Source organism: Phasianus colchicus, chromosome 36, assembly GCF_987193195.1.
Source record: "Phasianus colchicus chromosome 36, bPhaCol1.hap1.1, whole genome shotgun sequence".
NCBI classification, from domain to species: domain Eukaryota; kingdom Metazoa; phylum Chordata; class Aves; order Galliformes; family Phasianidae; genus Phasianus; species Phasianus colchicus.
In genome coordinates, this window is record NC_143471.1 from 1,922,023 (window position 1) to 2,133,001 (window position 210,979).

The window sequence follows — 210,979 nt, forward strand, 5'->3', positions numbered from 1 at the left end:
TATTTCTTCTTGGGGTGACCCCAAAACTCTCCATCCCATCCTGGTCCCCCTTAGGATGCCCCAAAACCCCCCAGGTGACCCCAAACCTCTCCATCCCATATTTGTTGGGGTGACCCCAAAATTCTCCATCCTATTATGGTCTCCCTTGGGATGTCCCCAAAACCCCCAGGTGACCCAAAACCCCTCATCTCCTCCCTCTTGGGGTGACCCCAAAACTCTCCATCCCCTTTTGGTCCCTCTTAGGATGTCCCCAGTTCATCCAGGTGACCCCAAAACTCTCCATCCCGTTCTGGTCCCCCTTAGGATGTCCTAAAACCCCCTGGTGACCCCAAAACCCCTCATCTCCTCCGCCTTGGGGTGACCCCAAAACTCTCCATCCCATATTTCTTGGGGTGACCCCAATCTCATCCCATATTTCTTCTTGGGTAGACCCCAAACCTCTCCATCCTGTTCTGGTCCCCCTTAGGATGCCCCAAAACCCCCCAGGTGACCCCAAAACCCCTCATCTCCTCCTCCTTGGGGTGACCCCAAAACTTTCCATCCCCTTTTAGTCCCTCTTAGGATGTCCCCAGTTCATCCAGGTGACCCCAAAACTCTCCATCCCCTTTTGGTCCCTCTTAGGATGTCCCCAGTTCATCCAGGTGACCCCAAAACTCTCCATCCTGTTCTGGTCCCCCTTAGGATGTCCCCAAAACCCCCCAGGTGACCCCAAACTCCTTACCCTATATGTCTTAGGATGACCCCAATCTCATCCCATATTTCTTCTTGGGGTGACCCCAAAACTCTCCATCCTATTATGGCCTCCCTTGGGATGTCCCAAAACCCCCCAGGTGACCCCAAACCTCTCCATCCCATATGTCTTAGGATGACCCCAATCTCATCCCATATTTCTTCTTGGGGTGACCCCAAACCCCTCATCTCCTCCTTCTTGGCGTGACCCCAAATCTCTCCATCCCATATTTGTTGGGATGACCCCAATCTCATCCCATATTTCTTCTTGGGGTGACCCCAAAACTCTCCATCCCATCCTGGTCCCCCTTAGGATGTCCCAAAACCCCCCAGGTGACCCCAAACCTCTCCATCCCATATTTGTTGGGGTGACCCCAAAATTCTCCATCCTATTATGGTCTCCCTTGGGATGTCCCAAAATCCCCCTGGTGACCCCAAACCCCTCATCTCCTCCCTCTTGGGGTGACCCCAAAACCCCTCATCTCCTCCGCCTTGGGGTGACCCCAAAACTCTCCATCCCCTTTTGGTCCCTCTTAGGATGTCCCCAGTTCATCCAGGTGACCCCAAAACTCTCCATCCTGTTCTGGTCCCCCTTAGGATGTCCCCAAAACCCCCCAGGTGACCCCAAACCCCTCATCTCCTCCGCCTTGGGGTGACCCCAAAACTCTCCATCCCATATGTCTTAGGGTGACCCCAATCTCATCCCATATTTCCTCCTGGGATGACCCCAAAACTCTCCATCCCATTCTGGTCCCCCTTAGGATGCCCCAAAACCCCCCAGGTGACCCCAAACCTCTCCATCCCATATTTCTTGGGATGACCCCAATCTCATCCCATATTTCTTCTTGGGGTGACCCCAAAACTCTCCATCCCATTCTGGTCCCCCTTAGGATGTCCCAAAACCCCCCAGGTGACCCCAAACTCCTTGCCCTATATGTCTTAGGATGACCCCAATCTCATCCCATATTTCTTCTTAGGGTGACCCCAAACCTCTCCATCCTGTTCTGGTCCCCCTTAGGATGTCCCCAAAACCCCCCAGGTGACCCCAAACCTCTCCATCCCATATTTGTTGGGGTGACCCCAAAACTCTCCATCCCCTTTTGGTCCCTCTTAGGATGTCCCCAGTTCATCCAGGTGACCCCAAAACTCTCCATCCCGTTCTGGTCCCCCTTAGGATGTCTCCAAAACCCCCCAGGTGACCCCAAACTCCTTGCCCTATATGTCTTAGGATGACCCCAATCTCATCCCATAGTTCTTCTTGGGGTGACCCCAAACCCCTCATCTCCTCCGCCTTGGGGTGACCCCAAAACTCTCCATCCCCTTTTGGTCCCTCTTAGGATGTCCCCAGTTCATCCAGGTGACCCCAAAACTCTCCATCCCGTTCTGCTCCCCCTTAGGATGCCCCAAAACCCCCCAGGTGACCCCAAACCCCTCATCTCCTCCTTCTTGGGGTGACCCCAAATCTCTCCATCCCATATTTTTTGGGGTGACCCCAATCTCATCCCATATTTCTTCTTGGGTAGACCCCAAACCTCTCCATCCTGTTCTGGTCCCCCTTAGGATGTCTCCAAAACCCCCAGGTGACCCCAAACCCCTCATCTCCTCCGCCTTGGGGTGACCCCAAAACTCTCCATCCCATATTTCTTGGGGTGACACCAATCTCATCCCATATTTCTTCTTGGGGTGACCCCAAACCTCTCCATCCCATTGTTGTCCCCTTAGGATGCCCCAAAACCCCCCAGGTAACCCCAAACCTCTCCATCCCATATTTGTTGGGGTGACCCCAAAACTCTCCATCCCCTTTTGGTCCCCCTTAGGATGTCCCCAGTTCATCCAGGTGACCCCAAAACTCTCCATCCCATTATGGTCCCCCTTAGGATGTCCCCAAAACCCGCTGGTGACCCCAAACCCCTCATCTCCTCCTTCTTGGGGTGACCCCAAAACCCCTCATCTGCTCCGCCTTGGGGTGACCCCAAAACTCTCCATCCCCTTTTGGTCCCTCTTAGGATGTCCCCAGTTCATCCAGGTGACCCCAAAACTCTCCATCCTGTTCTGGTCCCCCTTAGGATGTCCCAAAACCCCCCAGGTGACCCCAAACCTCTCCATCCCATATTTCTTGGGGTGACCCCAATCTCATCCCATATTTCTTCTTGGGGTGACCCCAAAACTCTCCATCCCATTATGGTCTCCCTTAGGATGTCCCCAAACCCCCCAGGTGACCCCAAACCCCTCCATCCCATATTTCTTGGGGTGACCCCAATCTCATCCCATATTTCTTCTTGGGGTGACCCCAAACCCCTCATCTTCTCCTTCTTGGGGTGACCCCAAAACTCTCCATCCCATTGTTGTTCCCTTAGGATGTCCCAAAACCCCCCAGGTGACCCCAAACTCCTCACCCCAAATGTCTTAGGATGACCCCAGTCTCATCCCATATTTCTTCTTGGGGTGACCCCAAACCCCATTGCTGTCCCCACTGATCTGTGCAATAAAGGAGGTGCCAACCCCAAATCCGCTGTGGGGTCATTGTGGGTTTGGGGTCATTGTGGGTTTGGGGTCATTGAGGGTTATGGGGTCATTGTGGGTTTGGGGTCATTGTGGGTTTGGGGTCATTTTGGGTTATGGGGTCATTGTGGGTTTGGGGTCATTGTGGGTTTGGGGTCATTGAGGGTTTGGGGTCATGGTGGTTATGGGGTCATTGTGGGTATGGGGTCGTGGTGGTTATGGGGTCATTGTGGGTTTGGGGTCATGGTGGGTTTGGGGTCATTGTGGGTTTGGGGTCAATGTGGGTTTGGGGTCATTGTGGGTTTGGGGTCGTGGTGGTTATGGGGTCACTGTGGGTTTGGGGTCATGGTGGGTTTGGGGTCACGGTGACTTTGGGGTCATTGTAGTTATGGGGTCATTGAGGATATGGGGTCACGGTGGGTATGGGGTCATTGTAGTTATGGGGTCATGGTGGTTATGGGGTCATGGTGGCTATGGGGTCATTGAGGATATGGGGTCACTGTGGGTATGGGGTCATTGTAGTTATGGGGTCATGGTGGTTCTGGGGTCGTGGTTGCTATGGGGTCACGGTGGGTATGGGATCATTGTGGTTATGGGGTCGTGGTGGTTATAGGCTCATTGAGGATATGGGATCACTATGGCTATGGGGTCACGGTGGCTTTGGGGTCATTGTGGGTTTGGGGTCATTGAGGGTTTGGTGTCATGGTGGTTATGGGGTCATTGTGGGTATGGGGTCGTGGTGGTTATGGGGTCATTGTGGGTTTGGGGTCATGGTGGGTTTGGGGTCATTGTGGGTTTGGGGTCAATGTGGGTTTGGGGTCATTGTGGGTTTGGGGTCGTGGTGGTTATGGGGTCACTGTGGGTTTGGGGTCATGGTGGGTTTGGGGTCACGGTGACTTTGGGGTCATTGTAGTTATGGGGTCATTGAGGATATGGGATCACTATGGCTATGGGGTCATGGTGGCTTTGGGGTCATTGTAGTTATGGGGTCATTGAGGATATGGGGTCATTGTGGGTATGGGGTCATCATAGTTATGGGTTCATGGTGGTTATGGGGTCGTGGTTGCTATGGGGTCACGGTGGGTATGGGATCATTGTGGTTATGGGGTCGTGGTGGCTATGGGGTCATTGAGGATATGGGATCACTATGGCTATGGGGTCACGGTGGCTTTGGGGTCACAGACGGAGAATTGGGGGGTCGGGGGGGGGGCATTGCAGACCCCCACCATTGTCTATGGGACCCCCAAGGTTGGAACCCCACAAATGTGGATCAGGGCTTTGGGATCGGCCCTAGGAGGGATGGGGGGCGGCCTTGGACCCTGGGAAAATCCCTCTTCCCCCCGGAAAACCCCAAAACCCCCCTAAAATCCCCCCCCCCCAATAATCCCGGCTACCGCCGCGCATGCGCAGGTCGTTCCGTTGCGCTCTGACCGAATCGCGCATGCGCGGCTGGTTTTGCCGCCAGAGTTGGGTGCTCATTTGCATAGCCCCGCCCCTTTCCGGTGTTTGAGGGGGGGGGTCGCGGTTCAAGGCCGGTGACGTCACGCTCGGCCTTCCCCGCCCCCCCCACCGCCCCCCTTTGGGGTCAACGACCCCGAAACGGCCTTGGAGGGGCGGGGGGGGGGCGGGGGGGGGTGGGAGGGAAGGCAGCGCAGAGGATTCTGGGAGGGGAACGCCCCCCCCCATTGGGACCCAACCCCATATGGACCCCCACCCCCCTTGTTTTATGGGACCCCCCCCCAAATCTATAGGGATGGATGTGGGGACCCCCCCCCCTTATAGACCCCCCCTTAAAGACATATGTGAAGCCCCCCCCCCATATGGGACCCCCCCCCTCATCTATAGGAATGGATCTGGAGACCCCCCCCCCATATGGACCCCCCCCTTAAAGACATATCTGAAGACCCCCCCTCATATGGGAAGCCCCCCCCCATATGGGATCCCTCCCCCCATCTATATAGGGATGGATCTGGGGACCCCCCCCTTATAAACCCCCCCCCTTAAGGAGATATGTGAAGGCCCCCCCCATATGTGAAGCCCCCCCCACATGGGACCCCCCTCCCCCATCTATAGGGATGGATATGGGGACCCCCCCTCAAATTGACCCCCCGTTAAATAGATATGAGAAGCCCCCCCCCCCATATGGGACCCACCACCCCCCCATCTATATAGGGATGGATCTGGGGACCCCCCCCTTATAAACCCCCCCTTAAAGACATATCTGAAGACCCCCCCTCATATGGGAAGCCCCCCCCCCCATATGGGACCCCTCCCCCCATCTATAGGGATGGATGTGGGGACCCCCCCCTTATAGACCCCCCCTTAAAGAGATATGTGAAGCCCCCCCCCAAATGTGAAATCCCCCCCCCTATATAAGATTCCCCCCCCCCATCTATAGGGATGGATGTGGGGACCCCCCCCTTATTGACCCCCCCTTAAAGAGATATGTGAATCCCCCCCCTCATATGGGAAGCCCCCCCCCATATGAGACCCCCCCTCTCATCTATAGGGATGGATCTGGAGACCCCCCCCCCCCCCGTATGGACCCCCCCCTTAAAGAGATATGTGAAGCCCCCCCCCCCATATGTGAAGCCCCCCCCCTTATGGGACCCCCCCTCTCATCTATAGGGATGGATCTGGAGACCCCCCCCCCCCGTATGGACCCCCCCCTTAAAGAGATATGTGAAGCCCCCCCCTCATATGGGAAGCCCCCCCCCACATGAGAACCCCCCCCCATCTATAGGGATGGATATGCGGACCCCCCCTCATATGGGACACCCCCAAAATGAGGACCCCCCCCAAATGGAGACCCCCCCAACCACCCCCATACGGGACCCCCAAAACGAAGACCCCCCCCAAACCCCCCCATATGGGACCCCCCCCAAATGAGGACCCCTCCATCACCCCCATATTGGACCCCCAAAATGAAGACCCCCCCCAAACCCCCCGATATGGGACCCCCCCAAATGAAGACCCCCCCAACCACCCCCATATGGGACCCCCAAAATGAAGACCCCCCCCAAACGCCCCCATATGGGACCCCCCCCAAATGAGGACCCCCCCAAACCACCCCCATATGGGACCCCCAAAACGAAGACCCCCCCCAAACCCTCCCATATGGGACCCCCCCCAAATGAGGACCCCCCCAACCACCCCCATACGGGACCCCCAAAATGAAGACCCCCCCAAACCCCCCCATATGGGACCCCTCCCAAATGAGGACCCCCCCAACCACCCCCACTTTGGACCCCCAAAAATGAAGACCCCCCCCCAAATGAGCCCCCCCCAAAGGTCCCACCCCCCAAATACGGACCCCCCCAACCGCCCCCTTTATGAGACCCCCAAAAATGCCCCCTCCCTTACAAGCACCCCCTCAACCCTGTGACCCCCCCCCCCAATACGAGACCCCCCCCCAATATCGATTCTTTCCCCTCCCCCCCCCCCCCAATTTTGCTGCCCTTTGGACTCGTCCATTTTTGTGGGCGTGGCCTCACCCAAACCCCCTCTAAAACCGAGGGGGGCGTGGCTTATCGCGGAAGGGGGGCGTGGCCTCGCGTGTAGCCCCGCCCCCTCCGCATGGCTTCCCGCCACGCGCAGGGCTGAGCGCAGAGGCGGCGGCGCGTGGAGCGGTACGGGAGGGGGGGAGGGGGGCGTGACGTCACGGGGAGACCCCCCCCCCCACCCCCCCCCCCCAGATCTTCGGCCCCCTCCCCTTTAATGGGGGTCTTTGGGGTGGGGGGGGGACGGATGCTGTAGGAACGTGGGGGGGGGAGGAATCCACGTGGGGGGGCTGTGGGGTCAGTGGGGTTTTGGGGCTGGGGGCTGGGGGGGGGTAAATTGGGGTCAATGGGGTCTGGGGGGGTCAGTGGAGTCAATGGGGTCTGGGGGGGTCTGTGGGGTCAGAGAGGATTTGGGGCTGGGGGGCTGGGGGGGTCAATTGGGGTCAGTGGGGTCAGTTGGGGTTTGGGGTCTTGGCCCCCCCCCTTTAATGGGGGTCTTTGGGGTGGGGGGGGGACGGATGCTGTAGGAACGTGGTGGGGGGAGGAATCCACGTGGGGGGGCTGTGGGGTCAGTGGGGTTTTGGGTCTGGGGTCGGGGGGGGGGTAAATTGGGGTCAGTGGGGTCTGGGGGGGTCAATGGAGTCAATGGGGTCTGTGGGGTCAGTGGGGTTTTGGGGCTGGGGGGGGGCAGGGGGTTCAATTGGAGTCAATGGGGTCTGGGGGGTTTTGGGTCTGGGGGGGTCAATGGGGTCTGGGGGGGTCTGTGGGGTCAGTGAGGATTTGGGGCTGGGGGGCTGGGGGGGTCAAATGGGGTCAGTGGGGTTTTGGGTCTGGGGGGTCAGTGGGATTTTGGGACTGGGGGGGCTGGGGGGGTCAATTGGAGTCAATGGGGACTGGGGGGTCTGGGGGGTTTTGGGTCTGGGGGTTCTGGGGGGGTCAATTGGGGTCAATGGGGTCTGGGGGGGTCTGTGGGGTCAGTGGGGTTTTGGGGCTGGGGGGGGGCAGGGGGTTCAATTGGAGTCAATGGGGGCTGGGGGTTCTGTGGGGTCAGTGGGATTTTGGGGCTGGGGGGCCCAGGGGGGTCATTTGGGGTCAGTGGGGTTTTGGGGTGTGGGGGGGCAGTGGGATTTGGGGGGGGTCTTTGGGGTCAATGGGACTTGGGGTCTGGGGGGGCTGGGGGGGTCATTTGGGGTCAGTGAGGTTTTGGGGTCAGTGGGGTTTTGGGGCTGGGGGGGTCCAGGAGGGGTCAATTAATTGGGGTCAGTGAGGTTTTGGGGTCTGGGGGGGTCAATAGGATTTGGGGGGGATTTATGGTGTCTATGGGGTTTTGGGTCTGGGGGATTCAATGGGGTCTGGGGGGGTTTTGGGGCTGGGGGGGTCAGTGGGATTTAGGGGGGGTCTATGGGGTCTATGGGGTTTTGGGGCTGGGGGGGGTCTATGGGGTCAATGGGGTCTGGGGGGGATCAGTAATGGGGGTCTATGGGGTCTGGGGGGATTTGGGGTCTGGGGGGGATCTATGGGGTCAATGGGGTTTTGAGCGGGGTCAGTGGGATTTGGGGGGGGGGTCTGTGGGGTTTTGGGGCTGGGGGGTCCAAGGGGGAGGTCAATGGGATTTGGGGGGGTCCTGGGGGGGGTCAGTGGGGTTTTGGGGCTGGGGGAGTCCAGGAGGGGTCAATTGGGGTCAGTGAGGTTTTGGGGTCTGGGGGGGTCAATGGGATTTTGGGGGGGATTTATGGGGTCAGTGGGGTTTTGGGTCTGGGGGATTCAATGGGGTCTGGGGGGGTTTTGGGGCTGGGGGGGCCAGGGGGGGTCAATGGGGTTTGTGGGGGTCTTGGGGGGGAGTCAGTATGGTGGGGTCTTTGGGGTCTGGGGGGATTTGGGTCTGGGGGGGTCTATGGGGTCGATGGGGTCTGGGGGTTCAGTGGGATTTGGGGGGGGGGTCTGTGGGGTTTTGGGTCTGTGGGGTCCGAAGGGGGGGGGGGTCAATGGGATTTGGGGGGGTCCTGGGGGGGGTCAGTGGGGTTTTGGGGCTGGGGGGGTCCAAGAGGGGTCAATTGGGGTTAGTGAGGTTTTGGGGTCGGGGGGGGTCAATGGGATTTGGGGGGGATTTATGGGGTCTATGAGGTTTTGGGTCTGGGGGATTCAATGGGGTCTGGGGGGGTTTTGGGGCTGGGGGGGCCAGGGGGGGTCAATGGGGTTTGTGGGGGTCTTGGGGGGGAGTCAGTATGGGGGGGTCTTTGGGGTCTGGGGGGATTTGGGGTCTGGGGGGGTCTATGGGGTCAATGGGGTCTGGGGGGTCAATGGGGTTTGGGGGGGTCTTGGGGGGGTCAGTGGGGTTTTGGGGCTGGGGGGGTCCAGGAGGGGTCACTTAATTGGGGTCAGTGAGGTTTTGGGGTCAGGGGGGGTCAGTGGGGTTTTTGGGGGGGATTTGGGGCTGGGGGGGGTCCATATTTATGAGGGGGGGTCCACAGGGGTCATTGGGGGTCATTGGGGTCTGGGGGGGGGGGGCAAACAATGGGATTTTGAAGGTAGATTTGGGGAGGGGGGGGAATTGGGGGTCCTATCTTTTTTGGGGGGGGGTCCATATTTATGGGGGGGGTCCACCGGAGTCATTGGGGGTCATTGGGGTCTGGGGGGGGGGCAAACAATGGCATTTTGTGGGTAGATTTGGGGAGGGGGGGGGAGGAATTGGGGGTCCTTATATTTTTGGGGGGGGGTCCATATTTATGGGGGGGGGTCCACAAGGGTCATTGGGGGTCATTGGGGTCTGGGGGGGGGGGCAAACAATGGGATTTTGAAGGTAGATTTGGGGAGGGGGGGGAATTGGGGGTCCTATCTTTTTTGGGGGGGGGTCCATATTTATGGGGGGGGTCCATGTTTGTGGGGGGGGTCTATAAGAGTCATTGGGGTTTTGAGGGGGGGGGGATTTTGAGAATAGATTTTGGGGGGGGGGGCAGGAATTGGGGGTCCTGTGGGGGGGTCCATATTTAAGGGAGGGGTCCATAGAGGTCTGAGGGGGGGGGTCCTTACTTTTTTTCTTCCCCCCCCCCCCCCATTTAGAAATGCAGATCCTTCATTTCTACGTCAGGCCGGACCCCCCCGAAAAATTATGGGGGGATGAAAGCGACCCCCCCCCCAAATCCGGGGGTGGGAGGAGGAAGAATGGAGAAAAAGAAGAAGAAGCTGCTGACCTTCTCCCCCCCCCCCAAATTCCGGGGGGGGGTTTATGGGGGGTGGGGGGGGGGGCGACCCCCCCTGAAGGCGTTGCAGGAGGTGGCGCCGGGGTTGAAGGCGGTGACCATGGAGCTGTGCTACAACGTGGAGTGGGGGGGTACGGGGGGGGGGGGCGTTTTTTGGGGGGGGGGGGTCATAAGGGGGGGTCACGGGTGGGGGGGGGTCGTGGGGGGGGAGTTTAGGGGGTGGGGGGGAATTGGGGGGTCATAGGGGGGGCATAAGGGGGGGGAATGGGGGGGTTGGGGGGGTCGTGGGGGGGGAGTTCAGGGGGTGGGGGGGGAATTGGGGGGGTCATAAGGGGGGTCTCGGGTGGGGGGGGGTCGTTGGGGGGGGGTCGTGGGGGGGGAGTTTAGGGGGTGGGGGGGAATTGGGGGGTCATAGGGGGGTCATAAGGGGGGGGAATGGGGGGGTTGGGGGGGTCGTGGGGGGGGATTTCAGGGGGTGGGGGGGTCATAAGGGGGGGGTCTGGGGTGGGGGGTGTTATGAGGGGGGGTCGTGGGGGGGGAGTTCAGGGGGTGGGGGGGGGAATTGGGGGGTTGGGGGGGTCGTGGGGGGGTCATAAGGGGGGTCTCGGGTGGGGGGGAGTCGTGAGGGGGGAGTTTAGGGGGTGTGGGGGGAATTGGGGGGTTATAGGGGGGGCATAAGGGGGGGGAATGGGGGGGTTGGGGGGGTCGTGGGGGGGTCATAAGGGGGGGTCACGGGTGGGGGGGGGTCGTGGGGGGGGAGTTTAGGGGGTGTGGGGGGAATTGGGGGGTTATAGGGGGGGCATAAGGGGGGGAATGGGGAGGTTGGGGGGGTCGTGGGGGGGGAGTTCAGGGGATGGGGGGGGAATTGGGGGGTTGGGGGGGTCGTGGGGGGGTCATAAGGGGGGGTCTGGGGTACGGGGGGGTTATGAGGGGGGTCGTGGGGGGGGAGTTTAGGGGGTGGGGGGGGAATTGGGGGGTTATAGGGGGGTCATAAGGGGGGGGAATGGGGGGGTTGGGGGGGTCGTGGGGGGGTCGTAGGGGTGGAATTCAGGGGGTGGGGGGGATTGGGGGGTCATAAGGGGGGGGAATGGGGGGGTTGGGGGGGTCGTGGGGGGGTCATAAGGGGGGTCTCGGGTGGGGGGGGGTCGTGGGGGGGGAGTTTAGGGGGTGGGGGGGAATTGGGGGGTCATAGGGGGGGCATAAGGCGGGGGAATGGGGAGGTTGGGTGGTCGTGGGGGGGGAGTTCAGGGGATGGGGGGGGAATTGGGGGGTTGGGGGGGTCGTGGGGGGGTCATAAGGGGGGGTCTGGGGTACGGGGGGGTTATGAGGGGGGTCGTGGGGGGGGAGTTTAGGGGGTGGGGGGGGAATTGGGGGGTTATAGGGGGGTCATAAGGGGGGGGGAATGGGGGGGTTGGGGGGGTCGTGGGGGGGTCGTAGGGGTGGAATTCAGGGGGTGGGGGGGATTGGGGGGTCATAAGGGGGGGGAATGGGGGGGTTGGGGGGGTCGTGGGGGGGTCATAAGGGGGGTCTCGGGTGGGGGGGGGTCGTGGGGGGGGGAGTTTAGGGGGTGGGGGGGAATTGGGGGGTCATAGGGGGGTCATAAGGGGGGGGAATTGGGGGGGTTGGGGGGGTCGTGGGGGGGGATTTCAGGGGGTGGGGGGGTCATAAGGGGGGGGTCTGGGGTGGGGGGTGTTATGAGGGGGGGTCGTGGGGGGGGAGTTCAGGGGGTGGGGGGGGGAATTGGGGGGTTGGGGGGGTCGTGGGGGGGTCATAAGGGGGGTCTCGGGTGGGGGGGGTCGTGGGGGGGGAGTTCAGGGGGTGGGGGGGGGAATGGGGGGGTTGGGGGGGTCGTGGGGGGGTCATAAGGGGGGGTCACGGGTGGGGGGGGTCGTGGGGGGGGAGTTTAGGGGGTGGGGGGGGAATTGGGGGGTCATAGGGGGGTCATAAGGGGGGGAATGGGGAGGTTGGGGGGGTCGTGGGGGGGGAGTTCAGGGGGTGGGGGGGGAATTGGGGGGGTCATAAGGGGGGTCTCGGGTGGGGGGGGGTCGTTGGGGGGGGGTCGTGGGGGGGGAGTTTAGGGGGTGGGGGGGAATTGGGGGGTCATAGGGGGGTCATAAGGGGGGGGAATGGGGGGGTTGGGGGGGTCGTGGGGGGGGATTTCAGGGGGTGGGGGGGTCATAAGGGGGGGGTCTGGGGTGGGGGGTGTTATGAGGGGGGGTCGTGGGGGGGGAGTTCAGGGGGTGGGGGGGGGAATTGGGGGGTTGGGGGGGTCGTGGGGGGGTCATAAGGGGGGTCTCGGGTGGGGGGGGGTCGTGGGGGGGGGTCGTGGGGGGGGAGTTTAGGGGGTGGGGGGGAATTGGGGGGTCATAGGGGGGTCATAAGGGGGGGGAATGGGGGGGTTGGGGGGGTCGTGGGGGGGGATTTCAGGGGGTGGGGGGGTCATAAGGGGGGGGTCTGGGGTGGGTGGTGTTATGAGGGGGGGTCGTGGGGGGGGAGTTCAGGGGGTGGGGGGGGGAATTGGGGCGTTGGGGGGATCGTGGGGGGGTCATAAGGGGGGTCTCGGGTGGGGGGGGGTCGTGGGGGGGGAGTTTAGGGGGTGGGGGGGGAATTGGGGGGTTATAGGGGGGGCATAAGGGGGGGGAATGGGGAGGTTGGGTGGTCGTGGGGGGGGAGTTCAGGGGGTGGGGGGGGGAATTGGGGGGTTGGGGGGGTCGTGGGGGGGTCATAAGGGGGGGTCTGGGGTACGGGGGGGTTATGAGGGGGGTCGTGGGGGGGGAGTTTAGGGGGTGGGGGGGGAATTGGGGGGTTATAGGGGGGTCATAAGGGGGGGGAATGGGGGGGTTGGGGGGGTCGTGGGGGGGTCGTAGGGGTGGAATTCAGGGGGTGGGGGGGATTGGGGGGTCATAAGGGGGGGGAATGGGGGGGTTGGGGGGGTCGTGGGGGGGTCATAAGGGGGGTCTCGGGTGGGGGGGGGTCGTGGGGGGGGAGTTTAGGGGGTGGGGGGGAATTGGGGGGTCATAGGGGGGTCATAAGGGGGGGGAATTGGGGGGGTTGGGGGGGTCGTGGGGGGGGATTTCAGGGGGTGGGGGGGACTGGGGGGTTGGGGGGGTCGTGGGGGGGGTCATAGGGGAGGAATTCAGGGGGTGGGGGGGAATGGGTGAGCGTTTTGAGGGGGGGGTCGTGAGGGGGGGTCATAAGGGGGGGTCTGGGGTGGGGGGTGTTATGAGGGGGGGTCGTGGGGTGGGAATTCAGGGGTGGGGGGGAATGTGGGGGTCTTGGAGGACTTGAGGATGGGGGGGTTTGTGGGGGGGGTTATAGGGGGGTCTTGTGAGATATGGGGTGGGGGGGCTATGGGGGGGTCTTGGGGATGTGGGGGAGTCGTGGGGGGAGTTATGGGGGGGGTCATGGGGGGGTCTTGGGGGACTTGGGGATGTGGGGGGGTTGTGGGGGGGTTATGGGGGGGGTCTTGTGAGGTATGGGGAGTGGGGGGCTATGGGGGGGGTCATGCGGGGGTCTTGGGGGATTTGGGGAGGTGGGGGGTTATGGGGGGGTCTTGTGAGATATGGGGTGGGGGGCTATGGGGGGGTCTTGGGGGGGACTTGGGGAGGTGGGGGGCTATGGGGGGGTCTTGTGAGATATGGGGTGGGGGGCTATGGGGGGTCATGGGATATGGGGTGGGGGGGCTATGGGGGGGTCTTGTGGGATATGGGGACGTCTGGGGGGGGCTATGGGGGGTCATGGGATATGGGGTGGGGGGCTATGGGGGGGTCTTGGGGGATTTGGGGAGGTGGGGGGGTTGTGGGGGGGTTATGGGGGGGTCTTGTGAGATATGGGGTGGGGGGCTATGGGGGGGTCTTGGGGGATTTGGGGAGGTGGGGGGTTATGGGGGGGTCTTGTGAGATATGGGGTGGGGGGCTATGGGGGGGTCTTGGGGGGGGCTTGGGGAGGTGGGGGGGCTATGGGGGGGTCTTGTGAGATATGGGGTGGGGGGCTATGGGGGGTCATGGGATATGGGGTGGGGGGCTATGGGGGGGTCATGGGGGGTCTTGGGGGGTTTGGGGAGATGGGGGGTTATGGGGGCGTCTTGTTAGATATGGGGTGGGGGGCTATGGGGGGGTCATGGGGGGGGCTTGGGGAGGTGGGGGGTTATGGGGGGGTCTTGTGAGATATGGGGTAGGGGGATTCATGGGGGGGTCTTGGGGGACTTGGGGATGTGGGGGGGTTGTGGGGGGGTCTTGTGAGATATGGGGTGGGGGGGGTCATGGGGGGGTCTTGGGGGACTTGAGGATGTGGGGGGGGAATATGGGGGGGTCTTGTGGGATATGGGGACGTCTGGGGGGGGGGTCTGAAGGACTGTGGGGTCTCCCAGACAATTGGAGGGGGGAGTCTCAGGTTTTGGGGTGGGGGGGGGGGGTCATGGGGTGCTGTGGGGGGGAAGGTCTGACTCTTTTTGGGGGGGGGTCTGCAGGTGACGCCCCCCCCAGCCCCGCGGAGACGAAGATCCTGCATTGGCTTTTTGGGGACCCCTTTGAGGAGGGGGGGGATGTGGCCCCCCAGAGTTTCCTGCGGCCCCAACCCCATCAGCTGCTGCTGGAGATTGGGCCCAGGTATGGGAAATTCGGGGGGGGGGTCTGCGGGGGGGGGTCCTGGGGGTCTTAAGGGGGTCGTTATGGGGTCCTGGGGGGGTTATGGGGGGGCATTATGGGGTAATGGGGGGTATCGGGGGGGGTTATGGGGGTCCTGGGGGGGCTATGGGGGTCTTAAGGGGGTCGTTATGGGGTCCTGGGGGGGTTATGGGGGGGCATTATGGGGTAATGGGGGGTATTGGGGGGGGTTATGGGGGTCCTGGGGGGGCTATGGGGGGGTTATGGGGGTCGTTATGGGGTCCGGGGGGGGTTATGGGGGGGTTAAGGGGGGCATTATGGGGTAATGGGGGGTATTGGGGGGGGTTATGGGGGTCCTGGGGGGGCTATGGGGGGGGTTATGGGGGTCGTTATGGGGTCCTGGGGGGGTATTGGGGGGGGTTATGGGGGTCCTGGGGGGGCTATGGGGGGGTTATGGGGGTCGTTATGGGGTCCTGGGGGGGTTATGGGGGGGTTATGGGGAGGCATTATGGGGAAATGGGGGGTATTGGGGGGGTTATGGGGGTCCTGGGGGGGCTATGGGGGGGTTATGGGGGTCTTAAGGGGGTCGTTATGGGGTCCTGGGGGGGTTATGGGGGGGTTATGGGGGGCATTATGGGGTATTGGGGGGGTTATGGGGGTCCTGGGGGGGGCATTATGGGGTCCTGGGGGGGCTATGGGGGGGTTATGGGGGTCCTGGGGGGGGTATGGGGGGGTTATGGGGGTCTTAAGGGGGTCGTTATGGGGTCCTGGGGGGGTTATGGGGGGGCATTATGGGGTAATGGGGGGTATTGGGGTGGTTATGGGGGTCCTGGGGGGGCTATGGGGGGGTTATGGGGGTCGTTATGGGGTCCTGGGGGGGTTATGGGGGGGTTATGGGGGTTATGGGGGGGCATTATGGGGTACTGTGGGGGTTATGGGGGGGTTATGGGGGTCTTAAGGGGGTCGTTATGGGGTCCTGGGGGGGCTGTGGGGGGGTTATGGGGGTCCTGGGGGGGCTATGGGGGGTTATGGGGGTCTTAAGGGGGTCGTTATGGGGTCCTGGGGGGGTTATGGGGGGGTTATGGGGGTCTTAAGGGGGTCGTTATGGGGTCGTTATGGGGTCCTGGGGGGGTTATGGGGGGGCATTATGGGGTAATGGGGGGTATTGGGGGGGTTATGGGGGTCGTTATGGGGTCCTGGGGGGGTTATGGGGGGGTTATGGGGGGACATTATGGGGAAATGGGGGGTATCGGGGGGTTATGGGGGTCCTGGGGGGGCTATGGGGGGGTTATGGGGGGGTTAAGGGGGTCGTTATGGGGTCCTGGGGGGGTTATGGGGGGGCATTATGGGGTAATGGGGGGTATTGGGGGGGTTATGGGGGTCCTGGGGGGGCTATGGGGGGTTATGGGGGTCTTAAGGGGGTCGTTATGGGGTCCTGGGGGGGCTATGGGGGGGTTATGGGGGTCTTAAGGGGGTCGTTATGGGGTCCTGGGGGGGTTATGGGGGGGCATTATGGGGTAATGGGGGGTATTGGGGTGGTTATGGGGGTCCTGGGGGGGCTATGGGGGGGTTATGGGGGGGCATTATGGGGTAATGGGGGGTATTGGGGGGGTTATGGGGGGGCATTATGGGGAAATGGGGGGTATCGGGGGGTTATGGGGGTCCTGGGGGGGCTATGGGGGGGTTATGGGGGTCTTAAAGGGGTCGTTATGGGGTCCTGGGGGGGTTATGGGGGGGTTATGGGGGGGCATTATGGGGAAATGGGGGGTATCGGGGGGTTATGGGGGTCATGGGGGGGCTATGGGGGGTTATGGGGGTCTTAAGGGGGTCGTTATGGGGTCCTGGGGGGGTTATGGGGGGGGCATTATGGGGTAATGGGGGGTATTGGGGGGGTTATGGGGGTCCTGGGGGGATATGGGGGTCTTGAGGGGGTCGCTATGGGGTCGTTATGGGGTCCTGGGGGTCTTATGGGGGGGTTATGGGGGGCATTATGGGGTATTGGGGGGGTCCTATGGGTGCTACAGGGGTTCTGTAGGGCCCTATGGGGGCTCACTGGGGTCCCATGGGTGCTATGGGGTCCCATGGGTGCTACGGGGGTTCTGTAGGGCCCTATGGGGGTTCAGTGGGGTCCCATGGGTGCTATGGGGTCCCATGGGTGCTATGGGGGTTCTGTAGGGCCCTATGGGGGCTCAGTGGGGTCCCATGGGTGCTACGGGGGTTCTGTAGGGCCCTATGGGGGCTCACTGGGGTCCCATGGGTGCTATGGGGTCCCATGGGTGCTACGGGGGTCCTCTGGATGTTATGGGGGTTCTGTAGGGCCCTATGGGGGCTCACTGGGTCCCATGGGCGCTATGGGGTCCCATGGGTGCTATGGGGGTTCTGTAGGGCCCTATGGGGGTTCAGTGGGGTCCCATGGGTGCTATGGGGTCCCATGGGTGCTATGGGGGTTCTGTAGGGCCCTATGGGGGTTCAGTGGGGTCCCATGGGCGCTATGGTGTTACATGGGTGCTATGGGGTCTTGTGGGTCCTATTGGCACTATGGGGGCTCAGTGGGGTCCCATGGGTGCTATGGGGGTTCTGTAGGGCCCTATGGGGGTTCAGTGGGGTCCCATGTGCGCTATGGGGTTACATGGGTGCTATGGGGTCTTGTGGGTCCTATTGGCACTATGGGGGCTCATTGGGGTCCCATGGGTGCTATGGGGATTCTGTAGGGCCCTATGGGGGTTCAGTGGGGTCCCATGGGTGCTATGGGGTCCCATGGGTGCTATGGAGGTTCTATGGGCACTATGGGGGCTCCTTGGGGTCCCATGGGTGCCATGGGGGCTCAGTAGGGTCCCATGGGTGCTATGGGGCCTTTGGATGCTATGGGGTTCTATGGGCACTGTGGGGGCTCATTGGGGTCCTATGGGTACTATGGGGTTTCATGGGTGCTACGGGGGTTCTGTAGGGCCCTATGGGGGCTCATTGGGGTCCCATGGGTGCTATGGGGTCCTGTGGGTGCTACGGGGGTTCAGTAGGGCCCTATGGGGGTTCAGTGGGGTCCTATGGGCGCTATGGGGTCCCATGGGTGCTATGGGGTCCCATGGGTGCTACGGGGGTTCTGTAGGGCCCTATGGGGGTTCAGTGGGGTCCCATGGGCGCTATGGGGTCCCATGGGTGCTATGGGGTCCCATGGGTGCTATGGGGTCCCATGGGTGCTATGGGGTGCCGCAGGCTGAACTTCTCGACGCCCGCCTCCACCAACGCCGTGTCGCTGTGCCGCGCTGCGGGGCTGCGCCGCATCTCTCGGGTGGAGCTGTCCCGCAGGCTGCTGCTGGAGGTGACAACCTGGGGGCATCGGGGTCAGCGGGGACCTGGGGGGCACTGGGGGCATCGGGGTCAGGGGGGAGGTTGGGGTCAGTGGGGACTTGGGGGTCAATGGGGACATGAGGGGCATTGGGGTCAGTTGGGCTGTGGGGGTCAATGGGGACATTTGGGTCAATGGGGACATGGGGGTCAGTGGGGACTTGGGGGGCATTGGGGTCAATGGGGCTGAGGGGGTCAGTGGGGACATGGGGGTCAATGGGGACATGGGGGTCAGTGGGGCTGTGGGGGTCAATGGGGACATGGGGGGCATTGGGGGCATTGGGGTCAGAGGGGAGGTTGGGGTCAGTGGGGACATGGGGGGCATTGGGGACATGGGGGGCATTGGGGGCATCGGGGTCAGGGGGGAGGTTGGGGTCAGTGGGGAGATTGGGGTCAGTGGGGATGTGGGGGTCAGAGGGGAGGTTGGGGTCAATGAGGAGATTGAGGTCAATGGGGATGTTGGGGTCAGTGGGGACATTGGGGTCAATGGGGACATGGGGGGCATTGGGGGCATTGGGGTCAGAGGGGAGGTTGGGGTCAGTGGGGACATGGGGGGCATTGGGGACATGGGGGGCATTGGGGACATTGGGGTCAGGGGGGAGATTGGGGTCAATGGGGACATGGGGGTCAGTGGGGGCGTTGGGGTCAATGGGGAGATTGAGGTCAATGGGGATGTTGGGGTCATTGGGTTCAATGGGGACATGGGGGTCAATGGGGACATTGGGGTCAATGGGGACATGGGGGGCATTGGGGGCATTGGGGTCAGGGTGGAGGTTGGGGTCAATGGGGAGATTGGGGTCAATGGGGACATGGGGGGCATTGGGGGAATTGGGGTCAGTGGGGCTGTGGGGGTCAATGGGGACATGGGGGGCATTGGGGGCATTGGGGTCAGAGGGGAGGTTGGGGTCAGTGGGGACATGGGGGTCAATGGGGACATGGGGGTCAGTGGGGCTGTGGGGGTCAATGGGGACATGGGGGTCAGTGGGGCGTTGGGGTCAATGGGGACATTGGGGTCAATGGGGACGTGGGGGGCATTGGGGGCATTGGGGTCAGGGGGGAGGTTGGGGTCAGCGGGGACATTGGGGTCAATGGGGACATGGGGGGCATTGGGGGCATTGGGGTCAGTGGGGACATTGGGGTCAATGGGGACATGGGGGGCATTGGGGGCATTGGGGTCAGGGGGGAGGTTGGGGTCAGTGGGGACATGGGGGTCAATGGGGACATGGGGGTCAGTGGGGCTGTGGGGGTCAATGGGGACATGGGGGGCATTGGGGACATGGGGGGCATTGGGGACGTGGGGGGCATTGGGGGCATCGGAGTCAGGGGGGAGGTTGGGGTCAGTGGGGACATGGGGGTCAATGGGGACATGGGGGTCAGTGGGGCTGTGGGGTCAGGGGGGAGATTGGGGTCAGTGGGGCTGTGGGGGTCAATGGGGACATGGGGGTCAGTGGGGCTGTGGGGGCCAATGGGAACATGGGGGGCATTGGGGTCATTGGGGTCAGAGGGGAGGTTGGGGTCAATGGGGACATTGGGGTCAATGGGGACATGGGGGTCAGTGGGGACATAGGGGGCATTGGGGTCAATGGGGGTCAATGGGGACACGGGGGTCAGTGGGGGTCAGTGGGGCTGTGGGGGTCAATGGGGACATTGGGGGCATTGGGGACATGGGGGGCATTGGGGGCATTGGGGTCAGGGGGGAGGTTGGGGTCAGTGGGGACATGGGGGGCATTGGGGTCGGGGGAGGTTGGGGTCAGTGGGGACATTGGGGTCAATGGGGACATGGGGGTCAGTGGGGGTCAGTGGGGCTGTGGGGGTCAATGGGGACATGGGGGTCAGTGGGGACATGGGGGTCAATGGGGACATGGGGGTCAGTGGGGACATTGGGGTCAATGGGGATCGATGGGGGACATTGGGATCAATGGGGCCATTTGGGGCAATTGGGGTCAATGGGGCCATTTGGGACAATGGGGCCATTTGGGGTCAATGGGGCCATTTGGGGTCAATGGGGCCATTTGGGGCAATTGGGGTCAATGGGGCCATTTGGGGTCAATGGGGCCATTTGGGGTCAATGGGGCCATTTGGGGCAATTGGGGTCAATGGGGCCATTTGGGGTCAGTGGGGCCATTTGGAGTCATTGGGATCAATGGGGACATTTGGGGTCAATGGGGCCATTTGGGGTCAGTGGGGTCATTGGGGCCAATGGGGCCATTTGGGGCAATTGGGATCAATGGGCCCATTTGGAGTCAATGGGGCCATTTGGGGTCAATGGGGTCATTGGGGACATTGGGGTCAATGGGGACATTGGGGTCAATGGGGCCACTTGGAGTCATTGGGGTCAATGGGGACATTTGGGGTCAATGGGGCCATTTGGGGTTAGTGGGGTCATTGGGGTCAATGGGGCCATTTGGGGACATTGGGGTCATTGGAATCAATGGGGTCAGTGGGGTCATTGGGGTCAATGGTGTCATTTGGGGTCAATGGGGTCAATGGGATCAATGGGCCCATTTGGGGTCAATGGGGCCATTTGGGGCGAGTGGAGCTTTATAGGATCGAGGTGGTCAATGGGGCCGTTTGGGGTCATTGGGGACATTGGGGTCAATGGGGCCATTTGGGATCAACGGGGACATTTGGGGTCAATGGGGCCATTTGGGGTTAGTGGGGTCATTGGGGTCAATGGGGCCATTTGGGGACATTGGGGTCAATGGGATCAATGGGGGACATTGGGGTCAATGGGGCCTTTTGGGGTCTATGGGATCAATGGGAGCATTTGGGACAATGGGGCCATTTGGGACAATGGGCCCATTTGGGTCAATGGGGCCATTTGGGGCAATTGGGGTCATTGGGGACATTGGGGTCAATGGGGCCATTTGGGGTCAGTGGGGCCATTTGGGGTCAATGGGGCCATTTGGGGTCAGTGGGGCCATTTGGAGTCATTGGGATCAATGGGGACATTTGGGGTCAATGGGGCCATTTGGGGTCAATGGGGCCATTTGGGGTCAGTGGGGCCATTTGGAGTCATTGGGATCAATGGGGACATTTGGGGTCAATGGGGCCATTTGGGGTCAATGGGGCCATTTGGGGTCAGTGGGGCCATTTGGAGTCATTGGGATCAATGGGGACATTTGGGGTCAATGGGGCCATTTAGGGTTAGTGGGGTCAATGGGGTCAATGGGGCCATTTGGGGACATTGGGATCAATGGGCCCATTTGGGGTCAATGCGGCCATTTGGGGCCATTGGGATCAATGGGCCCATTTGGGGTCAATGCGGCCATTTGGGGCTGAGCGGAGCTTTATAGGATCGAGGTGGTCAATGGGGCCGTTTGGGGTCATTGGGGACATTGGGTTCAATGGGGCCATTTGGGATCAACGGGGACATTTGGGGTCAATGGGGCCATTTGGGGTTAGTGGGGTCAATGGGATCAATGGGGGACATTGGGGTCAATGGGGTCGTTGGGGCCTTTTGGGGTCAATGGGGTCAATGGGATCGATGGGCCCATTTGGGGTCAATGGGGACATTTGGGGCTGAGCGGAGCTTTATAGGATCGAGGTGGTCAATGGGGCCGTTTGGGGTCATTGGGGACATTGGGGTCAATGGGGCCATTTGGGGTCAGTGGGGCCATTTGGGGTCAATGGGGCCATTTGGGGTTAGTGGGGTCATTGGGGTCAATGGGGCCATTTGGGGACATTGGGGTCAATGGGATCAATGGGGACATTGAGATCAATCTGGCCATTTGGGGTCAATGGGGTCATTGGGGCCTTTTGGGGTCAGTGGGGTCAATGGGGACATTGGGGTCAATGGGATCAATGGGGCCTTTTGGGGTCAGTGGGGTCAATGGGGTTCAATGGGACCATTTGGGGTCAATGGGGTCAATGGGCCCATTTGGGGTCAATGGGGCCATTGGGATCAATGGGCCCATTTGGGGTCAATGCGGCCATTTGGGGCTGAGCGGAGCTTTATAGGATCGAGGTGGTCAATGGGGCCGTTTGGGGTCATTGGGGTCATTGGGGTCAGTGGGGCCATTTGGGATCAACGGGGACATTTGGGGTCAATGGGGCCATTTGGGGTTAGTGGGGTCAATGGGATCAATGGGGGACATTGGGGTCAGTGGGGCCATTTGGGGTCAATGGGGCCATTTGGGGTCAATGGGATCAATGGGGGACATTGGGGTCAATGGGGTCGTTGGGGCCTTTTGGGGTCAATGGGGTCAATGGGATCAATGGGCCCATTTGGGACAATGGGGCCATTTGGGGCCATTGGGATCAATGGGCCCATTTGGGGTCAATGCGGCCATTTGGGGCTGAGCGGAGCTTTATAGGATCGAGGTGGTCAATGGGGCCGTTTGGGGTCATTGGGGACATTGGGGTCAATGGGGCCATTTGGGACAATGGGGCCATTTGGGGCAATTGGGATCAATGGGGCCATTTGGGATCTATGGGGCCATTTGGGGTCAGTGGGGCCATTTGGAGTCATTGGGATCAACGGGGCCATTTGGGGTCAATGGGGCCATTTGGGGTTAGTGGGGTCATTGGGGTCAATGGGGCCATTTTGGGGTCATTGGAATCAATGGGGTCATTGGGGTCAATGGGGTCATTGGGGTCAATGGGGCCATTTGGGGTCAATGGGGCCATTTGGGGCAATTGGCGTCATTGGGGACATTGGGGTCAATGGGGACATTTGGGGTCATTGGGATCAATGGGGCCTTTTGGGGTCATTGGGGCCTTTTGGGGTCATTGGGGTCAATGGGGCCTTTTGGGGTCTATGGGGTCAATGGGCCCATTTGGGACAATGGGGCCATTTGGGATCAATGGGCCCATTTGGGGTCAATGGGGTCAGTGGGATCAATGGGCCCATTTGGGGTCAATGCAGCCATTTGGGGCTGAGCGGAGCTTTATAGGATCGAGGTGGTCAATGGGGCCGTTTGGGGTCATTGGGGACATTGGGGTCAATGGGGCCATTTGGGATCAACGGGGACATTTGGGGTCAATGGGGCCATTTGGGGCTAGTGGGGTCAATGGGATCAATGGGGGACATTGGGGTCAGTGGGGCCATTTGGGGTCAATGGGATCAATGGGGGACATTGGGGTCATTGGGGACATTGGGGTCAATGGGGCCATTTGGGACAATGGGGCCATTTGGGGTCAATGGGGCCATTTGGGGTTAGTGGGGTCATTGGGGTCAATGGGGCCATTTGGGGACATTGGGGTCAATGGGATCAATGGGGACATTGAGATCAATCTGGCCATTTGGGGTCAATGGGGTCATTGGGGCCTTTTGGGGTCAGTGGGGTCAATGGGGACATTGGGGTCAATGGGATCAATGGGGCCTTTTGGGGTCAGTGGGGTCAATGGGGTTCAATGGGACCATTTGGGGTCAATGGGGTCATTGGGGCCTTTTGGGGTCATTGGGGTCAATGGGGCCTTTTGGGGTCTATGGGATCAATGGGCCCATTTGGGACAATGGGGCCATTTGGGGCAATTGGGGTCATTGGGGACATTGGGGTCAATGGGATCGAGGGGGGACATTGGGGTCAATGGGGCCATTTGGGGCAATTGGGGTCAATGGGGTCAGTGGGGCCATTTGGGGACATTGGGGTCATTGGAATCAATGGGGTCAGTGGGGTCATTGGGGTCAATGGTGTCATTTGGGGTCAATGGGGTCAATGGGATCAATGGGCCCATTTGGGACAATGGTACCATTTGGGATCAATGGGCCCATTTGGGGTCAATGGGGCCATTGGGATCAATGGGCCCATTTGGGGTCAATGCGGCCATTTGGGGCTGAGCGGAGCTTTATAGGATCGAGGTGGTCAATAGGGCCGTTTGTACCCGTGGCATTAAATCCCCCCCCCCTTTTTGTTTTGCTCCCCAGTTTTCGGGTCCCCCCCCGGCGCTGGAGGAGGGGCGGCTGCTGCGGGTTTTAGGGGATCCCATGACGGAACAGCCGTACCCTACAGAGCTGCGCTCCTTCGGCGTCCCTATAAAGCAGCACCCCATAACCTGCATCGACGTCATCGGGGGCGGCAGCCGCGAGCTGGAGAGGGCGGACAGGGAGATGGGTATGGGGTCGGGGGGTTATGGGGTCAGGGGGGTTATGGGGTTATAGGGGGAGTTATGGGGTTATAGGGGATGTTATGGGGTTATAGGGGAGTTATGGGGTTATAGGGGATGTTATGGGGTTATAGGGGAGTTATGGGGTTATAGGGCGGTTATGGGGTTATAGGGGAGTTATGGGGTTATAGGGGGGTTATGGGGTTATAGGGGGGGTTATGGGGTTATAGGGGGGTTATGGGCTTATAGGGGGGTTATGGGGTTATAGGGGTGTTATCGGGTTATAGGGGGGGTTATGGGGTTGTGGGGGTGTTATAGGGGGAGTTATGGGGTTATAGGGCGGTTATGCGGTTATAGGGGGGGTTATGGGGTTATAGTGGGGTTATGGGGTTATAGGGGCAGTTATGGGGTTATAGGGGAGTTATGGGGTTATAGGGCGGTTATGGGGTTATAGGGGGGTTATGGGGTTATAGGGGGAGTTATGGGGTTATAGGGGGGGTTATGGGGTTGTGGGGTGGTTATAGGGGGAGTTATGGGGTTATTGGGGAGGTTATGGGGTTATAGGGGGGGTTGTGGGTTTGTGGGGTGGTTATAGGGGGAGTTATGGGGTTATAGGGGGGGTTATGGGGTTATAGGGAGGTTATAGGGGGAGTTATGGGGTTATAGGGGGGGTTATGGGGTTATAGGGAGGTTATGGGGTTGTGGGGGGGTTATTGGGTTATAGGGGGAGTTATGGGGTTTTAGGGGAGGTTATGGGGTTATAGGGGGAGTTATGGGGTTATAGGGGAAGTTATGGGGTTATAGGGGGGGGTTATGGGGTTATAGCGGGGTTATGGGGTTATAGTGGGGGTTATGGGGTTATAGGGGGAGTTATGGGGTTGTGGGGTGGTTATAGGGGGAGTTATGGGGTTATAGTGGGGTTATGGGGTTATAGGGGGGGTTATGGGGTTATAGGGGGGTTATGGGGTTATAGGGGGGTTATGCGGTTATAGGTGGGGTTATGGGGTTATAGGGGCAGTTATGGGGTTGTGGGGTGGTTATAGGTGGAGTTATGGGGTTATAGGGGAGTTATGGGGTTATAGGGGGGTTATGGGGTTATTGGGGAGGTTATGGGGTTATAGGGGGAGTTATGGGGTTGTGGGGTGGTTATGGGGTTATAGGGGGGGTTATGGGGTTGTGGGGTGGTTATGGGGTTATAGGGGGGGTTATGGGGTTATAGGGGGTTATGGGGTTACAGGGGAGTTATGGGGTTATAGGGGGTTATGGGGTTACAGGGGAGTTATGGGGTTATACGGGGGGTTATGGGGTTATAGGGGGGGTTATGGGGTTATAGGTGGGGTTATGGGGTTATAGGGGGGGTTATGGGGTTATAGGGGAGTTATGGGGTTATAGTAGGGTTATGGGGTTATAGGGGGGGTTATGGGGTTATAGGGGGAGTTATGGGGTTGTGGGGTGGTTATAGGGGGAGTTATGGGGTTATAGGGGGGTTGTGGTGTTATAGGGTTTGTTATGGGGTTATAGGGGGAGTTATGGGGTTATAGGGGATTTATGGGGTTATAGGGCGGTTATGGGGTTATACGGGAGTTATGGGGTTATAGGGGGGGTTATGGGGTTATGCGGGGAGTTATGGGGTTATAGGGGGGTTATTGGGTTATAGGGGGGGTTATGGGGTTGTGGGGGTGTTATAGGGGGAGTTATGGGGTTATAGTGGGGTTATGGGGTTATAGGGGGGGTTATGGGGTTATAGGGGAGTTATGGGGTTATAGGGGGAGTTATGGGGTTGTGGGGTGGTTATAGGGGCAGTTATGGGGTTATAGGGGAGTTATGGGGTTATAGTAGGGTTATGGGGTTATAGGGGGGGTTATGGGGTTATAGGGGGAGTTATGGGGTTGTGGGGTGGTTATAGGGGCAGTTATGGGGTTATAGGGGATTTATGGGGTTATAGGGCGGCTATGGGGCCGTGTGGCGCCCTGGCTCTGACCCGCTCCCTGCAGGGCTGGCCTTTGACCCCTGGGACGTGCAGTTTTACACCCGGCTGTTCCGCAGCGTGGGCAGGAATCCGACCAGCGTGGAGTGCTTCGACATCGCGCAGTCCAACAGGTCGCGGCCTCCGTTAATTAGTCACACCGTTAATTAGTCACGCCGTTAATTAGTCACCCCATCACTGAGCCAATGAATTAGTCACCCAATCGGTGACCCCAATCACTGACCCCAATCACTGACCCCAATCACTGACCCCAATCACTGACCCCAGTCGCTGACACCAGTGAGCCAATTAGTGACCCAATTAATTAGTGATTCTATTAGTGACACTATCACTGACCCAATTAATTAGTGACCCAATCACTGACCCAGTCAGTGACTCAATTAGTAACCCAATTAGTGACCCAATCACTGACCCAATCAGTGACCCAATTAGTGACACCAATCGCTGACCCCAATGACCCCAATCGCTGACCCCAATCAATGACCCAATCAGTGACCCAATTAGTGACCCAATTAGTGACCCAATTGATCAGTGACCCAATCAGTGACCCAATCAGTGACCCAATTAGTGACCCAATTAGTGAACCAGTTAGTGACACCAATCACTGACCCCAGCTACTGACCCCAATCACAGACCCCAATTAGTGACCCAATTAGTGACACCAATCACTGACCCCAATGACCCCAATCGCTGACCCCAATCACTGACCCCAATCAGTGACCCCAATTAGTGACCCAATTAATGACCCCAGTCACTGACCGAATTAGTGACCCAATTAGTGACCCAGTGACCCCAGTGACCCCAATTACTGACCCCAATCACTGACCCCAATCACTGACCAATTAGTGACCCAATTACTGACCCAATTAGTGACCCAATCACTGACCCTAATGACTCCAATCACTGACCCCAGTCACTGACCCCAATCACTGACCCAATCAGTGACTCAATTAGTGACCCAATTAGTGACCCAATCACTGACCCCCAATCAGTGACCCAATTAGTGACCTCAATCACCGACCCCAGTCACTGACACCAGTGACCCAATTAGTGACCCAATTAATTAGTGACCTAATCAGTGACCCAATCACTGACCCAATTAGTGACCCAATCAGTGACTCAATTAGTAACCCAATTAGTGACACCAATAGCTGACCCCAATTAGTGACACCAATCAGTGACACCAATTAGTGACCCCAATGACCCCAATCACTGACCCCAGTTACTGACCCCAATTAGTGACCCCAATTAGTGACCCCAATGACCCCAATCACTGACCCCAATCACTGACCCCAATCACTGACCCCAATTAGTGACCCCAATTAGTGACCCAATCACAGATCCCAATCACTGACCCCAATTAGTGACACCTATCAATGACCACAATTAGAGACCCCATTGACCCCAATGTCCCCATTGACCCCACTGACCCCAATGCCCCCATTGACCCCATTGACCCCAATGTCCCCATTGACCCCAAAGCCCCCATTGACCCCAACGCCCCCATTGACCCTATTGTCCCACTGACCCCATTGACCCCAATGTCCCCATTGACCCCACTGACCCCAATGCCCCCATTGACCCCATTGACCCCAATGCCCCCATTGACCCCATTGACCCCAATGTCCCCATTGACCCCAAAGCCCCCATTGACCCCAATGCCCCCATTGACCCTATTGTCCCACTGACCCCATTGACCCCAATGTCCCCATTGACCCCAATGTCCCCAATGCCCCCATTGACCCCACTGACTCCACTGAACCCATTGACCCCAAAGTCCCCATTGATCCCATTGACCCCACTGACCCCAATGTCCCCAATGTCCCCATTGACCCCAATGACCGCAATGACCCCAATGCTCCCATTGACCCCACAGCCCCCATTGACCCCAATGCCCCCACTGACCCTAAAGCCCCCATTGACTCCATTGACCCCAAAGCCCCCATTGACCCCATTGACCCCAATGTCCCCATTCACCCCAATGTCCCCATTGACCGCAATGACCCCATTGACCCCAATGTCCTCAATACCCCCATTGACCCCACAAACCCCATTGACCCTATTGTCCTCAATGCCCCAGTTGACCCCAATGTCCTCAATGCCCCCACTGACCCCATTGACCCCAATGTCCCCATTGACCCCAAAGCCCCCACTGACCCCAATGCCCTCACTGACCCCAATGCCCCCACTGACCCCATTGTCCCCATTGACCCCAAAGCCCCATTGACCCCATTGACCCCAAAGCCCCCATTCACCCCATTGACCCCAATGACCCCATTGACCCCACTGACCCCAATGCCCCCATTGACCCCAATCTCCCCATTGACCTCAATGTCCTCAATGCCCCCATTGACCCCACTGACCCCAAAGCCCCCACTGACCCCACTGACCCCATTGACCCCAAAGCCCCTTTTGACCCCAATGTCCACATTGACCCCAATGCCCCCATTGACCCTATTGTCCCACTGACCCCATTGACCCCAATGTCCCCATTGATCCCAATGCCGCCATTGGCCCCATTGTCCCCACTCACCCCATTGACCCCAATCCCCCCATTGACCCCATTGTCCCCATTGACCCCAAAGCCCCCATTGACTCCATTGACCCCAAAGCCCCCATTCACCCCATTGACCCCAATGACCCCATTGACCCCAAAGCCCCCATTGACTCCATTTACCCCAAAGCCCCCATTCACACCATTGACCCCAATGCCCCCATTGACCCCAAAGCCCCCATTCACCCCATTGACCCCACTGACCCCATTGACCCCACTGACCCCAATGCCCCCATTGACCCCAATGCTCCCATTGACCCCAATGTCATCATTGACCTCAATGCCCCCATTGACCCCAATGCCCGCAATGACCCCAAAGCCCCCACTGACCCCAAAGCCCCCATTGACCCCATTGACCCCAAAGCCCCCGCTGACCCCACTGACCCCGTTGCCCCCCCCCCCGCAGTGAGCACAGCCGCCATTGGTTCTTCAAGGGCCGCCTGGTGGTGGATGGGGAGGAGGAGCCGCAGTCCCTGTTTGAGAGCATTATGGGGACGCAGCGCTGCAGCAACCCCAATAACGTCATCAAGTTCTGCGACAACAGCAGGTGGGGTGCTTATGGGGTCGCGTCACCCATGGGTGGCCCTACGGGGTGCTTATGGGGTCACGTCACCCATGGGTGGCCCTACGGGGTGCTTATGGGGTCGCGTCACCCGTGGGTGGCCCTACGGGGTGCTTATGGGGTCACCTTACCCGTGGGTGGCCCTATGGGGTGGTTATGGGGTCACGTTTGCTCCATGGGGTGGTTATGGGGTCACGTCAACCATGGGTGGCCCTACGGGGTGCTTATGGGGTCGCGTCACCCGTGGGTGGCCCTACGGGGTGCTTATGGGGTCACGTCACCCGTGGGTGGCCCTACGGGGTGCTTATGGGGTCACGTCACCCGTGGGTGGCCCTACGGGGTGGTTATGGGGTCACGTCACCCATGGGTGGCCCTACGGGGTGCTTATGGGGTCACATCATGCATGGGTGGCCCTATGGGGTGGTTATGGGGTCACGTTTCCTCCATGGGGTGGTTATGGGGTCACGTCACCCGTGGGTGGCCCTACGGGGTGCTTATGGGGTCACCTCACCCATGGGTGCCCCTATGGGGTGGTTATGGGGTCACGTTTCCCCCATGGGGTGGTTATGGGGTCACGTCACCCATGGGTGGCCCTACGGGGTGCTTATGGGGTCACGTCACCCGTGGGTGGCCCTACGGGGTGCTTATGGGGTCACGTCACCCATGGGTGCCCCTATGGGGTGGTTATGGGGTCACCTTTCCCCCATGGGGTGGTTATGGGGTCATGTCACCCATGGGTGGCCCTATGGGGTGGTTATGGGGTCACGTCACCCGTGGGTGGCCCTACGGGGTGCTTATGGGGTCACGTCACCCGTGGGTGGCCCTACGGGGTGCTTATGGGGTCACGTCACCCATGGGTGCCCCTATGGGGTGGTTATGGGGTCACCTTTCCCCCATGGGGTGGTTATGGGGTCATGTCACCCATGGGTGGCCCTATGGGGTGGTTATGGGGTCACGTCACCCGTGGGTGGCCCTACGGGGTGCTTATGGGGTCACGTCACCCGTGGGTGGCCCTACGGGGTGCTTATGGGGTCACGTCACCCGTGGGTGGCCCTATGGGGTGGTTATGGGGTCACATCACGCATGGGTGGCCCTACGGGGTGGTTATGGGGTCACGTCACACATGGATAGCTCTATGGGGTGGTTATGGGGTCATTTCCTCCATGGGGTGGTTATGGGGTCACGTCACCCATGGGTGGCCCTATGGGGTGCTTATGGGGTCACGTCACCCATGGGTGGCCCTATGGGGTGGTTATGGGGTCACGTCACACATGGATAGCTCTATGGGGTGGTTATGGGGTCATTTCCTCCATGGGGTGGTTATGGGGTCATGTCACCCATGGGTGGCCCTATGGGGTGGTTATGGGGTCACGTTTCCTCCATGGGGTGGTTATGGGGTCATGTCACCCATGGGTGGCCCTACGGGATGCTTATGGGGTCACGTCACCCGTGGGTGGCCCTACGGGGTGCTTATGGGGTCACGTCACCCGTGGGTGGTGCTATGGGGTGCTTATGGGGTCACGTCACCCGTGGGTGCCCCTATGGGGTGGTTATGGGGTCACGTCACGCATGGGTGGCCCTATGGGGTGGTTATGGGGTCACGTCATGCATGGATAGCTCTATGGGGTGGTTATGGGGTCATTTCCTCCATGGGGTGGTTATGGGGTCATGTCACCCATGGGTGGCCCTATGGGGTGGTTATGGGGTCACGTTTCCTCCATGGGGTGGTTATGGGGTCACATCACCCATGAGTGGCCCTATGGGGTGGCCCTATGGGGTCATTTCCCCCATGGGGGGGTTATGGGGTCATGTCACCCATGGGTGGCCCTATGGGGTGGTTATGGGGTCACGTTTCCTCCATGGGGTGGTTATGGGGTCACATCACCCATGAGTGGCCCTATGGGGTGGCCCTATGGGGTCATTTCCCCCATGGGGGGGTTATGGGGTCATGTCACCCATGGGTGGCCCTATGGGGTGGTTATGGGGTCACGTCACCCGTGGGTGGCCCTATGGGGTGCTTATGGGGTCACGTTTCCTCCATGGGGTGGTTATGGGGTCACGTCACCGTGGGTGGCCCTACGGGGTGGTTATGGGGTCACGTCACACATGGATAGCTCTATGGGGTGGTTATGGGGTCATTTCCTCCATGGGGTGGTTATGGGGTCACGTCACCCGTGGGTGGCCCTACGGGGTGCTTATGGGGTCACGTCACACATGGGTGCCCCCATGGGGTGGTTATGGGGTCACCCCAACATGGGTGCCCCTACGGGGTGGTTATGGGGTCACGTCACCCGTGGGTGGCCCTACGGGGTGGTTATGGGGTCACGTCACCCGTGGGTGGCCCTACGGGGTGCTTATGGGGTCACGTCACCCATGGGTGCCCCTATACAGTGTCTATCACCCCCTCCCTCCATGGGTGCTCCTATAGGGTGCCCTCATGACCCCCCCCACCCATGGCTGCCCCTATACGGTGTCTATGACCCCCCCCCCACCCATGGGTGCCCTGACAACACCCCCCCACCCATGGCTGCCCCTATACAGTGTCTATGATCCCCCCCACCCATGGGTGCCCTGACGACCCCCCCCCACCCATGGCTGCCCCTATACGGTGTCTATGACCCCCCCCTCCACCCATGGGTGCACTCATGACCCCCCCCGCACCCATTGGTGCCCCTATACGGTGTCTATCACCCCCTCCCTCCATGGGTGCCCCTATAGGGTGCCCTCATGACCCCCCCCACCCACCCATGGGTGCCCTGACGACCCCCCCACCCATAGGTGCTCTGACGACATTCCCACCCATGGGTGCCCCTCTAGGGCATCTGTGCCCCCCCCCCCACCCATGGGTGCCCTGACGACCCCCCCCACCCATGGGTGCCCCTATACGGTGTCTATAACCCCCCCTGCACCCATGGGTGCCGTGATGAATCCCCCTCGATGGGTGCTCCTCTAGGGTGTCTATGACCCCCCCCCACCCATGGGTGCCCTCACGACCCCCCCCCACCCATGGGTGCCCCTATACGGTGTCTATAACCCCCCCCGCACTCATGGGTGCTGTGATGAACCCCCTCCCCCCATGGGTGCCCCTCTAGGGTGTCTATGACCCCCCCCCCACCCATGGGTGCCCTGACGACCCCCCCCCACCCATGGGTGCCCCTATACGGTGTCTATAACCCCCCCTGCACTTATGGGTGCCGTGATGAACCCCTCCCGCACCCATGGGTGCCCCTCTAGGGTGTCTATGACCCCCCCCCACCCATGGGTGCCCTGACGACCCCCCCCCACCCATGGGTGCCCCTATACGGTGTCTATAACCCCCCCTGCACTCATGGGTGCCCCTCTAGGGTGTCTATGACCCCCCCCCCACCCATGGGTGCCCTGACGACCCCCCCCCCGCACCCATGGGTGCCCGTATACGGTGTCTATAACCCCCCCTGCACTCATGGGTGCCGTGATGAACCCCCTCCCCCCATGGGTGCCCCTCTAGGGTGTCTATGACCCCCCCCCACCCATGGGTGCCCTGACGACCCCCCCCCCGCACCCATGGGTGCCCGTATACGGTGTCTATAACCCCCCCTGCACTCATGGGTGCCGTGATGAACCCCCTCCCCCCATGGGTGCCCCTCTAGGGTGTCTATGACCCCCCCCCACCCATGGGTGCCCTGACGACCCCCCCGCACCCATGGGTGCCCGTATACGGTGTCTATAACCCCCCCTGCACTCATGGGTGCCGTGATGAACCCCTCCCCCCATGGCTGCTCCTCTAGGGTGTCTATGACCCCCCCCCACCCATGGGTGCCCTGACGACCCCCCCGCACCCATGGGTGCCCCTATACGGTGTCTATAACCCCCTCCCTCCATGGGTGCCCCTATACGGTGTCTATGACCCCCCCCCCACCCATGGGTGCCCTCACGACCCCCCCCCACCCATGGGTGCCCCTATACGGTGTCTATAACCCCCCCTGCACTCATGGGTGCCGTGACGAACCCCCCCCCCATGGGTGCCCTTCTTGGGTGTCTATGACCCCCCCCCCACCCATGGGTGCTCTGACGACATTCCCACCCATGGGTGCCCCTCTAGGGCATCTGTGCCCCCCCTCATCCATGGGTGCCCTGACGACCCCCCCCCCCCCATGGCTGCCCCTATACGGTGCCTATGACCCCCCCCCCCCACCCATGGGTGCCCCTATACGGTGTCTATAACCCCCCCTGCACTTATGGGTGCCGTGATGAACCCCTCCCGCACCCATGGGTGCCCCTCTAGGGTGTCTATGACCCCCCCCCCACCCATGGGTGCCCTGACGACCCCCCCCACCCATGGGTGCCCCTATACGGTGTCTATAACCCCCCCTGCACTTATGGGTGCCGTGATGAACCCCTCCCGCACCCATGGGTGCCCCTCTAGGGTGTCTATGACCCCCCCCCCACCCATGGGTGCCCTGACGACCCCCCCCACCCATGGGTGCCCCCCCCCCCCCACCCAGTGCCATCCGCGGAGCCGCGGTTCCGTCTCTGTTCCCCACGGACCCCACGAAGCCCAGCGCCTTCCGGCAGCTGCTCAGCACCCGGCACGTCCTGCTGACCGCCGAGACCCACAACTTCCCCACCGGTACGGTGCTAATTAATTAGCGGGGGCGTTAATTAGGGTCGGGGTGCTAATTGGGTGGGGGGGGTTGGGGGGTAATGATGGGGTTTTGGGGGGTAATGATGGGGTTTTGGGGGTAATGAGGGTGGTTTGGGTGGTAAATGGGGGGTTGTGGCTGCTGAATGTGGGGTTGTGGGGGCTAATTAGGGTGGTCGCTAATTAGGGGGGCGCTAATTAGGGGGATTGGGTGTTAATTGGGGGTTTTGGGGGGTAATGATGGGGTTTTGAGGGGTAATGATGGGGTTTTGGGGGGTAATCGGGGGTTTGGGGGGTAATTGGGGGGGTTATGGCTGCTGAATGTGGGGTTGTGGGGGTTAATTAGGGGAGTCGCTAATTAGGGGGGCGCTAATTAAGGGGTTTGAGGGCTAATTGGGGAGGTTTGGGTGCTAATTAGGGGGGGTTGGGGGGTAACTGGGGTTTTGGGGGGTAATCAGGGGGGTTTGGGTGGTAAATGGGGGGTTGTGGCTGCTGAATGTGGGGTTGTGGGGGCTAATTAGGGTGGTCGCTAATTAGGGGGGCGCTAATTAGGGGGATATGGTGCTAATTGGGGGGCATGGGTGGTAATTATGGGGTTTTGGAGGGTAATCAGGGGGGTTTGGGTGGTAATTAGGGGGGGTTGGGAGGTAATTAGGGGGGGTATGGCTGCTGAATGTGGGGTTGTGGGGGTTAATTAGAGGGGGTGGTAATTAGGGGGCGCTAATTAGGAGGATTGGGTGTTAATTGGGGGATTTGGGTGTTAATTAGGGGGTTTTGGGGGATAATCAGGAGGGTTTGGGGGGTAATTAGGGGGGGTTGGGAGGTAATTAGGGGGGTTATGGCTGCTGAATGTGGGGTTGTGGGGGTTAATTAGAGGGGGTGGTAATTAGGGGGGCGCTCATTAGGAGGATTGGGTGTTAATTGGGGGGTTTGGGGGGTAATGATGGGGTTTTGGGGGGTAATGATGGGGTTTTGGGGGGTAATGAGGGTGGTTTGGGTGGTAAATGGGGGGTTGTGGCTGCTGAATGTGGGGTTGTGGGGGTTAATTAGGGGAGTGCTAATTAGGGGGGGCGCTAATTAGGAGGATTGGGTGTTAATTGGGGGGTTTGGGGGGTAATTATGGGGTTTTGGGTGGTAATGATGGGGTTTTGGGGGGTAATCAGGGGGGTTTGGGTGGTAAATGGGGGGTTGTGGCTGCTGAATGTGGGGTTGTGGGGGCTAATTAGGGGGGTTGCTAATTAGGGGGGCAATAATTAGGGGGATATGGTGCTAATTGGGGGGCATGGGTGGTAATGATGGGGTTTTGGGGGGTAATGATGGGGTTTTGGGGGGTAATCAGGGGGGTTTGGGGGGTAATTGGGGGGGGTATGGCTGCTGAATGTGGGGTTGTGGGGGTTAATTAGAGGGGGTGGTAATTAGGGGGCGCTAATTAGGAGGATTGGGTGTTAATTGGGGGATTTGGGTGTTAATTAGGGGGTTTTGGGGGATAATCAGGAGGGTTTGGGGGGTAATTGGGGGGGTTGGGAGGTAATTAGGGGGGTTATGGCTGCTGAATGTGGGGTTGTGGGGGTTAATTAGAGGGGGTGGTAATTAGGGGGGCGCTCATTAGGGAGATTGGGTGTTAATTGGGGGGCAATTATGGGGTTTTGGGGGGGTAATCAGGGGGGTTTGGGTGGTAATCAGGGGGGTTTGGGGGGTAATTGGGGGGGGTATGGCTGCTGAATGTGGGGTTGCGGGGGTTAATTAGGGGAGTGCTAATTAGGGGGGGCGCTAATTAGAAGGATTGGGTGTTAATTGGGGGGTTTGGGGGGTAATTATTGGGTTTTGGGGGGTATTGATGGGGTTTTGGGGGGTAATCAGGGGGGTTTGGGGGGTAATTGGGAGGTTGTGGCTGCTGAATGTGGGGTTGTGGGGGCTAATTAGGGGGGTCGCTAATTAGGGGGGCACTAATTAGGGGGATATGGTGCTAATTAGGGGGGCGCTCATTAGGGAGATTGGGTGTTAATTGGGGGGTAATTATGGGGTTTTGGGGGGGTAATCAGGGGGGTTTGGGTGGTAATTAGGGGGGCTTGGGGTGCTAATTAGGGGGTTTTGGTGGTAATTGGGGGGGTTTGGGCACTGATTGGGGGCTTATGGCTGCTGAATGTGGGGTTGTGGGGACTAATTAGGGGGGTTGCTAATTAGGAAGGGGCTAATTAAGGGAGGTGAGGGCTAATTGGGGGGTTTTTGGGTGATAATTAGGGGGGTTTGGGTGGTAATTGGGGGGGTTTGGGCACTGATTGGGGGCTTATGGCTGCTGAATGTGTAATTGTGGGGGGTTAATTAGACAGGGCACTAATTGGGGGGGGGTGCTAATTGCAGGGGAGGTTGCTAATTGGGGGGTGGGGGGTTGGGGCGCTGATTGGGGTTTTCTGCCTGCTGAACGCGGGACGTTGGGGCTAATTAGAGGGGCGCTAATTAGGGAGATTGGGTGCTAATTGGGGGGTTTTGGGGGGTAATTATGGGGTTCTGGGGGCTAATTAGGGGAGTCGCTAATTAGGGGGGCGCTAATTAGGGGGATTGGGCACTAAGTGGTGGGCATGGGTGGTAATTATGGGGTTTTGGGGTGCTAATTAGGGGGATTTGGGTGGTAATCAGGGGGGTTTGGGCACTGATTAGGAGCTTATGGCTGCTGAATGTGTAATTGTGGGGGCTAATTAGACGGGGCAGTAATTGGGGGGGTGTGCTAATTGCAGGGGAGGTTGCTAATTGGGGGGTGGGGGGGGTTGGGGTGCTGATTGGGGTTTTCTGCCTGCTGAACGCAGGACGTTGGGGCTAATTAGAGGGGCGCTAATTAGGGAGATTGGGTGCTAATTGGGGGGCTTTGGGGGGTAATTATGGGGTTTTGGAGGGTAATTAGGGGGGTTTGGGTGGTAATTAGGGGGGTTATGGCTGCTGAATGTGGGGTTGTGGGGGCTAATTAGGGGGGTCACTAATTAGTGAGGTGCTAATTAGGGGGATTGGGCGCTAATTGGGGGGCATGGGTGGTAATTATGGGGTTTTGGGGTGCTAATTAGAGGGATCTGGGTGGTAATTGGGGGGGTTGGGAGGTAATTAGGGAGGCTATGGCTGCTGAATGTGGGGTTGTGGGGGCAAATTAGGGGGGTCGCTAATTAGGGGGGCGCTAATTAGGGGGATATGATGCTAATTGGGGGGCATGGGTGCTAATTATGGGGTTTTGGGGTGCTAATTAGGGGGATTTGGGTGGTAATTGGGGGGGTTTGGGTACTGATTGGGGGTTTATGGCTGCTGAATGTGTAATTGTGGGGGGTTAATTAGGGCACTAATTGGGGGGGGTGCTAATTGCAGGGGAGGTTGCTAATTGGGGGGGGTGGGGGGGGTTGGGGTGCTGATTGGGGGTTTTCTGCCTGCTGAATGCGGGACGGTGGGGCTAATTAGAGGGGCGCTAATTAGGGAGATTAGGTGCTAATTGGGGGGTTGGGGGGTAATTATGGGGTTTTGGAGGGTAATTAGGGGGGTTTGGGTGGTAATTGGGGGGGTTATGGCTGCTGAATGTGGGGTTGTGGGGGTTAATTAGGGGAGTGCTAATTAGGGGGGCACTAATTAGGGAGATTGGGTGTTAATTGGGGGGTATGGGGGGTAATTATGGGGTTTTGGGGGGTAATCAGGGGGGTTTGGGTGCTAATTGGGGGGGTTGGGAGGTAATTAGGGAGGCTATGGCTGCTGAATGTGGGGTTGTGGGGGCTAATTAGGGGGGTCGCTAATTAGGGAGGCGCTAATTAGGGGGATATGATGCTAATTGGGGGGCATGGGTGCTAATTATGGGGTTTTGGGGTGCTAATTAGGGGGATTTGGCTGGTAATTGGGGGGGTTTGGGCACTGATTAGGAGCTTATGGCTGCTGAATGTGTAATTGTGGGGGGTTAATTAGGGCACTAATTGGGGGGGGGTGCTAATTGCAGGGGAGGTTGCTAATTGGGGGGGGGGGTTGGGGCGCTGATTGGGGATTTCTGCCTGCTGAATGCGGGACGGTGGGGCTAATTAGAGGGGTGCTAATTAGGGAGATTGGGTGTTAATTGGGGGGTATGGGGGGTAATTATGGGGTTTTGGGGGGTAAACAGGGGGGTTTGGGTGGTAATTGGGGGGTTTGGCACTGATTGGGGGCTTATGGCTGCTGAATGTGGGGTTGTGGGGGTTAATTAGGGGAGTGCTAATTAGGGGGGCGCTAATTAAGGGGTTTGAGGGCTAATTGGGGAGGTTTGGGTGCTAATTAGGGGGTTTTGGGTGGAAATTGGGGGGGTTTGGGCACTGATTAGGAGCTTATGGTTGCTGAATGTGGGATTGCGGGGGCTAATTAGGTGGGTCGCTAATTAGGGCGGTCACTAATTGCAATGCGGGATGCTAATTGCAGGGGAGGTTGCTAATTGGGGGGTGGGGGGGTTGGGGCGCTGATTGGGGTTTTCTGCCTGCTGAACGTGGGACGTTGGGGCTAATTAGAGGGGCGCTAATTGGGGGGTGGGGGGGGGGGTGGGCCGTCGCTGCGGGGTTGCGGTCAGTAACGAGGGTGATTAATTAAGGCGCTAATTACCCCCAGCCGTGGCTCCGTTCAGCGGCGCCACCACCGGCACCGGGGGCCGCATTCGGGACGTGCAGAGCGCGGGGAGGGGGGGCCTCGTCATGGCCGCCACTGCGGGGTACAGCTTTGGGAACCTGCTGCTGCCCGGTGAGACCCCATGGCGGCCCCATAGCGGCCCCATAGCGGCCCCATAGCGACCCCATAGCGATCCTATAACGGCCCCATAGCGATCCTATAATGGCCCCATAGCGACCCCATAGCGACCCCATGACAGACCCATAGCGACCCCATAGCGGCCCCATAGCGACCCCATGGCGGCCCTATATCTGCCCCATAGCGACCCCATAGCGACCCCATAGCGATCCTATAATGGCCCCATAGCAGCCCCATAGCGATCCTATAACGGCCCCATAGCGGCCCCATAGCGACCCTATAGCAGCCCTATAGCGACCCCATGGTGGCCCCATAGCGACCCCATAGCAATCCTATAACGACCCCATGGCGGCCCCATAGCGGCCTCATAGCGGCCCCATAGCGGCCCCATAGCGACCCCATAGCAACCCCATGGCGGCCCCATAGCGAGCCCATAGCGAGCCCATAGCGAGCCCATAACGACCCCATAGTGATCCCATACCGGCCCCATAGCGACCCTATAGCGGCCCGATAGCGACCCCATGGCGGCCCCATAGCGGCCCGATAGCGACCCTATAGCGGCCCCATAGCGACCCCATAGCAGCCCCATAGCGACCCTATAGCTGCCCTATAGCAAGCCCATAGCGACCCCATAGCGACCCCATGGCGACCCCATGGCGGACCCATAGCGACCCCATAGCGACCCCATAGTGGACCCATAGCGGCCCCATAGCGGCCCCATAGCGACCCCCTAGCGACCCCATGGCGGCCCCATGGCGGACCCATAGCGACCCCATAGCGATCCCATAGTGGACCCATAGCGGCCCCATAGCGGCCCCATAGCGACCCCATAGCGACCCCATGGCGGCCCCATAGCGGCACCATAGCGACCCCATAGCGGCCCCATAGCGGCCCCATAGCGGCCCTATAGCGGCCCTATAGCGACCCCCTAGCGACCCCATGGCGGACCCATGGCGGACCCATAGCGACCCCATAGCGGCCCCATAGCGACCCCATAGCGACCCCATAGTGGACCCATAGCGGCCCCATAGCGACCCCATAGCGACCCCATGGCGGCCCCATAGCGGCCCCATGGCGGCCCCATAGCGGCCCTATAGCGGCCCTATAGCGGCCCCATAGCGACCCCATGGCGGACCCATAGCGGCCCCATAGCGACCCCATAGCGGCCCCCTAGCGATCCTATAACGGCCCCATAGCGACCCCATAGCGGCCCCATAGGGACCCCATGGCGGCCCTATAGTGACCCTATAGCGACCCCATAGCGACCCCATGGTGGACCCATAGCGGCCCCATAGCGGCCCCATAGTGACCCTATAGCGGCCCCATAGCGACCCTGTAACGGCCCCATAGCAGCCCCATAACGGCCCCATAGCGACCCCATGGCGACCCCATATCAGCCCCATAGTGGCCCCATAGCGACCCTATTGCGGCCCCATAGCAGACCCATAGCGACCCCATAGCGGCCCCATAGCAATCCTATAATGGCCCCATAGCAGCCCCATAGCGACCCCATAACGGCCCCATAGCGGCCCCATAGCGGCCCTATAGCGACCCTATAGCTGCCCTATAGCAAGCCCATAGCGACCCCATAGCAACCCCATAGCGACCCCATAGTGAGCCCATAGCAACCCCATAGCGACCCCATAGCGACCCTATAGCGGCCCCATAGCGATCCTATAATGGCCCCATAGCAACCCCATAGCGAGTCCATAGCAAACCCATAATGGCCCCATGGCGGCCCCATAGCTGCCCTATAGCGGCCCTATAGCGACCCCATGGTGGCCCCATAGCGGACCCATAGCGACCCCATAGCGGCCCCATAGCGATCCTATAATGGCCCCATAGCAGCCCCATAGCGACCCCATAGCGATCCTATAATGGCCCCATAGCAGCCCCATAGCGACCCCATAGCGATCCTATAATGGCCCCATAGCAGCCCCATAGCGACCCCATAGCGATCCTATAATGGCCCCATAGCAGCCCCATAGCGACCCCATAACGGCCCCATAGCGGCCCCATAGCGACCCCATAGCGATCCTATAATGACCCCATAGCGGCCCCATGGCGACCCTATAGCGGCCCCATAGTGGCCCCATAGCGATCCTATAATGGCCCCATAGCAACCCCATAGCGACCCCATAGCGACCCCATAACAACCTCATAGCGACCCTACAGCGACCCCCTAGGAACCCCATAGCGACCCCATAACGACCCCATAGGGACTCCTGACCCACACATCCCGTTTGGGACCCCCCTAAATCCCTTTGTGACCCCCAGATCCCCTACAAGACAACCCCAAATCCCTTTAGGATCCCATAAATCCCTTTAGGACCCCATAAATCCCCTTAGGACCACCCCAAATCCCCTTAGGATCCCATAAATCCCCTTAGGACCCCATAAATCCCTTTAGAATCCCATAAATCCTTTTAGGACCCCATAAATCCCTTTAGGACCACCCCAAATCCCTTTAGGACCCCATAAACCACTTTAGGACCCCCAGATCCCCTTTAGGACCACCCCAAATCCCCTTAGGACCCCATAAATCCCTTTAGGATCCCATAAATCCCCTTAGGACCACCCCAAATACCCTTAGGACCCCATAAACCCCTTTAGGACCCCATAAATCCCTCCAGAATCCCATAAATCCCTTTAGGATCACCCCAAATCCCTTTAGGACCCCATAAATCCCTTTAGGACCACCCCAAATCCCCTTAGGACCCCATAAATCTCTTTAGGACCCCATAAATCCCTTTAGGACCACCCCAAATCCCCTTAGGACCCCATAAACCCCTTTAGGACCCCCAGATCCCCTTTAGGACCACCCTAAATCCCCTTAGGACCCCATAAATCCCTTTAGGATCCCATAAATCCCCTTAGGACCACCCTAAATCCTCTTAGGACCCCATAAATCCCCTTAGGACCACCCCAAATACCCTTAGGACCCCATAAACCCCTTTAGGACCCCATAAATCCCTTTAGAATCCCATAAATCCCTTTAGGACCCCATAAATCCCTCCAGAATCCCATAAATCCCTTTAGGATCACCCCAAATCCCTTTAGGACCCCATAAATCCCTTTAGAATCCCATAAATCCCTTCAGAATCCCATAAATCCCTTTAGGACCTCATAAGTCCCTTTAGGACCATCCTAAATTCCTTTAGGATCCCATAAACCCCTTAGGACCCCATAAATCCCCTTAGGACCCCATAAATCTCTTTAGGATCCCATAAATCTTTTTAGGACCCCATAAACCCCTTTAGAATCCCATAAATCCCTTTAGGACCCCATAAATCCCTTTAGAATCCCATAAATCCCTTTAGGACCCCCAGATCCCCTACAAGACCACCCCAAATCCCTTTAGGACACCCTAAATCCCTTTAGGACCCCATAAATCCCCTTAGGACCACCCCAAATCCCCTTAGGACCCCATAAATCCCTTTAGGACCACCCCAAATCCCTTTAGGACCCCATAAATCCCTTTAGGATCCCATAAATCCCTTTAGGACCACCCTAAATCCCCTTAGGACCCCATAAATCTCTTTAGGACCCCATAAACCCCTTTAGGACCCCATAAATCCCTTTAGGAACCCCAGATCCCCTTTAGGGCAACCCCAAATGCCTTCAAGACCCCATAAATCCCTTTGGGACCCCCAGATCCCCTTTAGGGCCACCCCAAATCCAAACCCCCCCAGTCCCCTTCTGTGTTTCCCCTAAAACCCCATAAGACCCCAATAACCCCGGGATTTGTAGGGTACCCGTTGCCGTGGGAGGACGCCTCGTTGCCGTACCCCAAATCCTTCGCCCACCCCAAACCCCACAACCCCAATTCCCCCAATGGGGTCCCCCTGAAACCCCGTAAGACCCCATAAATCCCTTAGGACCCCATAAATCCCCTTTAGGACCACCCCAGATCCCCTTAGGACCCCATAAATCCCTTTAGGACCCCATAAATCCCTTTAGAATCCCGTAAATCCCTTCAAGACCCCATAAATCACTTCAAGACCCCATAAATCCCTTTAGAATCCCATAAATGCCTTCAGAATCCCATAAATCCCTTTAGGACCTCATAAGTCCCTTTAGGACCATCCTAAATTCCTTTAGGATCCCATAAACCCCTTTAGGACCCCATAAATCCCCTTAGGACCCCATAAATCTCTTTAGGATCCCATAAATCGCTTTAGGACCCCATAAACCCCTTTAGAATCCCATAAATCCCTTTAGGACCCCATAAATCCCTTTAGAATCCCATAAATCCCTTTAGGACCCCCAGATCCCCTACAAGACCACCCCAAATCCCTTTAGGACACCCTAAATCCCTTTAGGATCCCATAAATCCCCTTAGGACCACCCCAATTCCCCTTAGGACCCCATAAATCTCTTTAGGATCCCAAAACCCCTTTAGGACCCCATAAACCCCTTTAGGACCCCATAAATCCCTTTAGAATCCCATAAATCCCTTTAGGACCCCATAAATCCCTCCAGAATCCCATAAATCCCTTTAGGACCCCCAGAACCCCTTTAGGACCACCCCAAATCCCCTTAGGACCCCATAAATCCCCTTAGGACCACCCCAAATCCCCTTAGGACCCCATAAATCCCTTTAGGACCACCCCAAATCCCCTTAGGACCCCATAAATCCCTTTAGGAACCCCAGATCCCCTTTAGGACCACCCCAAATCCCTTTAGGACCCCCAGATCCCCTTAGGACCCCATAAATCCCTTTAGGACCACCCCAAATCCCTTTAGGACCCCATAAATCCCTTTAGGATCCCATAAATCCCTTTAGGACCACCCTAAATCCCCTTAGGACCCCATAAATCTCTTTAGGACCCCATAAACCCCTTTAGGACCCCATAAATCCCTTTAGGAACCCCAGATCCCCTTTAGGGCAACCCCAAATGCCTTCAAGACCCCATAAATCCCTTTGGGACCCCCAGATCCCCTTTAGGGCCACCCCAAATCCAACCCCCCCCAGTCCCCTTCTGTGTTTCCCCTAAAACCCCATAAGACCCCAGTAACCCCATAAGCCTGGGATTTGTAGGGTACCCGTTGCCGTGGGAGGACGCCTCGTTGCCGTACCCCAAATCCTTCGCCCGCCCCATAGAAGTCGCCATCGGGGCCAGCAATGGGGCCAGCGACTACGGGAACAAATTTGGGGAACCCGTGCTGGCAGGTGAGACCCCGATATGGGGACCCTATAGGGGCTTTTGGGGTCATTCGGGGTCATTTGGGGTCATTGTGGGGGGAGACCCCGATATGGGGACCCTATAGGGGCTTTTGGGGTCATTCGGGGTCATTTCGGGTCATTGTGTGGGGAGACCCCGATATGGGGACCCTATAGGGGCTTTTGGGGTCATTTGGGGTCATTTGGGGTCATTGTGGGGGGAGACCCCGATATGGGGACCCTATAGGGACATTTGGGGTCATCGTGGGGGGAGACCCCAATATGGGGACCCTATAGGGATATTTGGGCTCATTTGGGGTCATTGTGGGGGGAGACCCCAATATGGGGACCCTATAGGGATATTTGGGCTCATTTGGGGTCATTGTGGGGGGAGACCCCAATATTGGGGACCCTATAGGGGCTTTTGGGGTCATTTGGGGTCAGCCCTTTTAGGGACAGGTGGGAGACCCCAATATTGGGGACCCTATAGGGATATTTGGGCTCATTTGGGGTCATCGTGGGGGGAGACCCCAATATTGGGGACCCTATAGGGACTTTTGGGGTCATCGTGGGGGGAGACCCCAATATGGGGACCCTATAGGGGCTTTTGGGGTCATTTGGGGTCATTTGGGGTCATTGTGGGGGGAGACCCCGATATGGGGACCCTATAGGGGCTTTTGGGGTCATTTGGGGTCATTGTGTGGGGAGACCCCAATATTGGGGACCCTATAGGGGCTTTTGGGGTCATTCGGGGTCATTTGGGGTCATCGTGGGGGGAGACCCCAATATGGGGACCCTATAGGGGCATTTGGGGTCATTGTGGGGGGAGACCCCGATATGGGGACCCTATAGGGGCTTTTGGGGTCATTTGGGGTCATTGTGGGGGGAGACCCCAATGCTTGGGGTCCCTATAGGGATATTTGGGGTCATTGTGGGGGGAGACCCCAATATTAGGGACCCTATAGGGGCTTTTGGGGTCATTCGGGGTCATTTGGGGTCATCGTGGGGGGAGACCCCAATATTGGGGACCCTATAGGGGCTTTTGGGGTCATTCGGGGTCATTTGGGGTCATTGTGGGGGGAGACCCCAATATTGGGGACCCTATAGGGGCTTTTGGGGTCATTTGGGGTCGTCACTTTTAGGGTCATTTGGGGTCATCGTGGGGGGAGACCCCAATATGGGGACCCTATAGGGACATTTGGGGTCATTTGGGGTCATTGTGGGGGGAGACCCCAATATTGGGGACCCTATAGGGGCTTTTAGGGTCATTTGGGGTCATCACTTTTAGGGTCATTTGGGGTCATCGTGGGGGGAGACCCCAATGCTGGGGACCCTATAGGGACATTTGGGGTCATTGGGGGGGGGGGGGGGCGAATATTGGAGACCCTATAGGGGCTTTTGGGGTCATTCGGGGTCATTTGGGGTCATTGTGGGGGGGACCCCAATATTGGGGACCCTATGGGGGCTTTTGGGGTCATTTGGGGTCAGCCCTTTTAGGGTCATTTGGGGTCATCCCAATTAGGGACATTTGGGGTCATTTGTGTGGGAGGGGGGAGACCCCAATATGGGGACCCTATAGGGGTTTTTGGGGTCACTCGGGGTCATTGGGTGACTCTTGGGTGCCACTGGGTGCCATTGGGTGCCATTGGGTGACCCTATGAGTGTCGTTGGGCGCCCTTGGGTGCCATTGTGGTGCCCTTGGGTTCCCTTGGGTGCCATTGTGGTACCATTGGGTGCCCTTGGTTCCCTTGGGTGCCATTGTGGTACCCTTGGGTGCCATTGGGTGCCATTGTGGTACCATTGGGTGCCCTTGGTTCCCTTGGGTGCCATTGTGGTACCTTTGGGTGCCCTTGGGTGCCACTGTGGTACCATTGGGTGCCTTTGGGTTCCCTTGGGTGCCATTGTGATACCCTTGTGTTCCCTTGGGTGCCATTGTGGTACCCTTGGGTGCCCTTGGGTGCCATTGTGGTACCATTGGGTGCCCTTGGGTGCCTTTGTGGACCATTGAGTGCCACTGTGGTACCACTGGGTGCCCTTGTGGTAGCATTGGGTGCCCTTGGGTTCCCTTGGGTGCCCTTGCGGTACCATAGGGTGCCCTTGGGTGCCATTGTGATACCATTGGGTTCCCTTGGGTGCCATTGTGGTACCATTGTGTGCCCTTGGGTGCCTTTGGGTGCCATTGTGGCACACTGGCTGCCATTGGGTGCCATTGTGGTACATTGGGTGCCCTTGGGTTCCCTTGGGTGCCCTTGTGGTACCCTTGGGTTCCCTTGGGTGCCATTGTGGTACCATTGGGGTCCATTGAGTTCTCTTGGGTGCCAATGTGGTACCCTTGGGTGCCCTTGGGTGACATTGTGGTACCATTGGGTGCCCTTGGGTTCCTTTGGGTGCCATTGTGGTACCCTTGGGTTCCCTTGGGTGCCCTTGTGGTACCCTTGGGTGCCCTTGGGTGCCATTGTGGTACCATTGGGTGCCACTGTGGTTCCTTTGGGTGCCATTGTGGTACCCTTGGATGCCCTTGGGTGCCACTGTGGTACCACTGGATGCCCTTGGGTGCCTTTGTGGCACCCTTGGGTGCCCTTGGGTGCCATGGGTGCCGTCGTGCGCCCGCAGGCTTCGCGCGTTCCTTCGGGCTGGTGCTGCCGGGGGGGCAGCGCCGCGAGTGGGTGAAGCCCATCATGTTCAGCGGGGGCATCGGCGCCATCGAGGACGGCCACGTCCACAAGGAGCCCCCCGAGCCGGGTCAGAGCCCCCCCCCACAGCACCCCTGGGACCCCCATAACCCCCCACAGCACCCCTGGGACCTCATAACCTCCCCATAGCCCCTCTGGGACCCCATAGCCCCTCTGGGACCCCCATAGCCCCCCATAATCGCCCTGGGACTCCCATAAGCCTCCATAGCACCCCTGGGACCCCCATAACCCCCTATGGCCCCCCTGGGACCCCCATAACCCCCTATAGCCCCCCTGGGACCCCATAGCCCCCCCGGGACCCCATAACCCCCCACAGCATCCCTGGGACCCCCATAAACCCCCATAGCACCCCTGGGACCCCCATAACCTCCCACAGCACCCCTGGGACCTCCATAACCCCCCACAGCACCCCTGGGACCCCCATAACCTCCCCATAGCACCCCTGGGACCCCCAAATCCCTCCATAGCACCCCTGGGACCCCCATAACCCCCTATAGCCCCCCTGGGACCCCATAGCCCCCCCAGGACCCCATAACCCCCCACAGCACCCCTGGGACCTCAATAAACCTATATGGCCCCCCTGGGACCCCCATAACCCCCTATGGCCCCCCTGGGACCCCCAAATCCCTCCATAGCACCCCTGGGACCCTCATAGCCCCCCTGTGAACCCATAGCCCCCCCATAGCCCCCCTGGGACCCCATAGCCCCCCTGGGACCCCCATAACCCCCTATGGCCCCCCTGGGACCCCATAGCACCCTTGGGACCCCCATAACCCCCCACAGCACCCCTGGGACCTCATAACCTCCCCATAGCCCTTCTGGGACCCCCAAATCCCTCCATAGCACCTCTGGGACCCCCATAACCCCCTATAGCCCCCCTGGGACCCCCAAAATCCCCCATAGCCCCCCTGGGACCCCCAAATCCCTCCATAGCACCTCTGGGACCCCCATAACCCCCCATAGCCCCCCTGGGACCCCCAAATCCCTCCATAGCCCCCCTGGGACCCCCATAACCTCCCACAGCACCCCTGGGACCTCATAACCTCCCCATAGCCCCCCTGGGACCCCCAAATCCCTCCATAGCACCCCTGGGACCCCCATAACCCCCTATGGCCCCCCTGGGACCCCCAAATGCCCCATACAACCCCCTGGACCCCATAGCCCTGCTGGGACCCCGTAGCCCCCCCATAGCCTCCCTGGGACCCCCAAAATCCCCCAGAGCACCCCTGGGACCCCCATAACCCCCCATAACCCCCCTGGGACCTCATAACCTCCCCATAGCCCTTCTGGGACCCCCAAATCCCTCCATAGCACCTCTGGGACCCCCATAACCCCCTATAGCCCCCCTGGGACCCCATAGCCCCCCCGGGACCCCATAACCCCCCACAGCACCCCTGGGACCCAAATAACACCCCATAGCCCCCCAGGGACCCCATAACCTCCCCATAGCCCCCCCACAGCACCCCTGGGACCCCCATAACCCCCTATAGCCCCCCTGGGACCCCATAGCCCCCCCGGGACCCCATAACCCCCCACAGCACCCCTGGGACCCCCATAAACCTATACGGCCCCCCTGGGACCCCCAAATGCCCCATACAACCCCCTGGACCCCATAGCCCTGCTGGGACCCCGTAGCCCCCCCATAGCCTCCCTGGGACCCCCAAAATCCCCCATAGCCCCCCTGGGACCTCATAACCCCCCCAGAGCACCCCTGGGACCCCCATAACCCTCTGTAGCCCCCCTGGGACCCCCATAACCCCCCATAGCAACCCTGGGACCCCCAAAATCCCCCATAACCCCCCTTGACCCCATAACCCCCCCAGCACCCCTGGGATCCCATAGCCCCCCAGGGACCCCATAACCCCCTATAGCCCCTCTGGGACCCCATAGCCCCCCTGGGACCCCCAAATCCCTCCATAGCACCCCTGGGACCCCCAAAATCCCCCATAGCCCCCCTGGGACCCCCAAATCCCTCCATAGCACCTCTGGGACCCCCATAACCCCCCATAGCCCCCCTGGGACCCCCAAACGCCCCATAGACCCCCCTGGACCCCATAGCCCTGCTGGGACCCCCAAATCCCACCATAGCACCCCTGGGACCCCCATAACCCCCTATGGCCCCCCTGGGACCCCATAGCACCCTTGGGACCCCCATGATCCCCTATAGCCCCCCTGGGACCCCATAGCCCCCATGGGAGCCTGTCGTCCCTCTGGGACCCCCATAACCCCCCCACAGCACCCCTGGGACCCCCATAACCCCCTATGGCCCCCCTGGGACCCAATAGCCCCCCCGGGACCCCATAACCCCCCACAGCACCCCTGGGACCCCCATAAACCTATATGGCCCCCCTGGGACCCCCAAATGCCCCATACAACCCCCTGGACCCCATAGCCCTGCTGGGACCCCGTAGCCCCCCCATAGCCTCCCTGGGACCCCCAAAATCCCCCATAGCCCCCCTGGGACCTCATAACCCCCCCAGAGCACCCCTGGGATCCCCATAACCCCCCACAGCACCCCTGGGACCTCATAACCTCCCCATAGCCCCTCTGGGACCCCCAAATCCCTCCATAGCACCTCTGGGACCCCCATAACCCCCTATAGCCCCCCTGGGACCCCATAGCCCCCCCGGGACCCCATAACCCCCCATAGCACCCCTAGGACCCCCAAATCCCCCCCATAGCCCCCATGGGAACCCATAGCCCCTCTGGGACCCCGATGACCCCCCCATAGCACCCCTGGGACCCCATAGCACCCTTGGGACCCCCATAACCCCCCATAGCTCCCATGGGACCCCAAATCCCCTCCCTCCATGCCCGAAATCCCCCATTGGACCCCAAATCCCCCCCCCCCGATACCCCAAATCCCAAATGGGACCCCAGACCCCATGGGACCCCCCCCAAAACCCCCATAGGACCCCAAATCCCCCCCTCCATCCCCCAAATCCCCCATAGGATCCCCAATCCCCCCCCCCATACCCCAAATCCCACATGGGAGCCCAGACCCCCATGGGACCCCAAATCCCCCCCTCGATCCCCCAAATCCCCCATAGGATCCCCAAATCCCCCCCCCATACCCCAAATCCCAAATGGGACCCCAGACCCCCATGGGACCCCAAATCCCCCCCTCGATCCCCCAAATCCCCCATTGGACCCCAAATCCGCCCCCCCCATACCCCAAATCCCAAATGGGACCCCCAGACCCCCATGGGACCCCAAATCCCTCCCCCCGATACCCCAAATCCCCCATAGGACCCCCAACACCCCCCCCCCATACCCCAAATCCCAAATGGGACCCCCAGACCCCCATGGGACCCCAAATCCCCCCCTCCATCCCCCAAATCCCCCATTGGACCCCAAATCCCCCCCCCCCATACCCCAAATCCCAAATGGGACCCCAAATCCCAAATGGGACCCCCAGACCCCCATGGGACCCCAAATCCCCCCCTCGATCCCCCAAATCCCCCATTGGACCCCAAATCCCCCCCCCCCATACCCCAAATCCCAAATGGGACCCCAAATCCCAAATGGGACCCCCAGACCCCCATGGGACCCCAAATCCCCACCTCCATCCCCCAAATCCCCCATTGGACCCCAAATCCCCCCCCCCCATACCCCAAATCCCAAATGGGACCCCCAGACCCCCATGGGACCCCAAATCCCCACCTCCATCCCCCAAATCCCCCATAGGATCCCCAAATCCCCCCCCATACCCCAAATCCCAAATGGGACCCCAAATCCCAAATGGGACCCCCAGACCCCATGGGACCCCCCCCAAAACCCCCATAGGACCCCAAATCCCCCCCATACCCCAAATCCCAAATGGGTCCCAGACCCCCATGGGACCCCAAATCCCCCCCTCCATCCCCCAAATCCCCCATAGGATCCCCAAATGGGACCCCCATACCCCAAATCCCAAATGGGTCCCCAGACGCCCATGGGACCCCCCCCAAAAACCCCCATGGGACCCCAAATCCCCACCTCCATCCCCCAAATCCCCCATAGGATCCCCAAATCCCCCCCCCTATACCCCAAATCCCACATGGGACCCCAAATCCCAAATGGGACCCCCAGACCCCCATGGGACCCCAAATCCCCCCCTCCATCCCCCAAATCCCCCATAGGACCCCAAATCCCCCCCATACCCCAAATCCCAAATGGGACCCCCAGACCCCCATGGGACCCCAAATCCCCCCCTCCATCCCCCAAATCCCCCATAGGATCCCCAAATCCCCCCCCCTATACCCCAAATCCCAAATGGGACCCCAAATCCCAAATGGGACCCCCAGACCCCCATGGGACCCCCCCCAAAACCCCCATTGGACCCCAAATCCCCCCCCCTCGATACCCCAAATCCCAAATGGGACCCCAGACCCCATGGGACCCCAAATCCCCCATAGGATCCCCAACCCCCCCCCCCGATACCCCAAATCCCAAATGGGACCCCAGACCCCCATGGGACCCCAAATCCCCCCCTCCATCCCCCAAATCCCCCATAGGACCCCAAATCCCCCCCATACCCCAAATCCCAAATGGGACCCCCAGACCCCCATGGGACCCCAAATCCCCCCCTCCATCCCCCAAATCCCCCATAGGATCCCCAAATCCCCCCCCCTATACCCCAAATCCCAAATGGGACCCCAAATCCCAAATGGGACCCCCAGACCCCCATGGGACCCCCCCCAAAACCCCCATTGGACCCCAAATCCCCCCCCCTCGATACCCCAAATCCCAAATGGGACCCCAGACCCCATGGGACCCCAAATCCCCCATAGGATCCCCAACCCCCCCCCCCGATACCCCAAATCCCAAATGGGACCCCAGACCCCCATGGGACCCCAAATCCCCCCCTCCATCCCCCAAATCCCCCATAGGATCCCCAAATCCCCCCCCCATACCCTAAATCCCAAATTGGACCCCAAATCCCAAATGGGACCCCAGACGCCCATGGGACCCCCCCAAAAACCCCCATGGGACCCCAAATCCCCCCCTCCATCCCCCAAATCCCCCATAGGATCCCCAAATCCCCCCCCCTATACCCCAAATCCCACATGGGACCCCAAATCCCAAATGGGACCCCCAGACCCCCATGGGACCCCAAATCCCCCCCTCCATCCCCCAAATCCCCCATAGGACCCCAAATCCCCCCCATACCCCAAATCCCAAATGGGACCCCCAGACCCCCATGGGACCCCAAATCCCTCCCCCCGATACCCCAAATCCCCCATAGGACCCCCAACACCCCCCCCCCATACCCCAAATCCCAAATGGGACCCCCAGACCCCCATGGGACCCCAAATCCCCACCTCCATCCCCCAAATCCCCCATAGGATCCCCAAATCCCCCCCCATACCCCAAATCCCAAATGGGACCCCAAATCCCAAATGGGACCCCCAGACCCCCATGGGACCCCCCCCAAAACCCCCATAGGACCCCAAATCCCCCCCCCATAGCCAAAATCCCAAATGGGACCCCAGATTCCCCCATAACCCCCCCATCCGCCCTATAGGGATGCTGGTGGTGAAGGTGGGGGGTCCCGCTTACCGTATTGGGGTCGGGGGCGGCGCCGCCTCCTCCATCCAGGTATGGGATCCCATAAAGACCCCAAATGACCCCAAATGGCCCTATGTGTCCCTATGTGTCCCCAAATGACCCCAAATGACCCCAAATGGCCCCAAATGGCCCCAAATTACCCTATAGTGTCCCTATGTGGCCCCAAATGAACCCAAATGGCCCTATAGCGTCCCTATGTGTCCCCAAATGACCCCAAACGACCCCAAATGGCCCTATAGTGTCCCTATGTGTCCCCAAATGGCCCCAAATGACCCCAAATGGCCCTATAGTTTCCCTGTGGGGCCCCAAATGACCCCAAATGGCCCTATAGGGTCCTTATGTGTCCCCAAATGACCCCAAATGGCCCTATATGGTCCTATAGTGTCCCCAAATGACCCCAAATGACCCCAAATGGCCCTATATGGTCCTATAGTGTCCCCAAATGACCCCAAATGGACCCGAATGGCCCTATAGTGTCCCTATGTGTCCCCAAATGACCCCAAACAACCCTAAATGGCCCTATAGTGTCCCTGTGTGTCCCCAAATGTCCCCAAATGCCCCCCAATGCCCCATAATGCCCTATAAGACCCCCATAAAACCCCAAATGCCCCCAAATTCACCCCCAATGCCCCATAATGCCCCTATAAGACCCCATAAAGCCCCCAAATGCCCCCCTACTCCCCCCCAATGCCCCAATAATGCCCCTATAAGACCCCATAAAGCCCCCAAATGCCCCCAAATTCCCCCCAATGCCCCCATAATGCCCTATAAGACCCCCATAAAACCCCAAATGCCCCCAAATTCCCCCCAATGCCCCCATAATGCCCCCCAATGCCCCAATAATGCCCCTATAAGACGCCCATAAAGCCCCCAAATGCCCCCCCAATCCCCCATAATGCCCCCATATGACCCCATAAAGCCCCCAAATGCCCCCCTACTCCCCCATAATGCCCCTATAAGACCCCCATAAAGCCCCCAAATGCCCCCAAATCGCCCCCAATTCCCCCCTAATGCCCCCATAAGACCCCCATAAGACCCCATAAAGCCCCCAATTCCTACCAATGCCCCCACAATGCCCCTATAAGACCCCATAAAGCCCCCAAATGCCCCCAAATCTCCCCCAATTCTTCTATATTGCCCCCATAAGACCCCATAAAACCCCAAAATGCCCCCAAATTCCCCCCCAATGCCCCCATAATGCCCCCTGATGCCCCCCAATGCCCCAATAATGCCCCTATATGACCCCATAAAGCCCCCAAATGCCCCCAATTCCCCCCAATGCCCCCATAATGCCCCTATAAGACCCCATAAAGCCCCCAAATGCCCCCAAATCCCCCCCAATGCCCCCATAATGCCCCTATAAAACCCCATAAAGCCCCGAATTCCCCCCCAATGCCCCAATAATGCCCCTATATGACCCCATAAAACCCCAAATGCCCCCAAATTCCCCCCAGTGCCCCAATAATGCCCCTATAAGACCCCCATAAAGCCCCCAAATGCCCCCCCCAATCCCCCATAATGCCCCCATATGACCCCATAAAGCCCCCGAATTCCCCCCCAATGCCCCCATAATGCCCCTATAAGACCCCATAAAGCCCCCAAATGCCCCCAAATTCCCCCCCAATGCCCCATAATGCCCTATAAGCCCCCCATAAAGCCCCCAAATGCCCCCAAATTCCCCCCCAATGCCCCCATAATGCCCCTATAAAACCCCATAAAGCCCCGAATTCCCCCCCAATGCCCCAATAATGCCCCTATAAGACCCCATAAAGCCCCCAATTCCCCCCAATGCCCCCATGATGCCCCTATAAGACCCCATAAAGCCCCCAAATGCCCCCCAATTCCCCCCAATGCCCCCACAATGCCCCTATAAGACCCCATAAAGCCCCCAAATGCCCCCCAACTTCCCCCCAATGCCCCCATAATGCCCTATAAGACCCCCATAAAGCCCCCAAATGCCCCCCAATGCCCCCATAATGCCCTATAAGACCCCCAATGCCCCCATAATGCCCCTATAAGACCCCATAAAGCCCCCAAATTCCCCCCAATGCCCCCATAATGCCCTATAGGACCCCATAAAGCCCCCAATTCCCCCCCCAATGCCCTCATAATGCCCTATAAGACCCCCATAATGCCCCCGAATTCCCCCCCAATGCCCCATAATGCCCCTATAAGACCCCATAAAGCCCCCAAATGCCCCCAAATTCCCCCCAATTCCCCCATAATGCCCTATAAGCCCCCCATAAAACCCCAAATGCCCCCAAATTCCCCCCAGTGCCCCCATAATGCCCCCCAATGCCCCAATAATGCCCCTATAAGACGCCCATAAAGCCCCCAAATGCCCCCCCAATCCCCCATAATGCCCCCATATGACCCCATAAAGCCCCCAAATTCCCCCCCAATGCCCCCATAATGCCCCTATAAGACCCCATAAAGCCCCCAATTCCCCCCCAATGCCCCATAATGCCCTATAAGACCCCATAAAGCCCCCAAATGCCCCCAAATTCCCCCCCAATTCCCCTATAATGCCCCCATAAGACCCCCATAAAGCCCCCAAATGCCCCCCCAATCCCCCATAATGCCCCTATAAGACCCCATAAAGCCCCCAAATGCCCCCAAATTCCCCCCCAATTCCCCTATAATGCCCCCATATGACCCCATAAAGCCCCCGAATTCCCCCCCAATGCCCCCATAATGCCCCTATAAGACCCCATAAAGCCCCCAAATGCCCCCAAATTCCCCCCCAATGCCCCATAATGCCCTATAAGACCCCATAAAGCCCCCAAATGCCCCCAAATCCCCCCCAATTCCCCCATAATGCCCCCATAAGACCCCATAAAGCCCACAAATGTCCCCAAATTCCCCCCCAATGCCCCCATAATGCCCCTATAAGACCCCCATAAAGCCCCCATAATGCCCCTATATGACCCCATAAAACCCCAAATGCCCCCAAATTCCCCCCAGTGCCCCCATAATGCCCTATAAGACCCCCATAAAGCCCCCAAATGCCCCCAAATCCCCCCCAATTCCCCTATAATGCCCCCATAAGCCCCCCATAAAACCCCAAATGCCCCCAAATCCCCCCCAATTCCCCTATAATGCCCCCATAAGCCCCCCATAAATCCCCAAATGCCCCCAAATTCCCCCCAATGCCGCCATAATGCCCTCTAATGCCCCCCAATTCCCCCATAATGCCCCCATAAGACCCCCATAAAGACCCCATAATGCCGCTATAAGACCCCATAAAGCCCCCAAATGCCCCCAAATCTCCCCCAATTCCCCTATAATGCCCCCATAAGACCCCATAAAGCCCCCAAATGCCCCCCAGCTCCCACCCAATGCCCCCATAATGCCCTCTAATGCCCCCCAATTCCCCCATAATGCCCCCATAAGACCCCCATAAAACCCCAAATGCCCCCAAGTTCCCCCCAATGCCCCCATAATGCCCCCCAATGCCCCATAATGCCCCCATATGACCCCATAAAGCCCCCGAATTCCCCCCCAATGCCCCCATAATGCCCCTATAAGACCCCATAAAGCCCCCAAATGCCCCCCAGCTCCCACCCAATGCCCCCATAATGCCCTATAAGCCCCCCATAAAACCCCAAATGCCCCTAAATCTCCCCCAATTCCCCTATAATGCCCCCATAAGACCCCATAAAACCCCCAAATGCCCCCAAATTCCCCCCAGTGCCCCCATAATGCCCCTATAAGACCCCATAAAGCCCCCAATCCCCCCCCAATGCCCCCCTAATGCCCTATAAGACCCCTTAAAGCCCCCAAATGCCCCCAAATCCCCCCCAATTCCCCTATAATGCCCCCATAAGCCCCCCATAAAACCCCAAATGCCCCCAAATTCCCCCCAATTCCCCCATAATGCCCTATAAGACCCCCATAAAGCCCCCATAATGCCCCTATAAGACCCCATAAAACCCCAAATGCCCCCAAATTCCCCCCAGTGCCCCCATAATGCCCCTATAAGACCCCATAAAGCCCCCAATCCCCCCCCAATGCCCTCATAATGCCCTATAAGACCCCCATAATGCCCCCGAATTCCCCCCCAATGCCCCATAATGCCCCTATAAGACCCCATAAAGCCCCCAAATGCCCCCAAATTCCCCCCAATTCCCCCATAATGCCCCCATAAGCCCCCCATAAAACCCCAAATGCCCCCAAATCCCCCCCAATTCCCCCATAATGCCCTATAAGCCCCCCATAAAACCCCAAATGCCCCCCAATTCCCCCCAATGCCGCCATAATGCCCTCTAATGCCCCCCAATTCCCCCATAATGCCCCCATAAGACCCCCATAAAGCCCCCATAATGCCGCTATAAGACCCCATAAAGCCCCCAAATGCCCCCCAGCTCCCACCCAATGCCCCCATAATGCCCTCTAATGCCCCCAATGCCCCCATAATGCCCCTATAAGACCCCATAAAGCCCACAAATGCCCCCCAATGCCCCCCTAATGCCCTATAAGCCCCCCATAAAGCCCCCAAATGCCCCCCCCCCACCCAAATTTCCCCCCCCCAGGTCCAGGGTGACAACTCAGAGGAGCGCGACATGGGGGCAGTTCAGAGGGGGGACCCCGAAATGGAGCAGAAACTGAACCGAGTTTTACGGGGCTGCGTGGAGAGCGGAGCCCAAAACCCCATCTGTAGCATCCATGATCAGGGGGCGGGGGGCAACGGTATGGGGGGGGGTCCGGGGGGGGGTATGGGGGGTCCTGGGTGGGGTTATGGGGGGTTATGGGGGGGATATGGGGGGGATATGGGGGGGTATGGGGGTCCTGAGGGAGGTTATAGGGGGGATATGGGGGGATATGGGGGTCGTGGGGGGGGTTATGGGGGGATATGGGAGGATATGGGGGTCCTGGGTGGGGTTCTGGGGGGGATATGGGGGTCCTGGGGGGGATATGGGGGGATATGGGGGGGTATGGGGGTCGTGGGGGGGGTTATGGGGGGATATGGGAGGATATGGGGGTCCTGGGTGGGGTTCTGGGGGGGATATGGGGGGATATGGGAGGATATGGGGGTCCTGGGTGGGGTTATGGGGGGGATATGGGGGTCCTGGGGGGGATATGGGGGGATATGGGGGGGTATGGGGGTCGTGGGTGGGGTTATGGGGGGGATATGGGGGTCCTGGGGGGGATATGGGGGGATATGGGGGGGTATGGGGGTCGTGGGTGGGGTTATGGGGGGGATATGGGGGGATATGGGTGGGTATGGGGGTCCTGAGGGAGGTTATAGGGGGGATATGGGGGGATATGGGGGTCGTGGGGGGGGTTATGGGGGGGTATGGTGTGATATGGGGGTTCTGGGGGGTTTATGGGGGGGGATATGGGGGGATATGGGTGGGTATGGGGGTCCTGAGGGAGGTTATAGGGGGCATATGGGGGGATATGGGGGTCGTGGGTGGGGTTATGGGGGGGATATGGGGGGATATGGGGGGGTATGGGGGTCCTGAGGGAGGTTATAGGGGGGATATGGGGGGATATGGGGGTCGTGGGGGGGGTTCTGGGGGGGATATGGGGGGATATGGGGGGGTATGGGTGTCCTGGGGGGGGATATGGGGGGGTATGGGGGTCCTGGGTGGGGGGATATGGGGGGGATATGGGGGGATATGGGGGTCCTGGGTGGGGTTATAGGGGGGATATGGGGGTCCTGGGGGGGATATGGGGGGATATGGGGGGATATGGGGGTTCTGAGGGAGGTTATAGGGGGGATATGGGGGGATATGGGGGTCCTCGGTGGGGTTCTGGGGGGGATATGGGGGGATATGGGGGGATATGGGTGTCCTGGGGGGGGATATGGGGGGGTATGGGGGTCCTGGGTGGGGTTATGGGGGGGATATGGGGAGGTATGGGGGTCGTGGGGGGGGTTCTGGGGGGGATATGGGGGGATATGGGGGTTCTGAGTGGGCTATGGGGTCCTGGGGGGAGTATGAGGGGAGATATGGGGGTCGTGGGGGGGTTTATGGGGAGATATGGGGGTTCTGGGGGGGATATGGGAAGGTTATGGGATTGTTATGGGGTTGCTATGGGGTTATGGGGTTGTTATGGGGTTATGGGGTTGTTATGGGGTTGCTATGGGGTTGCTATGGGGTTATGGGGTTGTTATGGGGTTATGGGGTTGTTATGGGGTTGTTATGGATTTATGGGGTTGTTATGGGGTTGCTATGGGGTTGCTATGGGGTTATGGGGTTGTTATGAGGTTATGGGGTTGTTATGGGGTTGCTATGAAGTTATGGGGTTGCTATGGGGTTGCTATGGGGTTTTGGGGTTGTTGTGGGGTTGTTATGATATTATGGGGTTGTTATGGGGTTGTTATGATGTTATGGGGTTGTTGTGGAGTTGCTATGGGGTTATGGGGTTGTTATGGGGTTGCTATGGGGTTGCTATGGGGTTATGGGGTCGTTATGAGGTTATGGGGTTGTTATGGGGTTCTGGGGTTGCTATGGGGTTCTGGGGTTGCTATGGGGTTGCTATGGGGTTTATGGGGTTGCTATGGGGTTATGGGGTTGTTATGAGGTTATGGGGTTGCTATGATGTTTTGGGGTTGCTATGGGGTTATGGGGTTGTTATGGGGTTGCTATGGGGTTGCTATGGGGTTCTGGGGTTGCTATGATGTTATGGGGTTGCTATGGGGTTGCTATGGGGTTATGGGGTTGTTATGAGGTTATGGCGTTGCTATGAGGTTATGGGGTTGCTATGGGGTTGCTATGGGGTTGCTATGGGGTTGCTATGGGGTTATGGGGTTGCTATCGGGTTTATGGGGTTGCTATGGGGTTATGGGGTTGCTATGATGTTATGGGGTTGCTATGGGGTTGCTATGGGGTTCTGGGGTTGCTATGGGGTTGCTATGGGGTTCTGGGGTTGCTGTGGGGTTTATGGGGCCGCGGTTCCCGCCCGCAGGGAACGTCCTGAAGGAGATCTGTGACCCCGCGGGGGCCGTCATCTACGCCAGCCGCTTCCAGGTACGGGACCCACAGCTCCGCCCCATAGAGAGCCCTGCCCCATAGCTGCCCCATACAGACCCCCTGCCCCATAACACCACCCCATAGAGACCCCCTGCCCCATAGAGACCCCTGGCCCCATAACTGCACCCCATAGAGACCCCCTGCCCCATAGCTGCCCCATACAGACCCCCTGCCCCATAACCCCGCCCCATAGAGACCCCCTGCCCCATAGCTGCCCCATACAGACCCCCTGCCCCATAACCCCGCCCCATAGAGACCCCCTGGCCCCATAACTCTGCCCCATAGAGACCCCCTGCCCCATAGAGAACCCTGCCCCATAACTCTGTCCCATAGAGACCCCCTGCCCCATAACTGCACCCCATAGAGACCCCCTGCCCCATAGAGACCCCCTGCCCCATAACTCTGCCCCATAGAGATCCCCTGCCCCATAACTGCCCCGTAGAGACCCCCTGCCCCATAGAGACCCCCTGCCCCATAACTCCGCCCCATAGAGACCCCCTGTCCTGCCCCATAGAGATCCCCTGCCCCATAACTGCCCCATAGATACCCCCTGCCCCATAGAGACCCCCTGCCCCATAACTCCACCCCATAGAGACCCCCTGCCCCCATAACACCACCCCATAGAGACCCCCTGCCCCATAACTCCGCCCCATAGACACCCCCTGTCCTGCCCCATAGAGACCCCCTGCCCCATAACCCCACGCCATAGAGACCCCCTGCCCCCATAACACCACCCCATAGAGACCCCCTGCCCCATAACTCTGCCCCATAGAGATCCCCTGCCCCATAGAGACCCCTGGCCCCATAACTGCACCCCATAGAGACCTCCTACCCCATAGAGACCCCCTGCCCCATAATTCTGCCTTATAGAGACCCCCTGCCCCATAACACCACCCCATAGAGACCCCCTGCCCCATAGGGACCCCTGGCCCCATAACTGCACCCCATAGAGACCCCCTGCCCCATAGAGACCCCCTGCCCCATAACTCTGCCCCATAGAGACCCCCCGCCCCATAGAGACCCCCTGCCCCATAGAGACCCCCTGCCCCATAACAGTTGCCCCCCCAACCCCATAATGGCTGCCCCCCAACCCCATAGATTCCCCAACCCCATAACCCATGGATGCCCCCCAACCCCACAGATCCCCCCAAACCCCATAACAGGTGCCCCCACAACCCCACAGATCCCACTGATCCCCCAAGCCCCATAACCCACGGGTGCCCCAACCCCACAACAGTTGCCCCCCAACCCCACAGATCCCCCCTACCCCATAACAGGTGCCCCCCCAACCCCATAGATTCCCCAACCCTACAGATCCCCCAAACCCTATAACCCACAGGTCCCCCCAACCCCATAACAGTTGCCCCCCAACCCCAAAGATTCCCCCAACCCCATAACAGTTGCCCCCCCAACCCCATAATGGCTGCCCCCCAACCCCATAGATTCCCCAACCCTACAGATCCCCCAACCCCATAACCCACAGGTACCCCCAAACCCCATAGATCCCCCCAACCCCATAACAGTTGCCCCCCAACCCCATAGATTCCCCCAACCCCATAACAGTTGCCCCCCAACCCCAAAGATTCCCCCAACCCCATAACCCATGGATGCCCTCCAACCCCACAGATCCCCCCAACCCCACAACAGTTGCCCCCCAACCCCAAAGATTCCCCCAACCCCATAACCTATGGATGCTCCCCAACCCCATAGATCCCACCAACCCCATAACAGGTGCCCCCCAATCCCACAGATCCCCCCAACCCCATAATGGATACCCCCCGATCCCATAATGGCTGCCCCCCAACCCCATAAACCACAGGTGCCCCCAACCCCATAACAGTTGCCCCCCAACCCCATAGATCCCCCCAACCCCATAACAGTTGCCCCCCCAACCCCATAATGGCTGCCCCCCAACCCCATAGATTCCCCAACCCTACAGATCCCCCAACCCCATAACCCACAGGTAGCCCCAAACCCCATAGATCCCCCCAACCCCATAACAGCTGCCCCCCAACCCCAAAGATTCCCCCAACCCCATAACAGTTGCCCCCCAACCCCAAAGATTCCCCCAACCCCATAACCCATGGATGCCCTCCAACCCCAAAGATTCCCCCAACCCCATAACCCATGGATGCCCCCCAACCCCACGCAACCCCTCACCCCCTTCCCTTCCCCATCCCCTACCCTATGGGTCACCCCCCCACCCCTCCTCCTGACCCCATAAACTTATGGGGTGCAGCGTGGGGACCCGACGCTGAGCGTCCTGGAGTTATGGGGTGCGGAGTACCAGGAATCCAACGCCCTGCTGGCGCGACCCCAAGGGATGGAGCTGCTGAGGGCTTTGGGGCGCCGCGAGCGCTGCCCTATAAGCGTCGTGGGGACCATCACTGGAGATGGCAGGGTATGGGGTCAGGGGGGGCTTTGGGGTCAATGGGGGATTTGGGGTCATTGGAGAGATTGGGGTCAATGGGGGCTTTGGGGTCAATGGGGTCAATGGGGACATTGGGGTCAATGGGGGCTTTGGGGTCAATGGGGTCAATGGGGGCATTGGGGTCAGTGGGGGCATTGGGGTCAGTGGGGGGATTGGGGTCAATGGGGACATTGGGGTCAATGGAGTCAATGGGGGCATTGGGGTCAGTGGGGTCAATGGGGACATTGGGGTCAATGGGTTCATTGGGGGCATTGGGGTCAATGGGGTCAATGGGGGCTTTGGGGTCAATGGGGGCATTGGGGTCAATGGGGGCTTTGGGGTCAATGGACTCATTGGGGTCAATGGGCTTTGGGGCGCCGCGAGCGCTGCCCTATAAGCGTCGTGGGGACCATCACTGGAGATGGCAGGGTATGGGGTCAATGGGGGCTTTGGGGTCAATGGGGTCAATGGGGACATTGGGGTCAATGGGGGCTTTGGGGTCAATGGGGTCAATGGGGGCATTGGGGTCAGTGGGGGCATTGGGGTCAATGGGGGCATTGGGGTCAGTGGGGGCATTGGGGTCAATGGGGGCATTGGGGTCAGTGGGGGGATTGGGGTCAATGGGGAGATTGGGGTCAGTGGGGGCTTTGGGGTCAATGGGGTCAATGGGGACATTGGGGTCAATGGGGGCTTTGGGGTCATTGGGGTCAATGGGGACAATGGGGTCAATGGGGGCATTGGGGTCAATGGGGACATTGGGGTCAATGGGGGCTTTGGGGTCAATGGGGGCTTTGGGGTCAATGGGGGCTTTGGGGGCTTTGGGGTCACTGGGGTCAATGGGGACAATGGGGTCAATGGGGGCATTGGGGTCAGTGGGGGGATTGGGGTCAGTGGGGGGATTGGGGTCAATGGGGAGATTGGGGTCAATGGGGGCTTTGGGGTCATTGGGGTCAATGGGGACAATGGGGTCAATGGGGACATTGGGGTCAATGGGGGCTTTGGGGGCTTTGTGGTCAATGGGGTCAATGGGGACAATGGGGTCAATGGGGACATTGGGGTCAGTGAGGGCATTGGGGTCAATGGGGAGATTGGGGTCAATGGGGTCAATGGGGGCATTGGGGTCAATGGGGACATTGGGGTCAATGGGGACATTGGGGTCAATGGGGGCTATGGGGTCATTGGGGTCAATGGAGACATTGAAGTCATTGGGGTCAATGAGGACATCGGGGTCAATGGGGTCAGGGGGGGCTTTGGGGTCAGTGGGGACATTGGGGTCAATGGGGGCTTTGGGGTCAATGGGGGCATTGGGGTCAATGGGGACATTGGGGTCAATGGAGTCAATGGGGGCATTGGGGTCAGTGGGGTCAATGGGGACATTGGGGTCAATGGGGTCAATGGGGGCTTTGGGGTCAATGGGGGCTTTGGGGTCAATGGAGACATTGAAGTCATTGGGGTCAATGGGGGCTTTGGGGTCAATGGGGGCATTGGGGTCAATGGGGGCTTTGGGGTCAATGGAAACATTGGGGTCAATGGGCTTTGGGGCGCCGCGAGCGCTGCCCTATAAGCCTCGTGGGGACCATCACTGGAGATGGCAGGGTATGGGGTCAGGGGGGGCTTTGGGGTCAATGGGGGATTTGGGGTCAATGGGGGCTTTGGGGCTATTGGGGTCAATGCGAAGATTGAAGTCAATGGGGACATTGGAGTCAATGGGGGCATTGGGGTCAATGGGGGCTTTGGGGGCTTTGGGGTCAATGGAGACATTGAAGTCATTGGGGTCAATGGGGTCAATGGGGGCTATGGGGTCAATGGGGTCAATGGGGACATTGGGGCCAATGGGGGGATTGGGGTCAATGGGGTCAATGGGGGCTTTGGGGTCATTGGGGTCAATGGAGACATTGAAGTCATTGGGGTCAATGGGGTCAATGGGGGCTATGGGGTCAATGGGGTCAATGGGGACATGGGGGCCAATGGGGGGATTGGGGTCAATGGGGTCAATGGGGGCTTTGGGGTCAATGGGGTCAATGGGGGCATTGGGGTCAGTGGGGGGATTGGGGTCAATGGGGAGATTGGGGTCAGTGGGGGCTTTGGGGTCAATGGGGACATTGGGGTCAATGGGGGGATTGGGGTCAATGGGGTCAGGGGGGCTTTGGAGTCAATGGGGGCTTTGGGGTCAATGGAGACATTGAAGTCATTGGGGTCAATGGGGACAATGGGGTCAATGGGGGCATTGGGGTCAATGGGGGCTTTGGGGTCAATGGGGGCATTGGGGTCAATGGGGGCTTTGGGGTCAATGGACTCATTGGGGTCAATGGGCTTTGGGGCGCCGCGAGCGCTGCCCTATAAGCGTCGTGGGGACCATCACTGGAGATGGCAGGGTATGGGGTCAGGAGGGGCTTTGGGGTCAATGGGGGATTTGGGGTCAATGGGGGATTTGGGGTCAATGGGTCAATGGGGGCTTTGGGGTCAATGGAGTCAATGGGGGCTTTGGGGTCAATGGGGTCAATGGGGGCTTTGGGGTCAATGAGGACATTGGGGTCAGGGGGGCTTTGGAGTCATTGGGGGCATTGGGGTCAATGGGGGCTTTGGGGTCAATGGGGTCAATGGGGGATTTGGGGTCAATGGGCTTTGGGGCGCTGCGAGCGCTGCCCTATAAGCTTTGTGGGGACCATCACTGGAGATGGCAGGGTATGGGGTCAGGGGGGGCTTTGGGGTCAATGGGGGATTTGGGGTCATTGGGGTCAGGGGGGCTTTGGAGTCAATGGGGGCTTTGGGGTCAATGGGGACAATGGGGTCAATGGGGGCATTGGGGTCAATGGGGGCTTTGGGGTCAATGGGGTCAATGGAGACATTGAAGTCATTGGGGTCAATGAGGACATCGGGGTCAATGGGGTCAATGGGGGCTTTGGGGTCAATGGGGACATTGAAGTCATTGGGGTCAATGAGGACATCGGGGTCAATGGGGTCAATGAGGACATCGGGGTCAATGGGGTCAATGGGGGCTTTGGGGTCAATGGGGAGATTGGGGTCAATGGGGTCAATGGGGACATTGGGGTCAATGGGGAGATTGGGGTCAGTGGGGGGATTGGGGTCAATGGGGGATTTGGGGTCAATGGGGACAACGGGGTCAATGGGGTCAATGCGAAGATTGAAGTCAATGGGGACATTGGGGTCAATGGGGGCTTTGGGGTCAATGGGGGCTTTGGGGGCTTTGGGGTCAATGGGGAGATTGGGGTCAATGGGGGCTTTGGGGTCAATGGGGTCAATGGGGACATTGGGGTCATTGGGGGCTTTGGGGTCATTGGGGTCAATGGAGACATTGAAGTCATTGGGGTCAATGGGGACATTGGGGTCAATGGGGGCTTTGGGGTCATTGGGGGCTTTGGGGTCATTGGGGTCAATGGAGACATTGAAGTCATTGGGGTCAATGGGGACATTGGGGTCAATGGGGTCAATGGGGGCATTGGGGTCAATGGGTGCATTGGGGGCTTTGGGGTCAATGGGGACATTGGGGTCAATGGGGGCTTTGGGGTCATTGGGGGCTTTGGGGTCATTGGGGTCAATGGGGACAATGGGGTCAATGGGGACATTGGGGTCAATGGGTTCAATGGGGGCTTTGGGGTCAATGGGGGGATTGGGGTCAATGGGGGATTTGGGGTCAATGGGGCTTTGGGGCTATTGGGGTCAATGCGGAGATTGAAGTCAATGGGGACATTGGGGTCAATGGGGCCATTTGGGGCCATTTTGGGGTCACTTTTGGGGTCACTTTTGGGGTTTTTCTGTGCCCCCCCCCCCCAGGTGGTGTTGGTGGATGGGGGGGGTCCCACGAGGGGCTGCATTTGGGGTCAGTGGGGTATTGGGGTCAATGGGATCAATAGGGGACAATAGGGATCAATGGGGTCAATGGGGCCATTTGGGGTCAATGGGGTCTTTGGGGCCATTTGGGGTCACTTTTGGGGTCACTTTTGGGGTTTTTCTGTGCCCCCCCCCAGGTGGTGTTGGTGGATGGGGGGGGTCCCATGAGGGCCTCATTTGGGGTCAGTGGGGTTAATAGGGGACAATGAGGGTCAATGGGGTCAATGGGGCCATTTGGGGTCAATGGGGCCATTTGGGGTCACTTTTGGGGTCACTTTTGGGGTTTTTCTGTCCCCCCCCCCAGGTGGTGTTGGTGGATTGGGGGGGGTCCCAGGAGGGGCTGCATTTGGGGTCAGTGGGGGCATTGGGGTCAATGGGGTCTTTGGGCCATTTGGGGTCAATGGGATCTTTGGGGTCAATGGGGCCATTTGGGGCCATTTGGGGTCACTTTTGGGGTCACTTTTGGGGTTTTTCTGTGCCCCCCCCCCCCAGGTGGTGTTGGTGGATGACCTGGAGGCGCCGGTGGAGGAGGGGGGGTCCCACGAGGGGCTGCCCACCCCCGTCAACCTGAAGCTGGAGTGGGTGCTGGGGGGCATGCCCAGAAAGGTGAGGGGGGGGCACCCCAAAATTGGGGGGGGGGGTCCTGAAAAGGTGGAGGACCTTAAAATGTGGGGAAGGGTCCCAAAGTGGGGGGGACCCCAAAATTGGGGGGGGTCGTAAAAAGGTGGAGGACTTTAAAATGTGGGGAGGGGTCCCAAAGTGGGGGTGAGAACCCAAAATTGGGGGGGGTCGTAAAAAGGTGGGGGACCTTAAAATGTGGGGAGGGGTCCCAAAGTGGGGGGGGGACCCCAAAAATGGGGGGGGGGTCCTGAAAAGGTGGACCCCTCTGATTGGAGCCTCCCCCCCCCCTCTAATTACCCCCCCACCACTAATTACCCCCCATTTCCCCACAAACCCCCAGGAGTCCCACCTGCAGCGCACCCCCCACTAATTACCCCCCCCATAATTAATTACTGACCCCTCATTAACAACCCCCAGGAGTTCCACCTGTAGACGACCCCCCCAATCAGAGCCCCCCCTCTAATTACCCCCCCTCCCCCTGCACTAATTACCATCCCTCTACTAATTACCCCCCATTTTCCCCCAAACCCCCAGGATTCCCACCTGCAGCGGACCCCCCACTAATTACCCCCCCATAATTAATTACAGACCCCTCATTAACAACCCCCAGGAGCTCCACCTCCAAACAACCCCCCCCAGTTGGAACCCCTGCACTAATTACTCCCCTCCACTAATTACCCCCCCCATTTTCCCCCAAACCCCCAGGATTCCCACCTGCAGCAGACCCCCCACTAATTACCCCCCCCCCCAATTAATTACCGACCCCTAATTACCGCCCCCCAGGAGTTCCACCTGACGACGACCCCCTCTAATTGGAGCCTCCCGCCCCCCTCTAATTACTCCCCTCCACTAATTACCTCCCCCATTTTCCCCCAAACCCCCAGGATTCCCACCTGCAGCGCACCCCCCACGAATTACCCCCCCCTAATTAATTACCGACCCCTAATTACCGCCCCCCAGGTTTTTGGAGCCTCCCCCTCCCTCTAATTACCCCCCCTGCACTAATTACCCCCCATTTTCCCCCTAACCCCCAGTAGTCCCACCTGCAGCGAACCCCCCGCTAATTACCCCCCCCCTAATTAATTACCGACCCCTAATTAACGACCCCCAGGAGTTCCACCTGCAGACGACCCCCCCCAGTTGGAACCCCTGCACTAATTACCCCCCCCCCACCACTAATTACCCCCCATTTTCCCCCCAACCCCCAAGAGACCCACCTGCAGCGAACCCCCCGCTAATTACCCCCCCCCCCCCAATTAATTACTGACCCCTAATTACCGCCCCCCAGGAGTTCCACCTGCAGATGACCCTCCCCTCTAATTGGAGCCTCCCCTCCCCCACTAATTACCCCCCCTCCACTAATTACCCCCCATTTTCCCCCCAACCCCCAGGATTCCCATCTGCAGCGGTCCCCCCGCTAATTACCCCCCCATAATTAATTACTGACCCCTCATTAACGACCCCCAGGAGTTCCACCTGACGACGACCCCCCCCCCCTCTAATTACCCCCCCTGCACCCCCATTTTCCCCCCAACCCCCAGTAGTCCCACCTGCAGCGGCCCCCCCCTTAATTAACCCCCCCCCTAATTAATTACCGACCCCTAATTACCGCCCCCCAGGAGTTCCACCTGACGACGACCCCCCCGTTGCTCCGCCCGCTCTCTTTGCCCCCCGGCCTTTCGGTGCCGGCAGCCCTGGAGCGGGTGCTGAAACTGCCGGCGGTGGGCAGCAAGCGCTACCTCACCTCCAAGGTGCGTCATGCGTGTGTCATGCGTGTGTCACGCGTGTGTCATACGTGTGTGTCACACTTGTGTAGTGTGTGATCTATGTGTGTGGTGTGTGTCTGAATGGAGCGAGTGCTGAAACTGCCGGCGGTGGGCAGCAAGCGCTACCTCACCTCCAAGGTGCGTCATGCGTGTGTCATGCGTGTGTCATACGTGTGTCATGTGTGTTATGTGTGTGTCACACGTGTGTGGTGTGTGTCTGAGTGGAGCGAGTGCTGAAAGTGCCAGTGGTACCTCACCTCCAAGGTGCGTCATGCGTGCGTCATGCGTGTGTCATGCGTGTGTCATACGTGTCATAGATGTGTCGTGTGTGTCGTGTGTGTGGTGTGTGTCTGACTGGAGCGGGTGCTGAAGCTGCCTGCTGTACCTCACCTCCAAGGTGCGTCATGCATGTGTCATGCGTGTGTCATACATGTGTCATGCGTGTCATATATGGCCCATGAGTGTGTCGTGTGTGTGTCACACGTGTGTGGTGTGTGTCTGAGTGGAGCGGGTGCTGAAGCTGCCTGCTGTACCTCACCTCCAAGGTGCGTCATGCGTGTGTCATGCGTGTGTCATGCGTGTGTCATGCATGTGTCGTGTGTGTGTCGTGTGTGTGACATACGTGTGTGGTGTGTGTCTGAGTGGAGCGAGTGCTGAAACTGCCGGCGGTGGGCAGCAAGCGCTACCTCACCTCCAAGGTGCGTCATGCGTGTGTCATGCGTGTGTCATGTGTGTGTCATTCGTGTGACATGTGTGTGTCCTGTGTGTGACATACGTGTGTGGTGTGTGTCTGAGTGCAGCGAGTGCTGAAACTGCCAGCAGTACCTCACCTCCAAGGTGCGTCATGCGTGCGTCATGCGTGTGTCATGCGTGTGTCATACGTGTCATAGATGTGTCGTGTGTGTCGTGTGTGTGGTGTGTGTCTGACTGGAGCGGGTGCTGAAGCTGCCTGCTGTACCTCACCTCCAAGGTGCGTCATGCGTGTGTCATGTGTGTGTCATCTGTGTGTCATGAGTGTGTCATGTGTGTGTCATGCGTGTGTGGTGTGTGTCTGAGTGGAGCGGGTGCTGAAGCTGCCTGCTGTACCTCACCTCCAAGGTGCGTCATGCATGTGTCATGCGTGTGTCATGCGTGTGTCATGCGTGTCATATATGGGCCATGAGTGTGTCATGTGTGTGTCACACGTGTGTGGTGTGTGTCTGACTGGAGCGAGTGCTGAAAGTGCCAGTGGTACCTCACCTCCAAGGTGCGTCATGCGTGTGTCACGCGTGTGTCATGCGTGTGTCATACATGTCATAGATGTGTCGTGTGTGTCGTGTGTGTGGTGTTTGTCTGAGTGGAGCGAGTGCTGAAACTGCCGGTGGTGGGCAGCAATGGTGACTCACCTCCAAGGTGCGTCATGCGTGTGTCATGCGTGTGTCATGCGTGTGTCATACTTGTCATAGATGTGTCGTGTGTGTGGTGTGTGTCCGAGTGGAGCGGGTGCTGAAACTGCCTACTGTACCTCACCTCCAAGGTGCGTCATGCGTGTGTCATGTGTGTGTCATGCGTGTGTCATACGTGTGTCATGTGTGTGTCATGCGTGTCATATATGGGCCATGAGTGTGTCGTGTGTGTGTCACACGTGTGTGGTGTGTGTCTGAGTGGAGCGGGTGCTGAAGCTGCCTGCTGTACCTCACCTCCAAGGTTCGTCATACGTGTGTCATGCGTGTGTCATGTGTGTGTAGTGTGTGTCACGTGTCCCCATACCCCCCCTAACCCCATATCTCCCTTCCTGACCCCATAACCCCCTCTCAGACGCCATAATCCCCTCCCAGACCCCATAACCCACTCTCAGACCCCATATTTCTCTCTCAGACCCCATAACCCCCCTTCCTGACCCCATATCTCCCTTCCTGACCCCATAACCCCCCTCCCAGACCCCATACCCCCATTCCTGACCCCATATCCCCCTCCCAGACCCCATAACCCCCATTCCTGACCCCATATCCCCCTCCCAGACCCCATACCCCCATTCCTGACCCCATATCCCCCTCCCAGACCCCATAACCCCCATTCCTGACCCATACCCCCCCCTTCCTGGCCCCATATCCCCCTCCCAGACCCTATACCCCCCTTCCTGACCCCTTATCTCCCTTCCTGACCCCAAATCTCCCTCCCAGACCCCATACCCCCCCTTCCTGACCCCATAAACCCCTCCCAGACCCCATACCCCCCTTCCTGACCCCATACCCCCGTTCCTGACCCCATACCCCCCGTTCCTGACCCCTTATCTCCCTTCCTGACCCCATACCCCCCTTCCTGACCCCATACCCCCATTCCTGACCCCATATCTCCCTTCCTGACCCCATATCCCCCTCCCAGACCCCATACCCCCCCTTCCTGACCCCATACCCCCCTCCCACACCCCATACCCCCTGTTCCTGACCCCATAAACCCCTCCCAGACCCCATATCCCCCTCCCAGACCCCATACCCCCATTCCTGACCCCATATCCCCCATTCCTGACCCCATACCCCCCTCCCACACCCCATACCCCCTGTTCGTGAACCCATATCTCCCTTCCTGACCCTATACCCCCGTTCCTGACCCCATACCCCCCTTCCTGACCCCATATCCCCCTCCCAGACCCCATACTCCCCCTCCCAGACCCCATACCCCCATTCCTGACCCCATACCCCCTGTTCCTGACCCGATACCCCCCTCCCAGACCCCATACTCCCCCTCCCAGACCCCAGACCCCCCTTCCTGACCCCATATCCCCCATTCCTGACCCCATACCCCCCTCCCACACCCCATTCCCCCTGTTCCTGAACCCATATCTCCCTTCCTGACCCTATACCCCCGTTCCTGACCCCATACCCCCCTTCCTGACCCCATATCCCCCTCCCACACCCCATACCCCCATTCCTGACCCCATACCCCCTGTTCCTGACCCGATACCCCCCTCCCAGACCCCATACTCCCCCTCCCAGACCCCAGACCCCCTTCCTGACCCCATACCCCGCTTCCTGACCCCATACCCCCCTCCCAAACCCCATACCCCCTGTTCCTGACCCCATATCTCCCTTCCTGACCCCATATCCCCATTCCTGACCCCATACCCCCTGTTCCTGACCCCATACCCCCCTTCCTGACCCCATATCCCCCTCCCAGACCCCATACCCCCCCTTCCTGACCCCATATCCCCCTCCCACACCCCATACCCCCTGTTCCTGACTGCATACCCCCATTCCTGACCCCATACCCCCATTCCTGACCCCATAACCCCCCTCCCGGACCCCATAACCCACTCTCAGACCCCATATCTCCCTTCCTGACCCCATATCTCCCTTCCTGACCCCATGCCCCCTCCCAGACCCTATACCCCCCTTCCTGACCCCATACCCCCCTCCCACACCCCATACCCCCTGTTCCTGACCCCATATCCCCCTCCCAGACCCCATACCCCCATTCCTGACCCCATACCCCCCTTCCTGACCCCATACCCCCCTCCCAGACCCTATACCCCCCTTCCTGACCCCTTATCTCCCTTACTGACCCCATACCCCCCCCCTTCCTGACCCCATATCCCCCTCCCAGACCCTATACCCCCCTTCCTGACCCCTTATCTCCCTTCCTGACCCCATATCTCCCTCCCAGACCCCATACCCCCCCTTCCTGACCCCATACCCCCCTCCCAGACCCCATACCCCCCCTTCCTGACCCCATACCCCCCTCCCAGACCCCATACCCCCCTTCCTGACCCCATATCCCCCATTCCTGACCCCATACCCCCATTCCTGACCCCATATCCCCCCTTCCTGACCCCATACCCCCTGTTCCTGAACCCATATCTCCCTTCCTGACCCCATAACCCCCCTCCCAGACCCCATAACCCACTCTCAGACCCCATATCTCCCTTCCTGACCCCTTATCTCCCTTCCTGACCCCATAAACCCCTCCCAGATGCCATATCTCCCTTCCTGACCCCCCTTCCTCACCCCGTACCCCCCTCCCACACCCCATACCCCCTGTTCCTGACCCCATATCTCCCTTCCTGACCCCATATCCCCCTCCCAGACCCCATACCCCCCCTTCCTGACCCCATACCCCCCTTCCTGACCCCATACCCCCATTCCTGACCCCATACCCCCCCTTCCTGACCCCATACCCCCATTCCTGAACCCATATCTCCCTTCCTGACCCCATATCCCCCGTTCCTGACCCCATAGCTCCTTTCCTGACCCCATACCCCCCTTCCTGACCCCATACCCCCTTCCCCCCCCCCCCAGGTGGACCGTTCGGTGACAGGCCTGGTTGCCCAGCAGCAATGCGTGGGTCCCCTTCACACCCCGTTGGCAGACGTGGCCGTTGTGGCCCTTTCCCATTTTGGGATTATAGGGGCGGCGACGGCGATAGGGGAACAACCCCTAAAAGGGCTCCTGGATCCCGCAGCCGGAGCCAGGCTGGCGCTTTGTGAGGCCATCACCAACCTTTGTTTTGCACGGGTCACGGATCTGAGGGTGGGTTTGGGGTCGGGGGGGTGGGGGTGGGGGCTGTGGGGTCACTGGGGTGGGTGTGGGGGCAGTGGGGTGGGTATGGGGTCAGTGGGGTGGGTGTGGGGTCAGTGGGGTAGGTGCTGGGTCAGGGGGGTGGGTATGGGGTCAATGGGGTGGGTGTGGGGTCAGTGGGGGCAGTGGGGTGGGTGTGGAGGCAGTGGGGTGGGTATGGGGTCAATGGGGTGGGTGTGGGGTCAGTGGGGTGGGTGTGGGGGCAGTGGGGTGGGTATGGGGTCAATGGGTTCAGTAGGGTGGGTGTGGGGTCAGGGGGGTGGGTGTGGGGTCAATGGGGGCAGTGGGGTGGGTATGGGGTCAACGTGGTGGGTTTGGGGTCAGTGGGGTGGGTGTGGGGTCAGTGGGGGCAGTGGGGTGGGTTTGGGGTCAGGGGGGTGGGTGTGGGGTCAATGGGGTGGGTGTGGGGTCAGTGGGGGCAGTGGGGTGGGTTTGGGGTCAGGGGGCTGGGGGTGGGGGCTGTGGGGTGGGTATGGGGTCAATGGGTTCAGTAGGGTGGGTGTGGGGTCAGGGGGGTGGGGGTGGGGTCAATAGGGGCAGTAGGGTGGGTATGGGGTCAGTAGGGTGGGTGTGGGGTCAGGGGGGTGGGTATGGGGTCAATGGGGTGGGTGTGGGGTCAGTGGGGTCACTGGGGTGGGTATGGGGTCAGTGGGGTGGGTGTGGGGGCAGTGGGGTGCGTATGGGGTCAGTAGCAGCAGTAGGATAGGTATGGGGTCAGAGGGGTGGGTATGGGGTCAGTAGGGTGGGTATGGGGTCAGTGGGGTGGGTGTGGGGTCAGTGGGGTGGGTATGGGGTCAGTAGGGTGGGTGTGGGGTCAATAGGGGCAGTGGGGTGGGTTTGGGGTCAGGGGAGTGGGTGTGGGGTCAATAGGGGCTGTGGGGTGGGTGTGGGGTCAATGGGGGTCACTGGGGTGGGTATGGGGTCAGTGGGGTGGGTGTGGGGTCAGGGGAGTGGGTATGGGGTCAGTAGGGTGGGTGTGGGGTCAGTGGGGTGGGTATGGGGTCAGTGGGGTGGGTGTGGGGTCAATGGGGTGGATATAGGGTCAATAGGGGCAGTGTGGGGTCACTGGGGTGGGTATGGGGTCAGTGGAGTGGGTATGGGGGCAATGGGGTGAGTGTGGGGTCAATAGGGGCAGTGGGGTGGGTATGGGGTCAGTGGGGTGGGTGTGGGGTCAATAGGGGCAGTGGGGTGGGTGTGGGATCGGTGGGGTGGGTGTGGGGTCAATGGGGGCAGTGGGGTGGGTATGGGGTCAACGTGGTGGGTTTGGGGTCAATGGGGTAGGTGTGGGGGCAGTGGGGTGGGTGTGGGGTCAGGGGAGTGGGTATGGGGTCAGTGGGGTGGGTGTGGGGGCAGTAGGGTGGGTGTGGGGGCAGTGGGGTGGGTGTGGGGGCAGTGGGGTGGGTATGGGGTCAATGGGGTCAGTGGGGTGGGTGTGGGATTAATGGGGTGGGTGTGGAGTCCTGACCCCATAACCCCCTCCCATAACCCCCCTGTAACCCCTCCATGACCTCTGACCCCCCGTGTCCTCTGACTCCTCCATGACCCCATATCCCACCCATGCCCCCACATGACCCCATACTCCCCCACCCCCAAGAACTTCTCATGACCTCTGACCCCTCCATGACCTCTCACCCCCCTCTGACCTCCGACTCCTCCATGACCCCATATCCCCCCATAACCCCCCCATGACCCCCCCATAACCCCCTGCCCCTCCATAACCCCTCATGACCTTTAACCCCCCCATGGCACTTGACCCCCCATGACCTCTGACCCCTCAGGACCTCTGACCCCTCCATGACCTCTCACCCCCCTCTGACCTCCGACTCCTCCATGACCCCATATCCCCCCCATGCCCCAATATCCCCCATGATCCCATCACCCCTATGACCTCTGACCCCATGACCCATGACCCACCATGACCTCTGACCCCCCTCTGACCTTTGACTCTTCCATGACCCCATATACCCCCCCACGACCCTACACCCCATATCCCCCCCATGCCCCAATATCCCCCATGACCCCATGACCTCTGACCCCATGACCCGTGACCCCTCCAAGACCTCTGACCCCTCCATGACCTCTGACTCTTCCATGACCCCATATCCCCCCATAACCCCCCCATGACCCCATAACCCCCCGCCCCTCCATCACCCCTCATAACCTTTTAACCCCCCCATGACACTTGACCCCCCCGTGACCTCTGACCCTCCCGTGACCTCTGACCCCGCAGGACGTGAAGTGCTCGGCCAATTGGATGTGGGGGAGCAAAGCTGGGGGGGAGGGGGCGGCGCTGGTGGCCGCCTGCAAGGCGATGGTGGGCGCCATGGAGCAGCTGGGGGTCGCCGTGGATGGAGGCAAAGATTCCCTCAGCATGGCGGCACGAGTGGGGAACGACACCGTCATGGCGCCCGGTGGGTCACGTGGTCAGGGGTCATGGGGTCACGGGGGTCAGGGGTCGTCGGGGAGTATGGGGTTAAAGGGGGTTATGGGGTCATTATGGGGTTATGGGGCTCAGTGTGGTGGCATGAGTGGGAAATGACACCAACATGGCGCCCAGTGGGTCACGTGGTCAGGGGTCAAGGGGTCATGGGGGTCAAGGGGTCATGGTGGGGTCACGTGGTCATGGGGTCTTGGGGTGGTTATGGGGTCATTATGGGGTCATGGTGGAGATTCAACATGGCGGCACGTGTTGGAAATGACAGCAACATGGCGCCCGGTGGGTCATGTGGTCAGGGGTCATGGGGTCAGGGGGTCAGGGGTCGTCGGGGAGTATGGGGCTATAGGGGGTTATGGGGTCATGGTGGGGTTATGGGGTCATGGGGGAGATTCAACATGGCGGCACGTGTTGGAACAGACACCATCATGGCGCCCGGTGGGTCATGTGGTCAGGGGTCGTGGGGTCACGGGGGGGTCAGGGGTCAATGGGGAGTATGGGGTTATAGGGGGTTATGGGGTCATTATGGGGTTATGGGGACTCAGGGTGGTGGCATGAGTGGGAAATGACACCAACATGGCGCCCAGTGGGTCACGTGGTCAGGGGTCAAGGGGTCATGGGGGTCAGGGGTCATCGGGGAGTATGGGGTTATAGGGGGTTATGGGGTCATGGTGGGGTTATGGGGTCATGGTGGAGATTCAACATGGCGGCATGAGTGGGAAATGACACCAACATGGCGCCCGGTGGGTCACGTGGTCAGGGGTCAAGGGGTCACGGGGGTCAGGGGTCATTGGGGAGTATGGGGTTATAGGGGGTTATGGGGTCATTGTGGGGTTATGGGGCTCAGTGTGGTGACATGAGTGGGAAATGACACCAACATGGCGCCCGGTGGGTCACGTGGTCAGGGGTCAAGGGGTCATGAGGTCAGGGGTCGTCGGGGAGTATGGGGTTATAGGGGGTTATGGGGTCTTGGTGGGGTTATGGGGTCATGGTGGAGATTCAACATGGCGGCAGGTGTTGGAACAGACACCAACATGGCGCCCGGTGGGTCACGTGGTCAGGGGTCATGGGGTCACAGGGGGGTCACGTGGTCATGGTGGGGTCACGTGGTCATGGGGTCCTGGGGGGGTTATGGGGTCATTATGGGGTTATGGGGACTCAACATGGCGGCATGAGTGGGAAATGACAGCAACATGGCACCCGGTGGTTCACGTGGTCAGGGGTCAAGGGGTCACGGGGGTCAGGGGTCATTGGGGAGTATGGGGTTATAGGGGGTTATGGGGTCATGGTGGGGTTATGGGGTCATGGTGGAGATTCAACATGGCGGGACGAGTGGGGAACGACACCGTCATGGCGCCCGGTGGGTCACGTGGTCAGGGGTCATGGGGTCACGGGGGTCAGGGGTCGTCGGGGAGTATGGGGTTAAAGGGGGTTATGGGGTCATTATGGGGTTATGGGGCTCAGTGTGGTGGCATGAGTGGGAAATGACACCAACATGGCGCCCAGTGGGTCACGTGGTCAGGGGTCAAGGGGTCATGGGGGTCAAGGGGTCATGGTGGGGTCACGTGGTCATGGGGTCTTGGGGTGGTTATGGGGTCATTATGGGGTCATGGTGGAGATTCAACATGGCGGCACGTGTTGGAAATGACAGCAACATGGCGCCCGGTGGGTCATGTGGTCAGGGGTCATGGGGTCAGGGGGTCAGGGGTCGTCGGGGAGTATGGGGCTATAGGGGGTTATGGGGTCATGGTGGGGTTATGGGGTCATGGGGGAGATTCAACATGGCGGCACGTGTTGGAACAGACACCATCATGGCGCCCGGTGGGTCATGTGGTCAGGGGTCGTGGGGTCACGGGGGGGTCAGGGGTCAATGGGGAGTATGGGGTTATAGGGGGTTATGGGGTCATTATGGGGTTATGGGGACTCAGGGTGGTGGCATGAGTGGGAAATGACACCAACATGGCGCCCAGTGGGTCACGTGGTCAGGGGTCAAGGGGTCATGGGGGTCAGGGGTCATCGGGGAGTATGGGGTTATAGGGGGTTATGGGGTCATGGTGGGGTTATGGGGTCATGGTGGAGATTCAACATGGCGGCATGAGTGGGAAATGACACCAACATGGCGCCCGGTGGGTCACGTGGTCAGGGGTCAAGGGGTCACGGGGGTCAGGGGTCATTGGGGAGTATGGGGTTATAGGGGGTTATGGGGTCATTATGGGGTTATGGGGCTCAGTGTGGTGACATGAGTGGGAAATGACACCAACATGGCGCCCGGTGGGTCACGTGGTCAGGGGTCAAGGGGTCATGAGGTCAGGGGTCGTCGGGGAGTATGGGGTTATAGGGGGTTATGGGGTCTTGGTGGGGTTATGGGGTCATGGTGGAGATTCAACATGGCGGCAGGTGTTGGAACAGACACCAACATGGCGCCCGGTGGGTCACGTGGTCAGGGGTCATGGGGTCACAGGGGGGTCACGTGGTCATGGTGGGGTCACGTGGTCATGGGGTCCTGGGGGGGTTATGGGGTCATTATGGGGTTATGGGGACTCAACATGGCGGCATGAGTGGGAAATGACAGCAACATGGCACCCGGTGGTTCACGTGGTCAGGGGTCAAGGGGTCACGGGGGTCAGGGGTCATTGGGGAGTATGGGGTTATAGGGGTTATGGGGTCATGGTGGGGTTATGGGGTCATGGTGGAGATTCAACATGGCGGGACGAGTGGGGAACGACACCGTCATGGCGCCCGGTGGGTCACGTGGTCAGGGGTCGTGGGGTCACGGGGGGGTCAGGGGTCAATGGGGAGTATGGGGTTATAGGGGGTTATGGGGTCATTATGGGGTTATGGGGACTCAGGGTGGTGGCATGAGTGGGAAATGACACCAACATGGCGCCCAGTGGGTCACGTGGTCAGGGGTCAAGGGGTCATGGGGGTCAGGGGTCATTGGGGAGTATGGGGTTATAGGGGTTATGGGGTCATGGTGGGGTTATGGGGTCATGGTGGAGATTCAACATGGCGGCATGAGTGGGGAATTACACCGTCATGGCGCCCGGTGGGTCACGTGGTCAGGGGTCGTGGGGTCAGGGGGTCAGGGGTCGTCGGGGAGTATGGGGTTAAAGGGGGTTATGGGGTCATTATGGGGTTATGGGGCTCAGTGTGGTGGCATGAGTGGGAAATGACACCAACATGGCGCCCGGTGGGTCACGTGGTCAGGGGTCAAGGGGTCATGGGGGTCAAGGGGTCATGCTGGGGTCACGTGGTCATGGGGTCCTGGGGGGGTTATGGGGTCATTGGGGGAGTTATAGGGTCATGGGGTCATGGTGGGGTTACGGGGTCAGGGGTCACCATGGGGTCATGTTGGGGTCAAGGTGGGGTCACGGGGTCACCATGGGGTCATGGGGTCATGGTGGGGCCATGGTGGGTCACGGAATCACCATGGGGTCATGGGGTCATGGTGGGGTCACGGGGTCACCATGGGGTCATGGTGGGGTCATGGTGGGTCATGGGGTCACCATGGGGTCATGTGGTCATGGTGGGGTCACAGGGTCACCATGGGGTCATGGTGGGGTCACGGGGTCACCATGGGGTTGTGGGGTCCCGGTGGGGTCACGGGGTCATGGTGAGGTCACGGGGTCAGAGGTCACAGGGTCGATACGGGGTTATGGGGTCACGGTGGGGTCCCGGGTCACCGTAGGAATATGGGGTCAGGGCGGGGTTATGGGGGGGGGAGGGGAGGTCTGACCCATGACCTCTGACCCTGTGACCTCTGACCCCTTGACCTTTGACCCCAGGCACGCTGGTGATCTCCACGTACGCCGTCTGTCCCGACATCACGGCCACTGTCAGCCCCGACCTCAAATGTCCCAACGGGAGAGGTGGGCGACCCTACAGCCGACCCCATAAACCTTATAGGGTCCTATAGGCCACAGCCCCACCCCATAACCCTTATAGGGCCCTATGGGGCACAGCCCCACCCCATAACCCTTATAGGGCCCTATGGGGCACAGCCCCACCCCATAACCCTTATAGGGTCCTATAGGGCACAGCCCCACCCCATAACCCTTATAGGGCCCTATGGGGCACAGCCCCACCCCATAACCGTTTTATAGGGCCTTATAGGGCACAGCCCCACCCCATAACCGTTTTATAGGGCCCTATGGGGCACAGCCCCACCCCATAAACCTTATAGGGCCCTATGGGGCACAGCCCCACCCCATAACCCTTATATCCCCACCCCATAACCCTTTTATAGTGCCCTATAGGGCACAGCCCCACCCCATAACCCTTATAGGACCCTATAGGGCACATCTGCACCCCATAACCCTTATAGGACCCTATAGGGCACACAGCCCCACCCCATAACCCTTATAGGGCCCTATAAGGCACAGCCCCACCCCATAACCCTTATAGGGTCTTATAGGGTGCATATCCCCACCCCATAACCCTTATAGGGTCCTATAGGGCACAGCCCCACCCCATAACCCTTATAGGGTCTTATAGGGTGCATATCCCCTCCCCATAACCCTTATAGGGCCCTATGGGGCACAGCCCCACCCCATAACCCTTATATCCCCACCCCATAACCCTTTTATAGGGCCCTATAGGGCACACATCCCCTCCCCATAACCCTTATAGGGTCTTATAGGGTGCATATCCCCACCCCATAAACCTTGTAGGGTCCTATAGGGCACAGCCCCACCCCATAACCCTTATAGGATCTTATAGGATGCATATCCCCACCCCATAACCCTTATAGGGCCCTATAGGGCACAGCCCCACCCCATAATCCTTATAGGGTCCTATAGGACGCATATCCCCACCCCATAAACCCTATAGGGCCCTATAGGGCACAGCCCCACCCCGTAACCCTTACAGGGTCCTATAGGGCACAGCCCCACCCCATAAACCTTATAGGGCACATCCCCACCCCATAACCCTTATATCCCCACCCCATAACCGTTTTATAGGGCCCTATAGGGCACAGCCCCACCCCATAACCCTTATAGGACCCTATAGGGCACACAGCTCCACCCCATAACCCTTATAGGGTCTTATAGGGCACAGCCCCACCCCATAACCCTTATAGGGTCTTATAGGGTGCATATCCCCACCCCATAACCCTTATAGGGTCCTATAGGGCACAGCCCCACCCCATAACCCTTATAGGATCTTACAGGGTGCACATCCCTATAGGATTTCTCCCCTCCCCATAACCTTTCCATGACCCTATAGGGTTTCTCCCCACCCCATAACCCTTCCATGACCCCATAGAGTTTCTCCCCTCCCCATAACCTTTCCATGACCCTATAGGGTTTCTCCCCACCCCATAACCCTTATAGGACCCTATAAGATTTCTCCCCACCCCATAACCCTTCCATGACCCTATAGGATTTCTCCCCACCCCATAACCCTTCTATGACCCTATAGGTTTCGCCCCACCCTATAACCATTCGAGGACCCTATAGGGTTTCTCCCCACCCCATAACCCTTCCATGACCCTATAGGATTTCTCCCCACCCCATAACCCTTCCATGACCCTATAGGATTTCTCCCCACCCTATAACCATTCGAGGACCCTATAGGATTTCTCCCCACCCCATAACCCTTCTATGACCCTATAGGGTTTCTCCCCACCCTATAACCATTCCTGGACCCTATAAGGTTTTCTTCTCATCTCATAACCCTTCCATGGCCCTATAAGATTTCTCCCCACCCTATAACCCTTCCATGACCCTATAGGGTTTCTCCCCACCCCATAACCCCTTTTGGGATCTTATAGGGTCGCTGCTGTGGGTGGCCCTAAATCCGGGCCGGCACCGTTTGGGGGGCAGCGCTTTGGCGCAGGTTTATTCCCAAATAGGGGATTCCTGCCCCGACCTCGACGACCCTACAACCCTTGGGGCCGCTTTTAGGGTCACCCAGGAGCTGCTGCAAGGTGGGCACTTATGGGGTCGGGGTGGGGGGCGGGGGAGGGGGATATGGGGTGGGTGGAGGGGTTTTGGGGTCAGCAGGGGGGATATGGGGTCAGCGGGGGGATATGGGGTGGGTGGAGGGGTTTTGGGGTCATTGGGGGGATATGGGGTGAGTGGAGGGGTTTTGGGGTCAGTGGGAGGTATATGGGGTGGGTGGAAGGGATTTGGGGTCAGCAGGGGGGATATGGGGTCAGTGGGGGGATATGGGGTGGTTGGAGGGGTTTTAGGGTCAGCAGGGGGGATATGGGGTGGGTGGAGGGGTTTTGGGGTCAGTTGGGGGGGATTTGGGGTCAGCAGGGGGGATATGGGGTCAGTGGGGGGATATGGGGTGGGTGGAGGGGTTTTGGGGTCAGCAGGGGGGATTTGGGGTCATTGGGGGGATATGGGGTGGGTGGAGGGGTTTTGGGGTCAGTTGGGGGGGATTTGGGGTCAGCAGGGGGGATATGGGGTCAGTGGGGGGATATGGGGTGGGTGGAGGGGTTTTGGGGTCATTGGGGGGATATGGGGTGAGTGGAGGGGTTTTGGGGTCAGTGGGAGGTATATGGGGTGGGTGGAAGGGATTTGGGGTCAGCAGGGGGGATATGGGGTCAGTGGGAGGTATATGGGGTGGGCGGAAGGGATTTGGGGTCAGCAGGGGGGATATGGGGTCAGTGGGGGGATATGGGGTGGGTGGAGGGGTTTTGGGGTCAGCAGGGGGGATATGGGGTGGGTGGAGGGCTTTTGGGGTCAGCAGGGGGGATATGGGGTCAGTGGGGGGATATGGGGTGACCTAAAAGTATTTGGGGTCAGTGGGATGAGAAGATTTGGGGTCAGTTGGGGAGATTTGGGGTCCCACTCTTCCTTTGGGGTCCCCATATGCTCTTTGGGATCTCTATCTGTGCTTTGCGGTCCCTACCTCATCTTTTGGGGTCCCTATCTGAGCTTTTGGGGTCCCTACCTGTGCTTTGGGATCCCTATCTGAGCTTTTGGGGTCCCCATATGGACTTTGCGGTCTGTACCTGATCTTTTGGGGTCCCTACCTGCGCTTTGGGGTCCCTACCTGCGCTTTGGGGTCCCCATATGGACTTTGGGGTCCGTACCTGATCTTTTGGGGTCCCTACCTGATCTTTTGGGGTCCCCATATGGACTTTGGGGTCCCTATATGAGCTTTTGGGGTCCCTACCTGTGCTTTGGGGTCCCTACCTGATCTTTTGGGGTCCCTATCTGATCTTTTGGGGTCCCCATATGTGCTTTGGGGTCCCCTTATGGACTTTGGGGTCCCTACCTGTGCTTTGGGGTCCCCATATGGACTTCGGGGTCCCTACCTGATCTTTTCGGGTCCCTACCTGTGCTTTGGGGTCCCCATATGGACTTTGGGGTCCCTACCTGATCTTTTGGGGTCCCTACCTGTGCTTTGGGGTCCCTACCTGATCTTTTGGGGCCCCTATATGTGCTTTTGGGTCCCTACCTGATCTTTTGGGGCCCCTATATGTGCTTTTGGGTCCCTATTTGAGCTTTTGGGGTCCCTACCTGATCTTTTGGGGTCCCCATATGGACTTTGGGGTCCCTACCTGATCTTTTGGGGTCCCCATATGGACTTTGGGGTCTGTACCTGATCTTTTGGGGTGCCTACCCGTGCTTTGGGGTCCCCATATGGACTTTGGGGTCCCTACCTGATCTTTTGGGGTCCCTACCTGTGCTTTGGGGTCCCTACCTGATCTTTTGGGGTCCCTACCTGATCTTTTGGGGTCCCCATATGGACTTTGGGGTCCCTACCTGTGCTTTGGGGTCCCTACCTGATCTTTTGGGGTTCCCATATGGACTTTGGAGTCTGTAACTGATCTTTTGGGGTCCCTATCTGTGCTTTTGGGTCCCTACCTGATCTTTTGGGGTCCCCATATGGACTTTGGGGTCCCTACCTGATCTTTTGGGGTCCCTACCTGATCTTTTGGGGTCCCGCTGCCCCCAGGCCGCGCTCTGTCGGCCGGTCACGACGTGAGCGACGGCGGCGTGCTGAGCTGCGTGCTGGAAATGGCCTTCGCTGGGAACTGCGGGATCCGCGTCGATTTCAGCACCGCCGCGACGGACAGCGACCGTACGGCACCGGGCCTTTGGGGGCATCCCATAATAATCCGCTGTGATCGATGACATCCCAGAATAATCCGCTGTGATAGATGACATCCCAGAATAATCCGCTGCCATTAATGGCATCCTATAATGACCCAGAGCCATTAATGACCCACAGCCCGTAATGACATCCCATAATAATCTGCTACCATGAATGGCATCCCATAATGACCCAGAGCCATCAATGACCCGCAGCCCTTTCTAACATCCCATAATGATCCGCTGCCATTAATGACCCGCAGCCCTTCGTGGCATCCCATAATAATCTGCAGCCATTAATGACCCACAGGCCTTCATGACATCCCATAATAACCCGCTGTCCTTAATGGCATCCCATAATAACCCACTGCCATTCATGACATCCCATAATGACCCACAGCCATCAATGACCCGCAGCCCTTCATGACATCCCATAATGATCTGCGGTCATCAATGACATCCCATAATAAGCCACAGTCATCAATGACATCCCATAATGACCCAGAGCCATTAATGACCCACAGCCCTTTGTGGCATCCCATAATAACCTGCTATCATTAATGACATCCCATAATGACCCAGAGCCATTAATGACCCACAGCCCATAATGACATCCCATAATAACCCGCAGTCATCATTGACATCCCATAATGACCCACAGCCATCAATGACCCGCAGCCCTTCGTGGCATCCCATAATAATCTGCAGCCATTAATGACCCACAGGCCTTCATGACATCCCATAATAACCCGCTGTCCTTAATGGCATCCCATAATAACCCGCTGCCATTCATGACATCCCATAATGACCCGCTGCCATCGATGACATCCCATAATAATCCGCAGTCATCAATGACATCCCATAATGACCCACTGCCATCAATGACCCACAGCCCTTCGTGGCATCCCATAATAATCCGCTGTCATCAATGACATCCCATAATGACCCACTGCCATCAATGACCCACAGCCCTTTGTGGCATCCCATAATAATCCGCTGTCATTAATGACATCCCATAATGACCCACTGCCACTAATGACCCACAGCCCGTAATGACATCCCATAATAATCTGCTGCCATCAATGGCATCCCATAATGATCCGCTGCCATCAATGACCCACAGCCCTTCGTGGCATCCCATAATGATCTGCTACCATGAATGGCATCCCATAATGATCCGCAGTCATCAACGACATCCCATAATGACCCACAGCCCTTCGTGGCATCCCATAATAATCCGCTGCCATCAATGACATCCCATAATGACCCACAGTCATCAATGACATCCCATAATGACCCACAGCCATTAATGACCTGCAGCCCTTCGTGGCATCCCATAATAATCTGCAGCCATTAATGACCCACAGGCCTTCATGACATCCCATAATAACCCGCTGTCCTTAATGACATCCCATAATAACCCGCTGCCATCCATGACATCCCATAATGACCCGCTGCCATTCATGACATCCCATAATAATCCGCAGTCATCAATGACATCCCATAATGACCCAGAGCCATTAATGACCCACAGCCCGTAATGACATCCCATAATAACCTGCTATCATTAATGACATCCCATAATGACCCAGAGCCATCAATGACCCACAGCCCTTCGTGACATCCCATAATGATCTGCAGTCATCAATGACATCCCATAATGATCCGCTGCCATCGATGACATCCCATAATAATCCGCAGTCATCAATGGCATCCCATAATGACCCACTGCCATCAATGACCCACAGCCCTTCGTGGCATCCCATAATAATCTGCTATCATTAATGGCATCCCATAATAATCCACTGTCCTTAACGACATCCCATAATGACCCACAGCCATCAATGACCCGCAGCCCTTCGTGGCATCCCATAATAACCTGCTATCATTAATGACATCCCATAATGACCCGCTGCCATCAATGACCCACAGCCCTTTGTGACATCCCATAATGATCTGCAGTCATCAATGGCATCCCATAATGACCCAGAGCCATTAATGACCCACAGCCCATAATGACATCCCATAATAACCCGCTGTCATCATTGACATCCCATAATGACCTACAGTCATCAATGACATCCCATAATGACCCACAGCCATCAATGACCCGCAGCCCTTCGTGGCATCCCATAATAATCTGCAGCCATTAATGACCCACAGGCCTTCATGACATCCCATAATAACCCGCTGTCCTTAATGGCATCCCATAATGACCCACAGCCATCAATGACATCCCATAATAACCCGCTGCCATCCATGACATCCCATAATGACCCGCTGCCATCGATGACATCCCATAATAATCCGCAGTCATCAATGACATCCCATAATGACCCACTGCCATCAATGACCCACAGCCCTTCGTGGCATCCCATAATAATCCGCTGTCATCGATGACATCCCATAATAATCCACTGTCCTTAACGACATCCCATAATGACCCGCTGCCATCAATGACCCACAGCCCTTCGTGGCATCCCATAATAACCTGCTATCATTAATGACATCCCATAATGACCCACAGCCCTTCGTGGCATCCCATAATGATCCGCTGTCATTAATGACATCCCATAATGACCCACTGCCACTAATGACCCACAGCCCGTAATGACATCCCATAATAATCTGCTGCCATCAATGGCATCCCATAATGATCCGCTGCCATTAATGAGCCACAGCCCTTAATGGCATCCCATAATGATCCGCTGCCATCAATGACCCACAGCCCTTCGTGGCATCCCATAATGATCTGCTACCATGAATGGCATCCCATAATGATCCGCAGTCATCAACGACATCCCATAATGACCCACAGCCCTTCGTGGAATCCCATAATAATCCGCTGCCATCAATGACATCCCATAATGACCCACAGCCATCAATGACCCGCAGCCCTTCGTGGCATCCCATAATAATCTGCAGCCATTAATGACCCACAGGCCTTCATGACATCCCATAATAACCCGCTGTCCTTAATGGCATCCCATAATAACCCGCTGCCATTCATGACATCCCATAATGACCCACTGCCATCAATGACCCGCAGCCCTTCATGACATCCCATAATGATCTGCGGTCATCAATGACATCCCATAATAAGCCACAGTCATCAATGACATCCCATAATGACCCAGAGCCATTAATGACCCACAGCCCTTTGTGGCATCCCATAATAACCTGCTATCATTAATGACATCCCATAATGACCCAGAGCCATTAATGACCCACAGCCCATAATGACATCCCATAATAACCCGCAGTCATCATTGACATCCCATAATGACCCACAGCCATCAATGACCCGCAGCCCTTCGTGGCATCCCATAATAATCTGCAGCCATTAATGACCCACAGGCCTTCATGACATCCCATAATAACCCGCTGTCCTTAATGGCATCCCATAATAACCCGCTGCCATTCATGACATCCCATAATGACCCGCTGCCATCCATGACATCCCATAATGACCCGCTGCCATCGATGACATCCCATAATAATCCGCAGTCATCAATGACATCCCATAATGACCCACAGCCATCAATGACCCGCAGCCCTTCATGACATCCCATAATGATCTGCGGTCATCAATGACATCCCATAATAATCCACTGTCCTTAACGACATCCCATAATGACCTGCTGCCATCAATGACCCGCAGCCCTTCGTGGCATCCCATAATAACCTGCTATCATTAATGACATCCCATAATGATCCGCTGTCATCAATGACATCCCATAATGACCTACAGTCCTGTGACCCCACCCTGACCCCATCCTGACCCCTGATTGACCCCGTGACCCCACCCTGACCCTGCGACCCCTCCTGACCCCTGTGACCCCACCCTGACCCTGTGACCCCGCCTTGACCTCGTGACCCCTCCCTGACCCCATGACCCCTCCCGGACCCTGTGACCCCTTCCTGACCCCTTGACACCACCTTGACCCCGCCCTGACCTGTGACCCCTCCCAGCCCCTGTGACCCCACCTTGACCCCGGGAGCCGTCCCTGACCCCATGACCCCTCCATGACCCCTTGACCCCACCTTGACCCCATCTTGACCCCGTGACCAATCCCTGACCCATGACCCCACCTTGACCCCACCCTGACCCCGTGACCCCACCCTGACCCTGTGACCCCACCCTGACCCATGACCTCTCCCTGACCCTGTGACCCCTTCCTGACCCCTTGACCCCACCTTGACCCCACCCTGACACCGTGACCCCTCCCTGACCCTGTGACCCCTTCCTGACCCCTTGACCCCACCTTGACCCCGCCCTGACCCCTTGACCCCTTCCTGACCTCATGACCCCTTCCTGACCCCTCCCTGAACCCTGTGACCCCACCCTGACCCTGCAACCCCTCCTGACCCCTGTGACCCCACCTTGACCCCGTGACCCATCCCTGACCCCATGACTCCTCCCTGACCTCATGACCCCTCCTGACCCCTCCCTGACCCTGTGACCCCACCCTGACCCCTGTGATCCCTCCTGACCCCTGTGACCCCAACTTGACCCTGTGACCCCGCCCTGACCCATGACCCCACCTTGACCCCACCCTGACCCCGTGACCCCACCCTGACCCTGTGACCCATCCCTGACCCCATGACCCCTCCTAGACCCATGACCCCACCCTGACCCCTTGACCCCACCTTGACCCCGCGACCCCTCCGTGACCCCTGTGTGACCCCTGACCTGTGACCCCGGCAGCGCTGGCGCTGCTGTTTGCGGAGGAGCCGGGTTTGGTGCTGGAAGTGGAGGAGGGGAGAGCGGCGGCCATCTTGGAGCGCTACAGGAAGAGCGGCGTCAGCGTCAGCCATCTTGGCACCAGCGGCCCCATGGGGCCCAGCGCGGAGGTACGGGGATATTATGGGATGGCCGCGGGGTCACGTGGGGTAGCCGTGTTGGCAGCCATCTTGGCAGCCATCTTGGTAGTCATGTTGGTGGCCATATTGGCGGCCATGTCAGCAGCCATATTGGCAGCCATGTTGGCAGCCATATTGGGTGCCATATTGGCAGCCATGTCGGCAGCCATATTGGCAGCCATGTTGGCAGCCATGTTGGCAGCCATGTCAGCAGTCATATTGGCAGCCATGTTGGCAGCCATGTTGGCAGCCATGTCAGCAGTCATATTGGCAGCCATGTTGGCAGCCATGTTGGCAGCCATGTCAGCAGTCATATTGGCAGCCATGTTGGCAGCCATATTGGCAGCCACGGCAGCAGCCATGTCAGCTGCCATATTGGCAGCCATATTGACAGCCATGTCAGCAGCTATATTGGCAGCCATATTGGCAGCCATATTGTCAGCCATCTTGGCAGCCATGTCAACAGCCATGTCAGCAGTCATATTGGCAGCCATGTTGTCAGCCATGTTGTCAGCCATGTCAGCAGCCATATTGGCAGCCATGTCAACAGCCATGTTGTCAGCCATCTTGGCAGCCATGTCGGCAGCCATATTGTCAGCCATATTGTCAGCCATATTGGCAGCCATGTCAGCAGCCATATTGGAAGCCATGTCAGCAGTCATATTGGCAGCCATATTGGGTGCCATATTGGCAGCCATGTTGGCAGCCATATTGGCAGCCACGTCAGCAGCCATCTTGGCAGCCATATTGACAGCCATGTCAGCAGCTATATTGGCAGCCATGTCGGCAGCCATCTTGGCAGCCATATTGGCAGCCATGTTGTCAGCCAAGTTGGCAGCCATGTTGGCAGCCATATTGGAAGCCATGTCATCAGCCATATTGGCAGCCACGTCGGCAGCCATGTCAGCAGCCATGTTGTCAGCCATGTTGTCAGCCATGTCAGCAGCCATATTGGCAGCCATATTGGGTGCCATATTGGCAGCCATGTCAACAGCCATGTCAGCAGTCATATTGGCAGCCATGTTGTCAGCCATGTCAGCAGCCATATTGGCAGCCATGTCAACAGCCATGTTGTCAGCCATATTGGCAGCCATGTCGTCAGCCATGTCGGCAGCCATGTTGGCAGCCACGTTGGCAGCCATATTGGCAGCCATGTCAGCAGTCATATTGGCAGCCATATTGGGTGCCATATTGGCAGCCATGTCGGCAGCCATGTTGTCAGCCATATTCCCAGCCATATTGGAAGCCATGTCAACAGCCATGTTGTCAGCCATATTGGCAGCCATATTGGCAGCCATGTCAGCAGCCATATTGGCAGCCAGGTCGACAGCCATGTCAGCAGCCATATTGGCAGCCAGGTCGACAGCCATGTTGGCAGCCATATTGGCAGCCATGTCAGCAGCCATGTTGTCAGCCATGTTGTCAGCCATGTCAGCTGTAGACAGTGAGCCATATTGGGTGCCATATTGTCAGCCATGTCAACAGCCATGTCAGCAGTCATATTGGCAGCCATGTTGTCAGCCATGTCAGCAGCCATATTGGCAGCCATATTGGCAGCCATGTCAGCAGCCATATTGGCAGCCATGTCGACAGCCATGTTGTCAGCCATGTTGTCAGCCATGTTGTCAGCCATATTGGCAGCCATATTGGCAGCCATGTCAGCAGCCATATTGGCAGCCATGTCGACAGCCATGTTGTCAGCCATGTCGACAGCCATGTTGGCAGGCGTGTCGGCAGCCATGTTGTCCCCCAGGTGTCGGTGTCGGTGGGCGGCACGGTGGTGCTGCGGGACGCGGTGGGATCCCTGCGGGCCCTGTGGGAGCAGACGAGTTTCCAGCTGGAGCGGCTGCAGACGACGCCGCGCTGCGCTGAGGCGGAGGAAACGGCGCTGAGGCACCGCCTGGGGGCGCAGTTCTGCCTCAGCTTCCAACCCACGGCGGGGCTGCCGGCGCCTGTCGGTATGGGGGGGTTGTGGGGTTGTGGGGCTGTGGGGTTGTGGGGTTATGGGGTTCTGGGTTTGTGGGGTTGAGGGGTTCTGGGGTTGTGGGGTTGTGGGGTTGTGGGGTTGTGTGGTTATGGGGTTTTGGGGTTGTGGGGTTGTGTGGTTAGGGGATTAGGGGATTGTGGAGTTGTGGGGTTGTGGGGTTATGGGGTTGGGAGGGGGTTGTGGGGTCGGGGGGGGTTATGGGGTTGTGGGGGAGATGTGGAGTTGTGGGGTTGTGGGGTTATGGGGTTGGGAGGGGGTTGTGGGGTCGGGGGGGGTTATGGGGTTGTGGGGGAGATATGGGGTTGTGGGGTTATGGGGTTATGGGGGGGCATGGGGGAGATATGGGGTTATGGGGTTGTGCGGTTATAGGGGGGTTATGGGGGGGTTGGGGAGGGTTGTGGGGTCGGGGGGGGTTGTGGGGTTATGGGGTGGTTATGGGGTTGTGGGCTTATGGGGTTGTGGGGTTGTGGGGTTGAGGGGTTATGGGGTTGTGGGGTTCTGGGGTTGTGGGGCTGTGGGGTTGTGGGGTTGTAAGGTTGTGGGGTTGTGGGGTTGTGGGGTTGTAAGGTTGTGGGGTTGTGGGGTTGTGGGGTTGAGGGGTTTTGGGGTTGTAAGGTTGTGGGGTTGTGGGGTTATGGGGTTGAGGGGTTTTGGGGTTGTGGGGTCGTGGGGTTATGGGGTTGAGGGGTTTTGGGGTTGTGGGGTTATGGGGTTGTGGGGTTGTGGGTTTGGAGTGTTGTGGGGTTGAGGGGTTGTGGGTTTTTAGGGATATGGGGTTATGGGGTTGTGGGGTTGAGGGGTTGTGTGGTTGTGGGGTTGTGGGGTTATGGGGTTGTGGGGTTTGGGGGTTGTGGGGTTGTGGGGTTGTCGGATTATGGGGTTGTGCGGTTTGGGGGTTGTGGGGTTGTGGGGTTGTGAGGTTATGGGTTTGTGGAGTTATGGGGTTGTGGGGTTTGGGGTTGTGGGGTTGTCGGATTATGGGGTTGTGGGGTTTGGGGGTTGTGGGGTTGTGGGGTTGTGGGGTTGTGAGGTTATAGGGTTGTGGGGTTTTGGGGTTGTGGGGTTGTGGGGTTGTGCAGTTGTAGGGTTGTGGGGTTGTGGGGTTGACGGATTGTGGGGTTATGGATTTGTGGGGTTGTGGGGTTGTGGGGTTATCAAGTTATGGGGTTACGTGGCTATGGGGTTGTGGGGTTGTGGGGGTGTTGGATCTATGGGGTAGTACATCTATGGGGCAGGCAGAACATCTATGGGGCAGGCAGAACATCTATGGGGCAAGTGGCACATCTATGGGGCAGCCGATTTGTGGGGCAGGCGGCAGACGTGTGGGGCAGCCGATTTATGGGGCAGGCGGCACATCTATGGGGCAGGCAGCACATCTATGGGGCAGCTGATCTATGGGGCAGCTGATGTATGGGGCAGCCGATCTGTGGGGCAGCCGATCTATGGGGCAGGCGATGTGTGGGGCAGGCAGCAGACATGTGGGGCAGGCGATGTGTGGGGCAGGCAGCAGACATGTGGGGCAGGCAATGTGTGGGGCAGGCGATGTATGGGGCAGGCGATCTATGGGGCAGGCGATGTGTGGGGCAGGCGGCAGATGTGTGGGGCAGCCGATCTATGGGGCAGGCAGTACATCTGTGGGGCAGGCGATCTATGGGGCAGCTGGCACATGCGTGGAGCAGCAGATCTATGGGGCAGCTGATCTATGGGGCAGGCGATGTATGGGGCAGCCGATGTATGGGGCAGCTGATCTATGGGACTGGCGGCACATGCGTGGGGCAGCAGATCTATGGGGCAGGCGATCTATGGGGCAGCTGATCTGTGGGGCAGGCGATGTGTGGGGCAGGCGGCAGACGTGTGGGGCAGGCGATCTATGGGGCAGCTGATCTATGGGGCAGGCGATGTGTGGGGCAGCCGATCTATGGGGCAGCCGATTTATGGGGCAGGCGATGTATGGGGCAGCTGATCTATGGGGCAGGCGGCAGACGTGTGGGGCAGGCGATCTATGGAGCAGGCAGTACATCTATGGGGCAGGCGATGTGTGGGGCAGGCGATGTGTGGGGCAGCCGATCTATGGGGCAGGCGATGTGTGGGGCAGGCGGCAGACGTGTGGGGCAGGCGATGTGTGGGGCAGGCGGCAGACGTGTGGGGCAGGCGATGTGTGGGGCAGGCGGCAGACGTGTGGGGCAGGCGATGTGTGGGGCAGGCGGCAGACGTGTGGGGCAGGCGATGTGTGGGGCAGGCGGCAGACGTGTGGGGCAGGCGATGTGTGGGGCAGGCGGCAGACGTGTGGGGCAGGTGATGTGTGGGGCAGGCGATGTGTGGGGCAGGCGGCAGACGTGTGGGGCAGGCGATGTGTGGGGCAGGCGGCAGACGTGTGGGGCAGGCGATGTGTGGGGCAGGCGGCAGACGTGTGGGGCAGGCGATGTGTGGGGCAGGCGGCAGACGTGTGGGGCAGGTGATGTGTGGGGCAGGCGATGTGTGGGGCAGGCAGCAGACGTGTGGGGCGTCCCGCAGGCGCCGTGGGGCCGCGCGTGGCGGTGCTGCGGGAGGAGGGCAGCAACGGCGACCGGGAGATGGCGGCCGCCTTCCATATGGCCGGGTTCCAGGTGGGGCCGGGGGGGGGGATGGGGGGGGGAGGGGGGGTTGGGGGGCGGGGGGGGGAATTTGGGGTCGCATTGAGATCCCACTGAAATCCCATAGGAATCTCATAGGAATCCCAGTGAAATCCCACTGAAATCCCATTGAGATCCCATAGGAATCCCATAGGAATGCCATAGAAATCCTATTCAGAGCCCATAGAAATCCCATAGAAATCCCATAGGAATCCCATAGGAATCCCATAGAAATCCCATTGAGATCCCAGTGAAATCCCATAAAAATCCCATAGAAATCCCATAGAAATCCCATAGGAATCCTAGTGAAATGCCATAGGAATCCCATAGAAATCCCATAGGAAATCCCACAGAAATCCCATAGAAATCTCAAAGGAATCCCATGGAAATCCCATTGAGATCCCACTGAAATCCCATAGGAATCCCATAGGAAATCCCATCAAAATCCCATTGAGATCCCATAGAAATCCTATTTGGAGCCCATAGAAATCCCATAGAAATCCCATAGGAATCCCATTGAAATCCCATTGAGATCCCAGTGAAATCCCATAAAAATCCCATAGAAATCCCATAGGAATCCTAGTGAAATCCCATAGGAATCCCATAGAAATCCCATTGAGATCCCACTGAAATCCCATAGAAACCCCATTGGAATCCCATAAAAATCCCACTGAAATCCCACTGAAATCCCACTGAAATCCCACTGAAATCCCATAGAAATCCTATTCGGAGCCCATAAAAATCCCATAGGAATACCATAGAAATCTCACTGAAATCCCATAGGAATCCCTCTGAGTTCTCACAGAAATCCCACAAAAATCCCATAGAAATCCCATAGAAATCATATTGAAATCCCATAGAAATCCCATAGGAATCCCATTGAAATCCCATTGAGATCCCACTGAAATCCCATAGGAATCCCATTAGAATCCCACTCAAATCCCATTGAGATCCCATTAAGTTTCCTTTCCCATTGGTTCCCATTGGGCGCCATCTTGGTTCCCATTGGTTCCCATTGGGCGCCATCTTGGTTCCCATTGGTTCCCATTGGGCGCCATCTTGGTTCCCATTGGTTCCCATTGGGCGCCATCTTGGTTCCCATTGGTTCCCATTGGGCGCCATCTTGGTTCCCATTGGTTCCCATTGGGCGCCATCTTGGTTGCCATTGGTTCCCATTAGACGCCATCTTGGTTCCCATTGGTTCCCACTGGACGCCATCTTGGTTCCCATTGGGCGCCATCTTGGTTCCCATTGGTTCCCATTGGACGCCATCTTGGTTCCCATTGGGCGCCATCTTGGTTCCCAATGGGCGCCATCTTGGTTCCCATTGGTTCCCATTGGGTGCCATCTTGGTTCCCATTGGGCGCCATCTTGGTTCCCATTGGTTCCCATTCGACGCCATCTTGGTTCCCATTGGGTGCCATGTTGGTTCCCATTGGTTCCCATTGGGTGCCATCTTGGTTCCCATTGGTTCCCATTAGACGCCATCTTGGTTCCCATTGGTTCCCATTGGACGCCATCTTGGTTCCCATTGGGTGCCATCTTGGTTCCCACTGGTTCCCATTAGACGCCATCTTGGTTCCCATTGGGTGCCATGTTGGTTCCCATTGGTTCCCATTGGACGCCATCTTGGTTCCCATTGGTTCTCATAGGGTGCCATATTGATTCCTATTGGAGGTCATTTTGGTTCCCGTTGGGCGCCATATTGGTTCCCATTGGGTCCCCATAGGGCGCCATATTGATTCTCATAGGGTGCCATATTGGTTCCCATTGGAGGTCATTTTGGTTCCCATTGGGCGCCATATTGGTTCCCATTGGTTCCCATTGGGCACCATATTGGTTCCCATATTGCTTCCCACTGGGTTTCCCTTTGGGCGCCATATTGGATCCCATTGGGCGCCATATTGGTTCCCATATTGCTTCCCACTGGGTTTCCCTTTGGGCGCCATATTGGATCCCATTGGGCGCCATATTGATTCCCATATTGGTTCCCATTGGGTTTCCCTTTGGGCGCCATATTGGTTCCCATATTGGTTCCCATTGAGTTCCACTGGGCGCCATGTTGGTTCCCATTGGGCGCCATATTGGTTCCCATATTGCTTCCCATTGGTTCCCATTGGGCGCCATATTGGTTCCCATATTGCTTCCCATTGGGTTTCCCTTTGGGCGCCATATTGGATCCCATTGGGCGCCATATTGATTCCGAATTGGTTCCCATTGGGTTTCCCTTTGGGCGCCATATTGCTTCCCATAGGGCGCCATATTGGTTCCCATATTGCTTCCCATTGGTTCCCATTGGACGCCATCTTGGTTCCCATTGGTTCCCATTGAGCGCCATCTTGGTTCCCATTGGTTCCCATTGGGCGCCATCTTGGTTCCCATTGGTTCTCATAGGGCGCCATATTGATTTTTATTGGAGGTCATTTTGGTTCCCGTTAGGCGCCATATTGGTTCCCATTGGGTTCCACTGGGCGCCATGTTGGTTCCCTTTGGGCGCCATATTGCTTCCCATTGGGTGCCATATTGGTTCCCATATTGGTTCCCATTGGGTTTCCCTTTAGGCGCCATATTGGTTCCCATAGGGCGCCATATTGGTTCCCATATTGGTTCCCATTGGCTTCCCATATTGTTTCCCTTTGGGCGCCATATTGGTTCCCATTGGTGTTCCCATACTGGTTCCTATTGGGGGTCCCATTGGCTGCCATATTGGTTCCCACTGGGCGCCATATTGGTTCCCATATTGATTCCCATATTGGTTCCCATTGGGTTTCCCTTTGGGCGCCATATTGGTTCCCATTGGTTCCCCTATTGGTTCCCATTGGGTTCCCATATTGTTTTCCTTTGGGCGCCATATTGGTTCCCATTGGTGTTCCCATATTGGTTCCCATTGGGTTTCCCTTTGGGCGCCATATTGGTTCCCACTGGGCGCCATATTGGTTCCCATATTGCTTCCCATTGGGTTCCCATATTGTTTCCCATTGGCTGCCATATTGGTTCCCACTGGGCGCCATATTGGTTCCCATTGGTGTTCCCGTATTGCTTCTCATATTGTTTCCCTTTGGGCGCCATATTGGTTCCCATAGGGCGCCATATTGGTTCCCATATTGCTTCCCATTGGGTGCAGTATTGGTTCCTATTGGGCGCCATATTGGTTCCCATTGGGTGCCATATTGGTTCCTATTGGGCGCCATATTGGTTCCCATATTGGTTCCCATATTGGTTCCCATATTGTTTCCCTTTGGGCGCCATATTGGTTCCCATTGGCTGCCATATTGGTTCCCATAGGCGCCATATTAGTTCCCATTGGGTTCCCATATTGGTTCCCATTGGGTTCCCATTGGGCGCCATATTGGTTCCCATTAGCGTTCCCATATTGGTTCCCATATTGGTTCCCATTGGGGTTTCCATTGGGCGCCATATTGGTTCCCATATTGGTTCCCATATTGTTTCTCTTTAGGCGCCATATTGCTTCCCATAGGGTGCCATACTGGTTCCCATATTGCTTCCCATTGGGTTCCCATATTGTTTCCCTTTGGGCGCCATATTGGTTCCCATTGGTGTTCCCATATTGGTTCCTATTGGGGGTCCCATTGGCTGCCATATTAGTTCCCACTGGGCGCCATATTGGTTCCCATATTGATTCCCATATTGGTTCCCATTGGGTTTCCCTTTGGGCGCCATATTGGTTCCCATTGGTTCCCCTATTGGTTCCCATTGGGTTCCCATATTGTTTTCCTTTGGGCGCCATATTGGTTCCCATTGGTGTTCCCATTTGGTTCCTATTAGGGCTCCCATTGGCTGCCATATTGGTTCCCACTGGGCACCATATTGGTTCCCATGTTGATTCCCATATTGGTTCCCATTGGGTTTCCCTTTGGGCGCCATATTGGTTCTCACTGGGTTCCCATATTGGTTCCCATTGGGTTTCCCTTTGGGCGCCATATTGCTTCCCATAGAGCGCCATATTGGTTCCCATATTGGTTCCTATTGAGTTCCCATATTGTTTCCTTTTGGGCGCCATATTGCTTCCCATAGGGCGCCATATTGCTTCCCATTGGGGGTCCCATTGGGGGTCCCATTCCGTTCCCATTCCGGATTCCCGTTTTGGGGTCCCCCCCCCCCCCCAAAGATCCGACCCCATAACCACGCCCCCGCTGTGCCCCACAGGTGTGGGATGTCACCACGGAGGACCTCTGCAGCGGGGCCGCCACCCTCGATGGCTTCCGGGGGCTGGTCTTCGTGGGGGGGTTCAGCTACGCCGACGTCTTGGGGTCGGCCAAAGGTGAGACCCCAAAAGGGGTTGGGGGGCAATGGGGGGTGGCGGCCATTTTGGGGATTTCCCATCGGGTTCCCATTGGGCGCCATATTGCTTCCCATTGGGGGTCCCTTCTTGGTTCCCATTGGCTTGCCATTGGCTGCCATATTGGTTTTCATTGGGTTCCCATTGGGCGCCATTTTGGATCCCATCAGGGGTCCCTTATTGGTTCCCATTGGGATCCCATTGGGCGCCATTTTGGATCCCATTGGGTTCCCTTATTGGTTCCCCTTGGGTTCCCCTTGGGCGCCATTTTGGATCCCATTGGGGGTCCCTTCTTGGTTCCCATTGGCTTGCCATTGGCTGCCATATTGGTTTTCATTGGGTTCCCATTGGGCGCCATTTTGGATCCCATTGGGGTTCCCTTATTGGTTCCCATTGGGTTCCCATTGGGCGCCATTTTGGATCCCATTGGGGTTCCCTTCTTGGTTCCCATTGGGTTCCCATTGGGCGCCATTTTGGATCCCATTGGGAGTCCCTTCTTGGTTCCCATTGGCTTGCCATTGGCTGCCATATTGGTTCCCATTGGGTTCCCATTGGGCGCCATTTTGGATCCCATTGGGGTTCCCTTCTTGGTTCCCATTGGGATCCCATTGGGCGCCATTTTGGATCCCAATGGGGTTCCCTTATTGGTTCCCATTGGGATTCCCATTGGACGCCATTTTGAATCCGTTGTTGTCCCATTGGATTCCCACTGGGCGCCATTTTGGATCCCATTTGGGTTCCCTATTGACTTCCCATTGCATCCCCATTCCATTTCCCATCAGGATCCCCTTTTAGGGTCCCATCGGGATCCCTTTTAGGGGTCTCCCCCGTGCACCCCTCCCCCCCCTGATTTGCCCCCCTCCCCATATAGGGTGGGCCGCAGTGGCCCGTTTTGACCCCCGGGTTCGGGGGGTCCTGGAAAGGTTCCGCCGTCGCCCCGATTCCTTCAGCCTGGGGGTCTGCAATGGCTGCCAGCTGATGGCGCTGCTGGGGTGGGTGGGTTACCCCCCGGGGGACAACGGTGAGTGGGGGTCCTTTGGGTGGGGGTCTTATGGGGGAGGTGTTGTGGGTGGGGGTCCCGTGGGTGGGGGTGTTTTGGTGGAGGTCCCATGGGTGGGGTCCGGTGGGTGGGGGTGTTTTGGTGGAGGTCCTATGGGTGGGGGTCTTGTGGGGGGGCGGTCACATGGGTGGATGGGTGGGGGTCCTTTGGGTGGGGGTCCTGTGGGTGGGGGTGTTTTGGTGGAGGTCCTATGGGTGGGGGTCCTATGGGGGGTCGGTCACATGGGTGGATGGGTGGGGGTCCTTTGGGTGGGGGTCCTGTGGGTGGGGGTGTTTTGGTGGAGGTCCCATGGGTGGGTGGGGGTCTTATGGGGGGGTGGTCACATGGGTGGATGGGTGGGGGTCCCATGGGTGGGGGTCTGGTGGGTGGGGGTGTTCTGGTGGAGGTCCTATGGGTGGGGGTCCTATGGGGGGGCGGTCACATGGGTGGATGGGTGGGGGTGTTTTGCGTGGGGGTGTTTTGCTGGAGGTCCCATGGGTGGGGGTCTTATTGGGGGAGGCCCTTGGGGAGGAGTTGGGGGTGTTTGGGAGGAGGGGTCCCATGGGTGGGGGGTCCCATGAGTGGGGGTCTTATGGGGGGGATCCCATGGGTGGGGGTTTGGGAGGGGGGTCCCATGGGTGGGGGGGTCCCATGAGTGGGGGTCTTATGGGGGGGATCCCATGGGTGGGGGTTTGGGAGGGGGGTCCCATGGGTGGGGGTCCCATGGGTGGGGGTCTTATGGGGGGGGTCTCATAGGTGGGTGACTCATGAGGGGGGTGTTATGCGGGAGGGGGGGGACCCAAGGGTGGGGGTCCCATGGCTGGGGTCTTATGGGTGGGGGTTTTTTGGGTGGGGGTCCCATGGGGGAGGTGGTGTGGGTGGGGGTCCCGTGGGTGGGGGTGTTTTGGTGGAGGTCCCATGGGTGGGGGTCTTATAGGGGGGGTCCCTTGGGTGGGGGTGTTTTGGTGGAGGTCCCATGGGTGGGGGTCTTATGGGGGAGGCCATTGGGGGGGTTTGGGAGGAGGGGTCCCATGGGTGGGGGTCTTATGGGTGGGGGTCCTTTGGGTGGGGGTCTTATGGGGGGTGTTAGGGGTGGGGGTCCCATGGGGGGAGGCCCATGGGTGGGGGTTTGGGAGGGGGGTCCCATGGGTGGGGGACTCAGGAGTGGGGGTCTTATAGGGGGGGTCCCATGGGTGGGAGTCACTTGGGTGGGGGTCCCATGGGTGGGGGTCTTATGGGGGGAGGCCCTTGGGGGGGGACTTGGGTTTGGGAGGAGGGGTCCCATGGGTGGGGGGTCCTATGGGTGGGGGACTCGTGAGTGGGGGTCTTATGGGGGGGGTCCCATGGGTGGGGGACTCATGAGTGGGGGTCCCTCATTTTGGGACCCCCCCTCATTTTGGGACCCCCCCCTCATTTTCCGACCCCCTTTTCATTTTGGGGACCCCCCCATTTTGGGGACCCCCCCTCATTTCGGGGACCCCCCCTCACATTTTATGCCCCACCCTCATTTTGGGGACCCCCCCATTTTCGAGACCCCCCCCATTTCGGGACCCCCCCTCATTTTGGGGACCCCCCTCACACTTGATGCCCCCCCCCTCATTTTGTGCCCCCCTCCTCATTTTCCGACCCCCTTTTCATTTTGTGGATCCCCCCCCATTTCGGGCCCCCCCCCCATTTTGGCGACCCCCCCTCACATTTTGTGTCCCCCCCTCATTTTGGGGACCCCCCCTCATTTTGGGGACCCCCCTCATTTCGGGCCCCCCCCCCTCATTTTGGCGACCCCCCCTCACATTTTGTGTCCCCCCCTCATTTTGGGGACCCCCCCTCATTTCGGGCCCCCCCCCCTCATTTTGGCGACCCGCCCTCACATTTTGTGTCCCCCCCTCATTTTGGGGATTCCCCCATTTTCGGGACCCCCCCTCAATTTCGGACCCCCCCTCATTTTGTGTCCACCTCCTCATTTCGGGGACCCCCCCCCTATTTTCGGGACCCCCCCTCACATTTTGTGTCCCCCCCTCATTTTGTGTCCCCCCCCCCATTTTCGAGACCCCCCCCATTTCCGATACCCCCCCTCATTTTGTGCGGCCCCCCCCCTCATTTTCCGACCCCCTTTTCATTTTGGGGATCCCCCCCATATTCGGGACCCCCCCTCATTTCGGGCCCCCCCCTCATTTTGGGGACCCCCCCCCCTCACATTTTGTGTCCCCCCCTCATTTTGTGTCCCCCCCCCCATTTTCGAGACCCCCCCCATTTCCGATACCCCCCTCATTTTGTGCGCCCCCCCCCCTCATTTTCCGACCCCCTTTTCATTTTGTGGATCCCCCCCCATATTCGGGACTCCCCCCTCATTTTGGCGACCCCCCTCACATTTTATGCCCCCCCCTCATTTTGGGGACCCCCCCATTTTCAAGACCGCCCTCATTTTGAGGACCCCCCCTCACACTTTACGTCCCCCCCCTCATTTTGGGACCCCCCCCCTCATTTTCCGACCCCCTTTTCATTTTGGGGACCCCCCTCATTTTGGGGACCCCCCCTCATTTTGGGACCCCTCCTCATTTTCTGACCCCCTTTTCATTTTGGGGACCCCCCCATATTCGGGGCCCCCCCCCTCATTTTGGCGACCCCCCCTCACATTTTGTGTCCCCCCCTCATTTTGTGCCCCCCCCCCCATTTTCGGACCCCCCTCATTTTGGGGACCCCCCCTCACACTTGATGCCCCCCCCCTCATTTTGGGGATTCCTTCATTTTCAGGACCCCCCCTCATATTTTGTGTCCCCTCCCTCATTTTGGGGACCCCCCCTCATTTTCCAACCCCCTTTTCATTTCGTGGCCCCCCCCCCATTTCCGAGCCCCTTCTCAGACCCCTCCCCCCTCATTCCACACCCGCCCCCCCCCTCACATTTCGCCCCCCCCCCCCCCCTTTCATTACAGCCGATTCCGACCCCTCCGCCCCCCCCCCGGTTCTGCTGAGCCCAAACGAATCCGGGCGATTCGAGTCGCGCTTCGTCAGCGTGCGGGTGGAAAAGGGGCCGGCGGTGATGCTGAGGGGGATGGAAGGATCCGTGCTGGGGGTCTGGGTGGCACATGGCCAAGGTAGGGGGGCTATGGGGTCGTTATGGGGTCGTTATGGGGTCGTTATGGGGTCGTGGGGAGGCTATGGGGTCGGGATTTGGGGGTCGGGAGGGGGGGTTTTGGGGGATTTTGTGGGGGTTATGGGGCTGGGGAGGGGATATGGGGGGGTTATGGGGCGGTGATGCTGAGGGGGATGGAAGGATCCGTGCTGGGGGTCTGGGTGGCGCATGGCCAAGGTAGGGGGGTTATGGGGTCGTTATGGGGTCGTTATGGGGTCGTGGGGGGGCTATGGGGTCGGGATGGGGTCGGAAAGGGGGCTTATGGGGTTGTGGGGGGGTTATGGGGTGGTGATGCTGAGGGGGATGGAAGGATCCGTGCTGGGGGTCTGGGTGGCGCATGGCCAAGGTAGGGGGGTTATGGGGTCGTTATGGGGTCGTTATGGGGTCGTGGGGGGGTTATGGGGTCGGATGGGGGGGTTATGGGGTCGGGAGGGGGGGTTATGGGGTGGTGATGCTGAGGGGGATGGAAGGATCCGTGCTGGGGGTCTGGGTGGCGCACGGCCAAGGTAGGGGGGCTATGGGGTCGTGGGGGGGCTATGGGGTCGTTATGGGGTCGTGGGGGGGCTATGGGGTGGGGGTGGGGGGGTTATGGGGTTGTGGGGGGGTTATGGGGTGGTGATGCTGAGGGGGATGGAAGGATCCGTGCTGGGGGTCTGGGTGGCGCACGGCCAAGGTAGGGGGGTTATGGGGTCGTTATGGGGTCGGGAGGGGGGGTTATGGGGTCGGGATGGGGGGGTTATGGGGTGGATATGGGGCTGGGGAGGGGATATGGGGTGGATATGGGGGGTTATGGGGCGGTGATGCTGAGGGGGATGGAAGGATCCGTGCTGGGGGTCTGGGTGGCACATGGCCAAGGTAGGGGGGGTTATGGGGTCGTTATGGGGTCGTTATGGGGTCGTGGGGGGGCTATGGGGTCGGGAGGGGGGTTATGGGGTCGTTATGGGGTCGGGAGGGGGGGTTATGGGGTGGTGATGCTGAGGGGGATGGAAGGATCCGTGCTGGGGGTCTGGGTGGCACACGGCCAAGGTAGGGGGGTTTATGGGGTCGTTATGGGGTCGTGGGGGGGCTATGGGGTCGGGATGGGGTCGGAAAGGGGGCTTATGGGGTTGTGGGGGGGTTATGGGGTGGTGATGCTGAGGGGGATGGAAGGATCCGTGCTGGGGGTCTGGGTGGCACACGGCCAAGGTAGGGGGGTTTATGGGGTCGTTATGGGGTCGTGGGGGGGCTATGGGGTCGGGATGGGGTCGGAAAGGGGGCTTATGGGGTTGTGGGGGGGTTATGGGGTGGTGATGCTGAGGGGGATGGAAGGATCCGTGCTGGGGGTCTGGGTGGCGCACGGCCAAGGTAGGGGGGCTATGGGGTCGTGGGGGGGTTATGGGGGATTTTGGGGGGGTTATGGGGCTGGGGAGGGGATATGGGGTCGCTATGAGGTGCTATGGGGGGTTATGGGGTGGTGATGCTGAGGGGGATGGAAGGATCCGTGCTGGGGGTCTGGGTGGCACGCGGCCAAGGTAGGGGGGTTATGGGGTCGTTATGGGGTCGTTATGGGGTCGTTATGGGGTCGTGGGGGGGTTATGGGGTCGGGAGGGGGGGTTATGGGGTGCTATGGGGGGTTATGGGGTGGTGATGCTGAGGGGGATGGAAGGATCCGTGCTGGGGGTCTGGGTGGCACATGGCCAAGGTAGGGGGGGTTATGGGGTCGTGGGGGGGTTATGGGGTCGTTATGGGGTCGTGGGGGGGTTATGGGGTCGGATGGGGGGGTTATGGGGTCGGGAGGGGGGGTTATGGGGTGGTGATGCTGAGGGGGATGGAAGGATCCGTGCTGGGGGTCTGGGTGGCGCATGGCCAAGGTAGGGGGGTTATGGGGTCGTTATGGGGTCGTTATGGGGTCGTGGGGGGGCTATGGGGTGGGGATGGGGGGGTTATGGGATGCTATGGGGGGTTATGGGGCGGTGATGCTGAGGGGGATGGAAGGATCCGTGCTGGGGGTCTGGGTGGCGCATGGCCAAGGTAGGGGGGGTTATGGGGTCGTTATGGGGTCGTTATGGGGTCGGGAGGGGGGGTTTTGGGGGATTTTCGGGGGGTTATGGGGCTGGGGAGGGGATATGGGGTCGTTATGGGGTCGGGAGGGGGGGTTATGGGGCGGTGATGCTGAGGAGGTGCTATGGTGGGGCTGTGGGGTTGGGGAGGGTCTATGGGGTGGATATGGGGGGGTTATGGGGTGGGTATGGGGGGGTTATGGGGTTGTGGGGGGATTGTGGGGTCGGGATGGGGGGGGTTATGGAGTTGTTATGGGGTTATGGGGTGGATATGGGGTGGTGATGCTGAGGAGGTGCTATGGTGAGGCTGTGGGGCTGGGGAGGGGCTATGGGGTGGATATGGGGGGGTTATGGGGTGAGTATGGGGTTGTGGGGTGGTTATGGGGCTGGGGAGAAGCTATGGGGTGGGTATGGGGTTGTGGGGTCAGGATGAGGACTTATGGGGTTGTTTTGGGGTTATGGGGTTGTGGGGGGGTTGTGGGGTCGGGATGGGGGGTTATGGATTTGTTATGGGGTTATGGGGTGGATATGGGGTGGTGATGCTGAGGAGGTGCTATGGTGAGGCTGTGGGGTTGGGGGGGTCTATGGGGTGGATATGGGGCGGTTATGGGGTGGGCATGGGGTTGTGGGGTGGGATGGGGGGGTTATGGGGTTGTGCGGGGGTTATGGGATGGATAAGGGGGCTATGGGGGGGCTATGGGGTGACTGTGGGCCATCGATGGTGCTGCCAACCGCACCCCATAACCTCTCAACCCCATAACCAACCCACAACCCCATAACCCCACACCCCATATCCACCGCATGTCCAACCCATATCCACCCCATAACCCCATGTCCCCCCCATACCCCGTGTCCTTCCATAACCCCATATCTCCCCATAATCCCATATCCCCCATAACCCCATAACCTGAAACCCCCCATAACCCCATAATCCCCCATAACCCCATTTCCCCCTATATCCCCCATATCCCCCATAACCCCATGAGCCCTCATAACCCCATCCCCCCCTTTACCCCATATCCCCCATAACCCCATACCCCCCTATATCCCCCCATATCCCCCATATCCCCCCATAACCCCATGACCCCTCATAACCCCATATCCCCCATAACCCCATAACCACCCCATATCCCCCCATCCCTCCCCATCCCCCCCATAACCCCCCATAACCCCATGTCCCCCATAACCCCATATCCCCCCATATCCCCCCATAACCCCATAATCCCCATATCCCCTCATTTCCCCCCATATCCCCTCATAACCTGAAAACTCTATATCCCCCATATACACCCCATACCCCCCCATAACCCCATATCCCCCCATATAACCCCCTCCCCCCCATTCCAGGCCGCTTCCGTTTCCGCCACCCCCCCACCCTCCGCGCGCTGCAGACTTCCGGTCTCCCGCCCCTCCATGACCCCCGCCCCCCCCCCATTCCAAGCCGCTTCCGTTTCCGCCCCCACCCTCCGCGCCCTGCAGACTTCCGGTCTTCCACCCCTCCATGACCCCCCCCCCCCCCCATTCCAAGCCGCTTCCGTTTCCGCCCCCCCCCCTCCGCGCGCTGCAGACTTCCGGTCTTCCGCCCTTCTTTGACCCCCCCCCCCTCCCTCCCATTCCAGGCCGTTTCCGTTTCCGCCACCCCCCCACCCTCCGCGCCCTGCAGACTTCCGGTCTTCCGCCCCTCCATGACCCCAGCCTGCCCTTCCTCCCATTCCAGGCCGTTTCCGTTTCCGCCACCCCCCCACCCCCCCGCGCCCTGCAGACTTCCGGTCTTCCGCCCTTCTTTGACCCCCCCCCCTCCCATTCCAGGCCGCTTCCGTTTCCGCCACCCCCCCACCCTCCGCTCCCTGCAGACTTCCGGTCTGACGCCCCTCCTTGACCCTCCCCCCCCCCCCCATTCCAAGCCGCTTCCGTTTCCGCCCCCCCTCCTCCGCGCGCTGCAGACTTCCGGTCTTCCGCCCTTCTTTGACCCCCCCCCCTCCCTTCCATTCCAGGCCGTTTCCGTTTCCGCCACCCCCCCACCCTCTGCTCCCTGCAGACTTCCGGTCTCCCGCCCCTCCATGACCCCCCCCCCCCCCCATTCCACGCCGCTTCCGTTTCCGCCACCCCTCTCCGCGCGCTGCAGACTTCCGGTCTTCCACCCCTCCATGACCCCACATAACCCCCCCTCCCTCCCATTCCAGGCCGTTTCCTTTTCCGCCACCCCCCCACCCTCCGCTCCCTGCAGACTTCCGGTCTCCCGCCCCTCCATGACCCCTCCCCCCCCCCATTCCAAGCCGCTTCCGTTTCCGCCCCCCCCCCCTCCGCGCCCTGCAGACTTCCGGTCTTCCACCCCTCTGTGACCCCACCCCCCTCCCTCCCATTCCAGGCCGCTTCCGTTTCTGCCACCCCCCCCTCCGCGCGCTGCAGACTTCCGGTCTCCCGCCCCTCCATGACCCCCCCCCCCATTCCAAGCCGCTTCCGTTTCCGCCCCCACTCTCCGCGCCCTGCAGACTTCCGGTCTTCCACCCTTCTTTGACCCCCCCCCCCTCCCTCCCATTCCAGGCCGCTTCCGTTTCCGCCACCCCCCCACCCTCCGCGCCCTGCAGACTTCCGGTCTTCCGCCCCTCCATGACCCCAGCCTGCCCTTCCTCCCATTCCAGGCCGTTTCCGTTTCCGCCACCCCCCCACCCTCCGCTCCCTGCAGACTTCCGGTCTGACGCCCCTCCTTTACACCGACGACGGCGGCCGCCCCACGGTTTCGTACCCCATGAACCCCAACGGTTCTCCCGGGGGGGTGGCCGCCCTCTGCTCCCCCTGCGGCCGCCACCTGGCCGCCATGCCGCACCCCGAGCGGGGGGTGCTGAGGTGGCAGTGGCCCCATTGGCCCCACGCGTGGGGGGGGGAGTTCGGGGCGGCCGTGGGGCCGCGGTGGGGCGGGGAAAAGCGGGGGGGGGCGGCGCCGTGGTTGAAGATGTTCCTCAACGCCAGGGAGTGGTGCGAGCAAACGGAGACTTAGGGGGCGCGGGGTGAGGCATGGAGGGACCCCAGCCCCATAGATTGACCCATAGAGGGACGTCAGACCCAGAGATTGACCCATAGATGGAGATCAGACCCATAGATTGACCCATAGAGGGACGTCAGACCCATAGAGGGACCCATAGATGGACATCGGACCCATAGATTGACCCATAGATGGACCCATAGATGGACCCATAGGGTGACCCATAGATGGACCTCAGCCCCATAGATCGACCCATAGAGGGACCCATAAGGGGGCCTCGGACCCATAGATTGACCCATAGATGGAGATCAGACCCATAGATTGACCCATAGAGGGACCCGTAGGGGGGCCTCAGACCCATAGATTGACCCATAGATGGACATCAGCCCCTTAGATTGACCCATAGAGGGACCCATAGGGGAGCTTCAGACCCATAGAAGGACCTCAGACCCATAGATTGAACCATAGATGGACCTCAGACCCATAGATGGACCCATAAGGGGGGCTCGGACCCATAGATTGCCCTACAGATGGACCCATAGATGGACCCATAGGATGACTCATAGATGGACCCCAGCCCCATAGATTGACCCATAGCCAGACCCCAGCCCCATAGCTGGATCCCAGCCCCACAGATTGCCCCATAGCCAGACCCCAGCCCCATAGCCGGATCCCAGCCCCATAGATTCCCCCATAGCCAGACCCCAGCCCCATAGCCAGACCCCAGCCCTATAGATTACCCCATAGACGACCCCAGCCCCATAGATTGCCCCATAGCCAGACCCCAGCCCCATAGATTGCCCCATAGACAACCCCAGCCCCATCGATTGCCCCATAGAGGGACCCCAGCCCCATAGATTGCCCCATAGAGGGACCCCAGCCCCATAGATTCCCCATAGGCGACCCCAGCCCCATCGATTGCCCCATAGAGGGACCCCAGCCCCATAGATTGCCCCATAGATGACCCCAGCCCCATCAATTCCCCATAGACGACCCCAGCCCCATAGATTGCCCCATAGCCGGACCCCAGCCCCATCGATTCCCCATAGGTGACCCCAGCCCCATAGATTGCCCCATAGCCAGACCCCAGCCCCATCGATTGCCCCATAGACGACCCCAGCCCCATCGATTGCCCCATAGACGACCCCAGCCCCATGGATTCCCCATAGGTGACCCCGGCCCCATAGATTGCCCCATAGACGACCCCATTGTGTCGCTGTGTCCCCGTCGGTCGCCATTTTGGGTTGAAAAAATCCGTATTTAATAAAAAAGCGATTTCTTCCTCCGCGGCGTCACGTGACATCGAAGGAGCGACGAAAAAACGCGGCGGCGCCGAAAGGGTTAAGCTGGGGTGGGGGCGTGGCTTTGAGGCGTGACGTCACCACGCGGTGGGCGGGGCTACGGCGCCGCGCTGCGTTCGCTCGCTCGGAAGCGGAAGCGGAGCCTTCAGGGCCGGAAGTCGATGCCTTAGGAGAGGGATCCGCTCCCGGAAGTCGGATCCGAGGACCGGAAGTCGACCCCTGAGGGGGATCCGTCCCCCCGAGAGTCCGGAAGTCGAATCGGCGGGCCGGAAATCAGCCCCCGAGAGACCGGAAATCAAATCGGGGGACCGGAAGTCGACCTTTTCGGAGAGGGTCCACTATCCGAAAGACCGGAAGTTGGATCGGGGGACCGGAAGTCGACCATTGAGGAGAGGTTCCGCCACCCGAAAGACCGGAAGTCCGATCCGGGGAACCGGAAGCCGACCCCTGAAAAGAGGGATGCGTCCCCGAGAGACCGGAAGTCGGATCGGGGGACCGGAAGTCGACCCCTGAGGAGAGGGTCCACCACCCCAAGGACCGGAAGTCGGATCGGGAGACCGGAAGTCGACCCCTGAAAAGAGGGATGCGTCCCCGAGAGACCGGAAGTCGGATCCGGGGGGCCGGAAGTCGATCCCTCAGACCGTTAACCGCCCCCCATCCCCCACCCCGCAAGCCGTAACTCAGCGCTTCATGACCAAAAGTCGCCTTTTTCGCACTAAAAGTCGCCTTCTTGGAGTTGAAAGCCCGGTCCGTCGTCCCGGAAGTATTTCTTTCCAGCCTGGAGCCCGCCTACTTCATTACCGGAAGCGGTGGGTTGAAAACTGGAAAGCGGAAGAGGAAGTGCTGATCCAGCGGCACTTCCGGCCGAGCCGCGCCAAGATGCCGGCGCTGCTGGAGCGGCCGAAGCTTTCCTCGGCCATGGCCAGGGCGCTGCACCGCCACGTGATGATGGAGCGCGAGCGGAAGCGGCAGGGTGAGGAGAGGAGGGGAGCGGGGGGGGGGGCGTCGCCTTGGGGAGCGGGGCGGCGTCTCCATGGCAACGGGGCCTATGCGGCCTGTTGGGCCTATGCGGCCTATGGGGGCTGCGGGGAAGGGGGGGGGGGGGCGTCGCCATGGCAACGGGGCCTATGGGGCCTATACGGCCTATGGGGGGTGGGGGGCTGGGAGGTGTAGCGGGGGGGGGGCGTTTCCATGGCAACGGAGTCTCTTGGGGGGAGGCGTTGCCATGCAATGAGGCCTATAGGGTTCATAAGGGGGTTGGGGGGGGGGGGGGGGGCAAAGTGAGGGGCGTCTCCATGGCAACGGGGCCTATGCGGCCTGTTGGGCCTATGCGGCCTATGGGGGCTGCTGGGAAGGGGGGGGGGGGGCGTCGCCATGGCAACGGGGCCTATGGGGCCTTTGGGTGGGGGGGCAATTTGGGGGGGGTCCCTCCATGGCAGCGAGGCTTATAAGGCCTGTAGTGGGGTGGGCTGGGGGGGCAAAGTGAGGGGCGTCTCCATGGCAACGGGGCCTATGGGGCCTATAGGGCCTATGGGGGGTGGGGGGGGGGAGGTGAAGCGGGGGGGGCGTTTCCATGGCAACGGAGTCTTTTGGGGGGGGTCGTTGCTATGCAATGAGGCCTATAGGGTCCATAAGGGGGTTGGGGGGGGGGCAAAGTGAGGGCCGTCTCCATGGCAACGGGGCCTATGCGGCCTGTTGGGCCTATGCGGCCTATGGGGGCTGCGGGGAAGGGGGGGGGGGGGCGTCGCCATGGCAACGGGGCCTATGGGTCCTTTGGGTGGGGGGGCAATTTGGGGGGGGTCTCTCCATGGCAGCGAGGCTTATAGGGCCTGTAGTGGGGTGGGCTGGGGGGGCAAAGTGAGGGGCGTCTCCATGGCAACGGGGCCTGTGCAGCCTGTTGGGCCTATGGGGGGTGGGGGCTGGGAGGTGAAGCGGGGGGGGGGGCGGCGTTTCCATGGCAACGGAGTCTTTTGGGGGGAGGCGTTGCCATGCAATGAGGCCTATAGGGTCCATAGTGAGGTTGGGGGGGGGGGGGGGCAAAGTGAGGGGCATCTCCATGGCAACGGGGCCTATGGGGCCTATAGGGCCTATGGGGGGTGGGGGGAGGCAAAGTGGGGATTGTTTCCATGGCAACGGAGCCTTTTGGGGGGGGGTCGTTGCTATGCAATGAGGCCTATAGGGTCCATAAGGGGGTTGGGGGGGGGGGCAGAGTGGGGGGCGTCTCCATGGCAACGGGGCCTATGCGGCCTGTTGGGCCTATGCGGCCTATGGGGGCTGCGGGGAAGTGGGGGGGGGGGCGTCGCCATGGCAACGGGGCCTATGGGGGGGGGAGTCGTTGCCATGGCTACGGGGCCTTGGGGGGGGCGAATTGGGGGTCGTTGCCATGGTAACGTGGCCTAAGGGGTCAATTGTGGGGGGGGCAAAGTGGGGGGCGTCTCCATGGCAACAGGGCCTATGGGGGGGGGGTCGTTGCCATGGCAACGGGGCCTATGGGTCCTACAGGGGGGGAAGTGGGGGGGGCCTTTTGGGTCCTTTTGGGGTCATGTTGTTCCTTTTGGGGTCACTTTGTTCCTTTTGGGGTCATTTTTGGGGTCTTTTTGGGGTTTTCTTGGGGTTTCCAGAGGAGGAGGAGGTGGATAAGATGATGGAGCAGAAGCTGCGGGAGGAGCAGGAGCCATTTTGGGGTCATTTGTGGCCATTTTGGGGCCGTTTTGGGGCAGTGTTTGCCCATTTTGGGACATCTTGGGTCCTTTTGGGGTGATTTTGTTCCTTTTGGGGTCACTTTTTGGGTCTTTTGGGGGTTTTTTTGGGGTTTCCAGAGGAGGAGGAGGTGGATAAGATGATGGAGCAGAAGCTGCGGGAGGAGCAGGAGCCATTTTGGGGCCATTTGTGGCCATTTTGGGGCCGTTTTGGGGCCGTTTTTTCCCAGTTTGGGTTCTTTGGGGTCCTTTTGGGGTCGTTTTGTTCCTTTTGGGGTCATTTTTGGGGTCTTTTTGGGGTTTTTTTGGGGTTTTCAGAGGAGGAGGAGGTGGATAAGATGACGGAGCAGAAGCTGCGGGAGGAGCAGGAGCCATTTTGGGGTCATTTGTGGCCATTTTGGGACATTTTTGTCCATTTTGGGGTCATTTTGGGTCCTTTTGGGGTCCTTTTGGGTCCTTTTGGGGTCATTTTCTTCCTTTTGGGGTCACTTTTGGGGTTTTTATGGGGTTTCCAGAGGAGGAGGAGGTGGATAAGATGATGGAGCAGAAGCTGCGGGAGGAGCAGGAGCCATTTTGGGGTCATTTGTGGCCATTTTGGGGCCATTTTTGGGTCCTTTTTTGCCCTTTTGGGGTCCTTTTGATCCTTTCAGGGTCACTTTGTTCCTTTTGGGGTCACTTTTGGTGTCTTTTTGGGGTTTTTTTGGGGTTTCCAGAGGAGGAGGAGGTGGATAAGATGATGGAGCAGAAGCTGCGGGAGGAGCAGGAGCCATTTTGGGGTCATTTATGGCCATTTTGGGAACATTTGTGTCCATTTTGGGGCCATTTTGGGTCCTTTTGGGGTCCTTTTGTTCCTTTTGGGGTCGTTCTGTTCCTTTTGGGGTCACTTTTGGGGTCTTTTTGGGTTTTTTTTGGGGTTTTCAGAGGAGGAGGAGGTGGATAAGATGATGGAGCAGAAGCTGCGGGAGGAGCAGGAGCCATTTTGGGGCCATTTGTGGCCATTTGTGGCCATTTTGGGTCCTTTTTTGCCCTTTTGGGGTCGTTTTGTTCCTTTTGGGGTCACTTTGTTCCTTTTGGGGTCACTTGTGGGGTCTTTTTGGGGTTTCTTTGGGGTTTCCAGAGGAGGAGGAGGTGGATAAGATGATGGAGCAGAAGCTGTGGGGGGAGAAGGAGCCATTTTGGGGTCATTTATGGCCATTTTGGGAACATTTGTGTCCATTTTGGGGTCTTTTTGGGTCCTTTTGGGGTCCTTTTGTTCCTTTTGGGGTCGTTCTGTTCCTTTTGGGGTCACTTTTGGGGTCTTTTTGGGGTTTTTTTGGGGTTTTCAGAGGAGGAGGAGGTGGATAAGATGATGGAGCAGAAGCTGCGGGAGGAGCAGGAGCCATTTTGGGGCCATTTGTGGCCATTTTGGGGCCATTTTGGGTCCTTTTTTGCCCTTTTGGGGTCATTTTGTTCCTTTTGGGGTCGTTTTGTTCCTTTTGGGGTCACTTTTGGGGTCTTTTTGGGGTTTTTTTGGGGTTTCCAGAGGAGGAGGAGGTGGATAAGATGATGGAGCAGAAGCTGCGGGAGGAGCAGGAGCCATTTTGGGGCCATTTGTGGCCATTTTGGGGCCATTTTGGGTCCTTTTTTGCCCTTTTGGGGTCATTTTGTTCCTTTTGGGGTCGTTTTGTTCCTTTTGGGGTCACTTTTGGGGTCTTTTTGGGGTTTTTTTGGGGTTTCCAGAGGAGGAGGAGGTGGATAAGATGATGGAGCAGAAGCTGCGGGAGGAGCAGGAGCCATTTTGGGGCCATTTGTGGCCATTTTGGGGCCGTTTTGGGGCAGTTTTTGCCCATTTTGGGACATCTTGGGTCCTTTTGGGGTGATTTTGTTCCTTTTGGGGTCACTTTTGGGGTCTTTTTGGGGTTTTTTTGGGATTTTCAGAGGAGGAGGAGGTGGATAAGATGATGGAGCAGAAGCTGCGGGAGGAGCAGGAGCGGCGGCGCAGGAAGGAAATGGAGGAGCGGATGTCGCTGGAGGAGACCAGGGAGCAGGTCGGGATTTTTTGGGGTTTTTTTGGGGTTTTTGGGGGTCGTGGGGTTTTGGGGTCATGGGGTTATGGGGTCAGTCTGGGGTTATGGGGTTATGGGGTCAGATGGGGATTATGGGGTTATGGGGTCAGTCAGGGTTTATGGGGTTTATGGGGTTGTGGATGTCGCTGGAGGAGACCAGGGAGCAGGTCGGGATTTTTTGGGGTTTTTTTGGGGTTTTTGGGGGTCGTGGGGTTTTGGGGTCATGGGGTTATGGGGTCAGTCTGGGGTTATGGGGTTATGGGGTCAGATGGGGATTATGGGGTTATGGGGTCAGTCAGGGTTTATGGGGTTTATGGGGTTGTGGATGTCGCTGGAGGAGACCAGGGAGCAGGTCGGGATTTTTTGGGGTTTTTTTGGGGTTTTTGGGGGTCGTGGGGTTTTGGGGTCATGGGGTTATGGGGTCAGTCTGGGGTTATGGGGTTATGGGGTCAGATGGGGATTATGGGGTTATGGGGTCAGTCAGGGTTTATGGGGTTTATGGGGTTGTGGATGTCGCTGGAGGAGACCAGGGAGCAGGTCGGGATTTTTTGGGGTTTTTTTGGGGTTTTTGGGGGTCGTGGGGTTTTGGGGTCATGGGGTTATGGGGTCAGTCTGGGGTTATGGGGTTATGGGGTCAGATGGGGATTATGGGGTTATGGGGTCAGTCAGGGTTTATGGGGTTTATGGGGTTGTGGATGTCGCTGGAGGAGACCAGGGAGCAGGTCGGGATTTTTTGGGGTTTTTTTGGGGTTTTTGGGGGTCGTGGGGTTTTGGGGTCATGGGGTTATGGGGTCAGTCTGGGGTTATGGGGTTATGGGGTCAGATGGGGATTATGGGGTTATGGGGTCAGTCAGGGTTTATGGGGTTTATGGGGTTGTGGATGTCGCTGGAGGAGACCAGGGAGCAGGTCGGGATTTTTTGGGGTTTTTTTGGGGTTTTTGGGGGTCGTGGGGTTTTGGGGTCATGGGGTTATGGGGTCAGTCTGGGGTTATGGGGTTATGGGGTCAGATGGGGATTATGGGGTTATGGGGTCAGTCAGGGTTTATGGGGTTTATGGGGTTGTGGATGTCGCTGGAGGAGACCAGGGAGCAGGTCGGGATTTTTTGGGGTTTTTTTGGGGTTTTTGGGGGTCGTGGGGTTTTGGGGTCATGGGGTTATGGGGTCAGTCTGGGGTTATGGGGTTATGGGGTCAGATGGGGATTATGGGGTTATGGGGTCAGTCAGGGTTTATGGGGTTTATGGGGTTGTGGATGTCGCTGGAGGAGACCAGGGAGCAGGTCGGGATTTTTTGGGGTCGTTTGGGGTTTTTTTGGGGTCATTTGGGGTTTTTTGGGGTCATGGGGTTATGGGGTCAGATGGGGGTTATGGGGTTATGGGGTTATGGGGTCAGTCAGGGTTTATGGGGTTTATGGGGTTGTGGATGTCGCTGGAGGAGACCAGGGAGCAGGTCGGGATTTTTTGGGGTTTTTTTGGGGTCATTTGGGGTTGTGGGGTCAGGGGGGCTGTGGGTCAGGGTTGTGGGGACAGGGTTATGGGGTCAGGGGGGTTATGTGGTCGGGTTTATGGGGTCAGGGTTATGGGGTCAGGGGGGCTATGGGGTCAGGGTTATGGGGTCAGGGTTATGGGGCCAGGGGGGTTATGGGGTCAGGGGGGTTATGGGGTCGGGGCTATGGGGTCAGGGGGGTTATGTGGTCGGGTTTATGGGGTCAGGGTTATGGGGTCGGGGCTGTGGGGTCAGGGGGGTTATGGGGTCAGGGGGGTTATGGGGTCGGGGTTATGGGGTCAGGGTTGTGGGGTCGGGGTTGTGGGGTCAGGGGGGTTATGGGGTCAGGGTTATGGGGTCAGGGTTGTGGGGTCAGGGGGGTTATGGGGTCAGGGGGGTTATGGGGTCGGGGTTGTGGGGTCAGAGTTCTGGGGTCAGGGGGGTTATGGGGTCGGGGTTCTGGGGTCAGGGTTATGGGGTCGGGGTTGTGGGGTCAGGGTTGTGGGGTCAGGGGGGTTATGGGGTCAGGGGGGTTGTGGGGTCAGGGTTGTGGGGTCAGGGTTATGGGGTCAGGGGGGTTATGGGGTCGGGGTTATGGGGTCAGGGGGGTTATGGGGTCAGGGTTATGGGGTCAGGGGGGTTATGGGGTCGGGGGAGTTATGGGGTCGGGGTTCTGGGGTCAGGGGGGTTATGGGGCAGGGTTATGGGATCAGGGTCGTGGGGTCAGGGGGTTATGGGGTTGTGGGGTCGGGGTTATGGGGCCAGGGTTGTGGGGTCAGGGGGGTTATGGGGTCGGGGCTCTGGGGTCAGGGTTATGGGGTCAGGGGGGTTCTGGGGCTCTGGGGTCGGGGCTATGGGGTCAGGGGGGTTATGGGGTTGGGGTTATGGGGTCGGGGCTATGGGGTCAGGGTTATGGGATCAGGGTCGTGAGGTCAGGGGGGTTCTGGGGTCAGGGGGGTTATGTGGTCGGGTTTATGGGGTCAGGGTTATGGGGTCGGGGCTGTGGGGTCAGGGGGGTTATGGGGTCAGGGGGGTTATGGGGTCGGGGTTATGGGGTCGGGGCTATGGGGTCAAGGTTGTGGGGTCGGGGTTGTGGGGTCAGGGGGGTTATGGGGTCAGGGTTATGGGGTCGGGTTTCTGGGGTCAGGGTTGTGGGGTCAGGGGGGTTATGGGGTCGGGGTTCTGGGGTCAGGGGGGTTATGGGGTCAGGGTTGTGGGGCCAGGGTTGTGGGTTATGGGGTCAGGGGGGTTATGGGGTCGGGGTTCTGGGGTCAGGGGGGTTGTGGGGTCGGGGTTATGGGGTCAGGGGGGTTATGGGGTCGGGGTTCTGGGGTCAGGGTTATGGGGTCGGGGCTCTGGGGTCCGGGTTGTGGGGTCAGGGTTCTGGGGTCAGGGTTATGGGGTCGGGGCTCTGGGGTCGGGGTTATGGGGTCAGAGGGTTTATGGGGTCAGGGAGGTTATGGGGTCAGGGTTATGGGGTCAGGGTTATGGGGTCGGGGCTCTGGGGTCCGGGTTGTGGGGTCGGGGCTATGAGGTCAGGGGGGTTATGGGGTCGGGGGTTCTGGGGTCGGGGCTCTGGGGTCAGGGTTCTGGGGTCAGGGTTCTGGGGTCAGGGTTATGGGGTCGGGGCTCTGGGGTCGGGGTTATGGGGTCAGAGGGTTTATGGGGTCAGGGAGGTTATGGGGTCAGGGTTATGGGGTCGGGGTTCTGGGGTCCTGGTTGTGGGTCGATCCACGGGTGCCCCTGCGCCCCACAGCTGCAGAAGCTGCAGGAGCGGCTGGCGGCGCTGCAGGACGAGAAGCACCAGCTGTTCCTGCAGCTCAAGAAGGTGCTGCACGAGGAGGAGAAGCGGCGCCGCAAGGAGCAGAGGTGCGGCTTGTGGGGCTGGGGGGGTGTGGGGCTGGGGGTGGGGGGATGGGGGTGTGGGGCTGGGGGTTGTGGGGATGGAGGTGTGGGGATGGGAGGGTTGTGGGGATGGAGGTGTGGGGATGGGGGGTGTGGGGATGGGAGGTGTGGGGATGGGGGGGTTGTGGGGATGGGGGTTTGGGGATGGGGGGTGTGGGGCTGGGAGGTGTGGGGAGGGATGTGCAGTTGTGGGGCTGGGGGTGTGGGGCTGGGGGTTGTGGGGATGGGGGGGTTGTGGGGCTGGGGGGTGTGGGGCTGGGGGTGTGGGGCTGGGGGGGTTGTGGGGCTGGGGGGTGTGGGGATGGGGGTGGGGGGATGGGGGAGTTGTGGGGCTGCCACTTGTGGGGCTGGGGGGGTTGTGGGGATGGGGGGGTTGTGGGGCTGCCACTTGTGGGGCTGGGGGTTGTGGGGCTGGGGGGGTTGTGGGGATGGGGGAGTTGTGGGGATGGGAGGTGTGGGGATGGAGGGTGTGGGGCTGGCACTTGTGGTGCTGGGGGGGTGTGGGGATGGGAGGTGTGGGGATGGGGGGGTTGTGGGGCTGGGGGTGGGGGGCTGCCACTTGTGGGGCTGGGAGGTGTGGGGCTCGGGGTGTGGGGATGGGGGCTGTGGGGATGGGGGTGTGGGGATGGGGGGGTTGTGGGGATGGGGGTGTGGGGCTGCGGGGGGTTGTGGGGCTGGGAGGTGTGGGGCTGGCACTTGTGGGGCTGCGGGGGGTTGTGGGGCTGGGGGTGGGGGGCTGCCACTTGTGGGGCTGGGGGTTGTGGGGCTGCGGGGGTTGTGGGGCTGGGGGTATGGGGATGGGAGGTGTGGGGATGGGGGGTGTGGGGATGGGAGGTGTGGGGATGGGGGGTGTGGGGATGGGGGGTGTGGGGATGGGGGTGTGGGACTGGGGGAGTTGTGGGGATGGGGGGTGTGGGGATGGGGGGTGTGGGGCTGGGAGGTGTGGGGCTGCCGCTTGTGGGGCTGGGGGGCTTGTGGGGATGGGAGGTGTGGGGCTGGGGTTGTGGGGCTGGGATGTGTGGGGCTGGGATGTGTGGGGCTGGGATGTGTGGGGCTGGGGGTTGTGGGGCTGCGGGGGGTTGTGGGGCTGGGGGGGTTGTGGGGCTGTGGGGGTTGTGGGGCTGCTGCTTGTGGGGATGCGGGTTGTGGGGATGCAGGTTGTGGGGCTTGGGGGGTTGTGGGGCTGAGGGGGTTGTGGGGATGGGAGCTGTGGGGCTGCTGCTTGTGGGGCTGCTGCTTGTGGGGCTGCCGCTTGTGGGGCTGGGGGTTGTGGGGCTGGGGGCTGTGGGGTTGGGTGGGTTGTGGGGTTGGGGGAGTTGTGGGGCTGGGGGTTGTGGGGCTGGGATGTGTGGGGCTGGGGGGGTTGTGGGGCTGGAGGGTGTGGGGATGGAGGTGTGGGGCTGGGATGTGTGGGGCTGGGATGTGTGGGGCTGGGGGTTGTGGGGATGGGGGTTGAGGGGCTGCCACTTGTGGGGCTGGGACTTTTGGGGCTGACACTCGGCACCCCCCAGACCCCATAAAGCCCCCGACCCCACAACCCCCAGAACCCCTATAAGCCACTCCCCCTCGAAGCCCCGCCCCCAGAAAGCCCTGCCGCTCAAAACCCCGCCCCCTATAAACCCCGCCCCCTCAAAGCCCCGCCCTCCAACCGCGCTCCGATCCACGAAGCCCCGCCCCCTCGAAGCCCCGCCCCCTCAAAGCCCGCCCCCTCAAAGCCCGCCCCCTCAAAGCCCCGCCCTGCAACCGCGCCCCGACCCACGAAGCCCCGCCCCCTCGAAGCCCCGCCCCCTGTAAGCCCCGCCCCCAGAAGCCCCGTCCTCCAGCCGCGCCCCGGCCCACGAAGCCCCGCCCCCAGAAGCCCCGTCCTCCAACCACGCTCCGACCCTCGAAGCCCGGCCCCACAAAGCCCCGCCCCCCGAAGGCCTGTCCTCCAACCGCGCCCCGACCCACAAAACCCCGCCCCCTCGAAGCCCCGCCTCCTTTAAGCCCCGCCCCCCGAAGCCCCGTCCTCCAACCGCGCCCCGACCCATGAAGCCCCGCCCCTCGAAGCCCCGCCCCCCGAAGCCCCGTCCTCCAACCGCGCCCCGACCCACGAAGCCCCGCCCCCTCGAAGCCCCGCCCCCAGCCGCCGTGCCGTCCAATCACGGCTGTTCCCGCAGCGACCTGACGACGCTGACGGCCGCCGCCTACCAGCAGGGCCTGGTGCACGGGGGGGGGCACCTCCTCAACATGCAGGGTAATGGGGTCGGCTATGGGGTCATGGGGTCATGGGGTCAGCTATGGGGTCATGGGGTCAGCTATGGGGTCATGGGGTTATGGGGTGGGTATGGGGTCAGCTATGGGGTCATGGGGTCAGCTATGGGGTCAGCTATGGGGTCATGGGGTTATGGGGTCATGTATGGGGTTATGGGGTCAGCTATGGGGTCATGGGGTCAGCTATGGGGTTATGGGGTTATGGGGTGGGTATGGGGTCAGCTATGGGATCATGGGGTCAGCTATGGGGGCATGGGGTTATGGGGTGGGTATGGGGTCAGCTATGGGGGCATGGGGTCAGCTATGGGGTCAGCTATGGGGTCATGGGGTTATGGGGTCATGTATGGGGTTATGGGGTCAGCTATGGGGTCAGCTATGGGGTCATGGGGTCAGCTATGGGGTTATGGGGTCAGCTATGGGGTCAGTTATGGGGTCAGCTATGGGGTCATGGGGTTATGGGGTCAGCTATGGGGTCATGGGGTCAGCTATGGGGTTATGGGGTCAGCTATGGGGTCATGGGGTCATTTATGGGGTTATGGGGTCAGCTATGGGGTCATGGGGTGGGTATGGGGTCATGGGGTCGGCTGTGGGGACAGCTATGGGGTCATGGGGTTATGGGGTCAGCTATGGGGTCATGGGCTCATTTATGGGGTTATGGGGCCATCTATGGGGTTATGAGGTGAGCTATGGGGTCAGTTACGGAGTTATGGGGTGGGTATGGGGTTATGGGGTTATCTATGGGGTCATGGGGTTATGGGGTCATGGGATTTTGGGGTTATGAGGTCAGCTATGGGGTGGTTATGGGGCAGCTATGGGGCGGTTATGAGGCGCTATGGGGCAGCTGTGGGGCAGTTATGGGGCAGCTGTGGGTCTCACCCCACAGGCAGCCCTGGGGGGTTTGGGGCGCTATGGGGCAGCTGGCTATGGGGCAGCTATGGGGCAGCTGTGGGGTGGCTATGGGGCAGCTGTGGGGCGCTATGGGGCAGCTGTGGGGCAGCTATGGGGCGGTTATGGGGCAGTTATGGGGCAGCTATGGGGTGGCTATGGGGCAGCTATGGGGCGGCTATGGAGCGCTATGGGGCATCTATGGGGCGGTTATCGGGCAGCTATGGGGCGGCTATGGGGCGGCTATGGGGCAGCTATGGGGCAGCTATGGGGTGGTTATGGGGCAGCTATGGGGTGGCTATGGAGCGCTATGGGGCATCTATGGGGCGGTTATCGGGCAGCTATGGGGCAGCTATGGGGCGGTTATGGGGCAGCTATGGGGTGGCTATGGAGCGCTATGGGGCAGCTGTGGGGTGGCTATGGGGCAGCTATGGGGCGGCTATGGGGCAGCTATGGGGCAGCTATGGGGCGGCTATGGGGCAGCTATGGGGCAGCTATGGGGCGCTATGTGGCAGCTGTAGGGTGGCTATGGGGCAGCTATGTGGTAGCTATGGGGTGGCTATGGGGCGGCTGTGAGGCAGCTGTGAGGCGCTATGGGGCAGCTATGGGGCGGTTATGGGGCAGCTATGGGGCGGATATGGGGCAGCTATAGGGCAGTTATGGGGCAGCTATGGGGCAGTTATGGGGCAGCTATGGGGCGGTTATGGGGCAGCTGTGGGGTGTCTATGGGGCAGCTGTGGGGCGCTATGGGGCAGCTATGGGGTGCTATGGGGCAGCTATGGGGCGCTATGTGGCAGCTGTAGGGTGGCTATGGGGCAGCTATGGGGCAGCTATAGGGCAGCTATGGGGCGGCTATGGGGCAGCTGTGGGGCAGCTGTGGGGTGGCTATGGGGCGGTTATGGGGCAGCTGTGGGATGGCTATGGGGCAGCTATGGGGTGGCTATGGGGCGGCTATGGGGTGGCTATGGGGCAGCTGTGGGGTGGCTATGGGGCAGCTATGGGGTGGCTATGGGGCAGCTATGGAGCGCTATGGGGCAGCTATGGGGCAGCTATTGGGCAGTTATGGGGCAGCTATGGGGCAGCTATGGGGCGGTTATCGGGCAGCTATGGGGCAGCTATGGAGCGCTATGGGGCAGCTATGGTGCAGCTATGGGGCGGTTATGGGGCAGCTGTGGGGCAGCTATGGGGCAGCTATGGGGTGGCTATGGGGCAGCTATGGGGTGGTTATGGGGCAGCTATGGGGTGGCTATGGGGCAGCTATGGGACAGTTATGGGACAGCTATGGGGCAGCTATGGGGTGGCTATGGGGCGGTTATGGGGCAGTTATGGGGCGGCTATGGGGTGGCTATGGGGCAGCTATGGGGCGGTTATGGGGCAGCTGTGGGGCAGCTATGGGGCAGCTATGGGGCGGTTATGGGGCAGCTATGGGGCAGCTGTGGGGTGGCTATGGGGCAGCTGTGGGGCGCTATGGGGCAGCTGTGGGGCAGCTATGGGGCGGTTATGGGGCAGTTATGGGGCAGCTATGGGGTGGCTATGGGGCAGCTATGGGGCGGCTATGGAGCGCTATGGGGCATCTATGGGGCGGTTATCGGGCAGCTATGGGGCGGCTATGGGGCAGCTATGGGGCAGCTATGGGGTGGTTATGGGGCAGCTATGGGGTGGCTATGGAGCGCTATGGGGCATCTATGGGGCGGTTATCGGGCAGCTATGGGGCAGCTATGGGGCGGTTATGGGGCAGCTATGGGGTGGCTATGGAGCGCTATGGGGCAGCTGTGGGGTGGCTATGGGGTGGCTATGGGGCAGTTATGGGGCAGCTATGGGGCGGCTATGGGGCAGCTATGGGGCAGCTATGGGGCGGCTATGGGGCAGCTATGGGGCAGCTATGGGGCGCTATGTGGCAGCTGTAGGGTGGCTATGGGGCAGCTATGTGGTAGCTATGGGGTGGCTATGGGGCGGCTGTGAGGCAGCTGTGAGGCGCTATGGGGCAGCTATGGGGCGGTTATGGGGCAGCTATGGGGCGGATATGGGGCAGCTATAGGGCAGTTATGGGGCAGCTATGGGGCAGTTATGGGGCAGCTATGGGGCGGTTATGGGGCAGCTGTGGGGTGTCTATGGGGCAGCTGTGGGGCGCTATGGGGCAGCTATGGGGTGCTATGGGGCAGCTATGGGGCGCTATGTGGCAGCTGTAGGGTGGCTATGGGGCAGCTATGGGGCAGCTATAGGGCAGCTATGGGGCGGCTATGGGGCAGCTGTGGGGCAGCTGTGGGGTGGCTATGGGGCGGTTATGGGGCAGCTGTGGGATGGCTATGGGGCAGCTATGGGGTGGCTATGGGGCGGCTATGGGGTGGCTATGGGGCAGCTGTGGGGTGGCTATGGGGCAGCTATGGGGTGGCTATGGGGCAGCTATGGAGCGCTATGGGGCAGCTATGGGGCAGTTATGGGGCAGCTATTGGGCAGTTATGGGGCAGCTATGGGGCAGCTATGGGGCGGTTATCGGGCAGCTATGGGGCAGCTATGGAGCGCTATGGGGCAGCTATGGTGCAGCTATGGGGCGGTTATGGGGCAGCTGTGGGGCAGCTATGGGGTGGCTATGGGGCAGCTATGGGGTGGTTATGGGGCAGCTATGGGGTGGCTATGGGGCAGCTATGGGACAGTTATGGGACAGCTATGGGGCAGCTATGGGGTGGCTATGGGGCGGTTATGGGGCAGTTATGGGGCGGCTATGGGGTGGCTATGGGGCAGCTATGGGGCGGTTATGGGGCAGCTGTGGGGCAGCTATGGGGCAGCTATGGGGCGGTTATGGGGCAGCTATGGGGCAGCTGTAGGGTGGCTATGGGGCAGCTATGGGTTGGCTATGGGGCAGCTATGGGGCGGCTATGGGGCAGCTATGGGGCGGCTATGGGGCAGCTATGGGGCGCTGTGGGGCAGCTGTGGGTCTCACCCCCCAGGCAGCCCCGGGGGTCACGGCCGCGCCGGGACGCTGCTGGGAGCCGAGCGGGGCAAGCAGATGTACGGCGCCGTCATCAGCGTGAGTGCGCCGCTCTGCCCCACATCTGTGGGGCGCCCCACAAGTGGCCCCGTCTATGGGGTGCCCCACAAGTGGCCCCACATCTATGGGGTGACCCCACATCTATGGGGTGATCCTGTGTCTTTAGGGTGCCCCACAACTGCCCCCACATCTATGGGGCGCCCCACAAGTGCCCCTGTCTATGGGGTGCCCCACAAGTGGCCCCACATCTATGGGGTACCCCACAAGTGCCCCATTTATGGGGTGATTCCATATCTATGGGGTGCCCCACAAGTGCCCCCACATCTATGGGGCGCCCCACAAGTGGCCCCGTCTATGGGGTGCCCCACAAGTGCCCCCGTCTATGGGGTGCCCCACAAGTGGCCCCGTCTATGGGGCGCCCCACAGCTGCCCCCGTATCTATGGGGCGCCCCACAAGTGGCCCCACATCTATGGGGTGCCCCACAACTGCCCCTGTCTATGGGGTGCCCTACAAGTGCCCCTGTCTATGGGGCGCCCCACAAGTGGCCCCACATCTATGGGGTGCCCCACAAGTGCCCCCAACTATGGGATCCCCCATATTTATGGGGTGCCCCATATTTATGGGGTGGCCCCCACCTATGGGATCCCCGATATCTCTGGGGTGCCCCCAAATGCCCCCCCCATATCTATGGGGTGCCCCCCAAGTGCCCCAACCTATGGGATCCCCCATATCTTTGGGTGCCCCCAAATGCCCCCCCCCATATCTATTGGGTGCCCACAACTTCCCCCCCCCTTACCTATGGGGTGCCCCCCAAGTGCCCCCCTTTATGGGTCCCTTACCTATGGGGTGCCCCCCAAGTGCCCCCATCTATGAGGTGACCCCTAAATGCCCCCCCAGATCTATGGGGTGGCCCCCAAATGCCCCCCCCATCTCTGGGATGCCCCCCAAGTGCCCCCCCCTATGGGATCCCCCATATCTATGGGGTGGCCACAACTTCCCCCCCCATATCTATGGGGTGCCCCCAACTGCCCCCCCCCATCTATAGGGTGCCCCCCAAGTGCCCCCCCCATGGGATCCCCCATACTTCCGGGGTGCCCCCAAATGCCCCCCCAGATCTATGGGGTGCCCCCCAAATGCCCCCCCCCATCTCTAGGGTGCCCCCCAAGTGCCCCCACCTATGGGATCCCCCATATCTTTGGGTGCCCCTAAAAGCCCCCCCCCTTACCTATGGGGTGCCCCCCAACTGCCCCCCCATGGGATCCCCCAAATTTCCAGGGTGCCCCCAAATGCCCCCCCCAGATCTATGGGGTGCCCCACAAGTGCCCCCCTTTAGGGTCCCCCCCATCTCTGGGGTGCCCCACCTATGGGATCCCCCATATCTATGGGGTGCCCCCAAATGCCCCCCCCCATCTCTAGGGTACCCCCCAAGTGCCCCCACCTATGGGATCCCCCAGATCTATGGGGTGCCCCCAAATGCCCCCCCCCGATCTCTAGGGTGCCCCCCAAGTGCCCCCACCTATGGGATCCCCCAGATCTATGGGGTGCCCCCAAATGCCCCCCCCCGATCTCTAGGGTGCCCCCCAAGTGCCCCCACCTATGGGATCCCCCATATCTTTGGGTGCCCCTAAAAGCCCCCCCCCTTACCTATGGGGTGCCCCCCCCCATATCTATGGGATGCCCCCCAAGTGCCCCCCCCCATCTATGGGGTGCCCCCCAAGTGCCCCCCCCCTATGGGATCCCCCATACTTCCGGGGTGCCCCCAAATGCCCCCCCCATCTATGGGGTGCCCCCCAAGTGCCCCCACCTATGGGATCCCCTATATCTTTGGGTGCCCCCAAGTGCCCCCTCCTTATCTATGGGGTGCCCCACAACTGCCCCCCCCCATCTATGCGGTGCCCCCCAAGTGCCCCCCCCATGGGATCCCCCATATCTTTGGGTGCCCCTAAAAGCCCCCCCCCTTACCTATGGGGTGCCCCCCAAGTGCCCCCCCATATTTATGGGGTGCCTCACAACTGCCCCCCCATATCTATGGGGTGCCCCCCAAGTGCCCCCCCCCTATGGGATCCCCCAGACTTCCGGGGTGCCCCCTAACCCCCCCCCCCCTTTTCCCCCCCCCCCCCAGACTCGGCACTTTGGGGCCTTTGGGGCTGAGCCGTTCCAGGGGGGTCAGGCGGCCCCCCCCCCCCCTGGCCCCTTCGCCGTGGGGCAAAATCAATTCGGGGCCGCGCAGCCGGGGGGGTTTGGAGGAGCACAGCAGCTCAGGGGTGAGCATGGGGGGGGGGGGGATGGGGGGGAGATGTGGGGCTGGGGGGGTTCTGTGGGGTGGGAAATGGGTGGGGGGGTTCTATGGGGCTGGGGGCTTCTGTGGGGTGGGAGATGGGGGGGAGATGTGGGGTTGGGGGCATCTGTGGGGTGGGATGTGGGGGGTGGGGGGGTTCCATGGGGCTGGGGGGCTTCTGTGGGGTTGGGGATGGGGGGAGATGTGGGGTTGGGGGTTTCTGTGGGGTGGGAAATGGGGGGTGGGGGGGTTCTGGGGGGTGGGATGGGGGTGATGGGGGGTGGGGGGGTTCTATGGGGTGGGAGATGGGGGGTGGGGGGGTTCCATGGGGTTGGGGGGCTTCTGTGGGGTTGGGGATGGGGGGAGATGTGGGGTGGGGGGCTTGTATGGGGTGGGATGGGGGGTGGGGGGGTTCTGTGGGGTGGGAGATGGGGGGGAGATGTGGGGTTGGGGGGGTTCTATGGGGGGGAGATGTGGGGTGGGAAATGGGGGGAGATGTGGGGCTGGGGGCATCTATGGGGTGGGATGGGGGGCTGGGGGGTTCTGTGGGGTGGGAAATGGGGGGAGATGTGGGGCTGGGGGGGTTCTATGGGGGGTGGGGGGCTTCTGTGGGGTGGGAGATGGGGGGAGATGTGGGGCTGGGGGGGTTCTGTGGGGTGGGATGTGGGGGGTGGGGGGGATCTATGGGGCTGGGGGACTTCTGTGGGGTGGGAGATGGGGGGTGGGGGCATCTATGGGGTGGGATGTGGGGGGTTCTATGGGGCTGGGGGGGTTCCATGGGGTGGGAGATGGGGGGAGATGGGGGGTGGGGGGGTTCTGTGGGGTGGGAGATGGGGGGTGGGGGGGTTGTATGGGGTGGGAGATGGGGGGAGATGGGGGGTGGGGGGGTTCTATGGGGTGGGATGTGGGGGGTGGGGGGGTTCTAGGGTGGGAGGTGGGGGGAGATGTGGGGCTGGGAGATGGGGGGTGGGGAGGTTCTGTGGGGTGGGAGATGGGGGGAGATGTGGGGCTGGGGGGGTTCTATGGGGTGGGAGATGGGGGGAGATGTGGGGCTGGGGGGGTTCTGTGGGGTGGGAGATGGGGGGAGATGTGGGGCTGGGGGGCTTCTGTGGGGGGAGATGTGGGGTGGGGGGGTTCTATGGGGTGGGAAATGGGGGGTGGGGGGGGTTCTGTGGGGTTGGGGATGCGGGGAGATGTGGGGCTGGGGGGGTTCTGTGGGGTGGGATGTGGGGTGGGATGTGGGGTGGGGGGGATCTATGGGGCTGGGGGGCTTCTGTGGGGTGGGAGATGGGGGGAGATGTGGGGCTGGGGGGGTTCTATTGGGTGGGAGATGGGGGTGGGGGGCTGAGATGGGGTTCTGTGGGGTGGGATGGGGGTGATGGGGGGCTGGGGGGCTTCTTTGGGGTGGGAGATAGGGGGTGGGGGGATTCTATGGGGTGGAATGTGGGGGGTGGGTGGCTGGGATGGGGTTCTGTGGGGTGGGGGGATTCTATGGGGTGGGAGATGGGGGGAGATGTGGGGTTGGGGGGGTTCTGTGGGGCTGGGGGGCTCTCAGTGGGGTGGGATGTGGGGCTGGGGTTCTCTATGGGGTGTGATGTGGGGATTCTATGGGGCTGGGGGTCTCTATGGGGTGGGATGTGGGGCTGGGGGCATCTATGGGGTGGGATGTGGGATTCTATGGGGCTGGGGGTCTTTATGGGGTGGGATGTGGGGATTCTATGGGGCTGGGGGTCTTTATGGGGTGGGGTGGGGGATTCTATGGGGCTGGGGGTCTCTATGGGGCGCAGAGCGTGGAGAAGTGGGGCAGTTTTGTTGTCCCATCGGCTCGGCGCTCTCCGATTGGCTCCGCACTCGGCTCGGCGCTCTCTGATTGGCTCCGCGCTGTCTCGGCGCTCTCCGATTGGCTCCGCGCTCGGCTCGGCGCTCTCTGATTGGCTTCCTCCCGCAGGCCCCGCCCCCTTCGCGGCTCTGCCGTTCCTCCCCCAGCAGCCGCCAGGCGGCGCCTTCGGCCTCCACGGCGCTTTCCCGGCACCCACCGGTGAGGGGCGGGGCTTAGGGGAGGGGCGGGGCCTGATTGGTGGGCGGCGGTCGGAAGGGGGCGTGGTTATAAAGGCGGCGGGATCCGATTGGTGGACGGGGCTTAAAGGGGGCGGGGCCTGAATGGTGGGCGGGTGTCGGAAGGGGGCGTGGTTATAAAGGCGGCGGGAGCCGATTGGTGGATAGGGTTTAAAGAGGGCGGGGCATGAAATGGGGGTGGGGTCTGATTGGTGGGCAGGGGGCTGAAAGGGGGCGGGGCCTGGAAAGGGGCGGGGCCTGATTGGTGGGCGGCGGTCGGAAGGGGGCGGGGCCTGATTGGTGGGTGGCGGACTGAAGGGGGCGTGGTTCTAAAGGCGGCGGGAGCCGATTTGTGGGCGGGGCTTAAAGGGGGTGGGGTCTGAAAGGGGGTGGGGCCTGATTGGTGGGCGGCGATCGGAAGGGGGCGTGGTTCTAAAGGCGACGGGATCCGATTGGTGGATAGGGTTTAAAGGGGGCGGGGCCTGATTGGTGGGTGGGGGTCAGAAAGGGGCGTGGTTTTAAAGGCGACGGGAGCCGACTGGTGGATGGGGCTCAAAGGGGGCGGGGTCTGAAAGGGGGTGGGGCCTGATTGGTGGGCGGTGGTCTGTAGGGGGCGTGGTTCTGAAAGCGACGGGAGCCGATTGGTGGATGGCGTTTAAAGGGGGCGGGGCATGAAATGGGGGCGGGGTCTGATTGGTGGGCAGGGGGCAAAAGGGGGCGGGGCCTAAATGGTGTAGTCTGAAAGGGGTGGGACCTGATTGGTGGGTGGGGGTCTGAAGGGGGCGTGGTTTTAGAGGAGGCGGGACCCGATTGGTGGATAGAGCTTAAAGGGGGCGGGGCTTACTCGAAGTGTGGGCGGGATCTAAAGGGGGCGTGGTTTGAAAGGGGGCCGGAGCTGATTGGTGGCTGGGGCTCAAAAGGGGGCGGTGCCTGAGGCTGCGGGGCTTGAAATGAGGGCGGGGCCTAAAGGGGGCGGTGTCTGATTGGCGGGCAGGGGCCAAAAGGGGGGCGGGGCCTAAATGGCGTGGTCTTAATGAGGGTGTGACCCGATTGGTGGGCGGGGGGCTGAGGGGGCGGGGCTCGAAGTGTGGGACTCGAAGTGTGGGCGGGGCCTAAAGGGGGGGCGTGGTCTTAAAAAGGGCGGGTCCTGATTGGTGGAAAGGACTCTGAGGGGGGCGTGGTCTAAAAGAGGGGGGCTGACCCACATCTATGGGTCTGCCCCCCACTTATGGGTCTGATCCCAACTTATGGGTCTGCCCCACACTTCTGGATCTGCCCCCACACTTATGGGGCTGATCCCAACTTGTGGGGCTGATCCCCATTTCTGGGTCTGCCCCACACTTATGGGTCTGCCCCACACTTGTGGTGCTGACCCCCACTTATGGGTCTGACCCCCACTTCTGGGTCTGCCCCACACTTAAGGGGCTGACCCCCACTTATGGGGCTTAGCTTCCACTTATGGGGCTGATTCCAACTTATGGGGCTCAGCTCCCACTTATGGGTCTGCCCCACACTTATGGGGCTGACCACAACCTATGGGGCTGACCCACACTTATGGGGCTGACCCACACTTATGGGTCTGACCCTCAGTTCAGGGTCTGCCCCACACTTCTGGGTCTGACCCCCACATGGGTCTGCCCCACACTTATGGGTCTGCCCCACATTTTTGGGTTTGCCCCACACTTATGGGTGTGCCCCACACTTATGGGACTGCCCCACACTTCAGGGTCTGACCCCCATTTCTGGGTCTGCCCCACACTTATGGAGCTGACCCCCACTTATGGGTCTGCCCCACACTTATGGGGCTGACCACAATCCATGGGGCTGACCCACACTTATGGGTCTGCCCCACACTTGTGGTGCTGACCCCCACTTATGGGTCTGACCCTCACTTCAGGGTCTGCCCCACACTTCTGGGTCTGACTCCCACTTATAGGGCTGGCCCACACTTATGGGTCTGACCCCCATTTCTGGGTCTGCCCCACACTTCTGGGACTGCCCCACATTTTGGGGTCTGCCCCACACTTATGGGACTGCCCCACATTTCAGGGTCTGACCCCCATTTCTGGGTCTGCCCCACATCTATGGGTCTGCCCCCCACTTATGGGGCTCTGACCCCCCCCCACACACTGACGCTCCTCTCTGCCCCACACTTGTGGGGCCGCAGGATTTCTGCCCCCCAGCAGCAGCCTCCCCCTGCAGAAGCAGCTGGAGCACGCCAACCAGCAGTCCGGCTTCAGCGACGCCGTGGGTCTGGGGGCACTTATGGGGCTGGGGGGGGATCTGTGGGGCAGGAGGGGGCTGGGGGCACTTATGGGGCTGGGGGGGGAGGAATCTGTGGGGCAGGAGGGAGCTGGGGGCACTTATGGGGCTGGGGGGGATCTATGGGGCAGGAGGGAGCTGGGAGCACTTATGGGGCTGGGGGGGAGGGAAATCTGTGGGGTGGGGGGGGATTGGGGGCACTTATGGGGCTGGGGGGGGATCTGTGGGGCAGGAGGGGGCTGGGGGCACTTATGGGGCTGGGGGGGATCTATGGGGCTGGGGGGGGATCTGTGGGGCAGGAGGGGTCTGGGGGCACTTATGGGGCTGGGGGGGGATCTGTGGGGCAGGGGGGGGAGAAATCTATGGGGCGGGGGTGGGAATCTGTGGGGTGGGGGGGGACTGGGGGCACTTATGGGGCTGGGGGTGGGAGAAATCTATGGGGCTGGGGTGGGAATCTGTGGGGCAGGGGGGAATCTGGGGGTGGGGGGGGACTGGGGGCACTTATGGGGCTGGGGGGGAGAAATCTATGGGGCGGGGGGGGAATCTGTGGGGCAGGGGGGGAGGGAAATCTATGGGGCAGGAGGGGCCTGGGGGCACTTATGGGGCTGGGGGGGGATCTATGGGGCAGGTGGGGGACTGGGAGCGCTTATGGGGCTGGGGGGGAGGGAAATCTGTGGGGTGGGGGGGACTGGGGGCACTTATGGGGCTGGGGGGGGGATCTGTGGGGCAGAGGGGGGAGAAATCTATGGGGCGGGGGTGGGAATCTGTGGGGTGGGGGGGGACTGGGGGCACTTATGGGGCTGGGGGGCAGGGAAATCTATGGGGCAGGAGGGGTCTGGGGGCACTTATGGGGCTGGGGAGGAATCTGTGGGGCAGGAGGGGGATGGGGGCACTTATGGGGCTGGGTGGGGAGGAATCTGTGGGGCAGGAGGGGTCTGGGGGCCACTTATGGGGCTGGGGGGGGGATCTGTGGGGCAGGGGGGGTCTGGGGGCACTTATGGGGCTGGGGGGGATCTATGGGGCTGGGGGGGGGATCTGTGGGGCAGGAGGGGTCTGGGGGCACATATGGGGCTGGGGGGGGATCTATGGGGCAGGGGGGGGAGAAATCTATGGGGCGGGGGTGGGAATCTGTGGGGTGGGGGGGGACTGGGGGCACTTATGGGGCTGGGGGGGGAGAAATCTATGGGGCTGGGGTGGGAATCTGTGGGGCAGGGGGGAATCTATGGGGCAGGGAGGGATCTGGGGTCAGTTATGGGGCTGGGGGGGGAATTTGTGGGGCAGGGGGGAATCTATGGGGGTGGGGGGGCAGGGGGCACTTATGGGGCTGGGGGGGAGGGAAATCTATGGGGCAGGAGGGGTCTGGGGGCACTTATGGGGCTGGGGGGGGAATCTGTGGGGCTGGGGGGAATCTATGGGGCAGGGAGGGTTTGGGGGCACTTATGGGGCAGGAAAGGGCATCTGTGGGACCAGGAGGGTGGGGGAGTTGTGCCCCATAAACCCCCACCCCATAACCCCACCCTATAAGCCCCCACCCCACAAATCCCCCCCACCCCATAAATCCCCCCCCACCCCATAACCCCCCCCGACCCCACAACCCCCCCATGGCCCCTCTGACCCCATAAATCCACCCCACCCCATAAACCCCAGCCTGACCCCACAAACCCCCCCCGACCCCATAAACCCCCCCACCCCATAAATCCCCCCCTGACCCCACAATCCCCCCCATAAACCCCATAAATCCCCCCCACCCCATAACTCCCCCCCACCCCATAAGCCCCCCCCGACCCCATGCCCTCCCCACACCAAAATGCCCCCCTGACCCCATAAGCCTCCCCCGACCCCATAACTCCCCCCCCCGACCCCACAACCCCCCTCGACCCCATAAACCCCCCCCACCCCATAACCCCCCATCCTACAAATCCCCTCCTGACCCCACAAACCCCCCCTGACCCCACAACCCCACCCGACCCCATAAAGCCCCCCACCCCATAACCCCCCATCCTACAAATGCACCCCCGACCCCACAAACGCCCCCCTGACCTCACAAACCCCCTGAGCCCATAAATCCCCCCCCGACCCCACAACCCCCCCTGACCCCACAACCCCCCCGACCCCACAAACCCCCCCGACCCTATAAACCCCCCCGACCCCACAACCCCCCCTGATCCCACAAGCCCCCCTGACCCCATAAATCCCCCCCCGACCCCACAAACCCCCTGACCCCATAACCCCCCCTGACCCTATAAACCCCCCCCGACCCCACAACCCCCCCCGACCCCATAACTCCCCCCCCGACCCCACAACCCCCCCGAGCCCATAAACCTCCCCCCAACCCTATAAACCCCCCCTGACCCTATAACCCCCCCCGACCCCACAACCCCCCTGACCCTATAAGCCCTGCTGACCCCACAACCCCCCCCGACCCCACAACCCCGTGACCCCATAAACCCCCTGACCCTATAAGCCCCCCTGACCCCACAACCCCCCTGACCCCATAACCCCCCCTGACCCCACAAACCCCCCCCGACCCCATAACCCCCCCCGACCCCATAACGCCCCCTGACCCCACAAACCCCCTGACCCCATAACCCCCCCGACCCCATAACCCCACTGACCCTATAAACCCCCCCCAACCCCATAATGCCCCCCGACCCCACAAACCCCCTGACCCCATAACCCCCCCTGACCCCACAACCCCCCCGACCCCATAACCCCACTGACCCTATAAACCCCCCCCGACCCCACAAACCCCCCCATGACCCCACAACCCCCCCGACCCCATAACCCCGCTGACCCTATAAACCCCCCCCGACCCCACAAACCCCCCCATGACCCCACAACCCCCCGACCCCATAACCCCGCTGACCCACAACCCCTCCCGACCCTATAACCCCCCCCCGTCCCCATAACCCCCCCGACCCCACAGACCCCCCCGACCCCACAACCCCCCCCACCCCATAACCCCCCCTGACCCCACAAACGCCCCCGACCCCACAACCCCCCCCCGACCCTATAAACCCCCCCCACCCCATAACCCCCCCTGACCCCACAAACGCCCCCGACCCCACAACCCCCCCCGACCCTATAAACCCCCCCGACCCCATAACCCCCCCGACCCCACAACCCCCCCACCCCACAACCCCCCCCGACCCCATAACCCCCCCAACCCCATAACCCCCCCTGACCCCACAAACGCCCCCGACCCCACAACCCCCCGTGACCGCACAACCCCCCCCGACCCCATAACCCCCCCCGACCCTATAAACCCCCCTGACCCCATAACCCCCCTGACCCTATAAAACCCCGCTGACCCCACAACCCCGCAGGCCCTGCACAACACGCAGCTGCTGCCCAGCGCCCCGCTGCCAACCGTGGGGAAGGTGAGCGGGGTTATGGGGTCGGGGGGTTATGGGGTCATAGGGGGGGTTGTGGGGTCGGGGGGGTTATGGGGTCGGGGGGGTTATGGGGTCGGGGGGTTGTGGGGTCATGGGGGGATTTTGGGGTCAGGGAGGTTATGGGGTGGGGAGGGTTGTAGGATCAGGGGGGGATTTATAGGGTGGGGGGGGTTATGGGGTCGGGGGGGTTATGGGGTCAGGGGGGGTTTCTGGGGTCGGGGGGGTTGTAGGATCAGGGGGGGTTGTGGGGTCGGGGGTTTATGGGTTGGGGGGGTTATGGGGTCAGGGGGTTGTGGGGTCGGGGGGTTATGGGGTCGGAGCGGGTTTGTGGGGTGGGGGGCGGATTTATAGGGTCGGGGGGGGTTATGGGGTGGGGGGGTTGTGGGGTTGGGGGGGTTTATGGGGTTGGGGGGCTTATGGGGTCGGGGGGGTTGTGGGGTCGGGGGAGGTTGTGGGGTCGGGGGGGGGATTTGTAGGATGGGGGGTTATGGGGTGGGGGGGATTTATGGGGTGGGGGGGTTGTGGGGTCAGGGGGGGATTTTGGGGTCAGGGAGGTTATGGGGTGGGGGGGGTTTATGGGCTCGGGGGGGATCTATGGGGTCGGGGGGGGTTATGGGGTCGAGGGGGATGTGTGGGGTGGGGGATTATGGGGTGGGGGGGGGACTTATGGGGTCGGGGGGGGGTTTATGGTTCTGGGATGCGTGGGGTGCCTCTATAGGGCCGGGCCCCACATCTCCCCCCCCCCTCCGCCCCACACTTAGGGGTCGCTGCCCTTCCCCCACGCCCGCCCCGCATCCCCAGGGAGCTTCCAGCCCCACGGAGCCAGCGGGCAGCAGCCCCATGGGGTGAGTGGGGGCTGCCCCATAAGTGTGGGGCTGCCCCATAGGTGGGGGGCTGGGATGTGTGGGGTGGGAGCTCCTCTGCCCCATAGGTGTGGGGCTGGGATGTGTGGGGTGGGAGCTCCTCTGCCCCATAGGTGTGGGGCTGGGATGTGTGGGGTGGGAGCTCCTCTGCCCCATAGGTGTGGGGCTGGGATGTGTGGGGTGGGAGCTCCTCTGCCCCATAGGTGTGGGGCTGGGATGTGTGGGGTGGGAGCTCCTCTGCCCCATAGGTGTGGGGCTGGGATGTGTGGGGTGGGAGCTCCTCTGCCCCATAGATGTGGGATGGGAGGGATGGGATGAGTGTGGGGCTGCCCCATAGATGTGGGGCTGGGATGTGTGGGGTGAATGTAGGGCTGCCCCATAGATGCGGGATGGGAGGGATGGGGTGAATATAGGGCTGCCCCATAAGTGTGGGGCTGCCCTATAGGTGTGGGGCTGGGATGTGTGGGGTGAATGTAGGGCTGCCCCATAGATGCGGGATGGGAGGGATGGGGTGAATATAGGGCTGCCCCATAAGTGTGGGGCTGCCCCATAGATGTGGGATGGGATGTATGAGGTGGGAGTTCCTCTGCCCCATAGATGTGGGGCTGCCCCATAGATATGGGATGGGAGGTATGGGGTGAGTGGGGGCTGCCCCATAGATGTGGGGCTGGGATGTGTGGGGTGAATGTAGGGCTGCCCCATAGATGTGGGGCTGGGGTATGTGGGGCGGGAGCTCCCCTGCCCCATAGATGTGGGGCTGCCCCATAGATGTGGGATGGGATGTATGGGGTGGGAGTTCCTCTGCCCCATAGATGTGGGGCTGCCCCATAGATGTGGGATGGGATGTGTGGGGTGGGAGCTCCTCTGCCCCATAGATGTGGGATGGGAGGGATGGGGTGAATATAGGGCTGCCCCATAGGTGTGGGGCTGGGATGTGTAGATGTGGGATGGGATGTATGGGGTGGGAGCTCCTCTGCCCCATAGATCCGGGGCTGCCCCATAGATGTGGGGCTGGGATTTGTGGGGTGAATGTAGGGCTACCCCATAGGTGTGGGGTTGGGATGTGTGGGGTGGGAGCTCCCCTGCCCCATAGATGTGGGGCTGTCATCGTCCGCCCCCATTTATGGGTCCTCCACCCCCCCCGCTTATGGGTCACCCATCCCCTCCCCGCCCCACTTACGTTTCAGCCCCACACCTATGGGTCCCAACCCCCCCCACCCCCCCCACTTATGGGTCAGCCCCACACCTGCGCCCCCCCCCACTTCTGGGTCAGCCCCACATCTATGGGTCCCAACCCCACCCCCAACTTCTGGGTCAGCCCCACACCTATGGGTCCCAACCTCCCCCACTCCCCCCACTTATGGGTCCCAACCCCCCGTACCCCCCCCACTTATGGGTCAGCCCCACATCTACAACCCTCCCCCCACTTATGGGTCCCCCATCCCCTCCCCACCCCCCAACTTCTGGGTCAGCCCCACATCTATGGGTCCCAACTCCCCCCCCAACTTATGGGTCAGCCCCACACCTGCGCCCCCCCCACTTATGGGTCAGCCCCACATCTACCCTCCCCCCACTTATGGGTCAGCCCCACACCTATGGGTCCCAACCCCCCCCCCCCACACACACTTATGGGTCCACCGTCCCCTCCCCACCCCCCCCACTTATGGGTCAGCCCCACACCTATGGGTCCGAAGCCCCCCACCCTTCCCCCCCCACTTCTGGGTCAGCCCCACATCCTCTCCCCCCTCCCCCCCCCCACTTATGGGTCCCCCATCCCCCCCCACTTCTGGGTCAGCCCCACACCTATGGGTCCCAACCCCCCCCACCCCCCCCACTTATGGGTCCCAACCCCCCCCACCTCCCCCCCTTATGGGTCAGCCCCACACCTATGGGTCCCAACCCCCCCCACTTCTGGGTCAGCCCCACACCTATGGGTCCCAACCCCCCCCCTTACTGACGTCTCTCTCCCCTCCCCCCCCCTCCCCTCCCGCCCCCCAGTCCGGCTTCCCCCCCTCCGCCCCCCCCCCCGCCCGCCACGCTCCGTTCCTCCCCCACCCCCCCCAGGGGCAGCGTTTCTACCACAAGTGATGACGTCACATCCGCCGGAAGCTCCCCCCGCCCCCCCCACAATCCCCCCGCCGCCACACCGATGACGTCACTTCCGGACTTCTCCCCCCGCCCACCCCCCACCCCCCCTTCGCCGATGACGTCACTTCCGGGCTTCTCCCCCTCCCCCACAACCCCCCCGCCGCCCCGATGACGTCACTTCCGCTCGGACCCCCGCCCCCCCCCGCTGGATGACGTCACAAATAAAGTCATTTCCGGTTTTATTTGCAGCGCTCATTGATAACCAAAAGGGGGCGGGGCCACGGGGCCCGGCCCCGCCCCCCCCCCCCCTCCCTCCCCTCCCCCTCAAAACCTCGCGAGAAAAGGGGGGAAAAAAAAGGGAGGGGGGGGTAAAGGGAAGGGGGCGGAGCTTTTTTAAACCCCTCCCCCCGTGCGCGCGCGCCCCGAGGTGGGCGGGGCTAAAGGAGGGAGGTGGGCGGGGCCGGGACTCCCCTGTGGCCCCGCCCCCTTTCGCCCCTCCCCCACTTTTGCCCCTCCCCCTCCCCCCCCCCAATCCGCTGTAGTGTCGGGGGGGGGCGGAGCCCCGCGGCGTCCGCGGCCCTGAGGGGGGAAAAAAGGGGGGCTGAGTTGGGGGGCTGACCCACAGAGACCCATAGATCCCAGCCTGCCCCATAGAGACCCATAGAGACCCCATAGATCCCTGCCTGCCCCATAGAGACCCCATAGAGACCCATAGATTCCACCTAGCCCCATAGAGACCCCATAGAGACCCATAGATCCCCATAGAGACCCATAGATCCCTGCCTGCCCCATAGAGACCCCATAGAGACCCATAGATCCCTGCCTGCCCCATAGAGACCCATAGATCCCTTCCTGCCCCATGGAGACCCATAGATCCCCATAGAGACTCCATAGAGACCCCATAGATCCCAGCCTGCCCCATAGAGACCCCATAGAGACCCATAGATCCCTGCCTGCCCCAGAGACCCCAGAGACCCGCCTGCCCCATAGAGACCCCATACTGCCCCATAGATCCCCATAGAGACCCATAGAGACCCCATAGAGACCCACAGATCCCCATAGAGACCCATAGATCCCTGCCTGCCCCATAGAGACCCACAGATCCCAGCCTGCCCCATAGGGACCCCCCCGGCCCCATAAATCCCACCCCACCCCACAGAGCCCACATCCCCACCCCATAAAACCCCGCCCACCCCACAGACCCCCATAAACCCCCCCCACCCCACAAACCCCCCATCCCCCCCACCCCTCAAATCCTCCCCCCCCACCCCACAGACCCCCCATCCCCACCCCACAAATCCCCCCCCACCCATCTCCCCCCCACCCCATAAATCCCCACCCCACAAATCCCCCCCATCTCAGACCCCCCATCCCCACCCCACAAATCCCCCCCCACCCCTCAAATCCTCCCCATCCCCACCCCACAGACCCCCCCCACCCCATAAATTCCCCCCACCCCACCCCACAAATCCCCCCCACCCCAGACCCCCCATCCCCACCCCATAAACCCCACCACCCCTCAAATCCTCCCCCCCACCCTACAGACCCCCTCCCACCCCATAAACCCCCCCCACCCCACAAATACTCCCCATCCCCACCCCACAGACCCCCCCCACCCCATAAACCCCCCCCCACCCCACAGACCCCCCATCCCCACCCCACAAACCTCCCCCATCCCACAAATCCCCCCCACCCCACAGACCCCCTCCCACCCCATAGACTCCCCATCCCCACCCCACAAATCCCCCCCACACCCCAAATCCCCCCATCCCCACCCCACCCATCTCCCCCCACCCCACAGATCCCCCAACCCCACCCCACAAATCCCCCCCCCACCCCACAGACCCCCTCCCACCCCATAAACCCCTCCCCACCCACCTCCCCTCATCCCATAAATCCCCCCCCCACCCCACAAATACCCCCCACCCCAAATACCCCCCATCCCCACCCCACAAATCCCCCCCACCCCTCAAATACTCCCCATCCCCACCTCACAAATCCCCCCCCGCCCCACAGACCCCCTCCCACCCCATAACCCCCCCCCCACCCCACAACCCCCCCCCCGACGGCCGCTGCCCCACCTGCAGCCATCACTTGGCCATGGCTTTGATGGCGACGGCCGCCTCCTCGGTCATCGCCGACAGCACCGTGATCTGTGGGGCACACAGCCCCATAGCGCCCCATAGCGCCCCACACATGGACCCACAGCACCCTATGGCCACCCCATAGCGCCCCATAGTGCCCCATAGCGCCCCATAGATGGACCCACAGAGCCCCATAGCGCCCCACAGCGCCCCACAGCGCCCCACACATGGACCCACAGCACCCCATAGCACCCCACACATGGACCCACAGCGCCCCATAGCACCCCATATGCCCCCCATACTCCCCCATATCCCCCCCCACACCCCCCATACCCCCCCATACGACCCTCTCCCACCCGACCCCATATCCCCCCCATACCCCCCATATCTCCCCCATATCCCCCCATATCTCCCCCATATCCCCCCATATCCCCCCATACCCCCCATATCTCCCCCATATCCCCCCATACCCCCCATACCCCCCCCATATCTCCCCCATATCTCCCCATACCCCCCATATCCCCCCATATCTCCCCCATACACCCCCCATATCTCCCCATATCCCCCCATACCCCCCATATCCCCCATATCCCCCCATATCTCCCCCATACACCCCCCATATCTCCCCATATCCCCCCATACCCCCCCCATAGGACCCCCTCCCACCCCATACAACCCCATACCCCCCCCACACCCCCCATATGCCCCCCATATCCCCCCCACACCCCCCATATCCCCCCCATACGACCCCCTCCCACCCCATACTCCCCCATATCCCCCCCATACGACCCCCTCCCACCCCATATCCCCCCCACACGACCCCATATCCCCCCCACGTACCAGGATCTCCTCCCCGCAGTCGTACTTCTGCTCGATCTCCCTGCCCAGGTCTCCCTCCGGCAGCCGCAGGTCCTCCCTCACCTCCCCGCTGTCCTGCAGCAGCGACAGGAAGCCGTCCTGGATCCCGATCAGCTGCAAAAAACCCACAGATCATATGGGGTGGGACACACAGGGACCCATAGGAACTCATAGAGACCAATAGGGACCCATAAGAAGCCACAGGGACCCATAAGAACGCATTGAGACCTATAAGGACCCCTAAGAACCCATAGGGACCCATAAGGACCCCTAAGAACCCATAGGGACCCATAAGAACCCATAGAGACCAATAGGGACCCCTAAGAACCCATAGGGACCCATAGGAACCCATAAGGACCATTAAGAACTCATAGGGACCCATAGAGACCCATAAGGACCCATAAGAACCCATAGGGACCCATAAGGACCCATAGGGACCCATAGGAAGCCATAGGGACCCATAGGGACACATAGGGGTGACAGGAAGCCGTCCTGGATCCCGATCAGCTGAAAAAAACCCACAGATTATATGGGGTGGGACCCACAGGGACCCATAGGAACTCATAGAGACCAGTAGGGACCCATAAGAACCCATAGAGACCAATAGGGACCCATAAGAACCCATAGGGACCCATAAGAACCCATAGGGACCCATAAGGACCATTAAGAACTCATAGGGACCCATAGGGACCCATAGGGACCTATAAGGACCCATAAGAACCCATAGGGACCCATAGGAAGCCATAGGGACCCATAGGAACCCATAGGGACCCATAGGGGTGACAGGAAGCCGTCCTGGATCCCGATCAGCTGCAAAAAACCCACACATTATATGGGGTGGGACCCACAGGGACCCATAGGAGATCATAGAGACCTATAAGGACCCGTAAGAACCCATAGGGACCCGTAAGAACCCATAGGGACTCACAGGGACCTATAAGGACTCATAGGAACCCATAGAGAACTATAAGGACCCATAAGAACCCATAGAGACCTATAAGGACCCAGAAGAACCCATAGGGACCCATAAGGACCCATAGAGACCCATAGAGACCCATAGGGACCTCTAAGGACTCATAGGAACCCATAGGGACCCATAGGGGTGACAGGAAGCCGTCCTGGATCCCGATCAGCTGAAAAAACCCACAGATCATATGGGGTGGGACACACAGGGACCCATAGGAACTCATAGAGACCAGTAGGGACCCATAAGAACCCATAGAGACCAATAAGGACCCATAGGGACCCATAGGGACCCATAGGGACCCATAGGGACCCATAGGGACCCATAGGGACCATTAAGAACTCATAGGGACCCATAGGGACCCATAGAGACCTATAAGGACCCATAGGGACCCATAGGGACCCATAAGAACCCATAGGGACCCATAGGGACCCATAAGAACCCATAGAGACCAATAGGGACCCATAAGAACCCATAGGGACCCATAGGGACCCATAAGAACCCATAGGGACCCATAAGAACCCATAAGAACCCATAGGGACCCATAGGGACCATTAAGAACTCATAGGGACCCATAGGGACCCATAGAGACCTATAGGGACCCCTAGGAACCCATAGGGACCCCTAGGAACCCATAGGGACCCCTAGGAACCCATAGGGACCCCTAGGGACCCATAGGGACCCATAGAGACCTATAAGGACCCTTAAGAACCCATAGAGACCTATAAGGACCCAGAAGAACCCATAGGGACCCATAAGGACCCATAGAGACCCATAGAGACCCATAGGGACCTCTAAGGACTCATAGGAACCCATAGGGACCCATAGGGGTGACAGGAAGCCGTCCTGGATCCCGATCAGCTGAAAAAACCCACAGATCATATGGGGTGGGACACACAGGGACCCATAGGAACTCATAGAGACCAGTAGGGACCCATAAGAACCCATAGAGACCAATAAGGACCCATAGGGACCCATAGGGACCCATAGGAACCCATAGGGACCATTAAGAACTCATAGGGACCCATAGGGACCCATAGAGACCTATAAGGACCCATAGGGACCCATAGGGACCCATAAGAACCCATAGGGACCCATAGGGACCCATAAGAACCCATAGAGACCAATAGGGACCCATAAGAACCCATAGGGACCCATAGGGACCCATAGGGACCCATAGGGACCCATAAGAACCCATAAGAACCCATAGGGACCCATAGGGACCATTAAGAACTCATAGGGACCCATAGGGACCCATAGAGACCTATAGGGACCCCTAGGAACCCATAGGGACCCCTAGGAACCCATAGGGACCCCTAGGAACCCATAGGGACCCATAGGGACCCATAGAGACCTATAAGGACCCTTAAGAACCCATAGAGACCTATAAGGACCCAGAAGAACCCATAGGGACCCATAGGGGTGACAGGAAGCCGTCCTGGATCCCAATCAGCTGCAAAAAACCCACAGATTATATGGGGTGGGACCCACAGGGACCCATAGAGACCAATAGGGACCCATAAGAACCCATAGGGACCCATAAGAACCCATAGGGACCCATAGGGACCCATAGGGACCCATAGGGACCCATAGGGGTGACAGGAAGCCGTCCTGGATCCCGATCAGCTGAAAAAAACCCACACATTATATGGGGTGGGACCCACAGGGACCCATAGGAACTCATAGAGACCAGCAGGGACCCATAAGAACCCATAGAGACCAATAGGGACCCATAGGAACCCATAGGGACCCATAAGAACCCAAAGGGACCCATAAGGACCCGTAGGGACCCATAAGGACCATTAAGAACTCATAGGGACCCATAGGGACCTATAAGGACCCATAGGAAGCCATAGGGACCCATAGGGACACACAGGGGTGACAGGAAGCCGTCCTGGATCCCGATCAGCTGCAAAAAACCCACACATTATATGGGGTGGGACCCACAGGGACCCATAGAGACCAATAGGGACCCGTAAGAACGCATAGGGACCCACAGGGACCCATAAGAACCCATAGGGACCCACAGGGACCCATAAGAACCCATAGGGACCCATAAGAACCCATAGGGACCCATAAGAACCCATAGGGACCTATAAGGACCCATAGGGACCCATAGGGACCCATAGGAAGCCATAGGGACACATAGGGGTGACAGGAAGCCGTCCTGGATCCCGATCAGCTGCAAAAAAACCACAGATTATATGGGGTGGGACACACAGGGACCCATAGGAACTCATAGAGACCAGTAGGGACCCATAAGAACCCATAGAGACCAATAGGGACCCATAAGAACCCATAGAGACCAATAGGGACCCATAGGGACCCATAAGAACCCATAGAGACCAATAGGGACCCATAGGGACCCATAAGGACCATTAAGAACACATAGGGACCCATAGGAACCCATAGAGACCTATAGGGACCCCTAAGAACCCATAGGGACCCACAGGAACCCATAAGGACCATTAAGAACTCATAGGGACCCATAGGGACCCATAGAGACCTATAAGGACCCAGAAGAACCCATAGGGACCCATAAAGACCTATAAGGACCCATAGGGACCCATAGGGACCCATAGGGACCCATAGGGACCCATAGGGGTGACAGGAAGCCGTCCTGGATCCCGATCAGCTGCAAAAAACCCACACATTATATGGGGTGGGACCCACAGGGACCCATAGAGACCAATAGGGACCCCTAAGAACCCATAGGGACCCATAGGGACCCATAAGAACCCATAGGGACCCATAAGGACCATTAAGAACTCATAGGGACCCATAGGGACCCATAGAGACCTATAGGGACCCCTAAGAACCCATAGGGACCCATAGGAACCCATAAGGACCCATAGGAACCCATAAGGACCATTAAGAACTCATAGGGACCCATAGGGACCCATAGAGACCTATAGGGACCCCTAAGAACCCATAGGGACCCCTAAGAACCCATAGGGACCCATAGGAACCCATAAGGACCATTAAGAACTCATAGGGACCCATAGGGACACATAGGGACCTATAAGGACCCATAAGAACGCAGAGACCTATAGGGACCCCTAAGAACCCATAGGGACCCATAGGAACCCATAGGGACCATTAAGAACTCATAGGGACCCATAGGGACACATAGGGACCTATAAGGACCCATAAGAACCCGTAGGGACCCATAGGAACCCATAGGGACCCATAAGAAGCCATAGGGACCCATAAGGACCCATAGGGACCCATAGGGGTTACAGGAAGCCGTCCTGGATCCCGATCAGCTGCAAAAAACCCACAAATTATATGGGGTGGGACCCACAGGGACCCATAGGGACCCATAAGAACCCATAGGGACCCATAGGAAGCCATAGGGACCCATAGGGGTGACAGGAAGCCGTCCTGGATCCCGATCAGCTGCAAAAAACCCACAGATTATATGGGGTGGGACCCACAGGGACCCATAGAGACCAATGGGGACCCATAAGAACAAATAGGGACCCATAAGAGCCCATAGGGACCCATAAGAGGCCATAGGGACCCATAGGAACATGGGCTCTTAGGGGTGACAGGAAGCCGTCCTGGATCCCGATCAGCTGGGGGGCAAAACCCACAAATTACATGGGGTGGGACTAATAGGGACCATGGGGACCCATAGGGACCCATAGGAACCCATCAAAACCAATAGGGAGCCATAAGAACCAATAGGGACCCATAAGGACCTATAGGAACCCATAGGGATACATAGGGACCCAAAGGAACCCATAGGGACGAAAGAAACCCATAGGAACCCATAGGGACCCCATAAGGACCCATAGGGACAAAAGAAACCCATAGGAACCCATGGGGACCCATAAGGACCCATGGGAACAAAAAGAACCCTTAGGGACCCATAGGGACCCCATAGGGGTCCATAGGAAGCTATAGGAACCCATAAGGACCCATAGGGACCCACGGGGAATAAAGGATTCCATAGGGACCCCATAGGAAACCAATAGGGACCCATAGGGACAAAAGAAACCCTTAGGGACCCATAGGGACCCATGGGGAATAAAGGATTCCATAGGGATCCCATAGGGACCCCATAGGGACCCATAGGGACAAAAGAAACCCTTAGGGACCCATAAGGAATAAAGGATTCCATAGGGACCCCATAGGGACCCATAAGGACCTATAGGAACCCATAAGGACCCATAGGGACCCCATAGGGATCCATAGGGACGAAAGAAACCCATAGGAACCCATGGGGACCCCATAGGAACCCATGGGGACCCATAAGGACCCATGGGAACAAAAGGAACCCACAGGGACCCCCACCCTCCCCCTAATAACCCCCAAACGATGGGACCTCCCCCCCCATGGTTACCATGGCAACCGCCCTCCCATCACTACAGGGCATCCCCTGGTTGCCATGGGAACCCCTCCCCCCCCTCCCCGCCATCTCCCCCCACTGCTATGGGGTCTTCCCTCCCCAAACGATGGGACCCCCCCCCCATGGTTACCATGGCAACCAACCCATCAATACGAGACCCCCCCATGGTTACCATGGCAACCCCCTCCCATCACTACAGGGCATCCCCTGGTTGCCATGGGAACCCCTCCCTGCCATCTCCCCCCACTGCTATGGGGTCTCCCAAATGATGGGACCCCCCCCAATGGTTACCATGGCAACCAACCCATCAATACGAGACCCCCCCATGGTTACCATGGCAACCCCCTCCCATCACTACAGGGCATCCCCTGGTTGCCATGGGAACCCCTCCCTGCCATCTCCCCCCACTGCTATGGGGTCTCCCAAATGATGGGACCCCCCCCAATGGTTACCATGGCAACCAACCCATCAATACGAGACCCCCCCCCATGGTTACCATGGCAACCAACCCCCATCACTACAGGGCATCCCTTGGTTGCCATGGGAACCCCTTCCTGCCATCTCCCCCCACTGCTATGGGGTCTTCCCTCCCCAAATGATGGGAGCCTCCCCATGGTTACCATGGCAACCAACCCATCAATACAGGACCCCCCCCCCATGGTTACCATGGCAACCAACCCATCAATTTGCCCCCCCCCCCCCCCAAAGTTGCCCTGGCTCACCTGGAAGTCGCAGCGCTTGATGTTGGGGACGTCCATGTTGTGGGTGGACGGACAGATGTCCTCGTATTTCTTCCCCGTGAAGATGTCGATGCCCACCAGGTGCACCTGGGGGGGGGGGAATCCCAGAGATTTGGGGGGAAATCCCATGGTTTTGGGGGAAATCCCATAATTTTGGGGGGAAATCCATTCGTTTTGGGGGGAAATCCCATGGTTCTGGGGGGGAAATCCCATGGTTTTGGGGGGAAATCCCAGAGATCTGGGGGGAACTCCTATAGATTTGGGGGGAAATCCCATGGTTTGGGGGGAAATCCCATGGTTAGGGGGGAAATCCCACAGGTTTGGGGGGAAATCCCATCGTTTTGGGGGGTAAATCCCAGAGATGTGGGGGGAAATCCCACAGTTTGGGGGAAATCGAACATATTTGGGGGGAAATCCCACGGTTTTGGGGGGGGAAATCCCACAGGTTTGAGGGAAATCCCACAGGTTTGGGATCAAATTCCAGACATCCGGGGGGAAATCCCTGAGATCTGGGGGGAAATCCAAGAGATTTGGGGGGAAATCCCAGAGATTTGGGGGGAAATCCCATCGTTTTGGGGGGAAATTCCACAGATTTGGAGGGAAATCCCATGGTTTGGGGGGAAATCCCACAGATTTAGGGGGAAATCCCACAGATTTGGGGAGAAATCCCACAGGTTTGGGGAGAAATCCCACAGGTTTGGGGGGGAAGACTGAAGTTTTGGGATCAAATCCCACAGGTTTGGGGGGAAATCACCCGGATTTGGGGTCAAATCCCAGAGTTCTGGGGGAAAATCCCACAGATTTGGAGAAAAAATCGAAGTTTTGGGGTCAAATCCCCCGGGTTTGGGGGAAATCCCAGACACCCGGGAGGAAATCCCACAGGTTTGAGAGGAAAAGCAAAGTTTTGGGGTCAAATCCCACAGGTTTGGGGTCAGGGGGGAAATTATCTGGATTTGGGGTCAAATCCCACAGGTTTGGGGGGAAATCACCCAGATTTGGGGTGAAATCCCACAGTTTTGGGGGGAAATCCCACAGATTTGGGGGAGAAGACTGAAGTTTTGGGGTCAAATCCCAGAGATTTGGGGGGAAATACAAAGTTTTGGTGTCAAATCCCACAGGTTTGGGGGGAAATCCCACAGGTTTGGGGTCAAATCCCAGAGTTTTGGGGGAAAATCCCACAGATTTGGAGGGAAAACCGAAGTTTTGGGGTCAAATCCCACAGGTTTGGGGGGAAATCCCACAGGTTTGGGGTCAGGGTGAAAATTACCTGGATTTGGGGTCAAATCCCACAGGGTGGGGGGGAAATCCCACAGATTTGGGAGGGAAAACCGAAGGTTTGGGGTCAAATCCCACAGTTTTGGGTTGAAATCCCACAGTTTTCGGGTCAAATCCCCCACATTTGGGGTCAAATCCTAAAGTCTGTGGGTCCAGTCCCACAGTTCTGCAGTCAAAAAGCCACACTGGGGCCACACGAAACCATTTTGGGGCCAATCGGAGCCATTTTGGGGCCACGGCAACCATTTTGAGGAGAATTTTAGCCATTTTGGGGCCATTTAAGTCCATTTTGGGGCCATTTTGGGACCATTTTGGGGCAAATTAAGCAGATTTTGGGGCCATTGGGTACCTTGGCGTGGCCCTGCTTGCCAGTCTTGGAGCTGGACATCTCAACCATCCTACAGGGGCCATTTTGGGGCCAATTCTAACCATTTTGGAGCCATTTTGGGGCCACCTCAACCCACTTTGGAGCCATTTTAGGAGATTTTGGGGCCATTTTGGGGCAAATTAAGCGGATTTTGGGGCTTTTGGGTACCTTGGTGAGGCAATGCTTGTCAACCTTGGAACTGGACATCTCGACCATCTTACAACAGCCATTCTGGGGTCATTTCTAACCATTTTGGGGCCATTTTGGTGCCATTTTTAGCCATTCTGGGCTCATCCCAGCCCATTTTTAGCCATTTTGGGGCCATTTTGGGGCCAATAAAGCGGATTTTGGAGCCATTGGATACCTTGGCGTGGCCCTGCTTGCCAGTCCTGGAGCTGGACATCTCGACCATCTCACAGGGACCATTTTGGGGCCAATTCTAACCATTTTGGAGCCATTTTGGGGCCACCTCAACCCACTTTGGAACCATTTTAAGACATTTTGGGGCCATTTTGGGGCAAATTAAGCGGATTTTGGGGCTTTTGGGTACCTTGGTGAGGCAATGCTTGTCAACCTTGGAGCTGGACATCTCAACCATCCTACAGGGGCCATTTTGGGGCCATTTTTAACCATTTTGGGGCCATCTTGGGCCCATCTCAACCCATTTTGGAGCCATTTTAAGACATTTTGGGGCCATTTTGGGGCAAAATAAGCCAATTTTGGGGCCGTTGGGTACCTTGGTGAGGCCGTGCTTGCCAGTCTTGGAGCTGGACATCTCCACCATCTCACAGGGGCCATTTTGGGGCCAATTCTAACCATTTTGGAGCCATTTTGGGGCCACCTCAACCCATTTGGAAGCCATTTTAAGACATTTTGGGGCCATTTTGGGGCAAAATAAGCCAATTTTGGGGCCTTTGGGTACCTTGGCATGGCCAGTCTTGGAGCTGGACATCTCAACCATCCTACAGGGGCCATTTTGGGGCCATTTCTAACCATTTTGGGGCCATTTTTAGCCACTTTGGGGCCATCTCAACCCATTTTGGAGCCATTTTAAGACATTTTGGGGCCATTTTGGGGCAAAAAAAGCGGATTTTGGGGCCACTGGGTACCTTGGCGTGGCCGTGCTTGCCAGTCTTGGAGGTTGACATCTCGACCATCTCACAAGGACCATCTTGGGGCCATTTCTAACCATTTTGGGGCCATTTTTAGCCATTTCGGGGCCATCTTGGGCCCATCTCAACCCATTTTGAAGCCATTTTAAGACATTTTGGGGCCATTTTGGGGCAAAAAAAGCGGATTTTGGGGCCGTTGGGTACCTTGGCGTGGCCGTGCTTGCCAGTCTTGGAGGTGGACATCTCGACCATCCTACAGGGGCCATTTTGGGGCCATTTCTAATCATTTTGGGGCCATTTTTAGCCATTTTGGAGCCATTTTAAGACATTTTGGGGCCATTTTGGGGCAAATTAAGCGGATTTTGGGGCTTTTGGGTACCTTGGTGAGGCGATGCTTGTCAACCTTGGAGCTGGACATCTCGACCATCTTACAAGAGCCATTCTGGGGCCATTTTTAACCATTTTGGAGCCATTCTGAGCCCATTTCAGCCCTATTTTAGCCATTTTGGGGCCATTTTGGGGCCAATTAAGCGGATTTTGGGGCCGTTGGGTACCTTGGCGTGGCCGTGCTTGCCAGTCTTGGAGGTGGACATCTCGACCATCCTACAGGGGCCATTTTGGGGTAGTTTCTAACCATTTTGGGGCCATTCCTAACCATTTGGGGCCCATTTTTAGCCATTTTGGGGCCATCTCAACCCATTTTGGAGCCATTTTAAGACTTTTTGGGGCAAATTAAGTGGATTTTGGGGCCGTTGGGTACCTTGGCGTGGCCGTGCTTGCCAGTCTTGGAGCTGGACATCTCCACCATCCTACAGGGACCATTTTGGGGCCATTTCTAACCATTTTGGGGCCATTTCTAACCATTTCGGGGCCATCTTGGGCCCATCACAACCCATTCTGAAGCCATTTTAAGACATTTTGGGGCCATTTTGGGGCAAAAAAAGCGGATTTTGGGGCCGTTGGGTACCTTGGCGTGGCTGTGCCTGCCAGTCTTGGAGCTGCACATCTCGACCATCCTACAGGGGCCATTTTGGGGCCATTTTAACCATTTTGGGGCCATTCCTAACCATTTTGGCCCATTTTTAGCCATTTTGGGGCCATCTGAAGCCATTTTGGAGCCATTTTAAGACATTTTGGGGCAAATTAAGTGGATTTTGGGGCTGTTGGGTACCTTGGCGTGGCCGTGCTTGCCAGTCTTGGAGCTGGACATCTCCACCATCCTACAGGGGCCATTTTGGGCCCATTTTTAGCCATTTTGGGGCCATCTCAACCCATTTTGGAGCCATTTTAAGACATTTTGGGGCCATTTTAGGGCAAAATAAGCCAATTTTGGGGCCTTTGGGTACCTTGGCGTGGCCAGTCTTGGAGCTGGACATCTCCACCATCCTACAGGGGCCATTTTGGGGCCATTTCTAACCATTTTGGGGCCATTTTTAGCCACTTTGGGGCCATCTCAACCCATTTTGGAGCCATTAGAAGACATTCTGGGGCCATTTTGGGGCCAATAAAGCAGATTTTGGGGCCACTGGGTACCTTGGCGTGGCCGTGCTTGCCAGTCTTGGAGCTGGACATCTCGACCATCTCACAAGGACCATCTTGGGGCCATTTCTAACCATTTTGGGGCCATTTTTAGCCATTTCGGGGCCATCTTGGGCCCATCTCAACCCATTCTGAAGCCATTTTAAGACATTTTGGGACCATTTTGGGGCAAAATAAGCGGATTTTGGGGCCGTTGGTTACCTTGGCATGGCCGTGCTTGCCAGTCTTGGAGCTGGACATCTCAACCATCCTACAGGGGCCATTTTGGGGCCATTTTTTACCATTTTGGGGCCATTTTTAGCCATTTTGGGGCCATTTTAGGAGATTTTGGGGCCATTTTGGGGCAAATTAAGCGGATTTTGGGGCTTTTGGGTACCTTGGTGAGGCGATGCTTGTCAACCTTGGAGCTGGACATCTCGACCATCTCACAGGGGCCATTTTGGGGCCAATTCTAATCATTTTGGGGCCATTTCTAACCATTTTGGAGCCATTTTGGGGCCACCTCAACCCACTTTGGAGCCATTTTAAGACATTTTGGGGCCATTTGGGGGCAGAATAAGCCAATTTTGGGGCCGTTGGGTACCTTGGCGTGGCCAGTCTTGGAGCTGGACATCTCAACCATCCTACAGGGGCCATTTTGGGGCCAATTCTAACCATTTTGGAGCCATTTTGGGGCCACCTCAACCCACTTTGGAGCCATTTTAGGAGATTTTGGGGCCATTTTGGGGCAAATTAAGCGGATTTTGGGGCTTTTGGGTACCTTGGTGAGGCGATGCTTGTCAACCTTGGAGCTGGACATCTCGACCATCTCACAGGGGCCATTTTGGGGCCAATTCTAATCATTTTGGGGCCATTTCTAACCATTTTGGAGCCATTTTGGGGCCACCTCAACCCACTTTGGAGCCATTTTAAGACATTTTGGGGCCATTTGGGGGCAGAATAAGCCAATTTTGGGGCCGTTGGGTACCTTGGCGTGGCCAGTCTTGGAGCTGGACATCTCAACCATCCTACAGGGGCCATTTTGGGGCCAATTCTAACCATTTTGGAGCCATTTTGGGGCCACCTCAACCCACTTTGGAGCCATTTTAGGAGATTTTGGGGCCATTTTGGGGCAAATTAAGCGGATTTTAGGGCTTTTGGGTACCTTGGTGAGGCAATGCTTGTCAACCTTGGAGCTGGACATCTCGACCATCCTACAGGGGCCATTTTGGGGCCATTTTTAACCATTTCGGGGCCATTTTGGGGCCATCTCAACCCATTTTGGAGCCATTTTTAGCCATTCTGGGGCCATTTTGGGGCAAAAAAAGCGGATTTTGGGGCCGTTGGGTACCTTGGCGTGGCCGTGCTTGCCAGTCTTGGAGGTGGACATCTCGACGATCTTACAGGGGCGGCCCTTGAGCACCACGAAGCCGTTCTTACGCAGAGCTGAGCACTGCATGGGGAACGTGGCCGAGGCGCCCGCGTCGCCGGTCTCGAAATCCAGGTCGTCCGCCATGCTGCCGAGCGCCGCTGCGGGGGGAGGATGGGGTCAGAGGGATCCCAAAATTGGGGGGGAAGTGGGGGGGATGAGGGGGTCTGTGGGGAGATCTATGGGGGGAGGAATGGGGGGAGTCAATGGGGGGCCTCAGTCTCAGTGGGGGAACATGAGGAGAAACCCTAATAGGGAACCCGAATGGGGAACCCCAATGGGGACCCAAACCCCAATGGAGGACCCCAAAATGGGGAGGGGGGGGAAACAAGAGGGTCTGTGGGGAGATCTATGGGGGGAGGAATGGGGGGAGCCAATGGGGGGCCTCAGTCTCAGTGGGGGAACCCAAGGACGAATCCTAATAGGGAACCCCAATGGGGAACCCCAATGGGGATCAAGCCCCAATGGAGAACCCCAAAATGGGGAGGGGGAGGGAAACAAGAGGGTCTGTGGGGAGATCTATGGGGGGAGGAATGGGGGGAGCCAATGGGGGGCCTCAGTCTCAGTGGGGGAACCCAAGGAGGAATCCTAATAGGGAACCCCAATGGGGACCCAAACCCCAATGGAGGACCCCAAAGTGGGGAGGGGGGGGAAACAAGAGGGTCTGTGGGGAGATCTATGGGGGGAGGAATGGGGGGAGCCAATGGGGAAACGCAGTCTCAATGGGGGAACCCAAGGAGGAATCCTAATAGGGAACCCCAATGGGGATCAAGCCCCAATGGAGGACCCCAAAATGGCGAAGGGGAGGGAAACAAGAGGGTCTGTGGGGAGATCTATGGGGGGAGGAATGGGGGGAGCCAATGGGGGGCCTCAGTCTGAGTGGGGGAACCCAAGGAGGAATCCTAATAGGGAACCCCAATGGGGAACCCCAATGGGGATCAAGCCCCAATGGAGAACCCCAAAATGGGGAGGGGGAGGGAAACAAGAGGGTCTATGGGGAGATCTATGGGGTGAGGAATGGGGGGAGTCAATGGGGAAACGCAGTCTCAATGGGGGAACGTGAGGAGAAACCCTAATAGGGAACCCAAATGGGGAACCCCAATGGGGACCCAAACCCCAATGGAGGACCCCAAAATGGGGAGGGGGGGGAAATAAGAGGGTCTATGGGGAGATCTATGGGGTGAAGAATGGGGGGAGTCAATGGGGAGCCTCAGTCTCAATGGGGGAACCCGAGAAGGAACCCTAATAGGGAACCCTAATAGGGAACCCCAACACAGAAACCCAATGGAGACCAAAACCAAAATGGAGGACCCCAAAATGGGGAGGGGGGTGGAAATAAGAGGGTCTGTGGGGAGATCCATGGGGGGAGGAATGGGGGGAGCCAAAGGGGGGCCTCAGTCTCAATGGGGGAAACTCAATAGGGAACCCAAATGGGGAACACCAACACAGAACCCCAATGGGGACCCCAACCCCATTAATTATGAGCCCCAAACCCCCATTACTATCATCAAAATCCCCATTATTAAATCCAAGCCCCATCATTAACCCCAAATCTCCCAATATTGACCCCCAATCCCCATTAATTATTGATCCTATATCCCACTATTAATCCCAAATCCCATTATTGACCCCAAACCCCCCATTATCAGCCCCAAATCCCACTAATTATTAACCCCAAACCCCATTAATTATTAACCACAAACCCCATTAATTATTAACCCCAAACTCCATTAACCATTAACCCCAAACCCTACTAATTATCAACCCCAAGCCCCATTAATTATTAACCCTAATGCCCCCCACCGCCACCCACGTGACCCCACGTGACCCCCCCCCTCACCCACGTGACTCCCCCCCTCACCCCCCCAACCCCTGGGCGCTCCCACTGCGCCGCACCGGAAGTAGGGGAGAGCGGCACCGGAAGTGCGCGCCACATGGCTGCCCTCACTTCCGGTGGTGGTGATTCAGCGGCCGCCACCACCGCTGTGTAAACGGGGGGTGCGGCGAAACTCTTCCTCCCCCCCCCCCCCCCCGGAACAGCGTAATGGTACGGCCCGGCTCCATGTCATCCTATGGGAGGACGCTACCATTGCACAGCGTGGGGGGGGGGGGGGAAGTTCAAATTTGGACCCCCGCCCTGAAACGGTGGTATGCGATTCCCCCCCCCCCCCCCCCGTACACCAAAAACGAGCGATTTCACCCCAAAATTAAATACATCCCCCTCCCCCCAAAAAAAATTGAGCCACTGATTCTAAAACTAAAGTGATTCTCCGCCCCCCCCCCCCCCCCGGAACAGCGTAATGGTACGGCCCGGCTCAATGCTATCCTATGGGAGGACGCTACCATTGCACAGCGTGAGGGGGGGGGGGGGGGGGGGAAAGGTTCAAATTCGGACCCCCCGCCCTGGAACGGTGCTACGCGATCCCCCCCCCCCCCCCCCGTACACCAAAAACGAGCGATTTCACCCCAAAATTAAATACATCCCCCTCCCCCCCCCCAAAATTTGAGCCACTAACGCCAAAACTGAAGGGATTCCCCGCCCCCCCCCCGGAACAGCGTAATGGTACGGCCCGGCTCAATGCTATCCAATGGGAGGACGCTACCATTACACAGCGTGGGGGGGGGGGGGGGGTTCAAATTTGGACCCCCCCGCCCTGGAACGGTGCTACGCGATCCCCCCCCCCCCCATACCCCGAAAACGAGCGATTTCACCCCAAAATTAAAGGAGTTCCCCCCCCGAAAAAAGATAAATGAAACTTGAGCCCAAAACTATAGGGATTCCCCGCCCTTCCCCCCCCTTAAAACAGCGTAATGGTACGGCCCGGCTCAATGCTATCCTATGGGAGGATGCTACCATTGCACAGCATTGGAGGGGGGGGGGAGGAAAAATAACGAACAAAATTAAAGGGATCCCCCCCCAAAAAATGAGCAATTCGACCCCAAAATTAAAGGGAAGCGTCCACAAAAAATTGAGTGATTTGACCCCAAACTTAAAGGGAACCCCCTCAAAAAATGAGTAATTTCACTCCAAAATTGAAGGAATGCCTCCCAAAATGAGCGATTTGACCCCAAAATTAAAGGGATCCCCCCAAAAAAGGAGTGATTTGACTCCAACACAGAGAGAAATTATCCCAAAATGGGGGGAATTAACCCCAAAACTGAGGAAGATGATCCCCAAAATTACAGAATCAACCCCAAATGGGCAAACTTAACCCCACAATATACAGAATTAACCCCAAAAAAGACCGAACTCACCCCAAAAAGTGAAGGAAATTAACCCAAAATGGGGGAAATTCATCCCAAAACTGAGAGAAATAACCCCAAAGTGGGCAGAACCCCGAAATGCACAGAATTAACCCCAAAATACGCAGGATTGACCCCAAAGCTAAGGGAAATGAACTCAAAATGGGCAGAATTTACCCCAAAGTGACCCCAAAACTGTGGGAAATGACCCCAAAATGGGCAGAATTGACACCAAAGGGACAGAACTGACACCAAAAATGAGGGAAATTACCCCAAAATGGGGAAATTAACCCCAAAACTGAGGGAAATTGCTCCAAACATGGGAGAAATTGCCCCAAAATATACAGAAACAACCCCAAAAGTGACAGAATTGACCCCAAAAGTGGCAGAATTAAGCTCAAAGTGACCCCAAAACTGTGGGAAATGACCCCAAAACTGGGGGAAACTGACCCAAAACTGGGGGAAATGACCCCCAAATGGGCAGAATTAACTCCAAAATATACAGAATTAACCCCAAAAGTGACAGAATTGACCCCAAAACTGAGGGAAATGACCCCAAAATGGACAGAATTAACTCCAAAATACACAGAATTAACCCCAGAAGTGACAGATCTGACCCCAAAACTGAGGGAAATGACCCCAAAATGGGCAGAATTAACCATGAAGTGACAGAACTGACCCAAATCTGAAAAATTTTATCCCAAAATGTAGGGATCTGACCCCAAAAAGTGATAGATTTGCTCCAAAATGGGGAGATTTGACTCCAAAATTGGGGGATTTTGCCTCAAAATGTGATAAATTTGCCCACAAATGTGGGATTTTAACCTAAAATGTGGTGAATTTACCCTCAAATGAGGAAACTTTACCCCAAAATGTGGGGATTTGACCCCAAAATCCACAAAATTTGCCCCAAATTTGAGGGATTCCACCCCAAAATGTGGGGAATTTGACCTCCAAATGTGGAAGTTTTGCCCCAAATCGATGGATTTTACCCCAAAATCTGAGGATCTTACCCCCAACTGGGGGGGGGGGGGGGGGGGGGCTCAAAATGTGATCGACCTGCCCCAAAATCACGGGATTTTGCCTCAAAATTGGGGGAATTTGCCTCAAAATTGGGGGAATTTGACCCCAAAATCCAAATAATTTGCCTCAAAATCACGGGATTTTGCCTCAAAATTGGGGGTATTTGCCTCAAAATTGGGGGATTTAACCCAAAAATCTGAGGATTTTACCCCAAATCGTGGAGATTTTACCTCAAAATGTGATAAATTTGCCTCAAATTTGGGGGAATTTACCCTAAAATCATAATTTTTCCCTAAATTTGGGAGATTTTGCCTCAAAATGAAATATTTTTGCCCCAAAGTATCAGCTTTCAACCCCAAAACTGGAGGATTTTGCCCCAAAATGTGATGTTTCCCGCCAAATGTCAGCACTTTATCCCAAAATCGGAAGATTTCACCCCAAAATGTGAGTTACCCCAAAATGTCAGCATTTTACCCCAAATTTGGAAGATTTTGCCCCAAAATGTTGTCATTTTACCCCAAAATTGGAAGATTTTGCCCCAAAATAGGGGGATTTCGCCCCAAAATGTCGGCCTTTTTACCCAAAATTGGAGAATTCTGCCCCAAAATGTGATAAATTTGCCCCAAAATGTCAAATTTTTACCCCAAAATCAGATAATTTTGCCCCAAAATATCAACTTTTTACCCCAAAATTGGAAGATTTTGCCCCAAACGATTGGCATTTTATCCCCAAATTTGAGAACTTTGCCCCAAAATGTTGGCATTTTACCCCAAAATTGGAGGATTTTGCCCCAAAATGAGATACATTTGCCCCAAAATATCAGCACCTTACCCCAAAAGTGGAGGATTTTGCCTCAAAATGTCGGCATTTTACCCCAAAATCAGAGGATTTTACCCCAAAGTTGGGAGGATTTTGCCCCAAAATGTGATACATTTGCCCCAAAATGTCAGTATTTTGCCCCAAAATTGGAGAATTTTGCTCCCAAATGTGATACATTTGCCCCAAAATATTGGCATTTTACCCCCCAAATCAGAAAATTTTTCCCCAAAATTGCAGGATTTTACCCCAAAATTGGAGAATTTTGCCCCAAAGTATCAGCACTTCACCCCAAAATTTGAAGATTTTGCTTCAAAATGTTGGCATTTTACCCCAAAATCAGAGGATTTTACCCCAAAATTGGAGGATTTTGTCCCAAAATAAGATACATTTGCCCCAAAATGTCAGCATTTTACCCCCAAATTGGAGGATTTTGCCCCAAAATGTCGGCATTTTACCCCAAAATCAGAGGATTTTACCCCAAAACCTGAGGATTTTGCCCCAAAATTGGAGGATTTTGCCCCAAAATGTGATACATTTGCCCCCAAATGTCAGCATTTTACCCCAAAACTGAAAAATTTTGCTCCAAAATATCGGCATTTTACCCCCCCAATTGAACCCTATGGACCCCCCCCCCCAATAGAACCCCCCAATTGAACCCTATGGACCCCCCCCCAATTGAACCCTATGGACCTCCCCCCCCCCCAAAGAACCCCCCCAATTGAACCCTATGGACCCCCCCCCCCCAATAGAACCCCCCAATTGAACCCTATGGACCCCCCCCAATTGAACCCTATGGACCCCCCCCCCAATAGAACCCTATGGACCCCCCCCCAATACAACCCCCCAATAGAACCCTATGGACCCCCCCCAATAGAACCCCCCCGATTGAAACCTATGGACCCCCCCCCCAATAGAACCCCCCCAATAGAACTCTATGGACCCCCCCCCCAATAGAACCCCTCCAATTGAACCCTATGGACCCCCCCCCCAATAGAACCGCCCAATAGAACCCTATGGACCCCCCCCCAATAGAACCCCCCAATAGAACCCTATGGACCCCCCCCCAATAGAACCCCCCAATAGAACCCTATGGACCCCCCCCCAATAGAACCCCCCAATAGAACCCTATGGACCCCCCCCCAATAGAACCCCCCCGATTGAACCCTATGGACCCCCCCCCAATACAACCCCCCAATAGAACCCTATGGACCCCCCCCAATAGAACCCCCCCGATTGAAACCTATGGACCCCCCCCCCAATAGAACCCCCCCGATTGAACCCTATGGACCCCCCCCCCAATAGAACCCCCCCGATTGAACCCTATGAACCCCCCCCCCCAATAGAACCCCTCCAATTGAACCCTATGGACCCCCCCCCCAATAGAACCCCCCAATAGAACCCTATGGACCCCCCCCCAATAGAACCCCCCAATAGAACCCTATGGACCCCCCCCCAATAGAACCCCCCCAATTGAACCCTATGGACCCCCCCCCCCAATACAACCCCCCAATAGAACCCTATGGACCCCCCCCCATAGAACCCCCCCAATAGAACCCTATGGACCCCCCCCCCCAATAGAACCCGCCCAATTGAACCCTATGGACCCCCCCCCCCAATAGAACCCCCCCAATTGAACCCTATGGACCCCCCCCCCAATAGAACCCCCACAATACAACCCTATGGACCCCCCCCCCCAATAGAACCCCCCAATAGAACCCTATGGACCCCCCCCGAATAGAACCCCCCAATAGAACCCTATGGACCCCCCCCCAACAGAACCCCCCCAATTGAACCCTATGGACCCCCCCCCCCAATACAACCCCCCAATAGAACCCTATGGACCCCCCCCCATAGAACCCCCCCAATAGAACCCTATGGACCCCCCCCCCCAATAGAACCGCCCAATTGAACCCTATGGACCCCCCCCCCAATAGAACCCCCACAATACAACCCTATGGACCCCCCCCCCCCAATAGAACCCCCCAATAGAACCCTATGGACCCCCCCCCCCAATAGAACCCCCCAACACAACCCCCCCAAGAGAACTCCATGGACCCCCCCCCAACAGAACCCCCCCCCCCCCCCCCAATAAAACCCCTCCAACAGAACTCTATGGACCACCCCCCCCCCAATAAAGCCCTATAGAAGGCCCTCCCCCCCCCCCCCCGAATGGACCCCTCCCCAAATGAACCCTATTGAACCTCCCCCCCCCCCCCCCAAAAAAAACTCCATAGAACCCTATGGACCCCCCCCCCAATAGAACCCTATTGAGCCCCCCCAATAAACACCATAGAACTGTATGGACCCCCCCCCAATAGAACCCTACTGAGCCCCCCCCACCCCCAAAAATCCATACAGCCCCATAGAACCACCCCACCCCCCCAAAACGACCCCCCCAATAGAACCCAATTGAGCCCCCCCCCACCCCCAAAATCCATAGAGCCCCATAGAACCGCCCCCCCCCCAAAACAACCCCCCCAATAGAACCCAATTGAGCCCCCCCCACCCCCCAAAAATCCATAGAACCCCATAGAACCGCCCCCCCCCCAACGACCCCCCCAATAGAACCCAATTGAGCCCCCCCCACCCCCCAAAAATCCATAGAACCCCATAGAACCGCCCCCCCCCCAACGACCCCCCCAATAGAACCCTATTGAGCCCCCCCAACCCCCAAAAATCCATAGAACCCCATAGAAACACCCCCCCCAAAAACGACCCCCCCAATAGAACGCAAATGAGCCCCCCCACCCCCCAAAAATCCATAGAACCCCATAGAACCGCCCCCCCCAAAAACGACCCCCCCAATAGAACACAAATGAGCCCCCCCACCCCCCAAAAATCCATAGAACCCCATAGAAACACCCCCCCCCAAAAACGACCCCCCCCAATAGAACCCAATTGAGCCCCCCCACCCCCCAAAATCCATAGAACCCCATAGAAACACCCCCCCCAAAAACGACCCCCCCAATAGAACCCAATTGAGCCCCCCCACCCCCCAAAAATCCATAGAACCCCATAGAAACACCCCCCCCAAAAACGACCCCCCCAATAGAACACAAATGAGCCCCCCCACCCCCCAAAAATCCATAGAACCCCATAGAAACACCCCCCCCCAAAAACGACCCCCCCCAATAGAACCCAATTGAGCCCCCCCACCCCCCAAAATCCATAGAACCCCATAGAAACACCCCCCCCAAAAACGACCCCCCCAATAGAACCCAATTGAGCCCCCCCACCCCCCAAAATCCATAGAACCCCATAGAACCGCCCCCCCCCCCAAACAACCCCCCCAATAGAACCCTATTGAGCCCCCCCCCAAACTCCATAGAACCCCATAGAACCGCCCCCCCCCAAACGACCCCCCCCAATAGAACCCTATTGAGCCCCCCCCCCCAAAACTCCATAGAACCCCCCCCCCCAATGGATCCCCATGGACCCCCCCCAATAGAACCCTATTGAGCCCCCCCCTCCAGAACTCCATAGAACCCCATGGAACCCCCCCCCAATGGACCCCCGCCCCCCCCCCCCAATAGAACCCAATTAAGCCCCCCCCCCCCTCCAAAAGCCTACAGAACCCCATGGACCCCCCCCAATGGACCCCCCCCGCCCAATAAAACCCTATTGAGCCCCCCCCCCAATGGATCCCTATAGACCCCCCTAACCCTATGTCCCCCCTATAAACCCCCCCCAACCCTACAGCCCCCCCATAGGCCCCCCCAACCCTATGCCCCCCCCCATACGACCCCCCTAACCCTATGCCCCCCCCATAGGACTCTCACTAACCTTACACCCCCCCATAGCCCCCCCCAACCCTATACCCCCCCCCATAGGCCCCCCCCAAACTCTATGCCCCCCCCCCCAGGACCCCCCCTAGCCCTATGCCCCCCCCATAGGACCCCCCCCCAACTCTATGCCCCCCCCTATAGGACTCCCACTAACTCTATGCCCCCCCCCCCCCATAGGCCCCCCCTAACTCTACGCCCCCCCCCCCAGGACCACCCCTAACCCTATGCCCCCCCATAAGTCCCCCCCCCCCAACTCTATGCCCCCCCCCCCCATAGGACTCCCACTAACCCTACACCCCCCCCCATAGACCCCCACCTTTACCCTATGACCCCCCCATAGGACCCCCCCTAATTCTATCCCCCCCCATAGGTTCCCCCCTATAGCCCCCCCATAGCCCCCCCCAACCCTAAGCCCCCCCCATAGGACCCCCCCCAACCCTACACCCCCCCCATAGGCCCCCCCCAACCCTACACCCCCCCCATAGGACCCCCCCACAACCCTACACCCCCCCCATAGGACCCCCCCACAACCCTACACCCCCCCCATAGGACTCCCACTAACCCTACGTCCCCCCCCCATAAGCCCCCCCTTTACCCTATGCCCCCCCCATAGGACCCCCCCTAATTCTATCCCCCCCCATAGGTTCCCCCCTATGCCCCCCCCATAAGCCCCCCCCCATAGGACCCCCCCCCAACACCCCCTCATAGCCCCCCTCTAACTCTACGCCCCCCCCATAAGACCCCCCCCCCCAATAAAAACCCTCTAATTCTATGCCCCCCCCCATAGACCCCCCCTTTACCCTATGCCCCCCCCCATAGGACCCCCCCAAACCCTATGCCCCCCCCCATAGCCTTCCCCCCCCCCCCATAAGCCCTATAAGTTTCCCTCAAACCCAGAGACCCCCCCCCCCCAGCCCCCCCCCACCCCATTTTGAGGGCATTTCCCCCCCCCCCCCAACTGGGAACCCCCCCAAAATCCCCATTTTTTGTTCACCCCCCCCCCATTTTGAGGCAAAAAAAACCCCCACATTTCAACCCCCCCCCTCATTTTGAGGTCAAAAAGTGGATTTTTGGTGCCCCCCCCCCCATTTAAAGCCCCCAAATCCCCATTTTAGCCCCCCCCCCCCACCCTAAACCCCCCCAATCCCCATTTTTGTTCCCCCCCCCCTCATTTTGGGCCTAAAAACGGCATTTTAGGGCCACCCCCCCCCACTCTGATCCCCCAAAATCCCCATTTTTGGTCCCCCCCCCCCATTTTGATCCCAAAAATCCCCATTTTGGGGGCATTTTCCCTTCAAAAAAGTGCATTTTTGGTGGCCCCCCCCCATTTTGAGCCCCCCCAAATCCCCATTTTAGGGTCTGCCCCCCCCATTTTGATCCCAAAAATCCCCATTTTGGGGGCATTTTCCACTCAAAAAAGTCCATTTTTGGTGCCCCCCCCCATTTTGAGCCCCCCCAAATCCCCATTTTAGGGTCTGCCCCCCCCAATTTTGACCCCAAAAAGGGGCATTTTACCCCCCCCCCCATTTGGAGCCCCCAAATCCCTTTTTTAAGGTTCCCCCCCCCATTTTGATCCCCAAAATCCCCATTTTAGGGGCATTTTCCCTTCAAAAAAGTGCATTTTTGGTGCCCCCCCCCATTTTGAGCCCCCCCAAATCCCCATTTTAGCCCCCCCCCCCCCATTTTTAGCTCAAAAAAGGACATTTAAGGTCCCCCCCCCCAATTTTGAGCCCAAAAACGGACATTTTAGGGCCTCCCACCCCATCCCCAAAACCCAAAAATACCCATTTTTCTCCCCCCCCCCCCAAATTTGGGGGCTAAAAATGGAATTTTAGCCCCCCCTTCACCCCCCCACCATAAACCCCCAAAATCCCCATTTTTAGGTCTACCCCCCCCCCATTTTGAGTCCAAAAAAGGGCATTTTGCCACCCCCCCCCCCATTTTGAATCCCAAAATCCCCATTTTAGGGTTCCCCCCCCCCATTTTCAGCCCCCAAAAGCACTTTTAGGGCCCCCCCCCCTCGTTTTGAGGCCAAAAAAGGACATTTTAGTGCCCCCCCCCCATTTGGAGCCCCAAAATCCCCATTTTAGGTCTCCCCCCCCCATCTTGACCCCAAAAATCCCCACTTTGGGGCATTTTCCACTCAAAAAAGGGCATTTTTTGTGCCCCCCCCCCCCAATTTGACCCCAAAAATCCCCATTTTAGGGTCTCCCCCCATCTTGACCCCCAAAATCCCCATTTTAGAGCCCCCCCCCTCCAATTTGACCCCAAAAATCCCCATTTTGGGGACATTTTCCACTCAAAAAAGTCCATTTTTGGTGCCCCATCCCCATTTTGAGCCCAAAAATCCCCATTTTAGGATCTCCCCCCCCCATTTTGACCCCAAAAATCCCCATTTTGGGGACATTTTCCACTCAAAAAAGTGCATTTTTTGTGCCCCCCCCCCTTTTGGAGCCCCAAAATCCCAAATTTAGGGTCTCTCCCCCCCATTTTGACCCCAAAAATCCCCATTTGGGGGCACTTTCCCCTCAAAAAAGTGCATTTTTGGTGTGCCCCCCCCCAATTTGAGCCCCCAAATCCTCATTTTAAGGGCTCCCCCCCCCCCTTTTGAGGCCAAAAAAGGGCATTTTTTGTGCCTCCCCCCCAATTTGACCCCAAATATCCCCATTTTGGGGCATTTTCCCCTCAAAAAAGTCCATTTTTGGGCATCACCCCCCCATTTTGAGGCCAAAAAACCCCATTTTAGGGGCTCCCCCCCCCCTTTGAGACCAAAAAAGTCCATTTTTGGTGTCTCCCCCCCATTTTGACCCCAAAAATCCCCATGTTAGAGCCCCCCCCTCCAATTTGACCCCAAAAATCCCCATTTTGGGGCATTTTCCCCTCAAAAAAGTGCATTTTTGGTGTCCCCCCCCCCATTTGGAGCCCCAAAATCCCCATTTTAGGATCTCCCCCCCCCATTTTGATCCCCAAAACCCCCATTTTGGGGCATTTTCCCCTCAAAAAAGTGCATTTTTGGTGCCCCCCCCCCCATTTGGAGCCCCCAAATCCGCATTTTAGAACCCCCCCCCTCCAATCTGACCCCAAAAATCCCCATTTTGGGGCATTTTCCCCTCAAAAAAGCAAATTTTAGGCTCTACACCCCCAATTAGAAACCAAAAAACTCCATTTTAGGGGCTCCCCCCCCCATTTTGAGGCCAAAAAAGGGCATTTTTTGTGCCTCCCCCCCAATTTGACCCCAAAAATCCCCATTTTAGAGCCCCCCCCCTCCAATTTGACCCCAAAAATCCCCATTTTGGGGACATTTTCCCTTCAAAAAAGTGCATTTTTGGTGTCCCCCCCCCAATTTGAGCCCCAAAATCCCAAATTTAGGGTCTCCCCCCCCCATTTTGACCCCAAAAATCCCCATTTGGGGGACATTTTCCCTTCAAAAAAGTGCATTTTTGGTGTCCCCCCCCCATTTTGAGCCCCCAAATCCTCAATTTAAGGGCTCCACCCCCCCCCCTTTTGAGGCCAAAAAAGGGCATTTTTTGTGCCTCCCCCCCAATTTGACCCCAAAAATCCCCATTTTAGAGCCCCCCCCTCCAATTTGACCCCAAAAATCCCCATTTTGGGGCATTTTCCCCTCAAAAAAGTGCATTTTGGGCACCACCCCCCCATTTTGAGGCCAAAAATCCCCATTTTTAGGTCTCCCCCACCATTTCGACCCCAAAAAAACCCAATTTTGGGGCATTTTCCCCTCAAAAACCCCCAATTTTTAGGTCCTACCCCCTCAGTCTGAGCCAAAAAATCCCCATTTTAGGTCCTACCCCCCCATTTTGACCCCAAAAAAGGGCATTTTTGGTGTCTCCCCCCAATTTGACCCCACAAATCCCCATTTTTAGGCTTTCCCCCCCCATTTTGACCCCAAAAATCCCCATTTTGGCCAATTTTCCCCTCAAAAAAGTCCATTTTGGGCTCTACCCCCCCCAACAAGAGGCCAAAAATCCCCACTTTAGGGGCACCCCCCCACATTTTAAGGCCCCAAATCCCAATATTTAGGTCTCCCCCCCCATTTTGACCCCAAAAACCCCAATTTTGGGGCATTTTCCCCACAAAAAACCCCAATTTGGGTCCTACCCCCCCAATCTGAGCTCCCAAACCCCCATTTTAGGCTCCCCCCCCCCCGTTTTGACCCCAAAAACCCCATTTCCAGGCCTCACCCCCGTTTTCACCCCCAAAACCCCCATTTCGTGCCATTTTCCCCTCACAAAACCCCATTCCGGCCTCCCTCCCCCCATTTTAAGGCCCCAACCCCCCCATTTTAGGCCCCAACCCCCCCCCTTCGCCCTTCCCCACCCCCGGACCGCCCCTCCCCACCCCCACCCTGCGAAGCAATGCCCTCATATCCCCGATTTCCCCTTTTTTCCCCTCATTTTGCCCCTTTTTCCCCCCTCAACTCACCCCCCCCGTCCAGCGAACCCCGACCGCCGCTCCGCCGCTGCAGCCCCGCGGCTCGCACTGCGCATGCGCCGCGCGCCCCCGCCCTTCCCCCCTTTTACCCCGCCCCGTGACAGCGCCCGCCGCCCACTGCGCATGCGCGGAACGCACGGCGCATGCGCAACCCCGCAGCGCGCATGCGCACAAAGCGGGGTTCGTGCCCCACGCGTGCGCGGTTGGCGTTGGCGCCTGGCGCATGCGCGTGGCGCGGTGGGGCGAGGTGCTGCGCATGCGCCGAGGGGAGGGGGTTGCGGCTCCACGCGCCCGGCGGCTGCGCATGCGCGCTGCCAACCTTCACCTCACCATAGAGACGCGGCCTCCGGGTGAGATAGAGCGGCTTGCCACCCTTCCCCCACCCGAATTTCTCAGTTTTCCCCCGAATTCCTCGAGTTTTTTTTCTGTTTTCTCCCTGTTGCTCCACGTTTCTCCTCGTGTTTCGTGATATTTTCCGTTTTTTCTCTCCGCTTCCCCACTTTTTCCTGTGTTTTTCTGTTTCTTCAACGTTTCCCCATTTCCCCCATTTCAATTTCACCATTTCCACTCCATTTTTCGTGGCAGAAATATATGAAACTACTTAAAAATACAAAATAATAATTGAAAGCTTGGTAAGACCCTCTGAAACATGGAGAAAACGCCCCAAAGTTGCTCCAATATCCCCAAGCTTTGTAAGAAAACAATCAGTGAAGAATATTGTTCAAAAATATCATTTATATCACTTATAAAAGGAAAATATTCATAAGGTCTGCACAGAAGAAACTCAAAAGCATGGAAAAGTGCCCTAAAAAACACCAAAATAGAAAGAAATGCAAAAATATGGAATATGGAAAAAACACAATTCTTCCCTTTTTCCCACCGTGTATGCTAATGAGTTCATGAATATGCAAATTACCCCCCCCTCACCGCTTTGGCGCATGCGCTTTTCCCTCCCTTTCCTTTGCTGCTCCTCACACGTGCCGGCCACGCGGCTCTCCGCCAATCACATCGCTCCGCCCTCCCCTTCAGCCAATCAGCGCCCGCGCTCGCCGCATTTCCCCCTCCCCCTTCCTTCTGATTGGCTGCAGCGTTGGGAGGGGCTTCGTGGTCCCGGGAAGGGGGGGGGGAGCCAGATCGGTGCTGCGCCGCCATTGGTGGGCTGCGGGAGAGGGCGGGGCCTTCGTTAAGCCCCGCCCCCTCGCATAAGCCCCGCCTCGTTCCTTATGCCCCGCTCCCTTTCCTCATTATCCATTCTCCTGCCCTGCCTTCCCTAAGCCCCGCCCCCTTCGTTAAGCCCCGCCCCTTTATTAAGCCACACCCCTTCCTTCATTGGCCACTCTCACCTGTATGCATTCCTCCAGCGCTAAGCCCCGCCCCTTTCCTAAGCCCCGCCCCTTCGTTAAGCCCCGCCCCTTTTCCCATACTCCGCTCCCCTGTATCCAATCATCCTTCCCTTAGCCCCGCCCCCTCCCACAAGCCCCTCCCCCTCTCTTAAGCCCCTCCCCTTTCCTTCTCTGCTCACCTGTCAGTTCGCCCTTCCTTAAGCCCCTCCCCTTCGCGAAGCCCCGCCCCCTCCCTAAGCCCCGCCCCTTTTGTACTCCGCACTTCATCTCCCTCCATTCATCTTACCCTAAGCCACACCCCCTCTCCCCAAGCCCCGCCCCCTTCCCTTAGCCCCGCCCCCTCACAGTTTGCTCCCTGCCTCTTCCATTCATCCCTCTCTAAGCCCCGCCCCCTTCCTTAAGCCCCGCCCATTTCCCCTAAGCCCCGCCCCTTTCCTTGTCCCCCATTCACCCGTATCCAGTCCTTCCTTAAGCCCCGCCCCCTTCCCTTAGCCCCGCCCATTTCCCCTAAGCCCCGCCCATTTCCCCTAAGCCCCGCCCCTTCCCTTGTTCCTTATTCTGCTGTACTCAGTCCTCCTTCCTTAAGCCACGCCCCCTTCCCTAAGCCCCGCCCATTTTGCTAAGCTCCGCCCACCTTCCCTCGGCCTCATTCTCTCGTGTCCCATTCAGCTTCCCCTAAGCCCCGCCCCTTCCCTAAACCCCGCCCACTCCCTCATTCCCCATTCGCCTGCCTCCATTCAACCTTTCTGTAAGCCCCGCCCCCTTCCCTAAGCCCCGCCCCCACGCCCATTCATCATGTTTTTCCTCCCCTGTCATTCACACCTTCTGCCTGTTTGTCCCCTCCCTAATCACCCATGCTAATTAATTCTCCCGTTAGCTCCGCCCCTTCCTTAAGCCACGCCCACCTTTCCATTTTGCCCCCCCCCTTTGTTTGGTCAATGACCCCAAAACCAAAATGGGGGGGGGTGTAGGGGTGGGACCCCAAATTGGGGTAAGGGGAATGGTTCAAAAAAGTGATGGAGGAGACCCCAAAATGAGGGTGGGGGGGGTGAATGGGGGGGGCTAGGGTTGGGGACCCCCAAATTGGGGGGGGGTTGCAAAGTGGGGGGGGGGGAAATTGGGGGGATGGGGGGGGAATGGGGCCAAAACCCCAAATTGGGGGTAGAACCGAAATTGGGGGGCGGGGAGGGGGAATGGGAGCAAAAAGTGGGGGAGGGGAATGTGGAGGGGGTCCCAAAATGGGGGAGGGGGGAGTGGGGGGGTAAGGATGGGGAACCACAAATTGGGGGGGGGGGAGCAAAGTGGGGGGGGGAACCAAAATTGGGGGGGGAATGGGAGCAAAAAGTGGGGGAGGGGAATGGGGAGGGGGTCCCAAAATGGGGGGGGGGGGGAATGGGGGGGGAAGGATGGAGAACTACAAATTGGGGGGGTAGCAAAGTGGGAGGGGGGAATTGGAGGGGGGGGGGGAATGGGAGCAAAAAGTGGGGGAGGGGAATGGGGAAGGGGTCCTAAAATTGGGGGGGGGGGGAGAATGGGGGGGTAAGGATGGGGACCCCTGAATTGGGGGGGGAAAGCAAAGTGGGGGGGGGAAATTGGAGGGGGGGGGAATGGGAGCGAAAAGTGGGGGAGGGGAACGTGGAGGGGGTCCCAAAATTGGGGGGGGGGGGAGTGGGGGGGTAAGGATGGGGAACCACAAATTGGGGGGGGGGGAGCAAAGTGGGGGGGGGAACCAAAATTGGGGGGGGGAATGGGACTAAAAAGTGGGGGAGGGGAATAGGGAGGGGGTCCCAAAATGGAGGGGGGGGGGAGAATGGGGGGTAAGGATGGGGAACCACAAATTGGGGGGGGGAGCAAAGTGGGGGGGGGAACCAAAATTGGGGGGGGGGAATGGGAGGAAAAAGTGGAGGAGGGGAATGTGGAGGAGGACCCAAAATGGGGGGGGGGGGGAGCATGGCGGAAAATGTGACTGCGCATGCGCGGGGCTCACGGCCGGGTTCTACGCATGCGCAGTGCTGCAGCGGAGGGGGGGTAAGGGGAAAAGGGAGGAAAGCGCGCGGCGCATGCGCAGTGCGTGCAGCGGGGTTGGCCCGAGGGTTACCATGGCAACGCGAGGCCTAGCGCGGGGCTTGGAGCCTGAGTGAGGCCTAGTGCGAGGTGTGGAGCCTGGGGGGCAGAGGGGTGGGGGCGATTCTATGGGCTTGGGGGGGCTCTATGGGGTGGGGGGGGGGTTCTATCGGATGGGGGGGTCACACTGTCACCTCCCCCATGTCCCCAAGGCACTGGGATGGATTTGGGGTTGCCATGGCAACGTGAGGCCTAGCGCAGGGCATGGAGCCTGGGGGGCAGAGGGGTGGGGGGCTTCTATGGGTTGGGAGGGGGGGGGGTTCTATGGGGTGAGGGGGCTTCTATGTGTTGGGGGGGGGGTTCTATGGGGTGGCGGGGTCACTCTGTCACCCCCCCATGTCCCCAAGGCACTGGGATGGATTTGGGGTTGCCATGGCAACATGAGGCCTAGCGCAGGGCATGGAGCCTGGGGGGCAGAGGGGTGGGGGGTCTTCTATGGGATGGGGGGGGGTTCTATGGGGTGAGGGGGCTTCTATGGGTTGGGGGGGGGTCACACTGTCACCCTCCACATGTCCCCAAGGCACTGGGATGGATTTGGGGTTGCCATGGCAACGAGAGGCCTAGCATGGGGCATGGAGCCTGAGTGAGGCCTAGTGTGAGGTGTGGAGCCTGGGGGGCAGAGGGGTGGGGGGCTTCTATGGGTTGGGAAGGGGGGGGGGTTCTATGGGGTGAGGGGGCTTCTATGGGTTGGGGGGGGGGTTCTATGGGGTGGGGGGGTCACACTGTCACCCCCCCCATGTCCCCAAGGCACTGGGATGGATTTGGGGTTGCCATGGCAACGCGAGGCCTAGCGCAGGGCATGGAGCCTGGGGGGCAGAGGGGTGGGGGGTCTTCTATGGGATGGGGGGGGGTTCTATGGGGTGAGGGGGCTTCTATGGGTTGGGGGGGGGTCACACTGTCACCCTCCACATGTCCCCAAGGCACTGGGATGGATTTGGGGTTGCCATGGCAACGAGAGGCCTAGCATGGGGCATGGAGCCTGAGTGAGGCCTAGTGTGAGGTGTGGAGCCTGGGGGGCAGAGGGGTGGGGGGCTTCTATGGGTTGGGAAGGGGGGGGGGTTCTATGGGGTGAGGGGGCTTCTATGGGTTGGGGGGGGGGTTCTATGGGGTGGGGGGGTCACACTGTCACCCCCCCCATGTCCCCAAGGCACTGGGATGGATTTGGGGTTGCCATGGCAACGCGAGGCCTAGCGCGGGGCATGGAGCCTGAGGGGTAAAGGGGGTGGGGGCTTCTATGGGGTGGGAGGGGGTTCTATAGGATGAGGGGGGGTCACACACACTGTGTCCCCCCCCCTCGACCCCCCCAGGTCCTTATGGCCCCATTGGGGATCCTGGTTCCGGCCCGTTTCCTGACGATGATGGCTCACCTGGTAGCGCTGCTCACAGCCGCCATGGCGAGGGTGAGTAGGGCCCCCCCCCACAAAAAAAACAAAAACTCCCACCCCCCTTCCTCAATTCCAAGCCCTAAAGCCGCCATTTTGACGTCTGCCCCCCCCCAAAAAATAAAATAAAATAAACCCCCCCCACAGGACCCCCACGTCCGCGCCACGCTGCCCCTCGAGTTCTCAAGGGAGGAATACAGCAAGGCCGACACTCAGTGAGTGGGGAGGAAATGGGGGGGGGAAAACAACGACCCCCCCCCCCAGAGGGACACTGACACCCCACAATGAGCCCCAATACACCCTAAATCCCCCCCCCCAAAAAAAAAAACGGGGATCTTGAGACCTCCATGAGGCCCTCAGACCCCCCCATAAGGACTGTGACCCCCCCACCCCACAAAAGGACCCACATCCCCCCCTTCCCCCCCCCAAACGACCCCACCCCAAATAATCTCTTTGCCCCCCCCCCCCCCCAAAAATGGGACCCTGCCCCTTTTATGAGGATCCTGCCCCCCCCCACCAAGAACCCAAAGTGCCCCAGAGACCCTCAGACCCCCCCCCCATAACGACTGTGACCCCCCCACCCCACAAAAGGACCCACATCCCCCCCTTCCCCCCCCCAAAACGACCCCCACCCAAATAATCTCTTTGCCCCCCCCCCCAAATGGGATCCTCCCCCCCTCCCCCAAAAACATGAGACCCTGAGACCTCCATGAGGATCCTGCCCCCCCCCCCAAGAACCCAAAGTGCCCCAGAGACCCTCAGCCCCCCCCCATAAGGACTGTGACCCCCCCACCCCACAAAAGGACCCACATCCCCCCCCTCCCCCCCCCAAAACGACCCCCACCCAAATAATCTCTTTGCCCCCCCCCCCAATCCCCCAAATCCCCCACACTGCTGTGGGGTTTGTCATGGGGGGGGGTTTATGGGGGGGTTATGGGGTACCCTATAGCCCCCCCCCCCCCCAATTAACACCCCCCCCCAATTAACCACCCCCCCCCCAAAGAGGGATCCTGCCCCCCCAATAAGGACCCCCCCCCCCAAATAATCCCTGTTCCCCCCCCCCATACCCCAAATCCCCCACACTGCTGTGGGGTTTGTCATGGGGGGGGGGGGGTTATGGGGTACCCTATAGCCCCCCCCCCAATTAACACCCCCCCAATTAACCCCCCCCCCAATAACGACCCCCCCCCAAAGAGGGATCCTGCCCCCCCCCACTAAGGATCCTCCCCAAATAATCCCTGTGCCCCCCCCAAACCCCAAATCCCCCACACTGCTGTGAGGTTTGTAATGGGGGGGGTAATGGGGTACCCTATAGCCCCCCACCCAATTAACACCACCCCAATTAACCACCCCCCCCCAAAGAGGGATCCTGCCACCCCCATGGACCCCAACCCCCCCCCCCCATAACGACCCCCCCCCAAATAATCCCTGTGCCCCCCCCCATACCCCAAATCCCCCCCACTGCTGTGGGGTTTGTCATGGGGGGGGGGGGTTTATGGGGTACCCTATAGCCCCCCCCCCAATTAAGACCCCCCCCCCCGCCCCAATTAACACCCCCCCAATTAACCACCCCCCCCCCAAAGAGGGATCCTGCCCCCCCAATAAGGACCCCCCCGCAAATAATCCCTGTTCCCCCCCCCCATACCCCAAATCCCCCACACTGCTGTGGGGTTTGTCATGGGGGGGGGGGGTTTATGGGGGGGTTATGGGGTACCCTATAGCCCCCCCCCCCCAAATTAATGCCCCCCCCCCACCCCTTTGCCCCCCCCCAGGCTGCTGTGTGTTGTGGGGTCGGCGCTGGGGCTGATGGCCGTGGAACTGGGGGGTTTTTTTTCGGGGGTGTCCATTTTTCACCCCGCTCAGGGGCTGCTGTGTATCCTACAAATTCGGGGGGGGGGGCCACCGAATATTTGGGGGGGGGGGCTCCCAAAATGTTGGGGGTGGACCCAAAATGTTGGGGGGGATCTTAATGCTGGGGGGGCACCCAAAATGTTGGGGGGGGGCTCCCAAAATGTTGGGGGGGGTCTTAATGTTGGGGGGGCACCCAAAATGTTGGGGGGGGGCTCTCAATGTTTGGGGGGGGACCCAAAATGTTGGGGGGAGGTCTTAATGTTGGGGGGGCACCCAAAATGTTGGGGGGGCGCCCAATATTGAGGGGGGGCACCCAAAATGTTGGGGGGGGGCTCTCAATGTTTGGGGGGGGACCCAAAATGTTGAGGGGGGGCTCCCAAAATGTTGGGGGGGGTCTTAATGTTGGGGGGGCACCCAAAATGTTGAGGCGGGGCTCCCAATATTTGGGGGGGGACCCAAAATGTTGGGGGGGCTCCTAATGTTTGGGGGGGGTCTTAATGTTGAGGGCGGGCTCCCAAAATGTTGGGGGGGGGCTCCCAATATTTGGGGGGGGGGCTCCCAAAATGTTGGGGGGGGACCCAAAATGTTGAGGGGGGGCTCCCAATATTTGGGGGGGGACCCAAAATGTTGGGGGGGGGTCTTAATGTTTGAGGGGGGACCCAAAATGTTGGGGGAGGTCTTAATGTTGGGGGGGCACCCAAAATGTTGGGGGGGGCTCCCAATATTTGGGGGGGGGGGCTCCCAAAATGTTGGGGGGGGTCTTAATGTTGGGGGGGCACCCAAAATGTTGGGGGGGGCTCCCAATATTTGGGGGGGCTCCCAATATTTGGGGGGAGACCAAAATGTTGAGGGGGGGTCTTAATGTTGAGGGGGGGCTCCCAAAATGTTGGGGGGGGTCTTAATGTTGGGGGGGCACCCAAATTGTTGGGGGGGGGCTCTCAATGTTTGGGGGGGGACCCAAAATGTTGGGGGGGGGTCTTAATGTTGGGGGGGGACCCAAAATGTTGAGGGGGGGCTCCCAATGTTTGGGGGGGGACCCAAAATGTTGGGGGGGGTGAGATAAGGAAGGAAGAGGGCTGAAATTGGGGGGGGGCAAAATATGGAGGGGGGGTCTGGAAATTGGAGGGGTTTAAATGGGGGGGGGGCGCAAAATAAGGGGGGCTACAAATTGGGGAGGGGGGAGCCCAGAAATCGATGGGATCCTGAATGGTGGGACCCCAAATATCAACTGGGGGGGGGGGGGGCGAGGGGGGGGGCGACCCCATAGGGACCCCAAAATGGGGGGGGGCGACCCCATAGGGACCCCAGAATGGGGGGGGACCCCAAATTCTCCTCATGGGGGGGGGAAAGGGGGGGACCCCAAAGTAAGGAGGGCTACAAAGTGGGGATGGGGGAAACCCAGCAATCGATGGGATCCTGAGTGATGGGACCCCAAATATCAACTGGGGGGGGGGGCGAGGGGGGTGGCGACCCCATAGGGACCCCAAAATGGGGGGGGCAACTCATAGGGATCCCAAATTTTGGGTGGGGGTCTTAAATTCTTCGGGGGGGGGGTGGAAGGGGGGGACCCCAAAGTAAGGAGGGCTACAAAGTGGGGAGGGGGAAACCCAGCAATCGATGGGATCCTGAGTGATGGGACCCCAAATATCGACTGGGGGGGGGGGGCGAGGGGGGGGGCGACCCCAAAGGGACCCCAGAATGGGGGGGGCGACCCCAAAATGGGGGGGGGACACCCCAAATTTTCCTTTGCGGGGGGGAAAGGGGGGGACCCCAAAGTAAGGAGGGCTACAAAGTGGGGATGGGGGAGCCCAGCAATCGATGGGATCCTGAGTGATGGGACCCCAAATATCGACTGGGGGGGGGGGCAGAGGGGGGGGCGACCCCATAGGGACCCCAGAATGGGGGGGGCGACCCCAAAATGGGGGGGGGACACCCCAAATTCTCCTTTGGGGGGGGGAAAGGGGGGGACCCCAAAGTAAGGAGGGCTTCAAAGTGGGGTTGGGGGAGCCCAGAAATCGATGGGATCCTGAGTGATGGGACCCCAAATATCAACCGGGGGGGGGGGCAGTGGGGGGGGCGACCCCATAGGGACCCCAAAATGGGGGGGGACCCCAAATTTTCCTTGGGGGGGGGCGGAAGGGCAGAAGGGGGGGGACCCCAAAGTAAGGAGGGCTACAAAGTGGGGAGGGGGAAACCCAGCAATCGATGGGATCCTGAGTGATGGGACCCCAAATATCGACTGGGGGGGGGGGCGAGGGGGGGGGCGAGGGGGGGGGCGACCCCATAGGGACCCCAAATATTCCTTTTTTTTTGGGGGGGGGGACAAGGGGGGGGGTCCGTTATTCCCTTAACCCCGCAGCCACCCTGAGCCACGCCGGCGCCGCCCTGGCGCTGGGCCTGAGCCTATTGGAGCAGTGGGATCTCAGCGCCTTCACCTTCACCCTGGGCTTTTGCAGGTGGGTTTTGAGATGGGGGGGGGGCACACCTGAAGCCCCCCCCCCCCTCCCCATAATCCCAAATAGCTTTAAATTATTCTTTTTTTTTGCCCCCCCCCCCCCTTCCAGCGTCCCCCCCGCTGCCACCGAGGTGCTGCTGCTGGGGGTCACGATGGGGAGGAAAAGGAAGTTGCTGTGATGTCAAGCTGTGGGGGGGGGGGGGGTTAATTTTATTAGGGGGGGGCTTTTATTATAGGCGAGGCTTTTATTTTTTACGGGGGGGCGGAGGGGGGGTCGCTTTGGGGACGAAAGCTGTGTATTTTTTAAAGGAAAAATGATCCCCCCCCCCCCAAAATCAGTATGATGGGATGGGAATGGAGGCTGTTATGGTGATGGGGGGGGGGTAATTTAAAAGGGGGGGGGTTTATTGAGGAAGGGGCATTGTTTTGTACGGGGGGGGGTCGGTTTGGGGTAAAAAATGTTTTAATTTCGGGGGGGGGAACCCCATAATTCCCCCCCCCCCGCCGCCTTTGCGCGTTTGTTTGCAATAAAGCGCTCATAAAGCTCCGCCCGTTGCCCCGCCTCTTATGCAAATGTCACTCGGAACAGCCAATGATCGCTCGCGGCGTTCTATTCCCCCGCCCAACATGCAAATAAGAGCTGAGCCGCCGCAGCTCCCCTCCGGCTTCTCCAACTTTATGTAAATGAGCGCCGCGGTGCGTTGTGGGAGCGCATTTTGGGGCAGGAAAAGGCACTTTCCGCACAACGCAGCGCTCGGTGCGGGACGAGCTGAGGGCGAGATACCGTGGGGGTCACCGCCGTTTGGATGAACGCGCGAACGGCCTCGGCGTTTCTCGCTGTGCTCTATACGGGTGTAGCTTTGAGTGGCGTCCGCCCCGCTGGCGCTGCCCGGTGTCGTCAGTGCGGTACATCCTGACCTGCCCCCGCAGTGCGGGCAGTGCGTGATGAGCGGAGCGTGATGACGTGTGATTACAACCACGTGACGCGGGCCGGCAACACCCGCGGGCACCTCTCTGATGATGTCACGCTGCGGGGGCAGGCCGGAAGCCGAAATGGCACCGGTGGTCATGAGCTTCCGGTGTTTGTAATTTTCCAGTACACCCCTTTTAATGCTCAGTGTAAGTTAGCACTGAGCATGCGCAGAATACATAGTGGGCATGCCTTCTTTTCTCATTGGTCCGTTCGTTTTCCGATCGCGGTCGCTGATTGGTTGAGTTCAGCGTCGCGATGTGAGAAACAAAAAAGCGGCTTAACGCCGAGATCCCGCCCCGGAAGTCATTAAACGAACCAATAGGGAGCGAGCATCCGTCCTGATGTACTACGTCCACCCAATGAGAAACGGCTATGCAAATTCCACCGACTGCCCGCCTGCAGAAGTCGGGGCGGTTTCTGACCGGAAGTCATCAAGCCAACTACTGAACAGTTTCCGGAAGTCGTGTAGGCAACCAATAAGACTGGTCGGCTTCCAACAAGTCCCACCCTCCAGCCATACCGGAAGTTGGGCTGCCGGAGTCACCTCCCCCAGCCCGGAAGTTCAGTAACCAACCAATGAGGTGTGAGCGGGGGGGGGGGGGGAGGGGGGCGGTGGCGGTGGGCGGTTCCCAGCAGCAGCGTTAACCAATGAGAGGCCGCAAAGCGTTGCGCGGGAACCAATGGGCGCTCGGGAGGAAGATTTGAAGCGGAGCGGCGGCGCTACGGAGCTCACAGCGCTTCCGGCGGCGGGTGAGGAGGGGAGGGGGGGGGATATGGGGGTCCTACGGGGGTCCTGGGGGGGGGGGAGGTGAGAGGGGGATATGGGGGCTGATGGGGGTCCTATGGGGGGTCCTGGGGGGGGATATGGGGGTGAGAGGGGGATATGGGGGTCCTGGGGGGAGGATGAGGGGGGAATATGGGGGGGCTGATGGGGGTCCTATGGGGATTCTGGGGTGGGGGGGGGATGAGGGGGGAATATGGGGGTCCTATGGGGGTCCTGGGTGGGGATATGGGGGGCTGATGGGGGTCCTGGGGGGGGGATGAGGGGGGAATATGGGGGTCCTATGGGGGTCCTGGGGGGGGGGGATGAGGGGGGAATATGGGGGGGCTGATGGGGGTCCTTTGGGGATCCTGGGGTGGGGGAGGGGGGGATATGGGGGGCTGATGGGGGTCCTATGGGGGGTCCTGGGGGGGGATATGGGGGTGAGAGGGGGATGATGGGGGTCCTATGGGGGTCCTGGGGGGGGGGGGATGAGGGGGGAATATGGGGGTCCGATGGGGGTCCTGGGTGGGGATATGGGGGGCTGATGGGGGTCCTATGGGGGGTTCTGGGGGGGGATATGGGGGTGAGTGGGGGATATGGGGGTCCTATGGGGGTCCTGTGGGGATGAGGGGGGAATATGGGGGGTGATGGGGGTCCTGGGGGGGGGTTTGGGGAGCTGATGGGGGTCCTTTGGGGATTCTGGGGGGGGGGGGGGGGGATGAGGGGGGAATATGGGGGGGCTGATGGGGGTCCTGGGTGGGGGGGGGGGTGGTACAAGGGGGGCTTATGGGGGTCCGGGGGGGGGGATAAGGGGGGCTGATGGGGGTCCTTTTTGGGGGTCCTGGGGGGGGATGAGGGCGGAATATGGGGGGTGATGGGGGTCCTGGGGGGGGGGTTGGGGAGCTGATGGGGGTCCTTTGGGGATTCTGGGGGGGGGGGGGGGGGGGATGAGGGGGGAATATGGGGGGGCTGATGGGGGTCCTGGGGGGGGTTTGGGGAGCTGATGGGGGTCCGGGGGGGGGGGGGTTCCTATTGGGGTCCTGGGGGGGCGGATGTGGGGGGCTGATGGGGGTCCTATGGGGGTCCTGGGGGGGGGATGAGGGGGGAATATGGGAGGTGATGGGGGTCCTGGGGTGGGGTTTGGGGAGCTGATGGGGGTCCTATGGGGATTCTGGGGGGGGGGGGGGGGGATGAGGGGGGAATATGGGGGTCCTATGGGGGTCCTGGGGGGGGATATGGGGGATGATGGGGGTCCTGTGTGGGGGGGGAGGGATACGGGGGGATGATTGGGGTCCTACGGGGGTCCTGGAGGGGGGAGATATGGGGGGCTTATGGGGGTCCTTTTTGGGGGTCCTAGGGGGGGGATGAGGGGGGAATATGGGGGGGCTGATGGGGGTCCTGGGGGGGGCGTTTGGGGAGCTGATGGGGGTCCTTTGGGGATTCTGGGGGGGGGGGGGATGAGGGGGGAATATGGGGGTCCGATGGGGGTCCTGGCTGGGGATATGGGGGGCTGATGGGGGTCCTTTGGGGATCCTGGGGTGGGGGAGGGGGCGATATGGGGAGCTGATGGGGGTCCAGGGGTCGGGGGGGGGATAAAGGGGGCTTATGGGGGTCCGGGGGGCGGTGGGTCCCTATGGGGGTCCTGGGGGGCGGATATAGGGGGCTGATGGGGGTCATGGGGGGTGGGTTTGGGGAGCTGATGGGGGTCCTTTGGGGATTCTTTGGGGGGGGGGGGGGGGGATGAGGGGGGAATATGGGGGTCCTATGGGGGTCCTGGGGGGGGGGGATGAGGGGGGAATATGGGGGGGCTGATGGGGGTCCTTTGGGGATCCTGGGGTGGGGGAGGGAGGGATTTGGGGAGCTGATGGGGGTCCTATGGGGGGTCCTGGGGGGGGATATGGGGGTGAGTGGGGGATATGGGGGTCCTATGGGGGTCCTGGGGGGGGGATGAGGGGGGAATATGGGGGGTGATGGGGGTCCTGGGGGGGGATATGGGGGGCTGATGGGGGTCCTTTTGGGATTCTGGGGTGGGGGGGGGATGAGGGGGGAATATGGGGGGTGATGGGGGTCCTGGGGGGGGGTTTGGGGAGCTGATGGGGGTCCTATGGGGGGTCCTGGGGGGGGAGTATATGGGGGGGCTGATGGGGGTCCTTTGGGGATCCTGGATTGGGGGGTGGGGGGATTATGGGGGTCCTGGGGGGGGGATATGGGGGGCTGATGGGGATCCTATGGGGGGTCCTGGGGGGGGATATGGGGATATGGGGGCTGATGGGGGTCCTGGGGGGGGGGATATGGGGGGCTGATGGGGGTCCTATGGGGGGGAGGGGGGGGTTCCTATGGGGGTCCTGGGGGGGCGGATATGGGGGGTGATGGGGGTCCTCGGGGGGGGTTTTTGGGGAGCTGATGGGGGTCCTTGGGGGGTACTGGGACGTGGGGGGGGGGAGGTACATGGGGGGTGATGGGGGTCCTAGGGGGGTCCTGGGGGGGGGGAGGGGGAGCTGATGGGGATCCTGGGGGGTCCTATGGGGGGGATCCTGGGGGGGAGGGGCGATATGGGGATCCTATGGGGGTCCTGGGGGGGGAGGGGGGGGGATATGGGGGTTATGGGGGTTCTTGGAGTGGGGGGGGAAATATGGAGGGCTGATGGGGGTCCTGTAGGGGGGGGTGGGGGGATTATGGGGGTCCTGGGGGGGGGGAGATATGGGGGGCTTATTGGGGTCCTTTTTGGGGGTCCTGGAGGGGGGGGTGGGGGGATAAGGGGGGCTGATGGGGGTCTTTTGGGGGGGGACAAGGGGGGCTGATGGGGGTCCTGGAATATGGGGGTTTGGGGGGGTCCTGAGGTGGGGTTGGGGGTCTTGAGGTGATTTTGGGGGGGGGGATCTTGAGGTGATTTTGGGGGGGGGGGGTCTGGAGGTGATTTTGGGGAGTTCTGGGGGTCCCTTTGGGTGGGGGGGGTCCTAAAGGGGTCTCAATTGGTTTTGGGGTTTCTTGTGGGGGGGGGGCTGATGCTCTGGGGGTCTTGGGGGGGTTTGGGGGGGTCCTGATGTGGGGTCGGGGGTCTTGAGGTGATTTTGGGGGGGGGATCTTGAGGTCATTTTGGGGGGGGTCTGGGGGTGATTTTTGGGGGAGTTCTGGGGGTCCCTTTGGGTGGGGGGGGGTCCTAAAGGGGCCTCAATTGATTTTGGGGTTTCTTGGGGGGGGGGGGGCTGATGCTCTGGGGGTCTTGGGGGGATTTGGGGGGGTCCTGATGTGGGGTCGGGGGTCTTGGGGTGATTTTGGGGGGGGGGATCTTGAGGTGATTTTGGGGGGGGGGGTCTGGAGGTGATTTTTGGGGAGTTCTGGGGGTCCCTTCTATTGGGGGGGGTCCTAAAGGGGCCTCAATTGGTTTTGGGGTTTCTTCTGGGGGGGGGGGCTGATGCTCTGGGGGTCTTGGAGGGGAATTGGGGGGGTCCTGATGTGGGGTTGGGGGTCTTGAGGTGATTTTGGGGGGGGTCTGGGGGTGAATTTGGGATTTCTGGGGGTCATTTTCAGTGGGGGGGGGTCTTAAGGGGGCTTTGGGGTTCCCTCAATTGGTTTTGGGGTTTCTTGTGGGGGGGGGAGGTGATGCTCTGGGGGTCTTGGAGGGGATTGGGGGGGGGGTTGGGGGGGTCCTGCGGTGGGGTCGGGGGTCTTGAGGTGATTTGGGGGGGGGGGATGTTGAGGTGATTTTGGGGGGGGGGGTCTGGAGGTGATTTTTGGGGAGTTCTGGGGGTCCCTTTGGGTGGGGGGGGTCCTAAGGGGGCCTCAATTGGTTTTGGGGTTTCTTGGGGGGGGGGCTGATGCTCTGGGGGTCCCACAGCTGATTTTAGGGGGGGGGTCGTTGGGGGGGGGGCTTTTAGGATCCACTTAAACATTGGGGTTTACTCTTCCCCCCCCCCCCCAGGATGTCCTACAAGGAAAACATCAACCCCACTTTATACCCCCTAAAGGTAACCCCCCCCCTCCCCGACCCCCCCACCCCAAAATCCCCCATTTTTGGGGTGTGTTCCCCCCCCCCCCCCCACCCTTCATTTATTTCAACTGCATCCCACACCTCCAGAACGGGGCCCCCCCAGGACCCCAAAGGGTTCCCTGTAAAGACCCCCCCCCGACCACCGGGACCCCCTCAGATGCGCTGTTGCTACAAAGGGCCGCCGGTCGCGTGGCCCCCCCCCCACCCAGAGCCCTTCCCATGCCAGGTATTTTGGGGAGGGGGGGGGGTTATTATGGGATGGGGGGGGGGGCACGGTGTGATGTGATTTATTTCCTGACCCCCCCCCCTGTTATTTTTCTCCTCCCCCCCCCCCCCCAACTTCAGCAGCTGGACGGGTCCCGGTGGAGCCCCCCCCCAGCACTGCGCCCACCCCCCAGCACCCACCGTAAGTTATGGGGTCTTTTTTTTTGGGGGGGGGGGGGGGGGGGTTATTGATAATGGGGGGGGGGGACAATGGGGGATGTTGTGGGGTCCCCCATTTTTCCTGCACGGTTACTATGGAGGGGGGGTTCTATAGGGAGGGGTTTTGGGGGGGGGTCCTATAGGGAGGGGTTTTGGTGGGGGGGGGGTCCTACAGGGAGGGGTTTTGGGGGGGGGGGGGTTTCCTATAGGGAGGGGTTTTGGGGAGGGAGGGGTTTTGGGGGGGTGACAATGGGGGACGTTGTAGGGTCCCCCACTTTTCCTCTAGGGTTACTGTGGGGGGCGGGGGTCCTATAGGGAAGGGTTTTGGTGGGGGGGGGGGGGGGTCCTACAGGGAGGGGTTTTGGTGGGGGGGGGGTCCTACAGGGAGGGGTTTTGGGGGGGGGGTCTCAGATAGCGGGGGGGTGACAATGGGGGACGTTGTAGGGTGCCCCATTTTTCCTCTAGGGTTACTATGGGGGGGGGGCCTATAGGGGGGGGTTTGGGGGGGGTCCTGGGGGGCTCCTGAGTGGGGAGGGGTTTTTTGGGGGGGGGAGAGGGGTTTTTGGGGGGGGGTGTCAGATAGTGGGGGGGTGACAATGGGGGATGTTGTAGGGTCCCCCATTTTTCCTCTAGGGTTACTATGGGGGGGGGGGTCCTATGGGGGGGGTTTTGGGAGGGGGGGGTCCTATAGGGGGGGTTTTGGGGGGGGGGTCCTATAGGGAGGGGTTTTTTTGGGGGGGGGGTCTCAGATAGTGGGGGGGTGACAATGGGGGACGTTGTAGGGTCCCCCACTTTTCCTCTAGGGTTATTGTGGGGGGGGGGCCCTATGGGGGGGGGTTTGGGGGGGGGGTCCTGGGGGGGCTACAGAATGGTGGGGGATCACGTGGGGGGGTCCTGGGTGAGGGGGGGGTCACCCATGGGGGGGCTCCTGGGTGAGGGGGGGGGCACTGGGGGGGTCCTGGGTGGGGAGGGGTCACCCTTGGGGGGGCTCCTGGGTGAGGGGGGGGCACTGGGGGGCTGTTGGGTGGGGAGGGGTCACCCTTGGGGGGGCTCCTGGGTGAGGGGGGGGCACTGGGGGGTCCTGGGTGGGGGGACGGACCCAATGGGGGGCACTGGGGGGCTCATGGAAGGGTGGGGGGCCCAAGTTTGACACTGGGGGGGGCTTTTGAGTGAGGAGGGGGGGACAGGGGGGGTTCTGGGGTGGGGGGGGGGCACCCTTGGGTGGTCCTGGGGGTCTCCTGGGCAATATAGGGGTGTGATGGGGACCCCTGGGGGGCTTCTGGGGTTGGGGGGGGGGCACCCTTGGGTGGTCCTGGATAAATATAGGGGTGTGATGGGGACCCCTGGGGGGCTTCTGGGGTGGGGGGGCACCCTTGGGTGGCCCTGGGAGTCTTCTGGATAATATAGGGGTGTGATGGGGACCCCTGGGGGCTTCTGGGGTGGGGGGGCACCCTTGGGTGGCCCTGGGGGTCTCCTGGGCAATATAGGGGTGTCATGAGCACCCCTGGGGGGCTTTTGGGGTGGGGGGGGGCACCCTTGGGTGGTCCTGGATAATATAGGGGTGTGATGGGGACCCCTGGGGGGCTTCTGGGGTGGGGGGGCACCCTTGGGTGGCCCTGGGGGTCTTCTGGGCAATATAGGGGTGTGATGTGGACCCTTGGGGGGCACTGGTGGGCTTCTGGGGTTGGGGGGCATTCTTGGGTGGTCCTGGGGGTCTCCTGGGCAATATGGGGGTGTGATGAGGGCCCCTGGGGGGCTTTTGGGGTGGGGGGGCACCCTTGGGTGGCCCTGGGGGTCTTCTGGGCAATATAGGGGTGTGATGGGGACCCCTGGGGGGCTTTTGGGGTGGGGGGGGACCCTTGGGTGGTCCTGGTGGTCTCCTGGGCAATATAGGGGTGTCATGGGGACCCCTGGGGGGCTTCTGGGGTGGGGGGACACCCTTGGGTGGTCCTGGGGGTCTCCTGGGCAATATGGGGGTGTCATGGGGACCCTTGGGTGGGGGGGCACTGGGGGGCTTTTGGGGTGGTCCTGGGCGTCTCCTGGATAAATATAGGGGTGTAATGGGGACCCCTGGGGGGCTTCTGGGGTGGGGACCGTTGGGTGGCCCTGGGGGTCTCCTGGGCAATATGGGGGTGTCATGGGGACCCTTGGGGGGCTTCTGGGGTGAGGAGGGACCCCTGGGGGGCTTTTGGGGTGGGGGGGGACCCTTGGGTGGTCCTGGGGATCTCCTGGGCAATATAGGGGTGTGATGGGGACCCCTGGGGGGCTTCTGGGGTTGCGGGGGGGCACCCTTGGGTGGTCCTGGATAAATATAGGGGTGTGATGGGGACCCCTGGGGGGCTTCTGGGGTGGGGGGGCACCCTTGGGTGGTCCTGGGGGTCTCCTGGGCAATATAGGGATGGATGGGGACCCCTGGGTGGGGGGGCACTGGGGGGCTTTTGGGGTGGTCCTGGGGGTCTCCTGGATAAATATAGGGGTGTGATGGGGACCCCTGGGGGCTTCTGGGGGGGGGGGCACCCTTGGGTGGTCCTGGGGGTCTTCTGGATAATATAGGGGTGTGATGGGGACCCCTGGGGGGCTTCTGGGGTGGTGGGCACCCTTGGGTGGCCCTGGGGGTCTCCTGGGCAATATGGGGGTGTGATGGGGACCCCTGGGGGGCTTTTGGGGTGGGGGGCACCCTTGGGTGGTCCTGGGGGTCTCCTGGGCAATATGGGGGTGTGATGGGGACCCCTGGGGGGCTTCTGGGGTTGGGGGGGGGCACCCTTGGGTGGTCCTGGATAAATATAGGGGTGTGATGGGGACCCCTGGGGGGCTTCTGGGGTGGGGGGGCACCCTTGGGTGGCCCTGGGAGTCTCCTGGGCAATATGGGGGTGTGATGGGGACCCCTGGGGGGCTTTTGGGGTGGGGGGGCACCCTTGGGTGGCCCTGGGCGTCTCCTGGGCAATATGGGGGTGTCATGGGGACCCTTGGGTGGGGGGGCACTGGGGAGCTTCTGGGGTGGTCCTGGGGGTCTCCTGGTGTGTGATGGGGACCCCTGGGTGGGGGGGCACTGGGGGGCTTTTGGGGTGGTCCTGGGGGTCTCCTGGGCAATATGGGGGTGTCATGGGGACCCCTGAGGGGCTTCTGGGCTTGGGGGGGGGCACCCTTGGGTGGCCCTGGGCAATATAGGGGTGAGATGGGGATCCCTGGGGGGCTTTTGGGGTGGGGGGGGGACCCTTGGGTGGTCCTGGGGGTCTTCTGGATAATATAGGGGTGTGATGGGGACCCCTGGGGGGCTTTTGGGGTGGCAGGCACACTTGGGTGGCCCTGGGGGTCTCTTGGGCAATATGGGGGTGTCATGGGGATCCCTGGGGGGCTTCTGGGCTGGGGGGGCACCCTTGGGTGGTCCTGGGGGTCTCATGCGAAATATAGGGGTGTGATGGGGACCCCTGGGGGGCTTTTGGGGTGGGGAGGCACCCTTGGGTGGCCCTGGGGGTCTCCTGGTCAATATGGGGGTGTCATGGGCACCCCTGGGGGGCTTTTGGGGTGGGGGGGGGGCCTTGGGTGGCCCTGGGGGTCTCCTGTGCAATATAGGGGTGTGATGGGGACCCCTGGGGGCTTCTGGGGTGGGGGGGCACCCTTGGGTGGCCCTGGGGGTCTCCTGGGCAATATGGGGGTGTGATGGGGACCCCTGGGGGGCTTTTGGGGTGGGGGGCACCCTTGGGTGGTCCTGGGGGTCTCCTGGGCAATATAGGGATGGATGGGGACCCCTGGGTGGGGAGGCACCCTTGGGTGGCCCTGGGGGTCTCCTGGGCAATATGGGGGTGTCATGGGGACCCCTGGTGGGCTTCTGGGGTGAGGAGGGACCCCTGGTGGGCTTCTGGGGGTGGGGGGGCACCCTTGGGTGGTCCTGGGGGTCTCCTGGGCAATATAGGGGTGTGATAGGGACCCTTGGGGGGCTTTTGGGGTGGGAGGGCACCCTTGGGTGATCCTGGGGGTCTCCTGGGCAATATGGGGGTGTCATGGGGACCCCTGGGGGGCTTCTGGGGTGGGGGGCACCCTTGGGTGGCCCTGGGGGTCTCCTGGGCACTATAGGGATGGATGGGGGGTTTCTGTGTGCTATAGTGACATCGTGGGGGGCTTTTTTTTTTGGGGGGGGGTCCCCACAGGCGGACGTTCACCATCGAGGACTTCGAGGTGGGGCGGCCGCTGGGGAAGGGGAAATTTGGGAACGTTTACCTGGCGAGGGAGAAGAAATCCCGATTCGTGGTGGCCCTAAAAGTCCTCTTCAAATCCCAAATCGAGAAGGAAGGAGTGGAGCATCAGCTGAGGAGGGAGATCGAGATCCAGGCCCATCTCCGGTCAGAGGGGGGGGATTTTGGGGGGTGGGGGGTGTTTGGGGGTGGGGGGTGGGGGTCTGCAGTTGTGGGTGGGGATGGGGATGGGGGTCAGCCATCAGTGTGGGGGTTTATGGGGATGTTTGGGGAGGGGTCTTCAGTTGTGGGTCTGATGGGGATGGGGGTCAGCTATCAGTGTGGGGGTTTATGGGGGCATTTGGGGAGGGGTCTTCAGTTGTGGGTGGGGATGGCGGTCAGCCATGAGTGTGGGGGTTTATGGGGACGTTTGGGGAGGGGTCTTCAGTTGTGGGTGTTGATGGAGATGGGGGTCAGCCATCAGTGTGGGGGTTTATGGGGACTTCTGGGGACATTTGGGGACATTTGGGGAGGGGTCTTCAGTTGTGGGTCTGATGGAGATGGGGGTCAGCCATCAGTGTGGGGCGTATGGGGACATTTGGGGAGGGGTCTTCAGTTGTGGGTGGAGATGGGGATGGGGGTCAGCCATGAGGGTGGGGGTTTATGGGGATGTTTGGGGACTTTTGGGGACATTTCGGGAGGGGTCTGCAGTTGTGGGTCTGATGGAGATGGGGGTCAGCCATGAGTGTGGGGGTTTATGGGGGCATTTGGGGAGGGGTCTTCGTTTGTGGGTGTTGATGGAGATGGGGGTCAGCCATCAGTGTGGGGGTTTATGGGGACTTCTGGGGACATTTGGGGACATTTGGGGAGGGGTCTTCAGTTGTGGGTCTGATGGAGATGGGGGTCAGCCATCAGTGTGGGGCGTATGGGGACATTTGGGGAGGGGTCTTCAGTTGTGGGTGGAGATGGGGATGGGGGTCAGCCATGAGGGTGGGGGTTTATGGGGATGTTTGGGGACTTTTGGGGACATTTCGGGAGGGGTCTGCAGTTGTGGGTCTGATGGAGATGGGGGTCAGCCATGAGTGTGGGGGTTTATGGGGGCATTTGGGGAGGGGTCTTCGTTTGTGGGTGTTGATGGAGATGGGGGTCAGCCATCAGTGTGGGGGTTTATGGGGACTTCTGGGGACATTTGGGGACATTTGGGGAGGGGTCTTCAGTTGTGGGTCTGATGGAGATGGGGGTCAGCCATCAGTGTGGGGCGTATGGGGACATTTGGGGAGGGGTCTTCAGTTGTGGGTGGAGATGGGGATGGGGGTCAGCCATGAGGGTGGGGGTTTATGGGGATGTTTGGGGACTTTTGGGGACATTTCGGGAGGGGTCTGCAGTTGTGGGTCTGATGGAGATGGGGGTCAGCCATGAGTGTGGGGGTTTATGGGGGCATTTGGGGAGGGGTCTTCGTTTGTGGGTGTTGATGGAGATGGGGGTCAGCCATCAGTGTGGGGGTTTATGGGGACTTCTGGGGACATTTGGGGACATTTGGGGAGGGGTCTTCAGTTGTGGGTCTGATGGAGATGGGGGTCAGCCATCAGTGTGGGGGTTTATGGGGACATTTGGGGAGGGGTCTTCAGTTGTGGGTGGAGATGGGATGGGGGTCAGCCATGAGGGTGGGGGTTTATGGGGATGTTTGGGGACTTTTGGGGACATTTCGGGAGGGGTCTGCAGTTGTGGGTCTGATGGAGATGGGGGTCAGCCATGAGTGTGGGGGTTTATGGGGGCATTTGGGGAGGGGTCTTCGTTTGTGGGTGTTGATGGAGATGGGGGTCAGCCATCAGTGTGGGGGTTTATGGGGACTTCTGGGGACATTTGGGGACATTTGGGGAGGGGTCTTCAGTTGTGGGTCTGATGGAGATGGGGGTCAGCCATCAGTGTGGGGGTTTATGGGGACATTTGGGGAGGGGTCTTCAGTTGTGGGTGGAGATGGGATGGGGGTCAGCCATGAGGGTGGGGGGTTTATGGGGACTTTTGGGGACTTATGGGGACATTTGGGGAGGGGTCTTCAGTTGTGGATCTGATGGAGATGGGGGTCAGCCATGAGTGTGGGGGTTTATGGGGACGTTTGGGGACTTTTGGGGACATTTGGGGAGGGGTCTTCAGTTGTGGGTGGGGATGGAGATGGGGGTCAGCCATGAGTGTGGGGCATTTGGGGACTTTTGGGGACATTTGGGGAGGGGTCTTCAGTTGTGGGTGGAGATGGGGATGGGGGTCAGCCATGAGTGTGGGGGTTTATGGGGATGTTTGGGGACTTTTGGGGACATTTGGGGAGGGGTCTTTAGTTGTGGGTGTTGATGGGGATGGGGGTCAGCCATCAGTGTGGGGGTTTATGGGGACGTTTGGGGACTTTTGGGGACATTTGGGGAGGGGTCTCCAGTTGTGGGTGGAGATGGGGATGGGGGTCAGCCATGAGCGTGGGGGTTTATGGGGACATTTGGGGACTTTTGGGGACATTTGGGGAGGGGTCTTCAGTTGTGGGTGGGGATGGGGATGGGGGTCAGCCATGAGTGTGGGGGGTTTATGGGGATGTTTGGGGACTTTTGGGGACATTTGGGGAGGGGTCTTCAGTTGTGGGTCTGATGGAGATGGGGGTCAGCCATGAGGGTGGGGGTTTATGGGGACATTTGGGGACTTTTGGGGACATTTGGGGAGGGGTCTTTAGTTGTGGGTGGAGATGGGATGGGGGTCAGCCATGAGTGTGGGGGTTTATGGGGACGTTTGGGGACATGGGGGTCTCCTGTTGTGGGGGGGGGGTCCAAGATCTGGGTCCACCTAAAGCATGGGGGGTTATGGGGATGTTTGGGGACTTTTGGGGACATTTGGGGAGGGGTCTTCAGTTGTGGGTCTGATGGAGATGGGGGTCTGCCATGAGTGTGGGGGTTTATGGGGACATTTGGGGACTTTTGGGGACATTTGGGGAGGGGTCTGCAGTTGTGGGTCTGATGGGGATGGGGGTCAGCCATGAGTGTGGGGGTTTATGGGGACATTTGGGGACTTTTGGGGACATTTGGGGAGGGGTCTTTAGTTGTGGGTGGAGATGGGATGGGGGTCAGCCATCAGTGTGGGGGTTTATGGGGACATTTGGGGAGGGGTCTTCAGTTGTGGGTCTGATGGAGGTGGGGGTCAGCCATGAGTGTGGGGGTTTATGGGGACGTTTGGGGACTTTTGGGGACATTTGGGGAGGGGTCTTCAGTTGTGGGTGGGGATGGAGATGGGGGTCAGCCATGAGTGTGGGGCATTTGGGGACTTTTGGGGACATTTGGGGAGGGGTCTTCAGTTGTGGGTGGAGATGGGGATGGGGGTCAGCCATGAGTGTGGGGGTTTATGGGGATGTTTGGGGACTTTTGGGGACATTTGGGGAGGGGTCTTTAGTTGTGGGTGTTGATGGGGATGGGGGTCAGCCATGAGTGTGGGGGTTTATGGGGATGTTTGGGGAGGGGTCTTCAGTTGTGGGTCTGATGGAGGTGGGGGTCAGCCATCAGTGTGGCGGTTTATGGGGACTTTTGGGGACATTTGGGGAGGGGTCTTCAGTTGTGGGTCTGATGGAGATGGGGGTCAGCCATGAGTGTGGGGGTTTATGGGGACATTTGGGGACGTGGGGGTCTCCTGTTGGGGGGGGGGGGTCTGGTCCAAGATCTGGGTCCACCTAAAGCATGGGGGGTTATGGGGACATTTGGGGAGGAGTCTTCAGTTGTGGGTGTTGATAGAGAACTGGGTCTGACATCAGTATGGGGTTGTTTGGGACCATATGGGGTTGTTTGGGGCCATATGGGGTCAGTTGGGGCCATAGGGGACCATGTAGGGTCCATAGGGGCTGGTTGGTGCCATATAGGGCCGCATGGGGTCAGTTGGAGCCATTTGAGGCTGTTTGGGGTCCATAGGGGGCTGTTTGGGTCCATATGGGGCCAGTTGGGGCCATAGGGGCTGGTTGGTGCCATATAGGACCACATGGGGTCGGTTGGAGCCATTTGGGCTGCATGGGGTCCATATGGGGTTGTTTGGGTCCATATGGGGTTGTTTGGGGCCATATGGGGCCAGTTGGGGCCATAGGGGACCATGTAGGGTCCATAGGGGGCTGGTTGGTGCCATATAGGGCCGCATGGGGTCAGTTGGAGCCATTTGAGGCTGTTTGGGGTCCATAGGGGGCTGTTTGGGGTCCATAGGGGGCTGTTTGGGGTCCATAGGGGGCTGTTTGGGTCCATAGGGGGCTGTTTGGGACCATATGGGGCCAGTTGGGGCCATAGGGGCTGGTTGGTGCCATATAGGACCACATGGGGTCGGTTGGAGCCATTTGGGCTGCATGGGGTCCATATGGGGTTGTTTGGGGCCATATGGGGTCAGTTGGGGCCATAGGGGACCATGTAGGGTCCATAGGGGCTGGTTGGTGCCATATAGGGCCGCATGGGGTCAGTTGGAGCCATTTGAGGCTGCTTGGGGTCCATATGGGGCTGTGTGGGTCCATACAGGGTTGGTTGTGGCCATATGGGGTTGGTTGTGGCCATAGGGGGCCATGTAGGGTCCATAGGGGGCTGGTTGGTGCCATACAGGACCACATGGGGCTGCATGGGATCCATATGGGATCGACTGGGGCCATATGGGGCCTCATAGGGTCCATACAGGGTTGGTTGTGGCCATATGGGGTTGGTTGTGGCCATAGGGGGCCCTGTAGGGTCTATAGGGGGCTGGTTGGTGCCTTATAGGGCCATATGGGGATGCATGGGATCCATATGGTATTGGTTGGGGCCATATGGGGCCTCATAGGGTCCATACAGGTCCATATAGGGCTGTGTGGGTCCATACAGGGTTGGTTGTGGCCATATGGGGTTGGTTGTGGCCATAGGGGGCCATGTAGGGTCCATAGGGGGCTGGTTGGTGCCATATAGGACCATATGGGGCTGCATGGGATCCATATGGGGTTGATTGGGGCCATATAGGGACTCATAGGGTCCATACAGGGTTGGCTGTGGCCATATGGGGCCAGTTGTGGCCATAGGGGGCCATGTAGGGTCTATAGCGGGCTGGTTGGTGCCATATAGGAGCACATGGGGCTGCATGGGATCCATATGGGATCGGTTGGGGCCATAAAGGTCCGTATGGGGCTGCGTGGGGTCCATATGGGGCCAGTTGGGGCCATAGGGGACCATGTAGGGGCCATAGGGGCTGGTTGGTGCCATATAGGGCTGCATGGGGTCCATATGGGACTGGTTGGGGCCATATGGGGCCTCATAGGGTCCATATAGGTCCGTATGGGACTGTTTGGGGTCTTTATGGGGCCATCTGCTGCCATTCGGGATCTCCTCCTCAAATCCCAACCCTACAACAAAGCCACTGGGGGCCAGCAGCACCCCAACCCCCCCCCCCAAAAAAAACCTCCATGCTGTCCCCCCTTCCCCCCCATAACATCACAGCCAGGGGGGGCACCTGGTGGTGATTTTTGGGGTCGCCCCCCCCAGGCACCCCAACGTCCTTCGGCTCTACAATTACTTCCACGACCGCAAACGAGTTTACCTGATCCTGGAGTACGCCCCGCGGGGGGAGCTCTACAAGGAGCTGCAGCGCTGCCGCCGCCTCGACGAGCCCCGCAGTGCCACGGTCAGACCCCCGGGACCCCCCCCGGGACCCCACAAATCCCAACCGACCCCCCAGGACCCCCTCAAATCCCAACCGGTCCTCCAGGACCCCCCTGGGACCCCCCAAATCCCAACCGATTTCTCAGGACCCCCCAGATCCCAACTGGCCCCCCAGGACCCCCCTGGGACCCCCCAAATCCCAACCGGTTCTCCAGGAGCCCCCTGGGACGCCCCCAAATCCCAACCGACCCCCCAGGACCCCCCAAATCCCAACCGACCCCCTGGGACCCCCCCAGATCCCAACCGATCCCCCAGAACCCCACAAATCCCAACCGGTCCTCCAGGACGCCCCCCGGGACCCCTCAAATCCCAACCGGCCCACTGGGACCCCCCAAATCCCAACCGACCCCCTGGGACCCCCCCAGATCCCAACCAATCCCCCACGACCCCCTCAAATCCCAACCGGTCCTCCAGGACCCCCCTGGGACCCCACAAATCCCAACCGATCCCCCTGGGACCCCCCAAATCCCAACCGGCCCCCTGGGACCCCCCAAATCCCAACCGGTTCTCCAGGAGCCCCCTGGGGCCCCCCGGATCCCAACCAATCCCCCTGGGACACCCCCAGATCCCAACCGATCCCCCAGGACCCCACCAGGACCCCCCAAATCCCAACCGGCCCCCTGGGACCCCACAAATCCCAGCCGACCCCCCAGGACCCCCTCAAATCCCAACCGGTCCTCCAGGACCCCACCAGGACCCCCCAAATCCCAACCAGCCCCTCAGGACCCCCCAAATCCCAACCGATCCTCCAGGACCCCCCAAATCCCAACCGGTCCTCCAGGACCCCCCCCGGGACCCCCCAAACCCCAACCGGCCCCCTGGGACCCCACAAATCCCAACCAGCCCCCTGGGACCCTCCCAGATCCCAACCGATCCCCCACGACCCCCCAAATCCCAACCAGTCCCCTGAGAGCCCCACGGGACCCCCCAAATCCCAACCGGCCCCCAAGGACCCCCCCCCAGGACCCCTCAAACCCCAACCGACCCCCCAGGACCCCCCAAATCCCAACCAGTCCCCCGAGAGCCCCTCAGGACCACCCAGATCCCAACCGGTCCCCAAGGACCCCACCAGGATCCCCCAGATCCCAACTGATTCCCCCAGGACCCCCCAAATCCCAACTGGCCCCCTGGGACCCCCCCAGACCCCAACCGATCCCCCAGGACCCCCCAAATCCCAACCGGTTCTCCAGGAGCCCCCTGGAACGCCCCCAGAACCCAACCGATCCCCCAGGACCCCCCAAATCCCAACCGACCCCCCAGGACCCCCTCAAATCCCAACCGGTTCTCCAGGAGCCCCCTGGGACCCCCCAGGTCCCAACCGGCCCCCTGGGACCCCCCCAGATCCCAACCGATCCCCCAGAACCCCCCAGATCCCAACCGGTCCTCCAGGACCCCCCCCCGGGACCCCTCAAATCCCAACCGGCCCCCCGGGACCCCCCCAAATCCCAACCGGCCCCCTGGGACCCTCCCAGATCCCAACCGATCCCCCACGACCCCCTCAAATCCCAACCGGTTCTCCAAGAGCCCCCTGGGACCCCCCAAATCCCAACCGATCCCCCTGGGACCCCCCAAATCCCAACCGGCCCCCTGGGACACCCCCAGATCCCAACCGGTCCCCCTGGGACCCCACAAATCCCAACAGGTCCTCCAGGACCCCCCCAGGACCCCCCAAATCCCAACCGATCCCCCAGGACCCCCTCAAATCCCAACCGGTTCTCCAGGAGCCCCCTGGGACCCCCCAGGTCCCAACTGGTCCCTCAGGCCCCCCCAAATCCCAACTGGCCCCCCAGGAGCCACCCAGCACCCCAGGACCCCCAGATCCCAACCGGTCCTGCAGGACCCCCCTGGGACCCCCTCCAAATCCCAACCGACCCCCCAGAAACCCCAAATCCCAACCGGTCCTCCAGGACCCCACCAGGACCCCCCAAATCCCAACCAGCCCCTCAGGATCCCCCAAATCCCAACCGATCCCCCAGGACCCCCCAAATCCTAACCGGTTCTCCAGGACCCTAACCCCTGGTAGCCCCCAAATCCCAACCAGCCCCCTGGGACACCCCTCAAATCCCAACTGGCCCCCCAGGACCCCCCTGGGACCCCCCAAATCCCAACCGGCCCCCTGGGACCCCACAAATCCCAACCGACCCCCCAGGACCCCCTCAAATCCCAACTGGCCCCCCAGGACCCCACCAGGACCCCCCAAATCCCAACCAGCCCCTCAGGATCCCCCAAATCCCAACCGATCCCCCAGGACCCCCCCAGATCCCAACCGATCCCCCACGACCCCCTCAAATCCCAACCGGTTCTCCAGGACCCCCCTGGGACCCCCCAAATCCCAACCGATTTCTCAGGACCCTCCAGATCCCAACCGGTCCCCCAGGACCCCCCTGGGACCCCCCAAATCCCAGCCGGCCCCCTGGGACCCCCCCAGATCCCAACCGATCCCCCAGGACCCCTCAAATCACAACCAGCCCCCCAGGACCCCCCCCCAAATCCCAACCGACCCCCCAGGACCCCCCTCAAATCCCAACCAGCCCCCCAGGACCCCCCAAATTCCAACCAGCCCCCCAGGACCCTTTTGGGACCCCCCAAATCCCAACCGACCCCCCCAGGACCTCCCCCAAATCCCAACCAGCCCCCCAGGACCCCCCTCAAATCCCAACCAGCCCCCCAGGACCCCCCCCAAATCCCAAACGGTCCTCCAGGACCCCACTGGGACCCGCCAAATCCCAACCGACCCCTCAGGATCCCCCAAATCCCAACCGACCCCCCCAGCACCCCCCCCAAATCCCAACTGACCCCCCAGGAACCCCCCAAATCCCAACCGATCCCCCAGGACCCCCCAAATCCCAACCAGCCCCCCAGGACCCCCCTGGGATCCCCCAAATCCCAACCGACCCCCAGGATTGTGGGTTTTGGGGGGGGATGTGTTGGGTTTTTGGGGTGCTGGGTTGGGGTTTTGGGATCTTTGGGTTGGGATTTGGGACCATGGGAGGTTTTGGAGGTCCTGGGTTGGGTTTTGGGGGATTATTGGGTTTTGGGGCACTTTGGGTGAATTTTGGGGCACTTTGGGTTGGGTTTTTTTGGGGCACTTTGGGTGGATTTTGGGGCACTTTGGGTGAATTTTTGGGCACTTTGGGTGAATTTTGGGGCGCTCTGGGTTGGGTTTTAGGGCAAGCTGGGTGCATTTTGGGTCTAGCTGAATTTTGGGGCACTCTGGGTTGGATTTTGGGGCACTTTGGGTGAATTTTGGGGCACTTTGGGTGGGTTTGATGCTCTTTGGGTTGGATTTTGGGGCCCTTTGGGTGAATTTTGGGGCACTTTGGGTGATTTTGAGGCACTCTGGTTTGGGTTTTGGGGCACTTTGGGTGGGTTTTGGGGCACTTTGGGTGGATTTTGGGGCACTTTGGGTGAAGTTTGGGGCACTTTGGGTGAATTTTGGAGGACTTTGGGTTGGCTTTGATGCACTCTGAGTGAATTTTGGGGCACTTTGGGTGAATTTTGGGGCACTTTGGGTAAGTTTGGGGCACTTTGGGTGGATTTTGGAGGACTTTGGGTTGGGTTTGATGCACTCTGAGTAAATTTTGGGGCACTTTGGGTTGGGTTTGAGACACTTTGGGTGGATTTTGGGGCACTTTGGGTGAATTTGGGGCACTTTGGGTGAATTTGGGGCCCTTTGGGTTGGATTTTGGGGCACTTTGGGTGAATTTTGGGGCACTTTGGGTTGGCTTTGATGCACTCTGAGTGAATTTTGGGGCACTTTGGTTGATTTTGATGCACTTTGGGTGAATTTTGGAGCACTTTGGGTTGGGTTTGATGCCACTCTGGCTGAATTTTGCAGCACCTTGGGTGAATTTGTGATGCTCTTGCTTCATTTTGGGGCACTTTGGGGCTTTTTGGAGCCCCTGAGTTGACCCATTACACCTGTAGGTCCCCCAACCCCTCTGGTGTGGTTTCTTTTTGGGGGGGGGGTGGCGTCTGACCCCATAAATTCCCCTAAATCCCAGCTGATGGAGGAACTGGCGGATGCTCTGCTTTACTGCCATGCCAAAAAAGTCATCCATCGGGACATCAAACCCGAAAACCTCCTGCTGGGTTTGAAGGGAGAGCTGAAAATTGCTGATTTCGGGTGGTCCGTGCACGCCCCGTCCCTCAGGTATGGGGGGGGGGGGGATATTGGGGCTGGGGGGGGTTGTGGGGTCGCAAGGAATCCCATAGGAGGCAAGGAGTGGTGCTTTCACCACCATGGAAGGGCTGTCAACCCCAAATGGAGCCCTATAGGGGGGTCCCTGGCCCTATAAGGGGGCAAAGAGGGGGGCACAATATTTCAGGGGGGGGACATGAGGACGGGGGGGGGCATGGGGTGAACAGGGACCCTATAGGACCCCATATATGGGATACGACCCCATCCTTGCCACCACGAAGGTGCCACCAACCCCAAATTGAGCCCTATAGGGGGGTCCCTGGCCCTATAAGGGGACAGAGGGGGGGGCACAACATTTTTGGGGGGGACATGAGGACGGGGGGTGGCATAGGGTGACCAGGGACCCTATAGGACCCCATATATGGGATACGACCCCATCCTTGCTACCATGAGGGTCACTGACCCCACCAACCCCAAATTGAGCCCTATAGGGGGGTCCCTGGCCCTATAAGGAGGGCTGGGGGGTGGCACATGAGGTCTGGGGGGGGCATGGGGTGACCAGGGACCTATAGGACCCCGTATATGGGACACCTTAGCACCCAATGGTGCCACCAACCCCATATTGAGCCCTATAGGGGGGTCCTGTCCCTATAAGGGGACAGAGGGGGGGGCACAACATTTTTGGGGGGGACATGAGGACGGGGGGTGGCATAGGGTGACCAGGGACCCTATAGGACCCCATATATGGGATACGACCCCATCCTTGCTACCATGAAGGTGCCACCAACCCCAAATTGAGCCCTATAGGGGGGTCCCTGGCCCTATAAGGAGGGGCTGGGGGGGGCACCTGAGGTCTGGGGGGGGCACGGGATGACCAGGGATCCTATAGGACCCCATATATGGGATACGACCCCATCCTTGCCACCATGAGGGTCACCAACGCCACCAACCCCAAATTGAGCCCTATTGGGGGGACCCTGGCCCTATAAGGGGGCAGAGGGGGGGGCACAACGTTTCTGGGGGGGGGGGACATGACGACTGGGGGGGGCATGGGGTGACCAGGGACCCTATAAGACCCCATATATGGGACACCTTAGCACCCAACGGTGCCACCGAGCCCAAATTGAGCCCTATAAGGGGTTCCCTGCCCCAAGTTGAGCCCTATAAGGGGGTCCATGTCCCTATAAGGGGACAGAGGGGGGGGCACAACATTTCAGGGGGGGGACATGAGGATAGGGGGGGCACAGGGTGACCAGGGACCCTATAGGACCCCATATATGGCACACGACCCCATTCTTTCCACCACCCCATTGATTTGCCCCCCATCCTTACAGCATCAGGGATTTGGGGCTGGGAGGTGGGGGGGGGTCCTATAAACATCCCAAATTTTTTGTCATGCCCCCCCCCCCAGGAGGAAGACGATGTGTGGGACCCTATAAGACCCCATATATGGCACACGACCCAATCCTTAGCACCACAAAGGTGCCACCAACCCCATATTGAGCCCTATAGGGGGGGGTCACTGCCCCAAGTTGAGCCCTATAGGGGGGTCCTGGCCCTATAAGGGGACAGAGGGGGGGGCACAACATTTCAGGGGGGGGACATGAGGACTGGGGGGGCACATGGGGTGACCAGGGACCCTATAAGACCCCGTATATGGGACACCTTAGCACCCAAAGGTGCCATCGACCCCATATTGAGCCCTATAGGGGGGTCCTGGCCCTATAAGGGGACAGAGGGGGGGGCACAACATTTCAGGGGGGGGACATGAGGATAGGGGGGGCACAGGGTGACCAGGGACCCTATAGGACCCCATATATGGCACACGACCCCATCCTTTCCACCACCCCATTGATTTGCCCCCCATCCTTACAGCACTGGGGATTTGGGGCTGGGAGGTGGGGGGGGGTCCTAAAAACATCCCAAATTTTTTGTCATGCCCCCCCCCCAGGAGGAAGACGATGTGTGGGACCCTATAAGACCCCATATATGGCACACGACCCCATTCTTTCCACCACCCCATTCATTTGCCCCCCATCCTTACAGCATCAGGGATTTGGGGCTGGGAGGTGGGGGGGGGTCCTATAAACATCCCAAATTTTTTGTCATGCCCCCCCCCCAGGAGGAAGACGATGTGTGGGACCCTGGATTACCTCCCCCCCGAGATGGTGGAGGGTCGGACCCACGACGAAAAGGTGGACCTGTGGTGTTTGGGGGTGCTGTGCTACGAGCTGCTGGTGGGGCACCCCCCATTCGAGAGCTCCTCCCATGCTGAGACCTACAGGAGGATCACGAAGGTGGGTGACCCCCCCCCAAAAAAAGAATGGGGACCCCCCCAGCAGTTTTCTAGCATCGCCTGGTAAGGGGGGAATAAGATGAGAATGGGGGAAAATGGGGCGTTGGGGGATGTAATGGGGGGGAGATGCCATGAAAATGCCATGAAGGAGGGGTGTAGGGTGTTGATAGGGGGGAAATCCCATAAAAACCCCATAAAGGAGCAGTAATATGGTGTTAATTGGGGGAAAGTCCCATAAAAACCCCATAAAATAGACCTAAGATGGTGTTAATTGGGGGAAAGTCCCATAAAATCCCATAAAAACCCCATAAAGGAGCAGTAATATGGTGATAATAGGATGAAAATCCTATAAAAACCCCATAAAGGAGCATTGATATGGTGTTAATTGGGGGAAAATCCCATAAAAACCCCATAAAGGAGCATTGATATGGTGTTAATTGGGGGAAAATTCCATAAAAAGCCCATAAAGGAGCAGTAATATGGTGTTAATAGGGGAAAATCCCATGAAAACCCCATAAAGGAGCATTGATATGGTGTTAATTGGGGGAAAGTCCCATAAAATATGGTGTTAATAGGGGGGAAATCCCATAAAAGCCCCATAAAATAGACCTAAGATAGTGTTAATGTGGGGAAAGTCCCATAAAAATGGAGTTAATAGGGGGAAAATCCCATAAAAACCCCATAAAGGAGCATTGATATGGTGTTAATAGGGGGAAAATCCCATAAAAACCCCATAAAGGAGCATTGATATGGTGTTAATAGGGGGAAAATCCCATAAAAACCCCATAAAGGAGCATTGATATGGTGTTAATAGGGGGAAAATCCCATAAAAACCCCATAAAGGAGCATTGATATGGTGTTAATTGGGGGAAAGTCCCATAAAAACCCCATAAAGGAGCAGTAATATGGTGTTAATTGGGGGAAAGTCCCATAAAAACCCCATAAAGGAGCAGTAATATGGTGTTAATTGGGGGAATGTCCCATAAAAACCCCATAAAGGAGCATTGATATGGTGTTAATAGGGGGGAAATCCCATAAAAACCCCACAAAATAGACCTAAGATGGTGTTAATTGGGGGAAAGTCCCATAAAAACCCCATAAAGGAGCATTGATATGGTGTTAACAGGGGGGAAATCCCATAAAAACCCCATAAAAAAGCATTGATATGGTGTTAATTGGGGGAATGTCCCATAAAAACCCCATAATATAGAACTAAGATGGTGTTAATAGGGGGAAGGTCCCATAAAATCCCATAAAAAACCCATAAAGGAGCAGTAATATGGTGTTAATAGGAGGAAAATCCCATAAAAACCCCATAAAGGAGCATTGATATGGTGTTAACAGGGGGAAAATCCCATAAAAACCCCATAAAGGAGCATTGATATGGTGTTAACAGGGGGAAAATCCCATAAAAACCCCATAAAGGAGCATTGATATGGTGTTAATTGGGGGAAAGTCCCATAAAAACCCCATAAAATAGACCTAAGATGGTGTCAATAGGAGGAAAATCCCATAAAAAACCCATAAAGGAGCATTGATATGGTGTTAATAGGGGGAAAATCCCATAAAAACCCCATAAAGGAGCAGTAATATGGTGATAATAGGGGGAAAATCCCATAAAAACCCCATAAAGGAGCAGTAATATGGTGATAATAGGGGGAAAATCCCATAAAAACCCCATAAAGGAGCACTGGTATGGTGTTAATAGGGGGGAAATCCCATAAAAACCACATAAAGGAGCTTTAATATGGTGTTAATTGGGGGAAAATCCCATAAAAAACCCCATAAAGGAGCATTAATATGGTGTTGATAGGGGGAAAATCCCATAAAAACCCCATAAAGGAGCATTGATATGGTGTTAATTGGGCAAAATCCCATAAAAACCCCATAAAGGAGCACTGGTATGGTGTTAATAGGGGGAAAATCCCATAAAGACCCCATAAAATAGACCTAAGATGGTGTTAATAGGGGGAAAGTCCCATAAAATCCCATAAAAACCCCATAAAGGAGCAGTAATATGGTGTTAATAGGAGTAAAATTCCATAGAAACCCCATAAAATAGACCTAAGATGGTGTTAATAGGGGAAAAGTCCCATAAAAACCCCATAAAATAGTCCTAAGATGGTGTTAATTGGGGGAAAGTCCCATAGAAACCCCATAAAATAGACCTAAGATGGTGTTAATTGGGGGAAAGTCCCATAAAAACCCCATAAAATAGACCTAAGATGGTGTTGATAGGGGGAAAATCCCACAAAAACCCCATAAAGGAGCATTGATATGGTGTTAATAGGGGGAAAGTCCCATAAAAACCCCATAAAATAGACCTAAGATGGTGTTAATAGGGGGAAAGTCCCATAAAAACCCCATAAAATAGACCTAAGATGGTGTTGATAGGGGGAAAATCCCACAAAAACCCCATAAAGGAGCATTGATATGGTGTTAATAGGGGGAAAGTCCCATAAAAACCCCATAAAATAGACCTAAGATGGTGTTAATAGGGGGAAAATCCCATAAAAACCCCTTAAAACATCATTGATATGGTGTTAATTGGGAGAATGTCCCATAAAAACCCCATAATATAGAACTAAGATGGTGTTAATAGGGGGAAAGTCCCATAAAATCCCATTAAAAAACCCATAAAGGAGCAGTAATATGGTGTTAATAGGGGGAAAATCCCATAAAGACCCCATAAAGGAGCATTGATATGGTGTTAACAGGGGGAAAATCCCATAAAAACCCCATAAAATAGACCTAAGATGGAGTTAATAGGGGGAAAATCCCATAAAAACCCCATAAAGGAGCATTGATATGGTGTTAATTGGGGGGAAATCCCATAAAAACCCCATAAAGGAGCATTGATATGGTGTTAACAGGGGGAAAATCCCATAAAAACCCCATAAAGGAGCATTGATATGGTGTTAATTGGGGGGAAATCCCATAAAAACCCCATAAAGGAGCATTGATATGGTGTTAATAGGGGGAAAATCCCATAAAAACCCATAAAGGAGCATTGATATGGTGTTAATAGGGGGAAATCCCATAAAAACCCCATAAAACAGCATTGATATGGTGTTAATAGGGGGAATGTCCCATAAAAACCCCATAATATAGAACTAAGATGGTGTTAATAGGGGGAAAGTCCCATAAAATCCCATTAAAAAACCCATAAAGGAGCAGTAATATGGTGTTAATAGGGGGAAAATCCCATAAAGACCCCATAAAGGAGCATTAATATGGTGTTGATAGGGGGAAAATCCCATAAAAACCCCATAAAATAGACCTAAGATGGTGTTAATAGGGGGAAAATCCCATAAAAACCCCATAAAGGAGCATTGATATGGTGTTAACAGGGGGAAAATCCCATAAAAACCCCATAAAGGAGCATTGATATGGTGTTAATTGGGGGAAAGTCCCATAAAAACCCCATAAAGGAGCATTGATATGGTGTTAATAGGGGGAAAATCCCATAAAAACCCCATAAAGGAGCATTGATATGGTGTTAATAGGGGGAAAATCCCATAAAAACCCCATAAAGGAGCAGTAATATGGTTTTAATTGGGGGAAAATCCCATAAAAACCCCATAAAGGAGCAGTAATATGGTGATAATAGGGGGAAAGTCCCATAAAAACCCCATAGAATAGACCTAAGATGGTGTTGATAGGGGGAAAATCCCATAAAGACCCCATAAAGGAGCATTGATATGGTATTGATAGGGGGAAAATCCCATAAAAACCCCACAAAATAGACCTAAGATGGTGATAAATAGGGGGAAAATCCCATAAAAACCCCATAAAGGAGCATTGATATTGTGTTAATAGGGGGAAAATCCCATAAAAACCCCATAAAGGAGCATTGATATTGTGTTAATAGGGGGAAAATCCCATAAAAACCCCATAAAGGAGCAGTAATATGGTGTTAATAGGGGAAAAATCCCATAAAAACCCCATAAAGGAGCATTGATATGGTGTTAATATGGGGAAAATCCCATAAAATATGATGTCAATATGGGGAAAGTCCCATAAAAAACCCATAAAATAGCACTAATATGGTGTTAATATGGGGCAAATCCCATAAAAACCCCACAAAATAGCCCTAATATGGTGTCAATATGGGGAAAACCCCATAAAAACCCCACAAAATAACCCTAATATGGTGTTCATATGGGGAAAACCCCATAAAATATGGTGTTCATATGGGGCAAATCCCATAAAAACCCCACAAAATAACCCCAAAATGGTATCAATGTGGGCAAATCCCATAAAATATGGTGTCAATATGGGGAAAACCCCATAAAAACCCCACAAAATAACCCTAATATGGTCTTAATATGGGGAAAACCCCATAAAATATGGTGTTCATATGGGGCAAATCCCATAAAAACCCCACAAAATAAGCCTAATAAGATGTTAATATGGGGAAACCCCATAAAAACCCCACAAAATAACCCTAATATGGTTTTAATATGGGGCAAATCCCATAAAAACCCCACAAAATAACCCTAATATGGTGTTAATATGGGGAAAGTCCCATAAAATATGGTGTCAATATGGGGCAAACCCCATAAAAACCCCACAAAATAGCCCTAATATGGTGTTCATATGGGGAAAACCCCATAAAATATGGTGTTCATATGGGGCAAATCCCATAAAAACCCCACAAAATAACCCTAATATGGTGTTAATATGGGGCAAATCCCATAAAACCCCACAAAATAGCCCTAATATGGTCTTAATATGGTGAAAGTCCCATAAAATATGGTGTCAATATGGGGCAAACCCCATAAAAACCCCACAAAATAGCCCTAATATGGTCTTAATATGGGGAAAACCCCATAAAATATGGTGTTCGTATGGGGAAACCCCATAAAAACCCCACAAAATAGCCCTAATATGGTCTTAATATGGGGAAAACCCCATAAAATATGGTGTTCATATGGGGCAAATCCCATAAAATATGGTGTCAATATGGGGCAAACCCCATAAAACCCCACAAAATGACCCCATTATGGGGCACTGCGTCCCTTAACGTGGGAGAAACCCCATAAAGATCCTCAATGTGGGCAAAACCCCATAAAAAAACCCTTTAATGTGGGGGGAAAACCCCTAATATTTGCCCCCCCCCCACCCCAAATCCCAAATCCCCCCCCCATCCTGAATTCCCCCCCCCCAAATTCCCCTAATATTTGCCCCCCCCATCCTGAATCCCCCCCCAAATCCCAAATTCCCCCAATATTTTGCCCCCCCCAAATCCCCCCCATCCCAAATACCCCCCCCAAATTCCCCTAATATTTGCCCCCCCCATCCCAAATCCCCCCCCAAATCCCAAATTCCCCCAATATTTTGCCCCCCCCAAATCCCCCCCATCCCAAATACCCCCCCCAAATTCCCCTAATATTTGCCCCCCCCATCCCAAATCCCCCCCCAAATCCCAAATTCCCCCAATATTTTGCCCCCCCCAAATCCCAAATCCCCCCCCATCCCAAATCCCCCCCCAAATTCCCCTAATATTTGCCCCCCCCCCTCCTGAAACCCCCGCCAAATCCCAAATTCCCCTAATATTTGCTCCATCCCCCCCCCCAAATCCCAAATCATCCCCCATCCCAAATCCGCCCCCAAATCCCAAATCCCCCCCCATCCCAAATCCCCCCCCCAAATTCCCCTAATATTTGCCCCCCCCATCCCAAATCCCCCCAAATCCCAAATCCCCCCCCCCAATCCCAAACCAGAGGGGTTTGGGGTTGGTTATGAGGGAGGGGTCCCTAATATTTGCCCCCCCCCCATCCTGAATTCCCCCCCCCCAAATTCCCCTAATATTTGCCCCCCCCAATCCCAAATCCCCCCCCATCCCAAATCCCCCCCCCAAATTCCCCTAATATTTGCCCCCCCCCCATCCTGAATCCCCCCCCCCAATCCCAAACCGGGGGGTTTGGGGTGGGTTATGAGGGAGGGGTCCCTAATATTTGCCCCCCCCCAAATCCCCCCACATCCTGAATCCCCCCCCCAAATCCCAAATTCCCCTAATATTTCCCCCCCCCCCCAATCCCAAATCCCCCCCAATCCTAAATCCCCCCCCCAATCCCTATCTCCCCCCTCCCCTCTATTCCCCCCCCCCAATTTCACACTCTCTGCCCCCCCCTCACCCAAACTGGGGGGGGTTGAGGGGTTGATTTATAAATTGGGGGGGGGTCCCTAATATTGTGCCCCCCCCTCATCCTAAATCCCCCCCCCATCCCGAATCCCCCCCCCCCATCCCTATCTCATCCCCCTCCCCTCTATTCCCCCCCCCCAATTTCACACTGTCTGCCCCCCCCTCACCCAAACTGGGGGGGGGCTGATCTATAAATTGGGGGGGGTCCCTAATATTGTGCCCCCCCCATCCTAAATCCCCCCATCCCTATCTCCCCCCCTTTCCCTCTATCTGCTTCCTCCCCCCCCCCAATTTCACACTCTCTGCCCCCCCCTCACCCAAACTGGGGGGGGTTTGGGGGGAGGCTGATTTATAAATTGTGGGGGGGGGGTCCCTAATATTGTGCCCCCCCCATCCTAAATCCCCCCCCCAAATCCCCCCCCCATCCCGAATCCCCCCCCCAATCCCTATCTCCCCCCTCCCCTCTATTCTCCCCCCCCAATTTCACACTCTCTGCCCCCCCCTCACCCAAACTGGGGGGGAGGCTTGGGGGGGGGGGGGGGGGGGGGGCTGATTTATAAATTGTGGGGGGGGGGTCCCTAATATTGTGCCCCCCCCCCACCTTACAGGTCGATCTCCATTTCCCCCCCACCGTCCCTGAAGGCGCCCAGGATCTCATCGGCCGCCTCCTCCGTCACAGCCCCCCCGACCGCCTCCCCCTGCGGGGGGTCCTGCAGCACCCATGGGTGCGCGCCCACTCCAGGAGGGTCCTCCCCCCCTCTTACACCCCCCCCTAAAAAAAAAATGACCCCCCCACACCCCCCCCCCCTCCAAAATATCCCAACGCTCTGCCCTATAAATCAATGGGATCCAATGGGCTGTGTGCCCCCCCCCACCCCCAAATTAAGGGCTGAATCCTGAGCCCCCCCCCACCAAAAAGACCCCCCAGCCCCCTCCCACCCATGGGTGCCCCCCCCCCAATAAAAATCCCCCCCCCCAACCCTAAAAACTCCTCCTTATAAATCAATGGGATCCAATGGGCTGTGTGCCCCCCCCACCCCAAAATTAAGGGCTGAATCCTGAGCCCCCCCCCACCAAAAACCCCTCCAGCCCCCTCCCACCCATGGGTGCCCCCCCCCAAAAAAAATCCCCCCCCCAACCCTAAAAACTCCTCCTTATAAATCAATGGGATCCAATGGGCTGTGTGCCCCCCCCACCCCAAATTAAGGGCTGAATCCTGAGCCCCCCCCCCCCAAAAAAACCCTTCAGGCCCCTCCCACCCATGGGTGCCCCCCCCCCAAAAAAATTTTATCCCCCCCCACCCCCAAAATATCCCAATGCTCTGCCCTATAAATCAATGGGATCCAATGGGCTGTGTGCCCCCCCCCCCCCAAAATAAGGGCTGAATCCTGAGCCCCCCCCCCAAAAAAAACCCCTTCAGGCCCCTCCCACCCATGGGTACCCCCCCCCTATTAAAAATATTTTGGGGGGGGGGGGGGGAGCACAAAGTCCTGCCCCTCATTTTGGGGGGGCTCCCATCCTCCTATATTTTATTTTGGGGGGGGGTCACCATCTCCTAAATCTCATTTTGGGGGGGGGGGGCCCATATTCCCCTCTTTTATTTTGGGGGGGGGGTCACAAAGTCCTGCCCCTCATTTTGGGGGGGCTCCCATCCCCCTATATTTTATTTTGGGGGGGGGTCACCATCTCCTAAATCTCATTTTGGGGGGGGGGGGGGTGGCTCCCATCCCTCTATTTTTTTTTTTTTGGGGGGGGGGGTCTCCTATTCCTTTATTTTTTTTTTTGGGGGGGGGGTGGTTCCTATATTTTTTTACGGGGGGGGGGGGGGGTCTGTCGCCCTCCCATCCCTACATGCTGCCCCCCCCCCCTCATTTCTGCCCCCCCCCCCCAATAATAAAGTCTCTCAGTTTTACCCATCCTCGTCTCCTTAATTGGTGTCCGTCATTAAATCCGGATTAATTACAGGGGGGGGGGGGGCAGGTTGGAACGCTGATCCATCACCCCCCCCCCCCCCCATCACCATCATCATCATCATCTCGTGGTACCCGGATGTCCGCCCCCCCCCCCCCCCTCCCTCCCATCCCCCCCCCCCCCCCCCGCGCCGCCATCTTCCAGCTCTGCCATCTGCAAACCCAGCTCTCGTGCCACCGCCGCCCGAAATGTGAGTGCCCCCCCCCCGCGATTAAAACCCCCCCCCCCCCAAATTAAACCCCCCCCCCATCATTTGGGCGTGGTGATGGGGGGGGGGGGGTCCTCCTCGCCCCTCCCCCCCCCCCCCATCGATGAGGCCTATGTGATGCTGATGGGGGGGGGGGGCTCAATGTAACCTGACCCCCCCCCCCCCCCCCCCTTGGAAAATTCCGCCCCCCCCCCCCGCAGCCAAACCGCCCCCCCCCCCCCCCGTATAAACGCACATTATTATGGGGGGGGGGGTCCATACAACCTGCCCCCCCCCCCCCTTGGAAAATCCGCCCCCCCCCCCCCCCCGTATAAACGCACATTATTATGGGGGGGGGGGGGGTGCATACAACCTGCCCCCCCCCCTTGGAAAATTCCCCCCCCGGAGCCAAACCGCCCCCCCCACCCCCCCGTATAAACGCAAATTATTGAAGGGGGGGGGGCAGAGGGAAAGGAGGGGGGGGGGGTCCATACAACCCGTCCCCCCCCCATGCAATAATGCCCCCCCCCCCCGAGGGCCAAACTGTGGATCCGTGCCCCCCCCACCCCCAAATAGAAAACAGCCCATAGAAATCAGACCCCCCCCCCCCTTCCCCCCCCCATCGGAAACGCGTTTAACACAACGGCCTGTGCGATGTGGGGGGGTTTCAAGCTGCCCCCCCCCCCAATATCGTGACCCCTCCCAGTATCGTGACCCCCCTCCCAATATCGTGACCCCTCCCAGTATCGTGACTCCCCCAATATCGTGACCCCCCCCAGTATCGTGCCCCTCCCCCCCCCCCTCACAACGGGGCGGATCGACCGGCACCGTTATGAATGGGGGGGGGGCACGGATGGCTCTAAAAACATAGGTGGGGGGGGGGGGGTGAGGGTGGACCCCCCCCCCAATTATTTTTGGTGTAGACGCAAAACGGGGGGGGGGGGGGGGTTTGCTGGGGGGGGGGCCTCGCTTCCATTGAGCGATAACGTAAAAAAATATATATTTATATACGGGGGGGGGGGCACAAAACTCCCCCCCCCCCCCTCCATCCTTCCTTCCCCCCCCCCCCCCCCACCGCCACGCGCAGACCACGTGATCAGGGCTATTTGCAGCCTTAATCCCTGCGGGGGTGGGGAGGGATGGGGAAGGAAAAGGGGCGTGGCTTGGTGACCTTTGACCCCTCCCCCTCCCCAATTTTTTTTTTTTTACCAACGTTTCCAGGTCGGCTCCCGCCGCCCCCGCCGCTCCCCCCCCAGCCGGAGGTGGTGAAGGTGGGGGCCCCCCCGCGCCCCCCCCCAACCTCACCAGCAATCGGAGGCTGCAGCAGACCCAGGCCCAAGTGGATGAGGTCGGGGGGGGGGGCAAAAGGGGGCGGGGCTAGGATAAATGGCGGGGCTGATTGGGGGGGGGTTTAAAAGTGGGCGTGGCTTTGTGGGGAGGGGGCGTGGTCTGAGCGCGGCTGTCTTGCATTGGGTAAATGGCGGCGGCGGGGGCGTGGCTTAAGCATCGGTGGGCGTGGTTTGGGTGAGGGGTGGGCGTGGTTTGGCCGCGGGGTGGGCGTGGTTTGGTTGCAGGGTGGGCGGGGCTTGGGTTGGGTGGGCGGGGCTATGAAGGAGCGTGGCTGTGGCCCCCCCCCACCCCCCTCCCCCCGCCGTTTCCCCATTGCTCCCAATGTCCCCTCCTGCCCCGTTCTCGTGTCCCCCCCCCCCCCGTGTCCCAGTGCCCCCCGTGTTCTCCTTTGCCCCCTCCCCAAATTGTAACCCCCCCACCCTTATTCCTCCCCCAAATCCCCCCCCATGTCCCCCAATTCTTTCTGCCCCCCCCCCCGCCGTGTCCCCTGACCCCTCTGTGTCCTTTGTGTCCCTCCGTGTCACCTCTGTCCCCCCCCATGTCACATTGACCCCTCCATATCCCCCTACAACCCCCCCCCCGAGCCCCCCCTGACCCCCAACCCCCCCACATCCCCTTCATGACCTTCTCCATCCCCCCCCCCACATCCTCCCCATATCCCCCAATCCCACGATGTCCCTTAAGCCCCCCACATCCCCTGTACCCCTCACATCCCATAAAACCCCATGACCCCCCCAGACCCCCTCCCAGACCCCCCTCATATCCCCTAAAGCCCCATGACCCCCCCCAGACCCCCTCCCAGACTCCATTCACATCCCATAAAACCCCATTATGCCCCCCCAGACCCCCTTCATATCCCCTAAAGCCCCATGACCCCCCCAGACCCCCCTCCCAGACCCCTCTCACATCCCATAAAACTCCATGACCCCCCCACACCCCCGAGACCCCCTCCACACTCCCTAAAACCCCATGACCCCCCCAGACCCCACCAGACCCCCCTCCAAGACCCCCCTCACATCCTATAAAACCCCATGACCCCCTTCCACCCCCCCCAGACCCCTCTCACATCCCCTAAAACCCCATGACCCCCCCAGACCCCCACCCAGACCCCCCTCACATCCCATAAAAGCCTATGACACCCCCAGACCCCCCTCACATCCCCTAAAACCCCATGACCCCCCCAGACCCCCTCCCAGACCCCCCTCACATCCCATAAAACCCCATGACCCCCTTCCCCACCCCCAGACCGTCCTCACATCCCATAAAACCCCATGACCCCCCCAGACCCCCCTCACATCCCCTAAAACCCCATGACCTATTTCCCCCCCCCCCAGACCCCCCTCACACCCCCTAAAACCCCAAGACCCCCCCAGTCCCCTCCTTCCCCCCTCCCAGAGCCCCATCACATCCCATAAAACCCCATGTCCCCCCCAGACCCCACTCACAACCCCTAAAACCCCATGACCCCCCCCAGACCCTCCTCACCCCCCCAAATCCCCCCTCTCCCCACCTCCTCCCCCCCACTCATCCCCCCCCACTTCTCCCCATCTCCTTTATCTCCCCCCTTGTGCCCCTCACCTAACGCCCCCCCCACGACCCCCCCCCATCCCCCTAAAACCCCAGACCCCCCCATACCCCCCCATAACCCCCAATACCCCCCCATACCCCCCAGACCCCCCCCAGACCCCCCATATCCCCCCATCTCCCCCCTCTCCCCACCTCCTTCCCCCCACTCATCCCCCCCCCACTTCTCCCCACCTCCTTTATCTCCCCCTTCGTGCCCCCTACCCCTCACCTAACGCCCCCCCCCACGACCCCCCCCATCCCCCTAAAACCCCAGACCCCCTCAGACCCCCCAGACCCCCCCCATATCCCCCCATATCCCCCCTCTCCCCACCTCCTCCCCCCCACTCATCCCCCCCCACTTCTCCCCACCTCCTTTATCTCCCCCCTTGTACCCCTCACCTAATGCCCCCCCCACGACCCCCCCTCATCCTCCCATACCCCCCAAACCCCCCCAAACCCCCCCAGACCCCCCCATATCCCCCCATATCCCCCCTCTCCCCACCTCCTCCCCCCCACTCATCCTCCCCCACTTCTCCCCACCTCCTTTATCTCCCCCTTCGTGCCCCCTACCCCTCACCTAACGCCCCCCCCACGACCCCCCCCCCCCAAATTCCCCCCCCCCAAGGTTGTGGATATCATGAGGGTGAACGTGGACAAAGTTTTGGAACGTGACCAGAAGCTTTCGGAGTTGGACGACCGCGCCGACGCGCTGCAGGCCGGCGCTTCCCAGTTTGAGACCAGTGCTGCCAAGCTCAAACGCAAGTACTGGTGGAAGAACCTCAAGGTGAGAAACAAAACGGCCCCGAATTGGCTCAAAACGGTCCCAAATTGGCACAAAATGGGCACAAATCGGCACAAAACGGCCCCGAATCGGCACAAAACGGCCCCGAATTGGCACAAAATGGGCACAAATCGGCACAAAACGGTCCCGAATTGGAACAAAACGGTCCAGAATTGGCACAAAATGGTCCTGAATTGGCACAAAATGACCCTAAATTGGCACTAGATGTCCCAAATCGGCACAAAATGGTCCAGAATTGGCACAAAATGGTCACGAATTGGCACAAAAATGTCCCAAATTGGCACAAAATGGTCCAGAATTGGCACAAAATGACCCTAAATTGGCACAAAATGGTCCCGAATTGGCTCAAAACGGTCCAGAATTGGCACAAAATGGTCTCAAATTGGCACAAAATGGTCCCAAATTGGCTCAAAACGGTCCAGAATTGGCATAAAACAGTCCAGAATTGGCCCCAAATGGTCCCAAATCGGCACGAAATGGTCCCAAATTGGCTCAAAACGGTCCAGAATTGGCACAAAATGGTCTCAAATTGGCACAAAATGGTCCCAAATTGCCACAAAATGGCCCTGAATTGGCACAAAATGGCCCGGAATTGGCCCAAAACGGCCCCAAATCGGCACAAAATGACCCCAAATTGGCAAAAATGGTTCCAAATTGGCAGAAAATGGTCCAGAATTGGCACAAAATGGTCCAGAATTGGCCCAAAATGGCCCTGAATTGACACAAAATGTCCCAAATCGGCAAAAAATGACCCTAAATTGGCACAAAATGGTTCCAAATTGGCTCAAAACGGTCCAGAACTGGCATAAAACAGTCCATAATTGGCACAAAATGGTCCTGAATTGGCACAAAATGACCCTAAATTGGCACTAGATGTCCCAAATCGGCACAAAATGGTCCCAAATTGGCTCAAAATGACTCTAAATTGGCACAAGATGGTCCAGAATTGGCACAGAATGGTCCCAAATTGGCACAGAATGGTCCTGAATTGGCACAAAAATGTCCCAAATTGGCACAAAATGGTCACGAATTGGCACAAAACGGTTCAGAATTGGCCCCAAATGGTCCAGAATTGGCACTAAACAGCCCTGAATTGGCACTAAACAGTCCATATTGGCACAAAATGTCCCAAATTGGCACAAAATGGTCCCAAATCAGCAAAAAATGACCCTAAATTGGCGCAAAACGGTCCCGAATTGGCTCAAAACGGTCCAGAATTGGCACAAAATGGGCACAAATCGGCACAAAACGGTCCCAAATTGGCTCCAAATGACCCTAAATTGCCACAAAATGGTCCCGAATTGGCTCAAAACGGTCCTGAATTGGCCCAAAATGGTCCAGAATTGGCACAAAACAGCCCTGAATTGGCACTAAACAGTCCATATTGGCACAAAACTGTCCCAAATCGGCACAAAATGCTCCCAAATCAGCAAAAAATGACCCTAAATTGGCACAAAGTGGTCCAGAATTGGCACAAAATGGGCACAAATTGGCACAAAATGGTCATGAATTGGCACAGAATGGTCCCAAATTGGCACAAAATGGTCCCGAATAGGCACAAAATGACCCTAAATTGGCACTAGATGTCCCAAATTGGCACAAAATGGTCCCAAATCAGCACAAAATGGTCCCAAATTGGCACAAAACGGTTCCGAATTGGCACAAAATGACCCCAAATTGGCACAAAATGGTCCAGAATTGGCACAAAATGACCCTAAATTGTCACAAAACGGTCCAGAATTGGCCCAAAATGGTCCCAAATTGGCACAAAATGGTCCCAAATTGGCACAAAATGGTCCTGAATTGGTCCCCAGTGGCTCCTGGTTGGCCCAAAATGACCCTAAATGGGCCCCAAATGACACCTGGTTGGCACAAAGTGACCCTAAATAGGCCCAAAATGACCCTTAATTGGCACAAAGTGACTCAAAGTGACCCTAAATGGGCCCAAAATGACCCCAAATTGGCACAAAGTGGCTCCAGATTGGCCCAAAGTGACCCTAAATTGGCCCAAATTGGCCCCAAATGACTCCAGGTTGGCTCAAAATGACCCTAAATAGGCCCAAAATGACCCTAAATTGGGACAAAGTGGCTCAAAATGACCCTAAATGGGCCCAAAGTGACCCTAAATTGGCAAAAAGTGGTTCCAGATTGGCCCACAGTGACCCTAAATTGGCCCAAATTGGCCCCAAATGACTCCAGGTTGGCTCAAAATGACCCTAAATAGGCCCAAAGTGACCCTAAATTGGCAATAAGTGGCTCAAAATGACCCCAAATTGGCCCAAAGTGTCCCCAAATTGGCCTTAATTGACCCTAAATTGGCCCAAAGTGATCCCAAATGACTCAATTTGCCCATGGTGACCCTAAATTGGCCTAAAATGGGTTCAGATTGGCCCAAAGTGACCCCAAATTGGCCCCAAATGCCTCCAGATGACCCCAAATTGACCCCAAAGACCCCAAATGGCTCCGGGTGACCCCAAAGTGGCCCCAAATTGGCCCCAAATGGCTCCAGATGACCCTAAAGTGACCCCAAATGGCTCCAGGTGACCCCAGATTGGCCCCAAATGGCTCCAGATGACCCCAAGTGTCCCCAAAGTGACCCCAAATGGCTCCAGATGACCCCAAAGTGGCCCCAAATTGGCCCCAAATGGCTCCAGATGAACCCAAAGTGACCCCAAAGACCCCAAGTGGCTCCAGATGACCCCAAAGTGACCCCAAATTGACCCCAAATTGGCCCCAAATGGCTCCAGATGACCCCAAAGTGACCCCAAATGGCTCCAGGTGACCCCAGATTGGCCCCAAATGGCTCCAGATGACCCCAAGTGTCCCCAAAGTGACCCCAAATGGTTCCAGATGACCCCAAAGTGACCCCAAATTGACTCCAAATTGGCCCCAAATGGCTCCAGATGACCCCAAAGCGACCCCAAAGTGACCCCAAAGACCCCAAATGGCTCCAGATGACCCCAAAGTGACCCCAAATGACCCCAAAGTGACCCCAAATTGACCCCAAATTGGCCCCAAATGACCCCAAATCTCAATGTGATCCCAAAAAACCCCCATGGGACCCCCACCCCCCCCCCTCTAAAAAGTGACCCCAAATCTCAACGTCACCCCAAAAACCCCTCGGGACCCCCATAAGGGTGACCCCAAATCCCCACAGTGACCCCCCCGGGACCCCCCAGAGCCCCCCCCTAATTGGATGACACCCAATTATCCCCCCCCCCCCCTCCTCCACAGATGATGATCATTTTGGGGGTGATATGCGCCATCGTCCTCATCATCATCATCGGTGAGTGGGCGCTAATGAGATGGTAATGTATGCAAATGAGGGGGGCGTGGCATGCAAATACACAGAGAAGGGGTGGGGTGTCACTGGCAGGTGAAAAATTAAAGCCTGTGTGGTATGCAAATGAGGGTGGGGCGAGCAAATGAGGGCTGTAGAGGTGAGGAGGAAGATGTGAATAAGGAGGATATGTAAATGAAGGGGGTGCGGCATGCAAATAAGGGAAACCGCATGCAAATGAGGGGCGGGGCAGGCATTAGAGTTTGCCCGCTGAGAGCTGCAACCTGATTGGTCAGTCCCGTTTGCTGACATCCAATAGGGCTGTAGGGGTGGAGTTGGGCTGAATGAGGGGCGGCTATGAATGGGAGACAGTGGGCGGGGCTTGAGGGTTGTGGGCGTGGCTTGGGGGAGTGGGCGGGGCTTAAGGGTGACCACAGCTATGAATGGGACGCGGTGGGCGGGGCTTGAGGGTTGTGGGCGGAGCTTGTGAGAGTGGGCGGGGCTTAAGGCTGACCACTGATATGAATGGGATACGGTGGGCGGGGCATGTTTTTGTGGGCGGGGCTTGAGCATTGTGGGTGGGGCTTAGTGTTTGTGGGTGGGGCTTAAGGGTGACCACTGCTATAAAATGGGATACAGTGGGCGGGGCATAGTGTTTGTGGGCGGGGCTTGAGGGTCGTGGGCGGAGCTTATGGGCTACCAGCACTAAAACTGGGGAACAGTGGGCAGGGCTTGAGGGTTGTGGGCGGAGCTTGGGAGAGTGGGCGGGGCTTAAGTGTGACCACTGCTGTGAATAGGACACAGTGGGCGGGGCATGGTGTTTGTGGGCGGGGCTTGGGGGTCGTGGGCGGGGCTTCAGGGCTGCCAGCACTAAAAGTGGAGCACAGCGGGCGGGGCTTGAGAGTTATGGGCGGGGCTTAAGGCTGACCACTGTTATGAATGGGATACGGTGGGCGGGGTATGTTGCTTGTGGGCGGGGCTTGAGGGTCGTGTGTGGGGCATGTTTGTGGGCGGGGCTTAAGGGTGACCACCGCAACGAATGGGACGCAGTGGGCGTGGCTTGAAGGCAGTGGGCGGAGCTTGGGAGAGTGGGCGGGGCTTGTGGGCTACCAGCACTAAAACTGGGGAACAGTGGGCAGGGCTTGAGGGTTGTGGGCGGAGCTTGGGAGAGTGGGCGGGGCTTATGGGTGTCCACTGCTATGAATGGGATGCAGTGGGCGTGGCTTGAAGCTAGTGGGCGGAGCTTGGGAGAGTGGGTGGGGCTTATGGGCTGAATGGGCCTTGTAGTGTCGGGGGGTGCGGGGGGGGGTTGTATGGGAACGGGTGGTGGGCGGAGCTAAATCTTGTGGGCGGGGCCTAATGGGGGCGTGGTCTATCTAGCCCCGCCCCCAGCCCCGCCCCTTTCCCATTGCAGTGTACATGAGCACCTAACGGGGCCGCGGCGCTGAGCCCCCATTCTGCCCCCCCCCCCCCCCCCAAAACCCCCCCTCCCTTTAAGCCCCTCCCCCTCCTTAAACCCCGCCCCCCAGCACCCAAGGGTGCCCCCCACCCCCAGTGCGTGTGGCTGTGCCTGGCTGTAAATACCCCCTTTAATCCCCTCCCCCCCCCCCTCCAAACCCCCCCCCCTCCCCAAAAAATCCCCCCCCCCCCCCCAGGGTTTGTACAGGAGAAACCTTCGCTCTATTTTGTCTGTTTGTAGATTTATTACTTTAGGTTTTGTGGGTGTCCCCCCCCCTTCCCCCCCCCCACAATAAACGGACCCCCCCCCCCCCCCCAAAATAACCTTCAACCCTCCCCCCCCTCAACACCCCCCCCCCACCAAAATGCTCCATGCACATCTGCCCCCCCCCCACAAGTAAACCACCGCCCCCCCCTACGACCCCCCCCCTTTAAATCAATTACACCCCCCCCTCAAATTGCCCCCATAAAATCACCCCCACCCATATTACGCCCCCCCACCCCATAAACCCCCCCCCACCCAAATTTACCCCCCCCTCCACACACACACCCCATAGAACCCCCCCACCCCATAACCCCCCCCCCACAAATAAACCCCCCCCCCACTCCCCTCTAAACCCCAAATAATCCCCCCCCCCCCCAAAAAAAAAAAACCCACACCCCCAAACTGCTTTTTTTCAACCCCAATCTGTGCC

At 59.1% G+C, this 210,979-nt stretch overlaps 6 protein-coding genes and 1 non-coding gene across 16 annotated transcripts; 6 read left to right on the plus strand and 1 right to left on the minus strand.

The window, feature by feature from the left end:
* Positions 1-6,730: 6,730 nt before the first annotated feature.
* On the plus strand, positions 6,731-106,688 carry PFAS (phosphoribosylformylglycinamidine synthase). Of its 2 annotated transcripts, XR_016461090.1 has the most exons (30): positions 6,731-6,860; positions 9,792-10,062; positions 14,400-14,538; positions 17,749-17,854; positions 23,750-23,936; positions 25,923-26,028; positions 28,876-29,016; positions 33,516-33,640; positions 38,246-38,374; positions 43,422-43,553; positions 46,158-46,286; positions 51,744-51,817; positions 56,320-56,476; positions 58,700-58,761; positions 61,004-61,165; positions 65,519-65,632; positions 67,267-67,398; positions 71,688-71,918; positions 74,197-74,377; positions 78,186-78,269; positions 80,174-80,329; positions 82,315-82,440; positions 87,160-87,305; positions 89,068-89,272; positions 91,816-91,907; positions 96,081-96,195; positions 97,085-97,234; positions 100,184-100,345; positions 105,065-106,454; positions 106,485-106,688. XR_016461090.1 is itself a non-coding variant. In XM_090129480.1 (29 exons), the coding sequence occupies exons 2-29, from the start codon at positions 9,849-9,851 to the stop codon at positions 105,418-105,420; spliced, it is 4,113 nt and encodes a 1,370-aa protein (XP_089985606.1). In that variant the 5' UTR covers positions 6,731-6,860; positions 9,792-9,848; the 3' UTR covers positions 105,421-106,688. The 2 variants fall into 2 exon arrangements, 1 of the variants encoding a protein (XP_089985606.1); XM_090129480.1 differs by having other exon boundaries at positions 105,065-106,688.
* A 292-nt stretch (positions 106,689-106,980) lies between these two features.
* GPS2 (G protein pathway suppressor 2) lies at positions 106,981-133,941 on the plus strand. 6 transcript variants are annotated; one of them, XM_090129501.1, is made up of 11 exons: positions 107,066-107,679; positions 111,323-111,432; positions 114,690-114,802; positions 116,998-117,074; positions 120,925-121,004; positions 123,089-123,230; positions 125,193-125,282; positions 127,467-127,546; positions 130,888-130,941; positions 131,718-131,801; positions 133,818-133,941. In XM_090129501.1, exons 1-11 carry the CDS (start codon positions 107,397-107,399, stop codon positions 133,905-133,907), a joined length of 1,203 nt encoding a protein of 400 aa, XP_089985627.1. In that variant the 5' UTR covers positions 107,066-107,396; the 3' UTR covers positions 133,908-133,941. The 6 variants fall into 6 exon arrangements, with proteins under 6 accessions (XP_089985626.1, XP_089985625.1, XP_089985627.1 ...); XM_090129500.1 differs by lacking the exon at positions 133,818-133,941 and having other exon boundaries at positions 106,981-107,679; positions 114,696-114,802; positions 131,718-133,006; XM_090129499.1 differs by lacking the exon at positions 133,818-133,941 and having other exon boundaries at positions 107,018-107,679; positions 131,718-133,002.
* Positions 133,942-134,129: 188 nt separating this feature from the next.
* Positions 134,130-162,013, minus strand: EIF5A (eukaryotic translation initiation factor 5A). Of its 2 annotated transcripts, XM_090129517.1 has the most exons (6): positions 161,919-162,013; positions 148,531-148,709; positions 142,890-142,994; positions 136,832-136,963; positions 135,989-136,060; positions 134,130-134,486 (listed from the first exon to the last, which is right to left on the minus strand). In XM_090129517.1, exons 2-5 carry the CDS (start codon positions 148,693-148,695, stop codon positions 135,998-136,000), a joined length of 465 nt encoding a protein of 154 aa, XP_089985643.1. In that variant the 5' UTR covers positions 148,696-148,709; positions 161,919-162,013; the 3' UTR covers positions 134,130-134,486; positions 135,989-135,997. The 2 variants fall into 2 exon arrangements, with proteins under 2 accessions (XP_089985643.1, XP_089985644.1); XM_090129518.1 differs by lacking the exons at positions 134,130-134,486; positions 135,989-136,060; positions 136,832-136,963 and adding an exon at positions 141,194-141,391.
* Positions 162,014-165,284: 3,271 nt separating this feature from the next.
* Positions 165,285-171,287, plus strand: TMEM107 (transmembrane protein 107). Of its 3 annotated transcripts, none has more exons than XM_090129520.1 (6): positions 165,285-165,424; positions 166,702-166,794; positions 166,924-166,991; positions 168,549-168,649; positions 170,987-171,083; positions 171,192-171,287. In XM_090129520.1, exons 2-6 carry the CDS (start codon positions 166,708-166,710, stop codon positions 171,259-171,261), a joined length of 423 nt encoding a protein of 140 aa, XP_089985646.1. In that variant the 5' UTR covers positions 165,285-165,424; positions 166,702-166,707; the 3' UTR covers positions 171,262-171,287. The 3 variants fall into 3 exon arrangements, with proteins under 3 accessions (XP_089985646.1, XP_089985647.1, XP_089985648.1); XM_090129521.1 differs by lacking the exon at positions 165,285-165,424 and adding an exon at positions 166,246-166,394; XM_090129522.1 differs by lacking the exon at positions 165,285-165,424 and adding an exon at positions 166,403-166,418.
* Positions 171,288-171,977: 690 nt separating this feature from the next.
* On the plus strand, positions 171,978-172,101 carry LOC116241807 (U8 small nucleolar RNA). The gene has a single exon (XR_004169598.1). It is a non-coding gene; the product is annotated as a U8 small nucleolar RNA (small nucleolar RNA).
* Positions 172,042-200,466, plus strand: AURKB (aurora kinase B). Its single transcript, XM_090129343.1, has 9 exons — positions 172,042-172,201; positions 172,768-172,805; positions 176,741-176,786; positions 177,155-177,215; positions 181,381-181,572; positions 186,909-187,047; positions 191,090-191,238; positions 193,349-193,523; positions 200,279-200,466. The coding sequence occupies exons 1-9, from the start codon at positions 172,042-172,044 to the stop codon at positions 200,444-200,446; spliced, it is 1,128 nt and encodes a 375-aa protein (XP_089985469.1). The 3' UTR covers positions 200,447-200,466.
* A 1,299-nt stretch (positions 200,467-201,765) lies between these two features.
* Positions 201,766-210,341, plus strand: VAMP2 (vesicle associated membrane protein 2). Its single transcript, XM_090129524.1, has 5 exons — positions 201,766-201,831; positions 203,050-203,176; positions 205,370-205,528; positions 208,781-208,832; positions 210,241-210,341. Coding segments are annotated over exons 1-5 (357 nt in total). The 5' UTR covers positions 201,766-201,829; the 3' UTR covers positions 210,258-210,341.
* The last annotated feature ends 638 nt before the right edge of the window (positions 210,342-210,979 follow it).

Excerpts from the sequence above, each read along its gene's own strand:
- PFAS (XM_090129480.1), top strand. The coding sequence starts at position 9,849 with ATGAAAGCGACCCCCCCCCCAAATCCGGGGGTGGGAGGAGGAAGAATG. Across the intron at positions 43,554-46,157 it reads TGGGGAACCCGTGCTGGCAG|GCTTCGCGCGTTCCTTCGGG; the intron begins GTGAGACCCCGA and ends GTGCGCCCGCAG. Across the intron at positions 71,919-74,196 it reads CACGGGTCACGGATCTGAGG|GACGTGAAGTGCTCGGCCAA; the intron begins GTGGGTTTGGGG and ends CTGACCCCGCAG.
- GPS2 (XM_090129495.1), top strand. The coding sequence starts at position 111,497 with ATGGGGTCAGTCTGGGGTTATGGGGTTATGGGGTCAGATGGGGATTAT. Across the intron at positions 112,898-114,689 it reads TGGAGGAGACCAGGGAGCAG|CTGCAGAAGCTGCAGGAGCG; the intron begins GTCGGGATTTTT and ends TGCGCCCCACAG. Across the intron at positions 123,231-125,192 it reads AGGAGCACAGCAGCTCAGGG|GCCCCGCCCCCTTCGCGGCT; the intron begins GTGAGCATGGGG and ends TTCCTCCCGCAG.
- EIF5A (XM_090129517.1), bottom strand. The coding sequence starts at position 148,695 with ATGGCGGACGACCTGGATTTCGAGACCGGCGACGCGGGCGCCTCGGCC. Across the intron at positions 142,995-148,530 it reads GCAAGCACGGCCACGCCAAG|GTGCACCTGGTGGGCATCGA; the intron begins GTACCCAACGGC and ends CCCCCCCCCCAG. Across the intron at positions 136,964-142,889 it reads TCAAGCGCTGCGACTTCCAG|CTGATCGGGATCCAGGACGG; the intron begins GTGAGCCAGGGC and ends GGTTTTTTGCAG.
- TMEM107 (XM_090129520.1), top strand. The coding sequence starts at position 166,708 with ATGGCCCCATTGGGGATCCTGGTTCCGGCCCGTTTCCTGACGATGATG. Across the intron at positions 166,992-168,548 it reads TACAGCAAGGCCGACACTCA|GCTGCTGTGTGTTGTGGGGT; the intron begins GTGAGTGGGGAG and ends GCCCCCCCCCAG. Across the intron at positions 168,650-170,986 it reads CCCCGCTCAGGGGCTGCTGT|CCACCCTGAGCCACGCCGGC; the intron begins GTATCCTACAAA and ends TTAACCCCGCAG.
- AURKB (XM_090129343.1), top strand. The coding sequence starts at position 172,042 with ATGACGTGTGATTACAACCACGTGACGCGGGCCGGCAACACCCGCGGG. Across the intron at positions 177,216-181,380 it reads CCCACCCCCCAGCACCCACC|GCGGACGTTCACCATCGAGG; the intron begins GTAAGTTATGGG and ends GGGTCCCCACAG. Across the intron at positions 181,573-186,908 it reads GAGATCCAGGCCCATCTCCG|GCACCCCAACGTCCTTCGGC; the intron begins GTCAGAGGGGGG and ends CGCCCCCCCCAG.
- VAMP2 (XM_090129524.1), top strand. Across the intron at positions 203,177-205,369 it reads CCCAGGCCCAAGTGGATGAG|GTTGTGGATATCATGAGGGT; the intron begins GTCGGGGGGGGG and ends CCCCCCCCCAAG. Across the intron at positions 205,529-208,780 it reads ACTGGTGGAAGAACCTCAAG|ATGATGATCATTTTGGGGGT; the intron begins GTGAGAAACAAA and ends CCTCCTCCACAG.